General features: G+C 37.2%; 2 protein-coding genes and 1 long non-coding RNA gene across 7 annotated transcripts; 1 reads left to right on the top strand and 2 right to left on the bottom strand.

The window, feature by feature from the left end:
• Window positions 1–835: 835 nt before the first annotated feature.
• Window positions 836–3,401, bottom strand: LOC148131226 (uncharacterized). The gene is made up of 2 exons (XR_015748598.1): window positions 2,617–3,401; window positions 836–1,122 (listed from the first exon to the last, which is right to left on the bottom strand). It is a non-coding gene; the product is annotated as an uncharacterized LOC148131226 (long non-coding RNA).
• Window positions 3,402–3,472: 71 nt separating this feature from the next.
• On the top strand, window positions 3,473–169,453 carry PATJ (PATJ crumbs cell polarity complex component). The gene is made up of 45 exons (XM_087960374.1): window positions 3,473–3,588; window positions 5,209–5,320; window positions 6,719–6,773; window positions 6,878–7,044; window positions 11,264–11,446; window positions 13,767–13,906; window positions 17,960–18,155; window positions 27,784–27,912; window positions 29,514–29,735; window positions 31,601–31,691; window positions 32,575–32,666; window positions 34,570–34,699; window positions 36,232–36,345; window positions 41,632–41,708; window positions 42,277–42,333; window positions 43,549–43,683; window positions 46,559–46,726; window positions 53,330–53,479; window positions 78,135–78,344; window positions 81,288–81,404; window positions 81,866–82,234; window positions 82,608–82,686; window positions 83,893–84,025; window positions 84,784–84,855; window positions 86,546–86,723; window positions 87,863–87,973; window positions 88,206–88,274; window positions 96,697–96,817; window positions 113,382–113,578; window positions 119,964–120,055; window positions 127,172–127,244; window positions 138,160–138,231; window positions 138,578–138,698; window positions 140,559–140,689; window positions 146,151–146,234; window positions 148,409–148,602; window positions 149,163–149,310; window positions 150,028–150,114; window positions 151,760–151,877; window positions 152,495–152,535; window positions 153,086–153,208; window positions 154,387–154,491; window positions 160,248–160,351; window positions 163,550–163,673; window positions 166,324–169,453. The coding sequence occupies exons 3-45, from the start codon at window positions 6,752–6,754 to the stop codon at window positions 166,468–166,470; spliced, it is 5,493 nt and encodes a 1,830-aa protein (XP_087816500.1). The 5' UTR covers window positions 3,473–3,588; window positions 5,209–5,320; window positions 6,719–6,751; the 3' UTR covers window positions 166,471–169,453.
• An 18,217-nt stretch (window positions 169,454–187,670) lies between these two features.
• KANK4 (KN motif and ankyrin repeat domains 4) lies at window positions 187,671–259,342 on the bottom strand. 5 transcript variants are annotated; one of them, XM_026665972.2, is made up of 10 exons: window positions 259,076–259,342; window positions 224,007–224,092; window positions 219,931–221,913; window positions 214,404–214,515; window positions 209,562–209,786; window positions 207,539–207,626; window positions 204,544–204,763; window positions 195,460–195,602; window positions 193,242–193,442; window positions 187,671–190,411 (listed from the first exon to the last, which is right to left on the bottom strand). In XM_026665972.2, exons 2-10 carry the CDS (start codon window positions 224,020–224,022, stop codon window positions 190,310–190,312), a joined length of 3,090 nt encoding a protein of 1,029 aa, XP_026521757.2. In that variant the 5' UTR covers window positions 224,023–224,092; window positions 259,076–259,342; the 3' UTR covers window positions 187,671–190,309. The 5 variants fall into 5 exon arrangements, with proteins under 5 accessions (XP_026521757.2, XP_087816506.1, XP_087816502.1 ...); XM_087960380.1 differs by having other exon boundaries at window positions 219,931–221,910; window positions 259,076–259,219; XM_087960376.1 differs by lacking the exon at window positions 259,076–259,342 and adding an exon at window positions 229,483–229,681.
• Between the last annotated feature and the right edge of the window lie 585 nt (window positions 259,343–259,927).

The following is a 259,927-nucleotide window of genomic DNA, read 5'->3' on the forward strand; positions in this document are numbered from 1 at the left end:
AACACATTATTTCCTTCCATTTATACAGCTTCCCATCTCATAACAATTCTGAGTAGTTTAAAAACAATACAACATAAAACATGAACGACAGCTGAGGAAATACCGTAAAAGAGATTCTCTAAATAAATTATATACTGCTGCTGCCCAACTTTATAGCACTGAGGACTAAGCTTGTAGGTAAATGAATGAAAGTCTCTTCTCTCAGAAGCCTTCTGGGTCTATACAATTTAGGTCCTTTGGTGCAGTAGTTTGGTAGTTATTGAAACTATTGGTAATCCTTAATGACTGGAATTGGAAACTGAGATTCCATTGCTAAGTAACGTAGTCAAAAAGTGTAGTATCACTTGGATGTTCCACTCTGCAACAACAGTTCCAGCAGTCTCCAGCTACCGTTGTTAAGCAAGGACCATGTGGAACCATGACTTGATTTTTCCTATGGTTTTCACATAATGTTGCTTGTGGGAAGGCTGCAGGGAGGACTGCAGTCACAATTATGTGACCACAGGTTGAAAAATCTGGCTGAATGCCCAAATTGTGATCACATGACGCAGGGGCATTGCAACAGCCAGCCCTTAAGAACCAGTCATTAGTACCACTCATTCAGTGCTAATGTAAGTTCAGTCACCGAATGAAAGGTTGTTAATCCAGGACTACTGATATTATCTGTTTTCCAGGAAGTGCCTCACTTAGTGAGCCAGGGAACTAGATCTCCCACTATCTGTATTATTTTCTAGCACATTAAAAGGGAAAAATAAAGAAAAAAGAAAATATATACTTCCACTGCCAACTTTATAGCACTGAGGCATTTGACTAACAGAATCTGCTCCTCTTTACCACCACCTCTATGGGCAAACAAAAGATGAATAAAATCACACTTTATTAAAGGGGGAAAAGGAAACGTGTAAAAAATATGTTTTCATTTTATACAGTAACAAAACAGCGTCAAATGAGATAAAACTATATATAGTTTTTCAGATCGCAGACATCATCTTAAAAGAATCTCTATGGAGATTCTCAGTCATCCAGGTCATGATTGTCCCAAGTACCTAGACTTTGTTTTTTCCTGATGTTTTCCAGATGTTTCACTTCTCTTTCAAGAAGCTTCTTCAGTTTCAATTCCGGCTTCAGAATTGAAGAAGCTTCATAGATGAGAAGCAAAACATGTTCAAGGAAAAAAACAATGAAAGTCAGTTGCCTTTTGAAAAAGCACCTTTGAGATATCTTAAAAGAACTTTGGACACAAAAATAGACATTAGAATCTCTGGCACACCACAAAATTATGCTAATCTGCTCTTTTTTTACATATAGCTCTACTGTACTGGTATTGAAGGTCTACGTTACAAAACACACAGTTCTTGAAATGGCATAGAAACAATCAATACTCGTTACTAAGTATCATACTTTAAATACACAAAGATAAAATCGAAACAATCTTATGTCAGCTTACTAACTTTTTTCCTTTTCCTATTGAGAATTGATGGTCTTTTGGAATATGTGTCGATTTGTTACTGAAAAAACCATTATTCCTGCATATTCCAAATTAAATCTGAGGTCAAGAACAGATCTTTAGCTTTGGCCAGGAACTTCTGTCTTGGTTAAAACAAAACAAAACAAAAAGATACCTCTAGCATTAAAAAGAGGAAATATGGGATAATCTGCAGTCTGATGTATAAATCGAATATTTGCAATTTGTCTAGTGTGGAGATGAACTCTGATGGAATGTGAACATGATAGCTTTACAACAGTTAACAATGTGAAAGTAGCCCCAAGAGCAAATTCACGTAGTCTTTGACTTCATTTTGTCTTCATTTAGTGACTGTTGAAATGGTACTGAAAAAATTGACTTATGACCATTTTTCACACTTATGACCATTGCGGCATCATGGTGACATGATCAAAATTCAGATACTTGGCAACTGACTCATATTTATGATGGTTGAAGTGTCCTGAAGTCATGTGATCACCTTTTACAACCTTTTGACAAGAAATGTCAATGGGGAAGCCACATTCACTTAACAACTGTGTTACTAACTTAACAACTGCAGTGATTCACTTCACTGTGGCAAGAAAGGCTATAAAACGGAGCAAAACTCAGTTAACAAATGTCCCACTCAGCAACAGAAATGCTGGGCTCAATTGTCAGAAATCAAGGACTACCCATAATAACATTTCAGAAAGCATGGAAAGATTACAGTACAAGGTGAAGTCAACCAATCACACAATACATGATTCTACCAATAAAGCAAATGTTTTACTTAGCACCAAGAAATTCATAAACTGTTTTCCTATGGTCATTTGCAAACTGAGATGCTAATACTATTCTTTTGAAACTGACACGGTGGATCTCATTTGGTGGGGCAGCTAGGGAAGAACCTCTGCAGTTGATCTTTAGTTCTTGGCAGGTATCCTAGCATTGAAGGGATCCAGAAACTAAATGAATCCAGAAACTCTTGGACACCAAAGAAATGTGTTGACATAATGTTCAGTCCCAGATCAAATTAATTTAAGCATAATAGGTTGTTAAGAGTTTATCTTTGACCAATAACATAGGCTTGTCCCTTGTTGCTTTCATGTTTCTGAACACAAAATCAACCCATAATGTTCTGTAACACTCACTTTTCACAAATGTTGTGTAGCAATTTCATAAATACGATTGGCACAGAAGTGATTGCTTTCAAATCCTATACATAGTGGGTACAATATGAATAAGTACGGAGAAAAATTTAATAGGGAAAGAAAAAAAAACCTGATTGTCATTTCATAAAGCTAACAATTTACCTATTATCTATACAGCCTTCATTTAAAAAAAAAAAACCCTTTATTTTTTGTTGATGTTCTTTTTGGAAAGGAAAAAGCTATTTTCCCACAGCTAGTTAAGGTCATCGAAACGCCATTTCTTCTCTTAAAAAGAGGCATCCCTTCCTGTTTCTACGTGATTCTATTAAACATAGATTCAAAAAGCAAGTCTATGCAACAAAACAGCTGCTGTCTTGCTGATGTCTGAATGTCGGGTTTTAGCTTGACTTGCTGCTGGTGTCACAAACTGCGGGCCTCAGCCCACAAAGGTTTTGCTCATCAGCCTCTTCCCCATGTACACCTAACGAAAAGCTACGGAGTCGGAGCCTCCTTCCCTTTGCTTGTCCCCGACGGCAACGTTCCCATGACCCAACCACATCGTCCCCCCAGCCACTCCTGCAAGGGTGGCCAATTTCTCCCGTCCACGGTCTCCGATTCCCCTTTCTCACTCATTATTTCCCTTTCTCCTCGAATCTCCCTCTTCTACCCCGAAACTAAACCCATCGGCATCCCCCATGGAGGGGGCCGAGGTGGCGGGGTGGGACACTCCTCCAGTCCGCGACCTGAGCGACCCCACCCTCCTTCCCGCTTCTCGGCCCGCGGCAAGCTTGATCTCTCGCCCTCGTCCACCCTGGAGCCCGGTTTGATTTCCTTCACACCCAGCGGCTCCCCCTCGCTGCCGGCTTCCTGTGTTGCAAGGAGCGGTGCGGGTAAAAAACGAAACTCCCGCTTCCGCCCAGGTAAGAAGAAGCCAGGATCGCCCAGCGACAGGTTTCGCCCCCAGCCGAGCAGGTAAGCCCTTCGGCCGATCCGGGCGCGCTCCCGGCTACCTTCCGGGAAGCCACCCCCCACTCCCAGTCGACCCTCTTAGCGGGGAGGAGAACCGGCGGGCAGGCGCTGGGAAGATGCAGTCAGTCGCCCACTTCCTGAAGGCTGGAAGTGTAATGGAAAAAAAGAGAGAGACTTGGGGGAGAACTTGTTGCGCTTCGGGTGGGCGGGTTTGCTGAGCCTTTTATGGTGGGGCGTCCCTCCCTCCTCGCGGTAGGGTTTTTCTTTGAGTCGTTTGTTCAGAGCTATATTTTATATCTATCTATCTATCTGCTTAGATCCGATCCCGGTTGCCCCTATAGAGGCTGGATTTCCTCGGGGGGAGGAGGGGACTTTGCCCTCGTCTCCTGATCGTGGCTTATTTTGAAAGTCGCCCGGGTTGAAGCCTTGAGGGAACAGCTTAAAAGCCGCTAAGACTTGAGTGCAAAGTACAGGCGTGAAGGGATATTTTCAGCTCGGCTCAAAACGCTCGGTAAACGTTAAGCAGCAGCGGCAGTGTTGTGGTTGTGCGGTCTTAGCTGCCAACCACGCAACAGGGCTGACCTTTGATTCGAGGCTGGGCTTGGGGGCTCGTTCCTTGCTGGGAACTTGCTTCGGGGAATAAATAAACCCAAATGGTGAACACGTAAGAAGAGGGGAGCTCCTTTCTTGGGGATCTCTGTATTGATCCTTGATCGGCTGTTTCTGGGCTAAACAACCCACCGTCACTGATGGAGAAGCTCAAGGTTTGGTATGTGATTGGGAACCCCAGACTTGTGCAATTCAATTCCCAGAATTCTCCCCCCCAAGAGTTACTTTTATAAGAGTAATCCTCGTTCACTCAGTGTAGATATTTATGCACTGGATAGCATGGAAGAAAAGAGATTGGAAAGTGTGCTTTTTAGGATAGCTTTTTTTCACTTTGGAAATTAAGTACAGTACTAATTCTTCCTTATGAAATAAATACTAAATAATATTGACATTATAGAGTACTAAAACTTCGTTATGAAATCAATATTAAAATAGATTTGCTTCAGAATGCGTTTGAAACTCCCAATCTAAAACTCACAAATAAAGCAAAATTTCAATATTATTTTTTAAAAATATAAAAGAGGAGGTTCTTTCAATGTTCTACTTAAATCTGGACATACTGGGACAACTGGAATATTATTATCCAAGAGGGTTTATTTATTGTATCTGTTGTGAAAGAATGCTTCAAAACAGAAGAGGGCTTAGATGATGATTGATGTAATGTCCTAGAATTTTCAGTTTCTCTTGTTGCTGAATTTGCATCTAATAATTTACATATTCCCCAAAGCAGGACTGGAGAGAAGGTTTTTGCAATTCCAGGATCACTGTATGCCTGAGAAATCCCAGTTCCCAAGTACAGTCAGGTTTTTAAAAGCCTGTCATGCATGTGTATCTATTAATACACAGAAGGCCAAATAAAGAAACTTGAGACTATGATGTAATAAAACACATACCTATCCAGGGAGTAAACTCAGTACAGTTTCTGAATAGGCATACTAATAATCATCTGCAAATACCATTAAATAAACACAGTGTGACTTATTTAACTTATATGTGACTGATTTTATTCCTTAGCTCTCAATGATGTCAGCCAATGTTACATGCCTATCCGAAAGTAATCCTATTTGAAGTCTGTAGGATTTTATTCTTAATTGGTACATGGTTGCAGCCTAAGGATTTCCATTTGGTGAGACTTTTTTTAAACTGTTCTTCCACATGCTCAAAAAATAAGGAGAGATGGGTCTGAGTTAGTAATGGAACTGTAAACTAAACTGACAAGTTGAAAGAACATCTGGAAGAAGATACATGAATTTATCCATGAGATAACTGAGATTTAAGGTAGATTTAAGGAGGCTTTATACATGTATTTAAGTATGTATGAGATTGGTATGTTTTAACTATACAATAGAGCAAGGATTTCCTAATTGGAAAATGATAATGATTTAAACTATACAACAGAGCAAGGATTTAACTCTGCAGCAGAGCAAGGATTTCCTAATTGGAAAATGATAATGATTTAAAATTACAATTCTAAACAATTCTATTACATTGTTGGTTCACATATGAGGTTTTATTTTTAGCTGAGAGTAATGGGAAATATACAATGCAAATCCCGATTTTGTTCTTACACTCATCATGCTAAGCAAACATAACATGGTGGCTTAACATTATAAACAGAAAATGCTGCATGATATAAATTGTCTGGTATTACCCTGAACTGATTTATTTATCTGTAGAAGAAAGAATTTTGCATTCCACATGGGATAAAATACAAATTTCGTTAGCATGCCTTCTCTTTATCTTGGTATGATTCTATTGATAGCAATGCCCAGTTTATACATATTACAAGATAGTATGTATGTGAAAGTAATATTAATTTAAATAATAGCAGGACAACGTGATGGGAAACTTTTTGTGTTGGTCTAGATTCTATCTCTATGTGTGGCAAGACAGTCCTCAATTTATGAACAAAACTGAGGCCAAAATTTCAATTGCTAAGCAAGGCAGTTTTAAATAAGTTTTCCCTCATTTCACCACCTTTCTTGCCACAGTTGTAAAGTGAATCACTACAGTTGTTTTAGTAACACAGTTAAGTGAATCTGGCTTCCCCATTGACTTTGCTTGTCAGAAGGTTGCAAAAGGAGATCACATGACCCCGGGAAATTGCAACTGTCATAAATACATGCCAGTTGCCAAGTGTCCAAATTTTGATCAGAGGATTACAGGGATGTTGCAATGGCCATAAGTGTGAAAAATGGTCAAAGGTCACTTTTTTTCATTGCTGTTGTAACTTTGGTCACTAAATGTAAGTTGAGGACTTGATGCATGTAAATAACCAGGTTGCTTGTTTAAGATTGATATGTTCTCTGGACCCACGGTAATACTTTTATACACATATATATCTCTTTAGAGTTATTATTGCCACATTAAAAGGGTACAGAAAGAAATATAATATGCACTTCTTTCTATACCCTTTAATGGAGCAATAACAGGCATATGTAAATGTGTGTTTGCCATTTATGTTCTTCAGAGTAAGATTTGTTGAAAGTCAAAGCTTAATCTACATCTTTATTCTAAAATTTAGGCCATATTGAATCAACAGTGCAGATAAGCCAGGATGCCAGAAAATCCAATTGCAGGTAAGTGTGTTTGAAATAAGCTTATCACATGGTTGAAACATTTCAATTATCTTTAGTATGTTTTTTTTAATGAATTGTTATGATGTTTTTGGGGAATCCATCAGATAAGCAGCAGATCCTGAAGATTCTGGAACGTCTACTAATGAAACTTCATGAGAAAGGAGACACTTCCCACAGTGATAATCTGGCTTTTCTATACAATACTCTTAAGAACCCTTTATTCAACCACGTGCTGACTCTTCAGCAGTCAATAAAGCAGCTGAAAGAACAAGTGAGTAATAAAAGAGAAAGATTTGATGGGTGCTGATTGGTTATGTTTGCAAGATAGTTTTGAAGTGGTAGCAATGTTCGTGGGAAGTATCAGGATCACATCAATATGACTTATTACTTTCTATGTACAATGAGAGCTTTGCACTGGGGCCAAATTCCTTGTGTGTCCAATCACACGTGGCAAATTAAGAATTCTGTTCTATTCTACTCTACTCTAGTCTACTCTAGTCTACTCTTATTCCTATTCTGCACCATTTCCTCTTCCTGTAATTCATTATTTAGTAGTTTGATTGAATTAGCTGAAGTGGACAGGGTTCTGAGTTTCCAAAAGCTTTTCATCAGACATCATGGTTATATGGAAGAAGAAGAAAAAGAGAGGGAGATAACTGTATATGAAGATAACTGTATAACTGAGATAACTGTAATTGAAGTTCAGCAACATTCTGCTTTCTCTACCTGCCACTTTGTCCAGACTTGCTCAACCGTCGCAACTTTGAGATGTATAGGCTTTTAACTCCCCCAAACTACCAAACAATCAGTTGTTGGTGGTCTGTCACTGGAGGTTTTTAAGAAGAGAGTGAATAGTCATTTGGTTGGAATGGTATAGTGTCTCCTGCTTGAGCAAGGGGTTGGACTAGAAGACCTCCAAGGTCCCTTCCAAACTTGTTATCCTGGTCTGTTAAAATTCCACATCTAGCATAAATATGACCTGTTAGAAGAAATATACCACTCATGACAAATTTGACATGACAAATCAGGGAAGAGTGATATTTGTACAAATAGTCCTTAACTTATGACCAGTTAGTTCAAAGTTAAGACAGCCTTGAAAAGTTTTTTTCAGCCCATAATGCACTTTCTGCTGTCATAAAATGTTATGCCTTCCCCCTCAGTTCCATGATTACGAGCTGGATGCTTGGCAACCTGTTCCCACTCACAACTGGTTGCCAAGGGCCCCATAATTATGTGGTCACATTTGCAGTCTTTACTGCCAAAGTCAGTTGAGAAGCCAGCAAGGAAGTTTGCAATCTCCTCCTTTCTACTGAGAGGTCTTCCTCTCATCACTGAGAGCCTGGCTGATGGTGTGGCCTACCAAAAGGAGCTATCAAGGGGAGCAGAAACGGAACTCGGATCCAGAATATCCAAACTCCTTTGAGACAGTCCATCAGAGCAGTTCCCTTCCATGCATATTCCACTGAACAATCTGGGAGATTGCTTAATGACCACAACTGGGATTGCTGGGCTTGCATTCACTGAGTGAAGCAATCACACTAACTCACTTAAAAACTGCTTTGCTCGGTGACTGAGATTTTGGTCCCAATTGTAGTCATAAATCAAGGATTACCTAAACATTACTTTTGTGTGAAAATACATGGCAGAACTGAACACTTTTGACAGTTAAAAAAATAAGAACACTTTATTTAGCAAAAATAGCACTAAGAACTAGATCAAGGTTTATTATATTTTTATCGGGATTTTTCTGATAAGAATCTCAGAGCATTTACATGATTTGTCTCCACAATCACGTTGGTATAAACATTATTATGGAATAGGCTTGGTTTAAGACAAGAAACAGCCTCAAATCAAATTTAAAAAGTATAGAAGGTCCAGGACCAAAAATAATGAAAAATTAGCACGTAATACAATAACTATGAAATAAAAATTCAAAATTGCAAGAAAATTCTAAAGCAATTCTCAGGTAACAATTAATAGCATAAAGGAGGAACCAGGTGGCTTTTAACAGCTATGGTTGTGAATAAGAATTTTGCAAACTTCTTAGAGGTTTATGAAAGGTAATCAGCCAGGAAAAAAATAACAGTCTCCTGGTCACATTGACAATTAGTGCTATTAACTATTGGGAATATGAAACCTGATCACCATTGGGTGTGCAATGGACATTTTAATAGTTGTGAGATTATTCTGCCTCCAAGTTTGAATAAAAACAAGTTCAGCTTTCATATGACAATCTTATATTTCTGTTATTGCCCTAATAGTAGCACCCCAATTTGGGCCAAAGTAAATAGTCTTCTGTTGCATATAAGATATTACAGTATTATCTACACTAGCTGCCAGTGTAATTTTGAAGATATATTTATCTGGATCATCTCCAGTCTTCACCTGATATTCCCTAAAGCATTACATCACTTCAGTTAATAGCTGTCATAAAGACTGTATTCTTGTCTCAACAGTCTACAGCTGAGACTGGTTTTGTGACTTCTGGGGTAACTCCAATGCCAAAATGTGTTTAAACTGTATTTTATTTGATTCAGAATAACAAGATGCTTGTATATGGACTTATATTCCAACCTAGTAAGAAAGCTTTAGGGAGTAAAATGTTATTGAAACATATAGGATTACAGCTTAGTCCCCCATGAATCGCTGATGCACACCATTTCTTTAAAAAGCTATAAATCATTATAGTGCCATTTTTTCTTGTCAGTTTTCAAAAGCGAAGTGCCTAAACCTTGAAGCTAGAAATGTCTCTGATAGAAAAGAAATGCTGTCCAAGGTATACATGTGGTTTCAGATATTCTGTTTGCTCTACCTTTTTAAATAAAACCTTTGAGTTAGTCTTGATTCTTGGCAACCATATGGACGAGTCCATGCAGTTTTGTTGTCAGATTTTCAAAAGTGGTTTGTCATTATCATCATGAGGATCCAGATTGTTGGGGGCAATACACTAACTCTGTAAACCACTTAGAGAGAGCTGTAAAGCACTATAAAGTGGTATATAAGTCTAATTGCTACTGTTATCTTCCGATAGCTGAGAGAAAGTCACCCAAAGGCCATCTAAGTGGTTTCTGTGCTTAAGGCAGGATTAAAATTTATGGTCTCCCAGCTTCTAATCCAAAGTCTTGAATTCCAAAACCTTGAATTATGCCATCTTTGGTCTAATCTAAGTATGGTATATAAAATCATACATTGCAGTGACTTACCTATCAATAAATACTTCAGCTTCAACCATAACAACACAAGACCACACAATAGATACAAACTCAAGGTAAACCACACCAAACTTGATTGCAGGAAATACAACTTCAGCAACAGAGTGGTCAATGTCTGGAATACCCTACCTGACTCTGTGGTTTCTTCCCCAAACCCCAAAAACGTTAACCTTAGACTGTCTACTATTGACCTCACCCCTTTCCTAAGAGGTCTGTAGGGGGCGTGCACCAACGTGCCTACCATCCTTGTCCTATTGTTTCTTTTATTTTTCTTATATGTACCCATTTCATGTATTCATAACTATGTATATACTTATACCTATTATCTTGTAAATGATTGACAAATCAAAATAAATTAAATAAATTAAATAAATAAATAAATAAATAAATAAATAAATAATCCTCTGGTTCTAAAATGTGTAGTGTGTGGACAGGAGCAAAATGAAGAGGCACTGATGATTTGTCCTGGAACATTAAAAGAGGTTTTGTGGATTATTGTGATTTTTTTTGTCTTTCAAAATGAAGATGCAGATCACTGTAATTAAATATGTCCTTCTGAGAAAATATATACAGATCAATCTCATTAAAAGTAGTCCTTGACTTACAACAGTTCGTTTAGTAACTATTCAAAGTTACAATGTCACTGAAAAAAGTAACATGACAGTTTTTCACACTTGCAGCCTCCCCATGGTCACATAATCAAAATTCAGACGCTTGGCAACTGACTCATATTCATGATAGTTGCAGTATCCCAGGATAATATGGTCATTTTTTACAACCTTCTATAAAATGGGGCAAAACACATTTAACAAATGCTTAACATCAAAAATTTTGGGCTCAATTGTGGTCGTAAATCAAGGACTACCAGTATTATTTGTTACTTTTTCACAGTTGGATTGGCTGGATTATATAATTCCAAAAAACCCCACAACAATCCGGAGAAATTTGTACTTTCTAGAGTTTAAAGGTTCTTTTATGTAAGAAAACAAAGAACAAAGTGAAATAACAACAAGAAGAATTAATCAATCCTAAACTAAAAGGGTCAGTTTATAATAACAAATCAGGATAATTATTTTTTCTACCTTTTTGTTTCAAAATAATTCTCTTTGGGGGGGGGGCGGTTTCATATACTTGAGGTAAATAATAAGGTGAATATTGACATGTTCAGTTCAACTTCCATCTTATTTAAGCAGTATTATATGCCAATTAATGCTATTCTTTTGTATTAATTATTAAGTATTTAGAATTTGTGGTAACATCTTTTCTTGTTCCTCACAGCTTAGGTATATGCCTCCAGATCGTTCAGTGGATTTTGATTTTACTAGGCGAGGGTTGCTGGTATTTGGGGCTGACCCACATCCTGTTGTTAATGGGAACATCCAGAATGATAAGCAAATGGCTCCACTAATTTCCAGATTTGAAGTGGATGAATTTAATTTGATAATCCAAAAGATGGCAAAGGTAAAAATGCAGTGGTGCATTATTCCAAACTGTATGGTTACTAAAGTCAGTTTCTGAATCATGAATTAATTTTTTTAAACCAAGTCTCATTGCCTCCTTAGCATCTATATACATATATTAAGATCCCTCACAGGCGCAAAGTACCACCAAGCTTAGTGCTGCTTAGCAAAGATAGTATTTTGATATTAAGGCTACTTATACTGTATGGCAATTGTAACTCCAAGTTGAAACAAAGTGGATGCAATTCAGACTCCTCGCTTTGTGACTGACGATCCTTGTTTAAAAACGGCAATGGAGATTGACGGGATTGCCTTTGCTAAGTGATGCAGTTACATAATGTTACACTTTATGGCTGCATTGCTTAGCAGTGGAAATTCCTGTCCCAATTATCATCACTAAGCAAGGACTAGCTGTATTTTTAGGAGAAATGTTGTGTGTGTATCTATATATATATAGTATATGTGTGTGTGTATGGTATTCAGCTTTGTTCAGGTATTATCCCACGTCATTATAGTTGTGCTTTTAAAGTTGTAGTGACGTTTCGGCAGAATCTCATCTGCCATCATCAGGCTTCTGATGATATATATATATCATTATATATATATATATATATATATATATAGATAGATAGATAGATAGATAGATAGATATAGATACCCTGTTTCTCCAACAATACGGCCTCCCCCAATAGGAAGTCCCAGCATGTTTTATAGGCATGAAATGAAATTAAGCCCCTCCCCCCAAATTAAGGCCTATATTAAAACATGCGAAATGGGGGGGAATGGTGGGGGGGCTTGCCGTTAGGAAGTACTTTTGTTGCACACCCAGATATGGTGCTGCCTGCGTTGACCCCGATACGAAGTGCCCCACTAATGCCGAGGTCAACATCCAAGCTGTCACCGCCCGCCCGAAGATGCAAGGGGCGGGAATTAAGTCACCCCCGAAAAGACGGCCTAGCCATTTTTTCGGGGCTCAAAAAGAAATAAGACCCAGCCTTATTATATGAGAAACACGGTATGTATGTATGTATGTATGTATGTATGTACGTACGATAATACATACATAATATATATATATATATATATATATATATATATATATATATAGAGAGAGAGAGAGAGAGTTTATATTAATATAATATAATACAGTATATAATATATAGTGTGTGTATGTATGTGTGTGTATGTATGTGTATATATATATATATATATATATATATATATATATATATATATATATATATATATGTATATGTATATTTTCACACACACACACATATATACATACACACACAAAATTACATTTTAAAATGGCTTTATAACAAATGGAATACATGTAGAATGATCTAGGAAGAGAGGCTTCCCTGCCATTGTCTTCACTTTGGGGAACATCTTGCGCCAAGAGTTGAGAAAATTCCCCAATCTCTTGACCTTATGTAAATGGGTCAAATGTTGGCTCTACAGCCTCTTGTCTGGGGGCCACAGAGCATCTCGCAACCATGCAGCTGACTAGTTCCTTGAAATCCCCACCCACATGTAATAATTCGATGTTAAATGGCCTCCCCTTTTGATTGTTTAATTGTCATTATTCTAGAATTTTGAAATTTCAACTCTAATTTTAAATTTGTAATAGAGAATAGAATAGAATAGAATAGAATAGAATAGAATAGAATAGAATAGAATAGAATAGAATACTTTATTGGCCAAGTGTGATTGGACACACAAGGAATTTGTCTTGGTGCAAATGTTCTCAGTATGCATAAAAGAAAAGATACATTTGTTAAGAATCAAGAATCATAATGTACAACACTTAATGATAGTCATAGGGTACAATCAGCGATCAAATCATACTAGGAAACAGTCAATATAAATCGTAAGGATACAAGCAACAAAGTTACAGTCCTACAATCACAAGTGGGAGGAGTGATGAGAAGATTAACAGTAATAGTAGTTCAGACTTTGTAATAGTTGAACAGTGTTGAGGGAATTATTTGTTTAGCAGAGTGATGGCTTTTGGGGGAAAAACTGTTTAATATTAATTTATATATGTTGTTTTATTTAATGGTTACCGGTATATTATATTGAACACATCCCAGAGCACCTCTTTGAGGGAGATGTTAGGTTTAAGAATATGAAATATAAATAAATGATTGATGTTTTGACCATGAAGAAAGTGGGACTATACTTTTTAGGTTCTGCAGGTTTGGGAGATTTTTTCACTCATGTTGTGATTCAAATCTTAGTCAACTTTTATTAATAGAAAATGATGCTTTGCAATTGTAGAGATATTGTATTTATAACATTACTTTTCTCCTTCACAGGGCAGGGAAATTGAATATATAGATATAGAGAAACCATCTAATAGGGGCCTTGGATTTAGTGTGATTGCTCTTAAAAATCAAAGCTTTGGGGAAGTTGGTATCTTTGTGAAAGAAGTACAGCCAGGAAGCATAGCAGCCAGGTAAGAAATTTAGCAAGACTTCTTGAGATACTCTGAGATGTCCTATTAACATTTTATAAATTTTATAGTTTTCCTGGCCAGATGATAAGCGGATCAGATTTGAAGAATGCACCACGTCAGTTTTGTAATGATAAATAGGATAATGGTGGTATAGATAATAATTTTAATACAGGAAGTCCTCGACTTACGACCACAATTGAACCCAAAATTTCCAGTGCTGAGCAAGAAATGGTTAAGTGCCCAATTTTACAACCTTTCTTGACACAGTTATTAAGTAAATCATTGCCGTTGTTAAGTTGATAACACAGTTGTTAAGTGAATCTGGCTTCCCCCATTGACTTTGTCAGTCAGAAGGTCGCAAAAGGTGATCACGTGACCCCAGGACACTATAACCATCATAAATGTGAGTCAGTTGCTAAATATCTGAATTTTGGTCACATGACCATAGGGAGATTGCAGTGGTTCTGAGTGTGAAAATGGTCATAAGTCATTGTTTTCAATGCTGTTACTTTGGTCAGTAAACAAATGGTTTAAGTCAAGGACAACCTGTAGTTCTGTGGTGATGAGTACACCGTATTGTTCTTTGTTAAGAATATATTGAAGAGGCTGAGGCAACTTAGCTATTTCTTGACAACATCTGGGAGTTATTTTGTCATGTTTCTGAAGTTCTGGTTTCCTGCTGGAAGGGTGAGACATGTCTTTCTTCTTTTGCCCTCTCTTGTTCAATAGTCCCAATTATGCTTCTTGGTTTTTAATTAAACATGGTATGATAAAGAAGTAAAAGAAATCTTGGGGGAAAAGCTAGAATGAATCTGACTTGATGGACAAGAGGCTATTTGAAAGCATAATCATTGTTGGTGATATAGAAATTATAGTCTTCTTAAATAAAACTGAGTTGTTTGGTTAATGAATTTAATTTCTGAAAGAAAAACATGTCATCATTAAACATAATTCACTTCTTAGATAAACTTGGTCATAAATGTAGATAATCTGAATGTTATAGTTGATACACATCCAACTGGTGCAGCACAATTTAGAGTTGTTTATTTGACATACTTATGAAACCATTGGCAGAGAGTGAATTACATCATATTTTAGTTGTTATTAAAGACCAGACTAAACCAACCAAATTACAACATTGTTTGATCCAGGCTTTGTCTGGATTTGGGAATTTGGTGGCACTTTACCTTGATCAAACCCAACATTGTAACTTGCTTCATATATAGATATAATACTGTAGAACAGGGGTGTCAAACTTGATTTCATTGAGGGCCACATCAGGGATGTGTTTGACCTTGGAGGGCCAGGGGGCATGGCCTGGATGGCCTCCTGAAGCCCTCTGCCAGTGAAAATGGAGCCCAGGGGCATGCGGCTGCCCTGGGCCAAATTTTCAGCCTGGGCGGGCTTCTGAGCTCCGTTTTTGCTGGCAGAGGCACCGCAGGCTGGTCCTTCACCATTTCCAGGGCTGCCTCGAAGGCCAGATCTAAGCACCCTGTGGGCCGGATCCGGCCTGCGGGCCTTAAGTTTGACACCCCTGCTGTAGAATAATGCTCTTTGACTGGTTGGTTGAATGGCTTTTTTTAAAAAAAAATTATTTGGGTTTTCACAAAAACAAAATACAAATAAAACATCTTTTTTGAAAATAGCATGGTCCCAGGTTATCACTTCTTCATACAGACACAAAACTCAATTTCATGCTTATTTTTATATTCTATTCCATATCTTATTACCATTTTATATTTTCTACATAATTTTTCCCTTCTTTTAATTTTCTCAACTTTGTTTTAATTATCTCAATTCAAATCATTATATTTATACTTTTGTCTGTCCTGTTACAATTTCACATTATCTTTTCTTATTAAGCAAATTTTTCCCTGTAGTTACCAATTAGAGTATGACACCTTTATATCCTTTAATTTTATCCATTCAAGCTCTTATTTAAGCTTCAATGTATAGCTTTAAGATTATAGCATTCAATATAATACATAACTTCCAATCGAGTTCTGCTTGGTACATTCTTAAAATAGACACTATATTCTTAAGAAGAAAAAATTATATATATATATGTAAATAAAACACATTCCATTCCAATTCAATTCTATCATTAATATGCATTGAAATCTTAACATCTTTAACATTTCTTTTCAACTGAATATCATACTTGGGAACACTTATAAACTTTCCATAGTTAATTCTTTTTTTCCCATATTTCTCACTTATATTTTTATAAATCATTACTAATAATTAAAAATGTTCCCTTTTAATTCTCTCAATCATTTTAATTCATTTATTTATTAACAAACATCCCACTGCATTACAATAAATATTTTATCCATCATCATATTTTCTAAAGTTATTTCTATTTGTAATATAACAAAGCTATCTTATGTACCTTTGCAGAATCCCTTTTACAATTTTCACCCATTATCTCTAAACAAACTTATGGTTACAATCCTTATATCTTTTCCCTGTTTCTCCATTTCTTGTTTCTGTCTTTTACAACTTCTTTTCCTTGCCTTCTTCCCCTCTTCTTCTCCCTCCCCTTTTTACCTTTTTTTTTAGTCTCTCTACTTCTAACTCTCTCATCTGTAATCCCCTCTTCTGTTGCTTTCTAATATTATACTTATCTTTCAAATTGTTCTTCTTTTTGGTTGTTTTTCTAATCTTTCACTCTCTTTCCCCCTTTTCTTTCCCCCCACTTAAAATTATTTGATCATTAAAGATGGCTTCTTCTTTGTCCCAATCTTCTTGTTCTGCAAGCATTTCTTGTTGCTTCTCATAGTTCCAGATCTCCATTTCTAAGAATTGAAACACGAAGCCAAAAGAACTTCTCCCTTCTTGTGCATCTTCTTTCCATTTTTAAAGTTCCGTTTTCAGTTCTTCTAAGAGTGATACCATTTTAAAAACTTTTAAACAACCACCCAGTTAATTTTAGTCATCTAGATGCAAAAACCAAAAATCACCAAGTAATCCAAATAATCCAAGGCTGTTTCTACTTGCTTCTTTTTTTCCACTTTCTCTTCCTGGGGTTCTATTATTTTGTTACCAAGTTTCCATTAAAATGTATCTTTGAGGAATCTTGTTAAAATTTCACTGTAAGTTCCTTTTAATTACAGTTCCATTCCTTAATTCGAGGCAGTCTCCTCCATTTTTCCAGATCCTGCCCTTCTATTCTTTTTTTTCTCCTTTCCAGCTTTTAAAAACTTTTAAATGTCCAGAAATCTTTATTATCCTTTTGACTTTTATTTTCAACTTAGATGCCTATTAATGTCAAAGTGGATTTTTTTTTCAGTTTCTTGCTTAAGTCTCTTAGCTGTCAGTATAAGCAAGGAAAGGAAAAAAAAAAACCTAATCCTTTCCCTTCTCTCTCTCCTTTGCAGCTTCAAAAACTTCTTTGGGAACAATGTTGTTGAGTTTAAATTCCAGGGTACCTTATTTGTTGCTTTTGCTGTTTGACCCGGTCAACCAAAACTTTCTCTTCTTATCTTCCTCCTGCACATTCTTTTCCGGTCGAATTCTTCTTTGTGGTGGCCATTTCTGACCACCGCTACAACTGCCTTCGGGAAAGGGAGTAATGGCCAGCTGGGGAGGAGAGATGCGGCTCTCCTCAACCCTGCAGGCAGTCTCCCCCCTCTTCACCACCTCTATGGGGTGGCTTAGCCCTGAAACCAGCCGGCTCGGGGCGCTCCAGCGGCGAGCACAGATCGAAGCCTCGGAGAAACGAGGTTTTGGTCTGTCACCAAGCTCAAACCGGAAAGCTCAAACCGGAAGTCCAGGTTGGTTGAATGGCTTTGAACTAGTATGTTATGTGAACCCATCCATTGTACTCTGTACTTTATAAGTTAGCATGTGTTACAAAACCTGTCAACTGTACATACTCAAAAAATAAGTACATAAATGGTGACTTAATGCAATTCAATGCAATGCAACATTTTTACACCTGCACCCAAGAATCTGCTTGCTAATGTTTAAAACATATGTGAGTTGTGTTAATTGAATTATCCTGTAACCATTTTATGAAAGTTTTTTAACTGTCACCTATGCTTATCCAAGGGATCAAAGGTTAAAGGAAAATGATCAGATTTTGGCTGTAAATCATACACCATTGGACCTAAACATTTCTCATCAACAAGCAATCCTATTGCTCCAACAGTCCACAGGGTCTTTACATTTGGTTGTGGCCAGGGGGCCCACCCAGAACAGCAGCAGGAAGTCTTCTGTTGTGAGTGATGATAATGTACCTGAAATGGTAAGATAATTTTTTTATAAAAATCAAAATGTGATTTAGCAAGAATATTAATCACATCTTTGCATCTTAGACAAATCGGATTGTATATGTTTACTTCATGCAGTTTGTTAGTAGGTCAGATTTCTAGTAGTTTTTGGAATTCACTTATCGTTCTCATCAAAGGTAACAGAATCAGCACTGATAATATTACATAGTTTGGTAATGAAATGTTGCAAGAAAATCAGAGAGCATCAAGAGCCCCACAGTTCAACCCTGAGCTACAAATAATTGAAAAATTATCTATTTTCAGTCCTGGAATCTAAGGTAGCAGGGTATCACATTTTTTAGCTTTTAAATTACTTACAGTATATAAGCGCCACCACTGGTGCCGCCGACAGGAGTGATGTCAAACTGGCCATGCCCATCCTACCCCCCCAAAGTCAAACACAACTCTGATGCAGCCCTCCGTGAAATTGAGTTTGACACTCCTGGATTATAGTAATGAAACAAAATGTGGTTTTAGTCCTTTACAGTACATTGTTATATATTACTAGTATAATGTGTACTAGTACACATTACAAGTGGCTTGATAGACCTTACAAAATTATATGTGTGATTTAGAATTTGGATTTAAAATAATACAGTGATAATATTTTTATATATAAGAACTTATACTCCAGTAACCAGTTAAGAGCACAGCTATCCAGCAGATAGATAGATTAAGTAATTAGATACCGGTCAATCCTAATACAGAGATTCTATCACTGAATGTTAATTTGGGATAATATAATTAATATAGTACAACAACAGAAACAAATCTTAAAAGAAATGACTTCCACAACAACTACAGCTCTGAAAACTGCAAGAAAGGTCACCCTGACGTTAACAACTATGTCGGGAACAGCTTCGCCCATGGCACAAAAAACCATAGAAGAAACATTACCAGTGGAGAAACAAGCTAACATCTTGAATGCCAACATCCAATCAATTTTGCTGACTTTACAGGAATCGATGACAAAGCTGCAAGAAACAATGATGAAAAACCATAATAAGACAAGAGCAGACATCAATGAACTAAAAGAGGAGATGGGGAAATTAAAAGCAGAAATGAAAGCGGATATCTCCAAAGTAGAGGACAAAGTTGGATTATTACAGCAGGCCTTGGAGAAAAATGAAGCAACAATAAAAGAGGTAGAGAAAAGGACTGAACAAACCGAAAGGAAATTAGAAAGGATAGATGAAGAATTAAAGAATGTGAGTAAAGAAATGGAGGACTCACTGGTCTACCTAGAGATGGACAAGGCTGCTACATACTTGAGATTCCAAAATGTAGTGGAATCCAAAGAAGAAGACCTGGAACAACTAATGGCGGGAATACTGGCTGGACTATTGGAAAAGGATAAAGATGACATCTTGAGGGAGTCTGATGAAGTTTACAGGATTAGCACTAATTATGCGAGATGCCACAAATGCCCAAGAGAAGTCCATATACGATTTGCAAGAAGGAGTGTCCGGGATATCATATATAGGATGTCAAGAGATGAAACAATCTCGTACAAAGGCAAAGAAGTCTTCATTCTCAAACAAATACCAAGAAGAGTAAGAAAACAAAGACGAGACTACAAGTTCTTAGCAGTTTCCTAAATCAGAAAAGAATTATATAAATGGCTAATCCCAGAGGGGTTATATTTAAATGGCTAATCCCAGAGGGGATGTTAATTTTTTGGAACGAAAGGAAAATTAAAATAGACTCCATGGAAAAGGCCCAGGAATTTTATGAACGATTGGTAGGTCCGGAAGATCAGAGCAGTAAGGATGAACTGGAAACAAACTCCCAGGAAGATCAAGGAACAGAGATGGAACTTTAGGAAATCAAGGAAATACTCATCTATAACAGGAGAGAGAAGAAAGTAGGACACATCTTCAGGCACAAGGAGAGACCGGAGCCATTACAAGACAAAGAGCAAAACAGAATTAATTAAATGGAAGAAGAAAAGAAACTACTATCAATTAATATAAATGGTTTAAACTCGATGATAAAAAGGAAAAGGATAATAGCTAAACTAATCAAACAAAATGTTGATATAGTATGCCTACAAGAAACTTATATAAAGAAAACAGATGAAAAATTCTTTAAAATTTATTTAAAATTTAAATTTATTTAAATTTAATTTAAAATTTATTTCTTAAAGGAAAATGATAATGGAGCAACTACGAAACAAAACATTTGGGATACAATGAAGGCAGTAATAAGAGGTATAACAATCTCTTATAACGCCAAGAGGAATAAGGAAAAATACGCCCAGAAAAACAAATTACAACAAAAAATTAAGGAATTAGAAACTCAATTACAGCGTACCCCAAAGGATTCAAAATTGCAAAATCAGATAACAATAACTAAACATAAATTGAATTGAATTGAACAAGAGAGAATGATTATAAATTTGAATACAACTAGACAAACTTATTTTGAGCATGCCAATAAGCCAGGGAGATGGCTATCATATAGACTTCAAAAAAGGAAAGAAAAGAGATTGATATACCAGCTAATAGATGGAAAGGGGGATATACAACAGGAGATAGAACAGAAAAAAGAAATTGCCCATAAGTATTTTGAAGAGTTATATAAAAAGGAAGAAGTTAACGAAGATAGAATAAGAAACTATTTAGATGAAGTGAAGGATAAAGCAATTGGGGAAGAAATGGACGAATTATTAAACAAAGATATTACTTGGTTTGAATTGAAATCAGCAATAGAGAACCAGAAAAACAATAAATCCCTGGGACTAGATAGGATTCCAGGGGAGCTGTACAAGGCAATAGCAAAACAAATAGGACCTCTTATGGTGGAAGTTTTTAATGACGTCTTATTGGCAGCCAAGATGCCGGGCTTATGGAGGGGGGCATTGATTTCGCTGATCCCGAAGGAGGATTCGGATCCCCGATATATACAAAATTATAGGCCGATTTCATTGTTAAATACTGATTACAAAATATTTACTTCTATTATAGCAAGTAGATTAAAAAGAATGTTAAATGAGCATATACATGAAGATCAAAATGGATTTCTCCCGACCAGACAAATCAGGAACAACTTAAGAATAGTACTAGATGTCTTAGAATTTTACGAAGCCCACCCGAAAAACAAATTGCACTTATGTTTTTAGATGTAGAGAAGGCCTTCGATAATTTAAATTGGCAATTTTTAATCCAAAAAAACTATAATATGAATTTAGGCACCAAATTTGAAAATATTATAACAACCATTTATGATACACAACAGGTTAATATTATAATAAATGGGGAATATACCCGCCCAATCAAAATAGAAAAAGGAGTCAGACAGGGCTGCCCACTTTCACCCCTGCTCTTCATATTATCATTAGAAGCATTACTAATGCAAATTAGACAGAACCCAGACATAAAAGGATTAAAGGTTAAGAAAGAAGAATATAAGTTGCAAGCGTTTGTGGATGATATGATTTTTTTCATTGAAAAACCAATAGAAAGAGGACAAAAATTGATGAATGAATTAGAACAATTTGGAGCAGTAGCAGGACTTAAAATTAATAGGAAGAAAACAAAATTAATGACTAAAAATTTAACAGAAAAACAAAATAGAACTAGAAGAAGTTATGGGAATACAAGTGATAAAGAAAGTTAAATACTTAGGAATATGGTTGACAGCACATTGTAAGACACTTAAGGAAAATAATTATGATAAATTGATGGAACAGGTAAAGAAGGATTTAGAAACATGGGGCAAGCTGCAACTTTCATTATTAGGCAGGATTGCTGCTATTAAAATGAATATTCTTCCAAAATTCCTATATATATTTCAGACGATCCCAATCAAAGTACACAATTTTTTTTTTGAAGATCTTAATAAAATAACTGTAAAATTTATCTGGCAAGGGAAAAAACCTAGAATAAATTTAAAGGCAATGCAGGATATGAAGAGCAGGGGAGGGCTGGCACTTCCAAATTGGGAGTTGTATTATAGTGCAGCCTCTTTAGTATGGTTGAAGGAATGGGTGAATTTAACCAATAAGAGAATATTATTCTTAGAAGGCCATGACTTGCAGAGGGGGTGGCATGCTTTTTTATGGGATGTAGGGAAAACTAGCCAGAAATATTTTCACAGACACCTAATCAGAGACTCATTATTAACTAATTGGAAGAAAATACGGAAAAAACACTATTTAAAAATACCAATTTGGATTTCAACAGTAGAGGCGATGATTCACCCAAATAATCTGGATATCACTAAAATTATTAAATATAAGGACCTATTGGATATGCAAGGAAATTTGAAATCGCGGCAAGAACTTCAAGAGCGGGGACTAAAAATTGATCAGTGGGCATATCTTCAAATTCAAAGCAGATATAAACAGGACAAGAAAGAATTTGGAATTAACAATAAACTCCAGCAATTAGATAAAATTTTATTAGGATCTGGCAAAAAATTTTTAACAAAATTTTATAGTTATTTATTAGAAGTAGAATTAGAAGAAGAAATTGTAAAAGGGAACATGATAGCCTGGAATAGGAATATAGGACGTAGCATCACCATAACAGAATGGAAAAAGGTCTGGGGTAGAAATAATAAAATTACAAAATCAGTAGCATACAAAGAAAATGCCTATAAAATGTTTTATAGATGGCACCTTCCTCCTTCGAAATTAGCGAAGATGCACCCCAATATGAGTCCGAATTGCTGGAAATGCAAAAAAAAGAGGGAACTTTTTTCCATATGTGGTGGTCCTGTACAGAAGCTCAAAAATATTGGCAGAAAATTAGAAATTGTCTGGAAGAAATGACAAGAGAACAGATCGAATTCAAACCAGAGTCCTTTCTGTTAGGGATCTTTGATAAACAAATATCAAAAAAAGGGAAATATATAATAATACACATTTTGACAGTGGCCAGATTGGCTTTTGCACAATGTTGGAAGCAGCCTCATGTTCCATCAGAGGAGATGATTATTCAAAAAATTTCAAGTTGTGCAGAAATGGACAAATTAACTTTGGCATTAAAAAATAGAGACACTTCAATATACTACAACAGCTGGAATTGCTAGTACAAATGGATAGACCAAAGATAGACTTCACACTAAAAGGCAAAAGAGGATAGGATAGATCCATAGTAGTGATACACAGATATATGTAAGGATTAGGTGTGTGTATATGGCATAAAATAAGGATAAAAAAGAGGTCTTACAAACTCTTGAAGATGAGAATGTTTTTAATTGTTTTCTATTTTTTTCTTTCTATTTTCTTCTTCCTTCTTTTTCTCTCTTTCATTTATGTATGTGTTGCTGGTTTGTTTTAATTGTAAAATCAATAAAATTTATTTTAAAAAAAACAAGTGGCTTGATAGCTAGATTTTTAAATCTGTAATTGATTATTTGTTACAAGCACAGATACGAAGGAACTATCTTAGCTGAAGGTACTTTTATTTCTTTTCTTAATTATAATTATTGTAAATTGCTTAAACTTACTGGCTCATCATAGTGGTTATTTCTCTGAAGTTAAAAGCTTGTTAAAAGCTTGTTAAAAGCTTGTTAAAAGCTTAGAAAACCTTCTAAGCACCAATTCCACCCGAGCTTTTTACAATTTTGTAAACAACAAACTAAAAGACTCAAGGTCCATCCCTCCTTGATAGGACCTGATGGTAAAGACTGCAATGACGACACCATTAAAGCCAACATCTTTAACACATTCTTGGCTCAGTATTTGTAAACAGCTATGGATCATGCCCAGTATTTCCTAGCCGTACCACAGATAACAACAATGATCTAATACATATCGATTTCACAGAAGACAATGTCGAAAAATCACTACGCAATCTAAAACCATCTCTATCTATTGGACCGGATGGAATATGTGCCTACTTCTTAAGAAAGCTATCCACTGCCATAGCCAAACCTCTAAGCATAATCTTTGAAAAATCTTTCAGGACCAGCTCCTTGCCTAACTTATGGTCACAAGCCACAGTCATCCCCATCTTCAAAAGGAGACCCAAGCCTAGTTGAAAATTACAGGCCAATCTCCTTATGCTGCGTCACCTGTAAAGTCATGGAATCAATTATTAACCAATCCATCATCCTCCACTTAGAGTCAAACAACCTACTCTCCAATAAACAATTTGGTTTCAGAAAAAACTATCCTGTAATCTGCAACTCTTACACTGCAAAAACATATGGGACGACACAACTCGACCAGGGCAAAGCAATTGGCGCAATCTACATAGACTTCTGTAAAGCCTTTGATTCAGTGGTACACGACAAACTACTCCTAAAAATAAAATCCTATGGTATCTCTGGTCAACTGAATAACTGGATAGAAGCATTCCTGTCAAACAGACAACAAATGGTCAAAATCGGGAGCGTTCTATCAAATCCAGTACCTGTCAATAGTGGTGTACCCCAGGGCAGTGTTCTAGGACCAACTCTCTTCATACTCTACATAAGCGACCTCTGTGATCATATTAAGAGCAATTGCGTTCTCTTCGCTGATGATGTAAAGCTGTTCAATACCACAGACAATACTGCTACCTTACAAAAAGATCTTGACTATGTATCTGAATGGTCAAACAAATGGCAACTTCAAATCTCAACAAATAAATGCTCTGTCTTACATATTGGCAAAAAAATCAGAAAATAAAATACAAGCTGAATAGTCAAGATCTTGTTGATGACCCAAGCTCTGTAAAGGACCTTGGAATACTCACCTCTAATGATCTAAGTGCTAGAGCCCACTGCAACTACATAGCCAAAAGGCATTAAGAGTTGTTAACCTAATCCTCGAAGTTTTTCTCTGGTAATATCACACTACTAACCAGAGCATACAAAACATTGCTAGACCAATACTCGAATACAGTTCATCAGTCTGGAACCCTCATTACGTATCTGATATTAGCACAATTGAGAAAGTCCAGAAATATTTCACAAGAAGAGTTCTCCACTCTTCTACTCGTTGTAGAATACCTTATGCCACCAGACTTAAAATTCTAAAACTAGAAAACCTTGAATTACGCCGTCTTCGGTCGGACTTAAGCATGGTATATAAAATCATACATTGCAATGTCCTACCTGTCAATGAATACTTCAGCTTCAACCATAACAACACAAGAGCACACAATAGATACAAACTCAAAGTAAACCGCACCAAACTTGATTGCAGGAAATACGACTTCAGCAATAGAGTGGTCAATGTCTGGAATACTCTACCCGACTCTATAGTCTCTTCCCCAAACCCCAAAAACTTTAACCTTAGACTGTCTACTATTGACCTCACCCCTTTCCTAAGAGGTCTGTAGGGGGCGTGCATAAGCGCACCATCGTGCCTACCGTCCCTGTCCTATTGTTTCTCTTATTCTTTTATTTTTCTTATATGTACCCATTTCATGTATTCACAACTATGTATACACTTATACTTATTATCTTGTAAACAATTGGCAAATCAAATAAAATAAAAAAATAAAAAAAGCTTGTGCTTTTATGCTTGTATGTAGCCACTTTTTTTTCTATAAAGCATCTATATAGAGCGAACTAACAAAATAAAGTATTGCCTCCATTTTTTCCCTTTCCATATTATTGTGACTTAAACTTTTCACTTGTTATTAAATCATTTATGTATCTTGATTATTTTTTTACTTAAGTCACAGGAAGTTTGAACGTATGTCCATAGTTTGCTTTTATTTGACCACACAAATATTTTTGCTGATAATGCTACATATCAAACACAATGATTGTTTGAATCAACTCATTGCTAGGTTAAAAAAATATTTAAAAAATTAATGTCCTTATATAAAACTGCAGCCTCAGGAGGTGGAACAGAACAGTGTTTTCCAAAGATAGTAGCAGGAGATGGAGCTGCAACATTGAGGCAGGAAGTTAGCAGTATGGTAAGACCAAGAAGAAGGAAAGGAGAAGAGGGCATGTAGGCTGGCAGTAGCACCCCATTATTATTATTATTATTTAAATGCAGGGGGTAAAGCCAGGATGGTTGATGTTCAGATGTTGGACTAGGAAAAAAGAGATCCAGGTTCTAGTCTATCGGCAGCCATAGAAGCTCACTTGGTGACCTTGGGCTAGTTAATCTCTCTTAGCCCAACCTAATTCACAGGGTGGTGATTTATATATATAGGATCACAGGGTGATCCTAGAGAGTGATTTCCCCTTAGGTTAAGCATAAGCCTTGCTACCCTACACCAGGGTCCCCCCCCCAGTCTATGGATCGGCACCGGTCCACAGCATTCCAGAAACTGGGTCCCACAAACAAGCGAAGGCCCATCCATGAAATGCAGGTAACACACGAAACATTGCCCATTCTGGTCCGTGGAAAAATTTATCTCCACAGAATGGGACCCTTGTGCCCAAGAGGTTGGGAGGCCCTTCCCTACACCACTGAGATTTTATGAGTAGGATAAGAAGGAAATGGGGAAAAAAGGAACGAGAAATGCTTCCTCCCACTTTCCTATAAAGTGACACTTGCTACATTCAATTTCAGCATCTCAATCAATCATGTCAGTTTGAGGTTTCCTTTGACAGTTGACAAGCAAGGACATAACTGGGTTTTGTTATGCCTGCCAGAATATTTCACAGAAGAATCTGGCTAGCCGTTAGTAGAAATATGGACGCAGAATAGAGAAAGTATCTTAGTCAAGATTATATAGCTCATCCTGCTTAGAACCCATTCCAAAATCACCTGCAGTTTTCTCACTATATTCACAATTTTTCCTATCTTACTTGCTGCTCCCCCAGTAATAAATATATGCTATGGGGTGGTGTTTTTTTTAAACCCACTCACTTTTAACTCAGCCCAGTGAATTAATGTTTTCTATATTCAATATATCCAGCAGCTGACTAATCTTTAGTTACATATCTAGTAGATCGCACTGGACCAAATAATCTTTCTTGATTTGAGATCTAGGATGCTCAAATGCACAGAATTCAATGTAAAGTTATTTTCTCATGCATAAACACAGATAGAGAACAATCCCTGATTAGTTTTTTTCCCAGCCTACAAAAAACAAAAAGACACAAATGTCCAGTGCATCAGCAGGCATTGTTTTGTTGTGGGATTGTTGTGAAATCCCCCTGGCCACCATGATGGTTTAGGGCTGTTCCAGGAAGAAACATATATGAATGCTATTTGCTTCATTTCAGTGTGTTGTTCTGATTAGGTCCAACTGCAGCTGTCATACTCATTTGTGAGCACCATCTACAGGCATAGCAATGCATGTTTCAGAGACACTTAAAATATGGTTTCAAGATATTCTCCCCTCTTGTATCCTTTATGGTGTTTCAGATATGATTTTTGTGTTCAGTGTAACTAGTTTAATGTTTTAATTAGAAATGCTTCAGAGGACGTTTATGGTATATAATAAAACATGTTCTGGGCTCTTCCTGCATAGTTACCATGTTCTCCATCAATCCACCTTACTATAATTGCATGACCACTGGGTCTCATGTATACTCCAGATGTTGTAACCACAAAGGAAAAGAGACTTTCACAATAGCTGAGTTGCTGTGGAAAATACTGAGTACTTATTTTATTGTATAGACTGGAAATGCACAGGTAAATGTTTTTGGCATTTTAATGCTTTAAAAGATCACTGTAAAATTACTTTTCTATTTTTATAGGTCAATTGGGGCCACACTGAAGAAGTTGAACTAATTAATGATGGCTCAGGATTAGGTTTTGGAATTGTAGGAAGAAAAACAAGTGGTGTGGTAGTACGGACTATTGTACCTGATGGACTAGCAGACAGGGTAAATTTGTTTATAATCTCTCTCTCTCTGTGTGTGTGTGTGTGTGTGTTTGTGTGTGTTTGTGTTTGTACATAGTATTTGTACGTCTGTAATTTCTTTGAGGGAAAGAATCTTTTAGCAGATACTAAAGTAGGAAAAGATGTTGATGTTGACCTGGCCTTACTCTGTCTTATCAGCTGTGGAAGCAGCAGTGGAAAAGCATTTCTCACCCTTGGAGAAAGAAGGGAAATGAGTTGTGCTCATCTCTTTATCCCTAATTGGTACCATGTTAACATCTCAAACCAGCCCCAACAATGCTATCCATTTCGTGGCAAAGGAGGGTAGTAATCAGATTGTCCCAACTTCTCAGTATATCTGTATCTCTCCATTGCTGTTATCAGCTGAGATGAAGCATTATAGAATAAGGAGTGGGAATAAAGTCTCCCTCTCCTCTTTGATCATTTATCATTGTTTCTATTACACCTGGTATTTTGCAAAGTATGCAAGAGAACCAGATTGTTTAAAATGATGAAAATAAATTGTAATCATTTAAGCCTGATTGATGGAATGTATAAATGTGGATTAAAAGTAGGTTAAAGATAACTAATTAAATGTCACCACTATCCACATTCTAATTGACTTCTTACATAGGCCTTGGTTCTTAAGTAAAAAGAGGGATATTAAAAATGTGTAGAATTACAATTTGGTAATGCTATAAGGATTAGACTTACAGTATAGCAGAAGAATGACACATAAAGTGAAAGCTGTAAGTGAATGATATGTACAATATATAAAAAATACTGAACTTGTCTATAATCTTTTGATTCATATTCCTTCTCCCATCTGGCCTAGTTTTTCACCAATTTCCAATACAGATCAAGGTATAATCTGGAATTGTAACAAACTTGCAGTAGGTGGTATCAGTTTTAACTGCATATCAGAGCTTGATGGTGCCAAGAAGATATAATCAAAGGGCCAATATGTTACTGCACAGGCTGTGGGATATAGTCTATTGATTAAAATTGTTGATGGCAATTGGGATTTAACCTGTGAGACTTTGGGAATCTGCTTCATGAGAAAATGTAATTTTCCTTGCTTTTATATACAGGTAGTCCTCCATTTACGACCATAATTGAGCCCCAAGTGTGAAATTTGTTAAGTGACTTTTGCCCCATTTTTTTTCTTGTCACCTTTGTTAACTGAATCACTGCAGTTGTTAAATTAGTAACATGGTTGTGAAGTGAATGTTGTTTCTCCACTGACTTTGCTTGTCAGAAGGTTGCAACTGCCATAGTTGTGAGTCAAGAATCTGAATATAAATCATGTGACCCTGGGGATGCTGCAATGGTCATAAAGAATGAAAAATGGTCATAAGTCACATTTTTCAGTGCCATTGTAACTTCAACTGGTCACTAAATGAACTGTTGTAAGTCGAGGACTACATGTATTTCAGCTGATATTGAAAGATGCTGCATCTTATAGGATTGTCAAACTTGCTTTGAACAGGCAGCAACTGTAGTATTGCTTTAATGTGATGGCATTTTATAGTGAAGTCTTGCTTTATAAAAAGTATTCCATTCCAGTTCATTTTAACTTTGAAAAATGTTCCTTGTTTCTTGAAGGACGGCAGACTTAGAACTGATGATCATATCTTGGAAATTGGGGGTATTAATGTACAAGGTATGAGCAGTGAGCAGGTTGCCCAAGTGTTGAGAAACTGCGGAAATCACGTTAAGATGGTAGTTGCACGATCTCCTTTGTCTGAAATATCTACAACCCCACCAACTCCTGTGGCTGATCCTGTGGGTGAATTAGCTACTATTCAGGACAGAGAATCTGACACAGTAAGTATCTTAATGCTTGTATCAGATTACCTCACTGGAAATTTCATGTAGTCTGACAAAAATCTTCCTAAATTGACCTTATACTTACTTGATCTAAATATTGTTATTACCATTCAGTTTAACAATCAATCAATCAATCTTTATTATGGTCACAGACCAGCAAACTGACTTTAATACACTTTGCTATTGTAGGGCAAACAATACTACTGTAGTTTTGCTACATCGCCAAAATCAACAGCTTTCACTTTCAATCCCAAAGGTGCTTTTGGAAAGGCAACTGAACTCCTTAGACACTTTCACTTTCAATATCTTATTGACTATCTGCCTCATATTTAGCTGAACCATCCAAGTTATAGAATACCTTTCTCTGAAAAGGTCACATAGTATCAGTAATGTATATAATATCAATTTTAACTCAGATGTACAGACTTGACACTATATTTTCTCATCTTACTCTTTGTCAGCTTATGTATTTGTACATAAGTTCTCCTGAAGTACACATTGCTAAAGGACTATGTAAAGAAAAAAAATCAAATCAAATTTTCTGCTGGTAGGAATGGTTAAAACATTTTCATTTGATCAGTTTATAGTAATAGCAATAGCGCTTAAGCCTTATATACTGCTTCACAGTGCTTTATAGCACTCTCTAAGCTGTATACAGAGTCAGCATATTGCCCCCAATAATCTGGGTCATCATTTTACCGGCCTTGGAAGGATGGAAGGCTGAGTCAACCTTGAGCTGCTCAGAATCAAACTCCTAGAGTGAGCAGTGAATTAGCCTAGAGTACTTACATTCTAATTACTGTGTCACCACAGCTCTTCTAATTGTAATTGCTATCTAATTTTTCATTCTATTTATCTTTTTTATATATATTTTAATTTTTAATCTGTTTTAGCACCTGGGAGATATCACAACAATTATAAAATCAGATAGAAAAGTAAATCCAGACACTGGTAAAAATGCAATAATTAATATTGAAATTTAGCATTTTTTAAAAATATAGATTCTTCTTTTTTCTGTTTAAAAGTCCAAAGGGATAATAATTCAATAATATTCAGATGTTCAGAAAGTAATGTGTGAAGACACAGTGTCATGCCCCTGGTGGAGACTGACTGAGGGAGAGGAGGAGCAGCCGATAGGGAGTGGAAGTGTGGCTCCGGAGGCTGGGGAGGAGGCTGGGGAAGAGCAGAGGCCGGCTGAGCAATCAGAGAAGGACCCAGGCCCAACACCCTATCCATCCTAAGGCACACAGGGAGGAGAGGATAAGGGAGAGACGTGATCTATTCGGGAGGAGAGGGCCTTGATCCTCTTCATGGGCTGCAGGTGTGAGAACTGCATAAGAGTTTGGACCTGCATTCTGGCAAACGCTGGAGACAAAGCATGTTTTATTTTGGTTTGAGGTTATCTTGGTTGGCATCCTTCCAACAGACTGTGTCTTGTTATCTCCTTGAATTTGGTAAATACTTCTCCTGTTCCCTTGTGGAAATTTCATCATTGTAGTTTGTTTAGTTTTTAATTTCACCTCTATCTGCTCATTAAATTCGGACTGTATTGCTTTCTTTTGAAGACTATTTTTGAGTACGTTTTATCTCCAACTGAGAATTATTGAACAGTGGGGCCAAGTTGGAGGCATTAAAGGACATTTATTTACATTTTGGATTTTGTTACGTTTGTGTTACACTCTGGGTCATCAGTACACACAGTACATTTGAACACCAGAACATTGTGAAAACAACACACATCTTGTTGTCTTTGGATTGTTAAACCAAAAAAGGCTTTAACTAGGTAACAAATAGAAAAGTTCTGGGCACAAGATTAAATGGTTAATATAATCTGAAAAAAATGGTATCGTTTTGTTTCCCAGGAAAATGAAATCCATGAAGTTAAGTTGACTAAAAAGGATGGACAGAGCCTTGGTATAACAATTGTTGGATATTCTGGAGTTTCTGATTCAGGTGAGTTGTATAATATTGATTGCTAAAGGAAGAGGCTAAATCAGATAATTTGTAGAACGTATGTTTAAGATAGAGAACGATATTGTCAGAGAATGGAGGGAGAGAAATGCTTCTTTGCTTTTTCTCTCCTAAGTATTTATTTAGCCCCAGAGATTTTTAAGCCATGCAGAAAGATTAGGTAAAGTTTCCCCTGTCCAGTTGTGTCCAATTCTTGGGGGAGGTTCTCATTCTCTGTTTCTTAGCCAAGGGAGCCAGCGTTGTCCAAAGATGCTTCCGTGGTCCAGGGAGGGAGCCAGCATGACTGTGTCTCCATCAAAATGGTAGTATAACTTTTCAGTTTGGTTTTCCTATGTTTACCAACCATCAAATGTTTGCCTTTTATGGGATTAAAAAAAGCTAAGAGATATTGTAGCGAAGCTTACATTTTAAAAAATGGATATTTATGAAAAAGCTGAAATCAACTATGAAAATGCTAATGTGTATCAAAAAACATGGAAGTTTCAGACATTCAAAACAACAACAACCACCACCACTACCAAGGAATCTTCCAAAAATAGGAACAGTTAAGGGGGAAACGTGTAAAACTCAGGATAAACATGATTTATGTCATACACACACACATACACACACGATATAAAAGCTCTAAGTATAGCAGAGAAATGGAACCCAGTAGAGAATCTTACAACACTGTATAGCAGATTGAGAAAATGAAACCGATGGAGAAACATTAAGAGAATTCTGGGAGTTGAAGTCCACAGATTGTAAAGGGACCATAGTTGCCTCTATCTGCTCTAGAATGTGTGTGAAATTATGATCAGTGCATGCTAATTTTGTCTGCACTTTCTTCCTCTCTCTTCCCTCCATCTCATTCTCCTCCTTTAAGGGGAAGCTTCAGGGATTTTCATAAAGAACGTAATACCTGACAGTGCTGCGGATCACAATGGTCAGATAAAAGTCAATGACAAAATTATTGCGGTAAGTTGAAAGTTGCATTCATAGAAAGGGATTCTCCTGTTTTCCTTGCTATATTTTCTTTTGGGGTGGGGGGGAGGAAAAAATCAATCAGAATAAATGCTTTAACTTGGGCTAACAGAACAGTGTGTTAGAACAATGTAAGATCTGTGCTGTACCAAGTACCTAGAATATTGCATCCAATTTTGGTCACCACACTATAAAAAAGATGTTGAGACTCTAGAAAGAGTCCAGAGAAGAGCAACCAAGATGATTAGGGGACTGGAGGTTAAAACATATGATGAACGGTTGCAGGAACTGGGCTTGGCTAGTCTAGCAAAGAGAAGGACCAGGGGAGACATGATAGCGGTCTTCCAATATTTGAGGGGCTGCCACAGGGAGGAAGGGGTCAAGCTATTTTCCAAAGCACCTGAAGGCCAGACCAAGGAATAATGGATGGAAACTGAACAAGGAGAGATTTAACCTGGAAAAAAGGAGAAACTTTCTGATAGTGAGAACAATCAATCAGTGGAACAGCTTGCCTTCAGAAGTTGTGAGAGATTCATCACTGGAAGCTTTCAAGAAGAACTGGACTCCACCTGTCAGAAATGGTATAGGGTCTCCTGCTTGGGTGAGGGGGTTGGACTAGATGACCTACAAGGGTCCCTTCCAACTCTGTTAATCTGTAATCTGTAAATCCTACGCTCATCTAAACCAGCTTTCTGGGTTCTCAGTGGATACTTAGTCTGGAATGAGAAGACTATAGTTTCCTTCCTCTATTGCAAAAACCGTATTTCAGACGTGCTATCTATAATTCAGGATGTGCTAAACACTCATCACTATTAATGGCCACTGATAGTCAGAATCACCATGATTATGCTTGGCCATCTTTTAAAAATGATCCAAATATACTGCTATTACCATAATTGCTGGCAGCAAGTGGCATAGCTTAATCAGTGGTCCAGGGCCCTGTTATTTAAGGAACTAGCACTCATCCATAGTGCCTGCCTGGCCAGTCTAATCTGGTAGGGTTGGTGTACTCCAAGTTCCTTCAATTAAGCAATGACATCTCTCAGGACTCCGGAAGCATGTCTTCTCGGTAGGCCTGCCCTCTGGAGGTTCCGCCAAGATCTGAACCTTCCCTGTCCTGTTGGTGTTTCAAAGGGGCTTGAAGACCTGGCTGTTCTCCCAGGCCTTTGGCAAGGACAACCTCCTTTTAACTTGATTTGTTTTCCTTTGTTTCCATCTGATTTTGTTCTGCTGCCATCTTTACCTTGTTTTTTGTTGTTTCTTGATTTTAGTGTTTAAAACTATCTGTAAATCTCCTAGAGTCCTTGGGAAGTTGAGAAGCATATAAATTTGATATATTATTACTATTACTTATATATACATATGTGTATAAGTATGTATGTATGTATCTATGTATCTATGTATATAAGGATAAGTACATATGTCTCTATCTTCACCCCACATTGAGTTTCAGTGGATCATCTTATGAGAAAAGGAGAAAAGTTTTTCTCTCTCTACGTTATCTATTTTATTTATTAAATGTTTATGCCACCCATCTCCCCTATAAGGTGACCCTGGGTGGTTTGCAAGTTAATAATGGCTTTATATAAAGTGTGAGAGTTGAGAAACTTTGTTCTCCTCCCGACCCAGTCCTTGGGGTGAAAACATGGTATCTAAGATTGCAAAATTTTGTCTCTTTTTGTATTTTTGTTTTAAACACATCTGCTTGCCACCTTCCCTACCCTTGAAAGTGGCCAGTTCTTGGTTTCACTTAAGGACTGAATAGATGAGTTAACATGTGTGAATCTGTTTTACCTCATGTTTTGCCTTTGTGCAGTAATTAGCCAAAGTGATGATCTCAACCTGTTTTTGTGCTATGGATTATCATTTTCAAAAGAATTGTGTATGCATACTTTAGGTTAACAGAATTAATATTCAGAATTATACCAACCAAGAAGTTGTGGAAGCTTTACGCAAGACAGGACCAGTTGTTCATCTGACATTGCTTCGAAAGAAACCACATTATGCAGAGACAGAGTTGGATAGAGGTAAAGTTCCTCCCTCCGTTTACGTTCTTTTCTAGTTAAGCTAAAATGCTCAAGATTGTTTTTAATGAGCACCTTGGTATTTTGAAGTGATTTCTACTGTTCCACTTATTTGCAAGGCTGGTTAAGCCAGCAGAACAGGTTAGTCCTGGCCTCTTCTGAAACAAACATGTCATGTAGGGAGATTGCAGCTTTCATAGATAGTAAGCAAAATAATACAACCAGTTGAATTATAAGAATCAGTTAACCTGGTTCCTTTGAATACCTGTTTGTTCCAAAAGGCTCAACAATTAATTAAATTAATTTAAAAAACAGGGTGACGCGGTGGCTCAGTGGCTAAGACACTGAGCTTGTCGATCAGAAAAGTCAGCAGTTCAGTGGTTCGAATCCCTAGCACTGTGTAATGGAGTGAGCTCCCATTACTTGTCCCAGCTTCTGCCAACCTAGCAGTTCGAAAGCATGCAAAGTAAAAATACAAGTAGTAAAATAGGGACCACTTTGGTGGGAAGGTAACAGCGTTCCGTTTGGTGGGAAGGTAACAGCCTTTGGCATTTAGTCATGCCAGCCACGTGACCACGGAGAACGTCTTCGGACAGCACTGGCTCTTCGGCCTTGTAATGGAGATGAGCACCGGCCCCTAGAGCCGGAAACAACTAGCACGTATGTACGAGGGAAACGTTTACCTTTAACTAGTTAAACGATTTTTAAATCCTTAGTTGCCACGAAGGAAGATCAAATTTTCATTCCTACCCCATTTTATTTTTACAGGTGTTGCTATGCACATGTCCCCAAATAGGTGGCAATAATCGCAACCAAAGGGAAATATTTGCTATATTTTAGGTGCAAAATGTGAAACTAAAAAAATGGATGACTGAATTTTATTCTAGAACTCTTCAGGATTTATCCTCTATTGGCTTGTAAAGCAAATCATAGTACATATATTTTGTTGTGTTGTTTCTGCTCCACTTTCAGTTATACCTTTTAACCAATGCTACTTGGTTTGTTTTTAAGACCTTATTTGTTTTGTAAAATTCTATTGTGCTCTTAATTTGTTTTTTCAATCATTATTATAAGCTGAGAAAAGCAAATTAAATGATTATGGAACATTTTTAGGAACCTGAGAACTGAGATATTCTCCTTTAGATTTGACACTCTGGATGAAATCCATAACAGCACTGACCAGAATTCTGTTCTTTCAATGATTGTTCGCAGACCTTCAATTCTCCCACAAAAGATTTAAGCACAAGGCAGGTGGAAGGGAAGTCATTTAGAAAGCTAGAAGAGTTCAGTCATTGTTCAGGTTTTTTTTATATTCCTTTTACATTTTGAAGAAGTTTTTGGGATAGTGGAAATAGAGAAGCATATAATTTTACGAGTTTACTACTATCAGCTGAGGACTTGAGATTTGATAATAGTAGGTTTGGAATAATGTGGAAAGTTGAATTTCCTATCAATTCAGACATATTTTAGAATTTTAAAAAAAGGAACAGTTCAAAGTTTTTGCCTGATTACAGAAGGTTTGGGAACTTTTCCAGGGCATTCACACACACTCAACTTGACTGGTGTGGAAACCGATAGTGAAAATGAGGAACCCCAAGAGCAAAAATATAACACTGAAAATGAAAGGAAGCAGAAACAATACACAATTGGTAAGTCAAACATTCTATTGGAAAACAACTTTTTTGGTACGTTATTGCTTTAAAATTATTATTGTGTAAAAAATAACTAAGGATTACCCACCATAAAATTTCATGAAAAAGCAATACATTAAAAGAGAATCAAGAACAATTAGCTCTAATTTGGATAGAGATATGCTTCAATTTTATTAAATCAGTAACTATATTATCTAGTCATTTGGGTCTTTTGATTCTATAACGAATAACAAAATACCAAAAAAGAATGAGATATCTGGCATACAGCCTGCAAGGATACCATTTTTGTTTACTTCTTAATGAACGTGGGCCAGTCAATAGGCTTGTTGTTGTAGAGAAATATTAAAAGGGGTTTTTACATAAGCCACTTGAGTTCTTGGAGTATATGAAGTAAAGTCCAGTACAGTGTTAAGGTCTTGGGTTAAGGTCTTGGGTTAGGGCTAGGGAGATCTGAACATCTTTAGACATGGATGCTCATTTGGTGAGTTTTGGGCTGAGGTAGTTTATTAGGTAGCAGTGAAATAAAATTAGAGGAGGAAATACTATGAATGTTGCCTTGAGCATTTGAAAGAAAGGGAGGATAGAACTCTTAACAAATATATAAAATGCAACAATATAAATAAAGTCTACCTACTCTTGAATAAATAAAGCAAATACCTTACCACCCTGGTACTAAAGATCTCACTGCGGTCATGTGGCTGCATTTTGGGTGGTCAGTAATCATCCTGCAGTGTCTCCTGGCCATGTGACTATGAATTATGACATTTGGCAAAAATAAATTGCCCGCAACAAACAATGACCTGGCTTAATGATAGCTGTCATTGCTTACCTCTTAATTTCCAGGTTCGTTTATGGTTGGAAGTCTAGGACTATCTATGTGTATGGTTTGCCCTTAGATGCAGAGTGGCAGTGATCTATAGCCATGCATAATAATTCCCCTTAAATACAGGCTAAAATACCCAAAGCTTGGGGTAAAGGAAGTAACAAAAAAATCATTTATTCTACGTTTTTCCAAAAACTAAAAGTCAGATGCTAAAATCAACCATATTTCTGTTCATAATGAAATACATAGTTCTTTAGATGGGCAGGAAGAAGAAAGATAATATATATATATAAAACAAAGCTTTTCTGCTTAGCTAGTTCAATGCCAAGTAAATGTTTCATTCATTATGTTATAATTTTAGAAATTCTTTCCTTCTTATTTGATGCTGCAAGTTGTAATGACTTGGAATAATATCAAATTTTATTGTATTTGGGCATTTATACTCAAATGAGAATGGGTCAAGAGTAAATTAAGTAGCTTGTGGCATGCAATTCTATAGCAGAGAGAACAATTATGTTTTTTCTTACCAAAAAATACAAACCTAATGAGGATAAAGGAATTATAAAATATGTTTTCAGTGATAAATACATTTATCTATCTTTGCTGTTTAAAAACTAAGCCATTTTTTAAAAGCACAGATGATTCTAAAATACTGTTTGTAAAAGTTCATCCTGGAGTAGAATTTAATAACCAGATTAAATTCCAAAAATAGACAGTGGTATTGGAAATGCTAACAAACTCTTAAGTATAATACCAGTAAGGAAAATACTGCTAATTTAATGCCCATTCAAACTATGGAAACATTTTTCAAACATAAAGTACAAACTGTGTTTTCCAAAATGTATTATTTCTTCACTCACTGTCTTAAACTTTAATATCTCTATTTTATTATGCTAATATTGTGAGCTAAAAACAATATGTTTACAGTGGGGAATAAGTCATAAGATATATTTAATCATGATCTTGATTATATATATCTTTGTAAGAACAGCCCCAGTATGTGACGGTTCAACATGTCAACACACATTTTCAGGCACAAATGGTGGTGTTTCAGGAATATTTCTTTTATTTATGTTTTATATTTGCCAATATGAAGACAAATAAAAATACTTAGAAATAAGCAAAGGCATGCAAAAGATACCAAAATGAGAAATTTCCAACCTAATACAGCACGGTTGTCAAAAATGGTATTTCTGTGTTCAAAAGAATTGGTTTAATAAAAAATGAATCCTGTGTAAGTTTTTAAATGTATGCCAGTAGAATTAATAATTTGCTTGGTTCCAGTATGTTCTTGTTGTGTAATAAATATCCAATTCAATATTTGTAGTTATTTGGAATGACTGACAGGCGTGATCTTTAGTATTTCTAGTTCCCCCAAGCAGCATACAGTGCAGTTTTATTTAACATGTCATTGTATGTACTTACATTTAAAACATGTAACAAAATGATACATATGAGTTAAGGACATTTTTTTGTTAGAAAAACAGATGATGCACAGGAACCTGTACAGGGATTTATTAATATGGAATTTTACTGCTATGAAACTTCACCTGATTTCTCCAGAGTTTAACAAAAAATACTGTATAAACATAATGCCCTGTTATAAGCTATCTTCCGGTTGGTTCTGCTTTTAGAGGAAGATTTTTGCTTGCATGTTGGAAGTTCTGACTTCTGCAAGTTACATATTACTTAAGTAAGGAACTTATTATAAGGATAGGAAGGACGGAAGAAAGGAAGGAGAGCAAAGGAAGGAAGGAAGGAAGGAAGGAAGGAAGGAAGGAAGGAAGGAAGGAAGGAAGGAAAGAAAGAAAGAAAGAAAGGAAAGAAAGAAAGAAAGAAAGAAAGAAAGAAAGAAAGAAAGAAAAAGAAAGAAAGAAAGAAAGAAAGAAAGAAAGAAAGAAAGAAAGAAAGAAGACATTGATGCAAATAGGAGATTGAACTGGTCTTAAAGTGAATTTATAGATATATATATATTTATATTTATATTTATATTTATATATATATATATATATATATATATATATATATATATATATGTATGTATATATATATATATATATATATATGTATGTATGTATGTATGTATGTATGTATGTATGTATATATATATATATATATATATATATATATATATATATATATATATATATGTATATATATATATATATATATATATATATATATATATATATATATATATATATATATATATATATATGGTGTTCGGCTTGGTTCGGGTATTTTCCCACGTCATTGTAGTTCTTTTAAAGTTGTAGCAACGTTTCAGCAGAATCTCATCTGCCATCATCAGGCTTCTGTATTGTGTCCGTCTGTGGGTCAGACTTTTACAGTGGTTTCAGATTTAAATTTGGGGCAGCCTATTGCTGTGCCAGAATGGTTTTTCTTCATCCTGATTGGTTGGGAGTCTTGGTCTGTGTTTATTGGTCTCGGAGTTTGCTGTGTTCTGCTTGATGGGTGTTTCTGATATCTTCTGTCTGTTTTTTGGCTCTTTTTGTATCTTGATTGGCTGGCAGCATTGACACGTGGAGCAAGAAGATCTGCTTGTAAGTTTTGACGTGGTTTCCCTATTCACTCAAGTCCCGATAAAAGAGACCCTTGAAATCATCAAAAATAAATACCAACCAGCCAAACACCTCATGGAACTAACAGAACACTGCTTAACCAACACATATTTCATATACAAAGGACAAAGATACAAACAAATAGAAGGAGCCCCCATGGGATCACCACTGTCACCTGTCATTGCTAACCTGTTCATGGAAGAATTCGAATCCAGAGCCCTGGCCAATGCCATCCTCAAACCCAAACTATGGTTAAGATACATCGATGACACATTCGTGATTTGGCCCCATGGACAAGAAAACCTAAACAATTTCCTAACACACCTAAACAGCGCACACCCCAAAATCAAGTTCACCATGGAAACAGAAACAAACAAACAACTACCATTCCTAGATGTACTAATCTACAAAAAACAGATGGCACACTAGGACACACCATATACCAGAAGAAAACACACACCAACCGCTACCTCAACGCCCAATCCCACCACCACCCAGCACAGATAAACTCCGTGGCTAAAACACTAATTACCAGAACCAAACGCCTGGCAGACAAGACACACATTAAGGCTGAACTATGCACCCTGACTAAAGTACTGACAGCCAACGGCTTCCACAAAAGCAAAATCACCAGCTTGATCCACAAAAACACACTGAAACATAATAGAGACCCAGAAGATGAACAGACCTATGGAACAGCTGTCCTGCCCTACATAAGAGGTACTACAGACAAAATTAGTAAGGTACTACACAGACATCACATCAGGACTGCCTTCAAAACAGACAGAAAAATAGCAGCCATCCTTAGCAACCCCAAAGATAAAATTGACCTGGAAAACCAAGGCGTATACGAAGTCCCCTGTGCATCATGCCCGGCCACATACATTGGACAGACCAATAGAAGAATAAGTACCCGCCTGGATGAACACAAAAATGCAGTCAAAAAGCTGGAACACACTTCCTCACTAGTCCAACACATGGAAGCTACAGGTCATAGCATCAACTTCAATGGCACCAAAACCCTGGCCACTATGGAAAACCCTAGCCACAGAGTCATCAGAGAAGCCATAGAGATTGAAAAAGACCAGAAAGCATGAACAGAAGAGATGATTCCACCAGGCTGTCAATCATTTGGAAGCCTGCACTCACAAACAAAAAATCTCCACACCACAAGCCAGGCAAACACCTGGGCACAAACAGATCCCCCTGATACCTCCAGCTCAAACACACCCCAACCAGGCACCCAGATGAAACCCAGCTTCCTAACTAATGATAGCCGTCCATTTACCCGAAGCCAAGCTGCACTAAAGACCTCCATTAAAGTAACTCAATGCTGCCAGCCAATCAAGATACAAAAAGAGCCAAAAACAGACAGAAGATATCAGAAACACCCATCAAGCAGAACACAGCAAACTCCGAGACCAATAAACACAGACCAAGACTCCCAACCAATCAGGATGAAGAAAAAACCATTCTGGCACAGCAATAGGCTGCCCCAAATTTAAATCTGAAACCACTGTAAAAGTCTGACCCACAGACGGACACAATACAGAAGCCTGATGATGGCAGATGAGATTCTGCTGAAACGTTGCTACAACTTTAAAAGAACTACAATGACGTGGGAAAATACCCGAACCAAGCCGAACACCATACATGTAAGTACCCGAAAACTTAAGAAAACATATATATATATATATATATATATATATATATATATATATATATATATATATATATATATATATATATATATATATATATATATATATATATATATATATAGCAGGGCTATTAGTTTAGGATGCTTTGTGTTTTGCTAAATGTAAGTAAACAATGAACAGTTCTAACAACTGCCTTATAATAATAAATGTAATTTAGGGAACACCTTAGACTTACCAGAAGATAAGCCAACATCCAAGTGGGAAACATTGCTGGGACCTGATTATGAAGTTATGGTATGTTATCCCTCATTAAATTACTGGGAATGTATTGTTTTTATTGTTTTCAAGAAATGAGACCTTAAATAAGAATGTTTATTTTTTGAGCAGCGGGTTAAACTTTTAACAGTTTGGTAAAGTATTTTTCAACCTCAATAACTTTAAGAGGTATGAACTTCAGCTACCAGAATTCCCAGCCAGCATGGCTGGGGTATTCTGAGAGGTGAAGTCCACACCTCTTAAAATTGCTGAGGTTGAGAAACACTGGTTTAGTACACATAGGAAATAATTTAAATAAACTGAATTATAGAAATGTGACCATTGATCCACATTGAGTCTGATCAATAATTAAACCTGTTTCTGCAGACTTAGGGTTTATTTCTCTCAGGCCAACCTTTAGATGATTTCAAGCTATGTAAAGCTTTTCGTCTTTTGCCTAATGAGCAACATGGCTATATTTCTAGTGCTTCAATCTCTCACTTGCTCCAGTAATGCATCTGCAATATATTTTAGTCAATTTCTTTTGAGTTTTTAAGTAGTTCTTTGTTATACCAATGAAGCCTTTCTGTTTTTATTTGCTTTTTAGGTTGTCACAATAGATACACCAATTGCAAATGATGCTGAACTACAAAAATATTCAAAGGTATTGAATCTTTTTTTCCTTTTAACATTCTGTGACATGTTAGTAATGGAAATAGGAATGGATGTGAATCATGTGATATAAATATTTTTGACACTTTGCATATCTTTTGTGCTGCTGTTATGTGGGCATGAATTTATTCAATAAACTACTTAATTTTTGTAAAGTATATTTTACAGCTTTGCTTGTTAAAATGCTTTGTAAACCTTTCCTTGGATATCCATTGTTTAGGATTGGCACTGAAAAAAAATGTAGTTAATATACCTAAGAAGAAACATTTTAAAGGAAGGATCTTCTGTAAATCAAACCTTGATTGGAAATTTGCATTAACTTGCAGGGCTACTGCAAGTTTTTGTTAACTTGCAGTAATTTTATTAATTATTAACTTGCAGTAATAATTCTGAATTCCAGGGGGAAAAAGTCTTTACAGTATCTGCATGCTGAATTTGGCTCAACTTGGTTCTTTCAACAACAGAAATACATTTTTTTAATACTTAACAAGTTGGACTCAGAAACCAGGGTTCATTACTAATTTATCCCTTCATTTATGTATTAATTTATGCACTTATTTTATTAATTCAAGCCTTATTTAAATAATATTCTATACTTTTCTCCCTGATTTGTTTAAGTATGTCATACAGAGGGTGGTAAGAAGTAATTATCCAATCTAACATTTTTATTCTGCTAAGAACAGTTTTTAGTCTGTCTGGTATTTCTCCATTTCTCTGTTGGTTAAATATCTCTCCTAAAACATTCATAGTCCCATTTTCATTGGTTTGTTATAAAACAGCTTATATTTTCCTAGTCAGATCTTAGTGATCATGTCACATCCAAGCCATCCATGTGTCCCCCTCTATTATTTTTATAAGTGTGACAACCTGGGGATCTAAGGGCTGCTGGCTAGACTGACAAGCAAAAGGAAAGCAAGAACAAAAGAAAATCAAAAATAATAAAAAAGTAATGGTAAAGGCAAAAACAAAGCAATGCCACTTCTGTGATCCCTTACAGAAAATTGCATGGCAATTTAGTAGTAGGCATTGAGATGGACTTTAGGGCATCATCCTTTTATCAAGGAGTATTAAAATAAAAATAAATCAAATTCAATTAATTACTAAATTAAAATATTCAGTTGTTTCAAACATCACAGAGCTACAGAATCTAACTCACATTCTTTGTAAATGTTCTTATCTGACTATTTTTGTGATATATTTTAAATAGCTGCTGCCTATTCACACATTAAGGCTCGGGGTTGAACTGGATACTTTTGAAGGACATCATTACATCTCTTCCATTGCTACAGATGGCCCAATTGCTAAACTTGGCTTACTGCAACTAGAGGATGAACTTTTAGAGGTATAATTTTAAAAGAATATGTTGTATGAAAAATATTGCATAATTTTTAATAATCAATGCTGTATCATGGAGTGTATGCTTTAAGTGCATTAAAATGCATTTTAGGATATCGAGATTTGCTTGAGAAATTAAATCTTCCAAAGTCCTTAGCAAGTACAGCATGTTTTTCCATTGGAAGTCTCCACCTCTGTATAGGAGATATTTTTAGAAGTATACAAAATATTGAATGGAATATTTGTTCCTGTAACTCATTCCAAATCTTCCATTACATTCAGAGCTTGTGATTTCAATTTCATTCCCCAATTGCTTTGCTTAATGTAACACTGAGTTTTTGGCTTAAAATGTTTCCACTGTTAGCCTCTAGCAATTATTTGAAACAGAAACCCTAATAGGTGTCTGGCTGGCTCTCATTTTTTCTGTATACATATGATGTAGATGTACCCAATTAATTCTAATTTAGTATCACTTGGCATTAGCTGGACTGCAATTCTATTCTAGAAGAAAATTATGAAGGGATTATCAGACCTCTTCTTTTTGAGTATGCTAAAATAGATTCAAACTTAAATGTCCCTTCTCAAATGGCCTGGACTTTTGTGTGGTTATTGCCCTCCTTACAGTCTGATCTCTACAGAAAAAAAGAATATATAGATTGGAAGAACTATTTATTTATTTTATTTGATTTGCCAATTGTTTACAAGATAATAAGTATAAGTGTATACATAGTTGTGAATACATGAAATGGGTACATATAAGAAAAATAAAAGAATAAGAGAAACAATAGGACAGGGACGGTAGGCACGTTGGTGCGCTTATGCATGCCCCCTACAGACCTCTTAGGAAAGGGGTGAGGTCAATAGTAGACAGTCTAAGGTTAAAGTTTTTGGGGTTTGGGGAAGAAACTACAGAGTCGGGTAGAGTATTCCAGACATTGACCACTCTATTGCTGAAATTTGATCTGTAATATGAAAAGATTTTCCACTCCCAAATACAATATATCTTGAAACCTACAAAAATATAATTTTCCTCTCATTGAAGTCAATGGGAGAGAAATATTTTTAAAATGTGAAATTTCTCTCTCCAGTTCACAATGGGGATTTAGCATAGCTTTGTTATTATAACATAGCATAGGATTTGCTATTCAATTCCATCCCCAACATATGGACTTCTACAGACGTGCAGTGTAAATCCTGAAAGGTTTCTATAGTAACTATTCACTTAATTATGATAGTAATCAATCTAGCATTCCATTTGTCCAAGTCACCGACTTACATTACACAGACCTTCTCTTGATATCATAATGTTAATGTGAGCAACAATAAGATTAGTAAAAAATTAGATTAGAATTCTGTGTAGATTAGTTTTATTCTACCAAAAGGGTAAAATGAAACTTTACTGAAGTGAGTCCATTCTGATGACCCACGTGTTTTTCAACCTCACTTTTGATTTCAATGGATGAACAAAAAGAAATTGTTAGATTAGTCTGGAAGCCTGGTGCCAAATCCTTACAAACCATTCTACTTCTGAAAATACTTAATGCGAAACTAATGTTGTTTTGAAAAATGTAGTTGTCTCAATGCCTTTCTGCAATATACTATGTTCTATGGAATAGTTCCAAAATGTGACAGAATTTACAAGCACGTTGAACAAGTTTCTGAAAACTGAGGCTATTAACTACTGATGAATAGTGCAGCCTTTGAGACAGATTTTTCCTCCTTTCTATTCAGCTGTGTCCAAATTCCCGGAGACTGTCGGGACAAGTCCCTGTAGTTTTGTCTGCAAGGTTTTTCAGAAGCAGTTTGCTATTGCCTCTTTCCTAGGGCTAAGAGAAAGTGACTGGCCTCAGGTAACCCAGCTGGCTTTGTCCCTTAAGGCAGCACTAGAATTCACATGTCCCAGTTTCTAGCTTGAGGTGGATTAATCCATTTAAATCTTGAGTTAATCATGACTACTCAATGCATCCATATGCACACAAAATTTGCAATTTCTTTTGTGTGAAAAACTCTATAAAATGGCAAACACATTCTAGAAGGAATACACAATATACAAGCCAACAAAAAATCAAGATGTAGTATTTTAAGAGTATAGAGTTAAACTATTCTATATATAAAATGGCTAACCACTCCAAGTAAAATATAGATGGATTCATTTATAGATTGCCTATTACCACAACACTGCTAGTAGTTACTAACATAAACACTGTTACTATAACTAGCTAATTTGAGGTTAGTAGGTAACTCTCTTGGTTGTCCTATACATCAGTCTACATTTTTACAAATCATTGTGGATTTTATGAGCCACAAAACTATGGGACTGGGAGCAGTAGAACTAACAAGACCTATTCTGACATCAAGAAATTCAATTTGTGAAAAGAACTAGAAAAGATAATAATAATAAGGGGAGTATTTGTAGAACAAAACCTTAACAGTTAACCAATGTTTCTTCACATGCTGCTGAAGTACAATTCCTTGCAGTCTTTAATGTTCTCAGTGCTGAAGGGTATCCTAGTACAAGAATATCTGAAGAGTTACAGTAAAAGAGGAGATGAGAGTAGAAAGGCCATGGAGATCAAGTAAAGTAAATAAATACTATTGATTGCTTTAGTGGTTTAAGGAAGTCATTAGTTTCCTGAAAATGGTATGTCTTTTGTGTGGGGGAGGGAGGGAGGGAGGGAAGGGAAGGGAAGGAGAGAGAGCGAGTGCTTTTTTTCTCCATCACTGGAATTGTAAATGAAGTTCATCTACCTGTACATTGGGGAGAGAAAATTGCACTTGCCTATCATTGAAACACTAGAAAGTGAGCAGTGAAATATTCATGATCAATCCAAATAGTTTGAAAGTATAGGTCAACTTAGGAATGGTGTCCTTTCTTTCTTTAGGTAAATGGTGTCCAGCTCTATGGGAAATCCCGCCGTGAAGCTGTTTCTTTTCTGAAAGAAGTTCCCCCTCCATTTACCCTAATTTGTTGCCGCCGTTTGTTTGATGATGACACGGAATCTTTTGTGGATGAGCCTACAGCCACAATCGCTCATTCTTTAGAACCAAAGGTATTTTTTTAATAAAAAACAACAACAAACCTATGGCATGTTTCCAAGGATTTCCCAAAGATTATTAATTGACTCTGCTACTGCTTTCAGTATTGGTTACTTTGCATTTAATTTTCATTATGAATAATGAATGTGAATGATTCATAAGCTATTTTCCTACGGCTCAGAATGGCATGGTTTTTTTTTTTAAAAAGTAAAATTCCTAACCACATGACAGTGGAAAATGCTCTGCTTCATCTGCCTTTTCAATTTTCTTATTATTGGCGTGTACATTAGCATATTGCTTTCTTTTCTTTAAACGGTTCATGAAAAGTTATTATCTTTGAAACTACTAGGAGCGTAGCAATAGAAGCTTCGCTGTTACCTTGTAAATGATTAAATTCTATCTTTTATTATCATATTTAGTGAAATATTGTAATACAGTACTTTAATAAACACTATTGGAATGGAAAATATGAGCAGTATTACATTACAGCCGACAATGCTCAAAATTTATGATGCTTCATCCATGATAGATAACATTGGGTCTTAATATCAGGTTGTTGAATAGCACTCCACAATCTAGAGCCATAGATCCAAATTTTTATTCCTTCTGACTTGTGATTTATCTGGGAAATCTACATATCATCCATTCTGTTATTTAAAGAAGCTGAAGGAAAAACCAAAGTACAGGTAGTCCTTGACTTACAACAGTTTGTTTAGTGACTGCTCAAAGTTACAGTGGCATTGAATAAAATGACTTATGACCATTTTTCGCACTTATGTCCATTGCAGTACCCCCATGAAAAATTCATCACTTATGTCCATTGCAGTACCCCCATGAAAAATTCATCAAAATTCAGACGCTTGGCAATTGGTTCATATTTATGACAGTTGCAGTGTCCCACAGTCATTTGTTCCCCTTTTACGACCTTCTGATAAGCAAAGTCAATTGAGAAGCCAGATTCACTTAACAACTGTGTTACTAACTGTAGTGATTCACTTAAGAAATATGGCAAGAAATTAATACTGTTTAAAAAAACTTTTGCAATGGATGAACAAAAAGAAATTGTTAGATTAGTCTGGAACTTGCCAAATCCTTACAAACCATTCTATGAAAATACTCGAAACTAATGTTGTTTTGAAAAATGTAGTTGTCTCAATGCCTTTCTGCAATATACTATGTTCTATGGAATAGTTCCAAAATGTGACAGAATTTACAAGCATGTTGAACAAGTTTCTGAAAACTGAGGCTATTAACTACTGATGAATAGTGCAGCCTTTGAGACAGAGCTGTGTCCAAATTCCGGAGACTGTCGGGACAAGTCCCTGTAGTTTTGTCTGCAAGGTTTTTCAAGAAGCAGTTTGCTATTGCCTCTTTCCTAGGGCTAAGAGAAAGTGACTGGCCTCAGGTAACCCAGCTGGCTTTGTCCCTTAAGGCAGCACTAGAATTCACATGTCCCAGTTTCTAGCTTGAGGTGGATTAATCCATTTAAATCTTGAGTTAATCATGACTACTCAATGCATCCATATGCACACAAAATTTGCAATTTCTTTTGTGTGAAAAACTCTATAAAATGGCAAACACATTCTAGAAGGAATACACAATATACAAGCCAACAAAAATCAAGATGTAGTATTTTAAGAGTATAGAGTTAAACTATTCTATATATAAAATGGCTAACCACTCCAAGTAAAATATAGATGGATTCATTTATAGATTGCCTATTACCACAACACTGCTAGTAGTTACTAACATAAACACTGTTACTATAACTAGCTAATTTGAGGTTAGTAGGTAACTCTCTTGGTTGTCCTATACATCAGTCTACATTTTTACAAATCATTGTGGATTTTATGAGCCACAAAACTATGGGACTGGGAGCAGTAGAACTAACAAGACCTATTCTGACATCAAGAAATTCAATTTGTGAAAAGAACTAGAAAAGATAATAATAATAAGGGGAGTATTTGTAGAACAAAACCTTAACAGTTAACCAATGTTTCTTCACATGCTGCTGAAGTACAATTCCTTGCAGTCTTTAATGTTCTCAGTGCTGAAGGGTATCCTAGTACAAGAATATCTGAAGAGTTACAGTAAAAGAGGAGATGAGAGTAGAAAGGCCATGGAGATCAAGTAAAGTAAATAAATACTATTGATTGCTTTAGTGGTTTAAGGAAGTCATTAGTTTCCTGAAAATGGTATGTCTTTTGTGTGGGGGGGAGGGAGGGAGGGAGGGAAGGGAAGGGAAGGAGAGAGAGTGAGTGCTTTTTTTCTCCATCACTGGAATTGTAAATGAAGTTCATCTACCTGTACATTGGGGAGAGAAAATTGCACTTGCCTATCATTGAAACACTAGAAAGTGAGCAGTGAAATATTCATGATCAATCCAAATAGTTTGAAAGTATAGGTCAACTTAGGAATGGTGTCCTTTCTTTCTTTAGGTAAATGGTGTCCAGCTCTATGGGAAATCCCGCCGTGAAGCTGTTTCTTTTCTGAAAGAAGTTCCCCCTCCATTTATCCTAATTTGTTGCCGCCGTTTGTTTGATGATGACACGGAATCTTTTGTGGATGAGCCTACAGCCACAATCGCTCATTCTTTAGAACCAAAGGTATTTTTTTAATAAAAAACAACAACAAACCTATGGCATGTTTCCAAGGATTTCCCAAAGATTATTAATTGACTCTGCTACTGCTTTCAGTATTGGTTACTTTGCATTTAATTTTCATTATGAATAATGAATGTGAATGATTCATAAGCTATTTTCCTACGGCTCAGAATGGCATGGTTTTTTTAAAAAAAGTAAAATTCCTAACCACATGACAGTGGAAAATGCTCTGCTTCATCTGCCTTTTCAATTTTCTTATTATTGGCGTGTACATTAGCATATTGCTTTCTTTTCTTTAAACGGTTCATGAAAAGTTATTATCTTTGAAACTACTAGGAGCGTAGCAATAGAAGCTTCGCTGTTACCTTGTAAATGATTAAATTCTATCTTTTATTATCATATTTAGTGAAATATTGTAATACAGTACTTTAATAAACACTATTGGAATGGAAAATATGAGCAGTATTACATTACAGCCGACAATGCTCAAAATTTATGATGCTTCATCCATGATAGATAACATTGGGTCTTAATATCAGGTTGTTGAATAGCACTCCACAATCTAGAGCCATAGATCCAAATTTTTATTCCTTCTGACTTGTGATTTATCTGGGAAATCTACATATCATCCATTCTGTTATTTAAAGAAGCTGAAGGAAAAACCAAAGTACAGGTAGTCCTTGACTTACAACAGTTTGTTTAGTGACTGCTCAAAGTTACAGTGGCATTGAATAAAATGACTTATGACCATTTTTCGCACTTATGTCCATTGCAGTACCCCCATGAAAAATTCATCAAAATTCAGACGCTTGGCAATTGGTTCATATTTATGACAGTTGCAGTGTCCCACAGTCATTTGTTCCCCTTTTACGACCTTCTGATAAGCAAAGTCAATTGAGAAGCCAGATTCACTTAACAACTGTGTTACTAACTGTAGTGATTCACTTAAGAAATATGGCAAGAAATTAATACATAAAAAGAAGCAAAACTCACTTAATACATTCTCACTTAGCAACATAAATGCTGGACTCAATTGTGGTCATAAGTCAAGGACTACCTGTAGTTACAATCTGATTTCCATATTAATTCTTGTAAAATAATCTTTTCTGACCCAAACCCTTTTCCAATAAAACAAACAATAACCAAAGGGAACAGAAACCTTTTAATGAATCTTACGAATCCCTGGTTAAAAGGCTGCTGCAAACTAATTAACTTTGATAAACACAAACCTTGCCAAAACTGTGTGAGACTGCCAAGAATCACAGATAAGAAATCTTTCACAACACAAGAGTCTTCAAATACCAACTTGAAATACTGGAATGTCCACGAGGCTAAGTTTTAAAACGTCTTTTCTTCCTGCAAAGAACGTTAGCTTCACAGTTGCCTTTTATCTTATTGAAGGGGGGGCCATTACCTTGCAGCCTTACTTCCGAGTTGCCCATGCTATTGCAGCTGCTCTTTCCTGCGAGCAATCCTGCGCACATGAGCACTTGGCAAACCTCTTCATCACTGCTGCTAGCCCCCACAATCTCTGAAGGCAGCAGTCTACTCCCTAATGGTCCTGGCCTCTCATCTGAGTCCTCGCTCTCCTCAGCCATTTGTACCTGCTGCTGGCTAACCACAACATAATCTAACTAAAGGATATTCCAGAATTAGATTTGAAGATGCCTGCTACTGTATGCTATGTTTAGATACTCTGAACACCTCAGTTAGAATCCAGAGCAGGACAAGTGCTAAGTGATAACTTCTGCTCTTTAGGCAGAATTTCCACCTCAGTGTAAAAACTTTGGGGAAGATAATTTCCAGATGTTTAAGAGGCTACTTCTAGAAGGAATAATCAAACATTTTCTATTCCAGCTGTGAACATTGTGCTCATACATTCCATCAAAAACGAATACACTTTAAAATATTTTTGTGTGTAGGACAATAGTGATTAACTTCTCTTTTTTAGTGTTACTGAGTGGGAGATTTTTAAAATGGAACGTTTTTGAACTGCAAGTTCCAAAACTTGATGGTGCTAAGTATGTGCTTCTGAATTCTAAACTTGTCCTTGTAGTTTAGAAAGTGTATCTTCATGCAGAAATATTTCATGTTCCTGACTTCACTACTTTTAATGTAATTGGAAATTCTTGGTGGCTTATCTAGGCAGGTAGCTAGAAACATCATTGTACTAATGATACCAAGTATGTAAATCAATGAAAGGACATGCTGACAGTGTACATCCCATTCATCTTTCTACAGTATAATAAAGGAGCAAAAGTTTTGAATTATACTAATCTCTGAATTCTCCATTAGCTGATTGCTTCCATCTTGTGAACAAAGAAATTGATGGTACCTGGAAGATTATAGTTTTAGCTATTAAACTTTCTAGACATTGATTTTTTATTATTTCAATTGTAAAATAAATATGTGTTTTGGGTGTTCCTTAGGTTTCTCAATTTAGGTAGTATATCAGTTAAAAAAAACCATTTAAACTAATGAAAAGATACTTCATAAATGTCAATTTCTGTTAGTCATTTTTAAACTATCAACTGAGAATGTTTTCTACACATTCTTTCATCTTTGCATAAAAACACCTGATGTTATGGCTGAATATTGGTTGCAAATAATTTTCCTTTTCAAACTAGATTGATCTAGATGTTATTTTTTCCTTCTTGCCCAAAAAGGACTTTTGTGTAAATTAACAGTCAAATTAAAATATAGTCATTGATAAAGTATTTTGTATAAAATATGAACTGAACTAGAAGCATTAGAAAGTCATTTTGTGAGATGGATAACCATACATATTGAATAAAATAAAAAATTCTTAATTTTGATCCTTATTTGCACTTGATATTTATTCCTTACACCTTGAGACTTTCTACTTATACTTGTAAGTATAAGTTTTATTTTTATAAAACTTATAAAAATAAAATGGCCAATATGTAATTTTATGAAATCTCTGGGCAACCCTGTCTCATTTGGGCATGTTTCTTTACCTAAACAGAGAAACACAATGACCAAGGGCAGGTAAAAAAAAAAAAAGGAAAAAAAACAGTGGTCATAGGAGTAACTTCCAACTTCATACTAGCTTTCCCATTGAGTTTCTTTGTGAAAATTTGGCAGGGAGCATCAGAAATTCCTTCCCTTCCCTTCCCATCCTGCAGATAAGTGGCTGCTGCTTGATGGGGGAGGGAGGAAGGGATTGTGAGACTGGCTGGGAAATTGTTACAGAATGTTGAAAATAATGATCATGTGACTGCAGCTGAAGCCCAACAGCTAGTAGCACCAAAGCAGCAATAGTTTCCCCAAATCTCATCCCCTCATGAGTCCCAAATTTTAGACACATTTTGGTTCAAAAATTGTTGTCCTACATTGCATCATTTCACCCAGTTAAAAGCAGGAGTGAGATTCTACCAGTTCGTACCTATTTGCAAGAACCGGTTGTTAACATTCTAAGCAGTTCAGAGAACCGGTTTTTGGGCGAATCCTGTAAGGAAGGCAGGAAGGAAACATTCTGGTGTTGCTTATAGAAACTGCCTCTCCATTAACCCTTATTACATTCTTGGCAGGACTAGACTTCCTGTCTCAGGAACTTCTCTGGAGTTTTTTTCCCCTCCTTTGCTGGTACTTTGCTTGTGTGGAGTGACCATTCAAAGTTACAATGGCACTGAAAAAAGTGACTTACGACCATTTTTCACACTTACGACTGTTGCAGTATCCCCACAGTCATGAGAGGCCAGGCAAGGAGATGCTTGCTTCGAGGTGAGTGATATTGAGTTGGCCACACCCACCCAATAACATGACCATCAAGCCCTGTCCACCCAGTCACATGACCACCAAGCCACACCCACCACCTAAGCTATGCCCACAGAACTGGTTGTTAAAAATTTTGAATCCCACCCCTGGTTAAAAGATTACGACAACTAGAGTTTTAGTAGTATATAGATGGAAATTCCAATCTAAATGACCTTTTTGATTTGTATATACTAGATACCTTTTACCAGTAGAATAAGCATGTTCTATTTTTCTTAGGTGAAGTTTGAAAATTCAGAGGAACAGCAGGAAAATAAAGAGCAGGAAGATGAAGATGTGGAACTAGCACTATGGTCTTCTGAAGTCCAAGACATTGTCCTGGTTAAAGATGCAAAAATAGGTTTAGGATTCAGCATTTTAGACTACCAGGTATGCTTACATCCTTAACAAGCAAATGTATCCAAACTAAATGTGCAAGATAGAAATTAATAGTTTTCTTACATTAGATTTGGGGCAGGCATTCTTTTGTTCTTCTGCACATTCCCTCCCATTCTGTTTCTAAAACTGTTCCAACAGTTTCAACTCTCCAGATCTGGATTTAGTTACTATGGTGGGATAAGTAGAAAAGAAGGAACTCTCTTTATGGAAGTGGATTTTTGTTGATACTGTTCTGTGTTCATTATGTTTTGGCAACATTCCTTGATTTTTATTTATTTGTTGGATCCATAAACATATCTTCATGATGCACATGACTTGCAATGGTTACATATTGCTGACATCATCTTTATATATTATCAAGCAGCAGAACTGCAAGACTGGGTTAAAAGCTTTGTTCTTAATTTTAAAATGTTGGTTTCATATGTATACATTACGTATATGGAACCATTTTATACTTAAACAGTATTTGTTTAATAATAGTTTGGTAGTTCAGTGTAATGTTGAAAAATTAGAAAGAATATTAGCTAACTTCATGTTTTTCATTTTATAAACATTCATGCCAAGGATGTGACATAGATAAGGTAAACTTGTGATTCTCAGATAGGAAAGAAATGATTTATAATTTTAACATTGTAAAAATATAGACAGCTGAGAAGTATAGCCCTGATGTCATGAAAAGAAAAGCTGTAAATAAGCAGAAGTTAAAGAACTATACTAAGGAAAACCAAAAGGGATTCTTTTAAATATGTTAAAAACAACAGTCAAGAAAAAATATCAATATAGCTGGTGGTAAAATACTAACAGAAGAGGAAGAGGTTATTTGACTTTTATTTTGATTTAGACTTCTGGAATAAAAAAGGTTAGTATTCAAGCAAGAAGTTGTGAAAAAAAGTAGGATGGGCAGAATTGAAGCTTGTGACTAATAGAAATGATCAGAAAATACACCATTTCTTTGAATTAGTTCAACTCTCAGAAACCAAATGAATTGAACCCTGGGATCTTACCTCATGGTTCTGACTCAAATGTTGAAAAATCCTACGAAGGAAAATCACTAGAAGAGAAAAAATACTGTCCCTATCTTCAAAAAGAATAAGAGGATAAACCCAGCAAATTATAGACCAGTTAATCTGGGATTAATACTGGAGACATTTAGAGCAGAGCATAAGAAGAACTATGTAAGAAACTGGAAAAACAACATAGTAAATTACTGGAATGTGTCAAATATAAATCTTGCCAGACTAACCTAATCTCATTTTTTTGACTGGGTAGCTATTTTAATAGATTGAGGGAATGTTAAATACACAATATATGTTGGTTTAGCGAAGTGTTTGACAACGTATGTCATAATAATACCAATTACCTAGATGTGATGTATTCCCTTTTATTGGATGTGGTTAGAGGGTCATCTGTTTTGAATGCTTTAATTCGGATTCCTGTACTAAGCAGGAGAGTCGACTTACTGATGTAAATGGATGTTTTGGTGTTAGGTTATTCAGATTTTATATCACAATTCTGAAATTTCAAACCCTTTTTTCCCATAAAATTTACTGCGTCCATTGTAGATGGAACTTATTTCCAGAAGAAATCCTATTTCTACCAAATTTCATGCTGAAATTGGGGGAAGAAAGAATATAGTGTTAATACAGTACCATTATGCTTTTTCTTTTTTAATAATAGAAGGTTTTGCCTCAAATCTTCCATTGTTAATGTATAAATTCTTTACCATTTATCATCTATAAAGTCTATATTTACTTGCTAAAATGAGAGTAGTACAGGACCTTTCTATCTGTGTATAGAAAATTGTTAGAAAAATGTAGAAGAATCATAAACTTTCCCCTTTTTTTGCAACCTCCTTTGCAGTACCATATAAATGATAATATTCTATTCCATTCCACTCCACTCCACTCTAATCATAATATTTCTACAATCTTTTTAACCAAAGTCATTCATTGTCTTGCTGATTTCCTAATTATTTGGTTTTCTCAAGATTTGAGGCTGGGCCTCTACTGAGCAGTTAGAAGGCAAAAGATCTTACATGCCAGTTTTGTACTCTGCATTATAACTCCTTAAATTAGTATGAATTCTTTAGAAACCTATTCTATTTTGAAACAAAATTTACATCACATTTGAATGCATAACTTCAGCACCTTATGTGACCAAGAAACAGCAACCAGAATGGGCCTAGGGAGATAAATGCAAGCCGAAGGAACAAATGTTGCTGTCCTTCTAATGTTCTCTCCAAATTCACACCTTAATTTTCAGCTCTATAAACAAACAGCTGTTTACTTTCACAGAAAAAAAAATGTAAAGCAGCAGTATAAGGGAAAACATATCTTTCAATCTGATATGCTCCATCTGGAATTTTTGTAGAATAACGTCCCTTTTCTCCCTCTCTTTCCTGCTGTTTCATTTTTTCTCTGGTTGAAACATATGGGTAGTTTTAGACTGTTTCTAGTATATTAGGTATTCAACACTGTGATGGTTCAGTGAGCAAACAGTGAAAATAATCATGGTTGTACAAAGTGTTGGAAAGTTTATTTTTGCTGTTGCATAGATGACCTGATTTATGACAAGAAAAAGCTTTCTTGGGTGGCTTGAAGGGGCCTAGGGCAGGGTGGAGTATAATTGGAAGAAGGATGGAAACCCTTGCAGGACAAAAGAACAACAGAAATCTTTAGAGCTAAAAAGTAGTGTGGAATGAGGTTTTACAGAGCCATGAAATGGAAGCTTGACATAATCTTCTGAAAACAGAATCAGACTAACATAGTTGGAAGGGACTATGGAGCTCAGGCAAGATGTCCTCTAGTATTTTAGACAAATGGTTGTCCTAGCTCTTCTTAAAATCTTCCAGTGTTGGAACATCCACAACTTCTGGAGGCAAATTGTTTCACAGATTAATTGTTCTGTCACAGAATTTCTCCTTCTTTGTGGCAGTCCCTCTGTTGGAAGTTGTGATTCACCCTTCTCCTAGGAAAAGAAAAAGAAAATTTAAAAATATTAAAGGGGCAGGAAAATTCCCCTAAAAGAAAAGAGAAGTAGAAACTCAAGCAGGGATTCAGCCCCTACCCTTGTCAATAGGGTCATTAAAATAGCTGAAGCCGGCCTATTCTCCCCAACAAAGGAAGGATAAAATTACACACATGGTATACAGAGAAAAAGCCTACAAATTATCTCCCTTCCCATAGAAATCAAATAGATGGCAAACTATAAAACTTGGAAAAACAGCAAAAGCAAACACCCAAAGGAAAAGAAATCAAGAACCTTAGCCACGTGAGAAAAGGAGATACTTACCAAAACACAGCAATAAAAAAAGCATGGCAGGAAGAAAAAAATTTAAACCATGATAGCAAACCAAAGGCATAACTGAAAGCTCAGGATATTGCAACAAAATGCAAACTGATTAATTATAGGGAACAGCAGCTACAAAGGGCCAGGGAAAAACAGATTGGACAATAAAACAATTACTTATTTGCCTTCTACCCAGATCCCAGGATGGAAGATCCCAATCTCAAGAGAGAGGATTAAACGCCATAAAAAACCCATCACACACATACAAATCAAAAGACTTTAAAGAGTTCACAAATACAAATCAAAAGACTTTAAAGGGTTCACATACAAATTTTAAAAAAAGGACCTGAAGGCTATAAAAAGGGGCTTTAACTTACAAGGAAGCAAACTAGTCTCAGGAACACTGTTATGATCTCCTTTTACCTGCTTTCCTATTAACAATAAACTGATTCCTGTTTCCAATGCAGCTGACCTCCAATCATTTTGCAATAAATCTCCCAGCCGGGAAATTTGAGTTCACAAAGGGAAAGAGTTCACCTTTCCTTAAAGGGGAAGGCTTCTTTTTCCTTATAACACCTCAAATATTGGAACACTACTATCATGTCCCCCTCTAGTCCTTCTTTTAATTAAACTAGACATATCCGATTTCAACAACTGTTCTTTATATGTTTTAGCTCCAGTAAAAATATAATTTCAGGAAGGAGCTAATTGATTGCTCATGAGGAACATGAAGATTGCAGATTTCTAAGTTCATGTTCTAAAGCGGAAAATGCAAAGAAATGGATGAATTGATATTTAGACAATCAGAACGGGGCAACTTATATCTTACATGCTGGCTAGGATGCATGGGAAATTGGATTGGATTTCTTTTGAGGGATAAGGAGGGAAGGGACATGAGAAGGAGGTTACTGTCCTGAACAACAAGGATTGAGAATTTATCCTGAAAGATAACTGCTGATAGTGATAGGAAAAGTAATATCAACTGTGCAGGATAAGGTTTCCTAAACTCTCTCTGAAACAAAGTGTAGCTTCTAAATGCAGCCTCCAAATACAGGTCAAATATAAAGTAGGGGTTTGAAAGGATTATGAATTTTTTAAAAAATTGCTTTAGAGTAAATTGATCCATGCCTTTGATCTGGTTTGAATAAGAATGTGAAATCAGTATTTGTTCTGACCAAGACACCATCAAACACGTGTAAAATCCAAAACATTTTTATGTTAGTTCAATGGCTGTGAATTATCATCATTCATAGCCCAGAATGATGATAATTCACAGTTATAATTAGTCCCAGGGACAGCTGCCAAAGTTGTTCGAGAGACATTTGATAAGAACGCACCTTATCTTACTTGAGGTGCTGCCAAAGACTAAAGCCCCAATTAGTCTTTCAAAAACAAATGGAGAACAAATTCACCACGGAGCTTTCAGAGTCCAAACTGATCCAAGTGAATGACTTTGCTTCCTGCAAAGGTTTTCCGACCTTTGCACTTCCTTTATACCTTATGGGAGGGGCAATCACCTCCAAGCCTTACTCCCGAGTCGCCTCTTTTGTCTTAGCTGCTCTTGCCTTCTGGCAGCTTTGCACACACGTGCACTGGGAACAGGCTCCCCTTGTTCCTCTGCCTCACTGCTGCCAGATTCTGGAGGCTCTGGAGTCAGCACATAACTCTCAGATGGTCCTGGCCCCATCTCTGTATCGGATGCAGGACCCTTATCTGAGTCCTTTCCAGATTCCCAGACTGGTCCCTGTTCTTCCCCACTGTCCGATTCTGCTGCCGTCTGCACAGGCTGCAGGCAAACCACAGCAGTATTAACAAATAGTCTTCCATTTACAATCATTTGTTTACTTTCTGTTCAAAGTTACAATGGCACTGGATAAAGTGACTTATGACTTATGACCAGTTTTCACACTTATAACTATTGCATCCCCAGGGTTACATGTTTAAAATCCAGGCATCTGGCATGTTCAGGTAGTTCTCGACTTGCAACAGTTCACTTAGTGACCATTCCAATTACAACGGCACTGAAAATAATGACTTATGGCCGTTTTTCCACACTTACGACCATTGTTGCATTCCCCAGGGTCACATGATCAAAATTAGCAATTGGTTCATATTTATGATGGTTGCAGTATCCTGGGATCGTGTGATCGGCTTTTGCGACCTTCTAACAAGCAAAGTCAATGGGGAAGCCAGATTCACTTAATGTTCTGACCCAAACCCTTTTCCAAGAAGACAAACAATAACCAAAGGGAACAGAAACCTTTTGATGAATCTTACGAATCCCCAATTAAAAGGCTGCTGCAAACTAATTAACTTTGATAAGCACAAACCTTGCCAAAACTGTGTGAGGCTGCCAAGAGTCACAGATAAGAAATATTTCATAACACAAGAGTCTTCAAATACCAACTTAAGATACTGTAATGTCTATGAGGCTGAGTTTCAAAACATCTTTGCTTCCTGCAAAGAACATCAGCTTCACAGCTGGCTTTTATCTTCTTGAAGGAGGGCCGATTACCTTGTAGCCTTACTCCCGAGTCACCTGTGCTGTTGCTCTTTCCTGCAAGCAATCCTGCATGCACGCGCATTTGGCACAGGCTCCTTGGGAATCTCCTCATCGCTGCTGCCAGCCCCCACAATCTCTGAAGGCAGTAGTCCACACCCTAATGGTCCTGGCCCCTCATCTGAGCCCTAGCCCTCCTCAGCCATTTGCACCTGCTGCCAGCTAACCGCTACACTTAACAACCATGTTACTAACTTAACAAATGTAATGATCCACTTAACAACTGTGGCAAGAATAATTGTAAAATGGGGCAAAACTCACTTAACAAATGTTTCACTTAGCAACAGTAATTTTGGGCTTAATTGTGGTCATAACTCACGAACTACCTCTATTTACAATGGTTGTGCTGTTCTGGAATTGTGTGATCTTCATTTGCAACCTTCCTAGCTGGCTTCTGACAAGCCAAGTCAATGGGGAAAACCAGATTCACTAAATGACCACATGATTCACTTAACAGCTTCATTGTGATTTGCATAACATTTTTGGCAAAAAAAGTTTGTTAAATGATGTGCAACTCACTTAACAACTGACTTGCTTAACAACATAAATTTTGGGCTCCGTTGTGGTCGAGGATTACCTGTATTCTGAGGTGTCCTGCTGCCTTCATGGCTTTTGCCATTGGGATAACTCAAGAAAATATGCTGTCAGGAGCAATTTTGTTAAGTCCTAATAAAATAGGGATACAAGCATTTAAAAGCCCCCCCCCCCCAAGTCTCCCCCATAACTGCTTTAGAGTATCTTTCCTGAGATTTTGTAAGAGAAGACCTTGTCTTACATCTTCTTTTTTGAAGTGTAAATTGTTTTCCTTCCGAATAATAGAATTTGAGGCTTTAAAACAACCAAATCAGATTTGATCAACATGTATGTTTTAGGCTACCCTATGAAATGTAATAGAGAATTACATAACTGATAGAAGGGAATATTTGTAGCTCAGGATTGAACTATGAATCCTTGGTGTTCTCTGAGTTTGATTGTTTTCTTGCAGACATTTCATTACATAACTAGGTAATCAGTGCATCAACATCAGCACTGATGATGTTATCTAGTTTGGTGATGAAACATCTGCAAGAAAACAGCCAAGCTCAGAGAACACAAAGGACCTAACAGTCACACATCTATTTGGCAGCTGAAGCTACATAGACTTGATTTTGGCTAGTTTTTGGAGACCAGGAACACTAGACATTGCAAAACATAATGGGAAAAGGCAATAGAAAACCATTTTGGGTACAGCTCTCAAGAAAACTGCATGGATATTCCCTTTTCCCTAGGGCAGTGGTGGCTAACCTTTTTGGGTTCGTGTGCCAAAAATTGTGTTCACTCTTGCACGCTCACGTGCCAGCACCCAGAAGGCAATGCGTGCCCCCCACGACCCTACGCATGCACGCGCAATCCCCACCCACCCACCCCACCACCCCCTTACCTGCACTGCACCTCACAGCTGATTTTTGGCCGGTTTGAGGCCTTTTTTGGCCTCCCAGAGACTTGAGGAAGGCTTCTGCAGGCTTTTCAGGCTGAAAACTAGGCCCGTTTATATCACTTCCAGTATTTCTGGAAAAGCAGGAAGTGACGAAACAGGGCTAGTTTGTGGCCTGCAAAGCCTCCAGTAGCCTTCCTCAAGCCTTTGGGAGGCAGAAAAAAGGCCTCAAACCGGCCAAAAATCAGCTGTGAGGTGCGCGCATGCGTAGTGAGGTAAGTTTGCCTGCAGCTCGCATGCTGACACAAATGGCTCTGCGTGCCACCTGTGGCACGCATGCCATAGGTTCGCCATCACGCGTGCCATAGGTTCGCCATCATCAGCAATTGACCTCAACTAAAGGCTTGTTTTATTTTTAATAAAGAATTTTCTAAAGTTTATATATACTGGGTATAGAATCATGAGGATGAATACTGCCAATGAACATTATAGGCAAAGTTAATGATCCAACAACACTAATTCACTTTTCTGTAATGGGGAATGAGGAAACACAGAATGATATACTTTGCCAATCTTGCTGATAAATGTGCTATTTTTTTAAAAAAGTTTTAAAACAGTAAATGTGGGAGGGACCTTGGAGTTAAGAGTTGTAAATTTAATTTTACGAAGCTTCTCTTCTGGTAATACTGATTTGCAAACTAGGGCATTCAAAACCTTTGCTAGACCAACACTTGAATTCAGCTCTGGTGTCTGGAATCTGCACTGTATATCAGACATAAATACAATTGAGCGAGTCCAGAAGTATTTTACCAGAAGAGTACTACATTCCTCTGCTTGCAACAGAATACCCTACACCACCAGACTTGAGATTCTAGGCTTAGATAACCTTTGTTAGGAGTGTAAGTAACCTAACAGCCAGAAACCTGGGTTGTTTAGTCTTAGTCTTAGTCTCAGAAGAGAGTGTGAGTGAGTCTTTGTTTCCTTCTGTTGGAAAGTATTGCCGCTCCTCCATTTTTCCTAATTGACTGATATTCATGGATTTGATGTAAGTCTGTTACTGAACTGTTTTTGACACTGGACTTTGTTATTGGAATTATCCCTGAACTGAAACTGACTGATTTTACCTGTGAATGATTTTGGACTGCCTATTTTGAACTTTGCTTAAAAGTTTCTGGAAGTAAAAACCTACATTTACTGTACAGTGTATCTGTGTGCTGTGTATGTATTATTCAAACATTTCTCTCAATACGTCTCCCTGTATGCGCTCATTCTCCTAATGGGAAATTACCTCAACAACCTTGAACTATGCCGGTTAACATTGGACTTAAACATTGTACATAAAATCATATGTTACAACATCTTACCACTTGATGAATATTTCAGCTTTAACCACAACAACACAAGAGCAAACAACAGATATAAACTTAATGTAAACCACTCCAAACTCAATTGGAGGAAGTACAATTTCAGCAACAGAGTGGTCAATGTCTGGAACTCACTACCTGATTCCGTTGTCACCTGCTCAAAACCCCACTCCTTTACCCTCAAACTAACCTTTATTGACTTCACCCCATTCCTAAGAGGTCTGTAAGGGGCGTGCATAAGTGCACAATCGTGCCTACCATCCCTCTCCTATTGTCCCCAATTATTACTTCCTATTTCTTATATTTAAACTTATGTTTATTCTTATTTCTATTGTATTGTAAGCTTTTGACAAAACAAACAAACAAATAAATAAATAAAAGTCATAGTGGACGATCACTTGAATATGAGCCAGCAATGTGCAGCAGCAGCCAAAAAAGCTAATACAATCCTGGGTTATATAAACAGAGGCATAGAATCAATATCATAGGAAGTATTACTGCCACTTTGCAAAACCCTAGTAAGACTTCACCTGGAATACTGCAACCAATTTTGGTCACCATACTACAAAAAGATATTGAGACTTTGGAAAAAGTTCAGAGAAGAGCAACTAAGATGATCAAAAGCCTGGAGACTAAACCATATGAAGAATGGCTGCAGGTTTTGGGTCTGGCTAGTCTAAAGAAAAAAAGACTTAGGGGTGACAGGATAGCAGAATTTAAGTGTTTGAAGGGCTGCCACAAAGAAGAGGGGCTCAAATTATTCTCCAAAGCACCAGAGGGCAGGACAAGAAATAATGGCTGGAAACTAATCAAAGAGAGAAGCAACCTGGAATTAAGGAGAAACTTCCTAATATGAGGACAATTAACTAGTAGAACAACTTGTGTCCAGAAATTGTGGATGCTCCATCACTGGAGGTTTTAAAGAAGAGACTGGACAGTCACTTGTCTGAGATTGTACAGGTTCTCCTGCTTGAGCAGTGGGCTGGACTAGAAGACCTCCAAGGTCCCTTCCAGCTCTATTCTGTTCTAATTCTACTACTAAAGAACTTAGCTAGCTGCTAGGTATCTGGAAGCTTTGTAAACACTGCCGTTAAACAAAACAAATACATTCTGTTGCTGTATACATATGTCAGGTAAAAAATCAACTGTAATTTAACAATGCAAGATCTAAAATTGGAAACAGGTTACAAAAGAAATAGTTAAAGTGTGCCTGCGTGACTCAGGTTGACATTTTTAAAACATTTTTATTTTGAGGAGCTCACATTTTACACTCTTTTAGCTTTTTCAGGGATCTATAATTGTTTTCATTTCATGTTTAGAATTAATGGCAACTTCAGTAATATTTAGATTAAGATGTAGCTAAACATGAAATATTGGTCATTGGATGTAAAACTTTTAGATATCCCAGCATTTTAAGGCATTGGTTTATACCGCGATATGTGTATTTGTGGAGAGCTTGTTTGGTGTAATGGTTAGGACATCAGACTACAAAACTGGAGACTGTAAATTTAGTTCATCCTTAGGCACAAAGCCAGCTGGGTGATCTTGGGCCAGCCACTTTCTCTCAACTCTAGGAAGGAAGCAATGGCAAACTACTTCTGAAAAACCTTGCCAAGAAAACTTACAGGATTCATGCAAGTTGTCTCTGAGAATTGGATACAACTGAATGGATGATTTAAAATGTATATTTGCAAGCTATAAATTTTTTAAAACCTCCTAGATGTAGTATATTTAGTGATAAGAGCTATCTTGGCAGGCCATTTAAAGTTAAACAAATAAAAATGGTAAACAGAGTTGCTGTTGCTATAATAGCCTGAATTTACTTAATAGAAAACTTAGCATAAATACATAAATATAGTTACTGCAATTCATAGGTGGCGTACATAAATAAAGACTATAATAGAGCATACTTGTTTCTGGAAGATATAGCAGAGATGACAATTAGAGGGTGAATTTCTTTAGAGGCAGGACTCTGAAAAACATAATTATCTCAGTTGTGTGGAGCAGTTGGAACATTTTCCTGTGGTATATAATCAATATATAAACATTAAATTATTATAGTTTCTCTAAGTCTCTAGCAGTACAGACAATATTTAGGAATTAACAAATTTGTAGTCTAAGGCATCTAGAAGGCAACAGTCTTGTGTCTGTTCAGTATGAATCGACTTTTTATCATTAATGCATTGCTAGAAAAAGGCAGACTAAAGGTGAAATAAGAGGAACAAATGTCACCTATTGGAAAAGAAATATTGGGGTGATTCTGCCTTTCTTTCTGGATCCATGTCATTATTGGCAGCCCTTCCCACCTTCTGATTAGATTAATGCAGTGGTTATCATTGAAGCATAAGAAAATAACTTATATTAGCTGCCAGGAAGATATAAATCTGATGTTAAAAGAGCTCAGCTGGTTTTCGGTCAATTTCCGGGTTCTTTTCAAAATGCTGTGAGGAACCATTTAAAGTTTTGCGTATCCTGGGCTTGGAGCCATTCCAACAAACTCTCAGATGAGTAACCATTCAGTGTTAGACCATCTAATGAGACTTGATTCCTTCTCTGCCTCTAGCAAGGAGGAAAACAAGTGCAGATGGCCAGATGGAACCAATGTTTTCTTACCTTGTTTTGTTCCCCTGATTCTCTGTGAAGCCTTTAGCTTGTCTATCTAGGATTGGTAAAATATTGCAGGAAGACGTTTGTTAGAGCTACCTTGGACAGTGGTAAGGAAAGCTGGGAGCTGACATTTAGTGACAACAAGATGGTCACAGATTCATTTTTTCTGTTCTACAAATTTTGGAACACAGTTTAAGATGTTTGTGTTCGCTCATGACTTTCAAGCATGAAGGATTATGCAGTCTTATTCTCGGTTAGTATTTTTGAGGGGTTTGCATTTTTAACAGATTTGTGGTTATGTCTGTATGCATTTATTATATTTTCATTTTAGGAACATCCCTGCTGTCTTTGGAATCTTCTAGAAAGTAGAATTGTGGAATACAAATGGAACCAAACTTCACATGATTTTGATAATCCCAAAACAACATGGTGTAATAGAGTAAGCCACCTAGAGTAGCCCCAAAGCAAGATAGGCGACAAATAAATTTAACAAATAATAATATTGAGAGTAAGAAGTTATGTGTTGGTGTTTGGCAGGTGCAGATAGAGAGAAAATCCAAATGCAAAGAGTATGGACCGTATGTTTTGCTTCTAAAGCTTCCTGGAAAACTATCCTCTTTCCAGCAGTATTTGCAATGTATCATTATATGTTAAAGTGAGTAAGTGACATCCATTGTGACATTTGTATGGCTGATAACTTAATTTAAAAGTGTTATACTCTGAGATAATTAATGAGCTCTAATATCTCTTTGCTGTAGTTATGTAATAAATCACCCAAAGTAAAACTCACTTTTGCAAAGCAGGACAGAGGTTTATTGCTAAGCGAACAAAGGCCATATTTGAGGCTTTCTGTACTGCATTTCTGGAATCTTTAGCCATTGCTCACTTGTCTTTGTCTATTCCAGTATACTGTTGCTCACCATGAGCAATGCCAGATGCATTTGGAAGGTGAAGGGGATCCCCAAATGGGTGGATTGGGAATCATTTTCTGGCAGAAAATTATTATGGGATTGTCAAAAAGAATCTGTAACTATGCATTTTACACTAATTTTGGATATGTTCTCTTAGAGGAGGGATGACATTTTATTTTCTGGATAATTTGGCTGGGAAGTGACAGTTGCAAAATCCTAACTACTTGTCTTCCACATTTCACATGGATTAAAAATAAATGCCATTTTAAAAGGGGGAAGATATACAGCCCAAACTATAGTAACATAGCCCCATTAAGCGCTACACTATGATTTCCATTTATAATTTATATGCTTTCTTAAAGGAACCTTATATTTGGCTGCATTCATGTACTTTGTAAATGTACTAATTTAATACAGTGGTATCTCGGCACTCATTAATTGATTCTGGGAGGCGTGTTGAGTCACAAAAATAATGAGTACCAAACAGATTTTTTCCATAAGGAATAATGTAGTGAGTCACAAAGCAGCCAACACCAACAAGTTCTAGCTGGTGCATTTAGTACCAGCAAATGATGAGTACTGGGACAAAATTCATTGAGTACCAAATTTCATGAGTTTCAAAGCAATTAAGTACCAGAGTACCACTATAGTCCCGAACCTGATGGCCAAAGAGCTAACTTCAAAATGGCTCTCACAGGCATCTTCCCTCATGCAAAATGTGCAGATGTATGTTGTTGCCTGCAGTTGCATCTTCTCAGTATTAGAGGTTTTAATTTTAATTTCTAGAGACCCTCAGAAGAGAGGCCACCAATCAGCAATGCTTGGGAAATTGCAACCTATTAGCAACTTCTAATCTTTTAGAGACAAAGTTCCTTGTCCTTCATGTGTTGTGAGCAATTTTGAAAACCTGCACTTTACTTCATTGGTGTGTGTGAATGAATTACACCAGGAATTCTTTTATCTTGGGTTAGCTGTATTCTCCAAAACCACATTCTACACCTTAGACAACTCATTCATTTCTTACCCAAAATTTAAACAGATTTTGTTTCTAATTAAAATGAAGAAAGAGGTTTTTGTTTTGTTTTTTAAAAAAAGATGATTCCTTGTTTGCCTGTCCAACACTTGGTGCACTCCACTTTTCTTTGTAGCTTCAATGCTGAATTCCACTTGACTTAGATTTGTTTAGGCAAATTTGATCACTCATTGGTCTGAAATGGTATAGGGTTTCCTGCCTAAGCAAGGGGTTGGACTAGAAGACCTCCAAGATCCCGTCCAACTCTGTTATTCTATTCCACTCATACCTCCTGTAGATCTCCCTGATTTTTACATGGCGAGAAACTCTATGTTGCTTCTGTCTGTGAATTTTATGTCCCAATTTGGTACTTTCCCATTTATCCCATTCAGTAAACGGTTTGCCCTTTGTGTGTAGTTTTCAGAAATAATCGATCTGGGTTCTAATCCATACAGGAGAATTTCCAAGTCTTAGCAAAATTATTGGAAGTCACTTCTGTTTCATGGTCCTTCATGGAATTACTCCAGGTAGACTCTGACTTACAGCTACTTGTTTAGTGACTGTTCAAAGTTACAATGGCATGTAAAAAAGTGACTAACGACTATTTTTTCAGAGTTATGACTGTTGCATTCCCCATGGTCAAGTAGTTAAATTGGCAACTGGCATGTATTTATACTGGGGTCATGGGATCACCTTTTGTGACCTTCTGACAAGAAAAAAGCAGATTCACTTATCAGCCATGTTACTAATTTAATACCTGCAGTGATTCATCTAACAGCTATTGCAAGAAAGGTCATAAAATGAGGCACAACTCAACAGCTATCTTGCTTAGCAATGGAAATTTTGGACTCACATTGAGGCCTACCTGTGGCTGTTTTTATGTTGGCAAACGCTGCTGGTTAAATTTTGGTAATTACACAACATCATCAACAAGCCCTTTTATATTTCATGTGAAAACTACATTTCTGGCTTGTCTGAGTGATTATGAAGAAACAAATGTTTCAGTTCTTAATATATGAAGGCCTTTTGAAGGAACTAATGCTAGATTTAATTTGCAAGAACTCATAGTTTGTAGTCACTGTTCAATAGCAAACCACAAGTGGCATCTGACTATTTGAGTGGCATCTGAATATCTGAAATAGCAACATTTATATTTCTGTTGCTTTTTCAAAAATTAAACATGATTTCTGAGAGCCCCTGTGGTTGAATCTGTCAAGATTTACTTTCATAATCCTGAAAAAATACTGTACATTTTATCTCGTAACATGGCTTCATTTCTTTAGCACAAAGATCATATCTAGTTTAAGTTATTGGGTTGAAATTGAAGAATAAAAACAAAAGAGAGTTTTATTTCAATTCTATAAGTGAAGCTGGATTTTTCATGCCAGCATGTTAAACAGAGAGCGACGTTAAGCACCAATTCTTTTGCCAATTCTGCCTGTAGTTATTTTTCTTTTCTTTTTGTCTTGTATTTTTTTTCTCTAGATTTTTACTGACATTTTCTGCAACAGAAGTTTTGATTAATGCCAGATGTATAGCAGAGCTTTATGAAATACATTGCAATATTCTTTATTGCAGATCGATAAATACTCATCTTTTATTTTTTCAAAGTTTGTCTTTCACTGTTCCAAAAGCGCCCTCCAGCTGGAATGCATTTACACAATTTAAGACTGAGGCAAAGTCATAGTGATAACTCAACAGTTTTTCATTTTTATTGAAAAATATTGTATTCTCTTCACTGGAAAGAGGGTAGTCATTCTAAATGTATGCAAAGGCACACCTTCATCCTGTTTCTTTTAAATTTCCAAGAGCAAGATATATAGGGTTGGTTACAATTAGCTCTTATATTTACCCTTTTGTTTTCTGAGTGGTGTACAATAAAATTGCCAAGTACAGTTCATCTAATCTTGGTTTTCATGTATTTATGTTTTAATACATTCTAGGTAACCACCAATCTCAGAGACCCTCTACAATCAAACCTTCCTATTCTAAGCTGTGTGTTTATTTATTTAATTTATATCTTAGCTTATTTTAATGAACAACTCAAGGCAGAAAACATATCTAAACTCCTCCCCCTTCCTATTTTTTCTGCAACAACTCTGTGAATTAAGTTGGGCCAAGGGAGAGTATCTGGTTTCTAGCTTAGTGTTTAACCACAAGTTCTCTACAATTACAGATTTTAATTATCTAGCACATTCACAGACAAACAAATTATACTATCTGCAACATAATAGTGGTCTATGTGTGTCCATGTTTAGAAAGAAATATTTTGTTCTGAGAAGATCTTCCTATTTTTTTTCCTTTGAGAGTATCAGATGCATGATTAGGATTGACATATTGCAGTAAGTGCTGTTTGCAATGTTTGTCCTAGTTTAGAGTTAAGAACTGAATACAAACCAAGATGGGCCTCCTCTCTATTACACACATTCATACTGACTGCAAATTTCATATGTACCGCCAATAATTGATGTATAGTTTCCCATTTTGAAGCAGGAAACATAGGAAAACTGCCACATCTGTGTAAAGTGGTTTGAAGAAAAAACAAAGCAATCCTCACAACTTTCTAAAAAGAAAAAAAAATGGTCCTGGCAACATGGTGTGAAGCAGTGGTGGTATTCAACCGATTCTGCCTGGTTCTAGAGAGCCGGTAGGAGGGATGAGCAGCGGACACCGAACCAGTTAGCTGTTGGGCCCACCTGCCTGCCCGGGCTCCCATACTCACTTTTATCAGCAGAATTTGAAACGCAGTTGCTTTGCGCGGCAGCTGCTCAAGCGACCGGCATCGTGCAGGCTTACAAGAGGCAAGTTTAGAACGCCTCTGCACCTGCGCAAAGTGCACGTTTGGCACATGTGCGCACGCAAAGCGCGCCCACCAAGCTACGCCCACCGAACCGGCGACAACAATTTTTGAATCCCACCACTGGTGTGAAGCACGCCCTACCCATAATCTAGTTATTTTATATAATTGTCCACCTGTTGTACCCATGGAAGAGAAGGAAAAAACAACAGAATAAAAAGAGTTGGAAGGGACCTTGGAGGTCTTCTAGTCCAACCCCCTGTTCAAGCAGGAGACCCTAAACCATTACAGACAAATGGTTCTCCACTCTCTTCTTAAAAACTTCCAACAAGAAAGTGTATTAACTTGCCAAGAAAGTTTTGATTAGCCTTTATTTGGAGTAATTTTGGTAACTTCAATTAGAACTTGTTTATTATTTTTTTAAATCCTTCATATCCTACCTTTTCTTCATGATGCTCAAGATAATAAATCAGGTTTCACCAAACGTGTGAAATTGATTGGCCTGAAAGTGGTGAATAGTTTGCAGTTGCAGTGCAGTAGGAGATAATGAGATGATTATGATAAAATTGTTTATCATCCTTTTTTTTAGACCACCAAGACCGCTTTATTTAATGAAGTATTTAGTCTGAACTGAATTTTTCTTTTTGTGCTACTTGTGATTTTTTGACATTGTTTTATCTTCTCTGGTTTCTGTTTGTAGTTTGCAATGTTCCTTAAAGTTCAGTGTACCTACAACTCTGTAATGAAATCCAGCAATAGAATTTTTGAATTTTCTAGCCATATCACAATGTAGGTTGTACTATGGAGGTTTTTTCACAGAACTGTTTTATGTGTGACAGACAAGAAGAGAAAGATTTCTTCTAATTTTGGGAGAGTTATATAAGCCAGGAGTATGTCAGATAGGATTGTTGTCAACAATATATTCAACCTTATAGGGTTTAGTGTAAAAAAAAGTACAGTACTTATGAGAAGATTGCAAAAGATACAAACCTGTGAGGAAATTGTTTCATACCTTAATTCTCTTAATAGTATATTGCAAAATGCAATGCCATTACTGCAGCTTCAGATCTTTAATGGGTGTTTTTCTTGGATAATTTGCAGCATAGACATACTGACAGTAGCAAAAGTGTTTAGGGAGTAACTTAAAATGGAAGGGATAAATGACAGGGAGATGTTTGTTCAGTATTACAGCTCATCTATATTTGTGGTAATAGATATTTTGCAATTTGAGAGTGCTAGATTTACAGGAAATACATTTACCTAAACGATAAACACTAGTCTTACCAAGACAATCTTCTCTGAAAGCAACTAGCAAGCATGGGTTCACTCTTGGCATTTTCTTGTTTGTGCTCCTAAAAAGATCAAATGTTAAGTAAATACAAATGTTCTCAGGAAACTTGAAGTTTCAGAATAAATGGTTTGGACTTGTATTCTGCTGAGGCTTGCTTGAGGATTGAAGCTTTGTAAGAATCTATGTTGATGACATGTCTTCTAAAAGAATGCATGAGACCACTGCTTTAACATGACAAGGGTTGACATGCAACATATCCAAAATATATACCTGTCACATATTAGCCTGCATTAGGTTGCTTTACTGTTCCAGAATATATGTTTGCCAGAAGTCTTGAACCTTTTCAAGGTAGATTTGTTGCTCTCACTTTCTAAACACTCTTAGTTTCTTCTCTCTAGTATGCTTTCTACCTCTCCATCCCTTCTACCCTTTTCCTTTAGAAGCTCTGCTGCTTGTCCCATGCCTCACCTTGGATTCTTCCTTACTTTCATTAACTTGTATTTCAGCCTGGAAAATCCCATTTTGTCTTATTGCATGTTGGTGCAACTCATCTTGTAATCCAGATCTTTTGGCAATTTAAGAATAAAACCTCTTTTAATGATTGAACACAATTAAATATTATGCTTAGCAAAATTGGTTCACTTGGTCTTTTAGTGCCCTCTGTTGGCTAATACAGATGACAACTATTTTGTATCTACAAAAAGCTGTTATCGTCTCCTGTCACCTGAGAAAATTGAGGAAGAATGAACTTTCAGAAATACACCTTCCGTAATTGTAGTGAGTGTAGAGGTTGGCTTTGAAGGATAATGGAAGAGCCATTAGCAACAATCAGATAAACAAGGAAATTATTTACGAAAATGCTTCAGAATGCACTCATACAAACACACACACATACATACACAACACATATCTCAATTCACATGGAGGTAGAAGAAAGAAGAAAGGAAGTAGGTTCAGACCTGCAAAATTCTATTATTGTAACTTTTCTCACAGAAGTAGCTTTAGGTTTATGCAATATTTGTTCCTTTGTCTGATCTATCTTACAGAGGTGACAGTAATGTAAAAAGTATTTTCCAGTTGGTAAGGTACCCTTACCTGCTGTATAATCTTTTGTTGTTTTATTTATTTTATTTATTTATTTATTTGATTTGCCAATTGTTTACAAGATAATAAGTATAAGTGTATACATAGTTGTGAATACATGAAATGGGTACATATAAGAAAAATAAAAAGAATAAGAGAAATAATAGGACAGGGACGGTAGGCACGTTGGTGCGCTTATGCACGCCCCCTACAGACCTCTTAGGAAAGGGGTGAGGTCAATAGTAGACAGTCTAAGGTTAAAGTTTTTGGGGTTTGGGAAGAAACTACAGAGTCGGGTAGAGTATTCCAGACATTGACCACTCTATTGCTGAAGTCGTATTTCCTGCAATCAAGTTTGGTGCGGTTAACTTTGAGTTTGTATCTATTGTGTGCTCTTGTGTTGTTATGGTTGAAGCTGAAGTATTCATTGACAGGTAGGACATTGCAATGTATGATTTTATATACCATGCTTAAGTCAGACTGAAGACGGCGTAATTCAAGGTTTTCTAGTTCTAGAATTTCAAGTCTGGTGGCATAAGGTATTCTACAACGAGTAGAGGAGTGGAGAACTCTTCTTGTGAAATATTTCTGGACTTTCTCAATTGTGCTAATATCAGATACGTAATGTGGGTTCCAGACTGATGAACTGTATTCGAGTATTGGTCTAGCAAATGTTTTGTATGCTCTGGTTAGTAGTGTGATATTACCAGAGAAAAAGCTACGTAGGATTAGGTTAACAACTCTTAATGCCTTTTTGGCTATGTAGTTGCAGTGGGCTCTAGCACTTAGATCATTAGAGGTGAGTATTCCAAGGTCCTTTACAGAGCTTGGGTCATCAACAAGATCTTGACTATTCAGCTTGTATTTTATTTTCTGATTTTTTTGCCAATATGTAAGACAGAGCATTTATTTGTTGAGATTTGAAGTTGCCATTTGTTTGACCATTCTGATACATAGTCAAGATCTTTTTGTAGGGTAGCAGTATTGTCTGTGGTATTGAACAGCTTTACATCATCAGTGAAGAGAACGCAATTGCTCTTAATATGATCACAGAGGTCATTTATGTAGAGTATGAAGAGAGTTGGTCCTAGAACACTGCCTTGGGGACACCACTATTGACAGGTACTGGATTTGATAGGACGCTCCCAATTTTGACCATTTGTTGTCTGTTTGACAGGAATGCTTCTATCCAGTTATTCAGTTGTCCAGAGATACCATAGGATTTTATTTTTAGGAGTAGTTTGTCGTGTACCACTGAATCAAAGGCTTTACAGAAGTCTATGTAGATTGCGTCTATTGCTTTGCCCTGGTCGAGTTGTGTCGTCCATATGTTTTTGCAGTGTAAGAGTTGCAGATTACAGGATAGTTTTTTTCTGAAACCAAATTGTTTATTGGAGAGTAGGTTATTTGTCTCTAAGTGGAGGATGATGGATTGGTTAATAATTGATTCCATGACTTTACAGGTGACGCAGCATAAGGAGATTGGCCTGTAATTTTCAACTAGGCTTGGGTCTCCTTTTTTGAAGATGGGGATGACTGTGGCTTGTGACCATAGGTTAGGCAAGGAGCTGGTCCTGAAAGATTTTTCAAAGATTATGCTTAGAGATTTGGCTATGGCAGTGGATAGCTTTTTTAAGAAGTAGGCACATATTCCATCCGGTCCAATAGATAGGGATGGTTTTAGATTGCGTAGTGCTTTTTCAACATTGTCTTCTGTGAAATTGATATGTATTAGATCATTGTTGTTATCTGTGGTACGGCTAGGAAATACTGGGCATGATCCATTGCTGTTTACAAATACTGAGCCGAAGAATGTGTTAAAGATGTTGGCTTTAATGGTGTCGTCGTTGCAGTCTTTACCATCAGGTCCTATCTAGAGAGATTTAGTAATAGTAAAGTTAGATCTAGGCATGAAAGCACAAAGAAGCAAAATAATATTCAGGTTTTTTTAAAAAACAACAACCCTACAATTTCTTGTTCATTGAGATGCGAAAAAGCTAGGAAATCAGAAGCTAAGAGTATTTCCTGGGATTTGAAAACAAAGTAGAAGTAGCATCTGTATAACCTATATATTGAGTTTTATTTCTTTCATTCTCTGTAACAAAGGGAGTTTACAAATGACAATTTGTCTAAATAAAATATGAATTGCAGATAATCATAAATGTAGCTATCCTATTGGACCCAGTAAAAAAGATGGTGGTAATGTTTTTGTTATGAATATGCCATAGTTGTAACCTTAGTTTGTGGCTTTTGAGCCACAAAGATGTCCTAATTATGGCTTCCCACATGGTGTAAGGGGAGTGGGAGCAATGTGGCTGATGATGGAGCAGCTGTACTTGATTTGAAGCCAACGACTTGAGTTCTAATCAAGTAGACCATCATACTGTATGTAGTTATATATGGCATCGGCCAAAATTATATAAAAGACCATTTACTCCCGTACATAATTGAATCTTTTGCTGACTCTGCAACAGAAACATCAAGATGTTTCTACTTCTACCTCTACTTTGTTGGTGATGGGACCTATGTTACAGAACAACCTCGTGTTGAGACTGGACTCACATTTTAAAAACTTACAAAAAGGCTTCAAGCATCTCTATTACAGAAGCCTTTTAAGTTAGAGGATATTTGTAATGCTGTTAGTTTTGAATATTTTTAATCGGTGTATTGAATTTTAAATGGAATTTTAGATGATGCGAAACACTTGGCAATCCCAAAATGGAAGAGGAGTCATACATTTTAAAAATAAATTTTATAAATAGATAAGACCCTTTTAATGACCTAAACAGTTTATGAAGAAAGGACTAAGAATTCCCAAAGTCTTTGAACACAAATGTGGTTTCTTGTCCTTTTATTGTTCAATTATCATTTAGCTTTTGGAGTAACTCTTTTACCTTCAGCACAGTTGCCATTCAGCTGTTTTGGGGACAACCGGTTCTTCTCTGCAGCATTAAAGACTGTTTCTGCATTCATTTTCTCCTCTGTGGCTTCTCTTCCTGTATGAGAGCTCCCTCTACTTGAAGATAATTGGTTTTGTCGGAGCTTAGTAGCTGAACATTTAAAATCCTTTGACTATCTTGTATTCATTTATATTAATAATTTTTAGTAGCCTGTATAAAAAGGTTTGCTGGCTAGTGACTGAAATAAAATGACTGAAGTGTAAAAAGAGCAACTTATTAATATTATGCTATATGTTTATGCTTATAAAAGTACCAGAACAATTTTATTGAGTCCTGGATTGCTCACTATAGAAACAGTCACAGTAGTATCTAACAAAAGAGCATAATCCTTTAATTATGGATTTATTTATTTATTTGCACCCATGCTAGATATAGTGACATAAGGAAATTTTCCATTTTCAATAAACTAAATAAAATCCTTATTATTACAGTTACAAACTAGTATTGCAAACAGTGACAGTTAGAACTCTGCAAGGCATTCAAAGGGGTTGGTGTAAATAAAATTCATCTAATCATCCAGAAAAAGAGTGATGAGAGTCATTATTAAACTGTTGTGTGAGTGTCTATAGAAAACAGTATAATAAGACATGGGCCAGTGGTTTGACTGTTCTATCGTTGCAGCCGCATAACCTTTTGGCATAAGAACACTTCTTAAATCTGCCCTCGAAAATTGCTGACGGTAAAATATTAGCACATAGTAGCATAAAAGCTCTGCACTATTTAGGTACAGTTAATCAAAGCACCTAGCTGGGTTGGATATTATTCAGTTGGCTTACTAACTCAGCATATGCTGACTCTGTAAAACCGTTTAGAGGGGGCTGTAAAGCACTGTGGAGCGGTATATAAGTCTAAGTGCTATTGCTATATTCCTTATTCTCTACGTGCAATCTGGGATTCCATATCCAGGATCCTTGATTTGAATGCGGCATATCCTATTCTTCTGCAATCACAAGGAATTTCCTGTCTTTACTTCTGAAAATAAATGGTGGGTTCTGAACAGTCACAAGTAGTCTGATAGCACCATAATAACCTCAATAAAATAGTAACAAGGTCAGTAAAAATATGGACTAAAGAAATAATATTGCAAGATGGAAATTAAATATCTCAGTGAGGGATCTAGAGCTGTGGTGGCGCAGTGGTTAGAGTGCAATACTGCAGGCTACTTCTGCTGCCTGCCAGCTGCCTGCAATTTGGCAGTTCAAATCTCACCAAGCTCAAGGTTGACTCAGCCTTCCATCCTTCCAAGTCAGTAAAATGAGGAGCCAGATTGTTGAGGGCAATATGCTGACTCTGTAAACCACTTAGAGAGGACTGTAAAGCAGTATATAAGCCTAAGTGCTATTGCTATCGCTATTGCTATCTTCTGTGAGATCTCTGTAGAGGCCACTCCATAGATCACATCCGGGCATTTTGTAGGTCATATACTACATCTCTGTCGTAGGCGGTTCTAGTCTGATCTGCAGCATTGGTGGGAGGTAGGGCATCATCCTTGGCAGGGGGCAGGGCATTGGTGGTGGTGGTGGGGCATCATGTGGGGGGGTGAAGTGTGGGCAGTGTGGCGACAGTGGGGAGGCATAGTATTAGCAGCCTTCTACAACAGTCCCAGTTTCTTATGTGGACCTTTGGGAACATTAATTGTCCACCCATGCTACAGATGAACAGCAACATGAAAGGGCATGTGATTTGGATTTTAGGCTTAGAATTAGGGAGTGACTATAGCATCCCTATCTAGGCTGAAGAAATCAGACTTTTCTATATCTCTTTGCTGTCCTCTAGTGATGATCTGGATGTTTGCAACCGTGATACTGTAGCCTTATAGTTCTGCATTTCTCTGGGAATGAAAAAAAATGTCTAGTCCTAGGTCAGTGCTAACAATCTGGAGCTAAACTGGCCCATAATCTGATTCCACTGCTTATAATAGTGGAATCCATGCCCAGCTTCAACCAGCATCTCCTTGGGTGGCTTTGGTCAAAATTGTTTTCAACTCAGGCTAATTTACAGGATTATTTTACTGGGTGAAGTTGGAATGGGAAAAGCACAATTTTCTGAAGGAAAGGTGACATACACATATAATAAAGCAATTGCTTTGCATGTTCCAATTCTCAAGATGGTTCAGATCTCGATCTTAAATAAAAAAAATAACAAGGGAAACAACAGGATTATCAAGACAAACTAGTTATCGTGGGATTATAATAGGACCCAATGAAGATTCTTGGACATTCATTTACATTTGTTGTTGCTTCATATTTACTGGAAGGGATGGCAAGAGGTACACTGAACCAACAAATTTCTGTAGAGCCCTAATGGTAGATTTAGAAGAATGGGTGCAAACTGAATTGGGTTTGGAGATCTCATGAAAGACAACAGAAGAGGAACAAGCTGCCTAAATCTTGAATGTTAAAACCAAATTGAACCTCAGTGACCAGAATTCGAAGCAACGCCCTCCGAGACGGTAGTATAGCCAGTTTTTCTGATGTTAGCAAGCTGAAGAAGGATGACTTACTCACTTTCGTTCCCTGCCACTTGATAATAATTGTCTCTAATGAAAACCATTGGGCTATGAAAATCAACGGGGAGCATATAAGAAGATAAAAGAACATCATCTCTTTATATCCATCCAAATTGCCAGGCCTAGCATCTGTTTTGTTCTTTGCAGTAGAAGGGGTCACTTTGAATAGTTAAGACCTCAGCTGCTTCTGTTCTCTTTAAATAACTGAAATGGGAATAAAGCTCCTTTTATTATTTCAATAAAAGCTTTTAAAGTCTCTTGACCTAAAATCTCTTGTTCTGATGTAAGAGAGGAGTTGTGTGAAATAAGGATAAAGTATGGATTACAGTGCATTCAGAATTGCATGTTTCTATATCATGTAATCACTACTTTGCTTTCTTTGTTTTTCAGCTAGAAAGTGCTCGAAAATCTCAGCATTTACGTGTCAGTGTCCGAAGGAAGATATATAAAAATATATAAAAATTGGAAGACTGCAGTACCCAAAAAGTCTGAGCTAGTTAACTATTACGAGTAATCCTCTAAATACTTGAATGGTTATACTGTGGTCTGATCATCATCATGATATTCTACTGCTACCTTATTAAGCTGTTCACATTCAGTTCAGTTTGGCGTAATCACATTTACCAATTCAAGCACATTTTGGCCGTCTTACGCCAGCCTTTTTCTCCTTCCTTAACATCCTTTATCAATTTGGCTTGGTGCGCTTTTTATATTTTTATAACATTATAGCACCCTCAAGGCAAGGTGGTAGCAGAATATTTTGCAGATGAATGAACAAGTGTAGCTGGGAACTTGAAATGACATTTCTACAAAAGTAGATTTTTCATCTTCTTGTTTGCCTGCTTTTCAGGATCCCTTAGATCCAACAAAGACTGCATTTGTCATCAGTTCCCTTGTGCCATGTGGAGTGGCTGAACGTGGTGGTGCCCTCTTCCCTGGTGACCGCTTAGTCTCTGTAAATGATATGTATTTGCATAATATCGGTCTAGAAGAAGCTGTAGAAGTTCTAAAATCTGTACCACCTGGTGAAGTTCATCTTGGAATCTGCAAACCTTTGGTGGTAAGCAACATTAAATGTATGTTTTATAACTTGCATTTTCCAATTCAGTAATGGTTAACACTTGAGCGAAAGGTCACCAGGATTTTAATGCAAGCAAAATATATTTGCCATAAATTCTTTGAATGATTTATCCTCTTTCTGAGTTTTGCCATGATTGGAGGTCCAGATGTTATATGCTAAAGAAACAGGAACATTTTGTCTTGGAGAAATGACAGCCTCCTTTTTTTTTAATCTCCTTTTTACTTCAAATTTATATCCCAGTGTTTTGCCTTAATGGATTCTTGAAATAGTTTTGTATCACTTAAAACAAAGATATACATTTACAGTTGGATTAAAATAGTGATTTGTAGAACAAAACCAACAACAGCCATTTAATAAAACATCGGAGATCACACTAGAAGCAATTTACATTGTGGAATGATTAAAGAAAAGAGTGAATGCAACTGTTGAGAGGTTTCTTAGTTTGCAGTAATCTATGCTACTGTGGAGAGAGCGATGGCTCAGGGGCTGACAACTCGGGTTTGAGATTCGAGTGCTGTGCAATGGGATGAACACCCATTACTTGCCCCAGGTCCTGCCCACCTAGCAGTTTGAAAACATGCAAATGTGACTAGATAAATAGGTACCACTTCAGTGGGAAGGTAACAGCATTCCGTGCATCTCGGCATATAGTCATGCTGGCCACATGACCATGGAAAGGATGTTCAGGCAACACTGGCTCCCTTGGTTAAGAAAGAGAGATGAGCTCTGACTCCTAGACTCAGACACAATTGGGAAAACTTCTACCTTTACCTTTATGCTACTGTGATTTAAATAAAATTAAAATTCATATATGTGTACAATATTAAGTGTATTCATTACACACATGTATATGTGTTCAATATTAAGGGTATTCTTTGCACATGAAAAAACAAAATTCGAGCATACAGATGCATGGTAAATCTATCCAAAATCTACAGTTTGGTAATAGTTTTACAAGCACCATCCAATGCTACAAAAAATGTGCAAGTTCTTTAGAACTTTTCATTAGCCTAGATGTATCAAAATCATTTGTCTATTGTTCAGAATTTTTAAAGAGTTTCAAGGAGGAACATACAGACTGAATACATTGGCCACTAGATGCAATATACCTTTCAGGTTCTATGTAGCATTCTAATTAATAAAAGGTACAATTTTATCTACCATTCATTCTAAGACAAAGAGCAAACTCTTCAGTTAACCATACGCTAAGACCGTAGGATCTGGAAAAAAGCAGTAATAAAAAGAAATATGATAGTCTTTACCTTGGCAAAGCAAGATATTAAGTCAACTGCTTCTGGCTACCTAAATCAAATCAAGTTTTTACTACAGGCTTACAGTCAGAAAAATTACCTAAAACGTATAGAGCAGGGCCATTTTTATTGTCCTGTAAGTATTAGGCAATTAATGATTTTTTGATATAGTTGTAAAAGAAAACACACATTTGTTTATATACATGCTTACAAACTAAATATAATAATCAGAGTATGATTGGCTATAGAATGGCCTGTACTTTGAGGAGTCCAAACAACCCAGCAGCCCCAGAATAAAAACAGCACACAATATAAAGACTGCAACAACCACTACATAGGAGAAACAGGTAGAAGACTAGCAGAACACAATGAAATCTCTTTAATTTCACAACGTATGGACAGACTTAACCATAATTTCAACTCGGAAACTGACTACCCTAGTCCAAAAACTCCAGAGAGCTCCTAGCAGCCTAGCACTGTGACTAATTGGCCATCAATAGACACAGACATAAACAACAACTGCATATTGTGCGAAAGAGATAAACAACAAGCCAAAAAGGGAATAAAAAGACCAAACACCTACCCACCATCAATCAACACCCAGATGAGATAGATTAACACCAAGATTAACATCAGACCAACAATCAAGAAGTAAACAATATGCCAATCAAGAAACTGCCATCAAGCTAACAGTAAACTCCAAGACCCCTTCCACCAATGCTGACTGGGCATCCATTAGCATATAACATGAGAGCTAACCATACTCCTTACTAGCTGATTATGTTATCTAGTTTGGTTAATAAAATGTCTGCAAGAAAACAAATAAGCTCAGAGAGCACCAAGGACCAACCCTGAGCTACAAATATTCTCCTTTATTGGATTCTACTTTATTTATTAAATTCATTTGCCAATCATTTATAGGCATACAGTGCCACAATTTATCATAATCGTAATTGAGTGGAAACTTCATTTGATACATAAAAATGCAAATATTATGCAACTTTTAAAGTGTAAGGCTGTTTAAACTATGTTGTTCTTTCATGGGTCCATAGTGGTTTCTATTTAATTATCACAACTTAGCTGTGGAGTTTTTATAGCCTCAGATATTCTTAGGTAATTCACTAGTCCCAAAACCTTAAAACATTTAATTAAAAAGTTAAAACTCTGCTAAAATATGCTACTTGAGCCAGTGGAAAGTGTAGATAATGATGAGCTAGGAAACTGCCCTGCTGTTTTTGTTAACTTTATTAATATAGGAATTTGGGGGCAGAAGTAATTTAAAGGAGACAAAATAAATTAATGTACCATAAGGATTTGGGTATAATTTTTTACTGCCCATATGTTTGGCTTATTTAGAATCTAACAGTTCTTTTCACATTTCCTCCGTATTTCTTGTATTATATATTTCTTCTTAGGACTGACTACAGGTAATCCTCGACTTACGACCACAATTGATCCCCAAATTTCTGTTCTTAAGTGAGTTTTGCCCCATTTTATAGCCTTTCTTGCCACAGTGAAGTGAATCACTGCAGTTGATAAGTTAATAGCCCAGTTGTTAAGTGAATCTGGCTTCCCCATTGACTTTGTCCACAAGTTGCTTTCTTGGTTTGTCTTCTCTTTTTTAAAAGTTAGGGTTTGATATTTTCCTGAACAGTGACTTTCTTTTTTTAAGGGAGAAAATAAACATAATGGGACTTCTTCTGTGAAACCCGAGAGACTTAACAGAAGTTCAGTATCTCAGGAATCAGTCAATAATATTGAGTCATCAATCCTTCTTGCAGCTCCAAAGGTTTTCTATTGATTTATATTTCTGTTACGATAACATTTGTCCTATGTAAAGACTTTTTCAGAATGAAAGTTGAATTGAGATATATTAAATGTTTGTTTGAATTAGTTGTGGTCTTTCCTAAGATGTACCACTCTGTAAATCTAGATGGGAAGAATGTTTCTACAGGTGTTTCTTCCAGGGGTGGACAGGTTTGTTTGTCTTGGCAAAAGTTGGCAACTTGAAAATTCATTAGTAGAATAATGCCAGTAGGTAGTCTCATTTTTTAAAGTGTGTAATTATGTTTATAAATTAATGTTTTTTTTAAAAAAAAAAATAAGGAAATGTTTTTGAGATCTGGCACCTTCTTGGGGCAGAATTTGTCTGTCTACCTATCTGCCTGCCTCTATCTATCTATCTGTCTATCTATCTATCTATCTATCTATCTATCTACTATTAATTGCTCTGGTTTGATGTTTGTGTAGGACTTCAGAAATGAATCTGAAGAAGAACTTGTTGATGAGCCCATCTTGGGAGAGCTTGTTGATGAGCCAAACTTGGATTTGGGGAGACAGTTTCAACTTATGCAGAGCAAAACAGATGTTGATCAGGAATCCTGGGAAATGCATGAGATTTTGAACCCTATGGAAGAATATTTTGGTGAAGAACGAGAGATGTTAGTGGACGAAGTGTATGATGTGGATCAAGATTACAGAAGAGGTCCGTCAATAAATATGAGGGAAATATCTTCATCTCCTGTGGTGGACATTGCAACTGAAGGACATTGGGTTGAAGAATTAGACAGTACTAAAATGGTAGAACTGAATCCTACAAACGATCTTAATACTGAAGAGGTATTTACTGATATATACTGTAAAAAAGATATATGTATATATGTATGTATGTATGTATGTATGTATGTATGTAAAGAATAAATGGTATTGTGATGTCATAAATTCAGTGCAATCATTAGTATTCTCTTAATTATAATGCTTTAAAATTCAGTACCTAAATAGTCTGAGGATCATTAATGATATTCAGGTGCTTTCTCTAGATACCATTAGCATAATACTTAAAGAATCCATAACAGATTTTGGAAAGCAGGGTTTAATGAATGATATGTCAGCTTTTAAAACCCAGCTTCTGTTAAACTCATCTTTGTTTCTGGTAGCATGGGGCTAAGTTAATGACTTTCAATTCTGAATTGCCTTTATTTTTCTATTGAAGAATGAAGAAAAGAGTACTAATAATTCACTATTCCATGGTGTTTCAGTGGAGTGCAGCCAAGAAAATCCTATGTTGGATGGTAAGTAAGATGAACAAGTATTCAGAATAAATAAATATATTTCTGAGCCAAAATTATCTATGAAACATCAAGACTTAGTGGGAGTTTAGTCTAAATATGGCTCTCAAAAGATATCTAAAACAGGTATCAAAAAAGGGATAAATCTGGGTCTCAAAAGATACCTAAAACATTTCAGAATTTGGGTATAATAGATGTATAAGGATATGTCATTGTGGATAAAACCTGCATAAGTCCCAATTGACAATCTATTACATGGCCAGAGACAGCTTACTTCCAAATTATAGTTACCTATAAAACAGATGTGATTGAAGTTGTTCTATGAAGTTTTAAAGATCTTATATGTCTAATGCCAACACCTTTAAACTGTGGAGAACAGACTGTCTTCCAATGACGTCTGCACTGCTTGTAGCATCTAGAACAGTCTCAAGAACAGATTGACCACTAAAAGGTATATCGTACCAGTGTATGAAAATATAGATATTCACATATCTATATATCTATATCCATATTGACATCTATATTAGATAACCTATCTTAGAACAAGTTATGCAGAAAAAAAAGATTCCCAAATATTACAACTGTTCAAGAAGGACTGGGGGCTAGAAGTACTATCCAATCCAATTCCCTTCATTTTAGAACAAGAAAATATTTGACCACAATGGTTCTGTTTATTAATTTTTAGCTTCAGTTTACCACCATTTAAACATTTATGATGCCAGTTGTTTAGCATACATTTCTGAAGTTAGATTGCGTGTGCAGTTCTCATTCTGTACACATTATCAAATCAATTATTTTAAGAATATTGAATTATTGGTATAATGAAAGAAGTTCTAGAATTTGAAGGTTTTCTGCCTATCTCTTTGTGCTTTCTCTTGGAAAGTCTGTAGGGGAGATGTACCTTGAATTTAACTGCAGACAATTGCTGTTCTTATTACAATGGATGACTTGATTTTCTATGACGGAACAATAAAGGAAAGCTAGTCAAGTGAACACTGTTCTCTTTCAAACCACTTAATTGAATGTGCAAAAGCAGGCTGTATGTCTAGTCCCATTCTCTTCTCATTTCAATCACTCACAAATGCCTAAAAAGAGCTTATTATCATTGAGAAACAAATAGTCCTGTTAGAAAAGGTTGTCTATGATTACACTTAGTATTAAATAAGTGCATCTGAGAGCAGACAATAATAACAAATTTCTTCTTCTAAGGTATTGCAAACCAAGGTGACCCTAAAGAAGATCTATGCAGTGATGTCGATCATGAGAAATACAACATGAAAAATGAAGATATTGATCCTTCCAGCTTCCAAGATTCTGCGCTATGTAGAATAGTGCTGTCTAAGTATGAAGTGATGCTTACCTAAAAATATGTTGGTAAATTTGACTTACTGAAATCAGAGGAAGAACTTATTATGAGAAATCAGCAATGAGTTGTCAGTAATTAGAGTTTTAATATTCAACTCACTAAGTAGCTATTGGAGGCAAAGATAGGTATATTTATCTATTAGGGTCAAAGGTGTTACAAGATAAAGTAAGGTCTGTCAAGTTAAGCCCAAATCAGTGTTGCTATCTTGACCAAAATATGAAAGTGGTTTACCATTATTTTTACCAGGATATATTTTTTTAACTTGTAAGTCTATAGCCTTGGGATGTTCTATTGGTTTCTCATCTAAATACCAATTGGCTTTTTTAATAACATTTTTTAACATCATGCAACATTGGCTAGATCAGCGTTTCTGAACATTAGCAACTTTAGGACATGTGAGCTTCATCTCCCAGAATTCCCCAGCCTGCATGAGAACCCTCTTTTCTTCTACTTCTTATAGCTAATGATGGTAGTGATGATCACGATGATACAATCTTGTCTTGCTACACACTGAAACATATCAACTTCACTTAAACTTCCTTTCTGTAGAGATAGATTGTATACTTAATTAAGAGGACATTGCGGAGTATTTGTCTTTAATAAAGAGTTGGAAATGGTCCATTTTCTTTAATGTTTATAGAAAGGCGGAGAAGCTTGAGGATTCTAGGGAATGTGCAAATTTGTTAATGGGATGCATGTATATAAACGTTGCATATTGTATCTATTTTCTTTAGTGAATTGCCTGAAAGAGAAGAAGGAGAAGGAGAAGAAACTCCAATTTTCAGTCACTGGGGACCCCCCCAAATGTATGTTGATAAATATTTCAGTATTTATTTTGCCTTAATAATAATTTGGGGCATTGATCATTAAGTATGGGAGAAGAGAAGTCGAGGCACTTTGCTTAATTATTGGGTATTTTATACCATCTGGGAAGAGTAGTGTGACAATAGTTCCTTGTAGTATACTAAAGGCAGAATTAATATTTATCAGGTGTTCTGCCGAATGACCTTATATCAGTTCCATTGATTTTTACATAATTTCTTGTAAGGCTGTGTGCAAAATGGAAAATGTTTTTATTTCAACTTTTGAAACACTCATACAGTATTTGGGATTGGGAAATTTGGAATATTTTAGTTGTTTCCGGTCTCAGCAAAAACAAAATCTGGACGGTTCTTACAGGGTGAATAGGACAAAGTTGATTTAGCTCACCCATTTTTTCCTTCCTTTATACAATATGGATACTGGTGCACCTCCTGATTTTCCCAGTAGCTTCCTTTCTTTACTTATTTGGAGTCAAGCAAATAGGTAGCAGCTAAAGGGAGGTAGGAAGAGGGAGATACTAATAGAGAATGGTTGGATGTGCCATGCTTGAACCCAAGAACAATGGAAGGGACAGCTGTGCAGCCAGGCAGTCCATCCCTGATTTTCCCAGCATCTTCTTCTCTCTCTCTTCCTTGATTTTATGTCCAGCATATGTACCTGGCCCACTGACCTCCAAACTTTCCTGAGCTACCCAGTCTCCATACCTTTTTTATATTCTTCTCCCCCAAAACACATCTGCCTGAATCATGGGCATGCCTAAATATTTATGTTTCTCTGTGGACATATTTGGATTATTGCAAACTAGTTATTCTATGTATGAAAACTTCTACTATTGCCTGACTTTGATGCAATGAATTATACAGTTTATGTTGTAGCATATGTATTCTATTAGCTGACTTGCATGATATGCATTGATTCTTATTAGTAGCTCTTTCAATTCAGAAAAGTATATGTCTTAAAAAAAGAAGTGCTTAAATTTGAGTACTTTCTAGTAAAGTCCAAGATCTGTAGCAGTTGCTGTAAAAATGTTAGTAAAGTTGAAGTTATTTCTTCACAAACAGCTTGTAGAATGCTTATTTCCTTTTATTTTATTATCACATTAAATCTTATAAACAAATATAATATAATATGATTTGAAACTGAAAAGGAATAATTAAGGAAGCTAACTGCATTATCCAGTCATTGTAATGTGATTTTTCTGACTGTACATAGAATTGATACATTCATATAACACAGATAATAAGCATCACTCTTTTTCACAACAGTACAGTTCTTGAAATTCACGTATGAAGATGGCATGTTTCATTTTAAAAGGGATAGATTACATGGGGCTGGGTGACATTTGGTGTTCCATGACTGTATTTATTAGTGTATTGAAAGGCATGGACGAGAGTGAAGGAAATTAACATTAAAAGCAGGCATAGAGATCAGATGTTATGACTTATTTTTATTTTTCTAAAACTTTAAAAGAAATTGGATTTCAAAATGGAATTAATTCAGGGAAGACAGAAATGAAGGGCCCAGGTATCATGCAATCTGCAGCAGTGGTCCGCTCACATTGCGGTCTACCTTACAACAAACCAGAAGCGCATTGGGTTTCTATAAGGTCACAGATTTTAGCAAAAACCGTGAAGCTCCAATGTCTTGTATTCAGAGCTTTCTTTCTCCATACAGAATTGAAATTTTCCGGGAGCCCCATGTTCCTCTTGGCATCAGTATTGTTGGTGGGCATACAGTTATAAAACGCCTGAAGAATGGAGAAGAGCTTAAAGGAATATTTATCAAGCAGGTTTTAGAAGACAGCCCAGCTGGAAGAGCAAAGGCTCTCAAAACAGGAGATAAAATACTTGAAGTAAGTTCAGAGTTCTTTAAAACAGGGGTCCCAACCACGGCCGGGGGCGGTGTGAACAGTCCACCGGGGGAGGGGGGGCGCTGTTTTTTGAAGAGAGCTTCCAGGTTCGGCAGAAAGGCGGGGCTTTCTTTCATCAAAACAAGAGGGGACCCAGCTGCGCGTCGGGGCGATAAAAAGGTGGGGAACCGGGCGCAAAGGTTGGGGATGGGCTTTAAAAGACTGTAGTTGTCTGCATCTGCCTGCTTGAACAGGCTTAATTTTTACAGAGGTTATATTGACTACAAATTATAGATGTAGTAATTAGTAAATATTTGCAGCCTAACTTTAGCTCTTTATCTTATGTGTGAATACAAAATAATGATCATGTAAGATGTAATTGTGCCATTTGAATTTACTGTTCTTTTTATTTTTATTTTTTGAGTGGTCTGGTCCTTATACTGTACAGAGAACTGCAGATGCCACTTATCTACATGAGAAGAGATTAATACCTTCTACTAGAAGCACATGCATAAATAAAGAATTTTTATTTTTGACTTATTGATGACGAGACTAGAAATTCATGGGGAATTTCTCTTGGGGGATCTTGTAATGGAAGGGTTCCTGAAAAGAAGTTTATTTCCCATCAGTTATCAGGATTTCTCTGTGGAGTGGTGCAGTCAAGAGGACAGTATCTTAAAGCCAAAACAGTCAGAGAATAACAGGAAATGTTACTGCTGTCAAAACTTACGCAACATTAGGAAACCAAATATGCATGAACATAAAGCAAAACGATCAGCTTGAAATATAAGTTTATTAAGTTCACTAAGGAAAATTGATTCAATGTACTTCCACAGCTTCATGAGTTGAATGAACAAACCCAATGTTATTTTTAAAATGTCCAAGAATTCAATGTTTTTATAACTGTTTAATTTTTTTTATTGATCAAATTGAAGTGTTGCTTCAATTGTATCTAGACAGTAGTCTTTGCTATTGATTAGATGTTATGTTGATGTTGTGAGTAATTGTATACAGTAGATAGCACTATATCTATTATATTAGTAAACCCTTTTGGGGTTTTTATTCAGGTTTTTCAGCTGAGAGATCTTTTTCCAGGACTTGGAACAGAAGAAGTAAATCTAAATGAGCTCATTTCTCTGCAGGTATCTGGAACAGACCTACAAAATGCTACTCATGAAGAAGCCGTGGAAGCTATTAAAAATGCAGGCAACCCCATTGTTTTTGTGGTGCAAAGTCTGTCAACTCTTCCAAGGGTAAGTTATCTACACTTATTTATTTTCTAAAATTTAATTTAGATGGAGAATGGATTTCAACTTGTGGGAGAGGAAAAAAAAATGAAGGGAATCAGTTTGTATCTAGACAACTCTATTTCTTAGAAATAGTTTTTTGTTGGCTTTCTTTTCATTTTTCTCTTTCTCTTCATTTTGATTCATTCACAAAAAAAAATTCTGTTCGGATACATTCATTCATATTTGCTTTTTGTAGATAGTTTCAGTAATAAACCCCAAGAAAAAGAAAGATGACAAAGATCAGGACACAGAAGAAACTGAAAAGGTAAGTGCAGTCTCTCGCTTTCCAAAACCAGATTCATACAATAAGTTATCATTTTAAAACAATCCAAGATGGTTTTAAATGGAAGAAGGCAAATAATATTTGAACTTACATAGTAGACTTTCTGACGTGTTTTAAAAAGATAAATAAAATTTGCTTCTAATTGCCCTTAATCTTTATATGTAAACAATTGAATAACATTAGAAGCAATAACAACTGTAATAAAGAGGAAATAGATCACCTGTGAGTGAACTAAAAATAATAAAGAATTATAAAGCCAACAGGTATCTGTTTAGAAGTAAGTGCCAATTAGTTCATTGGAGCTTGTTTCCTTGTTAAGTAGGTTAGAATGAAACAAACCTCTTTGTAAAGGATTTTCCAGAAATAGTCCACATCTAAAATAGATATAATCTAAATGTTCTAGAGTGGTCCAATCTGGAAATGGGACCATTCTAAACTTTCCTAATCATTCACATAAGGAAAGTAAAAACATATTGGTTTTGTAATAAAGTTTTTATTAAGAATTTTAATTACAATAGTAAAAACTAATATAAACTATACTTAGAGAAAGCTGAATGAAAAGAAAAAATAGATAGCAATATGAGGAAAAAAGAAAATATAAAAACAGAATATATATATATATATATATATATATATATATATATATATATATATATATATATATATATATATATATATATATATATATGGATCTGTATCGTTTGTTGACCCATCTCTCATATTTTCTCACGTGATTGTAGTTGTTCTTTTAAAGGTTGCTCAAATACAGAAAATATCCACCATCCTAAGAAACCCCAAAGACAAATCAGTTGCCATCACTGATGGTGGATATTTTTCTGATATTTGAGGCAGCCTATTGCTGCTTCAAATTCAAATCTGAAACCACTGTAAAAGCCTGACTCACAGATGAACACTATACAGAAGCCTGATGATGGCAGATGAGATTCTGCCGAAACGTCCCTAGATACTTCCAACTACTATGGGAGAAAAATAACCAATCCATACAAATACCCGAGAACCCAACATGAAAACTTAAGAAAACATATATATATATATATATATATATATATATATATATATATATATATATATATATATATATATATATATATATATATATATATATATATTTGTTTTCTTAAGTTTTGCTGGTACTGCTTACATGTATGGTGTCGACGGCTTGGGTATTTTCCCACGTCATTGTAGTTCTATATATATGCAGGTCTTGGCGTGTTCGGGTCTATACACACACAGACACACACACACACACACAGACACACAGACACACACACACACACACAGACACACACACAGACACACACAGAAACAGACACACACACACACACACACACACACACACACATATATATATATATATATATATAAATATATATATATATATATATATATATATAAATATAAATATATAAAATGTGATTTCCAACTTTTATCACAATAATAAACAAATTTAATAATTCTTCATTCTCCTTTAAGGTTAAACAGATATCTCTTCCTCCATATCCTGTCCATTATCTGTAAGCAAAACTATAAAACATCTACTTTTCAATCCTTATGTCAGCAAAAATCAGGTGTGAAAGACCAGATCTACACATGAACATTTAATTAAACTGATTTATTGCTAATAAAATCCTGTGCATAGGAATCTTCTCAACTAATTGTTGACACGTGCTTAGAGTTAGATAAGGGTCAATGGCATTCAAGGGGAGTGGGACTTAGTTATCTTATGGCTACTTAAAGATTCTAAGGGATTTATTCTGCTAGCTCTTCTACAAAAAAAGTCCATGAAAAGTTGCTAGAACAATAAATAAATACCATTTTAATTTTGATCAAATAAATCAATTTTATATTTTTCCTTTTACTTGTACAAATCTTAAATCTTTGATTCAATCAAATATTATCACATGAATTTATTTCTCTTCCATTCTTTTTTATCCCTTTGCACAGGCCTCTTTTGTAGATCCAAAAGGAAGAACATTGCAAGTCATTCTCTTGGTATATCATTTATATTTCCATTTTAATTTTAAAAACTTCAGCCAGTTCCTTTCGTATATCTAGTAAATTGTCCTTATCCAAATCATTCTCTTCATCTGTATTTGTAGTTGCAGATTCTGTACTTTAGCTTATCAGATAGAATTTATTATCCATATTTCAATCCTTCATTAATATCTTTTAAACACAACCTATCCATAGAAACAGACACCTTTAGTGATAGTGCTGATATTAAAGTTACTAACTTCTAGCTCCATTCTTCAAAAATCTCTTTTAATATTTATGGTATTATAACATTTTTGTCATTTTGAAAGTCTTAGTATTAACCGAACCAGATATGCTTTTTTTTCCTACCACTTAAAATATTTAGTCGCCTCTAGTGTCCAGTTTCTAAAATCATCACTTATCTTTGGTCATGACTTGCAACAAGCAGAACAGCAAGAAGTCCTTCAAGAAGTTATTTTTATAGTTAATTCCAAAATCTTATAGTAAAAGTCAATATTCCAAATTTATCTTGATCTTTAATTGTTGGGGGGCAATATGTTGACTCTTCAAACCACTTAGAGAGGACTGTAAAGCACTATAAAGTGGTATATAAGTCTAAGTGCTAATGCTGTTTAATCTATTTGTACCTTTCTTAGATCAAAATCTGATTTAGCTTTTACTGCTTGTTTCATATTCCTTAAGTTCTTAGGCTTGTAATTAGTATTCAACTCTTGTTCAGAGTTGAAGATAAACTCACTCAATTAAGACTTCAAATCTGTCGTTATGAAGAACTCTAACATCTTCAAAATAGTTAATAGGCAATTTCTGGAAGTGATTAAAAAGTAAAGTTTGCAAACTTAGTGTCCTTTAAAAGGCTCCACTGAGGTCTTGAGCAAAATGGCTGATCTCACCATCTCCCAGCAGTCAAACTCATGGAAAACTGATGTCCTATGTCTCTTTGCAAGAAGCAGCCATCCAGGGCACATATGGGTGATCTTCTGTCTTCTTATCCAGAGAAGTTGCCAGGAACCAGTCTACTCACAAGTTCCTTGATTTTTGCCACCGTCATTGGCTCTGCTTTTGCAGAGCAATCCATCAATTCACCATTCTTCCCACCAAAAGTAAAAACAAATTGTGAGGTGACATGATTGTTGATTGATTGTTGATAGGCAATCACTTTTCTTCAACTGATTGATAGAATTGATTGATTGATGATATATAATCACTTTTCTTCAACAAGGCTATGAGGATGTCTCTTGACTCTCCATAAGAAAATTAACGTAGGCTAGGATGAACTTTTAGAGCTCTTGGTTTTCCTTAAAAAATATGGAAATTATTACTTTCATGGTATGTGAAATGAACAGTGCTTGCTGTTCGCTTGAATGTGTCCAGCTTTGTATGTCTAATTGGGAGCAGGGATGATTTAAACAGTCACATTTCATTTTTTTTCCGCCCTCTCTTTTTCTGTATTTTTAATTATCTTGCCTGGTGCGGTGTTCTTGGGGATTTGAGAGCTTGCATACTAGTTTATAAATCTGTTCTAATAAATGTACTGCTGTAATATAGATTGGATAAGCTCTCCTTTCCCAAGTTTTTTTAAAATAACTTGAATAGTCCAGTCTTGGTCAAAATGATTGGAAAACCATTTCTGATTTTTAAACCAGTGTGCATTGATGGATGAAAATAAATAACATGTTTAAAATTGCTAGTGTCCTACCAGTAGTCCTTGACTTACAACTACAATTGAGACCACAATTTCTGTTGCTAAGACAAGTGAGTTTTGGTTCACTTGACAATCTTTCCAGCCACATTTATTGTTGAATGAATCCCTGCAATTGTTAAGTTAGTAACATGGTTGCTAAGTGAATTTGGCTTCCCCATTGACTTTACTTATCAGAAGGTTGCAAACCTGACCCTGGGAAAATGCAACCATCATAAATATGAGCCAGTTGCCAAGCATCTGAACTTTGGTCACATAGAGATGTACGATGGTCATAAGTGTGGAAATGATCATAAGTCCCTTTTTTCAGTGCCATTATAATTTCACTCACGAAACAAATGGATGTAAGTTGAGGACTACCTGTAATTAAAGGAGCTACTCTTCAACAGAGAACATTTTATCTTTTACATTTCTGGCAATAGGATCAACAGCAGTATTTTTCCATTCTAGGTGTCTGTGAAGTCAACCATAGACTTTTAAGTTGATGACTTTGCCTTCAAACTCTAGTTTTGCTGCAAACAAAATGGGCAATACAATGCATTTTACGAGGACGAACCATTAATACCAAAATGCATCTTTTTTTGTATTTGTATGTTTATGCCTAGAGAAACAGAGTACCATTCTCCCAAGATTTCTGAATCCTTTGGAGGAGTTATTTTTTGAGAATATGAAAACCTTGCTTTCTGTACCTCCTACAGAAGATAAGTTAGGAGGAAGCAGGGAGTCTGCCAACACCTGCTACTTACTCAGAACTGCAGGTTGGAAAGTGGAGGCAAAAGTGTTAGGCAACAAACCTTATCCTCCATTCAAAAACCTGACAAATATAAATCTGGGCATTGGCTTCTTTTCTAATTTGTTTTTGTTTTCTAGTGTTTGTGTTACTCCATTTGAACTATCTTGAACTGCCTTCTGATCATGTTCTTTGAAACTATGTTTGCAAATAATTCAACCACTCTAATAGCAAGAAAGCTTTGATTATGCAAAATCTGTTGATTGTACCTTAATCCTTTGCATGATTTTCATTTGGGTAGGCTCCAATTGACTTTTAAGGACCTTCTACCTCCTCTAATCCAGTCTTCTCAAGATACTCATCCAGATGTCCTCGAGCAGGGATGTCAAACTCGTGTCATCACGGCATCATCACATGACATATCATGACTTTTCCCCCTTTCACTAAATCGGTTGTGGATGTGGCCAGCACATGACGCATCCAGTCCACAGGTTGCGAGTTTGACAGCCCTGTCCTAGAGGATCCAAGCAAAAGTATTCTTACAATTCTCTGATTTTTCTTTCTCTTTACAGAGTTTTGTCCGACAGACATATTTGTGAGTTGATTACAGGTAGTCTTTAACTTATGACCAATTGTGCTCAAAATTTTGGTTGCTAAGCAAGACAATTGATAAGTGAGTTTTGTCTCATTTTATGACTTTCCTTGTTAAGAGTTGTTAAAATACTAACATGGCTGTAAAGTGAACCTGGCTTCCCCATTGACTTGTCAAAGTCATAAAAGATGATCACATGACTCTGGGACACTATAACCATCATAAACATGAGCCAGTTGCCAAACATCACATGGGGATACTGTAATGGTCCTAAGCATGAAAAATGGTCATAAATTACATTTTTCAGTGTCATATTTCAAAGTGGTCACAAAACAAAAGGCTGTAATTATACTTCTATTCTTAAATGCTAGAAGTTGGAGCTCAACCATTACTGCCTGTGGAAAGGTTTATCTCGACACTTTGTTTTATGCCTCTTGTAGAGAAGTATCCTTTTTGGAATGGTTCAATGGTTAAAGACCACTGAGCTTGTCAATTAGAAGGCTAACAGCCTAGTTTTGAGACCCAAGCGCTGCATAACAGGATGACCTCCCTTTCCTACCCTAGCTCCTGCCTATCTAGCAATTCGAAAGCATGCAAATGCAAGTAGATTAATAGGTACCACTTTGGTGGGAAGGTAATGGCATTCCATGTGCCTTTGACATATATCCATGCTGACCATATGACCATGGAAAATATATTTGGACAACACTGAGTCCTTCATCCAAGAAATGGAAATGAACATTGAACCCTAGAGTCGGACAAAACTGGACAGGGGAACTTTTACCTTAAATGTTTATGTGGATTTCGTCAAGTTCAAGGTATATGTTTTAAGCTATAGATGTCCTTTTTCTTCTTCTTTAATGCTAATATTGTGGTGTCATCACAATAAGCTTCTTCTTACATCAGGAAGAGCGCTTATCACCCTGGAAGTAATTGACTACACGTTTTTGCAGGGAGGTTCTTCCCAAGGCACACATGCACATTCAGCCATTAATGGTATAAATACACCAATGGAGACTCACTCCTGGAGCTGTGCTATTGAGACTGTCTGTATGGAGGCCTCCATGAAGAAATTATTTATTTGTGTGTTTGTTGAAGAAATACCACTTGTCATTGAACTGGCTATATATTATGTCTCTGAAATAATTCAGACCATCAGCTAGATTTAACAGCCATTTCATTGTGAAGACAGTACTCAACAGATTTCCCCCCGTGAATAAAACTCAAATACTGCTCTGCCCTGGGCAGAGATTGTACTGCTAAATTATACAGAATTTTGGCATTCGTAACATGGGCAAGTAGTTGTATGGGTAATGGTTCCTTTTCTACAGAAATGATTTCGTCCCTGAAGTATTTATAGTGAAAATGGGTGTTAAGTTCAAAAGCTAATGGAATTCATGATTCTGGAAGTAATGATATCAAATATAAATAGGATGCCATTTCCCCCACCATATACCAGATAATGTTGGATTTGATCAGCTTGAAATGACAAATAGGGAAAATGTCATTAAAAGGGTGGTCCAATACATTATTGTGTAGATATTCCTCAATTGACTATAGAATTATGTTCTGGCTGGGTAGGGTAAAATCTTGATTATGGCTGAGTGAAAGCATAGACAACATTTCCTAAAGAGGAAGCTGAGTCAGCAGAAGAATTAATTTTTCCTCTAGATTTAGTAGATTCAATGGATTTAAACAACCCAGCATGTTCAGAGAAAGGCAACATAAAATAATCATCTTCATAGCGCATATGAAAATAGTATTCAGATAAAGGTTAAAGTGAAAACAAAACAGAGCTGTATCTAAACTGAGTGGATTGACTCATTGCAGATTAATCTTTATTGTCCTCAGCAACAGCTGTTGCCACAGCAAGCCGCAACAGAAGGCTGAAGTCAAAACAGGGTTAGGTCTGGTTTGCATTTAGATGGGAAACCAGAAGGAAATTACAGCTGGACATTAGGCTGGGTAGTAAAATAATAGCCAAGACCAAATTGGTTATATACGAGTTGTTCATAGACTATAATCACCAGAAAGATGACTGGCTGACTTTGGGCCAATCCCTCTCTTTCAGGCAACCTACCTCACAGGGTTGTTGTTGTGGGGAAAACAGAAGAAGAGAGGATTGTATATGTTGCTGTCTTGAGTTATTTATAAAGTAATAATAAAAGGATATAAATAAATAATTGCATTTGACTTCAGTATGATAAAGGTTTTAACTTTTATCTTTAGAATTCATTAACCCATTTAATCTGTTGCTTTTCAGCTCCTAAACTTAGTGTTGATTGGGATAGAGTGCAGATTGGTCTCCTCTGCTACCTAAATCGTGAAAGCTTTTTTTAATTCTCTTTATTTTGGTGCTATTCTTATCTTAACTGGATGAAATTTATTTTATCCTGATTTGCAATACGCTTTCAGTTTGAACTGCCTTTCCTTTTTATCGCCTATTGCAATTTTTCATTTTATTTCCATCCCACATTCAAAAGGCATGCTTTCAGAATAAATGTCAATTGTTCACATAAAACTGCAACTCCATATTTTAAAATGTCTTTTTTTTTACTGCTTTTACTGTAGTATTTTAGAAAAAATAATAATCCTTCTAAAAATGACATGCAAAATCATGGCTCGTGACTCTCTGCCATATAAAGCAGCATTTTTCAAGCCATTTGTGTTGGTCTCGTGACATTTGGCACTCACTGTTTGTTTACTAAAATGCATTTGCCTTTAGCAATGTGATGATGTGATTGTAGTTGAGTGAATTCAGCCTTACAGGACAGCTCACAAATGACTGGAGCCTGAGAAACAGAGATGCTTGGTTGTGTCTACTGGAGTCCTCCAGTTCTCCTTCTTTAGGGTGATATGTATCACTATATGCACCATTATCGAAAATGCCTTTATTTATGCGAGGTAATGAGATTTTATTGTGAGTTTTATGATACATCACTCGTTAACCAGAGGTAATATTGAAAACAGCATAGTCTGTAATGTTTGATGGAGCTTTATAAGCTGGGGTTTTTTTTCCGTAAGTGCCTTGAAAGCTGTGTATTTATTTTATGAAGCATTCTGATCCTTGGTGAAAATTGTATTATTCCATTTATGTTGTCAGTTAAGCGCTGTATTATCATCATTGTTTTGGTATAAGGAGACATTAGCATCTTCGTATTCCTTGCTTCCAATGAGATAATATAAAATCAATCTTTTTTTCTTTTTCTTTTTGATGTGGACAGAAATGTGAAAAGCCCGAAGTCTATGAAACTGGAAGCTTCTTTTGAAAACAGCATTTATAAACACCACATATGCAATGGATTCCTTATCAGAACTATCTGAAATTTATAGGCATAATATGAAAGGCTTTTTTTTTTCTTTTTAGAAGAAAAGTGGAATTCCACCACCCATGAAATTGCCACCACCGTACAAAGCAGTAAGAACGTGCAGCTCGGATGATCCAGAAGAGGAAGAGGATGAAGAGGAAGAAAATGTTTTTACAGAGGGTAAATTATAAATTATTATTCAACCTGTTGGATTGCTACATTCAGAGTTGTTCTTTGGGGCTCTTACCTAAGGAAAAGTTGCTTGTGATCACCATATTTATAAAATTGCATTTTTTGCCAGAATATTAGAATTTTGAATTCTGATGAGAAAGAATGCTGGAAAAGGCTTAAGAAATAAGAGGAAGTACCTCTTCCTACATAGTCCCTTGTTAAACTACCAAAAGATCTAGAGAATTATTACAATTGAATGGGGAAAAGTTCCTTAATGCCATAATATTCTAGACTCTTTCTTCAGGAAGTGTGGACAAAATTTAGTTAAGATAGAGATCATGAATATGCCATTTCTCAGTAAACTGTTTAACTACGCATAACCAGTGTTGAGGGTAAGTAGTTCTGGAAATACGAAGGTTCTTGAACCATAATCTTTTTTTACATGTGAATCATTTTGAAATTTCATGTTGTATTTTATATATTATGTAAAATATGTTATATATAACATTTATATATTCCATACGAATATGTAAATAAAATATTTCTATAATGTATTTATGAGGTTAATAGTTTCTCCAACTCATGTGATCACTATTTTTAAACCACCACCACCCAGTTAGCTTAAGTCAATGGAGAAACCAGATCCACTTAACAACCATGTTATTAACCTGACAACTGTGGCAAGAAAGTCAGTAAAATGAACAAAATTCACTTTACAACTGTCTTGCGTAGCAACAGAAATTTTTGGACTTACTTGTGGTTGTAAGTTGAGGACTATGTGTACATAACAGAATAACATAGTTGGAAGGACCTTGGAGAGCTTCTACTCCAACTCGCTGCTCCAGCAGAAGGCTCTACACCACTTCAGACAAATGTTTGTCAAATCTCTTCTTAACAACCTCCAGAATAGAACATCCACAACTTCTGAAAGCAAGCCATTCCACTGATTGATTTTTCTAAATGTCAGGAAATTTCTCCTTATTTTTAGGTTGATTCCCTCCTTGAGTAGTTCCCATCTTCTTACATAGTCCTTTTTTAAGTTACCAAAAGATCTGAAGAAAATTACCAATCTGAATAGCTTTAAAAGGAATTAAATTACTTAACTTTCTAAACCCTTTTTCCTGGAGAAATCCTTGAAATAATGATCAGATCTCAGATCCTTGCCTAAAAAATTTCCCAAAAATGTGAAAATTTCACAATACAGTTTCTGTCTACACAATCAGATTTTTATAACATTTGCAACAATGGCAATGTGGCTGCTTGGAACTAAGTTGCGGCACATAATAATTACTATCAATGCAAAACTAAATATTGCTTTTTAAACTTTGGGCATCATAGCATTGTGTGGTGCACAAAGTTTAAAAAGCGGTCTTTCTCTCTTTGTTTATTGGTCACAATTTCTCATGGAACCCCTAGCAATCTCTTTGAGAGTCCTTGTGTAATTGAGAAGGCTGGTTATTGAGGATTAAACTGCAGTAGCTAGTAATAGTTGTATAATATTTCCAGTATCAAAAACAGCATGTCTGTAATAGAAGAGAATATTTGTAGGTCAGGGTAAACTGTGGAGTTCTTGGTGCTTGAGCTTTGTTGTTTTCTTGCAGACGTTTCATTACCCAACTAGGTAACATCATTGATCATATTACTATCTGGATAGTGAAACATCTGCAAGAAAACAGTGTTCAGAGAGTATCAAAGACCCCAGAGCATGTCTCTGAATATCACTTGCTTGTGTGTATTAGAGAGGAGTGACTCTGTTTGCTTTTAAGTGAAGTTATTTAAGGCACATGTTTACTCTTCATAGTTTATGAATCAGTTTGCAAAATGAACGGTCGAAGTCACAAAACAGTGAGTCTATTTCTGTTTGCCTTTTTCCTTAATTTTCTGCCCAATTTTAATCGAAAGTTTCTATTACACAATTAAAACAACAGATTCCTTTCAGGAAAAATGCAAGCCAAATTAATTGGCAATACCAGCAAAAAGAGTTGTGTGGTTTCTTATTGATCACAATGGGAATGTGACATTGGCTTTTAGTCTGATCCAGCATGGCTCTAAAGTTAAAATGCTGCCTTTCCAATAGATGTCACTGCAGTCATTAACAATGGTGTTAGATTTTCTTACTGTATCAGAAAACATTTCAATCCACCAAACAAAATGACAATCAAGGAGCTTTTAATTGGGATGCTATAACACGTCCTTTAATGTTTTTAAATCTTGTTCTGAAATTAGCTTTCCTACATGATATTTCTTAAAAGATAATGGATTGTTGCTATACATCATCATGCATATCTGGGTACAGATTTCCTCCTTTGTACAGATTTTAAACCTATTGGTTCAGTACTCAAATACTGAAAATGCATTTGAGTGTAAGAAATGTAAGTGTAATAATGTCTGAGAATGATTGTAACCAGTAATTTTTCATTGGCTCTGCCATTGCATTGAACAGATGTTGCAGATGTGGCTCTCTGCAGGCATATTACAGAAGATGTGCTTTCTAAATGGAAAGAATGTTAAGTTTAGTGAGTAAATATTGACTATTGATTCATGCCAACTTCCTACTCAGCATTCTTGTGATTTTTATTTAATTGCTATATAAAATAAATAATTTTAAATCTATCCTTACTGTTTACTGAAGAGGCATTAAATGGATTAGCATCTGCTTGGCAATGATAAGGATTTAAAGCAGACAGTTTCCCTGAAGATATAAACATAATCCCACGCTGCAGCTCTGATCAAGAGAAAAGTAAAATATAATACTTAGTCAGCTCTGCTGGGCTGGCAAGCACTCGCTGATTATTAGAATCAGAAACAAGCATTTATACATATGTGTGTGTGTGTGTGTGTGTGTGTGTGCCTGAGTGGATGTTACAAACCATTTATCTGCAATTAAGAGTGGGTCATTAAGAATCAAATCAGCTGGGCTCTCAATCAAGAAAAAGGGCAGTGTTGTTTCAAAATGATTTCTGTTTCAGAAGAGGGATGCTAGTTGAATCGTAGTGATTTCCAGCAATGCAACAACAATACAGCAGCAGTAGCAACAGCACTGGAGCCTCGGTGGGTCAGAGATGGGAGACCAGCAATTTCTCTAGTTGTGCTTGCAGGCTTGCTGAGGGATGTAACTCTTTGCTTGTGGGCAAGATTGAAATTAATTGCGATCGGTCACATATCATAGTGAAAAGAAAACTGACAGATTGCCCTTAAGGCAAGGGAAATCTCTCAAGCAGGCCCAAGGTCGTCAGAAGAAAGACAAAGCTCCGATTCTCTCTGTGTGTTGTGTGGTGAGGATTGGAGCTGCTCACAGCATTTGAATGTTTGTGCGGAATGCAGATACCTACAATTGTGTTCTAATGCAGCAATGGTGCTAGGGGGTTTCCCAGGTATGTATTAAAGCATCCACGAATGCATTCTACTTTTTTTTTTTAAACATTGCCTGATTTCAGCATCTAATGATGAGTGAAAATGAAACACGAACTGGATGTGGCATTCTTTCTCCTGTTTGAGTTATTTGCATGTCGGAAGAGTTGCTGGTTAGGTGAATTCTGCTTTTAAGAAGACACCAGCTAAGTTTAAGTTGGAAACCGTTAATGGAATGTACTGAACGGCTGTGAAGCTGACAGCATCAGTTAATTGTTGCATTTGCTTAAATTAATAGAACTTAATTATTCTTAACGTTATTGGAACGCAGAAACAGATGTGGTTGCCTTACACTATGTCTCGGAAAGCAATAGCATGTGATAAGAAGCTGCTGTTGAAATTTTGTTCAGCATTTTTATTCTGTAGGGGTAGCAGAATGTAAGTGTCAAAGGAAAACATGCTGTTCTTCACAAAGAGTGATAATAATGTTACTGTATTGCTTGCTTGCTCTGAACTGGGATAGAAAATCTGAATGTAAATCAAGTGTTGGGGAAAAATTGTGTCTGCATGTATACATACATAGAACACCAGTTCTGAACTGCAATAGTCCAGATGACCAACAGTTGACAGCAAAGAATTACAGTTTTTAATATTTCTTTGCTGCCTTCTGGTTTTTTGCTTTTTGATATCCTAATCCAAGTGCACTCATACGTACATACATCAGGAATATGAATCCGGTGAAAATCTTTAATTATTGATGACAGTGATTGTTTACTTGCACCTTTATACTTTACATTCTGAGTTAGAAATGTAAAACTTTATAAGGCTCTAGACAAGTAGGGAATTAGGGCAAAGGATTTTTTAGTGAGCCTACCACTTTATAATGGAAGAAAATTTAATGTCATTTCAGAAACTCATAGTATGATATAACAGATTGTGAGATAGGGTGTGTGAGCATATGTCATATTTGGGAAGGGGTTTATATTATATAACAATATTGTTATAATACAAATCTGACTTCCATTACTACATGCCATAGGTTGTTTTTAAATTGATGTTTAACACCCAAATAATGCCTTTAGAAATAATATTATCAAACTGAAAATAGAATACAGTAATACCAGGCTCTAATTAACAGTTGTATTCTAATAAGAATACCCACGATGCTGTTTGCTTAAATTCTATGACTATAATTCACTGTCATCTTTTCTCTGTTGAAGAATATGATCAGTAAGTGTAGAAATTAGTAATCTGCTTTTTTTAATCTCAAAGCATTGTTAATACCACCAGAAATTAGCACCACCCAATGCCACCACCACTGCAAAAGAAGGAAATGTACTGTCCCCTTCCAATATCATTTTAGACTTATGATTCAAATATAAATACATATTTGAAATGCAATGGGGAAAGAAGCTTAAAGATAGTGGGAAAGTGTCAGTTGCAGAAAGGGTTCAATATTTGTTCAAAGTTGCTGATAACCATAGAAACTTTATTGAATGGCACCAAAATTGGGAAGGTGTTGCTACCTAGAGGGAAGAGCTTAGAATGAAGTAGTTGCAACATTATCACATAGAAATTTATTCCAGTATGTTTTTCTGGGACACTTTTTTTTTCTACATCCCTGAAGCCATCTTTCTTTTGCCAGCTCCTCCAGCCATACCAAATTGGTGTAGTTCAAGTTCAGATTGGTTGTTTGGTTCAAGCTTTTGAGAACTACTTTACTGTTAGATAGATGGAAGCTGTCCTAACTGCTTCTATATAATTTCTTTCCAGCCTTGGACTGCATTATTATATTTTGCATACCTTGTTGGGAAAAAAAAATAAGGAAGAGAGTATAACTGAGATATGCCTTTATTCCAGAGGGAAACATTTTGGGATGTAACAAGGGACAGATCAGGAGCCTAATCAGCAGGTGTTTAATGAGCTGGTGAAACATCAAAACAGTTTGCCTGAAGAATCTGGTGTCTGGATGTCTAATAAAGTGTGTATAACATTTTGATAAGCGCATCATTGAGATACTGTGTAATTCACAGACTTAATGCAGTTGAGGTAGGCCCTGGAGAAGAAGTAGAGATGGTCCCCCTTGGATCCTTTCATATTCTTCCTCCTCCCACTGCATATTTTCACCAGAGAAAAACTCCCCAGTGAACTGCAAGTGAACATTCCTAGTCTGCTCTTTTCTTCATTTGAGTCCTACACAAAAAAGTCATATAATTCCACTGGCTTTCCCAGATGTGGAAGCCCTATTACAGGTCTATCTGAGTTAAATGATGATAATACTGTAAATAGCCCAGAGGAAAGGACATTTTCACAGTTGTAGAAGAGCAAGATTGAACAGGGGATACAAAGATATAAAACTGTTTTCTGAACTAAAAGCTATTTGCACCAAAAATAACAGATTTCATGCTTCTTATTTGATGGTACCATCAATGACTTTGCTTTCCAAAAATCATGAAAGAAAATGTTCCACGTTCTATATGAAATGCAAAACAAAGTGCAGATTGTATGGTTTCTTCCAATTTATTGGTAATGAACTGTGTAACTCTTCTTGTTTTTATATATACTACATCTCTGAATTTTTTAAATTGGAATTTATAACGTGCTTTCAATTAAATAATTCATTTATGTTTTTAAATAACTGTTTTTGCAATCAGTACTGGCAGTATGTATGTCACTTAATTAATCTAAAGTTGTTTATGATAAATATATAATACTTGTAAAATCATCTACTAAAAATAACATTAGATTAAACAACTAGGGATGGCCAACAAAAAAATTACTGTATAGTACAACATAACATATTCAAAAACTAAATATCTTTATAAGAATATGAGCTTACTGAACGGCTGTGAAGCTGACAGCATCAGTTAATTGTTGTGTTTGCTTAAAATAATAAAACTTAATTATTCTTAATGTTATTGGAACGCAGAAACAGATGTGGTTGCCTTACACTACGTCTCGGAAGGCAATAGGGAAATGTTTAGCATGTGATAAGAAGCTGCTGTTGAAATTTTGTTCAGCATTTTTATTCTGTAGGGGTAGCAGAATGTAAGTGTCAAAGGATTGTATTTTTTTGTTTTTAAAGAATAAAAATTTAAAAAAATAAGAATATGAGCTTAGAGGTTTTTTTTTATAAAATTCCTCATTATAATTGCTATCAATCTAAGAATGCTGGCTCTGAAAATGCTCAGCTACTCTGCTTCTGTCTTATACATTTTATAAACTTATTGAGGGTTGCCTATTTTGTTAGCTGATAAATGTTAAAAAAAATTGAGTGCATGTGTTTTTTTCTGGGTTATTCTAAGATAAGATTGTTCAAGTTATAGGAAAGTTCAATAGCATTCTTGCTTATTTCAACGGGACAACAATTTTGAACCACAAGTGGTTAAGGAAGGCTGAGTCAACCTTGAGCCTAGTGAGATTCAAACTGCCAAATTGCAGTCAGCCAGCAGTCAGCAGAAGTAGCCTGCAGTACTGCGTTCTAACCACAGTGCCACCACGGCTCTTATCAGAATGAAGCCTACAGAATTTCTTATTTCTTTTTTCTATAATTTTTAAGGCTCATTATATATGGCTGTTCAGAGGAAGACATATCTTTTTTCTTTTTGAAGGAACATTTTGCCAAGTCAGTGGTGAGATTCAAAAAAAATCACTAATGGTTCTGTGGGCATGGCATGGTGGGCATGGTGTTGCTTGGTGGACGTTGCTTGGTGGGCGTGTCAGGGGAGGACACTGTAAAATCTCTAATCCCTCCCCACTCCTGGGGGAAGCTTACTGCAAAATCCCATTCCCTCCCCACCTCACTAACCTGCTTTCCAGCTCCATTCTCCTGGGCAGGGCCGCAAAAGAAGACCCAGCTGATCAGCTGAGACTGAGGAGGCAGAGAATAGATGGGGCGGGGCAAGTCAGAGGTGGTATTTGCCAGTTCTCCGAACTACTCAAATTTTCTGGTACCAGTTCTCCGAACCAGTCAAAATTTCTCTTAACGGTTCTCCAGAACTGGTCAGAACCTCTGGGCCAAGTATAAAAACAGTACAGAATTTTGTTTTCCTGGTCTCTTCAGAAAAATAATGTCTTGCTAATGAATTGGTGAAATATTATGCAGGAAAGAAACAGTAATTTTTTGTAGATCTCTTTATGGGTGAGATCCAACAACACAACCAAACTTGCCCATTCCCTCTTACATCTACATTTTTTGGAAGTGCTATAGTACATAGTGAATTATAAAGATAATGCAAAATGTTTCAAAATGTGATATTTCCACTCCTGATAAAATAAGTTTTATAAGGTTTGTCTGCTAGATATTAAATAACTCCACTACTTCATAGGGAAAAACATTCAGAAGTCTTTGTATAGAAAAAAGAAAGCACTGTTATTGCCTTGTGTAAATGATATGGTCATAAAAGTAGATAATGGAATTCTTTGTGAAATCAAAGGCTAACTCTTTCCCATTATTTAAGTTGCATTTGAAAAATTACCCTAACTGCAGGGTAGGGTAGACAATGGCAAAAATAGGAAGGATGAACAAAAATGTCTGAAATTCATTTGTTCTAATGCTCAGTAAATAAGACAGTTGTCTTCTAAGATACATGTTAAAGGCCGAGAATCAGTAAAATACTGAAATGTTGGCAAGGTCAGCACACTGAGAAAATATTTGACAAATATACAACCAGTATAAGATTTATACTAGTGATCTGGGAATTTAAAGAAAATATTGGTCTGCAAATACGTGCATTTATGAGCACTGATAAGAAATGTGGTTGTTGAAGTCAAGAGTTCCTTTAACCTCAGAGTGCATGATTCTAGTGGAACAAGCATTAATTTTAAGGGAAGAGCTTTGTAGCCTAGCTCTATGCAAACACCCTTTACTTCAATAAATTGTACGACATGTGACTTTTAGAGGAGGAAATACTAAAGTACAGAATTGAGGGATCCTTTGTGTCTGAATGCATACATATATTCAGTCATCTATTATTTTACTTTAATGCCATTGTGGAGGGGGAATTGCTGGGTTCCTAAAGTGGGCTTCAAGAAATAATGATTTTTAGAAAATTCAAAAGAGATTAACAAATTAAACATTAATAGAACCAGAGCAGTAAAAGATGTGGTCTTTTATAGCACAGTCATACTCCACTCAGCGCAGTCAAACTCCACTCAGCAGCTGTAGAGGTGGTCAACAGTATTAAATATCTGGGGATGCAGATAAGTAACAATCTGAACTGGTTTCTCCACATGTTATCCTTAGTGAAGTGTGCAAACCATTGTCTGCATTTCCTGTGGTGGATAGGAGAGCTCACCTTGATCCTTCTGTCCTGGCCACTTTTTACAGAGGCATAACTGAGAGCGTCTTAACAAAGTGCATCACTTTTTGGTTTGATGGCAGTAGTGCCTCAAATAGAAAGTTCATTCAGAGAGTGATAAGGACAGCCAAGAAGATTATAGGAAGCTTGCTTCCTGTTATTCAGGATAGTGCTTATAAGCGCTTTGTGCTTAGAGCTCAAAGCATTGTTAGAGACACCACGGACTGTGGGAGGGGGTTTCAAAGTATTTCTAGCAGGATTACGAGATTCTGTAACAGTTTTGTTCCTTATGCCATCCATCTGGAAAACTCACAAAGATTCGTTTTTCTCACCATGTACATCTGAACTAGACTGTGTTGTTTCTCTGTGTTGCATAATATATGTGGGTATATGCATAATTTTGTATTTGTTTATTTATTTTGACATGTTTATGTCATGTATATTGGAGGTGGTGACCCTTTGAGAGCTGTTTGCAATGAAGTTTCATTTTAATGTATGCCAATTTGTGTACATTCCAAGTGACAAAAAAGTTACTCTAAGTTCTAAGTCAATGTAGCAGACAACATGATGGTATGATATGTTTTTTCCATATGCCTTCCTTAGTAGCGTACAAATTGAAATGAATCTTATCAGTCTAAGAACAGAATACAGGTAGTCCTCAGCTTACAACCATAATTGAGCCCAACGTTTCTGTTGCTGAGCAAAACATGTGTTAACTGAATATGCTCCATTTTGTGATCTTTCTTACCACAGTTGTTAAAGTTATTCATTGCTGTTTTTAAGTTAGTAACACAGTTAAGTGTATCTGGTTTCCTCATTGACTTTGCTTATAAGAAGATTGCAAAGGGTGATCATGCGAACCCAGGACATTGCAAACTTCATAAATATGAGACAGTTGCTAAGCATTCAAATTTTGATCACAGTTACAAAGGTCGTAAATGTGGAAAACGGTCATAAGTTGCTTTTTTCTTGCCTTTGTAACTTTGAACGGTGGCTAAATGACCTGTTGTAACTGTACAAAGATGTTGCTTGCCTATATTTGGTTGGATCCAAGCTTAGCCATCCGTAAAGGTGGCATACTAACAGGAGTTAAGGAGATTCTAACTACGTCTGTCTCCAATCTTATTCTATAATTTCAATTACATTTCCAATAAGGTGTTCAAAACATTTAAAACGTTCATATGCTTTATACAATCTTCAGATAGGTGCTGGTCAATTTTATTGTGACGGCTTTGCATGTTTCTGTGCACACTTATATATATGAGATAAGGAACACTAAAGGAAAATTATTTACAACAATAAATTGAGTGAAGAAGTGGTCTGAAGCTGATGTTTTTCATTCAACCTGCTTGGGTCCATCATCACTTCTCCTAAATTTATACTTGCTCATTCTGTATATTGCCATTCTTGTGGCACAAATACATTCTACATACAACCCTCCTACGCAATTGAAAAAATAGGAATAACTGTACCCTTAAATAACAGGATAATAAAATACCTAAAATAAAGTCTAGAATTGATCTGTAGAAGAGAAGAAATAGGAATGTTTTTATTTTCATCTGTGCTATTGAAAAGTATGTTGTTTTAGTACTAGAAAAATTTAACCTAATTTTCCTATCTGTGCCTTGTTTATTCCTAATAGAGAAAAATTAATGCCATCTGTTTCTTTCTTTTGTTCTTTTATTTGTCTGATAAGACTTCTGCTATGCCATTGTTATATATTCTGTGTGTTCAAACTGGACTATTGAATTTAATGGCTGATAAGTCAAAATGCTTTATTACAAATAAATTCCAGGCAGAGTTCAGGAGCTCAGGCTGTACTTAAGGAAGGAACACAGTGTATTCACTCAATCTAAAATAATTTAATCACAGTGTAATTTAGAGTTAGATTTCTTTACACAAAGAAGGTCCCTTATAGAAAGCAACTGGTTGTAATTCATTCTTCATTCTAAAGATGTAGGAAGTCAATGAATACTTCAGCTTCAACCATAACAATACAAGAGCACACAATAGATACAAACTGAAGGTAAACCACATCAAACTTGATTGTAGGAAATATGACTTCAGCAACAGAGTAGTCAATGTCTGGAATACTCTACCTGACTCTGTGGTTTCTTCCCCAAAAACTTTAACCTTAGACTCTCTACTATTGACCTCAACCCTTTCCTAAGAGGTCTGTAGGGGCATGCATAAGCACACCAACGTGCCTACCGTCCCTGTCCTATTGTTTCTTTTTATTTTTCTTATATGTATCCATTTCATGTATTCATAACTATGTTTATACTTATACCTGTTATCTTATGATCGCTTGACAAAATAAAATAAATAAAAAATAGTGAAATGGCATAATTTGAGAGGATGTAAGAGTCCCTGCTGAGTAGTCCATAAGTCATGTCAACTACTATCTAACTGAAAAATGGAGAGTACAGCTTTTCATGTACATATTCAGTAAATTATAATTTCCACTATGATTGGAAGAGTTTCAGGTGTGAAACACAAATTAAATACAGAATTTTCAGTATGGCTTTGCATTCATTAAATATAAAATGTCTATGTAGGGAGTACCAAAGGGGACAAGTGTCCTAGCAATTAAGACACTGGGCTTGTTGATGGAAAGATTGGCAGTTTGAGATCCAAGTACCCAAACTTACAATATGATGGGAGTACTAAAGTCTCAATCTGCCAACCACCTGATGGGGTAAGCTCCTATTCTTGCCCCAGCTCCTGCCAACCTAGCAGTTTGAAAGCATGCAAATACAAGTAGATAAATAAGTACCATTTCGGTGGGAAGCTAACAGCATTTTGTGTACGTTGGCATATAGTCATGGCGGCCATGTGACCATGGAAGTTTCTTCAGGCAATGCTGACTCCTTAATTAGAAAACAGATGAGCACCACCACCATAGAATCAAACACAACTGCACAGGGGAAACCTTTACCTTTTTAGCTTTAGGAGATGTCATACACACACATGCATGCTCATCACCCATTCATGCCATAATGAGGCTTTACCACCATTTCATCTACACTTTTGAGTTGGATCAAATGTTTCAATATTTGATTTAGAATTTGGACATATTGTATATATCAGTTTCAGAAAGATGCCATAATTTAGTTCTAAGGCTTCTTTGTTTTATATCATATTACTTCTATTGAGTTTTGCATTATTGCACTTAGTCTTTTCACTTAGGAGAAAGGCAGGACATAAATTGTAGCAAGGGGAAAAAAACATTTTTCTACAGTGATATTAAGTGAAAATTTGGCTTGGTTCCCACATTGTGCTAAACCATACTGAAGTTGTTTATTTTCAGTTCACCTATTAGGCCTTAGTGCTGTATATTAATCAACACGTCATTCAACAAAAGATGGTTAAAATTCCTGTACAAGTGTTACATGTGAAGCAGGCCATGAAAATGATTATTTCATTGGGAAAATATCAGATAGTTTGTGCCATATTAGCACAAATGAAAAGTTGCTGCAGAATTAATGGCAATTCAAAAGGCAAAAGCATCCTTTTGAAATCACAGAGATCCAGAGCTGCTTTTAAATGGACACAGAATCCTTGTGTAGTACTTGAGAATTTTGTTTAACACTATGTTTATACTAGTTCCAATCAAGAATCAGTAGCATGATATAAAATACTTGTAAGAACCTGTTGCTAATTGTCACAATCACCTCCAAGGAGAAGTCTTCATAACACTGATACATTTAAATATTGTAATATTGCATAAATGTATATACAGTACATTTATTCTTGTAAATGCTTTTTAATAAATTGGAAGGATTTAACATAGTTATTAAGAAAAGTAACAAGTACTAATCTACGCTTAGCAACATTCAGTAAGAAACTGCTTGGAAATTTGAATCATGGCAACTGGATTTTTTTTTTCATTCTTGTTTGAAACATGTCGCTCCTTATCCAAGTAGCTTGAACTTCAGTCAGTTCAATAGGAAAATAGCATAGTTAAGTATTTGTAGATTTATTCAGACTTGATTTTGAACTATGGTATCTTGTGGATATAAAATATAGCCAATTATATCCTTGAACATTTGCTTAAATTTTGCCTGTTTCATTTTTTTCCCCCATACAAAAGCTTTTATTTTACATAAATGAAATATTACATAGATGCTTTTTAGCAATGTCATTCCTATGGTTTTTTTAAATGTTGACAACAGTGTACTTTAGCAGTTCATGCCATCATCATTTATTTAGTAGGAATGGTAGCATGGAAAGTGTTCTGCTTTGTTCAGTATTTGAAATATGAATATTGATTCATTTATTAATGGGATCATCAAACATAACATTCAAAAATATGTTATATAATTATAAATAATAATTATTATTATTTTAAATTTATTTAAAATAACTATTTTATACCATGCAAATAGTTGAATGTATATCTTGATATATTGATGAGATATCTGATGAGATATAGTGTGGGCAATACCATAAATAAAGTTTAGGAGAACAGTAAAATAGTCATGAAATGGCAAAGACATTGATAAAAACAATAAATTATTTCCCACGAAGTCTAGGTCTCCTACAGGCAGGACCTGACTCTTTTTCCAGATAGAATAGAAGTAACAGCTAGTTAACAACTTGTTATTTTCAGTTTTAAAGTATAATCATGATAGAATTTGGTTTGAAAGGATATGTTGATTCCATTGACTCAATAGGATACTTGAACTCTAAAGTGAAATGGACATCCTGCCTTGTGTATTTATTGGCTAATTTTTTTAATGAAAAGGTATTAAAATGAGTGGGAGGTATTCTGCTAAGGAGTGACATAACACCACAGTATTGTTCATTGCAGTCTTTCAATGTATCTTTGAAATGGCCCTCAAGCATGCTGTAATCAGTGTTGACTACATGTTAAGGCTAATTGAATTTTTTAACTGGATTCTATTTATTAATCTTCCCTGCCCTTATTTTTTGAGTGGTATTGCTTGGAGCCATCTTGAGAATGGCTGCTTGACTCCCAAGGACCATCATTCATAACTATGGCATAGATCCTCCCTGCACTAACAAAAGCCTCCTATATTTAAAAGGATATGATGCGTTGCTGCTGTCCTTTCTTCCTTGACTTCCTTTACTTCATGCTACGTCCAGTTGTTTGGTCATATATGAGGTTGGGTGAGAAAAAGCAGAAAAATAACCTGGAGACCATATTCTGGGTTTCTACAGGTGGGAAAATGGGTTGCCCATAAGTTGCATAGGAACATATAACTAACGTCTCTCTCAAATTATGCTTAGCTGTTCGGAACTCCATGTCTATGTGATGTTTTTGATGGACATGTGGTGGCCCAAACATTGCCATTCACTAGGAATTTTTGTCTGTTTTAAACTCCTCAGTAGACAGAATAGCCCCTGAATTTCTTAATGGTCTCATTTCCAAGTACCAAATAGGTTCAGTTCTGCTTAGACCTGCCGACCTCAGTTATCTGTAAGAAGGTAGCTTTTTTTTAAAGAAGATTCATTTTACTGCTGTTCCCAATACACTGCAGGAGAGCTAGATACAAATTAGCTCCGCTTTTGAACACAGGCCTCATTTAAAAATCACAAAAGCCTAGAGCTGCTCTCAGACAGACACAGAATCCTTGTGTAGAAGTGCCTTTACCTTTGTGTTTTGAGTGACTTGTACTATAGCATTATCTGTAATTTTATTTAATAGGTTTTCTTCTGTCAGATTGTACTTTACTGTTTATATAGAAACATTTATTTTTATTTTAATGTTATTTGCCGATAATATTATCTTTTAGATGGAATGAGAGATTAAACCATATATATATGTATCACCTGTGTATGGTTTACAGACACACAAATTCTCACAGGGAGAAAGAGAGATGATTGCCCATCTTAAAACACAATTCTTGGAGGCTCTCAGCAATAAAACCCAGAACTATAAAATCCTGGTCCTAGATCAGCATTCAAGTACAAAAAGAATTGGATTAACAGGGTTGAATTTATTAGATATTGTTTCCATCAACAGATTATATTTCAAAAGATACCATAATATTAGAAGATATAAGTTTTCTGTTCTTATTTAGTTGGTGCTTATTATGCCTGATCTAGTTGCAGGATCTTGGCTACTTAGCTTACTTAGCTTCGGTATCAAACCTGATACTGAATCTGGCAACATTGCTGATCATTGTTGATTTTCTGCTAAATGCAGCGGTGGACTGCTAACCAGTTCTCTCTGGTTTGGGTGAGCCGGAATCTAATTTTATAGCCATTTTATGGCTGGTTCGATGAACTGGCAAATCTCACCTCTGGCTGGCCCCACCCACCCCACCCCTCCCAGGAGTCCCCATGAGGCCAGTTTTGGATCCCAGGTAAGTACATGGCCCACGCGGAGGCTCGGGAAGGGCAAAAAACTGTCTTCCCGGATGATCTGGAAGGACAAAAATGAAGTTTCTGGCCTCCAGAGGGCCTCCGGACCCCAGGGAGGTTATTTTCACCCTCCCGGACGCTCGAAGAAAGTCTCCGGAACCTGGGGAAGGTGAAAACACCCACCACCACCCCGCTATGGTGCAGGAGGCTGACTAGGCCACGCCCACCATGACCACGCCCATCCAGCAACTGGGCGGAGAACTGGTTGCTAAACTTTTTGAAACCCACCCCTGACTATATGTATTCAAAATGCACTGTGATGATGTGTGTGTGAGGGGGTGTACTGTATGAGTACATACTATTCAAGAGTAGAGTAGAACAGAACACAATAGGAATTCTTTATTGTGTTCTGAGGGGGGAAGTTGAAATAGATGATGTCCAGGATATGAGAGGTCGGTAGATATTTTCTCAGCCCTCTTTCTGATTTGTGCAGTGTACAAATCCTCAGTGGAAGGCAGGCTGGTTGCAATTGGTTTTTTTCTGCAGTCCTAACTATCCGTAGAAGTCTCTACCATCCTGTTTGGTTGCTATGCCAAACCAGACACTTAATGAAGTACAAATGACAGACTAAATAATTCCTCTATAGAACTGTATCAGCAGCTTCTTGGGCAATCTGAACATTCTGAGTTGATGCAAGAAGAACATTCTTCGTTGTCTTTTTAATGATGTATAAAATATACATAATTTCTTCGTTTGAGAGCGGACATTGGAATTTCATTTTAATGTGTGTCATTGTGCACACAGAAAAGGGACAACAAAGGTTATCTTATCTACCGTATCTTATCTTACATAGGCTGCATGAGATAACAGTCCTGATTTAATGGCACTGATTCTGGTCCGGATGTTGTATTAAGACCTGGCTTGTGGCTCAGTCAGTTTACTGGAGCTGTTTCCTTCCTCTGAGGAGTCATTTCTCCGATGAAGTCATGACAGACAACGATAAAATCATCCACGTGATTTTGTGGTCTTGTGTCATTCTTTAAATTAATACTGTACGATTCTTATTCTGAACGTTCATTGATGCTCCATCCAAGCAAAACTTGGCAGAAATTCAGGTTGCTTAAAAGTAGCTAGATGCCATGGTATGAAAGTCCTTGTTCAGGGTGCAACCAAGCAATCTTGTCATCTTTTAAATTTTTCTCTCCCTCTGTCTTAGAGCTTAGCTTTCTATGGTTGTCTTCTCTTTGATATCTTCTTGTTTTCTTATCTTGCTTTTAAATTTGTTTCCCTAAAAATTGTTTTGGCATTTCTTCTGTCCCCTGGAATTTTTCTTTCTTCTATAACAATAGTACCTATCTAACTACGGTTGAACAGATACTTAGAGAATGAGGTTTTTATTCATTTTTTTATTGTACCTTTCCTATTGAGTTGGTGATCAGAACAGTGAGATAACCTTCCAAAAGAGATCGATTGAAATAGGCCGGATTCTGCATATGGTACCCTTCTTTGAGTAAATATGACAAGTTGCTTATGTTGCATAGAATATGCTTTCCTATTCGTACTACATATTTCTCTCTCTTTTTTTTTTTTAGAGAAAATCAGACAAAGATATGCAGAACTTCCTGGAGAATTGCACATTATTGAACTTGAAAAGGATAAGAATGGACTTGGACTCAGCCTTGCAGGCAACAAGGATAGGTCCCACATGAGCATTTTTGTTGTGGGGATTAGTCCAGATGGCCCTGCAGGAAAAGATGGAAGAATGCATATTGGAGATGAACTTTTAGAGGTAATGTTTGATTATATAAGGCTAATCAAATGGTTTTACTTATCATGGTGAAAAACAGTTGTTTAAGAGAACCGTCAACAAATAATAATGGTGGGAGTTTCTATATGATAGGCAAAGGTAATGGTTCCCCTCGCACATACGTACTAGTCATTCCTGACTCTGGGGGGGAGTGCTCATCTCAATTACAAAGCGATGTCCGGCGATGTCTCCATGGTCATGTGGCTGGCATGACTGAACACCGAAGGTGCATGGAACTCTGTTACCTTCCCACCAAAGTGGTCCCTATTTTTCTACTTGCATTTTTACATGCTTTCGAACTGCTAGGTTGGCGGAAGCTGGGACAAGTAACGGGAGCTCACTCCATTACGCGGCACTAGGGATTCGAACCGCCAAACTGCCGACCTTTCTGATCAACAAGCTCAGCATCTTAGCTACTGAGCCATCGCATCCCTTATATGATAGGGAAGTTATAAACTGCTCACCTTCTACATGTTTCCTTTGCCCAAAAAACAGATCAATTTTTATGTCTCAACCTAGACTTCAGAGTAATTAAAGTGTTCCTGATGCTTTCAGGCAAGGATTTTATTATCTGAATATGTTGCCCAGTTTTGTGGTACTTAGAGACATCTACTTGGAAGTATTCTCTGTCCTATAAAACAATGTAATTGATATGTGTGGAGTGTAGCAATTCCATTTGGTGGATATCTTTTATTTGGAATATTTGTTCTATATACATTTTTCCTTCTATTGGGCTAGTATTAAAAGCTGAAGGTGCATTCTGTGCTCAGTTATTTTACAGTGATCCATATTAGAACTTATATTTATTAAATTTATATCTCTCTTGTCTCACTATCAAGCAACTCTGGTTTATAGTAACAATATAGATAATGGAAAAGTTAGAAATATTAAAATATAAAGCATTAAATTAAAACATTAACATTAACAACAAATTAGATTAAAAAAACAGTCTGTAAACAGGCTGGAAGTAGGATTTTATCTAATGTATTGGCCACCCCCAGAATCAGAAGCCACCATTGTGCCCCAAGCCAGTTGGCAGAGCCAGGGATTCAGGCCCTTTCAGAAGGCCAAAGGGGTAAGGGAAGATCTTACCTTGGGTGGAAGGGGGCTCAATGCTCCAGAGGACAGGAACCACAGCAGAAAGGGCTCTTTCCCTGGACCCTGCCAGCTGCAATTCCTCGGTTTATGGGACCCGCAAAATGCTTCTTGTGCTGGAATGAGTGGAGCAGGAGAATGCCATTGGAGTGAAATGTTTCTCCAGATAGCCTGGATCCATGCCATAAAAGTATTTAAGGGTAATAGGAAAACCTTACTGAAACTTACTTCTGGGTAGTCTTATAAAAACAGTAAATAGTTAACCAAGTTAGTGTTTGCAACAGCTAGCTCATGATAGACATTGCAGGCTCAGGAAAAAAGTGTTGCCCCAAGATTTATTTTAAATTCACACTCAGCGATCAGAAACAGAAACACCTAGCCCAAGAGACCTCTTAGTGGAGCTGCAAAAGGCATGTTTACAATAAGAATTGTAGGAAAGTGTACTCTAACTAATCCAAAAAGTACATGGATAAGAACATACAAAACTGCTCTATAGTTAGTCAGTCTGTATTCTCAATAGGCCTCCATTATTTTAGTTTTGCTATTTAACTTTCTACCAAACATATTCCTGTATGCGTCTACTGAGCTCTGACCCTTCCATACATTTCAGCAACCTGTTCATTTCTGTACAGATAGGCAAGCTATTTATTCTCTCTCATTTTCAATTGCTCATCTGCTATGTGGAGACAATGCTAGTCTGGCAAGCATTAATAAGATAAAAAGGAAGGTTCTTTGAAGGCACTGGATGAAAAAAGATGCAGGCTTTTTTTAAAGAGCACTCTTTCTCCCAATAGAAAAAGAATTCAGACTCAGAAAAACACTCAACGCTTACAGAAATTTCACACTTTAAAATAACTGCTTTTCAATATAATTTCAACGATGTGATCTGTGGAGCAATCATATGGAACTGTCTTATTCACGTGTGTTGTAATCTCCTTGTGGGGCCTTCGCATATGTTGATCATGTCGCCTAAAATTAATGAGAGCTGATGGATAACGGGAGCTGAAGTAGATCTAATGCATCTTAACAACTATCAGACTGCAGCAAAAAGATATTAAAAATTGGATTTCTGTTGGGCAGATCTGGTAGGCCTATGCTGAAATGCAAAAGATCTGAAGATTAACAGATTAGACAAGATTGATATAGATAGGTATGTCAAGACAAATTGCATTTTTTAAAAATATCTTTATTAAATTTCCAAAATGAATAAAATAAAAAATAATGGGGAGAAGAGGGAAAAAATTAAAGGTGTAACAGGAAAAGAAAAGAAATAGAAAAAAAAGATATAGAAAAAGAGTAAGTTTCCATTTTCTTCAATGCAGATACAGATATATAATAATTTTGCCTCTTACTCTTAAGTTTAAACAAAAACTAAAGGCATAACATGTAGAACATGCAGAACAAACAAAAGCAATTACATTACAGAATATTTCTATAATCGAAGCAGATCTAGCCATCAAATCTACAAATCTGTGTTTCCATCCTTTGTGAGCCAAGAAATCCAAAAGGGGTTTCAAAATGAAAGCAAAACTAGCCAATTTTTGCTTTTTGTCAAAGTGGCCAATTTTTCTACATTACACAGCTCCATTAATTTCACAACCCATTCTTACATTATAGGATTTTGTGTAACTTTCCACCTTTGTACATATAAAAGTCTTGCTGCTGTTATCATCTACACAGTAAGAGCAAAGTCCCATGTTTCCTTTCAATTGATGTGTCTAAAAGAAAAACTTCTGGTTTTAATTGTGCATCAGTTTTTGGTATCTTCGGGTTAGGGTTAGGGCCCCAGTTTGACAGGCCTGTTTTTTAGAGGATCTTCAGAACTAACACGAGGTTATCTGAAAATGCCCTTAACTTATACATTTCTTGGGAAAACTTTTACTTTTAATAAATGTCTTAAACTTCTTTTTCAGAACCCAAACAATATTAAAATGACCCCATTTGTGCTGTAAATAAGTATGGATACACAACATATACTGTAGAATATTGAGAAAAGCTTTTATTTACATTGATCTAGACAAAATGTGTGACACACAAATTTAATAAATTCAATAATTTCACACAGCATTTCAAACAAATTTGCAAGAGGCAGAATAAAGTGTTGTGGGACCACCAACATATCAAACCTACTTTCCTCACTGAAATTCCCTGACATAAACTCTGTATTTCTTCATTTGCAGAATTTTAGCTTGTGGGTTACAACAATAGCTAGCCATACTGATTCATTGCAAACTATTATTATTTCAAAGAAAAAGTATTAAAACAAGAGAATAACAATAACGGTAATGTAATAATTATCTTATTTAACACTTCTCCCCCAAATTATTTGTCTATACTCTTCTGTTTTTCACTACGGTAATTAAGTAATTAAATCAACTTGTTCTAAAATCCAATTAATTATACATAGTTCATTTAAAAAGCATTTATAAGATTAATTTTAAAGGGTAGACTATTAATTCTTGCATAAATTTTCTCCAGAGAATGAAAATAATAATAATGAAATGTAAACGTTCTTGAAAAACATATGATCAAAAATAATCAGAAATCAAGAGTTAACCTCGAGTGCCCAGTTTAAACTAAGTAGTTTTAGAAAAGGAAAACAAACAGTTTAGTAGTAGGAAATAATTTTTCAGACTAATAGAGCTCCTTTCAGGAAACACAGCCATAACATCCTCTTCCTTAAATTTCACCTATTAGTTTTCATTATCTTACATGCCACATCCCCCTTCAGCGAAATATATACGATGCCATCTGCTCTAAAATTGTTGCTTACAATTGGAACTGTCTAGGTAAACTAATGTTTTTAATTTTTGTTCATAATTTGGCCACTTTGTTTCATTCATTGATCTTATTTCCCGTTAAACTTTGCTATTTCTTTTTCCTATTTGCCTGCGTTTCACTTAATATAATGCCTTTAAATCAGTAGATTTTAGTATTAGAGTAAACAATAGTTCATTCTTCCATGAAGCCAGCAAGAAATGTCAAAATGCTTGAGCTTTGTTTTGTTTTTTTCAGAAGAAACCACAACATGCTGTGTGTGTGTGTGTGTGTGTGTGTGTGTGTTTATGTTTTAGGGACATATATTCATAGTTTATAAAATTAGCAATAATAGCAATAGCACTTGGACTTATATACCGCTTTACAGTGCTATAAGCAGTTTTACAGAGTCATCATATTGCCCCCAACAATCTGGATCCACCTCAGAAGGATGGAAGGCTGAGCCAACCTTGAGCCTGTGAGAGTTGAACTGCCAAAGTGCAGGCAACCAGCAAGCAGCAGAAGTAACCTGTAGTGCTGCACTCTAACCACTGTGCCACCATGGCTCATAATACTTAAAGTAGCTTTGCATCCTGCCAATAAAGATCAAACTTTCTGACTTTTCATTAGAAGCATTACAAGTAGTCCTCAACATGCAACTTCATTTAGTAACTGTTCAAAGTTAAACTGCACTGAAAAAGGGACTTATGACCATTTTTCACACTTCCAACCATTGCAGCATCCCCACGGTCATGTGATCAAAATTAAGATGCTGGGCAACTGACTCACATTTATGGTCATTGTAGTCTTCTGGGAATCATGTGATCCCGTTTAATGATCTTCTGACAAGCAAAGTCAATGGGGAAGCCAGATTCAATTAACAACTGTGTTACTAATTTAACAAGCACAGTTATTCACTTAACAAATGTGGCAAGAAAAGTCATAAAATGGGGCAAAACTCAATAAATTTCTCACTTAGCAGCATAAATTTGCTCAACACTGGTCGTAAATTGAGGACCACCTGTATTTGATTAAATCTACACCTGAGAGTTTGCAGGTGTTTAATGTGCCAATCTGTGACATCAGATTTGGCTGTTGAAAATGAACAGCATGTTTTGCTTAAACCAGGGTTGTCAAACTCACGGCCTGCGGGCTGGATGTGTCATGTGCTGGCCACGCCCACGCCCACCCTGATTTAGTGAAGGGGGGAAATCATAATACATCACGTGACGACAACATGAAGACGCGAGTTTGACACCCCAACTTATACCCTTGGCATATGTACATGGGACACTTTCAGTGAAAGGATTTTTGCTTATATTTAAAAAGGCACAACTCAGAGCTTAAAAAGAAGTCCTAAAAAGAATCACCTTTACAAAAATGTATACAATATATCCAGCAATTAATTTTATGTAATTCCCCACTTTCATCAATAATTTATTTTAAAATTACAGCTCAATTCAGTTTTAACACATTTTCACAGTGCTTCTAGCTATAGAAAATAACAGTACTATTTGATTTTCAAGCTCTTTCTGACTTCGGTATATAGAAAATGATATTTTCCACCTTACAGTGTATTTTTTTAAATTTTGCTATAATAAAAAGCCTTAATTTTTTTATATTTCCATTCCTAGATTTCCTACTTCCCATGTATAAAAGCATCTTTGTAGCAACTAATATCCCAATACATTTATTAATCTTGACAGTGTCATAAGATGCATAATATACACATGCACATCTTGCATGCAAATAGGGCTCATTAAATCAATCGTTTTGTGTGTGTTCTCTCTTTCTCTGCCTCAGAAATTTAATTGTACAAAAAATAGATTTTTAAAAAAGCTGCTAGCATACCTGTGAGTGTTTGCAAAGACACACCTAAAAGTTAAAATTTGCTTTGCATGGAATTTTGCCATGATTTCAAATTTCCAAGCCGATGCCTTGAAAAAGATTAGCCTTAACTATTTTTTGCCTTTTGTGTATTTGAACGCATTGCCTTAATGAATCTGCTGGTGAGCTTACATCTCTTCTGTAATGCTGATCTGTGACTTTAGAAAGGAAAACGGAAAACTAAGTTAAAGCTCCAATATGGCTTGACTTAATATAATAGGTTCCTGGACTGAAGATTTAAATCTCCTTTATTCTGCAGCATTTCTAATACATTCAGTAATATTGTTTGAAGTGGCATATGCCCCAAATTATGTTGATGCAATCAATCTTACTCCCCAAATTATAGCAATAACATAATTATTTCCTGTTGATTATCAGCATTATTCAGATGATTGGCTAATGCAGTGTTTTAAAAAACAACAACCAGAAACATCCTGTTTTTCAAGAAAGAAATTACAGTGTCTTTATCCACCTTACCCTTTGCTTTTCTTTGTTTTGGCTGTAACTCAAAATCAGATTGAGAGAAAGGGGGAGGGGGAGCTATCCAATGTAATAAAATTACAAAGTAATAGTGGACCTGTTGTTTCTTTTTAATTGGTAACTGTGCTAAATGTTCTTTACAAAACAGATAAATAACCAGATTTTATATGGGAGGAGTCACCAGAATGCTTCTGCGATAATTAAGACAGCACCATCAAAGGTCAAACTGGTATTTATACGGTAAGAATGATAATCATTAACAGTTGGGCTGATGAGGTCAAGAATTAATGGCCTGAACTGGGAAGTGATAAATAAAAGATTCAGTATTGTCATAAAGCTGAAAGCTGCTAACATGTTTAGTCAAGGGAAAAATATTTAAATGTTTTGTAACTATTTTGTGCCAAAAGTGAAGGCTGTCACATAAGCTATGCAGAGAAAAAAGTCAGAAATTCATTTGAGGCAGTAACTTCATTAGGCTAATTGGAGATTGCACAGTCAAGCTTTTGAATTTGAAGAATTCTTCATTATGCAGCTGTACTTTAGAAAAGAAGAAAAAGTGAAGGAAGAATAACTGTGCTTAATAATGTGTTTAGGCCAATTGTAGTAAAGGAATATAACATGTCAATACATCCCAAAGGTGCTTTTTCAGGAGGCAACTGGACCTTCATGTTTTTCTTTAAAGACATTTCGTTCTCATCAAAGAAACATCTTCAGGTCTGACTGGATGGGGAATGGAAGGATTTATATTTCTTGCAGACAGCTGTTCAATTGCATTCTTTTAGCGCAGCGGTGTCAAACTGGCAGCCCGCGGCCAAATGCGTCATTCACAGGCTACACCCACCCAGCTCTGCAAAGGGGAAAAAGCCATGAAATATCACGTGAGGGCAACATGGTGCCGCATGTTTGACATCTGTGTTTTAGGATGTCTTTGAGACCACCTGAAGGTTTATCAGTATCATCAGGGTCATGAGTAGTGCAAATGGGTGTGCAGCCTTCTTGGAACTGTTGAAAGGACTGTGTTCTGGACTGGAGATAGATGATGTCATATTTCTCCCCTTCTGTTGAGAGAGGGCTGTTTAATTTTGACATAGATGGCCTCTTTGACCCCTCTTTCAAACCAGCAGACCTCTCTATCCAAAATGTGGACTTTGCTGTCTTCAAAATAGGATTCTCAAAAAAAAAAAAAGCTTCTGGGATGGAGAAATAAGTAAACAGCTGAATTTTCTCTCTATATTTTTGAAACTATTAAGAAAGTGTGAAGTTGTTTGCGGGTGTGCACATGCACACCAGTTTCTAGATAATTTAAGGTGATGCTGTTGATCTTTGAAGCCATTCAAGGCTTAGCTGGGTATCTGCAGAAGCACCTTCTCCAGACCCTTCACCTTCACCAGGATTGTCTTGGTCCATTAGATCTTGTGGGGAATAGGTGGTGGTGGTCCCATACTTATATGAAGTGGAAGGAGCCCATGGTGGTGAGAATAACAGAGTTGGAAGGGCCTTCTAGTCCAATGGTGGCTAACCTTTTGGGACCTCTGTGACAAAAATTGTATGTGCGCTGGCACGTGATGCTCACATACCAGCACCCAGAAGGCAATGTGTGCCCCCCATGCCCCCTGCGCATTGCACACTAAATTCCCCTGCTGCCATCCCCCCCACCTGCACTGTGCCTCACAGCTGATTTTCATCTGGTTTGAGGCCTTTTCCAGCCTGTAGAGGCTTGAAAAAAAGCCTCTGCAGGCCAAATAATAGGCCCATTTCGTCACTTCTGGGAGGCGGAAAAGGCCTCAAACCGGCCAAAAATGATCTGTGAGGCACGCGCATGAACATTGAGGTAAGTTTGCCTGCGGCTCGCATGCCAACACAAATGGCTCTGTGTGCTGCCTACGGCACGCGTGCCATAGGTTCGCCATCACAGTTCTAGTCCAATCCCCTGCTCAAGCAAGAGACCCTATATCATTTTCGACAAATGGTTGTCCAATTCCTTCTTAAAAACCTCCAGTGTTGAAGCACATTGGCAGCACGTTCTGGAATAACCTCCTTGTGGAGATCAGACTAGTCACATGTCTGATGGACTGGTCTAAAACCCAATTTATTTTGAGGGGATTTTCTTGATTTAATATATTGTGTCATTTCATAATTTTATTTACTTATATAAGTAAACAATAAACTTCTATTTCGTTGTCATTTACATTATTCTACCATATGTGTTTTAACTGTTACATGTTGTAACAACTCTGAGTGGCTTGCAGTTGAAGAAAAACACAAAAAACCCTGGGGGAAAGTACATTTATTTATTTGTTTTGTATTGCGTATTTGGCTTTTAGCTCTTTTTTAGGAAAATGTCAAAACAATTTTTTGCCATTCTTCCCTCACCCGGTACTTTCAGATGTGTTGTACCTACCAGCCAATTGTTGAAGGCTAGTCTACACATGTTTTGTTTCTTATAAAGGAGAACATTGGTAGTGCAGGATTGAAATGAGGGGTCCTTGGTGCTCTTTGAGCTTGGTGAGGGTTTTTTTGCAGATGTTTCATTAGCCAAACTAGGTAACACCATCAATGCTAGTTTTATTTCTTGTTTGGAAAAAAAATAATGGAAGAGGGCTGTTTCTGAGTCTCTTTCCAATACTCAGATTTTAATACTGCCCAAAGAATAATACCGAGTATGGTAAATACTGTTGCTGAGTTAATCTTTACAACATATGTTTGTTTTGAAATATAACTTAATATATAGTTAAATCTTAAACTCTACTATGGACAGGTCATGACTACAAAGGAAAAGCAGTACTATTAAAATAAACCCTCTCCGCTTTTTATTCCAAGACTTCCAAGACTGGATGATTAATGATCTTACTTCCAGCCTCCTTTTCCTTTTACACAGTTATTGAAAATTAAATGTCATGTACAAAAGTTTACTCCCTGCTGCTTAATTGAGAAATGGGTTGGGAGAAAGCGTGGCAAACAGATATACAGAATTGGATGCATTCATTGTGCCTACTTGTGATGCAAGAAATTAAACAACCAAAAGAAATTTGGTCCTGTTGTAACTCTAAATATATTTGCTTTTCTTATGTATTTAAATTGGAATATAACTGCAAAAGAAGAATCTTTTATCTATTAGAGATACAATGTGTAGGTTCATCTAATCATTCGAATGTCTGTAAAATTTACAATATGTAAGAAGTTTTCAATCTCCCTGTCACCATATGGGCAAATATGCTCAGCCACAGGAATTTTGCTATATCTGCAGAGGACAATCTAGGCAGCATTTTGTCCATTTCCTCAAAGGAGAAAAGTTCACAGGCAAAAAGGAGTCCCTGGTAGGATGTCAAGATGGAAACCTAATTACTATCACTCTATTCATGAGAATTCCATCTCATCATTAATGTTGTTTGGCAAGTTTAGGAATTGGAAGGAGATAGTGGAAACTAGGGGGAATGACACAGAGCATGTTCATTTGTTAGCAATGAGATTTGATATTCTGTTTGCAATAAAGAGACCTGAGCATGCTCAAAGTAACCTTAGGAAAGTGATGTCTGCCTAAACAAAATGTTTGAATTAAATATAAGATCAAAGGGCTCCTAGCTCCTTTCCTTTTTATTTTAACATTTTAACTTTAAAGAAAATCAAAGATAGTTCATGAATAACTTCTCTTTCCCCTCATAATTCAGTCATTAATTTTATATTGCTTAATAGTTGCAGAATGGGAAAACAAAAGGCAAATGCTTCATTTTTTCTCTACAAAAGATAGCTTATTTTACTGTTTAAAATATATGTGTAATGGAACAGTTTTGTTTGAAGCAGACATCAAAATCTCAACAAGTGCAACCAACTAGACAATGAGAAGCTTTTGACCTAAATTTTGTTTTATTTCGATGATGAATTTGACCTTATGTGATTAAAGAGTATTGCCAGTTTAAAATCACACACAATGCAGTTTTAATGGAGATGGAAAATGGCAGATGCCAAGAATACATTAAACATTTGTCACCCCAGACATGCAGCTGTTGCTCAAAATGGCAATCCAATAGAGAGTTGTTCATCTTGCCATGGAGAAATGTTGCGGTTTTTGTTCTCAATGCATATCACTGACTTCCAAGTGAAAAGTATTTTGTCTGATTTTTCCAACACATAGAACTTTTCTGCATATATGAAAGCTATATGCCTGCCTTCCTTCCCCCTCCCTCCTTCTCTTCCTTCCTCTCTTTGAATTGGACCCAGAAGCAAATTGGCAACGAATGGTTTTAATGCTCTAGGAATGTACATAACTGTCCACGGTGCTCCATTCTGTATCAGTTGAAGTTTTTCAAGGTCATCTCTATGAGGAATGCAACTCTAGTAGTCCAATCTGGCATGAGTGATTCTTAGCAGGGCAACAGGCAGACTGACACACAAGACAAAACTGTGCAAATTCCCTCCTAGTCATTATTGCCAGCTGCTCATTAAGCAGGAGTCATGAATCAAAGAGAATGACTGAGTTGCATCCTGGGTCTGCCTAATATTTCTTTTAATTTCCTTCTTAGAACCTCATGTCCAAATTTAGTTTATAGCCATTGGATGGGATTCTGACCGGGCCAATCATATGACTCTAGTGAATATGCATAGTTTTTCTAATGACTTTCCTTGATTCCATTCATTTATTTTATTCATTATATTTATCTCTTTTTTTTTACTTCTCTCAATCTTGCTTTTTCTACTCCATATTCCACTTTTCATCCTCCATTTGTATCAGATGTTTGAAATGTTTGAATTTCTGGCTGTTGATCATTTTCTCAAAGGAACAGTTAGCCCACCCACTTTCTTTTTGTCCAGAATAAATCAATTAGTTCTTCATTAATGTCTAGGCCTGTGATGGTGAACCTATGGCACGCGTGCCACAGGTGGCACGCAGAGCCATTTGTGCCAGCATGCAAGCTGCAGGCAAATTTACCTCACTGCACATGTGTGTGCCTCACAGCTGATTTTTGGCGGGTTTGAGGCCTTCTTCAGCCTCCCAAAGGCTTGAGGAAGGCTTCTGGAGGCTTTGCAGGATGAAAACTAGTCCCGTTTCATCACTTCCTGTTTTTAGAAAAATACCGGAAGTGATGAAATGGGGCTAGTTTTCGGTCTGCAAAGCCTCCAGAAGCCTGCAGAAGCCTTCCTCAAGCCTTTGGGAGACTGAAAAAGGCCTCAAACCCACCGAAAATCAGATGTGAGGTGCAGTGCAAGTAAGGGGGCAGTGGGATGGGTGGGTGGGGATTGCATGAGCCTGCATAGGGGGCGTGAGGGGTGTGCATTGCCTTCTGGGTGCTGGCGAGCGTGAGCATGCAAGCACGCACACAATTTTTGGCACAGGAGCCCAAAATGGTTAGCCACCACTGGTCTAGGATAAACCTCTATCCTCTAAATCTGGCTGAAAATCTCCCATTTGATTCAATTTCTTCCAATTCTACCATGTTTACCTTGCTGTACTATAAACAGATTTGGAGATTAATGATTTCCTGTCTTATTTCCCTTATATCCTTTTTTTAAAAAAATTATTATTCTGAAGCTTTGTACAACACTCAGTTCTTACAGTAGTTTCTCATTCAAGATATTTCTGAATGAAATCTTGAATGCACATCCATAATCTTAATATATTCCATCTTCTGGCATGATGTATGTGATCAAAGGCCTGGCTGCATCAATAAAGCAAAGGTTAATTTCCTCCTTAAACATTCTTGCTCTCCCCCTGATCCAGCTAAAGCTAGCCAGCTGATCTCATGGCTGCCCATTCATTTATCTTTTCTCTCATCAACCATGGATGTTTTCTTCTGTGCAAGATCTTATTCAAAACATTGTAGGCATGAGAAGTATTGCCATGGTTCATTTAGACTCTTCTCATGCAACTCCCTTCTTTAACATATTTATTTATTTATTTTGTCAAGGAGGCATTAGATAACAGGTATAAGTATAAACATGATTATGAATACATGAAATGGATATGAATAAAAAGGAACATTAGGACAGGGACAGTAGGCACGTTGGTGCGCTTATGCATGCCCCGTATAGACCTCTTAGGAATGGGGTGAGGTCAACAGTAGACGGTATAAGGGTAAATTTTTTGAGATTTGGGGAAGAAACGACAGAGTCAGGTAGTGTATTCCAGACATTGATCACTCTGTTGCTGAAGTCGTATTTCCTGCAATCAAGTTTGGTGTGGTTTACCTTGAGTTTGTATCTATTGTGTTATATACAGTGATCTTTTCCAGTCTCTAGCCCATGTGGTAGTCCTGTCCACATTTATCAAGTTAGAGCTGTTGGCACTTTAGCTAACACCTTTGCAGCTGTAAGCAGCTCAATCATTTATTTTTTGGGGGTGTTATGCTATTTTATGTTGTTTCTGCTGTTTTTCAGTTTTGGTTCTTTAATTATACAATATTTCCTTTCTGTTTTTCTAAGCCACCAAGACTCATGCAAATGAGATGGGTAGCCATATAAATGTATTAAATTTAAACATAGTAAAATTTCATCTCAACTCCTTGTGACAACTCTTCTGTTGCCCGTTGTGCCATTTTGTTTTCTAGCAGAAACAAGTTCCGGAATACTGAATACTGTATTTCTTTAAAAACCTCTTTAAAAAGTTCCGTAAGAATGCCTGTCTACAGTTCAATTGTAAAAGGTTTCATCTCCCATTTCTAAAAGTCTTTCCTTAACTTAATTTGCCTCTATTAAATCTCTTCCATTATTATTCTTGAATGCTCTGGTGTTTGTAAATTCTTCTTTAAATACCATCGTCTTCTTTTTCTTCCTTTTCTCTATTTGCTGGCATTCTTAGCTATTATATGTTTTCTTGTTCTTTCTTGGGTGACATTAAACAAGTATGTGTTCACTCATCATGTCTTATGGGCATATAAAATTCTCACCATAGTCAACATACAAAATTCCAAATCCTTTTTCCAATCCTTATCTAATAATCCAGAGAGGAAGACCTTTTGAAATAGGATTGTTCTGAGCATCCACACCATCCTTTGGGGAATATCCCTTGTTTTTTCATAAGGGTCTTGTGTTAATTGTCTGCAACTGAACATATGGTAATGAACTACATTTCTCCAAATAATGGTATCTATATATCCAGCATCTTAATTGCCTTGCTGTAAATCAGCATGGAGGGACAGGAATACATTCTTAATTTTGCTTTTTAGATGCTCTTCTCGTTGTTTTGGAGGCAAATATTAAACACAGATGACATAGCAATTTGGTTAGTATTTTGAAATGAGGAAAGGAAATTGTAAATATGATAAACAACTATAATTCATTAGAGAAAGGGCAGAGGGGGAGATTGAATGTGAGTTGTCCTTTTAGTTTGACTAATCAATTATTTTTTCTCTTGGCTGTTAGCAATGAGGATGCATTTAACCAGATGGCTGTAGCTCCTTTTCCATTACCCTCTTGCACTCAGTCTTCCAATGAGGTAAGATGCTTTCCAGTGTGTTATAAATGAGAACAATTAATCATAATTAGCTTTCTATAATCTCAAACATGTATATAATTAAATCCTCCGCTACCCCTAACAGTGAGCATTAGAAAATATCCTTTGGCTACAGGAAGAACAGTTACTAAGTGGTGTAATCAATGAACGAACATTTCCACAATGTAAGTTAAGAGCCATTAAAGACAGAGATCATTTGGACAGAAAACTTGCATTTGTGATATTATATTGATTTTTTTTTAAAGTAAGTCAAAATTATTTCATTTGATAGCAGCAATACCTTAAAACTGATATTTAGGCAAAGTTTCTTTTGGAGTTAAAATATACTTTCCCTCAGCCTTAGGAAGGAGGCAGAGAAACAGACAGTAAGCTATCTAGAGTCTTTTCAAGTGGGAAGCCATAATAAATGTTGATAATAATAATAAATAATAATAGCATGTAATCTACATATTCAAAAGTGGAATGACTAGGTTATGTACATTCACAAACATAATTTCATTGTCAAATATGGCCCAACATAATTTCTGTAGATTTTTATGAAGTTATCCTATAATGTATAATTAGCAAGAATGGGACATCATTTAAATTCAGGCAGTCTTTAGGTTATGACTGCAACTGGAACCAGAAAAATCTGTCACTAAGTGATACGGTTGTAAAGCACAACATCATGTAATCATATAATTTAGTGATGGCAGTCCCAATTGTCATTGTAACTGTAGGTCATTCAGGAAGAAGCAAGAATTTTAGTTAAGCAGACTTGCAGATGAGAACTGTGGGCAGATAGTTGCCATGGATGGCACGGGAAGGCTGTGGCCAGGCACTACAGAGTAGGGTAGATGAAAAAAGGAGCAGTGGGAGAAGCAACTTGTAAATCTTGCTTGCTTCCCCATTGACTTGGCTTATGGGAAGCCAGCAGAAAATGTCAGAAATCACGAGCAACAGCTTGCTGTGATTTTGCAATCATGAGATTGGCACTGAGCATCCAGATTGTAATCACATGACTGCAGGGTCACTGCAATGGCCATAACTCCAAGGACCAGTTATAAGTTCCCTTGTTTAGCATCATCAAACTTTGGCTGTAATTCAAAAACTACCTGCATTAAACAAAGAAACTCAGAAGAATTTCCAAATTATTGCTGCTGTTTATCCAGAATGAGCTGAAGCTTGGTCTTCTTAAAGTCAGTTTCTACATCAAGCACAATTCTCTGACATTATGCATGACAGAAGACTATAGTTTTCTATTGGATCAGATGTTCTTTTGTTATTTAACCAGAAATCACCATTTGAAGAAACAAAGATTTTGGTATGTGCAAAACTGCAGTTTTTCTGCTGGCAGCTAGAGAAAGCTCCTGACTGGCTCTGACGGTGCATTCTTTCATGCCAGCAGGCAGAGAGGATGAAAAAAAAAAAGCAGAGCAGTAGTGCAAACAGTGAGGAGGGAGCCAAGAAAAAAGCAACTGTGTGATGTGGTTGTGGGAGGAAGATGACAAAAGACAGAGTAGTAGCAGCAAAATGGATGAAGGCGGCTGAAAATGATAACAGCACTTTCCAGATTCTGCCTGGAACTCTGACCACATTATCGAAGGTTTCCTCATACCTAGAATCATACATAGAAAGATAAAACACCCAGAAAAAACTGAGCAATGTGGTACCTGCAGTAGAATGCAATGAAACATGTACAGATCTGTACACTGAAGAAACAAAACAACCACTTCACAAACGCATGGCACAACATAGAAGAACAAACCCATCAGGACAAGATTCAACAGTCCATCTGCATTTGAAAGACAAAGATCACTCTTTCGAAGAGAGCAAAATCTAGACCACTTGTTTGAAAGAGCAATCAAAGAGGCCATCTACATTAAGGTTGAACAGCCCTCTCTCATCCGAGGGGGAGAGGTACAACTCCACCTATCTCCTCTTTTCTACATAGTCCACACAGAGAAAGCAGATAAACATCCAAGTGGCTTCAATGATCTTCAGAATGACAGCTAATGACCAGATGACTGCAAAGAATATAGATCCCTTCATCCTCCACTATTCAGTCAGAACTGAAAAGCTTCTTGGATGAAAAGAGAAATGTCTACAAGTCCAGTTGCCTTTTGAAAAAGCATATTTGGGACAATCATGACCTAGATGATTGAGAATCTCCATAGACACAAACATAGAATCCTGTTTAGGAAAGAGTCATTTTGTCCATCAAGTTCAACCTGTTAGGTATAACATTGATACCAAATATGGTTTGGGTGAATAAATATATAAAACTTAGATATCATGGTTTAAGTGCTTATCACTTTAAGCACAATGCAGCAGGCAATTAGCCGATTAAGGGTGCGGTTAGAAGTTACTATATAAGGAAGCATTAGAAGCTGGAAAGCTTACTGACTGTAACTGTGTGCTGCTGCGTCTGTAACTGTGTGCTGCTGCGACTAACTGTGATTACTGACTGTGAGTGCTGTGACTGAACTGTTATTGTTTGCTACTGTTTGCTGATTTACTACGTAATTCTACTGAATATCCAGCGTTTGTTTCTCTGGAGAGTGAAACCGGAGGAGGAGAAGATATCTTTATCGGCTGATAAAGATATTGCAAGGACTCTTAACTTGGACTATACTAGTGAGTCTTACTGGATGGAAATACTGTGAATGACTTAATGGACTGAATGACAATGCTTAAACTCTAACTGGATTAAAAACTATTTAAACTACAAACAGTGTTTGTGTTCAGTGTGTGTATACTCTGGGGCCCTTCCACTCTCCTTTGGTTGCCTGGCTTGACTACTGCTGCAATACTCTTCTAGGGGTTAATTCCCAAACCCCTAACATTGGTTATGGGCCCAGCAGCATAGTCTAACTAACCAGGATATAGCAGAGAGAGTTGGTGTGAGTTGCACATTACTGTATAAACAAACTGTTTTAATTAGTTTAAAATAGTCAAAATATCTGAAGAGTAATGGCACAAGTAAATTTGTCACAACTGTCCATGATATCCAGGCTGGATGGAACAAACTATGTTTCATGGTCAATGAAATGTAGTTTACTTCTACGCAGAGAAGGTTTGTGGGACATTATAGCAAACCCACCAGATGTGAGTAGCTGGGATCCTGCTAATGATGATGATAAAGAAAAGTTACAAGACTTTAAACTGAAGAATGAGCAGGCTTTATGCATCATAGGACTGACTCTCTGTGATCAGCAGCTTGTCCATATTCGTGGAGAAGAAAATGCTGCAAACTGCTGGGAGAACCTCAGGAAGATTTATGTTCGGGACAGTGTAGGAGCACATATAAATCTTACACGGAAGCTTTTTTGAACGCATCTTCAGAGGAATGGAGATATGTTAGTTCATTTAAACTGTATGAAGAGCATTTTTCAAGAATTGCAAGAAAAAGAGCTTATATTTAATGAACTGCAACAAGTCTACATAATATTATCTTCATTAGATCAAAGCTATGATGACTATGTGACTTCGTTAGAGGTATTGCCAAAAGAAAGCCTCTCATTAACCGAGATAACAGGCAGGCTACTAGAAGAAGCCAGAAGAAGGCGTGAGCGTGACGAGCTGAGAGAAGATAAGAAAGAAGAGAAATTATCTTCAAAGCTTGAAAGAAACCAGCAAAGCAAAGTAAAGCACCTGGAAGAAGAGAATTTATCTTCAACGGCATACACAATTAAAAAGTGTTTTAATTGTGGAGGCAGAGGACATTTGGCAAGATTCTGCAAAAAGAGAAAAAGCCAGAATGTAAAAAGCCAAAGAAAGCATTTGAACTAGCCACGTTTAGCAACTCTGATGTGAAGAATAATTTATGGGTGGTTGACAGTGGCGCATCCCACTGCATCACAAGAGATAAGACAAAATTTATAAAAATGTCTAAAAGTTCTCAACATATATCTCTTGCTAACGGCTGGAACCTGAAAGCGAAAGGTCAAGGTTTTGCACGTTGTCCGTACATAAACCAGGATATAAAAATGTTGTATGTACCGCAACTAAAGTTTAATTTGCTTTCAGTAAGGGTATTAGATAAATTAGGTTATGTAATTACTTTTAAAGATAATAATTGCATAATTGAAAAAGATAACAAAAGGGTAACTGCAGCTTTAAATGGAACATTATATGTCTTAGATAATAGTAAGAAAGGGGAGGCTCAAACTGTATTTAATAATATAAAGCCTCATGAAGAATGTATCCATTTATTGCATAGGCGTTTGGGGCATGTAAATTTTAAAATGCTAAAACGTACAGTTGAGTTATCTGAAGGAATAAGGTTAAAACCTTGTGATAAATATTTGCGTTGTAATGTTTGCTGTGAAGATAAGAGCAAAGTATTGCCTGCAAATAGGCTAAATGGTTTCAAAACAAAAGAACCTTTAGAAGTAGTATTTGCAGACATAATAGGTCCAAAGAAACCCAGTATGGGGGGTGCTAGATATATACTGAGCATTATGGACCATTATTCTAGATATGGGTTTTGCTATTTAATGAAAAGCAAAACTGAAACATATCAACATTTTTTTCAATTGGCTTAGGTTTGCTGAAAGAAAGTCTAAACGACAACTGTTAACCCTGGTGACAGATAATGGCACGGAATTTATTAATAACAAATTCCAGAACAGACTTAAGATAGCTGGAATAGAGCATAAGAAGTCTGCTCCATACAGGCCAGAACATAACGCTTTTATTGAAAGAAGAGGCCAAACACTACAGGCAATGGTTAGAACAATGTTAAATGATTCTGGGTTACCTGATTCTTTGTGGGGGGAGGCTACAATGTGTGCTAATAACATATTGAACAACGTTGTTAATACAACAACAGGTGAAATACCATTCACCAGGTGGCATGGCAGGAAACCTGACCTAAGTTACCTGCACACATTTGGTGCACCAGCATGGGTGCATATTCCTGCACAACTCAGAAAAAAAGGGCAAAATAGAGCTAAAAGATTTTTCTTCGTTGGTTATCAGGCAAACCATAGGGCATATAGATTTTGGGAGAAAGGCACATCTAAAGTGTTATGTAGTGCTAGTGCCCAATTTCTAGAACATGAAGGATGGGAGAAATTAGAACAGGATGCCAATAAAGATGTAATTATTGAATCCTATAGAAATCCCATTAGTTATCCCTGTAACTTTAAAAATAAGGTAAAGAGACAAATACAGGATGAAATAGTGCCCATAAAGGAAGAAACAGATTCAATAGCTGAACAGGATGAGGAAGATGAACAGGTAGTAGTTCAACAAAGTCCTCCTGTAAGCCCTGTAATTCCCAGAAGAACTACACGTGTATCTAGACCGCCTGATAGGTACCAGGCTAACACAGTGTGCCAGATTAATCAAGTTCCTAATTCTGTTGAAGAAATTAAAAAGTATCCTAATAAGGAAAAAGAAAAATGGTATGCAGCAATGAATAAGGAACTGAATTCATTAAGTGATATGAAGGTGTACGAAAATGCCAAATTACCTGTAGGTAATAAATCCATTGACTGCAAATGGATATTTAAGGTAAAAATAGATAAAGATGGTAATTTAATCCATAAGGCAAGGTTAGTAGCCCAAGGTTTTAGGCAGAATGCCAATGACTATGATGAGGTGTTTGCACCTAGTCTTAAGGCAGCAACCTTGAGAGCAGCTTTAGTGTGGGCAGCTAGTAAAAACTATATAGTTAACCATCTAGATGTGGAAACTGCTTACTTGCACGCCCCATTAAAACATATTATTTATATGAAAAAACCTGTTGGTATTAAAAGTGAAAATAAGGATAATAATGATTGTTGGTTGTTAAAGAAAAGTCTCTATGGTCTTAAACAATCAGGCTATGAATGGAACCAGTATATTGTAAAGGAACTAGACAATATAGGATTTAAAGCTGGTTTAGCCGATCCATGTCTGTTTAAGAGGGAGACAAATGGGAAAGTATCATTATTATTACTATTCACAGATGACATTGCATTGATAACTGAAACTAATGATGAAGCAAATAAAATAATAACATCATTAGGAAAGAGAATAAAGATCAAGCAATTAGGGGAGATAAAGAAGTATCTCGGTTTGAATATAAAGAAAACAAGGAAAGGTTTTAAGATATCTCAGGAAGATAAGATAAGCAAATTGCTAAAAGATTACAAGATGGAGCTTTGTAAGCCGGCTAAGACTCCAATGAGTCAGGAGTTTAGCAACACTGATGAACAAAGCCCTGAGTTTGATAAGGTGATTTATCAATCTTTAATTGGTAGTTTGAGTTATATTAGTAATTGGTCTAGACCAGATATATCGTACTGCGTGAATCAGTTGGCTAGATTCAATTCTGCACCATGTGAAAGACACTGGAATGCAGCTAAGAGGATATTAAGATATCTTAAAAAGACAATGAATTATTCATTGTATTTAGAACCAAAGGGTGATTTAATTTTGAGTGCTTATGCAGATGCTAGCTTTGCATCAGAAAGAGACACTAGAAAGTCGACTTCAGGAACAGCCATAATGCTGGGTAAGACATTAATAGGCTGGAAGTCAATTAGACAACAGCATATAAGTTTGTCTACTATGGAGGCAGAATTCTCCTGTTTATCATTGTTATGTACAGAATTAATAATGTATAAACAAATGTTAATTGATATAGGTATAACTGTAGATTATCCTATAATTATTCATGAAGATAATCAGGCAGCAATTCAAATGGCCACAAATATTGGAGTAAAAACAAGGAGCAAGCATACAGATCTAAGATACCTAAACGTGAGACAATCTGTAAGAAGTAAGATGATTCAGCTAGAGTACTGTATGTCGGAGGACAATTTAGCTGATAATTTTACTAAAGCCCAAGGTGCCATTAAGCACCAGGAGAGTTGTGAAATATATGGGGTTAGATTGTAAAGGTATTATATATTTATTTCACCCAAAAGGGGAGTATGTTAGGTATAACATTGATACCAAATATGGTTTGGGTGAATAAATATATAAAACTTAGATATCATGGTTTAAGTGCTTATCACTTTAAGCACAATGCAGCAGGCAATTAGCCGATTAAGGGTGCGGTTAGAAGTTACTATATAAGGAAGCATTAGAAGCTGGAAAGCTTACTGACTGTAACTGTGTGCTGCTGCGTCTGTAACTGTGTGCTGCTGCGACTAACTGTGATTACTGACTGTGAGTGCTGTGACTGAACTGTTATTGTTTGCTACTGTTTGCTGATTTACTACGTAATTCTACTGAATATCCAGCGTTTGTTTCTCTGGAGAGTGAAACCGGAGGAGGAGAAGATATCTTTATCGGCTGATAAAGATATTGCAAGGACTCTTAACTTGGACTATACTAGTGAGTCTTACTGGATGGAAATACTGTGAATGACTTAATGGACTGAATGACAATGCTTAAACTCTAACTGGATTAAAAACTATTTAAACTACAAACAGTGTTTGTGTTCAGTGTGTGTATACTCTGGGGCCCTTCCACTCTCCTTTGGTTGCCTGGCTTGACTACTGCTGCAATACTCTTCTAGGGGTTAATTCCCAAACCCTAACACAACCAGACTGCCCAGTGCACTATTATAGTCTATTTGCAGTTGTCAGTTTCCAGAGCAATTGGTTCTCCCATCTAACTGGTCTACTTTTAGGAATTTTTCTAACATTGTGTCAGAATCTGTCTTCCTGTAACTTTAATTCATTATTGTGTATCCCATGCTCTACCATGTTGGAAGCAGATTTTGAAAAATGTTGTAATTTTCTTATTCAGTCATTTGAACATACCTTCATAGGACTTAATTTCTATTGTCATAATCATTTGTGTTACCCTTCTCTGAACTGGTTATTTCTCTAAATCAGGGGTCTTCAAACTTGACAGATTTAAGACTTGTGGACTTCAACTCCCAGAATTCCTCCTCTAGTCATGTTAGCTCAGGAATTCTGGGAATTGAAGTCCACAAGTCTTAAACTTGCCAAGTTTGAAGACCTTTGCTCTAAATCTTTAAGGATGCCCTGGAGGTTCCAGAATTGGTCAAAGTACTAAAGAATGATCTTACCAATTCAAAGTACAGTGACTTTTTTTTAAAAAATTAGAAGCTATACTTCTAGTTCCTGGATTCTCCTTTCTTCTCTTTGTGAAGGAAATAACTTTTTCCAGTTGTCTAGCATTTCACCAATTCACTAGCCTTTCTCTGAGGTAATACGTAAGGTTCAGCCAGATTACCAGGTACTTCTATACCCTAGAGTACAATTCATCTGAAAATTTAAAAAAATTCAAGAGCCAGTTTGGGAGTGGTGGGATTCAAATATTTTTACCACTGGTTCAGTGGGTGTGGCTTGGTGGGCACGCTTTGCGTGCATGCACACACTTTGTGTGTATGTGTGCACCAAATGTGCACTTTGTGCGGGCACAGAGGCATTTGTGCAGGCTCAGAGGTGTTCTAACTCGCCTCCTGCAAGCCTGCACTCTCCTGGTCACTTCAGCAGCTGCCACGCAGCACGCTGCTGTGCCGCGCAAAGCAGCTGCACTTCAAAAACAGAGGATAAAGGTGAGTATGGGAGCCCGGGCAGGCGGGTGGGCCGAACAGCAGAGCGGCAGAGAGAACTGGTTCAGTCTCCACTGTTCATCACCACTACTGGCTCAGCAGAACTGAGTAGAACTGGTAGAATACCACCACTGCAGTTTGGGAGACTGAATTCTCCTTCACAAAGCTAGCTAAGTGGTCTTGGGCCAGTCACTTTCTCTCCACCCTAGGGAAGGCAATGGCAAATCATTTCTGAAATCTTGCCAAGAAAACTTCAGGAACATGTCCATGTTGTCACTGCGCATCCACACTAACTTGAAGGCATGCATGCACATACACAACCATGCTCTAATACGGAAAGTACAAAGAGCAGGGTGAAAAAGCAGGACTAAAGTTTGAGGCTGATAGAAACTAAATCCCTCTCAACACTATATTCTATTTTATTTATTTATTTATTTGTCAAGCAATTATAAGATAACAGGCATAAGTATAAACATAGTTATAAATACATGAAATGGATACATATAAGAAAAATAAAAAGAAACAATAGGACAGGGACGGTAGGCACGTTGGTGTGTTTATGCATGCCCCTACAGACCTCTTAGGAAAGGGATGAGGTCAATAGTAGATATTATATTATATTATTATATTATATTATATTATATTATATTTTATATTATATTATATTATATTATATTATATTATATTATATTATATTATATTATATTATATTATATTATATTATATTATATTATATTATATTATATTATATTAGTATAATAGTATACAGTCTGTCAGTAGCCTTCTTTGAAAAATGAACAGAATTGCCACCTATATCTCTAGGATCTTCAACTTCCTCCTGAGATTTCTATAATCCTTGGTGATAAGAGGTTGAAGCTGTTCTTTGCATTATTATTAGTCTCTACAAGTATGACCAGAAATGGATTATAATCAGTGAGTCTGATATGATTTGAAAATTCTTTTAATTTATCACCAAACCTTGTTTCTAGTGGATGAATGTATAATCTCTTTGCACTACTTAAAACAGGATGTCTTCCTGAATTTGCATAGCTTGTTTGGCTGTGTGAATAACACAACAGAGGCATATGGGTACAAAGAGAAAATTATCAGTCAACGTGATTGCAGAGAAGGGAATTATTTTCCACAGTATTTATCAAAGTATACATTGCTTATAAAAGAAATGTTTCAATAATTGAAGGAAAAAGAATGATCGATTGCCTGCCAGCCTGCCTGAGTATATCTCTAAAGTATATCTGTAAGGATCATATCAGCCTCTGCTTTTAAAATGTGATTAACAACTACACTTAAATTTCTAAAAAATATAATGCCATCAGATGTGGGAAGTGAAGTTTTAAATGAGAACTATAACATGTAGGGTGGGAAACTTTCAAAATATCTCTGTTCACATTAATACTCCTATTGAGATTATACAAGTAATGATATTTGATACATCAAAAGAAGAAAATGTTAAACAGTAATACTGACAGTAAAGCTAGTATGGAATCAGGGTTTCACTTGGCTAACAGTAACCATTAAAATTAATGCATCACTTTTCAAGCTAGAAGTAGTAATGTAGTTGTTACTGTTATATTCATTAGACTGCTTCTAATCATGCTATCCTTAAAGTCCTCAAAATAAGTACTATGATTTTAGGATATGTTAAATTTATACAGTATTTACCAACAAAGAAATAAACAGAGACTAGTATAGATATATTTCAAACTATTTAGCTCTCGTCAGTTAGCCATACCCTTCCGGGATCTGAATGTCCTGGGTTCGAATCCCAGAAGGGTAGCTGATGAGAGAGAAATAGCTTGAAATAGACCTATACTAGTCTCCCTTTACTTCTTTGTTGGTAGATATAAATGTAACACAAAAATAGTTTGTAACGAAAGCAACCGCCTGCGGAGGCTCCTGGATTGGGGCCAAAAGGTGAAAGCGGAAGCAGTATGCTCCATCCCGTATTTGGGTAGCCCAGGTTGCCCTTATAAAAAAAACACTTATACTTTTAGGATCCTTTCCAAATGGGCAAGCAAATTTGAGTGTCAAGCATTGATGGATGGATGGATGGATGGATATATTCAAATGCACAAGTTACATTCAAACAAATACAGATAAAATGGGTTAGATTCATACTTTAGTTCAAGGCAAATAAATGTTTAATCAAATTTTATATTTTATATTTATCTTAGAGAATGTAACAGGTCAAGTTTGATAAATCCTTAGTCACAGGACAATGGCAATGAGTGGTTACTCCTGGACTGAAAACCAAATATCAGCTTGTTGCCTCAACAGAAGCAGCAGCATGGCAATTGCTAATATTCATACAATTAATTGAACACAGTGTATCACAAACTAATATTTTACAATTTATGTATCCATATTGATTATCAGGATATCAGCAGCAAACCTGAAAAACAGGTGATTGAAGACCAGGAAGTTAAGGCAGACCAGGCTCCAGAAAATGTGGGTATTTAATTGTATTGTTATAAATAAAAAATAAATGGTTTTATTTATTGGTCATTGTTTCAGTTTTATTTTATATATTGATAAATAAATAAGGAGACATATAAAATAGCCCAAAATATGAACATTTCTTACAGCTTTTTGTTAGGAGTTTATCTTTTCTTCATACATTCATGTAAAGATATGTGAAACTGATCTTCCAAAAGTAGACAATTTATTCTTAAAACTATTCACTGTCCATTCCTGATTCATGTAAATATTACCTGCATAACGGTTTAAACTTTTTGTTTAGAATTTTATATGAAGTTAAAATTTCAAATACTTATTTTATTTTTTCCTCTTCCAGCTTCGAAACCAGTTAAAGCAAACCAAGTTTTCCACAGTGAATCCCATCCCAATCAATTTACATGAGATTTCTTTGGCCCCCGAATCATCTTATCCTCCAGAGACAGAATTCAGCAACCAAAGTATGAATCTGTTATTTCCTTCTGAAGAAGTGGTTTGCGTTAATCTTCAGAATTTAGGGTGGTAATATTGCTTTTTAAGTTAAAAAAAAACTAACTAAGGTAAATTGTCTTAAGACATTTAAGGTGTTTAAAGTATCGCTTAAATTACTGCAACAGTAACTATGGCGTGTCAGATTTTTTTTCAATTTTCAAACATTAGGAATGGTCAAAATGCCTTGGGGGCTATAAAGATATTTTGGTTACTTTAATATAATTTAGATGTGCTTGGTAAGTAACTGCATAAATATCATAACTTTTTAACATTTGTTTGCTTCATTTATGTCATTTTTGTTTGCATAGAAATGAAAGCTTTTTGCTTTTAAATGAAGTTTCTTTAATGTTGTCTTCTTCTGCAGTGGCTCTTATCTTCTATGCATTTAATTAAAATATGTATCACCTTGACATAGGGTGTGTGTTTTAATAATTTTGGATTCTAAGTTTCATTTTTTTTCCACCCCAAGCACAAAGTCCAGTAGTGGTTTCCAAGTAGAAACAAAAGGAGTTAGATTCTTTTGGGTTTTACTGATGAGGTTGATTGTTATTGTTGTTATTAGTTGTTATAGAAATTTCTAGTTTATATATTATGGAAAAGTAAAAAGTTGAGGTTCAATGTTAATGCCTTATTATATTGCAACAGAGTCGATGCCTTTTTTTTTTTCCTTTCCTCCCTTTCTTCCCGTCCTCTCCCCTCAATGTTCTACTATTTGCTTTTGTATTTTTGTATTTTATACTATAAACTAATTTTAAAAATACTTTTGGATTCTAAAATAAAACAGGATAGAAAATTTCTTGCCCCTTCCTCCTGTCTGAAGTGGCCTGATTCAAAGCCAATAAAGGATTTCTAAAGGATGTAGACAAGGGTCCAAAGAAATTCTGCATGAAGTATAAATTATCTCAAGTAGGATTTGTATTTTAGGTTAAAAATGTTTAATCCACATGATGATATGCTGAAATCCTTTATAAAGTGGTTGAAAACAATTTGAATATCATGATTTGAGATCACTGGAAGAACAGCAGGAATACGATTAGGCTGGAGTATTTCCTGCCAAATATGTTAAGTTACTTCCAGATTCTTATGGATTTATTTTTTACTGTTCGGGGATCCTGTTGCTTTTATCACAATCTTGGATTCCTACAGCATGTTCTGCATGTAAAGACCAGCCTTCGTGCTCATTGTGCATGTTTACATTACACATTTAATCTGAAACTCAATTACAACAAGGAAGAGTATATAATAAACGACTTTCTGCTTCCTTCTTTATTCATACTACATATAAACATACACAAGAGCATTAAAAATTAAAAAATCCAGTTCTTCATCTATGGTTTATGTAAACAAATTAATATGGAGAGGGGAGAAAAATCCCGGTTAGCGACAAAATACTGTATAAAATTCCAACTGGATTTATTTTTATGCATTTAGTGGCATAATGATAGCAGAACTTACTATTTAGATTGAAGATAAACCAAGAAAATGTATCACAAGGAATCGATCTCTGCTCAGATGAAACTATTTTCCTTCATTTCAGTGGATTCTCTTTTTGGAAACAACCATTTCAATGCAATATTATATATATAAATTGTCCCTGTTGTACTTCAACTGCTTTCCTTCCTTCCTTCCTTCCTTCCTTCCTTCCTTCCTTCCTTCCTTCCTTCCTTCCTTCCTTTCTCTATTACAATTATCCATCAACAAAGCTGAATTTTTCCAAGAGCCATGTTTCTTTAATCAGATCCATTATGAGATTCTAACATATTTGTCTGCCAAGTGTTTATGTAATGCTTACAACTGTATGGACTAATACTTTTTTATGTTTGATGTAGACAACTTTCCACTGCCTCCAGTAGATCCAGCAATGTGCCCAATTGTTCCTGGCCAAGAAATGATTATTGAAATATCTAAAGGACGATCAGGTCTGGGACTCAGTATTGTAGGAGGAAAGGATACACCACTTGTAAGTTGTTTGTTCAGAATGGAAAGAGATAGTGTGTATAAGTGACAGTTTTTACAAATGGCAAATCCTCTCAATTGTGGGATAATATATTGAAGAAAATAGAAATGTGATCTGAGGACATTAAGGTAGAGAAACTATAATGGGCAAGGGAAGGATGATGTTTCATTACCCAAACTTGGTAACATAATCATTTGGGTAATGAAACGTCTTCAAGCAAGGGAGGAAGCTCAAAGTGAGCAACCTCAAAGAGCACCAAGCTACAAAGAGCACCTCAGCTACAAATATTCTCCCTTATTAGAAGGATAATGTGTTTATTCTTCTCCAGCCTCAGGAGGCATGGCAGGAGACTAGGAGATGACAAGAGCATTGTTAAATGCAATGCAAATAGAATTTTAAAAAATATGGTATACTAAACACAACTTATATTTACTCACTCTGTAACAACTGTCTACAACAGTTTTGACTAACTCTTGCTGCAGTTAGTAAAAAAAATAACCTTCCTGGAATAGAGAGAATGTAGAGTTAAAATGCATGAACACTTTTTTGTTAAGAGTGTGAATAAGTGTCAGCTCTTCAAGGTTATCCAGATCAGGAAATAGACTCCACAAGACAACTAAAAGTCAGATTCATTGAGATTATATTGACAGTACTTTGCAAGTCTGAGTGTGTTTTTCCTCTCCTCCCTCTGAGTCAGCGGGGACGCAGCCTGATTTCTTTCTAACATTGTCTCCTTTCCCAAGGCTTAAGGAATGCTTCTGCCATTTTCTTTTCTAATGGCTTCTGAGTATTTCCCTCAAAACAATCTCCATGATGCTCTATAATGCTTAATTAGGTCCAACTTTCTTAGGCTGATAGAATAAGCTTGAAGTTAAGGGAATTCTTCTCTGTAGATTAGTCCTTGAATATATTAAAGTTCCGTATATTAAAATAAAGAAATGTTACCATTTTATTTTGTGGAAGACCTGGCATTGACATGTCACCTACCCTGTTGAGCTTTAATCAACACAACATCTATCTGTTTGAGATAGTCTATGATGAAGACTGGCCTCTTTCTGTTCCAACTAAGCATCATTGCATTTCTTATGAAGGCAACCACTGGCAATATTGTGTCTACTTCTCAAATAAGTTCTTAAACCATTCCACTCTCTAACTTAATTAGGGCCATAGATTTTATGGGAAAATTCTAAAACCAGAATTGTCTTCCATTCAATTATCCTGCCTCAACGAGGAGTTAGTTTATCTCCTAAGGGAGACATCCCATAAGATACAGCACTGAACTACGCTTCAGCTGAACAGGTAAGAGGCTGGCCAGTCATGAAGACTTAGGTGACTATATTTGGGATGATGGGAAAAGAATGCAGAGACCAAAAGAAAACTATAGCTTTGTTTCATCTCTGCATCAACTTTTCCAATTACGGCTGTGGTAGCAAATAATTACATCACTTTATATATTTTTAATTATTTTAATTTGAATCTGCAGGTTTTTAGCATTTTAATTGTTCATTTTTAATTATTCATTCTAGTATGCTGCTTTGAAAATAATCCAGGGCAACTCCAGATGATATATAAATATCTTGGTATAAATAAATAGTGAGCTCAACCTTTGTACTTTGTAGCCACCCAAGATTCTCTGTGAATTTGACTTAATTTATGAAGTTAATAGCTGTTCAGATCACTAATGTAAATACATAGAGCCACTATTGAAATGTCCCTTAATTCTAAGGGCAATTTGTTTATCTAATGTAATTTTTAATTTGTCAGAAACTATGACACATGTACCTAAATTATGGTGAGAAATTGTGCTTTAACTTCACATGTAATTCCAAGAGAAGAGATTTTGAAATATCAATTTTCTTAGTACATAAAAAAAAAATCTGTGACCTTTAGAGGATATGCAAATTCTTTCAGCCACTTATAGTTTAATGGTCTTGAAAATTGAAGGGCATACAGTCAGTCAATCCCCTTCCTGTTTTGACACAATCCCAATTTAGTATTTATTTTTTTCCTACTTGAAATCCAATACATGGATCTTGTTTCTGTTCTCTTTACTCTGAAAATAATGATTTGTGACAGGTTATTTAAAGAAGACTTATACTTTGAATTTTGTCCAGGAATCATCAATACAGTATTAACATTACCAGAGTTTCTTTATTGGTGAAATGGGTGGCATAGAAATGTAAAATAGATAGATAGATAGATAGATAGATAGATAGATAGATAGATAGATAGATAGATAGATAGATAGACAGACAGACACAGTATTAACGTTACCAGAGTTGGTTTATTAGTGAAATGGGTGGCATAGAAATGAAAAATAAATAGATAGATGATAGATGATAGATAGATACTTTCTATTAAAAAAATGCAAGATAGCAATAGGCCTAAGAAGTAGGTTAGCCTGAATTTTGCAATTTAAGCATAATTTTCTTATTCTAATCCCTGCTCACTTAGCACATTTTGGGAGTGGGGGCAGAGGGATTAATGAAGCTACCTCATCAAAACAAGGTAGTTATTTGGTTCACCTTATTGACAATTTTCTTTCTTTTCTGTTTTTTAAAATACATCTCTACCATCTGCTCTAGCATATAATTGCCAGAAATATTTTTAAAAAATTAAATCATTAAAATTTAAATTACTTTAATGATATCAAAATAAAACCTGGAAATTTTTTTATAAGAGTACATTGAAAGAATGCAAATGAATGTTGCTATTAAAATGGTAGGTTTGAAGGCTTTAAATCTGAAAAGGATGTGACTGTAACGGCACTAGCATGCAACCTGCAATAGTGGGACCTAGCTTTTGACTAAGCATAAGGCTAATATTAGTGGTTTCCTTATAACCATTTGATGGTTTGGCATGTAAAGCCATATTCAAATACACATGGATATACTTTCTTTCAAACTGTTGTAAGTTGAGGACTACCTGTACTAAAGTTATAGTTTGTGGAACATTAAATCTGTATATCTTACCTTAGACCAGAAATCTCCAAACTTGGCAACTTTAATACTTGTGGACTTCAACTCCCAGAATTCTCCAGCCAGCATAGCTTAGTTGCCAAGTTTGGAGACCCCTGCCTTAGACTATACTGTAGTTCTTGTCTAAGGTAAGATATACAGATCTTTAATACCTGAGTCTGTTTATTTGGGAGGCAATCTGAAAAACTGACTGCTGTACTAATAAAAATAACTATACTCAAATTTTCTGCCCATGCTGGTTGCATTTTTCATTTTCCCCCCTCTAAAATGATATCACTCTATGAGCATGTGTAAACCATATTTTCATATCGGTAATTATAATTTAATTATGCAGCTTCCTGTAAACAGATTGATTCTTGAATCGGCAGTGGTTTGCGGTTCTGTGGTATTCTGTAAATAAATGGCCACTAATGTCCCTCAAAACCCAAACAGAGTAATTAGAAATATGATACAGCAGTTTAACATTTTGCAATAGCATCATAGTTGTAAATACTCATAGCCGTGAGGTTTAAAAGAAAAAGGGAAGCTTCAAAACAATCCTTTGATCAAAAGAACTGCTTTAGGGCAAAGATGTTGTTACTTTCCTCCTTGTCTTTTTCGTTTCATGTCACCTTGCTCAAAGTGGTGTAGTGCTGCTTCAGGAAAGGTATTTTTTAAATTGAACACATTCTTCTGAACTCACACTAACTACACTGTCTACTATCAACGGCTTTATATCAGGAATAAGTTCCAAATGTAAAGTTGAAAGACAGAATGTGTAAGGTTCGCTCATTGATATTGGAAGTAACTTTTCACAAGCATCCTTGAGATTTAAGTCTGGTTCCCTTTTCTGTGGTCAGCACATGCATGTTGGGCATTTGCAGTAATGATTTTATTTATTTATTTAGTCAAGCAATTATATGATAACAGGTATAAGTATAAACTTAGTTATGGATATATAAACTTTAGATATTTAATTTTACTATAACTGGAAGTTTGCAGATAAAGCTATATATCAATTGTGAAGTGAAAGAAATTGAAGAGAAAAAGATGGAAAGTTTTGCTACTAGACATACACTTATAGTTCACTTATGATCAAAGGAAACAAAAAACTGTTTTCTAAGTGTTTGTTTCTGAAGAAACAACAAACTATTTTGTAAATGTTTGTTCTTAATGTTCTTTTTATGTACTAAAGTGAAGATTTAAATTTTCAATTTCCTTTTTAAGAAATGTTTGTACTTTTATGTCTCTGAAGAAGATAGGTGGTTTAGATATAGGAAATATAAATGAAAGAAAGAAAGGGGAGGGAGGGAGGAAGACTTGGCAATGGTGCTTTGTTTAGATCATTTAACAAGCCTTGAAAGTAAATACACCAAATGTAATTTTAATCATATTTCCTAAAGAAACTCAATGGACTCACAGACTGTTGTCTTGTGCTAATATGCCAGCCTTGCCAAAGATTGTTTCCAGATAAAATTAAGAATTTTTTGAGAGACATAAAATGATGCTGTAATGATGGGGAAATGGAAGCAAATTAATGCTTTCTGAAGACAAGATTCTGATGTCCTTGGAAGGGCAAAAGGATAACTGTTTGCATGCATGAAAATAATTGCTAATTTTGTCAGGACTATATACCCGATAGTAAAATATTTCTGAAACAGATTGTCCAATTTTATTTTGAACTGTCTGAAGCAGATTGTAAAATGAGGAACAACTCACTTAACAACTATCTTGCTTAGAAACATAAATTTTGGGCTTATTTGTGGTCATAAGTCAAGGACTATCTGTTCCAGGCCTTTGAATGGCTTTTCAGGGTGCCACAAACAAGTGATCGTGGCTACAAGGAAGCCCTTCTCAGATGTAGAGTTTGCCTTTGCTGCCCCAATCAACATCCATCGAATCAGGCAAAGATGTTCCCATTCTCACAAACTTTGTGTTAGTTTTGTATTAGTTGGATTCTACAATGACCATTTGGAACCAAAAGAGCAATTTTTTTTTAGAGAGAGAGGGACAGAGTGATTGGGTCCTTTTATGAATCGGTTTCACTTTGTCTGAATTCTTAAATTATGATGCAGATATTCAAGGTTGAATCTGACCAGTGGGGAGTATAATGGATCTATTAACCTATTGTGACTTGGACACTATATTCTATTGATGCACCTAAACTTCTACACCAGGGTGTCCAACCTGGCAACTTTAAGACTTGTGGACTTCAACTCCCAGAATTCCTCAGCCAGCTTTGCTGGCTGAGGAATTCTGGGAGTTGAAGTCCACAAGTCTTAAAGTTGCCAAGGTTGGACACCCCTGTTCTACACAGTATCAAAGAAGGACTTAAACATTTACACAATATCTATTAATATTTAATATACTTATATACAATGGGAAATTTGACATGTAATTACCTCCTTCCCTCCCTCCTTATCTGTCTGCCTGTCAGTTATTTTTATGTTCTGAATTATCAATCTCAAACTGTTAAATATTGATATAAAGGTTATATATTTCTCTAGGATGCCATAGTCATACATGAAGTTTATGAAGAAGGAGCAGCTGCTAGAGATGGTCGACTTTGGGCTGGTGATCAAATTCTGGAAGTGAGTTTCAAGTTTACTTCCTTGAATATTTCTCTTGTCTTCAGGATAATTGTATGGATGTGTTGAAATACCTTAAGACTGAGAATTTGCTCCAGCTGGGCAGTGCAAGAATTGAAACTCCAGTATTAATTGTTTGGATCCCACAAATATATCTTATCAAATATTACATAATTTATAAATATTCTTAAGGTGTGTGTGAGGTGACTTCAAATCAGACTTCATTCCTACCAACTACATGGAAAAATCCATTAAGTTTTCTTGACAATATTTTTCTAAAATTCTTTGCCATTGCTGTTTTCCCAGGGCTGAAAGAAAGTGATGGGCCTCAAAGCATCCAACCAGCGTTGGGTCCAAGAAACAGCCACAACTAATTGTCTCCTGGTTTTCACCTCACTTTCGTTAATTACTATACCAAAATAGCTGTCACCTATGTACAACTGCTTTGATTTTGAAGGCAATGTTTTGCAAGACAATTACATTAGTCTAATTATATTACAGTAATGTAATGTAGAAATTAAGGGAAGGCATAAAAAAGGTCCTTACATATGAAAATTGCTTTGCCAAGATAAATATACAATAGTATAATAGCAGATCTGTTCCAGAAATTACATTAGGGTACAAGTTGCAATAATTGTAGTTAAGACAGAAATATATTTTTATTTGGCCATGATGATAATGGAAATAGTGTTCTGGCTCCCTTTGAAATTTAATATTAATATTTGTTTTAAGGCCAATTTAAAGTTTTTCTGTGGTATGGTGTGCCATCTATTGGAATATAGAAAAATATTACTTTGCTTTCAAAGGATAGAATTGTGAAAATTTTTAAAAAAACAGGTATATATTTATTATGCATACAAAACAGCAGGGGTCGGAAAGCAATACCGTGTTTCTCATATAATAAGGCCGGGTCTTATTTTTTTTTGAGCCCCGAAAAAATGGCTAGGTCATCTTTTTGGGGGTGACTTAATTTCCCCCCCCCCCCTTGCATCTTTGGGCAGGCGGGTGGCGACAGCTTGGATGTTGACCTCGGCGCTGGTGGGGCACTTTGTATCGGGGTCAACGCAGGCAGCACCATATCCAGGTGTGCAACAAAAGTACTTCCTAACGGCAAGCCCTCCCACCATTTCCCCCCCATTTCTCATGTTTTAATATAGGCCTTAATTTGGGGGGAGGGGCTTAATTTTATTTCATGCCTATAAAACATGCTGGGACTTCCTATTGGGGGAGGCCGTATTGTTGGAGAAACAGGGTACTATTTCTATTTACCCATGACTGAAATTAACAGACTTTACAGTAGACGTGTAGAATTTCAGTGTTACTCCTTCAGAAAACAAACAGAGCTTGCTTTTTCATCATGAAGCTTTGCTCTAAGAATTTTGGGAAATCTACATTTTCAAATAATTTTATCAGAAATGAAGAATGGATATATTCTTACTCAATTATTTAAGAAGTAATAAGAGACATTATATAATATAAGCAGAGGGAAGCTGTGGTTTATTTTACAAAATTATACAATACAACATTTATGAATAAGTGCTGGTTCATCTAGAGTACTCAACTATACTAGAATCTTAAAAAAAAACAACCTGATGGGAGTGTCTAGTTTCTGAACTATGATTTAACTATAATCTGTATATTAGTTTAATAATTCTGAGGTAGGTAACTGTAGGTAATCTAAATAAGGAACTGTAGGTAATCTAACTAAGGAAAATTCATCTTTTCACGCCTAACTTGTTCTCACTAAGATCAATCAAACTTTGGAGTTCAAATTGAATAAACTTCCTGTATCAAATGGGTTGAGCTGAAAACTGCCTTCTTGAAATGTTTAACCATGATTTTATCTTTCACGTGAATTGGCAGAATTTCTGGTGTTCCGCTTGAAGTCTGTGTAAACCTTAACCCTAACCTAGGATAGAGTTGCAGGAATGGCAGAAGCAGTTTTCCAAAAATGGGGTGGGGTTTGGGACCACTCTTTTTGGGACGCCCTAGGAAAATTTATTTATTTATTTTCTTGTTCATTTATTTGTTAAATTTATTTTCCGGCTATCTTATCACAAGACAACTCTGGGCAGCTTATGTTAATTTCCCTCCAATATAATGTATCACTGTTATCAAACTAATTAAAATCCAGTAAGTAAACTGGACATCCAATAAAATGCTTTATTTTATTTTAGGTTAATGGCATAGACTTGAGAAATGCCAGTCATGAAGATGCTATCACTGCCTTGAGGCAAACACCTCCAAAAGTGCAGCTTGTTGTCTATAGAGATGAAGCTCATTATAAAGATGAAGAAAATTTTGAGATTTTCCTTGTAGACCTACAACGGAAAATGGGCAGAGGATTGGGACTTAGCATTGTAGGGAAAAGGTAAGAAATATATATTTGACCATAATTAATTTTAAATGTTTCTTGCAATAGAAACAGAGAGGGCATACAAGTGTCATAGAGCATTTACTGCTACGTTATATTTATAAAATGTATGTGCTGAAATTATTACAAGTGCTATGCTAGCAATTATACTAGCATTTTACCAGTTCAGGGGCAGTAGATTTAAAATGAACCATTCAGTTGAAGACTCTGTGCTTTCCATCATATTGTTTTGTACAGTGGCATAGTGATTCTGTGTGCAAAAGTAAATTGATAGATATTGCTTCTTATCTGAAAATGTATTTATGATAACAATTTAGCCGTATAGCAGAACAATTTGCTATACCACAACAAATTGGCATAAATGACAGAATGTGACCTTTCTGACTGAGGAGGCCATCAATCAAAATTGCCTTTAGCTATATTATTGTCTTTAGAAAAGTAAGAACAGAAGTCCTGGTTTTGGGCTGGAAATAATTAACAATGTGTCATTGCTGATAAAAAAACATGTATAGTTTATTTGTTTAATAACACAGTACAAATGTTACCTATATTGTTAGAAATGGAAGCGGTGTGTTTATCTCTGACATTGTCAAAGGAGGAGCCGCTGACCTTGATGGAAGATTAATTCAAGGAGATCAGATATTATCTGTCAACGGTGAGGATGTCAGACAGGCTTCTCAAGAGGTGGTAGCCACCATTCTTAAGGTGAGTATGCAGCTGAGTCTAGGTAAAATGTAACATCCTTCGGAAATACTAAGTTCAGCCAAAGTGTTCAAACACAGTTCAGTCTCATCAAGACAAGCATGGTGGGAGCTTCAATTTATATATAGCTTTTATGTTTAATCATCCACGGTGTTTAATTTTAACTGTAGTTAATGGAAATAAACCACATTTATCAGTAAAGTATTTAGAAAAATATATATATAATTATAAAATGCATTTTGATATAATCCTACTAATGCATTTTGTGTACTCCTATTTTTTTTCCTACTAAGAGGTAATACTACTTCAACGCATAAGGGCTGCCTTCTTTAAAAACTTAAATTTTCTGGTTATTCTTCATAAAAGAATAAAAAGACAAGATCAGTTGCAAATTCCACTAAGCCATAATGTAGCTTGTTTACAGAATTGGGCCAATATGGATCATTCACTAATTAAACAAACCACAATTTAAATCAATGTATGCAGCTAAAAATAATTTTCATTTGTACAGTCCTTAGTATACTCTACAGCTAAAATACGGTCTTTTAATAGAGTTTATTATGAATAACCTGGAGAAAAAGAACAAGTTGGGAAATGGATGTTGCCAGATCTTCCAAGGACTAGGGCATTTTAAATGGTCATGGTTTATTTAAAGGTATAGTTTTTGGAGGGACAGCAATAAAAATGAATACCTGTGATCTTGTACTTTGTATATCAAAGTGTGCCCAAGGACTTGTGCAACTGGAGATTGGACGGTTGAGGGCAGGTTCTTCATTATCCTCAAGGAAGACATCTCAAAACAGTCAGGTTAGTAGCAGATGGCGATGCATTTAAAAAGAAGGATAAAGTAATGGATCCCAACATGTATTTGTAAATAGTTTGTCTTGTCTGGTTTGATCATCGGAATAAAATTATTAGAATCTAAATATGACCTTAATTCAGAAAAATCTGTTTCTATCTATCATTTTTAATTATCTGAAGGCCACCTTAATATTTGGGACAATTCCCACGTTTTAACTGGCAGTACATTTTTAAATAATTTCTGTACAATTATGCATGTATTTGATTTTTCCTGAAACCATTAATTGCAGAAAGGCCATAGGAGCAGTATCATTTTCACCAGCCACTTGCAGTCACAATAGTCATCTCATGGCATCCATTTTACATGCAGTGAAGGACATAAAATACAATTAAAATGAACCTTCCTATCCTGATAATAATGAAACACAGTATGTGTTTTGGAACAGTGGCCCCCAACCTTTTTTGTGCCGCGGCCCGGTACCGGCATCACAAAATCATCCGCGGCCCGGTACCGGCATCAGCATGCATGGCAAGGCGAGCCGAGCGACCGGCCAGCCAGCCGTCCCCCGCTTCTCCCCACCACCTTCAACTCCTCCTTTGTACCTGTGTCGATGGGCTTCGCAACGGCTTCGGGACAGTCGCTCGGCTCGCCTTGCCATGCGTGCTGAAAGAATCCTCGCACCTTAGTTTTGTTCGAAGCCGCCCCCCCCCCTCAATGAAACTAAGGCGCGAGGATTCTTTCAGCACCCAAACGCCGCTTTCTACCCGGAAAAGCTCACCGGAAGCACTTTCTCATCAAAACAAGATGGCGGCGCCCAGCAAACCGGCGGCCCGGTAGAAATTGTTCCACGGACCGGGACCGGTCCAGGGACCGGTGGTTGGGGACCCCTGTTTTAGAAAGTTATCCAACAAACTACTGTGCATTCTTCCAGGAAGGCATAGAGATATATAACAATATCATTTCTCATATGTTCTTATTTCAGTTTAGGAACATTCCCCAATCTGTGCCCAACTTCCAAACTTTTGATGCACCATTTATTTTTGCCTTAAATAAACTAAACAAGTCCAGGTATTACTACTTCACTTTGTTAGTCTTTCTCCAGCATACAGAATGCTACTGCTAATGAATTCCCTCGGCATACAGAGGAACATTGATTCAGACATTTGATTAGAGTTCTGAAGCTTGAAAATCTATTTCATTAAGAGAGTGGTAGGTTTTGTTCCTGCCTTTCAGCAGCTGTGCTCCAGATATGATGGAATAAAAAGTCTAAAGAAAGTTAGAAGTGCAATAAATAAATTCCAACTTTCTTAGCCTCAATTGGCAGACTCCCTGACTCTTCATCTGTTGGCACAATATGCCTTCCCTCATCTAAAAAGCCAAATTAGAATTTTGTTCATGCATGTTTCTATACTTTTTTTTTGAAAAATCAATTTTAAATTCTGGAGTGTGGGTGTTTGTGTGAATCTGTTAGTAGTAATTTAGAAATTCTTAACAGCATCTTGGATAACGTAAGCATCATCCATGGTTTAATGAACAGATATAATGGTAGAAGCTATAATCAATGAAACTGTAAACAGCTGGTATGGATTGTATATGGAACAACCTTGCAGATTCTATCTTGGGCCTTATTTGCTTTTCTTGGATTTTCAGATGAGCCAACATAATGTCCATAGCCATTTTCATCCTACATTCGCTCCAGTTATCTCCACTTTGCAGAATTTAGTCAGCAGTAAGAGATCATCTGCTGATCCTTCTCAGAGAAATTCAGGTATGAGAGATAACAAACAATTAACATCTCTGTGAAGTAGAATGGATATTCTGCTCTTGAGTTTGCTCAAGAAAATGACTGCACTTATCGAGATTGGTTATAATAAGAGAATCTTGCAGATTCTTCCCTCTTATAGTGCAGATAATTAAGGAGGCATCCAAATATTATCCTGTTTCTCAGAACTTAAAGAATGTTTTAGTCCCCTTTGCTGCCTGCCTATCTGTCTATATCCAGCCTTTATTATTTTTACAAATAACTCAAGGCGGTGAACATATCCTTCCTCCTCCTATTTTCCCTACAACAACCCTATGAGGTGGGTTGGTCTAAGAAAAGAGTGACTAGCCAGAGGTCACCCAGCTGGCTTTCATGCCGAAGGTGGGACTTGAACTCATAATCTTTGGCTTTCTAGCCTGGTACCTCAATCACTAGACCAAATTGGCTCTCAAACTATTGGCCTATTGACTATGAATTTAGGAAGTTGTAGACCATACATCTTGAAACCCTCAGTTTGGGGAAAGGAGCACAATATTTGTGATCATTTTGAAGTAACAAGTAGAGAACATAATATTATGATACCTTTCACCTTTAATTATTCTATATATTTATTTATTTTTTAGTTGGAGCAGACATAAGCCCAAGAACTGTGGAAATAACAAGGGTCAGTAATTTCTTCTTACTTAATATATTTAGCAAGAAAGAACAAAACCATGTTATTTTGTCCAGTGTGCAAACAATGGATTTATGTGGTCAAATCTATTTGCAATTATAGGGAAATAAATAAAAGAAATTATGGAATTATCTTGACCATAGTATCTCAGCTTTCCAATAGAGAATATATTATCTTGACCATGGTACCTCAGCTTTCCACTTGAGAATACAGGAATATCATATATAAATTTTAAAGATTTTAGTATTATATCATTGAAATCTAGTTTTGAAAATGACAGCGCTTTCAATAAATGCAAAAAAAGAGCTTTCTTTGTATGTGCTTAATAATGTCACTAAAACAATTTGAAATTTTGATAGACATGGAATTTTTGTACAAGGCATGGAAAATCAGATATCACATTGTGTCTTTGCTTAATTGCATTCCATGTGACACCAGATCCACAGGTTATATAAAAAAGTCATCTTATACGCCGGCAAATACGGTATTTGAAACTTGGGCAGAATAAGTGATTCTTATAGCCTTTTTTTTTTCTGTTAAGGGCCTGAACGATGCTCTTGGTATCAGTATTGCTGGTGGCAAGGGAAGTCCCTTGGCAGATATTCCGATCTTCATTGCTATGATTCAAGCCAATGGAGTGGCAGCACGCACACATAAACTACGAGTAAGTGAAAGAATAACTGATATGTGCATAAATACTAGCTCTATTTTCTTGCTGGTGTTGCTGTTCTTATTACCTCCAAAAATGTTTCTTTTTCCAACTTTGGAAGATGTTTCATTCATTTTGCTGCTAAAAAACATCATTTTTTGTCCACTGCCATGAATAACAGCAATTGTGGAAAATTGCATTTCAGTTGTACGATGTCTGCAATCAAGACAGTGAACTCATCTCATGTAGTTTCGTTTTTCAATCTGAATACAACATAGAAAAACAGGAACTTTATTTTCTTTTTCTTTTCAAATTCAGAAGATACTGGATGACTTGCAGGGAAAATAATAGCAGTTATGATTAACATCTTCACTTCACCAAGTACCCCTAGGAAAAAAGAGTGTTTCACATACTACCAGTAATCTCTTCTTCCATTTACAATGATTTCTCTTTGCGCCTAGATTGTAAAATAGGAGCAAGAGTTATTTTCTTTTCTTTTTTTTGCATTTTTATTTTATTTATACAAAAACATTGGCACCACATTTCCCTTTGATTTAGAAAATAGTTGCTGAAAACAGCTCACAAATTTCAGAAACAGATCAAAGAATTTTAAAAAGCACTATTAATAAAATAAGGATAACAAACCCAGAGTAACAATCAATCATGAATAACAGGTTTACAATACCGTAAAAATAAATCTTTTCAATGTCCAGTTGTTTATTTATTAAATTTATATTTCAACCATTTGGAGCAAGACGGTTCACATATGGACTACCAGCACTAAAATTTCCTTGCCTTAGAACAGTGGCCCCCAACCCTTTGGGCACCAAGGACCGGTTCCATGGAGAGAGGTTTTTCCCCCAGACCGGAGGGGGTGTGGTTTTGTGTGCTGCCTGCATCCTGCGGATGGGGCTTTGCTTGTTTGCGTGGTCCAGTTTCTGGCATGCCACGGCCCTGTGCCAGACCACGGACAAGGGGTTGGGGACCCCTGCCTTAGAAGATACATTAATCTTAGAGACAAATTCATGTGGCTGAAATACTTCTGGTGGGTTTTATAAATTGGACTGTTGTGTTTTTATAAATAAGAAACATGACTATGCAGCGCCACACTTGCAAAACAGATCAATCCCTCCAGTATCCCTGATGCTACCAATATTTCTTATTATGTTCTGTTTTTTTCCTCTCTCTTTTAGGTTGGTGATAGGATTGTCAGTATTAATGGGCAGCCTTTGGATGGTCTGTCTCATGCTGAGGTAGTAAATCTGCTGAAGAATGCCTATGGGACCATCATCCTGCAGGTATAATGATAAATTGAACAGACAACTGTGCAATGGTGTCAGTGGTTTCAGTGGTAATTTTAAATAATGGCCTGAGTGTGCCCAGCACTGGACATCACAAGGTGTTTACTGATGTCAGTTATGCAGGATGAACGAAAAATCTATTACGTTCAAAAGCATTTTATTCTTGCTCATATAACTATGGGAATGGTGGCTTGAAATCAAAAGAAAGGGAAGAAGCGGAGATGATTTTTTAAAAAAATCTCCACTTTTTAGCTTCTGTCACTTTTAAAACAAAAAACAGATTCCTCTCTGATTCTCACAGTGGATGAAAGAATGACTGCAAAAGGTGATGGATTTAGCAGAAATGGCTAAATTGACTGCTTTTATTAAAGAAAAAAACACAATTAAATTTTTTTCTACTTGACAACTGCTTTTGGACTTTGTGCTTGATTTTGGGTTTTGCTGATTAAGTAGGTTTGTTGTTAGAGAAATGATTAGTATATGTTGTCACATCAAAGTAAAAAGTTGAGGTTTTATGTTTCTACCTTATTCTATTGCACCAAAGGAGTTGGAAGTCAATGTTTTTCTTTTTCTTCTCCTCTTTACCCCGCACTTTTCTCTCTTTCCTTTTTCCTTCCTTATTTTCCTAATATTTTCCTTTTCTTTGTACTTTCTATCCATAAACTTTCCAGTTTATGGATACTTTCTATCCATAAACTAATTAAATCCTGTTGGAGACCAAAAAAAAATTAACCTGACTAAAAACAGATTCTTCTCTTTTATTATGGAACTTTGATGGAACTTTCTGTCCAGTTAACATCTACTTCAGAGGAAAAAGAGCAAAACAAATGGCTTTGTTAACTGTGGTGATGATTTTATAATATGACTCAGGTGCAATGCATGAACTGGAGGGTTTGTCTCTCATTTTAATTTAATTTGAGAAGGCAAAAATGAAAATGTGCTCTCTTCCTTTTCATAAATTGCAAGGTGGTTGTTTTATTAGTTGACCTATACAAATTGCTTAAAAGCAAGATATATTATCATAAATCCCAATATATCTTTTTGGGCTGTAATGATCATATACCTTGCCTTACACATTTTATATCTATTAAGGTCCACAGGACATTGGCAGGATTTTGGAAGACAGGTGCTTAACTTTCCTACTAGTATAGATCAGTGGTCTTTTACAGCTACTACCTCTTATACCAATACATTTTACAATTATTTATATTGAATATATTCAAAGCAAAAGTTGGCTGAGTCAAAAAGAGTCCATCTGTAGAAATCTGTGGGGAATCAGCTAAAAATGCAGAATCTGTATCTGGCAAGTAATACATTCTGAATGCAAATTGAAGATTTGATTTCTGCTATTGTCTAAGCTTAGGTAGTGAAATATTGATAGAGCTTGCTATGTCATCTCTGTAGTTCTGGATTTTTCATTTATTTTTGCTTAGGTTTTTACTATAACTATAATCATATCCAATCCTGGTGGACAGTACACGTAGTCATCAATTTAACAATAATTTATTTAGTGACCATTTCAAGTTAAAATGGCACGGAAAACAGTGACTTATGACTGATTTTCACACTGATATTTGCAGCATTCCTCATGGTCACATAATTTGGGCACTTGGCAAATGGCATATATTTATGGTGTCATGTGATCACCATTTGTAATCTTCCCAGCCAGCTTCTGACTAGGAAAGACAATGGAGGAATCCAGATTTGCTTAATAATCATATGATCCACTTAAAACTGCAATGATTTGCTTAACAAATGTGGCAAAAAAGGTCATAAAATGGGGCAAAATTCACTTAACACCTGCCTTGATTATCAATGGAGATTTTGGGCTCAATTGTAATTGTAAGTCAAGGACTGCCTGTGTATCTGAATCTAAAAGTTATATACAGGGGTGGGATTCTACTGGTTCGGATCAGCTGTCTCCAAACTGGTTGTTATACCGGTGGAATCCCACTCCTCAGATAGAAACTATCTGAGTTGAAAAAACATATTCAGTTTCCAATTCTAGTCGTGGAAATAAATCTGTCTAAACAATTGTGTGAATCAGCTTAGAAAAAAACATTCCCCCCTTCTCTCTTTTTTTTAAATTTTTTAAATTCATTTGGAAGTTTATCTTGTAGAATTTCTAAAATTAGTGTTACAGCCCAATCTTGAGGCAATTGTATCATTTCATTTTTTTGCCCTGCGATTTAATCTGTATACACATGTGTTTAGACTGAGTGGTAACCCATTTGCCTTTAGCAAAGGCAGTTGCTGTAATTGTGTATGGGCTGATTGTAATTTATTCTCTGGGTCTTGGATATGTGAGTGTTCGAGTTGTATTTTGTATGGTATATATTTTGCTTTTCTTTTATCCCCACATAGAGGAAGAATTGAATGCTGCTTAGAAGCAGTTTTGATTAGACCACATGCTATAAGCATTGTAAAAATAAATAAAATTGAAAATGCACAGATAAAGAGAAAAAAAGTAGAACTGAAAACAACAATGAATTTGAATACCTAACAATCTGGAGAAAGTCCTTATATGAGAAAGCCTAAAATACAGCATATCTAAAGCAGTGGTGGGATTCAATTATTTTTACTACCGGTACTGTGGGCGTGGCTTGGTGGGCGTGGCAGGGGAAGGATACTGTAAAATCTCCAGTCAGAAATGGTATGAAGGATACTGTAAAATCTTGCAGGCAGGTTTTCTGAACTACTCAAAATTTCCGCTGCCGGTTCTCCAGAACTGGTCAGAATCTGCTGAATATAAAACATATTTTAAAAAAATAAATTAAAAAGGCATGCTCTTCTAAAAACAAAATAATTGATTTTACTTGAGCATTTTCAGACACCAATCAATTAATCAGAATAGAGCTTGGAGATCTTCTAGTCCAACCCTCTGCTTAGCAGGAGACTTTATATCCGTGATGGCAAACCTATGGCAACATGCCACAGGTGGCACGCAGAGCCATTTGTGCCGGCATGCGAGCCGCAGGCAAACTTACCTCACTGTGCATTCGCGTGCGCGTGCCTCACAGCTGATTTTCGGATGGTTTGAGGCCTTTTCTGGCCTCCCAGAGGCTTGAAAAAAGCCTCTGCAGGCCAAATAATAGACCCGTTTCATCACTTCCTGTAATACCGGAAGTGACGCAGTGGGCCTATTCGGCCTGCAGAGGCTTTTTTCAAGCCTCTGGGAGGCCAAAAAAGGCCTCAAACCACCCAAAAATCAGCTGTGAGGTGCAGTGCAGATAAGGGGACGGGGGCGTGGGGGATTGCACGCGCATGCGCAGGGGGCGTGGGGGGGCACATTGCCTTCTGGGTGCTGGCACGCAAGTGCGTGAGTGCCAGCGCACACACAGTTTGGCACAGGAGTCCAAAAAAGGTAAGCCACCACTGCTCTATACCATTTCAGACAAGTGACTGTCCAGTCTCTTCTTAAAAACCTTCAGTGATGAAGCACCCACAACTTTTGACTGCAAGCTATTCCACTGATTAATTGTCCCCTTTGTTAGGAAGTTTCAATTCCAGGTTGCTTCTCTCCTTGATTAATTTCCATCCAATGTTTCTTGTCCTGCTGGTGCTTTGGAAATTAAGTTGATCCCCTGGCAGCCACTCAAATACTGGAATACTGGAATACCTCTATCATGTCCCTCTTAGTCCTTCTTTTCTCTGGACTAGCCAAATCCAAATGCTGCAACCATTCTTCATATGTTTTAGTCTCCAAGCCTTGAATTGTCTTAATTGCTCTTCTTTGCACTTTTTCCAAAGTCTTCAAACCATTTTTGCAATGCGGTGACCAAAACTGGTGTGGCCTTAGTAAGGATTTATAAAGTATTATAAACCAGCCTTGAGAGTAACACTTTGATGGAATTAAATATCCTAATAAAAATATTTTTTTTGAAAAGGAGAGCACACTGACATATTTTCTTACTTATTCCTTGTTCTATTTCAAAAGATCAATTTTGAAAGAAATGGAAGAAATATTGCAAATTGATTCCGAGGCTGCAGCAATTTGTAGCACAGTGTTTTTCAATATTAGCAATTTTAAGATGTGTGGACTTCAACTCCCAGAATTCTAAGCCAGCAGTTGAAGCTCATAAATTGCTCAAGTTTAGGCAATGAGAATCAGGTCAATAAATATTGTGTTTCTGCCCATGATATGTTCACTGTATGGAGCAGTGGTGAGCAACTATGGCCCCATTACTACCTGTAGATTTTAACTCCCAGAATTACTGAACCAGCATTGCTGACTCAGGAATTCTGGGAATTGAAGTCCACAGATCGTAAAGTTGCCCACCCCTGGCATGGCAAGTGGTGCCTGATCTGATATTTATAGAGTCTATTTGAAGTGGCTGCTAGATCCATATCAAGCAAGAACCACATCCAGTGAAAATTCAAGTGAAAAAAACTGAATGATTTTGGAGAGGAGACAAACTTTTGCTTTAGAGCAGATGACATGGGAATGTGCAGTTAAGTCAAATGATATAGTTAGCTGCTTTAAAATAATGTGGAAAATAACATTGACAGCCAAGGATAGAGCCAAATTCTACTATTATACAAATACTAATACAAATTGCTAATACTTATTTTTTTAAATAGTACATAGGCAGTAATATTTTAGCAATGCAGGGAACTCAATTTACTGGCTTATAAGATAAAAATAATACACCATCAGTTACATTAGCACTTCTAGAGAAGCAGATTGTTCAAGTTTTAAAATAATGTCTAGCTCCTGCAATATGTTTCTTACTTAAAAAACAATTAACTTAGAGAAATAAAATATGGATTTTGCTATCACACATTTTAAATTAAATAGATGAAAGCCTTAATCTATTACATGTATGGCTAATTTTTTTTAAGTATTAGTCGTTTTAACAGCTTGCCATATTCACACCGTCTGTATCAATCAATACCCAAATATGTCCGTAAAAATATGAATAGTATGTTGTGTTTAAATAACTGTGTGCTTTGCCTGAATTCATATCACAGAAGTGAATTCATTCTTTAAAATCTGATATTCATCACTGACACATCATTAAGTAATTCTATTATCAGCAAAATGACCTCATGATAAAATGGATAGGAAAGTTCAGATGACTGGAGATAGGGCTGTGGAAATGCTAATTGTCAGGATGCCTTGGGCAGATCCACAAAGAAATGTGTTAATGCTCTTTGCAAAGGAGGGATTAGGATCTCTGGGGAATATTTGATCCAGCCTGGCTGTTTGGGTGCTCCTAGATAATTGAATCAGCTGTTTGCAGTCCTGGCAATGAGATAAAGCAAAGCTTTTTGTGAGTTCTTGAACTTTGGTGTGCTTCCTCTGCTAATGACACACAAACACACAGAGATTATTGCCATTAAAAGCAAACAAACAACCAGGAACTATAAGCAGTTTTGCAGTGATTTCATTCTAACTGGAAAGTTGAGTTAAATTGACATATTGCCTGTATTTGAAGATAAAACTTACAGGAAGTACTTAACACTTACAATTAACTTTGAGGCTTAAAAGAGCCATCTGTGGGCTGAACTTTTTGCTCCCCCAGGTCCAATTTGCGTGGCTGAATCAGTTCTTTAAAGGAGTAACTGCATAAACATGTTCTTGGTTCACTTATTAATCCGTCAGTGGTTCACTTGATCCTTAAGCAAGCTACATTGCAAGCAAGCTAACTTCTCATTGGTCCATTAATATATCCATCAAATATAGCCCATTGCTAGAATTTTTCTAACAGTAGTAATTGTTGATACTTGTTACTTCTTCTATTACACTATAGGTAGTGGCTGATACCAACATCAGTGCCATTGCCAGCCAGATAGAGAATATGACTTCCAGCACTAACTTTACTCCACCCACTGAGCATCATTCTGAATACCCAGAGTAAGTACACACATTTGTTGATAATCTGATAGATGAAATAACAGATTCATGTTCAAAATAAGGCTTGTGCCATATTGATGGGGAAGTATGGTGAATAATGAAAATGCTGTTATGAAGATAGTGTCAAACCCTAAATTGACATATGTGTAGCCATTTTAGTTAGGCTCAGTATATATTCTTTTTACTTTCTCTGTGGTAGTAATGGGGGGAAGGGTTTCAGGCTTGACACATTCCTAAGGGTGGAGGAGTGGAGATAAAGAGAGATGTTTTGGCTAGGTGATCTTTCTTCCCATGGGAAACGAGCTGTCCTTGCTGGGGCCCCTTGAGGTGGAGATTTATGACATCAAGCAACGTTGAATTACTTCTGTTGGAGAATGTGACTTTTGGGGGTTGTTTCTAACTTCTAATATTGTGGGGTAATTCCGGGTTGTGTCAGATCCGGAATTACCATGGACTTTGCCAATTTGATGCTTTCCTAAATAAAAGAAATGGTCTTGGAAGATGGACTTTGATTTATTCTTTTTAAATAGATTTCATCATTTGGAAACCTGTCAGATAGACTGATAGACAGATGTATATTGATTATTATTTTTGCAAGACTTTGGATTTTGTGTATTACATTAGATTAGGGATGAGCAATTAATTTTCCCAAAAGAAAGAATTTTCCCACATAAGAAACTGGGACTATTGTGGAGTGCTCCTACCCTGCCCCCATCAATGTCACCCCGCCACCTGCCAGTGCTGACCTGCCCTCCCCCCACTGATGCCCCCCTCCAATGCTGCCGCTGGACAAAAACAGCCTGAGGGCCAAATGTTGCCCGCAGTCTATGTACAGGTCTGCATTAGTATCTTCTACACTGTCAGATTATTTCAGTTTTCTGCTGTTTCTCAACTTTGAGAATGAATCTTTTTCCTTGTCTATTGTAGGGTCGGCGATTATTCATATGATTCAAGTCCTATATAAACTCTACCAAGAGCTGAGTCCTGTATAAACTCTACCCAGTGCAGATTTATATTGAACATGTATTGTGTAATTCTGCTTCTCTTAAGTTTGACAGATATTTGGACATAGAAGCAGCCCTCAATCATTCTCCCTGTGCGTCAGAATATATGGTGGTCCAAATACAAGTCATGGCTATTAGTTCATAAATTGGAATCAGGCATGCTTTCCATATTTCTAATTTCTGTCCCCCATATCCATTTTGTAGCATTTGTAGAAAGTTTTTATGGTCCTCTCTCCTGATAGTTAATGTAAATATTTCTGCTTTCAAGCTTCTAATTTCAGATAATGTTTCCAAGAGCACAAAATATACTACAGTGGGTTTTTCAGACTGCTGGAAAAAAATTGTTTTCATTCTTTTGACTGATCAAAAGAACAAGCAGATCTTCTGAGGTTGGGTGGGTTTTCCCCCACTGACATGTTGTCATGTTTATTATCCTTCTGCCTGGTTGTGTTTTCGCTTGAGATGATTTATGACAACTGCAATGATCTTATGTGAGAGAAATTAAATGTGGAATCTTCCCAAAAATGTCTTGATAAATGCTCTACGAACTTCTTTTTAAAAATTAAGCTGAATGCGGCACACAGGCATATATTGCTCTAGTATATTGAATTAATTCTTGCATATATTCATTTGAAATACATCTTTCTTCAAGAGACTTGGCAATCTTTTGCCAAGTACTTTCTTATTTAATTGATTTGTCTAGAGCAGGGCTGTCCAACCTTGGCAACTTTTAAGACCTGTGGACTTCAACTCCCAGAATTCCCCAGCCAGCAATTTTGGCTGAAGAATTCTGGGAGTTGAAGTCAACAGGTCTTAAAAGTTACCAAGGTTGGACACCCTGGTGTAGAAGAAGAGAATTGTTCCGATTCTTAGTTTCCTGTAGTCAGATGCCTGTCAAAGCTTCAGGAACAGCAGTTGCTGAGCTCTTATTTCTTATTGCTGCTTCATTTAGGCACAAAGCCAATGGAGATTGTCCTTGTTACCATCTTTATAGTTAAATAAACATAAAAACCTATCTCTACATCTATGTTGCAGGAATGTATTACTGTAAATATGGTCATGTCACTCAAGTTGTTTACTCTAGTGGCAGTAATTCCCAAATAGCATGCACCATTATTAAGTTGGGTAAGAAGGCTGAAGCCACTCCATTCCAGGCAGAGCATTAGCTTGTTGCTGCATCCTGAGTGGAATGATTCTGTCTGTGTAGAACCAAGCAGACATATTTATGCCCATCACAGACAGAGAAAGACAGTGATGAAGGGAATACTGGGGACACAGCTGTCTCCCCACTTGATTGTGTGCAGAACATGTTTCTCCATGTAGCTTGCCATCTGTCAAGCTCCAAAAAAACCCAAAATACATGATGTGATTCTCCCAAACAGATTTTTTTCACTGTTACTCACCCATAAGTAGAAGTCTTGCCAAACTAAAGCAACGTATCCCCCCCACCAAAGCATTTACTCTGGAATTATTAAGGAGTAACCATCTTCATTCTCTTTCTCTCACACAAACTATCTGAACTGAGTTGTCTTTTGCATCTCTGAAATGCACACCCTCCCTCCTGAGAGTTCAGACTACATTCCATCACATCATCCTTTCAAGGGAATTAATCCTGACCTAGGATGCCACCCAGCCTGCTTAGATCTAATTCCACATCTCTCTTAACTGGTTCTCCGCCTCAACTAACTCTGTCTTCTCCAGACTTCCTTGTACTCCCAACAGATCTGAAGGGCATCTGGCCAGGAAAAAAAAGGAAGTAGGTGAATTATGCTAAAGGTTTCTGCCAAAAACAATTACCTTACAAACCAAGGTTTCAAGCAAATTAGAAAATGCAGGTATTCCTGGTCTGTAGTGTTTAGTGCTATGCATTCTTTGTGTCATGAATTCTTACAGCATAAATAGCTGCAGAGATCAGTAACCTGCAGTGTTTTCAGTTATGGGAAATGTTATATTTACTAATTTCAGCTGCTGAAAATAAAAACAGAGGAGTATTGGAGAATGTAAGGGAATTGACCAGCATTATTGCAAGCACATAGCAAATTCCTGGTGAATAAGACTTGTGGACTTCAACTTCCAGAGTTGAAGTTCACAAGTCTTAAAGTGGCCAAGGTTGGAAACCCTTGAGCTATTGTGATGCTGTTTTTCCTCATATTAAGTAAGCACTGTATTGATGGGTATTTGATGTCTTTTTCAGAGCACCTCAGCCTAAAATCATTGTGTTGGAGAAAGGATCGGATGGATTGGGCTTTAGCATTGTAGGAGGCTTCGGAAGCCCACAAGGAGACCTCCCTATATATGTCAAGACCATTTTTGCCAAGGTACTCCAAAATGTTACTCTGTAGTGGCCCTTTGCACTGATATTCAATTTGACTTACTCTTTTCATGAGGAACATGAGAAAAACGTTAGATTGTTTTTTGTATTTTACAATAATATATAGAAAACTGAAACAATTTCCATAATCTTCCTTGAATTTTTTTGTGTGTGTGTCAGTAGTTTAATCGAAGTGAATATTATCCTTAAATTGATTATCAGCTTTTGGGACAAAATACTGGGCCCTCTGGGTCTGTTTATATTCTAAATATTGGGCACATTCCTCTACACCAAGGGTCTCCAACCTTGGCAACTTGAAGCAAAGATGGCTGAGGAATTCTGGGAGTTGAAGTCTTCAAGTTGCCAAGGTTGGAGGCCCCTCCTCTACACTATTAAAAGCTTCACTTAAAGGGCCATGCTACGTGTGGAAATATTGTGCAAATTTTAAGAAACCATTTCAGAACAAATTAGTTCAGACTGGAGCTGGAACATGTGGTGATATCACTGTTAATCTTTACCACTGAAATATTTTGACCCTCCATAGGTTGTTATTTATTCAGTCAGGAAATATCCCGCATTATTTTAGTACAAACCATATATATAAATTATATATCATATTCCTAATCAGTTTACTTGCCTGTCCAATAGGACTCTGAAAAATTGACATTTCTATCTTCCTTTCTTAATACAAAGAGTAAAATAATAAAACAGTATAACAAAATAACATATTGTAACTCATTAAAATATACAAGTTACATAAATGAATAGGCATTATGAAGAAAACAAATGTCACTAAAAAAACCTGCCAAACATTCAAGTAAAAGCTAGGATAGGGACTACTTACTTATGTCATGGAAAATCAGGCAGAGGCCTAGTATGATCTTACAAGAAAACTCCATATACTATAGATAATCCTCAATTTACCTAACTCTGTCTTCTCCAGACTTCTTTGTACTCCCAACAGATCTGAAGGGCATCTGGCCAGAAAAAAAAAAAGGAAGTAGGTGAATTATGCTAAGGTTTCTGCCAAAAACAATTACCTTACAAACCAAGGTTTCAAGCAAATTAGAAAACGAATCCTCAATCATAATTAACACCAGAATTTCTGTTGTTAAGCAACCAATTTCTGTGGTTAAGTGAGTCACATCTAATTTTATGATAGTTTCTGCCACCATTGTTAAGTGAATCTCTGCAATTGTTAAGTGAACCACAAGGTCCTTAAGTGAATCCACTCCCCCCTCCCAGTGATTTTGTTTGTTGGAAACCATCTTGAAAGGTCATGAATGGCAATCACATGACCCTGGCACATTGCAACCATGTAAATGCATGCCGGCTGCCAAGTGCCCAAATTTTGATCAGGAGATCATGGACATGCTACAACAGTCATAAGTGCAAGGACCAGTTGTAATTCACATTTTTTCAGTGACATTGTAACTCTGTATTCCAAAGAGGTTGCAACTGGTTATATTGCCTCATCCCCCAAAACACTGTGCTTTGAATGAATTTACAATGAGCAATGAACATTAATGGAGCAAATCATGTTAATTTAATGCAGTTTATTTAAAATATCTTAAATTCCAAATGAACCAAAGACAACCAAGTAAGTTAATATGATACAAAGATCATAATCAAAAGCCTTTTAGTATCTCTTGGCTTCTTCCTTCTGGTGGACATGTTTTTGCTATTTTATTGCAAGTATAATTAAGGGCTGTGCATTTATTAATATGTTTACCTTTGCCATGGTATACAATGTACATTAAAAATGGAAATAGGGTCTTTTCCAATACTGATGTGTCTTAACAAAAATTATGAGATATGGGATAATAAAAGTGAATTGGAAAAGAAAAAGGATAACAGTAGAATCTGGGCAGTCCAAAAATATTTAGCTGTTATGTCAGGTATTTATTTAATTCCATAAAATTAAAAATAAGTATGGTCAATGAATATTCTCAGCCATCTAGTTTGAGTTGTCTGGAACTTTTGTCATGGCAACTGGCGTTCTTTTCTTTGTTGGTATGAAATGATTTTGATACTTATCCAAGTAGCTTCTTCAAGAAAAGAAGTCCAATTGCCATGATTCAAATTCTAGAAAAATAAGTAGTGATTTCCATAGAGAAGATTTTTTGTTGTTGAAGGATGTGCCTGTGAAAGGCTAACCATCAGTGTCTTGAGCTCACCCAGTTGATGCTTTTGTTACTTTTTAAAGAAAAGAATTGTGGGACAGTTTACACCATCTGTTCCCAGTTTCAGTACACAATGTATATGTGAGCCTCGGTGATTAGATCCATGCGTGCCACTGTATCACTTTCTGTGAGGGAGATAATCTTGTCAAAATTGCTAAGTTAGCTAAACAGTATAAATTTGACTATAACAAGGAAAAGTTTTGTCTGAGGAGAAGCTTTCTCAACCAAGAACCCTCCAATTTAGCCTTTCCCATTTAGTATCACATGATCTAGCGCTAAATTAATCCTACTGGCTTGGCATTTTGTTGGAACTGTAATTCCAGTATGTCCCCAATGGTTGAAGAATGGTCATCCTATGGCTGCTCTGTGCTCTCCGTGTTTGCTTCAATTGGTTATCTACAATTTTAGTCCCAAAACATTGCTTGGCTGATGATGTGCATTGTTTCTGATCTGTTTTGTTTCCTTTTTTTCTAGGGAGCAGCTGCAGATGATGGCAGACTGAAGCGTGGTGACCAGATTTTAGCTGTTAATGGACAGTCTCTGGAAGGGGTGACTCATGAGCAAGCCGTAGCTATTCTGAAGCACCAAAAGGGAGAAGTGACATTAACAGTGTTGCCATGAGCTTTGCTGCAAAGGCAATTTGGGCTGGATGCAATTATTTCTGAGCATTGCTAGAGCTGCTATAAAATGATCTACAATCCTTGTCAGATGGCAACCCAACTCCAGCTAAAATTAGCACATATTATTAAGAATGTTGCTATGCAGCTATGGCCATTGTAGTGGTCCATTATGTCTTGTCATTGAAGCTATTTGTGAAAGCCTTAATCCTACATCTCATCCCTCCTACGTTCTCTTGAATGGGCTTTTGATTCCTTCTTTTGTCCATAATTATCATCTCTTAGTAGGAAATGTAATCAGGATACTAAAATTAGCATATATACAAGAAAGAATGTGGCCGTTTGTTGGTTCCCATCTAATGAACAGATAGAAATACTGATTGACTTTTCGTCTTGTTCATGGTTTGATTGTCAAACTTTTTATCCGTGCCAGAAAACATTAAAATGTAATTCAATTACAGCTTTTTTTGAATAATGAAATATCAAATTCTCCGGTGGGAAATTAATTGCATAAGAATTTCTAATGATGAAGTGCCAATCCTTCTGTCTAATCTCTCTAGATAAATATATGTTAATTAGTTATAACCATGACAAGTAAAATTTAAGCTTCTCCATACTCATTTTCTGGTTTTGGAAAATCCTGTGATAGTTTGGCAAGAATCTTTAGAGGTTCCTATCTCTGGACAGCTGGTTAAATAGTGGAAATAATTTGTACCGTGTGAAGCAGGGGTGGGGAGCAATGATCCTTTTATTTATTTGTGGGCTTCAGGTCCCAGAATTCCTAAGCCATGCTGGCTCAGGAATTCTGGTAGTTGGAAGTCCAGAAGTTATAAAGGGGCCATGTTTCCCCACCTCTGATGTAAGGCTTAACTCCACTGAAATGAATGAAAGTGAGCCTTAATTTCGAATTAGGGCTACTTGTTATTTATAGTGATAATATAACGAATTGTAAACACGATCTTCCAATCTCATGATCAAATTTTGACATATATGTCTCAATAATAAATAAAATGGCAATTTTCGATTTAAAATCCTGCAGCTTCTGTAAAATATGTTTACTGTTATGTTGTAATTAGAATGCAATAAGATCATCATCTTGTTTAAAATAAAGTATGTCTCTTAACTCTGCCAAGGTGAATAAGTGGTGGTCAAAAAAGAAGTGGCAATGTCTTGTTAAGAATAATGTCTGTGTTTTCATATTCTGTCTTTGGATCTAGTGAATCACGAAGTGCATTAAGCTATTGGAATATAGCAATAGCTGTGCATATTCCATGAATAGTGCCTGAAAGCAGATTAAAATGATTTTAAAAGGTTTCTACTCAATGTCCAAATAATATTTATATGAAATGCAAGTGAAAATGGCCCCAAAGAAAACTCACTAATTCTTTTTAAGACTTGAGGGCATTTGATATTGTCAGGTTATACTTACACTGGATATTCATGATTAACTTGAAGGTATACAAGATGTTAATTTGTTTAAGAATTGAGACCCAAAATCCAATGATCAGCCAAGAATGTATATTTTAAATGGATATAATCATTCTTTTAGCTGATATGCAAACAGTGGAGCTTCTTTTCACAGGTTTCTGATGAAGGGGAAGTTGGGCTTACATGCTAAAATAATGTGCATGTTTTCTGGCTCAGATGGGAGATCACCTCATTGTTGCTTATAATTTATACTTTTTATGTGTTTCATATAGTGCTATAAAAAAAAAAACAAAAAAAATACCCCCAAACAAACTTCATTGTAACCTGCAGATAAATTGATGATGATGTGGGGAAGTCAGTGCTATATGTAAACATTCGAAAGCACAATCTGGTTGGAGGTTTTCCATCTGTCACAGTGGGAATGACTTAAGTGGGAATGACTTAAGTGGGAATGACTTAAGTGTGTATAGTAAACCACCCAGTTGATTGTGCCTCAGTTGTTTAAGCAGAAATCTTTGTCTTTCGGAGAGTTTATGGGTTTTTTGGTTTTGATAATGCTGCTAATTTCTACGAGGGGCGGTGATACCTACTGTATGTTTGTGTATAAAATAAAATGTTTTATGAATTCCAAAGATTCTTAATAAAGTTCACTTGCATAAATAATGGTGGCATGGTGGGAAGGAATTAACATTGCACCCATTTCATGGAAACATAACTATGATATTACAGATTATTTTGGTCTTTGCCAGCAAATAAACTTTTAACATGACTAGGGAAAGCATGGCGCAACTTTTGTATTGCCCAGACTTAAGCAAAAAAAGTCATGGGAAACTTGCTGATTCTACTCAATTATTAATGAAAAGACTAAGCCATTTAGTGATATTGTCCAGACATGTTTTAGAAGAGAAGAATGTACATCCTGGAAAATGGTCCATCCATTGTATTTGACCCTAAATTATAATACAGGACTAAAAGTATTAAAAATGACAGCCATTTGCAAAAATAGGGGAAACAAGTCAATATTGTTAGTGATTAAAATTTTGTGGAGGATGATCATAAATATTACTTACTAGAAATAGTGGGCAGTGCTAATATATAGGCAATATTTTCCTGAGGTTTAGCTTAAAAAACAGAGAGGGTAATTTCACTTCTCTTTATGTTGAGAACATAAAGTTTGAATCAACTTACAAATTTTTATCTGACTATCTGTGTGTGGGTGTTCCATTATACTGAAGTTCGCATCAGTGCAGTACACCTCTCATTGCTTTTTTTTCAGAGTAATACATTTAAAATAGGTAAGAATAAAAGACTTAGATCTAGCTCTGAATCATTTTTCCTTTGAATTCAAAATGGCTCTAAACAACAAGGCTGGACTCCATACCTGCCGTATTATTGGCTAACATGCTTGTCAAATGTTGGCTATAGAAATTCTTTTTTTAAGAGTATCATTATTCATGGGCTGAGCAGAAGCAAAATCATAGCTGTTTCTTTTTAGTTATGTTCACTTATGTAGCTGTTTCAATTACCCTTTTACCGAAACTTCTCATTAAAAAAAAATCTTAGAAAACATGTTCCTTCATTTTGTGTACCTTCTTAGTATGTGGACAATTAAACGATAATTAAATCCAACACTGCTGTGAGCTGCTATGCAAAAGGCAGGCTATAAATCCAAGAAAATAAATGCAAAATAAAATAAAATGCGTGTGGGAGTCATTTCTAAAAACAAGTTGAAGAAAGAGGAGGGAATAAAGATTTTAACTGACACTGTGGCAGCATTTTAAATGCTGAAGGGCAAGCTATCTATTTCTTGAATGTATACATAAAAGATACATTGAACTTAATAGAAAAGAACAGGCTTTTTTCTCCTATATGCTTAATTTGAGTGATAGGCAAACTCTAGCCCATTTATTCAAGTAACTTAATAAACCAAAGTTTATATTCTGCCAACTATGTATCCAACGTGATCCTCTTGCAAGTAATCAGCAATTCAGATTTCTGCTTTTCACAGAGACGTACAATCAGCATGTGCAGCCCTCTCAAATCTCAAAGCTGCTAGTTCAGTTTTCCTTCACTGTCTATAAAAGTGGACAGATGTATTATTGTTCTGTTCGGACAAAAGAACTGTTTATCCTGTTTAAAAAGGATAATTGGGAAAATAAAAACTAGCATGTAAAACCATTTTAGTATAAATCATATATAACCTAATACATTAAAGCGGAGGAGGATGCAACCTTTACAACTTTAAGACTTGTGAACTTATTTTCCCAGAATTTCCCAGTTAGCATAGGAATTCTGGGAGTTGATCAGTGGTGGTATTCTATCAGTTCGGCCCAGTTCACCTGAACCGGTAGCTCCAAGGATCATCTGTGAGTGAACTGGTTCACTCCAATGATCAGCTTCTGGGCCTTCCCGCCTGCCCCGGCTCTATACTGACCTTAATTTCCTGGTTTTGAAGCTCAGCTGCTTTGCACGGCACAGTGGATTGCCGTGCATGAGCTGTTGAGGACACAGGGAGAGTGCAGGATTGCAGGAGGTCAGTAGCAAACCCTCTACACGCACAGCGGAAGTGCCCACGCAAAATGCACCCATCTATCCACGCCCACAGAACCGGTGGTAAAAAAAATGTGAATCCCACCACTGGAGTTGATGTCCACAAGATTAGATGTTCCTGTGTTAAACTCTTTGATCCTGGCAGAAACCAGAGTCCAGGACCTAAATGTCTCATTATTCTGGCTCTAGTTTGGCAAAAGTTAAGCAATGGAAGGGCTGGCAATCCTCACGGCTATCTAGTTCATTTGCATTTTTCCTCCAGCAACTTTGACGCCTATTTTTTTCATTAAGAAATGGAGTCAGCTTGTATATTTTTGAAGTGAAGTACCTTTGAGGTAGGTTTTGGAACAATGGGATTAATTAAATATAAAGATTCCCACTGACTTTGGATTTAGCTTCCCTGGAGATGTTGTTAAAAATACCATCAAAATCGTTATTGATGATCTATTAGCCTATTAGCTTACCACTTTCATTTTGACTTGCCCAGCTGCCTTTCAAATGACCATGATCAAGTTTCAGTAGATGGTTGTATTTCCTAGGAAATTCTGTTGGAAAGGCAAGCAGAGGGTAACTTGCTTCCATTATACGTGGAGGCATCTGCCCATGTTGGCCCATTCAAGGGAAGGGGATCTGGCCTATTATAAACCAAATATTTATGGGGAAGAATGGATGAAGATTGTAGGGGGCCAGGTTTGCCCATGGGGGCAGAGTATGTAAAGTCATGGCTTGCACATTCCCTAAGATCAATATTTTTTTGAGAGTAGGGGTTTTAAGGAGAGGGTAGCAGGTGACCGGAGCAAGGTCAGGCCTAGTTAGTATTTGGATGCAGTGAAACAGTTGAAGGGGGGGAACATACTTGGAATGGCAAATGGAATTGTTGCTGAAGGTATTCTTTAAAACTCAATTCCGAAAAAGATAAGAGATGAGGGAGTTAGCGGCAGGAAGTGGAACTGGTGGGAACCATGTGCTCCAACATTGTTTCCCACAACCAGACTGGTGAAGGTCAATACCTCCTTCCCCTCAGCTGTTCTGGGTGGTGGCGAGGGACAATTATGCCTTGCACTTAGGCCCTAGCACTTGGACTGCCATTGCTGAGCACCATTGGTGAGGTTTATGCCCCTGCTCTAAGAGATATTTCCTGCCAGAAACCCTGAAAGGCTGAGTGAAGAGACAGGGAGCCTTACTCTGAGCCAGTTATTGCTTGTTGGTGTAAGATAAGAGGCTGAGCTGGAAAGTGTTGTTAAACCTGTCATAAGTTTAGAGTGCTTGTGTTGCCACAAGAGATTCAAGTACAGGTCCCTTATCTTGTATCAATTTAGTTTTGACTGTTAGTTGATTAGGTTCTTAGAGCTTGCACTAATAAACTCTTCTATGCTTTGAATTCAATGAATGCTTGTGGTGCCTGACAATTGGCCATGACATACACCCATTGTGGTCCTCTGTTTAAAAATATTGAACTGATTTTGTCGATGTGGCTGGGTAACATTCTTGAGTGTTACCCTGAAAATATGGTGGATATGCCCATAGGTCATCAGATGTTGGGGCTTTAGAGTAAATGTATTGCTTTAAAAAATTTAAAGCTAGTTTAGACTTCATTATATTTCTGAGTTTTCTGAATTGAGAACAACTTGCATTGTTACCATCACATGATCTATCACAACTGGTTTTTTTTCCCCTCTGTGGAGCTGGGGTGGGGGTGGCCTGCATATAATGCATCTGGCCCGCGAGAAGCCAGTTTGATGCTCCTGGTCTAAAAAGACCACAGAAAAACCACATAGAAAGATTTTCTCCAGGAATCAGTTGTCTGCCTTGCCTTAAAAGGAGTAAAATGTGATGTGAAAAATGTAAAGAAGTTCTAGAATTCAAAGGGAAGAAGATGGTAAAATTAAGCCTCCTAGGGCTTTTGGTGCCCACTAGAAGTGGGGCTGGTTTAATGCCATCTTTCTTCTTTTTTCTGTCCCTCTGTTGCTGCCATCTCATAGGACAGAGAGAGAGAGAGAAACAGAAACAGGAACAAGAAAGAAATAAGAAAGAAAGCTAAAAGGCCAGAAATGTTACTTACATTTAGTTGAGTCAAATGCCCAATCTTGCAAAGGTAGAAATTTATTCTTGTCTGATGACATTTTCAGAGGCTATCCTTGTTGTCAAAATACAGTCTTCACATTCACTTCCCACTTCTGAAACAATTCAGCAGAGCTTCCTGACTAACTCTGATAAAGATATTTTAAAGCCATTTTTCTTCTGTGAAATTGAGTTGTAGCCTCACCTTTAACCAAGACAATTCCATCTGTCTTAGCATTCTGCCAGAAATGTGTGACTCTTATAAATGTTATAAACCATTAATGCTTTCTAGGATACATCTCTCTCTCTTCTTCTTCTTCTTTTGAGGAGCGTGCAAAAAATGAATGTGGGCATTGAAAAATATACAGAATAACAGGGTTGGCAGGCACCTTGGAACCTTCTCGTCCAACCCCTGACAAAAGAGGAGACCCTATAACATTTCAGACAAATAGCTGTCCCATTTCTTCTTAAAAACCTGCAATGGTGGAGTGTCCACATTCCACAACTTCTGAAGGCAAGACGTTCCACTGAGTAATTGTTCTCACTTTCAGGAAATTTCTCCTTATTTCTAGGTTGAAGTTCTTCTCCTTGATTAGTTTCTGTCCATTTCTTCTTGTCCTTCAGGTGTTTTAGAGCAGTGGTCACCAACCAGTGTGCCGAGGAGAAAATTTTGGTGGTTCGCAGAGAAATGTCACCCCCAAAGCACCCCCCAAAGCAATTAATCCAGGCTGCGCGGGAACACAAGGCTGCGCCACCCACATGGCCCACAGGAACATAAGGCTTGTGTTGCTTGCATTGCAAACAACATGAGGTAGTGAGGGGAAGGGGGAAAGGGCGGAGGGGGGAACTGGCCCCACTCGCCCCACATGCCTGGCCTGGCCACCGGGCTGCTTCTTTCCACTTCTTTCTTCTTCTGCTTTTGGCTGCAGGCAAGGAAAGCAGCAAAAGTCTTTCTTTGTCTCCCCCAAACTCCACCAGAAATTAGTCTTTGGGACCCCGCAAGGCATCCTACTCCAAAAGGCTGTGCCGGTGTGACAAAGACTCATTTCTGGAAGAGTTTGGGGGAGAGAAAGAAAGACTTATTTCCTTGCATGAAGCCAAAAGTCTCTCTCTCTCTCTCTCTCTCTCTCTCTCTCTCTCTCTCTCTCTCTCTCTCTTTCTCTGTCTGTCTGTCTGTCTCTTTCTCTTTCTCTCTCTCTCTCTTTCTCTCCCCCTGAGAACAGAGCTGGGGATGGTATCCTGAAATCCCAAATAAAGAATGGTCGATCAGTAGGAAAACATTTTCCCAGGGCCTCTGGTCCACAGTGTTCGGTGGTCCCTGAGGTCCAAAAAGTTGGCAACCCCTGCTTTAGAGAATAGGTTGACCCCCTCTTATCTATGGCAGCCCCTTAGATACTGGAACACAGCTATCATGCCACCTGTTAAGCCTGGATTCCCCAACGGGTGTTAAGGAAAACAAACTAAACAGAACGTGCAGCGAAGTCAGATAGGAAGACAGGTAAATGTGTGAGATAAGTTTTCTAGTTAACACGCAGTAAAAATACAGATACGCTTGTGCTATCAAAAATATGGTTTATTCCATTTAAGAATTATAGCATAGTCAAATAAACGGTCCATTAGTCATATATCAATTTCAGTCAAGTCTTGTCGGGGATACTCTATTTGCAAAGTCCGTGTTGAATAGCCAATGTCAGTTCACTTACAATAAATCAATCCAATCTTTATCTTCTCTCCGTTGAGAAAAATCAACACTCCTTCTTCTCTCCCCGTTCCAGCAAGAACACAGTCATCAATCCTTCCAGTAATTAGGGATCAGTAAGCCAGAGAGAGAGAGCTGCAATTGCCTCGCTTCTTATATAGTGCTTTTACAACCACACCCTTAATTACATTCTTGCAGTTAAAGTTACACACACTTTAACTAACAAACCATGATACCATATTTATTATTTTTACCCAAAACAGTTAGGGTAAACAATGTTATCCCTAACACCACCCATAGCCCTTCTCATTATTAGACTAGACATTAATATACATATACATTTTTAATTGACAAATAAACATACGAATGACACCACGCTGTCAATCCTTCTAGGGAAGCTAACAGCTGCTGATAGTTTGTAAGTTCTTTGTGATTATAGATATTTTTTTATTGATTGTGATAGTCATATGCTACTCTTTTATTTAGAAAGGATAGGCCACGTGGCTTGGAATTACCTGCCTCAGACACAAAAATAAAATTAGGAAGTACAACTAAAGAACAGATTGCTTAAAGCACTTTTACTACTGTTCATGGTTACTGGTTCAAAACATCATCTGTTTTTTACACATTTTTAGGTGCTTCATTCTTGACCTTTTTGACTGCCTGAATATCCCTAGTTTTTAACACAGTGGATGCAAAATACAGAAAATGCATAATGACGCCTGTGTGTGTGTGTGTGTAGATATAGATATATATTTAATATTCTCATTCTACTAAAATGTCAATAGGTGGAGCAGTTGACAATATTTTGTATTCCATTCATGTTAAGAACAGACATTTTAAAAGAATCGTCTGTTGAATATGAAGAGCATACACATGCTTTTTTTTCTTTTCCTTTTTTTAAAAATTTCTTTTCGAGAAGAGTATTTGCTTAGCAAGTTTGCAAGCCACCCGGAGTTATTTGCCTAAGATGGGTGGCTAGATAAATTTCCTAAATAAATAAAATACAAAAGAGGACGCCTATATGTCAAAATGAATTAGAATATTCATTTACTTCTCTGACTCTGGAAGAAAGGGAAGCTGTATTTTAAATCTGTTTCAATGTATATGCCATTTAGATTCCATTTCATTATTTATCTCAAAATTCTTCAGTCAATGGTGTTCTCAAGTAGAAATACCAAACTGTTAAATGTGAACGAATGGAAAGTAGAAGACCAACTCCTTATTAAAGATAGGGAGTATATATATCTCTGAATGAAAAAAAAGTGGGACTGTTATGGTGGTCCATGCTAATCTCAGAAACTTGGTGGGCATCCACAATGGTAGTTGGGAATGATACATGCAACATGATGCCATAATTCAAATGGCACATGTCACATACGTCCCTCCGATATCAGCACAAATAGCTCCTTAGTATCTCAAAAGAGGGGGAAAGGGGTCAGACTCTTTCCTGAAGGAATGAGCTAGTAAGATTCATGAGAGTAAGAAAAAATAATTTGGGAACCATAAGTATTTTTGACTGTCAGGAATACGCATGATCAGATCCACATTTTTCAACACTCCTCTATTCACCTCACAGTATTCTGTGTTACAGGCAGTTCTCAACTTACTTTGTTTAATGACCGTTTGAAGTTACAGTAGTATTGGAAAAGGGGATTTCTTCTGTCTGGTTTTCACATTTAGGACGGTTGCAGCATCCCCACAGTCACATGATCAAAATATGGGATTTTAGCAACTGGCATGTATTTGTGACAGTTGCACTGTCCCAGGATCATCGGATCACCATTTATAACCTTCCCAGCTGGCTTCCAATAAGACAATCAATGGGGGAAGCCAGATTTACTTAACAACTGCAGTAATTCGCTTAACAACTGTGGTTAAAAAAAAAAAAAGGAAATGGAACTCAACTCACTTAATAACTGCCTTGCTTAGCAATGAAAATTTGGGCCTCAATTGTGGTGATAAGTCAAGGACTACCTGCATTCTGAACAAAAGTACATTGTTTGCTTGCTCAATGAATGCTGGGCACCCTAATCCAAAAGTACTCTCTGAGTTGATCCAAGAGTCTCCTCTCTTTATTCCATGTAGAAGTCTAATGGATGACCCGTTCAATTTAACGTTTGAGGGCTGATGGCCATTACAGAAATAGACTTGAATAACCCTTACCTTGGTCCTTAAACAACTTGGTTCCTCATTCTGGTGATTGGTTGGGTGTGTGTAATGTCTGTGCATGCATATGAAGGAATTTATAATTATACTTGAAATTACAAAATGTGTAGCTTCAAGTACCTCCTCTTCCAAAGGCTTAACTCTTAGAGATGCTGAATTTGCAAACAAACAATTGTCATCTGGCAACAATTCAAGTTTTAATTTTCTCTCTGGTTGCACATGAGCTTTGAAATATAATCTGCTGAAAGAAGATAACCATGGGTTTCTCTGTTGCCAGTTAACACCTTAACTATTATATAATGTTGGCTCCCATCGTGGCATCTTTCATTAGATAAATTGTATTTTGCCTTTTATTATATAGTCTAGATCAGGAGTGTCCAACCTTGGCAATTTTAAAATTTGTGGAATTTCAACTCCCAGAATTCTCAAGCCAGCAGTTGAAGTCCACAGGTCTTACAGTTGACAAGGTTGGACACTTCAGGTTTAGATGATGACAGCAGAAGATACAAAAATGTATATAAAATATCCTTTTAACCAAATGCATTTCTCCATTAAAAATGAGTATGCATTTGTTTTTATAGATGAGAGAAATCAAGTAAATTAAATGATCACATTTTATTAGTAACTTTGAAATAGGACATAGGAAATTTTTAAAATACGTATGTCTTTTTATACCACTGTGCTTATTCACAGGTAGTTACAAATAGTAAACATCATCCGGGCTATACAAATATCATTTTCATCTTTTCCACTGGACTTTTCAAAGTTTGAAAATGACTATTTTTTATGATTATGAGGACATCATAAATTACCATATGACATTAGTGTGCATCATATATTTTAAACAGATTAGAATTAAGAATTGGTTCATATTTGCAGGATAGGATGAGGCTAACCACACATATGTGAAGTATAATTCTCAGCAAAAGATATTTTACAGTTTGTATCTAGTTATAATGAATTTGAGGAATGGGAATATAAATCTTTCCTGGTTTCGACAGGGAGCAGATGAACCATGTTTTGATTCAGTCAAAAGTAGTTTCCCTAACTATAAGATTTTGCACCACACGGTTATCCAATCTTATATGCTTTGTGAATATATGCAACTTACTTTCAGTGAAAAGCTGGGTTGTCCACAATCTCCAGAGCAAGTTCTTGGCAACAACTTCAGGTAGGAGAATAGCACTAATGGCTTTCTTATCCTTTACTTCTATCATGAAGGATCTCTTTTGATCCAAGACATTGTGCTAGGTTTATTTGAGTGCTCCACCTGTAGTACTCTATCTGCTGAAGGCCCATTCCCATGAGCAAGTTACCATGTGTTAGCTTCCAAAGCTTGATGAGTGTGCATGTGTGAACCAGCTTTCATCTTCTTAATAACTGGAAGGTTGATCAATCTGTATCATTGACAATGTACAAAAAAAATGAGTCAAATTACGAACCAAAGTTCTTAAAACCAAAGACTTCACACCAATGTTTCTCAACCTTGGCCACTTGAAGATGTGTGAACTTTAACTCCCAGAATTCCCCAATGAAACTGGGGAATTCTCGGAGTTGAAATTCATACATCTTCAAGCAGTCAAGGTTGAGAAACACTACTTCACACCATTCTGTTAGAATTAACTATGACCACAAAAAAAAGTTGTTTGAGTATTACAGCTGCTGAAGACATGTAGAAAATTGCTCAAAGTCTCCTATCATTTTGCTCTTGTATCTTGAAAGGAAAAAATGCTGCCTTCTGTTTTAAAATATACAGAAAAGAGTGAGGCCAGCTACTTTGTTTATTTTTAAGTCAGAGAGAGCTTCTCAGTTCTTTTTTTTTTTTTCTTGGAGGTTTTGAGTCAAAAAGACCGCACATTAAGCCATGGATTGGATGATTGCATTCTTCACATATCTTAGAGATTATATCATGACAGCTTGCTGGAGGAATCTGCCCTTAACAATTTTAAATAGGTTGTCTGTGCTTTTACTATACCTCTTTTAGGTACATGAACAATGCAGCTTTTTCTGAAAAATTGCTTATTTCAAAACTAGTCTTTTAATCACCAGGCTGGTTCTAATAAAAGCTTCAATACTCAGGTACAGCTGTTGAACTAAAAAATGAATATATTTTGCATCACATATGTACAACTGTAAACGATATCCTTATACTCTGACAACCCAACTTATGAACAATAGAAAAAGAGCAAAAAAGTTGCCTTCAAATATTATCTTGTAAACAGACTTATAATCGATGCTCACATTTGTGTCGTTTCCTAAAAACACTTTATATGCATGTATATATAATTACATGTATATATTTAATTACATACATAGCAGTTTAATCTGCAACTCTCCCGTGTTATTTACCTTTTAAAATAAAATTAACATGATTATTGTTATTATTTAACCTTTACTTTGAAGTGAAGGTTGAAGTAAGGATTCAAAAGGTGAAATTTAATATAGTGATTAAGAAATAAATAAATATTTTTTTAAAGTGGCCATTAGGAAAAACATCCAAGCAGACCTCCTCTTTGTTCTTTGTTTCTCCTTATTTTTTATTTATTTATTTGATTTGCCAATTGTTTACAAGATAATAAGTATAAGTGTATACATAGTTGTGAATACATGAAATGGGTACATATAAGAAAAATAAAAGAATAAGAGAAACAATAGGACAGGGATGGTAGGCACGTTGGTGCGCTTATGCACGCCCCTACAGACCTCTTAGGAAAGGGGTGAGGTCAATAGTAGACAGTCTAAGGTTAAAGTTTTTGGGGTTTGGGGAAGAGACTACAGAGTCGGGTAGAGTATTCCAGACATTGACCACTCTATTGCTGAAGTCGTATTTCCTGCAATCAAGTTTGGTGCGGTTTACTTTGAGTTTGTATCTATTGTGTGCTCTTGTGTTGTTATGGTTGAAGCTGAAGTATTCATTGACAGGTAGGACATTGCAATGTATGATTTTATATACCATGCTTAAGTCAGACCGAAGACGGCGTAATTCAAGGTTTTCTAGTTCTAGAATTTCAAGTCTGGTGGCATAAGGTATTCTACAACGAGTAGAAGAGTGGAGAACTCTTCTTGTGAAATATTTCTGGACTTTCTCAATTGTGCTAATATCAGATACGTAATGAGGGTTCCAGACTGATGAACTGTATTCGAGTATTGGTCTAGCAAATGTTTTGTATGCTCTAGTTAGTAGTGTGATATTACCAGAGAAAAAGCTACGTAGGATTAGGTTAACAACTCTTAATGCCTTTTTGGCTATGTAGTTGCAGTGGGCTCTAGCACTTAGATCATTAGAGGTGAGTATTCCAAGGTCCTTTACAGAGCTTGGGTCATCAACAAGATCTTGACTGTTCAGCTTATATTTTATTTTCTGGTTTTTTTGCCAATATGTAAGACAGAGCATTTATTTGTTGAGATTTGAAGTTGCCATTTGTTTGACCATTCAGATACATAGTCAAGATCTTTTTGTAGGGTAGCAGTATTGTCTGTGGTATTGAACAGCTTTACATCATCAGCGAAGAGAACGCAATTGCTCTTAATATGATCACAGAGGTCGTTTATGTAGAGTATGAAGAGAGTTGGTCCTAGAACACTGCCTTGGGGGACACCACTATTGACAGGTACTGGATTTGATAGGACGCTCCCGATTTTGACCATTTGTTGTCTGTTTGACAGGAATGCTTCTATCCAGTTATTCAGTTGTCCAGAGATACCATAGGATTTTATTTTTAGGAGTAGTTTGTCGTGTACCACTGAATCAAAGGCTTTACAGAAGTCTATGTAGATTGCGTCTATTGCTTTGCCCTGGTCGAGTTGTGTCGTCCATATGTTTTTGCAGTGTAAGAGTTGCAGATTACAGGATAGTTTTTTTCTGAAACCAAATTGTTTATTGGAGAGTAGGTTGTTTGTCTCTAAGTGGAGGATGATGGATTGGTTAATAATTGATTCCATGACTTTACATTTTTGTACTTTACAATTTTGTACTATTTTTGTACTATGCCTTAAACTTCTGCAGTTATTACCCATTTCCATTTAAATTGTTTTAATTTAAATTATTGTTTAAAATGGTTTCTCTTTCTTCAAAAATGTTATTCGAAATGTTTTAATTTGTTTTGCTGTGAAATATGTTGTATATAATGGGGGACATTTCTGCTTGAATTTGGTTAGTCTTTTATTATGACTATTTACAGTTGATTTTTTTCCATTGCTGCATATTCTCCCATTTTGATCTTGTACCGTCAGCAAGATTTTTCAGCTTTTTCAGTTTGTCAGATTGATTGTTGCCACTGTCAGCATCTATCTTAACAAGTTCTGATGCTTTTCATTTCTCCTCTCTGAGGTCATGTCTCACAAAAATATTTCTGATAGATTGTTGATAATAGAACTGCTAGCTTTTAATCGTTTTCTTTTTTCCTTTTTCCTTTTTTTTCTGTGTGTTGTGTATGTGTTTGTTTGATATTTTAGTTGTATAATCAATAAAGTTTGTTTTTTTAAAAAAATATTTCTGATTTCAATTCACGTTTAATTCTCAAAATTTTATGGATGTTTTGATATATTCCTTTCCAATACTTTTGAGTCTTTTTACAATGATCATCAAATGTGAAGAGAGGGGTTTTTTTTTTTTTAAAAAAAGTCATTAAATGATTGAGACATATAAGTACCAGTACAGTGATAACAGTAGTTAAAATGTTATATTTGTATCCAGTTTCAAGTCCTGTTTAATGATGGAATTAACTTAGTTATTTGGAGCCAGTAACTCTCAAAACATCCTACTTTGCAGGATGAGATTATGGGGATACAGCTAGATGAGATATAAATGGATGCAATGAAGAAAAAGATACTGTAATATATTTAGTTTAGTCATAGTGATAATTGTACTACAATACATTTATGTACTGTTACACCCTTGTAGGAATTTAAAACGGTGCTATTAAAAATCTGCTAGCAATTTATTTAATTAATTACACGGGAAGATTTAAATGCTTCCCTTCTATAAACCTTACTAAAAGAAGTGAGTTTTTAAAAAGAAAACAAGGAAAAACACAACTTAAAAAATAATTGGTAGAGAAACAGAAGAACAATTTCTAGTTCAACTATCGTTATTCGTTTTTTGTAGATAGTAATGGCCACCCAAGCTTTTGTTTTTCTCGGTGTGGATTAAGCATGTTCCGGAACTTTCCCTTGAACTATTCAGCAGCTGGCAACATACACCAAGAAGAACAGGAAGAGTTGCTTTGAGTTTTTGGTGAAAAAGAGGTGTTTATCATTGGGAAGCAGGTGGAAGAAGTAGAACTGTGGAAAAGCAATGCAAACTGTCTCAGTGTATAATAACATACTTTCAGTCCAGATATGCATCTAGGGCCAAGGACTGCTGCAGCTTTTTATAACTCTTAGGTGAACCCCCAGCATATTTTGCAAGTTCTTCCATTCTAATGGCAGCAGCTGTTCAAATGGATAAATATGTTGTATATTCAACATCGTTGAAATAGCTGTTACGGCCTTCTTATGTTTTGTCCAACACTCAATCATTTTGTCAGTGTGTGCGGGGTGTGATTCTTCTTTTTCCTAGCTGATGGCTGTTCCAATTTTTTAAAGTCCAACTAATGTTTGCACGTCTATTCTTAATATGTCTATATTTGGATTCGTTCAATTAATGAAAGAATAATATCTTCTTTGGTGCAAGAAATCTGAGGCCAAGAATCTCTGCCTGCCTCCTCCTCCTCCTGTTCTCCCTCTCACGAACACTTCCAGTTTTGGCTCGCTTCAAAGTTGAAAAACTTCCAGTTTAGAAATGCAGAAAAAGAAGAATGTTTGAAGCAGGGTCTGAAGAAATTAGATTCTTGGTCTCCTCCGCACACTAATAAGCCTTCAAGCCGATGCAGAGTCTACACCAGGCAAAAAAAGTTTGTAGAAGCAGTCCTCCCCCAGCTGAGTGCAAAATTTCTATTGTGAATCAAGGCAGTTATTAAGTGAGTTTGGGCCCATTTTGTCACCCTTTTGTCACAATTGTTAAATGAATCACTGCAGTTGTTAAGTGAATCATGCGGTCATTAAACAAAACTGGCTTCTCCCATTGACTTTTCTTGTCAGAAGCCAACTGGGAAGGTTACAAATGGTGATCACAAGATCCCAGGACAGTGCAGTTATCATAAATACATACCAGTTGCCAAGACACAAATTTTGATGATGTGACCATGGGGATGCTGCAGCAGTCATAAATGGGAAAAACGATTAGAAATCACTTTTTCCAGTGCCATTGTAACCATTCACTAAATGAAAGTACTGCATATGCCTTTACTTTCCCATAGTTCCAGTAGTCTGCAGAAAATTCTGCCACTTCACTTCCACCTTACATGTTCCATTTCATTTCAAGGATTCTCAGAGTAATCCATTCTTTCAGATGGCTCTGTGATTTAACTCTGTAGCAGCCTAACATGGTAGATAGGGATACATATGTATATTCAAATTGCAAAGGGAGACATGGCTACTCTATTTTTCTTATCTTCATTTTTAAGTGCTTCGGTATTCGGTATTGAGAACAGTTGCTGGGGTGCATCCACAGTTTCGTTGTACTTGTACAATGACAATAAAGTTCTTCTAATTCTAATTCTAATAGAAACTTGTGGATTCTGGTTTTAAGGGTAAATTTCGAGGAACTGAAAGCTTTCTTATCTCAATGTTATTAGAAATGAACGCATTGTGATCTGAGTTTTCGAAAACCAGGACAAATATACCAGTAAAAAAAATTTCAGAACAGTTACGGTTTTGTTTAATTGGTAAATCTGTAACTTGTGAATCCTCTCTCTCTCCCTCCCTCCTTCCCTCCCTTCCCCACCCCCCTCTTATATCAAGCTGGAGTGAGTATTGTTTAGCTCACCTTTTTCCTTTCTGGTTGTGTAGAATCAACCTCTAGCTCAATTTGATTGGTCACAGATTGTGCCTGCCTTGTAGTAGTAATTCAAACATGACCACAAATAATTGAATGTGAGACGAAAAGACCTTCTGGGATGAAATGAAACTAGTTTCCTTCCTGGAGCCCAGTAATGAATTCAAGGGTTAGTTCAAGGTTTTGAAAAGAAATGTAAAATCCTGGGCTTCTGAATCCAATACTTCAGTAATTTGGAGCAAATCTATGGAATCCATCACACACGCTCTCAAACTGGCACTGGAATAAATATACTAGGGAGGCAAATCCAGGGAAGAAAAAAGAAGGGGGAAGAAACATAAGAAAGGGTAGGGAAAGAGATTGTGGAGAAGAGAATGCCTCCTGCCCAATCTTTGATTTACCAATGGCAGTACAGTCGTGCTAGAACAGGGGTGTCAAAATGGATTTTTTCAAGGGCTGGATCAGCATTGTAGTTCTCCTCCACGGGCCAACCGGGGGTGGGGGGAGGCGGGACAGATGCCTCCTGCAGCACCCTGCTGGCCAAAACGAGGTGCAACCCTTTTTCAGCCTGGACAACCTCCAGCACTTTGCTGGCCAAAATCAGGCATGATATTCCCCTCTGAAAAAAAAAATCGGGGCCGGCCAAAAGAGACCCCCCACCATGTGCCAAGAAATCGCCCGCCCACCCACCCGCCCCTCGCACCGCCCGCCGCTCACCCCACCCACCCGCCCGCCACTCGCCCGGGCTCCGCCACGCATCGCCCGGGCTCCGCTCGCACCATCCGGGCGATTCCCAAAAAATCGAATTCCGATTTTAATCGGAAAAATATCATGTCTGCCAAAATAGGGTGCGGAGGGGGGCTGTTTTTACTAACAGAGGCATTGCGGGCCGGTCCTTTGCTATTTAAGCACCCCGTGGGCTGGATCTAGCCCACAGAACTTGAGTTTGATAGCCCTGTGCTAGAAGTTTAGTTTAATGATGACTAAAACTATACAGGTAGTCCTGAATTTATGACCACAATTGAGCACAACATTTCTGTTGCTAACCAGGACAGTTGTTAAGTGAACTTTGACCTATTTTATGACCTTTCTCACCATGGTCGCTAAGTGAATCACTGCAGTTGTTAAATCAGTAGCACAGTTGTTCAGTGAATCTGACTTCTCCATTAACTTTACTGGTCAGAAGGTGGGAAAAGGTGAAACCAGGACACTGCAACCGTTGTAAATACAAATGCTGATTGCCAATAGTTCAAATTTGGATCAAATGACCATGGGGATGCTGAAATGGTTGTATGTGTGAAAAACATTCATAAGTCATTTTTTTCAGTGCCATTGTAACTTTGAATGATCACTTAACTACTGGTTGTAAGTAGAGGATTAGCTCTAATTTATTTTTAACAGCAGCAGCTTAGTAAAGGGCTTAACATTTTTAAAGGAACTTTTTACACTGGCTGTGGTCACTGCTTTTTTTTTTTAACTTCAAGTATAGAGGATACGTTTCTTTTGAAAACCCTGCTGGTTTTTCAGACTGATTTAGTTTGCTTCAGTTTTCAGAGTTTTCAGCTTTGCATTGATTACTTTTCAATGTTTGTGGCTGCTTTTATCAATCCTGGCATTCTTGAAGCTCTTTATAAACTTTCCTCTCAATGCAATTATGGAATACTCATAAAAAATTTAAAAGAGCAACTCTGCCAGGAGTCTCGTATGACTAATTTAAACGGCAATTTGCCATGGAGTTCACAGATGCCTTGTTGTGACCGCCTGCTGGAGAAAAGTCTTAATTGTATTACAGTATTGTAGCACAGAAAGGTCAAAGGATGGACATTTTCAATATTTCAAATAAAACTGGTTTTCAAATATGATTTAAGCTGGAGATGCTCTGGGTAACCATAGTGAACCATAGTTACCTTACTAAAATATGAAAGGACTCATTTATTAGTTTGCTTTCTTCTTCAATCTTCTCTCTAAGAGCCTATTACAGAGAAATCTCCATTTTATAATCAAAATAGAAGTCCTTTTGTGAAGTAAAGTTACCCTTGTACACGCTCAGTAAATGGTATGTTTTTATGCAAATTGAAACTACTTTACAATAGAATTCCTCTAAATTAAAGGCAGAGTGATACCATCTTGATTGCAGGAAATACGACTTCAGCAACAGAGTAGTCAATGTCTGGAATACTCTACCTGACTCTGTGGTTTCTTCCCCAAACCCCAAAATCTTCAACATTAGACTGTCTACTATTGACCTCACCCCTTTCCTAAGAGGTCTGTAGGGGGCATGCATAAGCGCACCAAAACGTGCCTACCATCCCTGTCCTATTGTTTCTTTTTTTTTCTTATTTGTATCCATTTCATGTATTTATAACCATGTTTATACTTATACCTGTTATCTAATAATTGTTTGACTAAATAAATAAATAAATAAATTTAGGATCTCCCCGGAATTATCTTGTGATTAGAGTAGCTTGGCATACTATTTCCTTGGTCTCTGAATGCCTTCTATATGAGACTACGTAAAGCTAAAAGGGTATTCTGCAGTATCTTAGCTCTTTATTTTTTAATAAAATTGGATTCTCACACTGTCTGTGCAATTGAGATATCTCTTGAAGGAGAAAGGGTTGATTTATTATTGTCACCACCTCAAAACTCCATACAAGGTGATGCTACAGCGTGCCTTTAATTCTGCCATGTTTTCTTCTTCTTTTATTTGTCAGTAAGGTGACTCAATTTGATCTGGAGATTAAAATGATGGATTAGGAGCAGGGAAAGTTCTGCTTTAGACATAAAAGCCACGGATGACCATTGGCTAGTCACTTTCTCTGAACCTGAAGAAAGTGGCAACAAACTACCACTTTTCAAAAATGAGACCAACAAAATTGCATGGACTTGTCTGGGAGTCACCAGGAATCGAGTTGAAACAAAACACAAGCAGGATTATGAAGTGATAACTACCAAGCCATTGCATTAAAATGGCCAGCCGATTTAGAAGTATAACCCCTCGGAGAAGAGATTAGAGACTTCTCTTCTCCTTAGGTTCAGTCCTGTTGCTGCATTAGCCATTGATCCTTGTTATGTTCAAATTCAGAGAATCCTGGGTTGATCAATATCAATCACTCTAGGACTATATGCCTTGATCTTAAGTAGAGCTCCCATCTGTAATTATAACAGACCACAGTTCCCAAGTCCAAATAAAATGTGTCTCTGTTTATAACATTCCAATGAGTCAGAAATAAGGGAGAAGACAAAGAAATACAGAAAGAAACTCAGGCAGAGGGTGTCTTAGGAAAAGATGTAGTTGCTTTAAATAGCAAAAGACAAAGTTAAACAATTTCATGCATGTTATGTTATCGTTTCCAAATTATTTCTAAGGTGTTGTACAGCCATATTCATGAGGTTTTCCTTTTAAAAGGAATTCCAACGTTTCTTGCAGTGTTGCAACCACAAGGTCTTGCACATTCCTAAAAAAAGACATGTAATTTATTTCTTTGAGAAGTAGTATCCGTGTTTCCTTCGACCACGTTTCTAAAACACAGCAGGTTTTCAAAAATTATTTGCCGGTAAATGGTTGCTTTTCCATTCAATTTATTTGCCTGAAAACAATAGAATTACAGCACACTCAACCCCCCCTCCCCCCTCAAATTAAGCAAAAATGATATGACATACATGCAAAGCAAATAAGCCATTTCAAATGTTACACTTGCAGGCCAAAGCTGAGACGGAATCACTAAGAGTATGCACACTGCATATTATTTTTCATCACCCTGAACTTTAAGTGATCCACAGGGCAAGAAGTGGGGGCTGAGGAGTTGCCTGCATAGTTTTAAGACTATGGAATGTATGTTTGAAAGTTATTGTGTGAACTATGGAAGATCAAGGAAAGTCTGTCTCCTATGCACTACAGTGGTTTCGAGTAATCCTTGACTTTACCACCACAATTGAATCCAAAATTTGTCAGGTTTTTTTCAGTGCCATTGTAACTTTGAACAGTCACTAAATAAATGGTTGCAAGTCAAGGACTACCTGTACGTTCCAGCTACCCTGTGGGTAGGATACTCAGTAAGTAGAATCAACTAAATTATTACATCGCATTTCATTTCCCCAAATTTGGGATTTCCAATAGTTTTGTTTAGTGAAACCAAGGAACAGATGTTTGCCCAAAAGCACCTTTTACATGAAGTCATAATGAGACAGACTCTGCAAAACCCAACTGTGAAAATACCTCAAACAATAATCATCCTCGCAAGGAAATTCTTTGTGCTTCACTTACCAAAAAAGAAACCCAGGAAGAAAAAGCAGTACTTGTATCAAAGCTGTCCTCAAGCTTCCAGAGAAAAATATAGTTCATTAGTATTTTGATCAAATACAAATTGCATGACATAAAAGTGCTGTGCATATACTAATTCCAAAGGGACAGAGAACAAAGTCATTGTGCTTTTTAATATATAAGAAATAATGTGTGCATTTGGACTGGATACATTCATGTATTTTTCTAAATAAAAAATAAGCAGGCTATTGCTATTTATATGGGCTTACATTTTTATTACAAGCTAAGCTCAATTAGATTTAAATGAGCCCATGCATTTCTTTTTAATGTCAAAACTAGAGTTTGTACACAACTTCACTCTTATTTTTCCTTTTTTAAAAAATTCCCTAATTTAGAAGAAGCATTTATTTTCATTTTGGTTAAATCATTTGGAATAATTGACCTGGTGATCCCCTTAAGTTTACTAGTAGATTTGAATCTATTTTCCAGGCTCTGTCTGATACACGGAGTTTTGAATACTTGTTCTTACAGGCATATATGTCAAGGCAATTGGATTAGTATATAAAGGATATCTTAATCTATATTTAGTGCGTGCTAAGAAAGCACTGATCGCTGATATCTACCAAAATCAATACTAATAAATAGCACAAATTACAAATTACTATAACTGAATTTTGTTTTGAAACAGCTAGTTAAAAAATAGCATGCACTATCTATTTTATAAGTATTGCTTTACTACTGTGCTTATAGCTAAATTGGAAATATCTGCCATGGGAGCAAAATACTAGACATGTCTTTTAAAAGCAGGGTCTCTATCTCAGCTAATTCAATAAATTGGTTTTTCTGGGTCTGTAGGAACTCACTACGGGGGTCTCTACATTTTAATTCCATGTCTTCTTGTTTATCTGCCCATTATGCCTAGCTTTGCAGTGGATAACATGAAATTTGATCTGTTCTTTGCCACCCTTACCAGAAATCATTAGCTATTAGCATGGACAGAAAAGCATAGCATGATAGTATAGCATTCCTAAAATTAGCATACTAATACCTAATGATTTCTGGCAAGGCTGGCAAAGAACAGATCCAATTTCACGTTATCCCCTGTAAATACGGAATATGAAAGACAACAAAGGGCTAGATTTCATCACTAGATCCAGAGCACTCACAATAGGTTTCTTGCGAGACCAGCTCCACTTTCTCCATTTGTACAAAATGGGAACACTATAGAAGCTTTTTAAAGGATAGTGTATCATGACATCTAGGACAGCAGTCCCCACCTTTTCTAGTTTCGTGGACCAGCAGTGGTGATGGTGGCAGTGGGAGGGAGGGAAAGGCGATGTGTTGTGGCCTGTCAGCTGCCAGCCCCTCCAGCAGCCAAATCAGTTGAGGAGTCGGTGTGGGAGCCAGTGCCAGCATCAAGGCAATCTGAGAGCTCCAAGTGGGAAGAGGGAATGGAGCTGTCAGAGATAGAGACAGAAGTAGAGCTTGGACTGTCCATCAGCCCTCAGATGGAGAGTCAACAGCTCCCAGATCTAGAGGTGGCTGATGAGGAAGAAGAGGAACAGCTGGTTCCAGTGCCTGATGCGCAGATATGCAAAGGAGAGGAGTGGAAATCTATGGGCCAATCCTTGGGACGGAAGAGCCACCACTGCTAGCAAAGCCCCACACCAGCTCTGGGGATAAAAGACAGGGGGCGGAGATGAATAGATGTGGAAGACAACTATTCATCTCCCTGTTGGACAAACTTATTAGCCTGCTGTGAGAGACCATTTGCTGAGGCTGCTGGTGCTCCGAATAAAGGGAACATTTGTTTAACTACAGAGAGTTTGTTGTGCTTGGGAGCTGGGTCAGAACATGATGGTTCCACGCAAGTGGCAAGTGAGTGCACATGCACTTGCCCGCCACTTGCATAACCCGGTTCCAAACGGGCCATCATCCAGGATTTGGGGACCTCTGATCTAGCGATTCTTGGGCATAAGAGTTTCAATACCATTTATACTAATAAGGATCCTCTAGACAGCATTGAGATCAGGCCCAAACTATTTCCTTAAGTAGTCCCTTCTCTAGCGAGAACAAGATCTGGTACTTAACTGATTCCCTTCTGCAACAATGAATTGGTTTCTGGAATTAAGTAAACTCTGGCAACATCAAGCCAGTAAGAGAATCAAGAGGAGTGACCTTGCAGGAAGACTATAACTAGCTTATCTGCTTTACTAGATCGTGGTACCCTGATAATTCATATAAAATGATCTAGTATCAGATTATGCAAATATATGGTCAAAATAGGCCAGTGTTACCAATATCTTCACTGAATAGCTTTGGTATGTTCATAAAATTTTTGGAAGCATTTTATCCTTATAAATGGGTTGCCATCATTCTAAGCAACTGAAGACGTATGTCAACAAATAGCTTCTTAGTGCTTTTCAAAGGTAGCTTCTTAATGTTTTTCACAGGTATTTTGAAAAATAAAAAAATAGGCTGAAATCTCTCCCTTAAGAAGGCAATAATTTGAAAAAAAAAAAGAATATTACTATTACTATAAAAGCAATGCAATAATCTAATTCTTATTTGTTGCAGTGGTCATAAATCAGGACTACAAAAGCATCTGAGGAGAGTGATTCATTCATGAGAATGTATGCAAATAATTGGCATAATTCCTTTTTTTGTAAGTAGATACATCAGTGGTTATCAGCTAAATCATTGGCATATAAAGTGGTTACAGAGTTGGCTAATACAATAAGTCTTTTGTTATGAATTTCTCATTCAATCAGATACAGGTTTTTGTCCATTTCCTTTTATGTATTCAGAGATTGAGTATGATGCATGTGGGTCCGAAGGAACTCTACAATTTCCATGTGGGCAGATTTCAAAGCCAGGGACAAAGCAGAATTGCCAGCCTACATGATGAAGGACAAAAAACAGGAGATTATTATGCCAGCTCTCTTAAACTCTTTACTTTTCCCAGATTACCCATACTTTAAAAAGCTGCATATTTAGGATATGAACCATGTGAATAAAAAATAGCAATCTTGTTTCTACTATATATTAGGAAGCCCATTAGTACTTCTTTGTGAGAACAGTCACCTATCTATCAACTAACTGTGGAGTCCTTGATGCTTGATGCTCTCTGTGCTTGGTTATTTTCCTGAAGACATTTCATTACCAAATTAGATAACATCATCAATGCTCACTGATGATATTACCTAGTTTGCTAGAAAGCAATCATGCTCAGAGATCATCAAGGACCCCATAATTCAAACTACAAGAATTCTCTTCTATCTGTATCATTTCTCTCTCTCTCTCTCTCTCTCTCTCTCTCTCTCTCTCTCTCTCTTGCAACATCCTCTTTATCTGTTCTGGGTCTTTGGTAGCAGGTATGAATTTACACTTTAAATTAGACACCGGAAGTACAGGTAGTCTTCAACTTATGATCACAAATGAGCCCAAAATTTAAGTTGCTAAGTGGGAAATTTGTTGAGTTTTGTCCGATTGTATTACTTTTCCTGCCATGTTCGTTAAGTCAAGCCGTGCAATTACTAAATTAGTAACACAGTTGCTCAGTGAATTGGGCTTTCCCATTGACTTTGCTTGTCAGAAGGCCACAAAAGGTGATCACACAACCCTGGGTTATTGCAACTGTCATAAATATGGACCACTTGTCAAGCATCTGAATGGAAAATCACATGACCCTAGGATTGCTGCAATAGTCATGTCACTTTTTTCAGTGTCGTAATTTCAAACGGTTACTAAATGAATTGTTGTAAGTCAAGGACTACCTGTATGTACATGCATTCATTCATAGAGTGGCAGCTCACCATTGGCTACGTAAACCAAATTTTTACTCTGAATAAAACAAAATTCCTTAGCATAATGCTTGACAACATGGAAGCAGTATGGTCCAATAATAAAATATTAGATGAATCCTTTGACTTGTTTTGATTTTACAGAACCATAGCTCTCTTTAAAAAATCAATCCTCTGCTTGTAGATGGACCACTAATTAATGGACCAGCTCCTGTATCTCAATAGCACTGACTGGATGTAGAATAAACATGAGCTATTTGTGAAGAAGGATACTGATGGTTTCCAGCTGCCTCAGTGCTTGTGAAATTACAGGCACATTATAAATCATGGCCCTGCATTAGACCTAGTTTGCATATTGTGCTTCCAAACCAGGCTCTTTCGCAATGCGTCCAAACTTGATAAGACTCATCTGTACCTAATTATAGCCTTTTCTTCAGTTTCCATCAGGAAAGTAAACAACAGTTTTTCCAGTGTAAATCAAACTATGAACAAAAGATAAGCTGGGGTGTATTTAGTCTAGCTGAGTTATTTTCCTGAATAGAAATTGGTCTCACATCCAGAAAACTGAAGATCACTTATAATAAGTTCTGATTAATACACTTTAAAGAATCTAGAGTGACATTCCATCCATAGCTCTGTAAACCAATTTTTTACTGTGGGTAAAACAAAGAGTTACTCAACATAATGTATCAGAACATGGAAGCCAGAATGGTCCAATAGTAAAATGTTAGATAAATCTTTTGATTTATTTCTATGTTTAGTTATATGAATAATTGTTCATTATTATTTTTCATATTTTTACATTTGAAAATATCATATTCATATTTTTCTTTGTGTTTGCTGAGTGTTTTATGTGCATCATCTTTTATTTTAGGTCCACTGAACTGGACCTTTACCAACCTCCTGTTAACGAATTCAAATAGGAGGTTGGTAAATCTTAAATAATAACTGATATATTGTCATTGTAAATGTTCCTAAATTTGGTTCAAATTTCAGGGGAAATGAACAAGGGTATTGCTTTGCTCTGCAAGCAGGCAACCACCCATGAAGAATTTTAGTTTGCAATCTGTACTTTCAAACAAAGCACACATCCACATACTCAATCTTGTTATATCATGAATTTTTAATCTACAGATACTATAAAAATAGTTTGCCGGCATGCTTGTTTTACTCCTTGTGCTGCCATTACACCATGTGATTTAAATTATTGGTGCACGTATAATTATGGTGTTTATAGGTATTATATCTACACAAACTCACGCCAGTCTGTGACTGAGTACAATTACTTGTAAAAACTATACCCCTTATGCAATTTTGTGTTACATGTACTCCCATTTAAAGGATCTAACAGTCAAATCAAGAGCAGATTTATCTGAACAGCATAGATTTCTATAAGAATGTCTGCATGCTAAAGAAAAAAAAACCCACCCATTTTAGTGGTTTTCAAACTCTTAAATTGAAACTTGTTGGGGTTAATATCAGGCAAGCTTATTTTTCAATATGTCTCAAACTTCAGGATCTTTTATATTTGTTTTTAGTTTTATAACTAACACAAAAAGAAACAAACAAACAGCTTTAAAAAGCACACAGTATAATATTGTGAAAATATAGTATGTCTGTCTCTGTAAAACAAATTGCAAATATAAACTGATTGTCAATAATGCCAGGTTTGGAATGCTTGTTAAAACTAGGATAATCTTAAACCAAAAAGACCTCCACACCAAATCTTTTAAAATAACCACATTTTTATTAAATCAAAAGCATAATTTTTTTTTTTTTGCCTGCCTAACAGATTTCGTCCAACTGGGTACCAATTCAAATATATGTCATTATGGGAACAGCCCTAGTTCAAATAATTTTGTAAGTAAGAACTCATATGGGGCACATAGCCCAAAAGATGTGGGAAACATCTATTTATTCTCACCTTGTCCACTAATGCAGGATCACAACCTGAATGAGATAAAAGAAGTTTCACCATCTCCAAATTTCCATATTGAGAAGCCACCATTAATGGTGATAGGCCATCCTCATCCTGAAGATTTATATCAGCATTGCAAGACAGCAATGCTTTCACCATATCTTCTCTGTCATGGCTCACTCCCAAAATTAAGGCAGTCTGTCCACCCTAGAAAATACCATTAATGAGGGTTACACACCATGTACTCAATTTTGCTATACCATACTCATTCAAATACTTATTGGTAAAATATCAATCTCCAAGAATGCATTATATAGATTGCATTATAACCTTCTCTCCCTTTCTCTCCCTCCATATTCATCTTACCCTAGGCATCTGACTTCCTGTTCTTCGGCATCTTTATTTGGCATTTTTCTTTCCATATCTAGTTTTATTCTTTTTTATAAGATTTTAATCTAAAGTTTGCTTGCATCAGGAAAGTGTGCAATGATTTGAGAATCTGCATGCTGTCTTGCATCTTTCTTCATTTGGCATAGATAAAGAGACTTATTTTTTTCCAATCTCCAAGTTACTCCAGGTTATATTCTCTTGCTCTATACTTGGCATTTGGGCAATTTAAGGCCCCTATCTCCTACAGTTAGTTAGCATTTCATCTCTACCCTGTATATGCATTGTTATTATTTACTAAAAATTTACTGCCCATCATATGTAACTTTCAACGGTTTCAAGTGAATAGAATAGATTCCCTGTGTATAAATATATCTCTCACTCTACAATCCTGTTTGTAAACTGTTTTGGTACAGATTTTCTGTTTTCCTTCAACCACATTTCTTGGATGCTTTTTCTGGATTACTTTGTGTAAATCCTACTTTGGCAGTAAATGTTCCTGCAATTCCTTTCTTAAAATTCTTATTTAAAATGTCTCTTCTTTTTTTAATCTTGTTATTGTTAACATTATTGGTTTGGATTTCTTTTTGGGTCTTTTCTGACGATGCTGAAAGTTTATGTTCAATTGTCATATATTCCTACCGCAGAAACTATTCATTCTCGATTTTTTCCTGAGTGTGATAGCTTGTTATGAAACCACTTGCATCTTTTCTTCTTTGAAATTTTGGTAAGTTTGCTTTTTTCCCTACTTCTGTTTCCACAGTGCCTACCTCTTCCCATATATATAAAATTTATAATATGTTGTAATGTAATGTAATGTAATGTAATGTAATATATATACCATTTTATTCAATTGTATATTCTCCAAATCAAATCTTGATGGAATAGCTAATCTCTTTAATTTTCAAAGAGATTTCAGGTCACAAATATATAGGTATAACATGTGTGTGTGTGTGTGTGTGTGTGTGTGTGTAGCTGTATAATCTATATATTTGTATAAGGTATATCTGTATATTTGTGGTCTGTTTCACAATCTGTACTTATAAAAACTCTCAGTAGATTGCACCTCCATCTTCTGATTTTTTTGTATTATTGTTATGTGGCCAATTTTATTTATGTTGGTGTTAATCCATCTGTTAATGTCTAGGACTGGAAGTAGAATGTGTGTTTACATGGTTTAAAGCACATATTGAGCAAAAAGTATCTCCACAAAACCTTTCTGCAGCATTATGGCATTTACCAATGTAAACCTTGATGTAATTCTAAGTTCCCCCACTTCTTAAACTTCTACATTCTAATTACTTATCAGTAGCTCTGCAGAAGGTGCATTTAGCAAGTTTTGCAATTTGTAAAATGGACCAAATCCAATCCACCTAGGATTCCATATTCCTAAAATACCTAATTTAGAGTACTTCATTTCTACTTTAACAATTTAAAGTCTTCCTTGATTCCTGCTCTTCACATTTTATGTTCCAATTGAAGGAACTCTTTAGTACTGGCCCCTCAGTGATTAGATTCCTTGTAATGAAATTGTCTCTAAATCTACTCATGAAAGTTTAATGCTGTTTTTCATTAACTAAAGAAGGATCTTCTCACCTGATGAGTTTCATCATTTAACACCAAAACATCTCGAAATACTGTAACCCTGTTCAGTTCTCTTAGCTACTATATTTAAAAAAGTGTTTATTGGGTTTTTTTTCCAGATTTTATTTTGGACTTCTTTTTCCTAGATAGATATGTGTATATCATGATTTAATAATACACAAATAATGAAATGTTATTGGAGAACATAATCATATAAAAATAGCCTTTGGCGTTAGCCATAAATTCAATATACCTGGCTAGCCCTTATATTGACGTTGCCTTCTTGCAAGAGCTTCTTGACTACTTCCATTTCTTCCTCAGTCTCTGCTGATGCTAGTGGAGTGATCATTACTGCTGTATACCCAGCTTTATTTTGATGATCCACATCACAAATACCTGAAGAAGAAAACAAAGGTTTTGATGTCAGTCATTGGAGAAGGAGACTTTCCACAATTGATTTATTTATAGTCTCAAAATCTAATCCTCCCATACCTAAGTTGCCTGCGGAAATTAGCTACTTCTCAACTGAGCTGCTCTTCCACTGAATAACTCTGTTAGTAGAGAGAGAGGAAGAGATTTCACTTCAGCTGAATGGCCACTGTATCCGCAAGAAGCTCCATGATGTGTCTGCCGGCAAGGTTTCCGCCAACAAGAATCAACAGGACTCAAAAGAAGCAAGAACAGCACAAGTAGAAATAGGAAGTCTACATTCTTCTAAGGAGGTCCTACACACTGTGGGGAAATGCTTAATTAAATTAGGAGCCAAAGCAATGGGAGATAGATGCAACAAAGTATCTTTCACTACATGCGTAACTACAGTAGAATCCCAAACCTCAGAAGGTTATATCATCTGAAAACGGTCACAAGACTTACAAAAACAATGCATTAAGATGCAAGAATATTAGCTATTTAGGATATCTAATAACTACAACATGGGGTGACCTTGCTGTGGGCTGTCCCAGAACCTCTACTTTTCTGATCCTCTAAGAAGACTCCAGCACCTTCTAACAAAAACAATGTCCATTATTTGTACCCATATATAGATGCCCTTTGCCAGTGGAGGGATTCAATTTTTTTTTACTACCAGTTCTTCTGGCCGTGGCTTGGTGGGCGTGGCAGGGGAAGGATACTGTAAAATCTCCAGTCAGAGGTGGGATTTTCCGGTTCTCCGAACTACTCAAAATTTCCGCTACCAGTTTTCCAGAACTGGTCAGAACCTGCTGAATACCACCTCTGCTTCACACCATAGAAAAGACCAAACCTGTTTTTTGTTCTGTGTCTCCTTCCTTCCAGGATCAACAGGCAGCTTTGGTTCTGGTTAATACACATTCCAGTATAATGTATGTAAGGAGAATAGTCTTTGTTCTCAGCATGTACATAGACAAAAGCTGATCGATTATATTTTTTCACTTCTATTGCACCGAATGAGAGAGAGAATGACAACCCCTCTCAATCTTGGCCAGCATTGGCAGCAGGACCTTTAGTTATGCTGAGTTACATGGCAGCACTCCTCTCTGACCTTAATTTAGGATGCATTCTTCATCATAACACTTTCTATAAATCTATTTTCTCATTACATCAACCAGGAAGATGTACAGATAATTGCACTAATCAATAAAGCCCTTTCTGATGCTTCTGTTTTAGGATAGTTCATTTACAAGGTAGGTTTTATCAAGAATATTCACAGAGAACAGGTATAAGCATAAAAAAAATCATCTTAAATTAATAGCTCAATGAAGATTTTTTGATTCTTCTAGTCTCATCCAAGGAAGGATAATTCATGTTACTGGTAGGGATTATTGACCACATTTGTAAAGTATTTTCAGAAACTTTTGTTGATATCTTATAAGAAGATTTTGATGTACTACCCTTTTGCGAATATAAATGCCCCTCCTAAATAATAATGACATTTTTATCTCTGGTCAGCAGAGGTCAGTAGTATGCAAAATTGTCTAGACAATTAATGCCAACTTGAATATGAACCAAGAAAATGTGCTGAGATAGTAAACAGAATTTAATTTCATTCAAAATATGTTGCAATACACTTGGATTCTGGGTGAAAAAAACTAGGAAGGAATAGGAAAAGTAAGAGTTACCTTACTTAGGAGAATATATATATATATATATGATAGATAGATAGATAGATAGATAGATAGATAGATAGATAGATAGATAGATAGATAGATAGATAGATATATAGATATAGATATAGATATAGATATAGATATAGATATAGATATAGATATAGATATAGATATAGATATAGATATAGATATAGATATTGGATTAGAGCCAGATTTAGTCAAACAGAATCAACCCATCAAAATTATTTAGGACTTAGAATAGATTTTATCCATCGTGTCTAATTGAATGTATAAATTTTCCACATATTTCCTGTGCTCCTATATATTTCCTGTGCTCCTGTACTGTCCTAATCATCATCCATGCAATCCATCCAACCATCCTTTTTTTTCCTGCTAAACTTCCAAATAATCTTAGTTTTTAGGGTAGTATTCGTCAAAGAAAGAGGCAGAGTAAAAGAACAGAAGGACATACTATAGTGAGTAAAGAGGTAGAAAAAGGGAGTTCGGAAGCAGAATGCATGTTTTTCTAAGAAATTATCCCAAGCAGCAAAGTTGATAAATACATTTGCTTGCTGTCAGTCAGAGAAGAAAACAAACAGGGTGTCCTTTAAGATTCGCATCATTACTAGGACTTCAGATTGTTCTTCCTTTTTTTTTTTTCATAAAGACTTGAAACAATTTAGTATTTAAAGTCCGTGTGTAGCTCTGAACATAATTGCCCGAGGGCAATCTACTGAGAGAACAAAACAGCCTTGTTTGAATCTTCTGGAGTTGTTATGAAGTTTTAGCGCAACAATTGATTTATAGACACATGATAATATGCCACTTTTCTGACATTTTGTAGATTGGCATGCCAACTCAATAGCAACAAAGCTTCTTTCTTCTCAGTAGAAAATGCATTCCTGTTTATTGGATGAGAATTTCACAAGACTCTTTTCTTGTTTGATCTAACGATCACTCCCTTGTATGAAATTATTCTTGCTGAATTATAGATTTCTCTTATAATCTTAAAAGCTTCCAAGTAACAATTTCTATTTATGAAGAAATAGGTCAACTCTTGACACAGAATATGTACTTTTGTTGTATGCATTCTGTTAAGTTTGGAGAATAAGGAGACCAGACATCTGACCAGTGACTTCAACTCTTTAATAATAACCGGAATAAGAATAGAACAGAGCAACTCTATGGGCAGCAGTAACCCTTTTATAGGGTTGGCTGCTGCCTTATTAACCAATAGACTTGTGATAAATTCAAATAATGACCAATAAGATGAGGCCTTATCCTGACCAATCCTCGTTCGTTGTTTGAGGACCAATCAGGTGTGCAGGCCTTCAAAACCTACTTTGCATTTTATATTAGATACTTTATTGATTCATAACACCCCTCCCCCTTGGGCTCCGTTTAAGGGGAGCTGTAACAAAGTCGTCAAGGTAGACAGGCCGTTTGGTCTGTCTAGATGATTTCCGTGGCTCCACCGGGTTTTGCCTGAAGTCCGGTTCCGGTGGAGCGTTTGGATAGTCTCTATTATGTTCCGTTTCGCTGCACGGTGCTTCCGTGCTGCTATCGTTGAGGTCGTTTCTACTAACTAATGGTTCTTCGGGGTTTTGCAGTTCGGATTCCCCTAAGTTCAAGTCCTGTGGAGTAATCAACTCCCTCCCCGTTTCATTTTCCGGTCCTCCCCTGGGCCGAAAGGTATCCGTTGGCCTGCAGTCCGACATATCGAAGTCAATTTCCTCGATATTTCCTCCCCCCTCAGTTTGTGAACCCGGGGTTGCCTGGGCGCTGGGTGGTAATCTCGAACGGAGTTGGTCTATGTGGCGTTTCCACACCCTCCCATCTTCTGTTAGGAGGCGGTACGATCTGGGCCCTGTGAGGTGGGTGACGGTCGCGGGTAGCCACAAAGGGTCGCCGGAAAAGTTTTTTGCAAAAACTAAATCGCCTACCTTAAATTCTCGGCATTTGCTGCTGGAGCCGAAAGGCTTTTCGGGTGCGTATGCGGGGTGGAGCCGATCAAGGTGCGATCGTAGTTTCCGCCCCATGAGAAGTTCGGCGGGCGTTTTGTTGGTAACGCTGTGGGGCATAATATGCTGCAACAATAAAATTCGATTGATTTTTTCATCGATGTCGCAATTCCATTTTGTGGAGGTCTTTTTACAAACTGTACCATGCGTTCTGCACGTCCGTTTGCCGCAGGGTGTGCCGGCGAGGTTAGCGCATGGGTGGATGCCCCGATCAGCAAGATATTGTTCAAATTGTAATGCAGTGAACTGTGGGCCGTTGTCCGAGACCAAACGTCCAGGAACCCATGTGTGGCAAATAGTCTGTTTAATTTGCTGATGACTGAGTCCATTGCAGTTGTATTCATCCGATGGATCTTGAGCCAATTTGAGTAGGCGTCGACTGTAATAAGGAAGGTGTGTCCCTTTGTAGGCCCCGCAAAGTCAATGTGAATACGGGACCATGGTCCCCTTGGAGTTTCCCATTCAGTTGGGCTTGCTTTAGGTGGGGCATTACTGACGTCTTGGCAACGTTGACAAGTAGTGACCCAGGCCTCGATTTTCTTGTCGATTCCCGGCCACCAGGCATAGCTCCGTGCGAGTGCTTTCATCCGCACTATGCCCGGATGTCCGTCGTGCAATACCGCTAACACAGTTCGTTGCAGTTTGTTCGGAATTATGACTCTATCTCCCCACAAGATGCAACCCTTTTGAGAAAATAGTTCAGTTTGGCGGGCTTTAAAGGGCGCCCATTCAGGTGATAGTTGTTCTGTTGGCCACCCACGCTCAACCCAGCGTAGGATGTGTTGTAGGACCGGATCTCGTTTTGTTTCGAGAGCAATGTCCCTTGCAGTTAATGGTGGCGCGTGCAGGGCCTCTATTTGTAGCGTTGCAATGGTCGGGGCTGGATCTTCAACCGATTCAGGGAGTGGTGCTCTGCTCAATGCATCAGCGTGGAGAATTGCTTTTCCTGGGCGGTGTTGAAGGGTGTAATTGTACGCCGCCAGGAATTCAGACCAACGAGTCATTCTGGGGGACAATATATACGGGGTTGGTTTATTTCCGCAATAATCCCCAATAGTGGTTTATGATCAGTAATTATCGTAAATGCACGCCCATACACATATTCATGGAATCTTTTAACTGCAGCCACAATAGCTAAAGCTTCTTTATCCAGCTGACTATAATTCCTTTCAGCTTTAGCTAGAGTTCGTGAGAAAAATGCGACGGGAGCTTCTGCTCCGTTTGGCAATACGTGGGCTAGGATTGCCCCAACGCCAAAAGGCGAGGCGTCGCAGGTAATAGTCAATGGTAGAGTTTCGTTGTACTGCATAAGTACAGAATCAGAAGTTAGCAGTTTTTTAACTTGCTGGAAAGCATTTTGCTCCCGTTGCCCCCAAACCCACGTTGCTTTCTTGTCTAAAAGTCTATGCAGTGGTTCGGCTACTGTTGCTTTATTTGGTAGAAATACGTTATAAAAATTGATAAGTCCAAGGAACGCCTGGAGATCTGCCTTGTTCCTTGGAGTGGGGGCCCTCTTAATTGCCTTCAATTTGTCCTCAGTGGGGTGGATCCCTTGGCTGTCCAGGAGATATCCCAGAAACTCTACCCTTTCCGTACATAAGTGGCATTTATTTCTTTTGACTTTAAGACCGGCGTCTTGGAACCTTTGTAATACCATTCTGAGTCGTTTTTCTAGAATGTCTCTGTTAGGGGCGGCGATGAGTACATCGTCGAAGTACGGTATGACCCCTTTTATTCCTTGCAACAGTCTCTCCATCAAGCTCTGAAAAATTCCGGGAGCGACGCTCACCCCGAACTGGAGTCGGTTGCATTTAAACGCACCCCTGTGGGTGACGATAGTTTGTGCTTCGGCGGTGGCAGGATCTACAGGCAATTGTTGATATGCCTGCGCTAGATCTAACTTAGCGAAAATTTTTCCTCCCCCCAAGGAATGGAGCAGGTGCTGCACTACTGGCACTGGATATGCACTTTGCTGGAGTGCATGGTTAAGGGTGGCCCGGTAGTCTCCACAAATTCTCAGTGACCCATCAGGTTTGATAGGCGTCACTATTGGGGTTTCCCACCGGGCGTGGTCGGTGGGTTCCAACACGCCCTGTGCTATTAGTTTATCGAGTTGTTCGTCGATTTTAGGTTTCAGGGCGAACGGAACCCGACGCGGCTTAAGGTGGATGGGTGCTACCTCAGGGTTCAAATTAAATGATATCGGGGTCCCCTTGTACTTGCCTAGTCCATTCGCGAAGACGTCTTGGAATTCTTGCACGAGGGCCTCTTCCCAATCGTTGCTCTCAGCCCGGTGAACTCCGGCTACGGTGATCCCGGCGGCCCGAACCATTGTAGGCCTAAAAGGCTAGGCCGGTCACGGTCAACGACAGTCAGTGGCAGTGCGACGGTGCGGTCCTTGAAAGAGACCTGGAATTGGCGGGACCCGACGACAGGAATTCGATTACCCTGGTAATCTTTGAGTATAACCCTTTGCGGGTTGAGGTCTTGGCGGCGGATTGTTGGAATGAGCTGCTGGAGCGTCTTCCAGGATACCATCGAGAGGGATGATCCTGAGTCTACCTCCATCACACAAGGTTTGTTTTCGATTGCGACCTTCACCCGGATTTTTCCGGCGTCTAAGGATGTAGCGTGGCCTATGGTGATTGTTTGGTGAGTCTCTTCCCGTCTGGTTTCTTCGCGCCTGGGGTTAGTGGTGGACGGGTTGTTTCTGTAGGAGTGGCTTCCCCATTGGTGGTTCAGCTTGTCTCGGTGTGTACCGAGGAATCCTAAAGACTGGCATTCGGCCTGTCGGGATTTGGAGTTGGAGGCTTGTTTGCTTCTGCAAACCTTTGCGATGTGACCTCTTTTTCCGCAAGTGCGGCAGAGTGCGTCGAGGAATTTGCAGCTGGATCGTGGGTGACTCGCTCCACATCCTGCGCAAGGTCGACTTGAGCGTTGTGTGAACTGGTCTCGTTCAGTTCGGAGTCGGTTGACCTCTTCCTCGTCACTTTCTGATGGGGATTCTAGGTCTTCGTGGTGAGTCGATACCGGGTGTCTCTCTGGGCGGCGAGGTATCATCGGCGAGTTGGCGTAGCGGTGCGCTGGTACGGCGCATTCGTGCTGCTGACTTCTTAGTTGCTTCTGCTGCTGAGGCTTCTTTAAGGGCATCGGTAAAACTGATGTCCCCCTTAGCCATGATTTTGCTCTGGATTGTGCAATCCTCTAAACCCAGAACTAGGCGGTCCCGGAGGGCTTCTTCTAAATTGGAGAATTCACAGAGGCCTCCAAGGTTTTGGAGGTCTGCGACGTAGTTGGCAAGGCTTTCACCCTTCCGCTGGCCCCTCTGGTAAAATTCGTGCCTTCTGACTAATGTTGGCACAGTGGGCCCGTAGTGGGCCCGTAGTAAAGGTTCGAGGACATCCCAGTCCATTGCTTTTACTTCGGCTGGCTTGGCAAGTGACTTCGCCATTTTAAACACAGTAGGCCCGCAGTGGGTTAGAAAAACAGCTCTTTTTTTGCTGGCCGTTGCATCTTTCAAGTTGTTGGTCTCCAAAAACATTTGGAACCTATCCATGTATGACTCCCAGTCTTCGGTTTCGGGGTTGAATGGAGCGGGTGGTACGGCACCGCTGGCCATGATTGCCGTTGATAGTGCGTGTTCGACCACGTACTCTGTTGGTTGCTCTGTAGATCAGTCAGCTCTTCGGTCTCCGCATCCCACCCTCGTCGCCAGTGTTAAGTTTGGAGAATAAGGAGACCAGACATCTGACCAGTGACTTCAACTCTTTAATAATAACCGGAATAAGAATAGAACAGAGCAACTCTATGGGCAGCAGTAACCCTTTTATAGGGTTGGCCGCTGCCTTATTAACCAATAGACTTGTGATAAATTCAAATAATGACCAATAAGATGAGGCCTTATCCTGACCAATCCTCGTTCGTTGTTTGAGGACCAATTAGGTGTGCAGGCCTTCAAACCCTACTTTTCATTTTATATTAGATACTTTATTGATTCATAACACATTCCTATAGTCAATGTACTGAATGCCATAAAATAGTTAAAAACTTTCATTCACCTTTAGCTGCTGACAGATAAACAGGGAATGAGGTTTGATGCCTAAAGTATGAAACAACTTTCAACCAAATTAGATTATAAAAGTTCCATTATATGTCCACATTGTCAAGTCTACTGAATCTTAGGATTATATTATATAACAAGGGAAGCCCCTCATGATTATTTATTTGTTTGGTTAGGCTGCTCGACTCGCAAAAAAATTCTAGGTATAACATAAGTCGAAAAACCTGAAGTTAAAACCTAAAGCTAAAACCTAAAAATAATGATAGTTATATATATATGAGAAAGGTACACACTTGAACAATATTTACATTAACATAAACATATATATATAGAATCTTAAGTGTTATAACAATATATTGAGTATAGTTTGTTTTTTCTCTTGATTTTTATACTTCTTAAAGCACTTTTTTTGCATTTTTGATGAATGTTTATATTTGCATTATAACTTTCTTTGGATTTTATTCTTTTTCCTTTTTGTTCTCTACTACTGCTAAATATTTTTTTTTTAAAAAACCCTAATTTTAAAGACTTAACACCTAAAGGCTAAGGACAGAATGTGATAATAAATGAGACGGGAATGAGAGACAACAAAAAGATAAATAGCCTTTGATTTCTTCCATGTACAATATACCAGGTAGGAAAAGAAACTTAGTAAAACATCCACCAAAATGACAACCAAAATATGTGTCACAAAATCATGAGGCAAAATACACAGGTCTAACATTTGGGAAATGAGTATGAAAGGTAGGGGAGGGATTGAGACAACTCACATTTTGCTATTTTTCACAATTGGTCATTTTTCATCTTTGCAGTTTGTACCAGGCATAAAATGGAATGAAAAAGGCCAATTCGGTGGGACTTAAAGATGCTTTTTCAAGAGGCACCTGGACTTTCTGTTTTTTCTTTGAAGATGTTTCGCTTCTCATTCAAGAAGCTTCTTCAGCTCTGACTGCATGGTATGGAATGGAAAGATCAGTCAGAGCTGAAGAAGCTTCTTTGATGAGAAGCGAAATGTCTTCAAAGAAAAAACAAAAAGTCCAGTTGCCTCTTGGGAAAAAAAAAACATTTTTGGGGCAGCCATGACCTGGATGACTGAGAATCTCCATAGACAATTCAGTGGGATTTTTCAAAGCCCAGCCAGTGGAAACAAAGCTTAAATTAAGGATTCTTACCTGTCTCTAAAAGAAGCTTCACAATCCAAAAGTTAGAATGTGAAACACTGTAATGAAGGGCTGTGTTGCCATTTCCGTCGGCTAAATTGACAATGACACTCTGAAGATGGGGATGAACCGCCTCAATCTCCTGGAGGTAAGCTGCAACAATTCCAGGGGAGGATGATTTCCTGCTCGAGATCCGGAACCACTCCTGACAGACAGTGCTCAACACATGCCTCTAAAAAGATCAGGATCTGAGTTAGGTTAACGGTGTAGGTAAACTATCCAACCATGTTTGTATTTTTTTGGCTCCCAACCCAAACCACAAGAATTTCCCTTTGGCCTCTTGGAAATAAATAGATTTTCATTTATTAGGGAAAATCTATTGCTTTATTTAAAAGCTATGAATAATATTGTATCTGAAATAACTGGGTTACTTGCTACTTGTTACTAGAATGTTCCTTTCATTAAATTCTGAGGGGAATACATCCAAGAGTTGTCTCTTCAGCTGTATCATATATCAGAATACATATTTAAGCAACTACTGTATTTCTCTATTTCAGATTCATGGATTTTAATATGACACCCAGGGTCTCTCCAACAGTGTGATGGGAAGCATATAAATTTAATTAATTAATAAATAAACCATGCATATCTAGCTAATTATGGAAGTGGGTTCATGCTCTATTGTGGCAATTAAATTATTAGAAATATTTCTCTCTCTTTTATCATTTTTTTTCTGGAAGTTCTTTACACTCGCTGTTCATTTGACACCCACACCTAATTCTTCTAAATTGATAGCTTTACATTCTTTCAGTTATTTTGTTCCCTGATGTAGCCCCTAAGATTAAGAACCCTGGATTTTTTTTTTAACTAATTGCTACCAGATAAGTAAATCATAATATTTAAAAGTCAGTGAGTGATACTGTGATTTAGATGCTGGAACCGACATGAGGAGACCAGGACTTCTAGTTATCCCTTAGACATGAAAGTGAGTTGGATGACTTTAGGCCAATCTCTCTATCTCTATCTCAGCTCACCCATCTCCTCAGGGCTGTAATTATGAGGAAAATAGGAGGATTATTTAGATGACTTTGAATTGTACTAAATAAGGGTGGGATATAAAGCTGATGGATAAATAATTTACTTATAATTTAAAAACCAGTTATCCTGAAACTTATTGGCCTCACTACATTTCCTTCCTAATGTGGCCGATAACCAGAACATGTTTTCACTACTTCCTAGGACACAGATTTCTTGTTACAGAAAATGCTATTTATTTCTGACATGCATACTTTGGCTCAATCCATTCAGATTCTAGGCAGTTTTTATGCGTATAGATTAAACATTACAGTTATTACAGTTAATTGCCAATTACTTCTGTTGGCACCTTGATCAGAAGAGAAATTTATTCTGCAGGTGGAATTTATCATATTTAACTAAACAGCAATTGACAAGCGATGCTATTAAAAAACAAAGATGGATATTTGACCTAGGATGAATTATTTATAACTTTTGGGATGATTTGCAATAGACACAATATCATGGTAAACTTTCTACAAATGGATTACAATCACAGTTTGTTAACAGGAATATAGAATGTCTTAGTAAGACCACACTTGGAATACTGCATCCAGTTTTGGTCGCCACTATGTAAAAAAGATGTTGAGACTTTAGAAAGAGTGAAAGAAGAACAACAAAGACAATTAGGGGGCTGGAGACTAAAACATAAAGAAAAGTTGCTGGAATTGTGTATGTCTAGGTTAATGAAAAGAAGGACTAGGGGTGACATGATAGCAGTCTTTCAATATTTTAGGGATTGCCACAAAGTAGAGGGAGTCAAGCTATTCTCCAAAGCACCAGAAGGCAGGACAAGAAACAATGGATGGAAACTAATCAAGGAGAGAAGCAACCTAGAATTAAGGAGAAATTTCCTGACAGTTAGAACAATTAATCAGTGAAACCCCCAGAAATTGCCTCCAGAAGTTGTAAATGCTCCAACGCTGGAAGTTTTAAAGAAGAGATTGGACAACCATTTGTCTAAAATGGTATTGGTATAGGGTTTCCTGAGCTACAGAGATCCCTTCCAACTCTGTAATTCTGTTAATTTCAACAGAGTTTTTCAACTTTAATTTTGTTTTGTCTTACTATTATTGTTCTTCCTTGTTAACTACTTTGTCACTAACATAACATATAGAAGACAGATCAACAATTTGCAGATATAATAGTATAAAAATTTGGGGGGGGGCTTTCTGCAATGGGTGGGAACTAAAGTAATAATATTAATCAACTAGAGGGGATAATATGCGTATATGTCTTTTTTTTTTCCTTTGATGCACTTTTTAAATGTTTTGATTGTTTTATGTGTGTGTGTTTTTTTCTTATTTGTTCTTTGGAATTTTTTTTTACTTTTGTATTTTGTATTTTAACCTTGTCTTGAACAATATGTATCAGTTGGCTTAGCCAGGACTTGTGCTAGCTAAGAGTTCTGTGGCATGCAGCTTAACTTTATCTGAAAGATACCAAGCACACACTGTACACATAAGAAATTGTCCTCCAAATGTGGATCTCAGCAACACATTGTCCAATAAACAAAAACAAAAGACACTGAACTCATTTTTTGAATCCATTTCTCATGTTGCTATCTCCAGCAGCTTCACCTTTCCTTTGTAGCTAAAAAAGGTTAAAGCTATTTTGTATTAATTTTCTTTTGGGTGGGGGACCAACATGTTCTAATGTGAGATCTGCAATGCACTGTCTTTTTTTTTTTTTTTACAAAAGAACTAAGGACATTATTTTATTCTCTCTGTCACAAGGATGACATATATTTATGAATGTGTTATTTGCACTTAAACTTAACCTAGTCATTAAATTCCACCCCAAAATTCCATTTGGTTTTTGAGAAGAGGAATTTCAAAATTTGTACTCATATATGAAATAAAATGTAAATTATAAGGTTTTAAAGAAAAAGAAACACATGATTAAAATGCAAATTAAAAAAAAACTGGAGTACCAGGAATTTGTCCTTTGTGGTCCTTATTTCTGACAAGTTTTTGCTTAAGATCTGGCACCCTTTGAGAAAATCTCCCGAAGGTCTAAATCTGAAAATGAAAAACATAATTGTATGTGTTTACCTAAGAAATACATAAGGAATAGTGATTGGGAATTAGAAAAAAATATAGATATGGTAATGGACAAGGGACCTTATTATGAATCTTTCAAGCCCTAATGACTTTCCTTTTTATTCCTTTACTACCTATGTTACTTTGACTATTAAGGCCCTTCTTTGTACGAACTTATTGGAAAGGTTCAAAGCAGAAAGTCAAAATAGCAAATAGGCCTACAGCAAGAATTTAAACGCATCCCTACAATAGCAACAGCAATAGCATTTAGACTTATATACCGCTTCACAGTGCCCTCTCTAAGTGGCTTACAGCAGTGGCCCCCAACCTTTTTTGAACCAGGGACCGGTTTCACGATTATTTATTCTTCCATGGATCGGTACCTGAGTAACGTGAGACTCCACCGCCATCGGGACAGCTCTTCGTTCGAAGCCACCACCTCCCCGACGAAACTAAGGCGCGAGCACCCAAACGCTGCTTTCCAACTGAAAACCCGGAAGCGCCATCGAAACAAGATGGCGGCGCCCAAGCTTTGCGGCCCGGTAAAAAATGATCCACGGACCAGTACCGATCGGTGGTTGGGGACCCCTGGCTTACAGAGTCAGCATATTGCCCCCAATAATCTGAATCCTCATTTTACCAACCTTGTAAGGATTGAAGGCTGAGTCAACTTTGAGCCTGGTGAGATTTGAACTGCCAAATTGCAGGCAGCTGGCAGTCAACAGAAGTAGCCTGCAGTACTGCATTCTAACCACTGTGCCATCACGGCTCTTAATTATATATGATAATAAGTATATTAACAAAACAACACTAGCCACAATCCAATGGAGTGAGGCATGCTAGATTTGATTGCATGATTTTTCTTAAATTATATTCATTATTCTAATACAGGAGTATCCAACTTGCATCATCATGGCAGTGTCACGTGATGTGTCATGAGTTTTTCCCTCCCCTTCGCTAAACTGGGTGTGGGCATGGCCAGCGCATGACACATCTGGTCCATGGACCGGGACTTTGACCCCTGTTCTAATATACACAATACTCTGCTTAGTTAGGAGAAGAGCTCTAGTTTATCAGGGGTTTCCTTGAAGGAAAGTTCCTTCCCAAGAATTATAGAACTGCTGATAAGTTACTGTATATATGATGATGGCATTGTCTACAGAATGGCTCAAGGCTTTGATGGAGGAGAGGTGGCCCACGGGCTAAAAATTAAATTCTCTCATCTGGCTTTTTTTTCCTCCAGCATCACTGTTCCAAAGTTAACTCCGCTAATTTAAACAGATGCTTATAAATCTATTGCTGGCTTTGTAATTAAATATATTTAAATATACATTCTATATGAAACCCAAGATTTGTTCAAAGAATAGAGGTAGTCCTCCACTTACAACCACAACTGAGCCCTAACTTTCTGTTGCTAAGTGAAACAGTTGTTAAGTGAGTTTTGCCGATTGTACGATCTTTCTTGCCTATGTTGTTAAGTGAATCACTGCAGTTATTAAATTAGCCACACAATTGTTAAGTGAGCCTGTCTTGCCCCATCCATTAGATTTTGCTTGTCAGAGGTTGCAAAAGGATCCCACATGACCCAGGAAAACTGCAACCATCATAAATATGGACCGGTTGCCAAAAGTGTCCAAATTTTGATCACGTGGTCATAGGGATGCTGCAATAGTTGTAAGTGTGAAAAACAGTCATGTCACTTTTTTCAGTGCGGTTTCAACTTTGAACAGTCGCTAAATGAATGTTGATAAGTCGAGGACTACCTGTATCAATAAGTATCATCAGTGTTATAACTTTTCTTTATATAAACACACATATTATTTTTCTCACTACATATTTCACCTGTAGATCATGTTACGAAACACACATTGTTATGGATTGGTTACTTGTTGTTATAGTCAAAGCTGTAATTACCGCTCAACTTTATCTTGCATTGTTGATTGTGTGGTTTCCTCTAGTTTTCCTGGATCACGGTCCTTCTTCGCACTTTGAGGAGTTGCAGATGTTGATTGTTCATCTTCTTTGACATCTTGCCCCCAACTTTGCTCTTCGCTCCCATGTTTTCTGCCCATCTCATGATCTGAGTCACCTTCAGAGTTTTCTTCACAGCTAGAATCTTCACTGGAGGTGGTTTCATAACTGAATATGGACACCAGGCATTACTTAGTTTTCTCTTTTGACAAGCAAAACAAGTAGTCAGCCCCAAATGTCTAACTCTAAAATTCATCCTATGCAAGACATATGGATTTTAGATGCAAAGAAGTTGATATGCGTGTTCTTTGACTTATTCTTGTTCAAATTTTAAATTGCTTATAGGAATAAAATATATATTTGAAATTACGATAACTTGGAACTCAGAGCTGACTTGGAAAATATGTTTTTATTGCAAACCACCCAGAGTCATTTAAGGTGAAATGGGCAATGGGTGAGGGAGAGAGAGAGGAGAGAGAGAGAGAGAGAGAGAAGAGAGAGAGAGAGAGAGAGGGATGATAGATTATATAGATAGATGATATAAATAATCCTCTTGGAAGAATTATAGTAATATTTCAGCTAGAGCTTTTTTTGAATAGTTTGCACTACTACTCATGCAAAAATATTAGGTGGCTGAGTTTGTACATTGCATGGTTTATTTAATCACAGTTGTTGAATAAGTCACAATTGCCAGGATTCACACAAAGCACTAAGCCAATAAGTTTTTAAAAGTTCATGCAACATACTAAATAAAACAAAACAAAAAATCATGTTATGACTTAAGAGTAGCATGTACAATCAAGTGTTTATTTAGCCTAAATTGAATGGCAGTTAATTCCAAGGAAATGAGCATAAAAGCTACCCTGGTTATTGACAGAATAAATTAATTCCCAGAAACACAGTCGACTGCTAATGCCAAACCAGCTGTTTTACCTGGAAATACACATGACAGACATTGGTCTCATTGTTATTTATTACTGATACCAAAGCAATGCTGCTATTTTACATTGAATAAAAATTTATCCTGTTAATCTATGCATTCCTGGCATTCACTTTTACTGCTTTTCATGGAACAGTAAATAGAAGAGGCATTTGGTGCATATATTTGAATAACACGTAATTTTGCTTTGGGGGGGGGGGATGAGTATTCTAGGCCAGACAAAGGTCAACCAGATACATTCAGATAACTCCAAACAGGGAAAGGGGGAAGGTTTCCCAGTTGCTTTGTAACAACTGGTATTCAAGGCATGTTGCATCTAGCAGATAGAGATCTAGACAAGTAGCCACTGGTAGCCATTTGTGCATTTTTTAAAGCAAAACCGTCTCTGTGTCAGAGCACTTTAAAGCCATTAGCTCCTGCATGACTATGCTCTTTTTATTGATTATGTTCTTCAGTTCTTACACCAGTAAGTTACTTTTTTAAAAAGTGGTTTTGCTACAATAGGCTGTTCCTGAAAGTTTGCAAAATGCGGTCAAAGTAAGCGTAAGGGAAAAGGTTCTGAATTTGCAAATTAATTGTTATTAGCAGAATTGTCTTGACAAAACTTGTTATAAATTGTAAGAAGTTGCATTAAAGGGTTTTAGTGTGAGGAGAACTTTAAGGTAAATCGTGGAATTAGCTTGTATTTACTGCTTCATGAAGAAATCAATGTTTGCTTGATCTTTTTCACATGTTTGATGATGTTGTAATTAGAAAGGTCCATATGGCTGAAGCTAGATATGGAGGTACATTTAAAAATGAGGGTAATGAGAGAAAAATTAAATTTTTCCCCTGATTTATTGCTATATGGCACCTAAAACATCAATTTAGAAACAGAAGTAATCAAATGTTATGAGCAATGATTAAGAATACTGTGCATGTTCAAATTTTTGAAGAAAAAAATTCATTCTCATCAATCCAGATCTGATGAGTAGGTTCACCTGATTTAGGTAACTGACTTACCTTAGTGTGAATTTAAGCAATAATTCCGTAGGTAACTGAGTCATCCCTATGTTTGTAGATACCTAATTCTACTAAAATAGTTTGAACCCTTTCCACACATATGACAAAAATGACATTTGTGATTTCCATATATGAGCCTACTTATTAATGAAGAACTAGTTTTAATTATTTAATGAGTGATATTAAATGGAACCAGATTGAGATTATTCTGCAAAGACTTTCCCCCCAAATCTAAAGAAATGGTATTGTGGTTCACAATAAACCATACCTTAGTATTTAAGGTCTTGGCACACTTTCCTGGATTGCTCAAATCCCTATTTTAGTCAAATCACAAGGAGGAGATTTGTATCAACAATTATATCCAGATTCAGGAAGAATTTGATTAATATTTAGTAAGTAGCCCAAGACATCCATTTAAAGGTTGCTTTTTCAGTAGGCACAATAACCATTTGTCATTTCTGCTTAGTCATTATGATGGAGGAGAAGGAGGAGCAGCAGCTGTGGGGAATAGGAGGAGGATCTGTGGGGAATAGGATGAGTCGCCACAGCCAAGTCACCACAGGCAATTGGCCGTGGGATAACTTGCCAAGACAATTCCACACAGGATAACTCAATGCAATAAATGTTATCTGCCATTGTTTCTTTGACATTATTTCCATTGACAAAAATTGAAACAGGGTCAAAGAAACAGTGGCAGATAACATTTATTGCATTGGGTTATCTTGCGTGGAACTGTCCCACAGCGAGTTGTCCCTTGGCAAGTTGGTCATGGCAAGATGGCCATGGTGAGTTGGCCACAGCAAATTGTTCTAGACATGGAGGAGGAACAAGACCCAATTAAAAAAAAAACAGGCTATTATATAATGCAGAAATGAGTCTGTTTCCTCTGCTCAAATGAAGTCTTGAAATAATCTGCTAGAGGCAGGAACTCATGGCAAAAGAAGAGGGGCACAAACAGGAGTGAGCAATCTTTGGGGTGGGGACAAGACTGCATTAATATTTGGGAAAACAAGACTTCAATGACTAGAAACTGAAATTTTGGTAAGGCAGATAAAGAGGGACCTAAAAGGTTTTAAAAAGGAGTTTGGAGTGCTACATTGAGCCAAGGATCTCCAGGTGTCCATTAGTGTTGCATGTACCTACATTAGTTGTTGACTTAGGAAATTAGATCTAACCACCCCCAGATACTTTTTCTTCCTCTTTATGTTTGTCTTTGCCCAACTTTCTTATCTCCAGCAGTGATTGTTTTGCTTCTTAGGAAGGAAAAGGAAAGCATTACTATAATCCTGAGTATATTGATGCAGAAATAAATGGCCATTTGCCACTAGGTTGCCACATATAAACTCCTTCAACCATCAGTAGCTGCTGACTCTGTTCATTTACTGACTGAGTCAATTGCCAACTGCAGTAAACTTCCATTTTCCATGTGGTCATTCTTATAGATAACTGGCTCCAATCATGCTTGCTTTACCCTTTTTTAAAAAAAATCCAGGGGAAAATATTGCTGTGGAATAAATTGTACGTTTAGTTTTGGAACCAAGGGATAGGGATGACTTAGAAAGGATTTGATTGACATGGGGGAAAGGTGCAGTTGACTGGTCCTGATGCCCTGGAAACCAAGAACTATTAAGCCTCTCAGAAACTGGCAGGACCTCACTGTTAGCAACCTATAATAGTAATTGTCCCAAACTGTGAACTGTACAACAGTTTCAGTCCTCTAAATAATAGACTGAAGTACTTCCACATATTTTTTTTAAAAAAAGATGGCTTATAAGAGAGAATGGGGTAACAATCATAATGAAATTATTTTGACCCCTCTTTGGATTTCTAAAGAGGAAGAAGGTTAAACTGAGGACTAAATACAATAACGGTATGGAATAAGATATGTAAGATAATATAAAGTAAGTAATGTATAAGATATACAATAAAGTAGCAACAATAGCATGTTGTGTCTGCTCATTCGACAACTATTCAAACTTGCAATGGCGCTGATCAAAAGAGACTTATGAGCAGCCCTCAGAGTTCTGGCGTCACGTTGTCCCTGTAGTCAATTACAATTTCTGTGATTACAATTTCTGACATTCCTTGCCAACGTCTCACAAGCAAAGTCATTGGGAAAGCCAACAGAAGTCACAATCATGTGAGGTCCACGCTTAACAACCCATGCAACCCTTGCTTAATTATGGCAATCAGGATTGCTGTAATTGTCATTGCTTAGTGGTGTGGTCATGTGATAGTGCATTTACAACCCAATCACTTAGCAATGCCAGTTCTGGTCCCAATTGCCATCATTACCTGAAGACTACCTGTCTTACTGCATAGCCAGTGGTGGGATTCATCCGGTTCTCACTGATTCAGGTGAACTGGTTGTTAAATTACTCACACCCCACTATCAAAGTGGATCCTGGACACTGGTCTGCAATGGAGAAATGGGCAATGGAGCGACTGGCACAAAGGGAGGAGGAGGAGCAGGGAAAAGAAAGAGGAAAAGCACCCTTCTCCTTCTCTCGCACTGGCCGCTCTGTTGCCCATTTCTCCATTGCAGTGTAGTGCAGTGCCCAGGATCCACTTCTTTTCATGTCTTTTCAGAAACATGAGTTGAGCTTCTCCCTAATCTCTAAGCAAGGAATCAATAATGATTGAAGCAGGAATATATGAGTCCTATTAATTACATCCTCTTTATTGCTTCTTGGCAACTTTTAACAGAGATCTAATCCACAGTAGAATGGAAGAGGAATAAACAAAGTTACGTTTAATCAGACATGTCCATATCATTTTGGGTACACATGCAACAAAGCATTATAAAATGAAAAGGCAAGCTTGACCCTTCCACTGATGCTTACCCACCATTTACCCCAACAAACTGAAGGTTCTTTTTGGTGCCGTTACTTCCTTCATGGAAACCAGCTTCTTTCTTTTTCATAATAGATTTCAGACTGGTACTTGGAGAGATTTCTGATAGAAATAAGTTTTAAAACAATTATATAAAAATGTTATCATCACCGCTCTTTCTTAATATTACCATATATGTTGCAAGTGTTGAATTCTACTGCCATTTTTTCCCCAGGACATATGTTCATGATGGGCATCCCTGGGTAGTCAGGGCTTCATGCATCCACCATCCATTCTTCCCAATGTACAGGAAGTTTCAGGTCAACATAGAAGATGTGGTAGAAAAATATTCCATGCTTTTCTCTACTATGAGTAATACAAACACATTATGGCGGCTGAAATTCGTAAAAAGAATTGTGACAACATAAGAACAAGAACTGAGGTTATTGTGAGCAACCAAGAAATAAACACTCAAGAGTTTTCCTTCGAGGTACAAACAACCAGGTTTAAATTGTCCTACTTTGGACATATGATGCAAAGACCTAGCTTTCTGGAGAAGGCTCTAATGCTGGCAAGGTGGAACGAAAGAGAAGAGGAGCACAACTAGTAGCAAGGTGGTGGCTCAGTTACAGTGCCGGTGAGTATACAATTGGAATCCCTGAAAGACCATACTAGGGACAGATTACTATGGAGCAAGTCTACCTGTGTGGTTGTTAAGAGTCAGCACTAACTTAAAGCATCATGTTCAGATGGAAGATGCTGTATGAGTGACAACAAACATTATTCCCCCTTTTCCCCCATTGTCCTGAATGGGCAGTGGTGATTCAACTCATTTCTCAGGCTAACTTTTAAGTCATCTTAACAATTAGGCTGATAACGAGGTACAAGTGAATAGGAAAAGAATTGGATCTAACAACACCAGTTCTCACCATACAGCATTTCTCTGAAAGGCAACAAGCAAGCATATGGGAGTGGTATTAAGTAGCAATGAGATATTAGACACCAAGCTATCTACACAATATAGCCCAGTCTACACTCCAATGCATGTCTGTTGCCTTCAAACACAGTGAAGGGTGTTATCCCATGATCAATCTAAGATGCCTCAAAAAGGCATCATGTTGTCTATCAATATTGCCAAGTACAAATCTTGAGCTAGACCTACTCCAGATGACAAATTGTCAACTGAAGAACCAGGGCAACTAATCTGTGATATTCTAGATTACTTACTTACTTACTTACTTACTTACTTACTTACTTACTTACTTACTTACTTATTTGTATGCCACCTTTATTATTTTTACAAATAATCCAAAGTGGCAAACATATCCAACACATTTTCCTTCTCCTATGTTTCCTACAAACAACAACAACCATGTGAGGTAGGTTAGGCTGCAAGAGAGTGTGAGCTCAAGGTCACCTACCTAGCTTTCATGGCTAAGGCAGGATGCGAACTCATGGTCTCCTGCTTTCTAATCTGGTGCCTTAACCACTAGATCAAATTGGCTCTCATCCACAGTGAAAAAGACTATCAGAGTTTAAATTTAGTATGAAATGCTAATAATAATAATATGTTTTAGTACAAGACACTCTTTAGTTGTTTGTAACAACCATTTGAATTGGATTGTCTGGACATTTCTACTCTAAAGAACTGTAAGGCCTACATGGGACTACCTATGCTACCCTAATCTGGGCGAAAATAAAACTAGTGACTATGGCAATACATAACATCTGGAAGGAATTAATTTGCTTATCTCCACAATGGAGCACTAGATTTCAGTATGAAAAATTGGTTATTGGTTCTGCTTGCAAAGGATTATTGAATTGGGCTAATTAATTGTGAAATTAAATGATTAATACAAATTAAGACTCTGTTTCTTTTCAAATGTATCTACATGCTTTTAAGTTCTGAAATTTAAAACTTTCTATTCAAACTATAAACTTTTTATATAATTTTCTTCCAGCATTGTATTAGAATTTTTCTCTTAAACACAGGAATAGATAGTTGGGTGGTTTAATATCTTCAGACAAATGCAAGCAATCCAGTGCCCCCCAGATATTTTGGGTTTTAAACTCTTATCAGGCAAAGTTGGTATAAAAGATTCTGAAAGGATAACGAATTGCCGACTTCTTCATTACTCTGAGAGTCTTCAGACGGATCACTTTCTGAATTCCTTAGGCTTGCCTCTACATTCCAGAAGATATTTTTTGAATTTGCTAAAATGTTTTGTTTTATATTACATCATGTGCTACGATCTGATTATACATGGCGATGGCAACATATTTGTTAGCATCACCACATATCCACCATTTGGCAGAGTTCTAGAATCATGTTAGATGGCCTAAAATGTTGGAAACTTATTTTAATGTTTCAATCTAATTTCACCTAGTATGCTCAATCCAGATCAGAGCAAGCACATACCACTCAGTTCTGCTAGAAAATAATAATAATAAATGGCTTGATCTTTATTTATTAAACATTAGCAAACACCATAACAGTTAACTGGCAAAAGCAAGACAAAAGCAGGAAAATGCAGGGAGGGAGACCAGATCAACAGGCAAGAATTTACCTATATATCTCTATATGTAAAAAGGCACAAAATTTTCCAAAGCTACTGGAAATTATAATGTGAATAATTAGTATGGGTGGTGGCCTTTCTTTTATCCCATGTTTAAACCTTTTATGTGTACAATGGCAGAAAAGAGACTGAAAGAAGAAAGGTGATCCTTCCTTAATTCTGCACCATTAATGAAAGAATTGATTGAATAGGGATGATAAAAAATAAAAATCCCATTTTCCACAGTTTTTCTCCCCATATTATCAGATATCCATTCACTCTTGGAGGGGAGATTTGTCTGAATTTCACAATGCCCTGAGCTCATTCAGTTCTTACTGGACAATTGAAGGAGTTATGCTTTCCATTTAGGATTTTGCCCCTTCATTATTTTCCTGATTTGAAAACCCTCAGGACCAGATGTGGTATTCAGCAGTAGCGGAAATTTTGAGTAGTTCAGAAAACCAGCAAATACCACTTCTGACTGGAGGTTTTGCAGTATCCTTCCCCTGCCACGCCCAGCAAGCCACGCCCACAGAACCGGTAGTAAAAAAAAATTGAATCCCACCAATGCTCAGGACCTATACCAAGTTTATTTAATATCTCCCTTTTAGGCATTTTAGGCACAAGAGCAAAGACATTCACATTTTTAATTTCAGACTGAACTTTGAAATTTGACTGGAAATTTTAAGAGACAAAATGGAATTGAAGGAGAATCAACTTTCAATACCCTTGGGAAGAGGACATCCTACACTGCGTAAATTATGATAACAAAAATGTGTGAAAGTGAACATGAATAAGGCCTTTTCTCTGTCTTGTTGTTCATTAAAATGTAAGGGTAGAGATCTATACAAGGTTTCTGAAACTGCCAACGTCTGTTATTTGTCAGCCATGTTCAGATCACTCATTGTCACATGCTGAGACAGCAAACTAGAAAGCCCAGATCATTCAAAGCTACCATGGCAAAAATTAGAATGTCGATAATGCATGAAAGAGAAGGAAGACTATCGGTTGATTTTCTATTATCACAAGAGATTGAATAGTAGAATTTAGGAGTGACTGGAATTTACTGCTGCTGCTTTACATGTGACAAACCTTACATTTCAACTTTGTCCTTAATTTAAATAGAAAAGAAGAAATTGAGTTTGCCCATGATCAGGAACACCTTACCTGTTTTGGCACACTAGTAGGCAAAACTACTACTGAACCAAAGTATTTTGTTATCTAAGGCAAAGTGCATAGTAAGTTTCTATTCTATGTAGTAAACCTTCTTTGATGGCAGCATCTACCAACACTGAGAAAGCCAAAATCTGAAGTCAAGGACAAGTTATGTGACATTCAAAGTTTTGACGGAGATAAGTAGCCAGGGTGTCAACTCATAAAACATTTCTATGCTTGTTTTAGAGTTGCCATGAACAGGGGGATGGGGAGAAATTTGAAGGAGCAGCCCGACAGTTTAAAACCAAAAGTACATTCCATTCTTATCTTGCAAAGATTGTAACTAAGCTACTGGAATTTCTGCCTCGAAAATCCCTAATTGGAGAATGTGATTGATGACTCTCAGCTATGAACGTGTTTCACTGGAGAATATGAATTATGATACACCCAGAGGAGTGGGGGGAAAGCAGGGTCATAGGTGATAGTGAATTACATGTCTCAGAATCGGCTTCATACAGATCATGCCGACATGTTCACTCCTAATAAATCCTTTGAAGTCTTTGAAGCTTGGCTCGAGGCTCATGATTTAATTTAACTGCCAGAATCCTGACACATGGAGCTCAAGGGCCAATGTTCCCATACATACCATTCTAGTATGCTTATGGTAGAATCAGTTTTGTACCTCAGGTAGTCCTTGATTCATATGCATTTGTTTAGTGACTGCTCAAAGTTACGGCAGCACTAAAAATGGACTTGCAACCATTTTTACCACTGCAGCATCCCCATAATCACATGATCAAAATTCAGACCCTTGGTAACTGGCATGGATTTATGATGGTTGCAATGTCCCAGAGTCATGTCCCACCTTTTGTGACCTTTTGACAAGTGACATGAATGGGGAAGCCAGATTCACTTAACAACTGTGTTAAGTGTAATTTAACAACTGGAGTGTTTCACTGAACAGTTGTGGCAAGGAAGGTCATGAAATGAGCAAAACTCAACAACTATGTTGCTTGGCCATGGAAATTTCAAGTTCAATTGTGGTTGTAAGTTGAAGGCTATTTGTATTGACCTACTTTTATCATATTGTATAAGACTGTATGCTTATTTATATGTAATGGAATACCATTTCCTCATTTGGGAATCTTGGACTAAGTGAGTGGAAGGGTTGATTTCCCTGACTGGTGCCAACTCAAGGGTTATTGACTTATTGAACGCTACATGTACAGACAGAGCATCTTTTGCATTCCAATTAGTATAAGTTTCTTGTTCTATTTGAATATTCCAGAGTTTGTACACCTAAGCTTCTTTCATAACTTTTGCTTGTTTTTCCAACATTGGCCTCATACTAGGTTTTTAAAAATATAAATATGTACAGGTAATTCTCCTTTATAAGTCATAATGCATTTTAAGTATTACCAGTAACTTAGAATAATGGGAGCCCAGGTTCTTTGTACATAACTTCTTTGAGATTTTCCCAGACAACTGCAAAGAAGATATGGACAGTACATTAAGCTATGTTTTGTTTAAAGAAAAAAATCAGGGAATATTCTGTAAATATCTTAGTTTTACCTTTTTATTTTGAAAAAGCAAGTATGTCTACTTTATTTGTTTTTCAAGCGGTGCTACTCCTGAATACCATCAGTGTAAGACAGGGATCCCCAAAGTTGGCAACTTTAAGACTTGTGGACTTCAACTCCCAGAATTCTACAGCCAGCTATGCTGCCTGGAGAATTCTGGGAGTTGAAGTCCATAAGTCTTAAAGTTGCCAAGTTTGGAGACCTCTGGTGTAAGATAGTGAAAGACTGGCTTTGTCAAAACTATTTACCCAACTGTTGATACTGTGTGTTGGAATTCTCTTGGTCTGCTGGTGTCGGTGCTGAGTAGGCAGAGAGCAGCAAATTCAGAGAATTAACAAGTTGATTCTGGATCGAACTGAGCTTTGAGGCAGGTTGCTTTATTGCACTGGCTAGCTCGGGATAGCCATGTTCTAGGCACAGCCACTGCTCTTGTAAGAGATCCTGGATTTTTTTAAGGTATTGGCCCACAATGGGATCTGCAGGCGATTCCTTTGCTTCTTGATGATTCCGCTCCTCTTGATCTTGTGGAGCATCTTCTTGAAAAATGATTTGCATTCCTTTGGATTTTATGTCAGCGGGCTTGGGAGCAGAGCCATTTTCTCCACCAGGAACAAAGAGCTGAGCAGTCAAAAGGTTTCTTTCTGTCTTGTTGTTTTCATTATCAACATGTAGCTCATTATAACTTGGTTCAACAATGGGGCAATCACTTTCCTGAGCAATTCTCTCTTTTTGCAAAGTAGGCTTATCTCTTCCTCCATCATCAGCAGAAACAACTGATATCTCAGCACAGAGTAACTCTTTACATATTTCCACATTTTTATCATCAGCCTCATAAGTATCGCCTCCTAGAGGTTCCACAAGCTGCGTAATGCTTACAGAAATCTCTTTTTCATGCATCACCTTTTCGTGTACATGTTCGGTATTCACAGCAACATCAAAGTATTGGGGGGCATTTCTGGCCTGCATGCCTGGCTTAATTTCTTTGATGTTCTCCCCACAGAGCTTTTCTTCCAGCTGGGCTTTAGAACTTGCTAGCAATTCAATGCTTCTCTCTTTTGCTTTGATTTCTTGATCCTGTTGCTTCAAAACTATCCGGATCTGTTCAAGTTCTTCTGTTTTGTGATTCAGCTGCTTCTCCAGAATTGCAATATGCTGCTGTAATGCTCTTATATTGCTGGGACCTTGGAGAAGGAAGGGCTCGAGTTCTATATTTTTCCCCACTTCTCTAGCGCTAAGACCTGTCACTTCACCCTCTTCCTCTACTTCTTCTGTAACAGTCTCACATATGTTAAGTTCTATTTCTTCCTGGGATTTCTTTATAGACATGTTTTCTGAGGTACCGGTAGGGGCCAATCCACTCTGAACTGATGATGGATACACCTGTGTCTCATGACATTCTTCTCCACTCTCGACCGCCTCAGGCAGTTTCTGAGAAATTAGGGGTTGGCTTTGCTGTGGATCACTGAGTTGTGTTATTTCCTCAGGAAGCTCTGTTTGTTGCTGGTCTAACAGAAGCTGAGCTTCACTCCTTAATCCTGGACTTTTCTCAGAATCCTGGATGGCTTTATTGGTTTGTTCGTTCATATCTGTTAGATTTTCATGAGGGGGTAACGAAGGCCTTTTGGAACTCATTAACTCGGGTGGTTTTTTTGCGGGGATAAAATCAAGCTCTAAACCATTTCCATTGGAAGACTGAAGGAATCCTGAAGGCAGAAAAGCTGCCTGATGAGTTTCTTCTTCTAAATTTCGAATTGGTGGAAGTTGGGCAGGCATGCTGGATGTCCTTAGAAGCTGAGGCCTTCCTTTACAATTAGCAGCCTCCCCTTCAAGGGGAAGAGGATCTTGTTTGACAGTCTCTATTAGCAGGGCTTTCTTTCTGCAGCTTGGTCCTTGGGGAAAAGGTAAACATGAAGACACATCAGTGGATGTGACCAGGGACCTGCTCTCGTCTGCATCTAAAGAGGCCTTTCTCTGTGTAAGGAAATTCTTGTTTAAGGAGGACGAATAGACATTGGATCCATTTTCTGGAAGGCTAAAGTTCCGAGGCAGGGTGCTAAATTTGGGGTGCTTAGCTTTCCGCCGGACTGGAATTCTCTTGATAGTGTTTCCCTTTTCGATGTCATCAACATACTTTAGGAAGTCAAGATCTAAATGGAAGCCATAGGGGGTTTCAACAGAATAAGGACTTTGGGGTGGATCTTTATCCTCTGCTTTTGATGCCCAGCTTTCTGCTAACATGGAAAACAAATAGAAACAAAAAATAAAAGCTTTAATTTAGAAGAGATAATATTGAAATCTAGAAATCTCATTATTATCCATATTCATTCTTCCTGATACATACAAGTAGTTGAAGACAAACCTGGATATTTGGGGAAAACATTTAGGAAAGATTCTTCTCTTTTTAGATTAATTCTTCAGGGAATTCTACACATCTGTTCTAATACTGCAGAGCTGTTGGCTTGAAAGTAGAACAACCCATAAAGCTATCTTTTCTACTTCTGACTGGATATAAACAACTTTTATACTGAAACAACCCATATACATATCATACATCATTCTTATTCCAAGGATTTCACTGCATAAATTACATGAGCCCAAGGATCTAGTTTTATGGAAAAGCCAGAAGGAAGTAACGAAGTATTTTGACTAAGTAACATTATGCACGCAGAATATTAATAACAGACTGATTAAGCCTGATCTTTTTGAGCTTATCAAGTTTCGTCCCAAGGAAGTTTAAAATGTTGGTCTTCATTCCTTGGAGGAAAGACAGGATATTAAAAAAAGAAAGAAAACTAAATACCAGACGAGGAGAGTTAGATACGCTAAGTTTAAGTCCTCCTATTGGCTTTCTCGAGACCTGCCTTCCTCTAGGTTGAAGCCACACAGACTTATTCCAGCACTGATGAAAATCAGCCAGTATCAGTATGCATAACTTTTTATTCTAATGCTAGCTATAGCTCCAGGCATAACTACAAGGCAGCTTCATTAAATCACCATGCAGTTAGTCTCCATCCACAAGGCAAAGAGGCAGAGAACAGCTGGCAATTTGTCATCCAAGACATGTCTGTAGAGTCAGCTAGAAGATGCAGCCCTAAAGAGGGATGTGGAAGTATATAAACTTATTTTCTGTGACTGCACAGATATTTATTCCACTATGAGTCCTCAGCAATCTGCTAAATCATCACTCCAGTTGATAATTATGTAAACAACAGCTTCTGCAGACTGTGTTACAGACCTGTTTTAAAAGCCACATGATTCTAATATATATGAAATCTTTACTATTACTGTACATTCAGTGCCGATAATGCATTGTTCAACACGTTTTCTAACCATGACAAGTACTTACTGGCATGGATTGAACAGTAGTCATAAAAGAAAAAGAAATGCTATGTCAGCCTTGCTTTTTTAAAAATGTAAGAATGTTTCAGTGGGCACACAAGATGGCATGGCCTCAGATATTTATTTTGTCTATAAAGCTAAATAGATAAATACTATTTAGGCATTTGTTAATAGTCTTCTAAGAGCAGTTCTTGCTAAATAGACTTCACTGCATCATCTATTTTTGGCTCTTGGATATGTTCTTTGGAATACTGAGCTCAGAAAATTAAATTTCTCCCCAAATAGATGAATGAAAGAAATACTACAAGAGGGCTAAAATCAATTATTTGATTACTTAATCTGATTAAATTGAATTATTTCATTCAAAGCCAAACTACCCTTGATGCTGTTTGGGGATAGAGTTACTTAATACCCATATAGTCATGCATATGGGTAACTATAGAAAAATAGTGAGTATGACAGGTTCTATTCTTTTAACCTCAATACTGATTGAATCTCAGTAAGAACAACCCCATCACAATGAAAACCAAGCTGGCATTGGTGCTAAATTTTTACTTTTGTTTAAAGACTATGCATTCATAAAACACAATTCTGCCAACTATGTCTGTGAGATCTTCTCCAACATTTTTATGTAAAATGCTGTCTAGATCTCCTATTTGCATTCTTTTTGGTTAGAATTTATGCATTCGAGACTCTTTCCACAGACCAAGTGGAAAGGCTGTTTGATAAATCTGTAAATCTGAATCATCCCACCTTCCTAATTTCCAATCATTTATCAGAACCGATTATCAATGGCACCACTCAAAAATACATGCTTTCTGAAATACTACTTTCTGCCAGTGTATGGATAGGTTTTTCCACACAAAATGTGCAAAATGACATTTCAAAATCAAAGTGGTCCATTTATGTTGTTATTAGTAAAAGATAATTTTACTTCATAGAGAAAATGCTTGGCTTTCAATTAAGATGAAGTTTGTATCCATACCATCTGTATTCTCCATGATGAGAATTCTGTCTAATTTGTCGATGTCAAGCCGTTAGTAATACTTCATAAAAAGAAATGCAGTCCACCTACAAAAAAAGAAGAAGAAGGGAGTGTCTTTGTTTTTTTAAAAAAATGTAAGTCACGGCTGTTTCAAGAATTGAGTATAACAATTATTTACATTTTAGTTTTATATATAAGATATACATTTCGCGCCAATGTATTTTAAAAACGCATTCTGCTCTTCCTGGAATCTCTGGAATGAAATTCTGTCTACTAGCCCTTACCTGATAAACATTTTAAGAATTTTTTAAAATTGGTGTTCCTCTCCTCACCATGACAGTTTCTGCTTTGAGAATACATAACTCTGCGTGATCATTTCTTACCGCTGAGGAACCATTCACTGTACTTCCAGAAATTCAGCATTATGAATAGAGAAATGCCCAGGGGGTGCATACTGAGCAGAAACTAACATGATATAGTAGCTATGTGAAAGTACAAATGTTTTGAAAACAAAAAAAGAACCTATAACAGAGTTAGAAAGAGGAAAAGGGTCCCTTGGTGTCAATATGGTGTCAGGAAAGCTGAAGCTGAAAATGAATTGAAATTGACAATGATGCTGAGAATAACAAAAAAGGGCTTCTCTACATACCTTCAAGTAAAAGAATCAATGAAGATGACAAAATGTTGACAGATAATAAAGAAAACCAGCTATAGATAGTCCTTGACTTACGACCACAATTGAGCTCCAAATTTCCGATGCTAAGTGAGATATTTAAGTGAGTTCTGCTCCATTTTACAACCTTTCTTGCCAAAGTTGTTAAGTGAATCACTGAAGTTGTTATTTTTTAACACAATTGTGTTACACAATGGGATTTCCACATTGACTTTGCCTGTCAGAAATTTGCAAAAGGTGATCACATGATCCCAGGATAATGCAACGGTCATAAATGTGAGTCAGTTGCCAAATATCTGAATTTTTATTTGAATGGTGATGCTACAACAGTCATAAGTGTGAAAAATGGTCATAAGTCACCTTTTTCAGTACCGTTGGAATTTTGAACAGTCACTAAATGAACTGTTGTAAGTTGAGGACTACCTGTGTGTATGATGTGCAGGCACATTATCACTGGATATATGATAATAAACATCTTAAAATAGTAACAATAGCACTTAGACTTATATACCATTTCACAGTGCTTTACAGTCCTCTCTAAGCAGTTTACGGAGTCAGCATATTACCCCCCCAACAATCTGGGTCCTCATTTTACCCACCTCAGAAGGACGGAAGGATGAGTTTACCTTGAGCCGATCACGATTGAACTCCTGGCAGTAGGCAGAATCAGCCTGTAACACTGCATTCTAATGACTGCGCCACTACGGCTCTTATAGCTGATTGCATGCTGAATATGATTCAGCAGTTTGATGCCATTGCAGAAAAGAACAATGTTATTTCATATTACATCAACAGAAATATTGTGCTCAAATCATGAGAAGTAACAACTCCATTTTATTCTGCTTTGGTCAAATCATAGCACAAAAGCCATGTCCAATTCTGGCCACCACAGAAAGGATTCAAGGAACAAGTTTAAGAAATGGCAACAAGGAAGTGCAAGGGTTTGTAAGCTAAGTCTCATGAATAAAGGGTGAAGCAGATGGACTTGTGTAAGCTTGAAAAGTAAATACTTAGGGGCATATAAAAGCATTTTCCATACCTGAAAGGATGTCATGCAGAAGAAGGTCAAGACCTGTTTTCTATCATTTCACATTGCAAAATGTAGAATTATGGATTCACATTCTAGGAAATCAGACTCATCTTCCAAAAATAAGAGCAGATTATCAAAAAGAAGGGAAAAAAAGGTGTTGAATACCTTTCTTGGTTGTGTTGAAGAAAGAACCAGATAACTCCCTGTTGGAGATGCTTGAATTTGGGTCCTTGCACTTAGCTTAAATGGCCCCATCTAATTCTACTTCTCATTGTATTATATGAGATATGTTGATCATAGTAGGATGGCTTGCAATTTGCATATTGTTTTCCTAGTTTAAATAGTTATATATAAATTCATCTTCAACTCAACTTTGAATCCTGTGGATTTTGTGAACACATTCATGTAATATTCTTGGCAACAATAGACAAGTGATTGCCTTTGTCACCTTTGTATAATGTTTTCTTGACTTCATTGTCTCAGTTACAGTTGTCTAGTCTTCCATTTCTATATGACATAAGTTTGTGTGCGTGTGTGTAGCAGACTCAAAAATTTCAATTAGAGATAATCCTATTTATGCTTAAGAAGCTCAGGGTGTCAATGGTGAAAAGTATACAGTTGTAGAAATAAATAATAGGTCCTTAATTTTTCTTTTAATGGTACAAAAACCCAATTACAGACTTAAAATGTCAGGAATGTAATATTTAATGTGCCTATTTGTGCATAGAAAAATTCTGTTGTCAACCCAGATCATAAATTTCCTGCTTTAGGGATAGAGATAATTCTTCTTGGTAACCTTGATCAGTGCTTTAATTGCTGAATATACCAAGAAGCATAGAAAAAGGAATCTAGACTTTATGTGAACTTTCTTTTCTTGTAATGCTTTTGAAAAGGCTAAATTTACTACCAATGTTAAAGGTAATCACAGATTACTGCACAGTTTAGAAATACATAGAGATAATTTGAAGGAATTCCTTTCACTGTGTGTATTATGTCCCTCACAATTAAGTGCTGGGTTCTAGGAAATCTACCTCAGGATAATGTAATTTTTTTCTGCATTGGGACTGAGGTTTCCTGTAGGGTCTCAGGATTTGATAGAAAATTCCATGCAAAACAACATTTCTGATTGTTCCTCCCTTTTATTAAATAAACAGCTTCTAAAATAACTTTCAATCACCTTTCACAGCAGGGTTATTTACAGGTGTTCAAACCATACAGGGGCACTCCTGCCTTCTATTAATTACTCATAAGAAGCAGAGAAGTTTTGCCTGAGATCGAGAAAATGCATGTAAATGAATGGACTTGCCTTTACTAAAGAGTCCATGTATTTTCTGGCAAGGCATAGTTGTAGTTTAGCCCAGGGATCTCCAACTTTGGCAACTTTAAGACTTGTGGACTTCAACTCCCAGAGTTCCTCAGCCACAAGTCCACAAGTCTTAAAGTTGCCAAGATTGGAGATCCCTGGTTTAGTCTATATGTACTCTGTGCTTCTAAATACTACTGTCTAGAATCAAGAAGAGGCTTAATTCCCTCTGTCAGCCAAATTGGATCATGGCTTTTCTCTGGCTTATAACACCTTTGATTTTCCATAATCTTCAATTCCTGAAGGATCATCTGTGAAGAGTAGATTTTCTCTTACAATGCGTCTCTCACAAACCTGTTCATTTTCACATACTTCTCCAGATCATGCTCTTCTCCAATTCACAATCCCGAGAACAAAAAAAGGTTCAATGGTGTAATACTCTCCAGTCCATTTCAGGGTACCAGTTATCATTGTTATTTAGTAAAGCCAATAATTACCAGAACTTTTCTAGAACCACCAACCAGTACATCTTCATTGCCATTCTCTCTCCAGATTCTTTTTCACAATCTGGTAATTTTAAGATTCCATCTCTGATACGAGATCCTTCATCTTTTCTTGTTCCCAAATTAAATTATAGCTACCCTAGGAATTCAGTGTATGTGCTGTCCCAGCCAATCTATGGGAATTGGATAGTTACTTAGGAATTATGAGCTGTTCCCTTAAGGAAGGCATCATGGTAAATGTAGTTAAAGGTATCCTGGGAAATGTAGTCCATGTCACGTGGCCACATCTGTAATCCCGATTGGTCACTAATTTGACCCTCGATGGGTTGGGGGAGTTTCCCTCACTTTTGCCTGAACTCTCTAACTCATGGGAGCTACTTTCTATTGCTACGAGATGGGTTAGGCGATAACCATCTTTTACTACAAGGCAGATATACAAAGGGATTGGTCATTAAAGAATAACTTCGTCACGAACGTGAGTTATGAGGATACCTGATGAACCAATAAATGTAATTTGTTATGGACGTCTTGTTGAGTTATCTATCTGCATCTGTACAGCTTCAAATCCACCTCTGTGCAGAAGGCAAAAAAGTGTACATAGCTAAACATTCATATTTTGTTTGCTAAGAAAACCTTTTGACTATGCTACTAGAATCCAGAAATGTGTATTACTAAAAAGAATTTTTTGTGCCACGAACAGTACTGAGAAATTTGATTTAAACTTTAAGCCAAATTGCCTGAATATGAGCAACTTCCTATCTGAATGGATGAATTTGTATGAATAGGGGCAATTACAATAAATGGGAGAAAATAACAGAAAATAAAGCAATAACCCTGCTTAAGTATGTTATTAAATAAGAAAAATTTAAGCCACGTTAAAAAAAATATTCTAGCTTTTTTTTTACTTGTAAAGGTGATGCAACAACTTTAAAAACTCTCATCTTTGTAGAAAAAAAAGCCCGCCCTGATGTTTGTACTGATTCCAAAGTGCAAAAAACTTGAATCTCGTAATAAATATACTGTCGTGAGGATCATCCAACCATTTTAAAACAATGTTAACTTAAAACAAAATCCTGTCAATGTCCATTCATATAATATATGAAGGGTCTTTAAATACATGAGCCCTAATGTATCTACAACAGCTTTTTCCAATGTGATGATTTCCAGACAAATTGAACATAAGTTCCATTTTCCCTAACCCAGTGCAGTTCAACGGTGTAACCAATTATCCAGGTCAGTGGGGATATCTTTTGCTGGATAGCATCAAACAGAGAGGCTGCTTAATACCCTGTCAGGGCCGCTTTAATTTAGATTTCTGCACTAAATGAGGATTTGTGCACTCATTGTGAAATGTCCCCTTCCACACCTATTGTTCTAAATTAGAATAGGTGGATATAATATAAAGGATTAATTTCAGTTAAGCTCACTTCAGTGACTAAGACTACAATTCCATTTCACTTAAACAGTAATCCTATCAGTCACAGGAGAAAATGCTGGTATTTGGAAAAAAATGGAAGGCTAGCTAGAAAGAGGCCAACAGAAAGCAAGGAGCCAGATACCATAACCAAAGATTCAAACTGAAGCTTCAAAGATCCTAATAAGCAGAACCAAGATACAATCTGAGCAAAATATTATCCACTGAGTCTCAAAGAACCAGAAGCAACTGAGCGCTTAATTCAATGGAACTTATATTTTCTGAAGAGAAGGACTGCAAGAATTAAGAAATGCACATAAAATAAGCAATGCTTAAAATAGTTCCTAAGGGGAAAAGTACTTCTCCCCTTGCCAACCATGATATAAGTCCTTTCCAATGGACTTATTAAAAAATTAATTCCCTCATTAGAGCTACAGCAACTGCTTTCTAATCCAGCCTATCATTTTCAGCTGCATCACAACCATTCCATTTAACATTTAATGACCAAAATGAAAGCTAGCAATTAAGACAAGTGCCTTGAAAGTTACCATACCTTCACAGACTCTTAGCTGCCAAGGAAAGAAAAGTCGGGCCAGTTTTCCTTTCGAGGAAGTTCTCAGCTATACTGGCAGGAAGATCTCCGCTATACTGGCAAATCATTATTTTGTTTTTTGTTTTTCAGGAACTACAGGAGTGGGTCAGCTGGCTAATGACCTTGTTTGAAAAGTAAATACACCTTGCAGTACGATAACCTGCAGGGGTGCAAGAATAATTCATGTTCACAAATGTGCAGAGCAACATTGGTAAGGATCCTGGCTGAGGAAATAGAAAACAGAGACCTCCTATTTACACCAAATATGTTAATTAAATCAATCTTTAAGCTTCAAAAACCTCCAATAAATCATATAAATGTACAGTTCCTTGCTGAAGAAAGGATTTTAAAAAAGATAGTTAATCATATATCAGGGATCATACAAAGGACCACACACATTAAAATATTGAGGGAGAGAACAAGGCAAGTCAAGGCTGCTTCTTAAAAGAGCTTTTTACCTAACTTAATAAACTTCCATACAAAGAAACTGTTTTATTTTGTGAAATATTGCTCTAATTCCAAACACATTCCTGAGTCTTAAATCAGATTGTCCCAACAGGTTTTATATTCCAATATAAGTATTTGGAGGAGTATAGCCAATGTGAACATCCTGAATTGTGTACATTTACTTTGGTTTATTTTTAATCATCTAATTTTACTTATGTGGTAAATAAAGCAATAATTACACATTAAATTATACAATTATATATTGTTTTTAGATTTATAGTCTGTCTTTCTTCCTGATACAACCTTTCAAAATATAAATATGCTAAGCATATTATTATATCATATCATATCATTATATTAACAATACTATACTACTACACTACACTACAATTATTATAATAATCTTTTTGTGGCCATTTGCACACTATGATTTTCAAATAAACTAACTTACAGAATTCATCCAAAATTCAGGACCTATTCTCCCATGAGATTGAAATTTAGCAAAGTCACCAATGCCAAACTTGGCAACTTTAGGACTTGTGGATTTCAGCTCCCAGAATTCTCCAGCCAGCTATGCAGCCACAATCATCTAACATGGTGTGATTATCGTAGGCATATCCATGACATATTTCTCATTGCCTTCTGGCTCCTGTGCTCAGTTGCTAGTGGCAAGGCTCAACAGGTGAACAGCAGATTATAGAGCAGGTTCAAATCTTCTCTCTTTCTATTAATCTGCCGGTGGAGTTAGAACTCCCAATTTACCTCTTTTCAGACATATGTGCTACCCATCCTGTTGTGGTGCTGCCTTCTGAAATTACATCCTCCCAGAAATCTGTGTAGTTCTCACCTTGAAGACGTTCTGAAAGTCCTTTAAAAAGAGACACTTCTCCTAGGCCTTGTTTTAAGATATTTGTGCAGCCCTAGTTGATTGATTGATGCTTGGTTTGTCTTGTCACACAGGTTCTCTTCATTTTTCCAATGTAAGCCAGCCAGAATTGGGAGTCTCCAAATCTAATACTGGTAGTTCACAAATTACAACCATTCGTTTAGTACAGTGGTGCGTTTCAAACATTTTTACCACCGGTTCAGTGGGCGTGGTTTGGTGTGTGTACTTTGCACGCACACACACACTCTGCATGTGCGCCACATGCACACTTTGCACAGGCACAGAGGCTTTCCAACTCGCCTCCTGCAACCCTGCACTCTCCCTGTTGCTTCAGCAACTGCTGTGCAGCAATCTCCTTGACATGCAAAGCAGCTGCGCTTCAAAAGCAGGACCTAAAGGTTAGTATGGGAGCCCAGCCGGGCGGGTGGGCCCAACAGCAGAGCTTCAGAGAGAACCAGTTTGGTCTCTGCTGCTCATTGGCGCTATCAGTTTGGCAGAACCGGGCAGAACCAGTAGAATTTAGTAACTATTCCAAGTTACAATGACACTGAAAAAGGTGACTTGTGATCAGTTTTCACACTTATGACCAGGATGGGATTGTACCAGTTTGCACCTATTCGCTAGAACTGGTTGTTAACATTCTAAGCAGTTCGGAGAACCTGTTGTTAGAAGAAATTACTGGCCTAATCCTGTAAGGAAGGCAGGAAGGAAACATTCTGGTGTTGCTTACAGAAACTGTCTCTCCATTAACCTTTATTGCATTCTTGGCAGGACTAGACTTCCTGTCTCAGGAACATCTCTGGAGTTTTTTTCCCCTCCTTTGCTGGTACTTTGCTTGTGTGGAGTGACCATTCAAAGTTACGATGGCACTGAAAAAAGTGACTTATGACCATTTTTCACACATACGACTGTTGCAGCATCCCCACAGTCATGAGAGGCCCGACGAGGAGATGTGTGCCTCGATGTGAGTGATATTGAGTTGGCCATGCCCAGCCAATAACATGACCACCAAGCCATGTCTACCAACTAAGCCACGCCCACAGAACTGGTTGTTAAAAAATTTGAATCCCACCCCTGCTTATGACCATCAAAGCCCCATGGTCACATGATCAAAATTTGGGCAATTGGCAACTGGCATGTACGTATGATGGTTATACTGTCCCAGGATCACCATTTGTAACCTTCTCAGCCAGATTCCAATAAGCAAAGTCAGTGGGGAAGCCAGATTCACTTAGCAACTGCATTATTCATTTAGGAACTGCAATGATTCACTTGACAAAAGTGCCTCCTCCCCCTCAAAAAAAATGTTCAATGGGATAAAAACCTAACTGCTTTCCTCAGCAATGGAAATTTTAGGCTCAATTGCAGTCATAAATCAAGGACAACCCAATGCTTAAAACAACCCAATAGTTAACAAAACAAAACAATGCTTAAAGTCTTTGAGGCTGCTGCTTTAATTTTCAATTTGTTTCTCTAAATCTACAATATTAAAAGGAAACCAGGTAAGGGGTGTCAAACTTGTGGCCCGTGGGCCAAATGTGTCACGCACTGGCCACGCTCACTCCCATTTTAGTGAAGGGGGGGAAGTTGTGATATGTTATGTCAGTGGCCCCCAACCTTTTTGTGCCACGGCCCAGTACCGGCATCACAAAATGATCTGCGGCCCGGACCGCATCAGCACGCATGACAAGGCAAGGCGAGCTGAGCGACCGCCAGCCAGCTGTCCCCCGCTTCTCCCGCCACCTTCAACTCCTCCTTTGTACCTTTGTCGATGGGCTTCGCCGGGACGGCTTCGGGACGGTCGCTCGGCTCGCCTTGCCTTGGGTGCTGAAAGAATCCTCGCGCCTTAGTTTCATTCAAGCCCCCCTTCGATGAAACTAAGGCGCGAGGATTCCTTCAGGACCCAAACGCCGCTTCCAACCGGAAAAGCTCACCCGGAAGCACTTTCTCATCAAACAAGATGGCAGCGCCCAGCAAACCGGCGGCCCGGTAGGAAATGTTCCACGGACCAGTACCAGTCCGCGGCCCAGTGGTTGGGGACCCCTGTGTTATGTGACAACAACGTGACGACGTGAGTTTGACAGCCCTGAGATAAGGCATAAAGATGGATGGGCATATTAATATTCAGAACAGCTACACTGGAGACCCAGGAGCTATAATTATGCTACCAGGAAATTAGAAATATGAAGGAAATCCTTAGGAGTGGTCTTAGATCCAGAAATTCACAAGCAATTCTTTTTCATCATGGCATATCTTTGTGTTATGTTAACGGTATGATATGGTAATTAGATTTATATCTCACTGCAATCATAAATGGATTCTCAGCAGCTCATAGGCAAGAACAATAAAATCATAATAAATAATAAACTATACAACATGTACAGCCTCCAAATAATATCTGGCATCAACACACAGAGGACCTTGAATAGTTCAGGTTTCAGCTGGTTTTGGAAGACAGTATTATTTCTAGTTCCATTTGTGATTTTATAACTCCCTTAAAGCCATGGATTTTGAAAGTTGTAAAAAGGTGTCGTATTTGTCTTCTGCACTGCAAATGCTCTTCCTTTTCTTTCATCCTTTGAAGTTGTGGGTGCTCCAACATTGGATGTTTTTAAGAAGAGATTGAACAACCATTTGTCTGAAATGGTATTGGGTTTCCTGTAGAAGGTTGGACTAGAAGACCTTCCAACCCTGTTGTTGTTATTGTTATTAGTCTATATGAAATGCTCAAAAGTGTCTGGCTTTTAATAAAATTGGTGAATCGCAACAGGTGTTTCCAGATTCTTTCTGGTTTTCTGCTGCCATAGACTAACCAGGCTCTTCTCTCATTTTAGAAGCTGAACTGAAAAATTTGTTGTTGTTGTTGTTGTTGTTGTTGTTGTTGTTGTTGTTTAGTCGCTAATTCATGTTTGATATTTGCAACCTCATGGACCATAGCAAACCAGGCCCTCCTGTCTTCCACTGAGATAGAGTTTGCCTAAGTTCATGTTCATTGCATAAAATTGAAAAATTATATTTGAATAAAAGAATAGATAACGCAGAGTGTTCCATATTCCACAAATTACCTTTTGCAGCCATACATTAAAAACACTTTTTTTTCCTAGTTAACATCTGCCCTGGGAAAATCATAAATATACCAGGCACAGCATGAAAGTCTTTTAGAAAGCAATAGGAGGGATAAAACATCTAATGAAAAAATTAAGGTGAATTACAATGTCGACTTTATTATTACTCTTCCTTGGGCAAAGATGCTCTTTCTATATGCCCCATTAAAAAATAAATTGCACCAAAATATTCATGAGTCTTCAAGGAATCATCCTTACGATTGCTGCATGGTGTAATAGCATTCTGGAAAGGTCACCTCTAAAAAAAAAAAGTTACCTGAAATGTATCTACTATTATTATGTCAAAATAAAACATGGTAACAGCTGTGAAAAGCATCCAAAAAGAAGCTTCCACATAATCAAAGGTCAAATTCTAAGTTGTATTTATATGGCTCTGAAAAGACAAATGCACCAATATGTGTGAGCATGGGTCTCTGAGTGTGAATTATTTGCAACATAGGGTATGGAATAAGTCTAGAGTCAAACCAAGATAACAAGATGAAGGGCTCAGGTATATAAAACTGTCACAATCTTGCCTAGGATGAGATGCATTATATTTTCACTACTCTTGTAATTATAATGCATACTCTTCGCATATTAATGTATGCACATTTTATGAAAAGCTGTTAACTTTTGACCTCTTTTTTTGATGAAGCAACTATGTCTGATAGTAAGAAGCATTAAATGACCAATATAGGATAACTTTCTCACGCCTGGTATCTCCTGTTGTGTTGAAAGTATGAGTCTTCCAAGTACCCAGACATTTGGAAGCACCAAGTTAGGGAAAGTTTCTACAAGAGGCTTTTTAGAAAATAGAACTTGAATTTACAGTGAGGTGAAATTGGGTGCTTTCTTTTGTTGCTATTTTCAGCCTATATATCTATTTTTAAAAAAATAGATATTTTCTAAAAATAGACCTTTTGAGAATTTAACACTGTATATACCCTGCAAATTAAATGGCCCTGTTAATTACATTCATCAGAAGAATGTCTATGAAGATTCTCAGTCATCGAGATCCAGTGGTGGGATTCACATTTTTTTTTACTACTGGTTCTGTGGGCGTGGCTTGGTGGACGTGGCAGGGAAAGGATACTGCAAAATCCAATTCCTTCCCCACCCCACTAACCTGCTTTCCAGCTCCATTCTCCTCTGCAGGGCAACAAAAGAAGACCCAGCCAATCAGCTGGGATTTGGGAGGCAGGGAATAGATGGGGGCGGGACCAGTCAGAGGTGGTATTTGCCGGTTCTCCAAACTACTCAAAATTTCCGCTCCAGAACTGAAATTCCGCTCCAGAAATTTTCTCCAGAACTGGTCAGAACCTGCTGAATACCACCTCTGATCCAGATCATGGTTGTCCCAAAGGTGCTTTTTCAAAAGGCAACTGGACTTTCTTTGTTTTTCCTTGAAGATGTTTCACTTCTTGTCCAAGAAGCTTCTTCAGCCTTCTCATCCCAAAAGTGAAGAAGCTTCTTGGATGAGAAGCAAAACACCCCAAAGAAAACAAAGATAGTCCATTTGGCTTTTGAAAAAGCACCTTTTTGGGATTCAACAAAAAGATCAACCTTGAATCCCAAATCATTCCTTTTTCAGCTTGGGTTGTTATCAGATAATATTACCATGTGAACTAATTTGAGCAAACAAACCCAGCTTTAATGCAATTAATTCAGAATCACTTAATACACACTCAATTGTCTTCAAAACATTTAGCTCAATTTTTAGTGATTCTGAATCTGTACACCACTAAAGAATCGTTTAACAATGAAGGCAGTAATGCATATATGGGACTATCCTTTTTGTCTCAAGTGTCATTTTATCTTATATAACTAATGCTTCCTTGATTTTGTAAAGAAGGCTAGTTCACCTGCAGATACTCTCCTGCTGAGATTCATGTATGTTTTTTAAAAATAAAAAATAAAACTTTAAAAATCATGAAACCTTCCCTTTCAACATGGTTCAGGTTTGCAGAGTCCTTTCTCCCTTTCATTTTGTGGCATCTTTTAATATATCCTGGCAGTTGGTTGGCAAATACAAGGCATTTTCTAAAGAGTAAATCATTAACCTACTGAAATCAATGACAAAGGTCCCATTGACTTCTCTGGGATAAAAACTTGGATGGCAGTCAAAAAGCTAGTCAGTCTTTCTCAAGCTGGCTTATGGTTTTAACAATCTGTAGCTCAGAGGGAAGGTCAACACCCACCAATGAATGTCTACACACTAAATACTGCAAGAATTGCATTTTATTTTTCAAACTTAAACAAAATGCTACTCTGTTCACATTGAATGGTGTCTCTGAACTTATAGTGCAATGTAGGCAACACTGAACGAATCATAAGGAATATGCAAATCCAGTGAACATGTTCTTTGTAGTGGATTTGATTAAAAAGATATCATTTTATCAACCACACAATTATCAAACTGTTAAAATGTTCCTACAGTTGCTTGGCTACTTGGTGCTACACGTGTAGAACATTTGATAGAAAACAACCTCTGATAACAGGATTGTCCACTCATCCCGCAACTTTAGATTTCTGACTTTCTGACTATTTTTTTATGGAAAACAGCTGCTTGGAGAATATAGCACATAGAATATAAAACCACAGATTGGAAGGGACCTCGGAAGACTTCTAGTCCAGCCCTGTGCTCAAAACAGGAGACCTATACCATGCCAAACCAGTGGTGGGATTCAAATTTTTTTACTACTGGTTCTGTGGGCGTGGCTTGGTGAGCATGGCAGGGGAAGGATATTGTAAAATCACCATTCCCTCTCCACTCCAAGGGAAGGATACTGTAAAATCCCCATTCTCTCCCCCACCCCACTAACCTGCTTTCCAGCTCTGTTCTCCTGTGCAGGGCAACAAAAGAAGACCCAGCCAATCAGCTGGGACTTGGGAGGCAGAGAATAGATGGGGGCAGGGCCAGTCAGAGGTTGTGTTTGCCGGTTCTCCGAACTACTCAAAATTTCTGCTACCGGTTCTCCAGAACTGGTCAGAACCTGCTGAATACCACCTCTGATGGCAACCAAATGTCTATTTTTGAAAACCTTCAGTGATGAAGCACCCATAACTCCAGGAGGCAAGTTATTCCATTGATTAGTAGTTCTCATTATGAATTCTAATCATTTCTATTGCTGTTGTGAATGTCTAATTTACTTTCATACAGTGCATTAAGCTGTTGTTTAACCACAGTTTAACAACAAATATACAATTTGTATTAATTGTAGTAATATATGAACCATAGTTAAGTTCACATAACTTTAAAAAAGCTTTTAAAATCACACCAGTGCTTATCCAAAACTATGAAGTGAGCCTAGCCAATGTATACAAAGTGCAAGAAGACTAAACAACTGATCTCCTACAAGATAAAAGAGACTGCTCTACTTCTTATGGGGAAGAAAGATGCTGGAGAGTTGGAAAAAGGTCGATATACCACCAATATCTAAAGAGGAACAAGATTTGATTTTCACTAAACAATATCCAATCTAGTTCGGTCACTGGGACCAGAGGTTTAGTCTTCCAAGCTTTTGGACTTGTGCCCAGGAAAAGTCCCTCTCACTAGACACATTCAATGACACATTCTGGTGAGAGAGAATTTCCCTGAGGATGGGCTCCTGTATGAGTTTCAAAGCTTGGAAAACTAAATTTCTGGTCTGGTGACCAGCCCAGATTGGATCCTGCAACATTATCCTGGGACAGATATATTTGCCTTCTTTCATTTAACAATACACTCTAGGCTGATGTCATTACTGAATAATGACTATAGGTTGTTTATAACATTTCCAGCAGATGGACTGAAAATAATTTTGCAAGAATTTATTCATGAAGATCAATGTGGATTGAGAATGTTAGCAAAGTGCTGGACATTTTGAACTATTTCAAACAACATAATGGAAAACAAGATGCATTGTGGGGGTTGAATGCTGAGAAAGCCTTTGACACTTTGAACTAGACTGCTAAGGTTTTGGGAAGTATTAATTTTGAAGAAAACTTTATAAAATGGGTAAGATCTTTCACAGAAACCACAAATAATAGAAATCTAACAAAGTCCTGTGAGATACAAAAAGAAACAAGATGTCCACAGCCTTCTCTCTTGTTTGTTTTGGTTCTTGATATACTGAATAGAGTTAAAAGACTAAATGAAATGATTATGGAAACAAAGATTTAAAAAGTTAAGGGCTCTTGCAGATGAGAGTGTCATTTTTGGAAGATCCTTTAAATTGAAACAATAATAGTCAAATTTTAAAAATGTGGTGCATTAGCCAGTTTCAGAATTAACAAACAGGAGATAAAATGAACAAAAAAAAGTTCAAAAATAGACAAAGTAGTTAATGAACTGATGAACAAAATGGGCTTGAAGATTGAGAGCAAGGTAAGATATCTGGGTATCTTTATGACAAATATGATTATTATGTTATTTCAAAATAACTATGTTAAAACATGGAATGAAGTTTTAAAATGTTAAGATGGGAAAAACTAAAACTGTCATTGCTGTGGGGAATTTTTGAGATAACAATAAATATCTTATCTAGAATGATAAGCGTTCATTCGTTTAATGACCATTCAAAATTACAACGGCACTGAAAAATGTGTCTTATGACCAATTCTCACACTTATGACCATTGCAGCATCTCCACTTGGCAACTAGCAACTATTTACAATGATTGCAGCATTCTGGGATTGTCATTGTCCTAGGATGCTTCTGACAAGCCAAGTTAATGGGGGAAGCCAGATTCTTACAACTGTTATAAAGATTAGAAGCCATTTCTTTGTGTCTTTTTTCTTTCCTTTCTATTGTTTTCTTTTGCTTTCTATCTTTCTTTTAAAAAATTATTTTTGATTTATTTTTTTTATCTTCTATTACTTTGTGTTAATTTTTAATTTTCTTTCACATTTTCCTAATATTATATTAGAAAAATAAAAGAGACAGCTCTGCCGATCTCTTTAATTCAGAAATTGGGTTTTTCCCCCTCTTCTTTTAATCTGATATCTGCTAGACCATTTCTTTTAAAAGCAGAGATCATTTTTGTTTTTGATTTAACATGGATATATTTTATCATCAAGCTACCCAATTCTTTTTTGATGTCAACATTTTAATAGTTGAATGGCTCCATTTAAAACAGCAGTATAGCACAGATTTTAAATTAATTTGTGACCAGAATTCAGTTCCTGTGATCTTTCATGTGTCCTACAGGTTTCATAACAATTAACTGCATGGTTAGTTTGAATGGAAGCTGCATATTTTGTCTTCTATGAAGTAAAGACTGCCGTTTAAGAAGGTTGAACTTATTCATTTTCTGAAATCAACTGAACAGCAGACAAAAATATTGCCAAAAACAAAAGACAAAAACTGGCAAAAGTACCCAAAATACGGACATCAATGTACAGCTGAAAGATCATACTTTTAGAGGTTAGGAGATCTTCTATGTTGCTAAAAGAAAAAAGAGAAGCTTTGTAGCATTTGTGCTGCCATGTATCATTGAGTTAAAAGCTTATAGCTGGCAAAGCAAAAAGCAACATTTTTACGAAAAGTTAGGAATATATAAAAGTGCCCTCTGAATTCAGTGTTCTCATTACTTCTGGAAAATAACTGAGGAATTAATGATTTATTTAGGTCAGCCAGAGGGTTTGATGACAAACTGTCCCATCTGGTTCAATTATTAAAACTTTTTAAACTAGTGGGTTGCAATCTGTTCCACTGCCATTGGTAGGATAGAGACTGGGCAACCAATGGTATGCAATACCATGGAGAGATAAAACCAAAGTTCACAGTAGATAGGCCCATTGTTAGGTAGAATCTAAGTCAAAGCAGCTAGAGCCCATGTTGGTAGATGACAGCTAGATGACCAACAATAGAAAAGAAATTCTTTGAACATCTATTTTGAAGCTCCAGAAGTGCCAGTTAGGAAATGCAAATTGTGGGAACTTTCAGCTTTATGAATGCAAAGCAGAAAGCTGGGACATGATGAGTCATACCAGGCAGAAAAACATTTCTTAAAGACTACTCTCTCCTTCCATTTCTAGCCTAAATATATGGGTGTAAGTAGCTATAGAGATGGCTTTTAGACCATCTAGAAGTCATCAAGATAAGAACAAATGCAGAACAGGGTATTCAGCCCAGGGATGCAGGTAAGAATTGGAAAAAGTCTCTAGTTTATGTCCTTTGACTCACTGAGGTATACTGTATGTGGAAAAACACAGGCTTGCAAGATACTGTTACTATAACAGAGTTCAATTAATTGTAGAGCAGGGGCAAGAAACTCAAGGCCTACGGGCCAAATTAGCCTGTGGGGTGCTTAGATCCAACCTGAAGGGCACGGCCTGGAAACAGCAAAGGACCAGCCCACGGTGTCTCTTCCAGCTAAAATGGACCTCAGGGGTGTGTCCCTTATCCCCCATTTTTGGCCATCCCCAGTTTTTGGCCCACAAGCTCCATTTTCACTGGCAGAGGACTGCAGGAGGCCATCACAGATGAAAATGGGGTGCAGAGGGGCATGGGTGGGGGGGGCAGGCTCCATTTTCGCTGTCAGAGGGCTATCAAAACAAACTAAAAACAAAACAAATGGAGAAATGTTTCTCCTTTTGCATTTGAGCATGTAAGAAGGAACAGGAAAGGAAAAAGGGAAAGAGGAAAGAAAAAGATGGGAAGATGGGAAGAGAGCAAGCAAGGAAAAATAAGGAAAGAGGGGAAGGAAGAAGAAAGGAGAATGAAGAAGGAAGTAAAAAGAAGAAAAAGAAGGAAGGAAGGAGATTATAATGAGAGTGAGAGAGAGTCTCGGGGAAGTCCTGCTTTAGCACTTGGCCACCACAGATGCCCCTGACAAAAGTGACGTCAAGCTGGCCCATCCATGGCCACTCCTACCCCATGGCCCTCTGAGGTAAAACACAACCCTGATGCAGCCTCAATGACATCTTGTTTGGCATCCCTGCTGTAGAACTAATATTTTTGGGGAGTCAGTTTCCTTATCAGATCTACCTCATAGGCCTCACAACAGGGCTAATTTTTGAAGAAACTAAAAAATGTTTTTCTTTAATCAAGCAAACAGACATATAAAAATAAAGAGTGGCGATCATGAGCAGTTCCTTGTTTTTATGGCTCCCCAAACCTGCAATAAAGGGGAAGTAAAGAAGATCTCCTGAAGTGAATTCCAAAAGAGGGGAATCATTAACAAGATGTCTTGAGCCAATTATCTCTAAAGATAATGTGGGTCTCTCAACAAGTCCTCTTTCTCAGATCTTACTGATTTGGCAGATTCAACCTGGAGAAGCCACCTAGGGAAGGTAACTGGGTCTTGATATACACAGGGCTTTCAAGGTGACAACCAGCACTTTGAATTGTACCCAGATGTTTGTGGGTAGCTGGTGCCTTTCTCACTGTAACATGTTCCATGGGTGAACTTCCATACTCCCTTAACTGCACCAGCTGAAATTTCAGATAATTTTCTTTTTCTTTTAAAAAAACAACAGTTTATTAGTTTTTACAATTAAAAACAACCAACAATACATACACAAATAAACGAGAGAGAAAAAAAGAAGGAAGAAAAGAAAGAAAAGAAAAGATTGAAAAGAAAGAAAAAAAGAAAGAAAAAGAGGGAAGAAAAGTTAAAAGCATTCTTATTTTTACAGTTTGCAAGATCTTTTTTCATAGCCTTTGATTTATGTCATATATACACACCTATTCTATACATATATCGCTATCTCATTATTATAGGTTAATACTTCCTCTTATGCCTTATGGTATATAATTTATCTTTGATCAATCCAATTATACCAACAATTCCAACTATCATAATATAGTGAAGTATCTTTGTTTTTTAGTGCCAAGGTCAGTTTGTCCATTTCTGTACATTTTGAAATTTTATCAATAATCACTTCATCTGGTGGAATTTGATGTTGTTTCCAGTATTGAGCGAAGGCTAATCTGGCCGGTTAAGATGTGTATTGTTATGTATTTAGCTTTTTTGGAAATTTGTTTGTCAAAGATCCCTAGTAGGAAGGACTCTGGTTTATATTCAATCTGCCCTTTTGTAATTTCTTCCAACCACGTTTTGATTTTCTTCCAGTAATTTTGGGTTTCTGTACATGTCCACCACATATGGAAAAAGGTTCCTTCTTTTTCTTGCATTTCCAACAGTACGGACTCATGTTGGGGTGCATCTTCGCTAGTCTCGAAGGAGGGAGATGCCATCTATAAAACATTTTATAAAGATTTTCCTTGTATGCTACCAATTTTGTGATCTTATTATTCCTGCCCCAAACTTTTTCCCATTCCACTAGTGTAATACTACGTCCCACGTTCCGACTCACGCAATCATATTCCCTTTACAATTTCTTCTTCTAATTCTGTTCCTAGTAAATAATTGTAAAATTTTGTTATGTTTTTTTTGTCCGGTCCTAATAAAATTTTATCTAATTGTTGAAGTTTGTTGTTAATTCCAAATTCTTTCTTGTCTTGTTTGTACCTACTTTGAATCTGAAGGTAAACCCATTGATCAATTTTTGTCCCTGGTCCTGAATTTCCTGCCTCGATTTCAAATTTCCTTGTGGGTCCAATAAGTCTTTATATTTAATCGTTTTAGTAATTTCCAGATTGTTTGGGTGAATCATCGCCTCCATTGTTGAAATCCATATTGGTATTTTTATGTAATGTTTTTTCCGTATTTTCTTCCAAATTGTTAGTAGCGCGTCTCTAATTAAATGTCTATGAAAATATTTTTGACTGGTTTTCCCTACGTCCCATAAGAAAGCGTGCCACCCCTTTGTAAGTCGTGGCCTTCTAGAAATAATATTCTTTTATTAGTTAAATTCACCCAGTCCTTCAACCAAACTAATGAGGTGGCCATATAATATAACTCCCAGTTTGGGACTGCTAACCCTCCTCTGCTCTTCATATCTTGCATTGCTTTTACATTTATTCTGGGTTTTTTCCTTGCCAAATAAATGTGAGGGTTATTTTGTTAAGTTCTTCGAAGAACTTTTTGTGTAATTTAATTGGGATCGTTTGGAATATGTATAGAAATTTGGGGAGAATGTTCATTTTAATGGTGGCAATCCGATCTAATAGTGAAATTTGAAGTTTACTCCATGATTCTAAATCTTTCTTTACCTGATGTAACAATTTGTCACAATTATTTTCTTTAAGTGACTTACAGTGTGGTGTTAGCCAAATTCCTAGATATTTCACTTTCTTTGTCACTTGTATTTCCATTGTTTCTTCTAATTCTATTTTCTGTTTTTCTGTTAAATTTTTGGTCATTAATTTGGTTTTTTTCCTGTTTATTTTAAGTCCTGCTACTGCTCCAAATTTCTCTAGTTCTTTCATCAATTTTAGTCCCCTATCTATTGGTTCTTCAATGAAGAAAATCATGTCGTCCGCAAATGCTTGCAATTTAAATTCCTCTTTCTTAACCGTTAATCCCTTTATATCTGAAATTTCAGATAATTTTCAAGAAACCTTCAGATGACATTTCAATCATCCAGATGCAAGGTGGCAAGGCAGAAGCGACTGGAGGTTTTCAAGAAAGGGTTGGACAACCATTTGTCTGGAATGATAGAAAGTCTCCTGCCATGGTCAGTGGTTGGACTAGAACAGCGGTTGCCAACTGGTAGCCTGGGGACCACTGATGATCCGTGAGAAAAATTTGGTGGGCTGCAGAGAAATGTCCCCGCCAAAGCACTCTCCCCAAAGAAATTAATCCAGGCTGCGCAGGAACACAAAGCTGCACCACCCACATGGCACGCCCACTCACTGGCCCCCACCCTTTGGCTGAGCACAAAACTTATCTTGAGTAAAACTTACCACACAAGCAGGAAGTAGAAGGTAAGACCAACAGCAGGGGGAGGGAAATCCACCCCGGAGTGGCTTGTTGATGTTGGTGGGAAAGTCAGTCCCATATTCCAGAGCTGCAGTAGTCACAGGATTGGCCCTTTGGTCATCCCAGAGCAGCTCCTCCAGTCCATGGCAGGCCGGTACACCCGGGTAGAGGAGCAGCTGCTCCGGGATGACCAAAGGGCCAGTCCTCTGATTACTGCAGCTCTGGAATACGGAACCAACTTTCCCACCAACGTCAGCAAGCCACTGTCAGTCAAAATTCATATTAGTGGTCCGTGGGATTTAAAATTATGTGTTTGGTGGTCCCTGATGTCCAAAAGGTTGGTGATCCTTGGACTAGAAGATCTCCAAGGTCCCTTTCTGACCTATGATTTTAAAACTTCCTGATTCAGAAAAGGAGGCCACAGCTGGAGCAAAGCTCTAATTAAGAGGAGGACCTCATAGCTATGGCTTCTACATGCTATTAAGCAGGAGCTGTGAGTCCAGGAGGCACTATCAATCAAAGGGTGTGTGGTGTCCCAAGGCAGCATTTTCTGATAACACCACCTACTGCTGATACAGATATTTGCATTTTCAGAATGATTCAGAAGGAGGGAGAAGCCCCTAAGCTTTGGTACTTTAAGCTACTGCATATTTGGCCTTAACCTAAAACCATCCCTACCAGGAGGATCTTTAAGAGGCTGGCCAGTTCCATCACTAGCCTATCCAGAGTGAAAGATGCTGAGCCCATGTGCCAGTGACATTCTAGATCAGTGGTGGCTAACCTTTTTGGGCTCCTGTGCCAAAAATTGTGTCCGCGCTTATACACTAGCGCTTGCATGCCAGCACCCAGAAGGCAATATGTGCCCCCCCACCCCCTATGCTTAGGCGTGCAATACCCACCCTCCCACCCACACAGCTGATTTTCAGCGGGTTTGAAACATTTTTCAGCCTCCCAGAGGCTTGAGGAAGGCTTCTGCAGGCCGAAAACTGGCCCCGTTTCATCACTTTCAGTATTTTCAGAAAAACAGGAAGTGACAAAACGGGGCTAGTTTTCGGCCTGCAAAGCCTGCAGAAGCCTTCCTCAAGTCTTTGGGAGTCCGAAAAAAGCCTCAAACCCGTCGAAAATCAGCTGTGAGGCACGCACACGCGCGGTGAGGTAAGTTTGCTTGCAGCTCGCGTGCTGGCACAAATGGCTCTGCATGCCACCTGTGGCACGCATGCCATAAGTTTGCAATCATGGTTCTAGATCAAGGGTTTCCAAACTTGGCAACTTTAAGACTTGTGGACTTCAACTCCCAGAATTCCTCAGCCAGCCATGCTGACTAGGCAATTCTGGGAATTGAAGTCCACAGGTCTTAAAGTTGCCAAGTTTGGAGACCTCTATTCTAGATGTCTTTTCTGAAATGAGGGCAACGTTGCAACCCAGGGGCAGGAATCTGTTGTAACTTCAAACAATGACTAAGTAACCAGTTGTAAGTCGAGGACTACCTGCAGAGGTACTTTTTCAAAAACAGAAAAACCTGTCCAACAGCTGATTTGGAACTTCTTTCATTCAGAATAACAACCAAAAGCCTGCTAAAAAGCCAATGACATTTTGGTGCTTATGTGTTCTGAAACCAAACACAGTGTACCCTAAGCTCAGCAAGAGGATTTCTTTTTCTTTTTTTTATAATAAAGTTTTATTTGGGTTTTAACACATACAAAATACAAATAAAACATCTTTTTTGAAAATAGCATGGTCCCGTCTTTATACAGACACAAAACTCAATTTCATGCTCCTTTTTGTGTTCTATTCCATATCTTATACTATTCTACATTTTCTATATAGTTTTTCCCCTCTTTTAATTTTCTCAATTTTATTTTGATTATCTCATCTCAATTCAAATCATTATATTTATACTTTTGTCTGTTCTGCTTCAATTTCATATTATCTTTTCTCATTAAACAAATTTTCTCCTGTAGTTACTAATTGGAGTATGACACCTTTATATCTTTTAATTATATCCATTTAACTTTTATTTAAACTTCAATATATACCTCAAGGTTATGACCTTCAATATAATACATAATACATAACTTCCAATCAAATTTTGCTTGGTACATTCTTATAATACACACTATATTCTTTTTTTAAAAAAGATTATAAATATATGCAATTATAAACCCTCATTCCATTCCAATTCAGTTCTATCATTAATAATCATTAAAATCTTAACATCTTTAACACTTTTTTCAAATTAAATATCATACTTCCCTAAAGACACATATAATCTCCATAATTAATTTTCCCTTATTTCTCTTCACTTTTGTTTTGTAAATCATTAAATATTCATTTTGTTACATTTATTTATTGACAAGCATTCCACTGAATTATGATAGCTATTTTATCAAACATTTTAATCATACATTGTTTCATATTTTCTAAAATTATTTCTGTTTCTAATATAACAATACTATCTTATGTACCTTTGCAGAATCCCTTTTTCCATTAAGTTTTCACCCATTATCTATAAATAGGCCCTGTTTCTCTATATTTTGCTTCTGTCCTTTATAACTTCTTTTCCTTTCTTTCTTCCCTCTCATCTTCTCCCTCCCCTTTTTTACCCCCTTGTCTCTCTACTTCTAATTCTCTCTTCTGCATTTCCCTCTTCTGTTGCTTTCTGATTGTATACTTATTTTTCACTCTATTTTTTTGGAGTTGTTTTTCCCAATCTTAAACTTTCCATTCTCTTCCCCCCCTCTTTCCTTTTTTTCCCCATCTAAGATTACTTGTTCATTAAAGATGGCTTCTTCTTTGTCACAATCTTCTTGTTCTGCAGGCATTTCTTATTGTTTCTCATAATTCCAAATCTCCATTTCTAAAAACTGAAATATGAAGCCAAAAGAACCTCTCCCTTCTTGTGCATCTTCTTTGTACTTTTTAAGTTCCATTTTCAGTTCTTCTAAAAGTGGAGCCATTTTAAAAAGTTTTAAACAACCACCCGATTGATTTTAGACATTCAAAACAATAACCAAGAATCCAGAAATCATCAAGTAATCCAGATAGTCCTGAGTTATATCTTCTTATTTCTTTTTCGACTTTCTCTTCCTGGGGTTTTTGTTGCAATATTTCAGTTAGAATGTATCTTTTGGAAGTCTTGTTGAGATTTTGCTGTGAGTTCTTTTTTAATTCCAGGCAGTCTCCTCCCTTCCAGATCCTGCCCTTTTATTCTTTTTCTCTCCTTTCCTGTTTTCAAAAGCTTTTAATTATCCAGAAATCTTTATTATTCCTTTGACTTTTTATTTTCAGCATTAAATGCCTATTGATGTCAAAGTGGATTCTTTTTCCAATTTCTTGCTTAAGTCTCTTAACTGTCAGTATAGGAAAAGGAGAAAACCAAATCTTTTCCCTTTTCTCTCTCCTTCGCAGCTTAAAAATCTTCTTAGGGAACAATGTTATTGTTTTTTAACAGTTTCAATTCCAGGGTACCTTATTTGTTGCTTTTGCTGTTTGACCCGGTCAACCAAAACTTTCTCTTCTTATCTTCCTCCTGCACATTCTTTTCCGATCGAGTTCTTCTTTGTGGTGGCCATTTCTGACCACCACTACAACCGCCTTCGGGAAAGGGAATAATGGCCAGCTGGGGAGGAGAGATACGGCTCTCCTCAACCCTGCAGGCAGTCTCCCTCTTCTTCACCACCTCTACGGGGTGGCTTAGCCCCGAAACCTGCCGGCTCGTGTCACTCCAGCGGCGAGCACGGATCGAAGCCTCGCAGAGACGAGGTTTCGGACTGTTGCTGAAGAAGCTCAAACCAGAAGTAGCAAGAGGATTTCTTATGATCCAGCATCGAGGTATGAATATGTACAGAAATTAAATGGGAATAAGTATGGATTTCTTATTAGAATCATTTTTCCTACAGGCAAGTTAGAGCTTCTCACATTTTCAACATGCACTTTCTTATATACCACCTAGTATTAAACATTTGTGAAAAGAGGATCTGAAGAGAAAACTCAGCACCTGGAGAAACCAAAACATAGACACACACACGCACACACACAGCATTCACCTTGGCACCACTACAGTGGGCAGGACATTTCTATCCTTCCTGATTGGGCAGCAGTACCAAAGATAGTATTAATGCTGATAAAGAGGGATCAGAAGTAATTTTGAACAAGACATACCACAAAAACGAGTTGTTCCACAATTGTCTGACAAAGCAGCATTTATTCCATAAGTAGTCAACTTAGTTTGATTAATCCTGGAAGACGATTTGGCTATGAAATACATATGGACTCTAAAGTACTGTAATTTATCCCTATCGTGCAAAGTTTAGAACTTTTATCCCTTATGGCTAATAAAAATGGTCTAAGATTGACTCTACTCTGTAATAACTAATAAGGTAAAGGTTTCAGTGGTGCGATTCAATGTTTTTTACTAATGGTTCTGTGGGCGTGGCTTGGTGGGCATGGCTTGGTGGGCGTGGCACGGAAAGGATACTATAAAATCTCCATTCCCTCCCCACTCCTGGGGGAAGGTTACTGCAAATTCCATTCCCTCCCCACCCCACCAACCTGCTTTCCAGCTCCATTCTCCTGTGCAGGGCAACAAAAGAAGACCCAGCTGATCAGCTGGGACTTGAGAGGAAGAGAATAGATGGGAGCGGAGCCAGTCAGAGGTGGTATTTGCCAGTTTTTTGAACTACTCAAAATTTCCGCTACTGGTTCTCCAGAACTGGTCCGAATTTGCTGAATACCACCCCTGATCCAGTTGTGCCTGACTCTAAGTGGCTGAGCTCATTTCCATTTCTTGGCCGAGGGAGTCAGCTTTGCCTGAAGACATGTCCATGGTCATGTGGCCAGCATGACTATACGCAAAGACACAGGGAGCACTGTTATCTTCTCACCAAGTGGTACCTATTTATCTACTTGCATTTACATGACTTTGTACTGCTAGGTGAGCAGGAGCTGAGGGAAATAACAGGAGTTCACGCTGTCATGCAATGCTCTGGTCTCAAACTCAGGCTGTCAGCATTCCAGCTGACAACCTCTGCAACCATGTCTTTAACCACTGGGCCATCACATCCCCTGTGTAATAACCAATACTGTCACTCAATTATTCAGTTTCTAAACTGCTTTTTCAAGACATTGGATGTTTTAGACCTGTGATATCCAAATTTAATTCTTACATATGTGACTCCACAGAGTCTAGAAAACAGAGTTACCCGTGGTTACATGGGTGGCTAATAAATGTAACAAATAAATATATAAATAAAACCAAATGTGTTAAGCTATGTATTGAAAACAACCACATTTTGAATCGGTATATCTTTGAATAAACTATGATGGGAAAACAATTATTATTTTCATATGCTGTTTGTGGATTTATGATACTTTTCAAGGAGATATTTGAGATGTTTTGGAAAAAGGCTGAGTCTTGAATGTACCATAATTCTCGCCCAGGGATATGATTTCAATATATTATTATTATTATTATATGCACAAAGATGGAAGATTACAGAAATGTCCATAATGCAGGCATGGATTGTGAAAATGGCTGAGCCTGCAGAAATGGCTAAATTAGTATGCTCTGTTAAGGAGGGAACCATAATTACTTGTATAAAAGACTGGGAGCCTTGTATGGAGTCTTTGCTGAAAATGGATTAAAATGAGCAAATGATTTGGGGCTTTATTGATTAAAATGGTCTACTTATGGGAACAAGGGAACAAAGAAATGTAACTCTGGAAGATGGAGGTGGTAATTATTATGCGGCAAAGATGATCAGAAGTTGCTTCATTAGATATCTGTCTTTTGTTATATTTCACCTTTTATTTTATTTTCCTATTTTTTTATTTCACATTTCTGTAGTTTTTTTGAACCTCTTTAGGATAATCCTATAATAAAAATTATTATTGTTAAATCAGGAAGTGCTAGTACCAGTACATAAAGAGTACTGTTCTATGGTATGTCTTCTCTAGATTCTACCAAGTGACATTTTTCATAACTTGTTTTTTGTATCCTATCAGGAGTTCAAGGCAATTTGTCTTCCAGCTTTTCCCTCCAATTTCACTGACTTAGGTCAGGTTGAGTGACTGCGATTGGCCCAAAGGCATCCTGTGAGTTCCTATAGTTGAAGATGATTTGAATCTGGCTCTAATCCACAACTTTAATCCCTGTACCACAGGAAGTCTTTGTATCAGGAACTACTTCTGTGAAGAAGACTGATACAGGTAGGCCTCAACGTACAACCACAATTGAGCTAAGCAAAACTGCAAAGCTGCAGCAATTCACTTAACATCTGTGGCAAGAAAGATCATGGATCTGCCTTTACCCATTGACTTTGCTCGTCAGAAAGTTGCAAAACTGATCACATGACCCTGAGACACTGGAACTGTCATAAATATGAGCCTGTTGCCAAGTGTCCGGATTTTGATCAGGTGACCATGGGAAGACTATAAAGATTCTAAATGTGAAAAATGCTTATTCGTCATTTCTTTTATTGCCGTTCTAAATTTGAATGGTCATTAAAGGAATTGTTGCAAATTGAGGACTCCCTGCAAAGCAGTAGCCCCCGACCTTTTGGGCACCAAGGATCGGTTCCATGGATAAAGTTTTTTTCTGCAGACTGGAGGGGCTGTGGTTTTGCATGCGGCCTGCATCCCGTGGATGGGGGTTTCACTTGTTTGTGCAGCCCGGTTGCTGGTGTTGTGGCCTGTCGGCCGCTGGGCCCCCCAACAGCTGAATCGGAGGAGGAGGAGGAAGCATGGGAGTCAGGGTCACCATCAGGGTAACCTGGGAGCTCTGAGGGGGGAAAAGGGAATGGAGCTGGCAGAGAGAGACAGAGACAGAGGCAGAGCCTGGGCCATTTGCCAGCCCTCAGATGGAGAATCAACATCTCCTAGATCTGGAGCAGAGATGGTATTCAGCAGGTTCTGACCAGTTCTGGAGAACCGGTAGCTGAAATTTTGAGTAGTTTGGAAAACCGGCAAATACCACCTTTGACTGGAGATTTTGCAGTATCTTTCTCCTGCCGCACCCACCAAACCGGTGGTAAAAAAAAATTTGAATCCCACCACTGGTCTTGAGGTGGTTGATGAAGAAGAAGAGGAACACCTGGGTCCAGTGTCTGACACACGGCTGCAGAGAAGAGGAGAGCGGTGGAAAGCTGTGGGCCGATCCTGGGGAAGGAAGAACCACTTCTGCTAAGGAGGCCCCACCCTAGCTCTGGGGATAAAAGGCAGGGGGCAGAAATGAATAAGTGTGGCAGAGAACTATTCATCTTCCAGCCAGACTTGTCAACCTGTGAGATAATTTTTTTGCCAGGGCTGCCGACATTCCTAATAAAGGCATCTTTTGAGTTTATGTCAGAGGGTTTCCAGTGTTTGGGGAGCTGGGTCAGAACGGCTAGCATGCCCCACAGACTGGGGTGGGGTTGGGGACCCCTGCTGTAAAGAGAACATTAAGAAGCTAACAGTCAAACTTAATCTTCTTAATCCAAAGTCCTTGAGAATGCTTGCTAAGACCCTCTTGAAGATGGAAGTTCTTTGACCCCAGGGAATCGTTACCTACCTATGGGAGAGGAGAGGCGATCTACCAGAATGCTATGGCAGGTAGGATAAGCTGCTCTGGAGATTAAAAAAAAAAAAAACTTCAAACAGGAATTTAATTATTATGAGCTTTGGAAGGGGAGATCCAAGGGATCCAATAGGGATGATCACTTAAACGCGAGCCAGCAGTGTGTTGCAGCAGCCAAAAAAAAGCTAAATACAATCCTTGGTTGTATAAACAGAGGCACAGAATCAAAAGCACATGAAGTATTAGTACCGCTCTATAAAGCCTTAGCAAGGCCACGACTGGAATACCGGATCCAGTTTTGATCACCATATTACAAAAAAGATGTTGAGACTTTAGGAAAAAGTTCAAAGAGCAACTAAGACGATTAGAGGCCTAGACTCAGAAGCATATGAAGAATGGTTGCAGGGAGTCTTGAGAAAAGAAGGACCGGAGGACACATGTTAACAGTATTTGCAATATTCGAGGGTCTGCCACAAAGAAGAGGGGATCAATGTGTTTTCCAAAGCACCAGAAGGTAAGACAAGAAAGGATGGGTGGAAATTAATCAAAGTAAGAAGCGACCTAGAATCAAAGAGAACTTCCTAACATTGAGAACAATTAACCAGTGGAATGACTTGCCTTCAGAAGTTGTGGGGGCTTGATCACTGGAATTTTTTAAGAAAAGGCTGGACAGACACCTGTCTGAAATGCTATAGAGCCGTGATGGCGAACCTATCACACGCGTGCCACAGGTGGCACGCAGAGCCATTTGTACCGGCACGCGAGCTGCAGGCAAACTTACCTCACTGGAAATGCGCACAACTCACAGCTGCTTTTCGGCCAGTTTGAGGCCTTTTTCGGCCTCCAAAAGACTTGAGGAAGGCTTCTGCAGGCTTTGCAGGCCGAAAACTAGCTCCATTTTATCACTTCCTGTTTTTCTGAAAATATAGGAAGTGACGAAATGGGGCTAGTTTTTTGGCCTGCAAAGCCTGCAGAAGCCTTCCTCAAGCCTTTGGGAGGCCGAAAAAGGCCTCAAACTGGCCGAAAAGCAGCTGTGAGGCACACTGCAGGTAAAGGGGCGGCGGGGCTGGGTGGGTGGGGATTCTGCGCGCATGCATAGGTGTGTGGGGGGTGCACATTGCCTTCTGGGTGCTGGCACATGAGTGCGAGTGTGCTAGCGCATGCACAATTTTTGGCACAGGACCCCAAAAAGGTTAGCCACCACTGCTATAGGGTTTCCTGCTTGAGCAAGGGGTTGGACTAGAAGACCTCCAAGTTCTCTTCCAGCTGTCTTCTGATTGTGATATTGGACAGTGCATTTGCTGTGTATAAAGACTATAGTGTTCCTTACCTCACTTGAGGCACAATTTGTTTATTTATATTTTTAAAAATTGCTCTGTGGCATAAATGTCTTCAGTTTCCAGTGATTGAAATTGTTGCCCATGAAGCTGCTAATTTCCAAGGCAAATGGGATTAGCATAATAATTGTGTCTTTGGGTCCCTTACTGATGGTAAACTTAATTAGGTCAGTCTTAAGAACCTGCTATTTGAATTCATCTTCTGCATGATTGTTAATTAGCCCCGTTGAAGATGCTCTCATATACTTATAATCCTCTTGTTTCTTAAGAAGCAGAGGTTGTTTGCAAACAAAACAAAACAAAAATCCTTTATAGATTTTTTAAAAATTAGTTTTGTTTGCTTGGCCAGAAAGAAACTAATGCTTCAAGGGTTGTTGTTTTTTTCTCCATTTTCTTTGTTTCTCAGAAATATTTGTCATAATATTTCAAAATAGTAGCTATTCTTTTGTTTGGCAAGTAATCATACCTAAATATTTTGCTGACTTCACTTTTCTTGTCCCGAGAATCTATTTTCTAGGAATTAGAGATTACCCCCTCCTGAACTCTTAAGAAAACAGTCGTCCAAAACAAGTTTATCCCTCAATAATTTCATACTCCTATAGTCACTTGTACAAACAAGCCTCTCTTTAAATCTACCCCAGCAGTTGCTTTCAGAAGCAAGGAAAGAAAAGCAGAAAAAATGTATTTTTTTCCCCCTGGAAACATACAGCAATCAAAAACAATAATTTATTTTAGATGCTTTTACAGACTTCAGGATAAAAATTGCTGATCCACTTTAAAAATCAAAGTTTTTAGTGAAGCTTCAAAAGCTTCAGGTGGTCTATTTACAGGATGTTTTGGCACACCATGGGTAAGGAATGAAATGCCTCCATTCTTGCCTCCTGTTATTGTACTATACATATTTTTTAGATTTATATTCTTTTCTCCCCACCACCCGTCTCATCTAAGTGGTTTTGGGCAGCTCACAACAATTTAGAACAGGGGTCTTCAAACTTGACACCATGTTAGCTCAAGAATTCTGGGAGTTGAAATCCAAAAGTCTTAAACTTGCCAAGTTTGAAGACTCTTGATTTAGAACAACAATGCAATAAGAACATGTTAAAAACCAATATACAAGCATATAAAATCACCAATAACTCATCAGCAGTCAAATCCATCCTTGTTTCAAGCTCAACAAAGCCATTGAAAAAGTTCCCAATCATTAACGTACATCAAGTATGATGGCAGAGCCATCAGGGCCTTCTTAAAGACTAGCAGGGTCAAAGCCAATCTACTTTCTGAGGGGGTGGGATGAAGTCCTTTTTATGTATTTTTGAAAGTTCATATGCTAGACCTAACTCACAGACACCAGTAATCCTTGACTTATGACCGCCCACTTAGCAATTATTTGAAATTATGATGAACCTCCCAAAGGGTATTTACGATGCATATTTGAAGTTCAAATTGCCAGTTCCCCTCAAGCACACACATTATCACATTTTGGGCACTTGTCAACCAGCCTGCATTTATGGCTGTTTGCAGTGTCCTATGGTCTCACACAATTTATGATGCTCTTGCTAGAAACCAGAATTTATTTTTCATTTCTGGCAAAAAAAAAAAAAAAAAAGCTCACTGAGGACAATGGCTTCCCTTAATAACTGTAGTGTTCACTTAAGGACTATTGTAATATATGTCATAAAATCAGGTTGATCAAGTGTGTATTGACTTACAACCGCATGACACACAATAGAAATTATGGGCTTCATTTTAGTTGAACATTGAGAATTAGCTATATTGAATTAGCTATATTGCCATCTGCACCTCTATAGCTGTCTGGTTTGGTTCTGCAACCCAACAGAACAGACACAGAGGATAATTAGGACTGCAGAAAAAACAATTACTACCAACCTGCCTTCAATGCAGGACCTGTATACTGCATGAGTCAAAAAGAGGGCTGTGAAAATATTTACAGATCCCTCACATCCTGGACAAAACGATGCAAAAGAGCACTGCACACCAGAACAACTAGGCACAAGGACAGTTTTTTCCCGAACACCATCACCCTGCTAAACAAATAATTCCCTCAATGCTGTCCAACTATTTACAAAGTCTGCACTACTATTACTACTAATCATCACATCACTACTTATCACCCATCCCCTCCCACTTGTGACTGTAACCTTGTCGCTTGTATCCTTACAATTTATATCGACTGTTTCCTAGTATGATTTGATTGTTGATTGTACCCTATGACTATCATTAAGTGTTGTACGTTATGATTCTTGACTCTTGATGAATGTATCTTTTCTTTTATGCATATGCACCAAGACAAATTCCCTGTGTGTCCAATCACACTTGGCCAATAAAGAATTATATTCTATTCTAAAATACTGTCTCCCTTCTCCATCAATTCCATAATATTCTCACTATGGTACCTGCTCAGTGATCTCAGAAAAAACCACCAGGGAGGTCCCACCCTAAGCAGTCCAAAACCAAATGAGATTTGTAAACTAACTCCAGGAATGTCAGTCAGAAGACTACAGGCTGTCATATCCTGTTGAAAACTCAAGAGTTCTCTGAATGTTGCTCTGAACTACACCTCTGAACCTCCCTTACTACTGTATTGTTCGTGCTTTGCAGGGATGCTGAAACTGTACAGGCAATCCTCAACTTACAACAGTTTGTTTAGTGACCATTTTGGACCTAGGCAACTTAGAACTATGCCGCCTGACCTACCCTTAGTGCACAAAATTGTCTGCTACAACATCCTACCTGTCAATGACTACTTCAGCTTCAACCACAATAACACATGGTAAAACAACAGATACAAACTCAAAGTAAACTGCTCCAAACTTGATTGCAGAAAATACAACTTCAGAAAGAGAGTGGTCAACGCCTTGAACTCACTACCTTACTCTATTGTTACATCCTCAACCCCCTAAAACTTTAACCTTAAACAGTCTACCGTGCACCTCACTCCATTCCTAAGAGGGCTGTAAGGGGGCGTGCATAAGTGCACCAGCGTGCCTACCGTCCCTGTCCTACTGTTCCCATTTATTGTACTCATTTATTGTGTATATACTTATACCCATTTATATTTATATGCTTATATGTTATGTTCATACTTATACTTGCTTTCTCATACATGCTTGACAAACTAAACTAAATAAATAAATAAATTTGTAGTTATAACAGCACTGAAAAAAGTGGCTTATGATCATTTTTCACAATTATGGTTGTAAGTCAAGACAGAAGTCAGGAATTCTCACAAGGTTCTCCTCTTGTGTTGCAGAGGCTAACTCTTCTGAACGGTTTCCTCCATAATCTTTGCTTCTTAAAAAAAAAAAAGATGTTTGCAAACTACCGTGACAGTTCTAATAACCAGCTCTAGATGCAGTAATTGCACCAATTACTGTATCTAGAGTTGAAATGAAATTTCCCAGGAGACATTTTTTCTGTGAATATTTGAGATGTTTTACCCACCATCCTCCCCCACCTTTATGCTCCCAAATGACACTAAACCCAAGCACTGTAGAAAGTGTTAAATGTTGATCAGAGCCCCAGACATTTAGACACCGTGTTTCTTGCTGGGATCAAAATTTAAAAGAAAGGGAAACTTGCAAAGATTGATGATAGATAGATAGATAGATAGATAGATAGATAGATAGATAGATAGATAGATAGATAGATAGATAACCGTAGATAGATAGATACCGTAGATAGATAGATAGATAGATAGATAGATAGATAGATAGATAGATAGATAGATAGATAGATAGATAGATAGATACCGTAGATAGATAGATAGATAGATAGATAGATAGATAGATAGATAGATAGATAGATAGATAGATAGATAGACAGACAGACAGACAGATAGATAGATAGACCGTAGATAGATAGATAGATAGATAGATAGATAGATAGATAGATAGATAGATAGATACCGTAGATAGATAGATACCGTAGATAGATAGATAGATAGATAGATAGATAGATAGATAGATAGATAGATAGATAGATAGATACCGTAGATAGATAGATACTGTAGATAGATAGATAGATAGATAGATAGATAGATAGATAGATAGATAGATACCGTAGATAGATAGATACCGTAGATAGATAGATAGATAGATAGATAGATAGATAGATAGATAGATAGATAGATAGATAGATAGATACCGTAGATAGATAGATACCGTAGATAGATAGATAGATAGATAGATAGATAGATAGATAGATACCATAGATAGATAGATACTGTAGATAGACAGACAGACAGACAGACAGACAGACAGACAGACAGACAGACAGACAGATAGATAGATAGATAGATAGATATAAGGTAAAGGTAAAGGTTCCCCTTGCACATGCGTGCTGATTGTTTCCGGCTCTAGGGGGCGGTGCTCATCTCAGTTACAAAGCCGAAGTGCCAGCGCTGTCCAAAGATGTCTCTGTGGTCATGTGGTCGGCATGACTAAATGCCAAAGGCACACTGAATGCTGTTACCTTCCCACCAAAGTAGTCCCTATTTTTCTACTTGCATTTTTACATGCTTTCAAATTGCTAAGTTGGCAGAAGCTGGGACATGTAACGGGAGCTCCTTCTGTTACACAGCGCTAGGGATTCAAACTGCCAAACTGTCAACCTTTCTGATCGACAAACTCAGTGTCTTAGCCACTGAGCCTATATAAATCTTTTATATAGATTTAGATAGATATAGATAAGGATAAATGATGAAAATGAAGATAGATAGATAGATAGATAGATAGATAGATAGATAGATAGATAGATAGATAGATAGATAGATAGATAGATAGAGATAGAGATAGAGATAGAGATAGAGATAGAGATAGAGATAGAGATAGAGATAGGTAGGTAGGTAGGGAGAGAGAGAGAGAGAGAGAGAGAGAGAGAGAGAGAGAGAGAGAGAGAGAGAGAGAGAGAGAGAGAGAGAGAGAGAGAGAGAGAGATGGACAGACAGGCATGCTCCTGTCTAAACTCTTGGAATACTTCTTAGAAGTTTGATAAAACAGGATCCTGCCCATAAATTCTCTCTCAGCAAAGGATGTTGAGATGCCCTTTGCACAAGTGGACTGGAGTTGATGCCCTACGCCAGGGGTCTCCAACCTTGGCAACTGTAAGACTTGTGGACTTCAACTCCCAGAATTCCTCAGCCAGCAAAGCTGGCTGAGGAATTCTGGGAGTTGAAGTCCACAAGTCTTACAGTTGCCAAGGTTGGAGACCCCTGCCCTACGCAACTTGAGGACACCTTGATTAGAAAGGCTGTGTGTGAGAACTGAAATACCTTGAGTTTGTTACCCAGAATCAAAGGAAGCCCAAAGGCAGCTGAATGTACCAAGTATCACAATAGACCATGTAACCTTTCTTCAGTACAAATAAGGGGTTTGGACTTTCAAAGAAGTCAGGGCCCAGTAAATCATTAAGTGAGTTTTAACAGAGGTCTGCAGCTGTACCTTAAGTCTGCTATCCTGGATGGAGCCCAGTCCTAGAACTGATCCTGTTTATTAGCAGTCAAACCCAATCCTTCCAGGCGAGGGGGGGAAAGGCAAAACTGCTTCGCAGAGGTCAAATAGGTCAGCCTGGCTTCCAACTGATCCCACTCTGGGAAAGACCCAATACCACTAGTTTTCCCAGAGCCCCTTCCAACACTGTCCCCCAAACCGAGTTAGGGCTGGGTCTTTACAAGGAGAACCGAATCGGGGCTGCCGACCCCCATTTCCATGTACTCTTCCCTCATCGGACCCATGGGATACGCAGCCCCGAAAGGGAAGGGAAGGGAAGGGAAGGACTCCGGGGGCTGCCAGACCTGGGGCTTCGTTGCTCGGCGCTTTCGGCTTCGAGCCGGGAATCGCGGGCTCCGAACTAAACAAAGAGGGGAATCGGAGGCAAGATCTCCGTTAAGTCCTGGATCGGGAGATCTGCTGCAGTCCGCCAGTTACAGAAACGTCCAGAGCTGCGGTTAGGGGAGAAGCCTCTCGGGCTTGACTTACAAGGGGTGTGTGTGTGTGTGTGTGTGTGTGTGTCTGTCTGTCTGTCTGTCTCTCTGTCTGTGTGTGGCAGCCGGCCCGGGCAAAGGGGGCGAGCCGATCCTAGGATCGGTGCCCTCCGAGGGGAAGGGAGCCCGTGCAATCCTTCGGAGCGGCCGCGCTACTCCAAGGTCGCCCCCGCCCTCCCCCAATAAGCTGCGTCTCGGGCCCCCGCTCCTTCAGCCAGGCCAAGTGCTCTGCCCCGATTCCCGGACATCTATCTCCCTCCCCACCAGCGCTCCCTTGCCCGTCTTCGCCCTCGCCTTCCTCCTTCGAGACCGTCAAGCCTGGGGACCCTTCCAGATCGACCCGCGGGATCGGCCGGCCGTGCCTTTGCCTCCGCCGGCCAAGCAGACACACAAAGAAGCCGGCAAGTTGGGTTTTTACCTGGAGCCCGGAGCTGTGGCTGTGGCTGTGGCAGCTGGCCGGAGTGCACCCATCAGCCGCACCGAGGCAGGCTGCGCCCTCGGCTCCCGGGGTCCAGATGCGCCTGGTGGGCTGCCGCCTTCTCCTCCTGCGGCTCCCTTCCCCTCCCCCGGCGGGCGGCGACACAGCGCTCCCTGGAGTCCGGCGAGCTGCCCCGGGGCTTCTCCTGGCACAGGGAAATGCGCCTGGGCGCTCGCTCGCTCGCTCGCTGCGGGAAAGTCTGCCCAGATTGCTCGGTCGGGAAAGAGGAAAGGGAAAGGGAAAAGGGAACGTCCCCCTCCTTCCCCTCCCTTGCTCCAGCTTTTGGCCTGAGAGCCGCCTCTAGCGTTGACAAGTCAGACAACCTTTCCAGAACTTAAGGTGCGTTCCCCGTTCCCTGAGCTGTACATTTTGGATTGATTTGGCAGCGAGAGTCCCGTGCGAGGTGTTGAAATTTGCTAGCGAAGGTCTGTCTTCTCGGGTCTTTCCCCTCTTCCTTGATGTGGTAGCCACGCCTTTCCCGGATACATTGCAAGCTGCCCTTCTTTCGAGAAACTTTTCAGAGAGGTTCTCTGTGTTCCCACGATTTTAACTGCCAAACAAGAACTTTCCTAGATACGAAGGATGAAGGGGGAGAATGAATGAATGAATGAATGAATGAATGAATGAATGAGATATCTTCCCATTTTACCTCATTCCAAGGCCGGTTTTCCCCAGCCTGGACCAAATTATATAGGAGTCCAGAGGACTGAGAGGTTCTCATAATACTTATTTATTTATTTTATTTATTTTGTCAAGTGATTATAAGATAACAGGTATAAGTATAAACATAGT

Source organism: Notechis scutatus, chromosome 3 (assembly GCF_049901735.1).
Source record: "Notechis scutatus isolate UNSWTSFEM ecotype Mainland chromosome 3, rNotScu1.2, whole genome shotgun sequence".
In the NCBI taxonomy this organism is placed as follows: domain Eukaryota; kingdom Metazoa; phylum Chordata; class Lepidosauria; order Squamata; family Elapidae; genus Notechis; species Notechis scutatus.

Coding starts and splice junctions, on each gene's coding strand:
- PATJ (XM_087960374.1), top strand. CDS start 6,752: ATGCCAGAAAATCCAATTGCAG. Junction 96,818..113,381: donor AGAAAATGTTTTTACAGAGG/GTAAATTATAAA, acceptor TTTTTTTTTTAG/AGAAAATCAGACAAAGATAT. Junction 160,352..163,549: donor CATCATTCTGAATACCCAGA/GTAAGTACACAC, acceptor TGTCTTTTTCAG/AGCACCTCAGCCTAAAATCA.
- KANK4 (XM_026665972.2), bottom strand. Junction 195,603..204,543: donor GAAGCTTCTTTTAGAGACAG/GTAAGAATCCTT, acceptor TTTCTTCTTCAG/GTATTTGTGATGTGGATCAT. Junction 190,412..193,241: donor ATCCTGCATTAGTGGACAAG/GTGAGAATAAAT, acceptor TTCATCATGTAG/GCTGGCAATTCTGCTTTGTC.